Below are 288,358 nucleotides of genomic sequence, written 5' to 3'. Positions count from 1 at the left end.
ACGTGGTGGTGGATGTGGTGGTGGACGTGGTGGTGGATGTGGCAGTGGTGGACATGGTGGTGGACGCAGTGGTGGTGGACATGGTGGTGGTGGATGTGATGGTGGTGGATGTGGTGGTTGTGGATGTGGTAGTGGTGGGGATCGACGTGGTGGTGGATGTGGTGGTGGACATGGTGGTGGTGGACGTGGTGGTGAACATGGTGGTGGACATGGTGGTGGACGCGGTGGTGGACGTGGTGGACATGGTGGTGGTGGATGTGATGGTGGTGGATGTGGTGGTGGTGGACGTGGTGGTGAATGTGGTGGTGGACATGGTGATGGTGGATGTGGTGGTGGACGTGGTGGTGGATGTGGCAGTGGTGGACATGGTGGTGGACGCGGTGGTGGTGGACATGGTGGTGGTGGACGTGATGGTGGTGGATGTGGTGCTGGTGGATGTGGTGCTGGTGGTGATCGACGTGGTGGTTGTGGTGGTGGACATGGTGGTGGTGGACATGGCGGTGGTGTACATGGTGGTGAACGCGGTGGTGGTGGACGTGGTGGACATGGTGGTGGTGGATGTGATGATGGTGGATGTGGTGGTGGTGGACGTGGTGGTGAACGTGGTGGTGGTGAACGTGGTGGTGTTGGACATGCTGGTGGATGTGGTGGGTGGTGGACGTGGTGGTGGTGGAGGTGGTAGTGGTGGTCGATGTGGTGGTGGACATAGTGGTGGTTGTGGTGGTGGTGGACATGGTGGTGGTGGATGTGGTGGTGGTGGTGGACATGGTGGTGGTGGATGTGGTGGTGATGGATGTGGTGGTGGTTGATGTGGTGGTGGTGGATGTGGTGGTGGAGGACGTTGTGGTGGTGGATGTGGAGGACATGGTGGTGGTGGTGGATGTGGTGATGGACGTGGTGGTGGTGGACATGGTGGTGGTGGACGTGGTGGTGGTGGACGTGGTGGTGGTGGACGTGGTAGTGGTGGACGTGGTGGTGGACGTGGTGGTGGACGTGGTGGTGGACATGGTGGTGGTGGACGTGATGGTGGACGTGGTGGTGGTGGACGTGGCTGTGGTGGTCGGCATGGTGGTGGTGGACGTGGTTGTGGTGGTGGACATGGTGGTGGTGGACATGGTGGTGGTGGATGTGGTGGTGGTGGATGTGGTGGTAGTGGACATGGTCGTGGTGGTGGACGTGGTGGTGGTGGTGGACATGGTGGTGGTGGACGTGGTGGTGGACATGGTGGTGGATATGGTGGTGGTGATGGACGTGGTGGTGGACATGGTGTTGGTGGTGGACGTGTTGATGGTGGATGTGGTGATGGTGGTGGACTTGGTGGTGGACGTGGTGGTGGTAGATGTGGTGGTAGTGGAAGTGGTGGTGGTGGTGGACCTGGTGGGGGATGTGGGGGATGTGATGGGGGTGTTGGACGTGGTGTTGTGGATGTGGTGGTGGACATGGTGGTGGACGTCCTGGTGGACGTGGTGGTGGTGGACGTGGTGGTGGACGTGGTGGTGGACGTGGTAGTAGTTGTGGTGATGGACGTGGTGGTCGCGCATGATTGAGACAGTCCAGGCCGACCCCACCGACCTACCATCACGCATAAGTGACACAGGCCTGGCTGACCTACCATCACCCTTGAGTGACACAGGCCAGGCTGACCTACCATCGCGCTTGATTAACACAGCCAGGCCGGTCGGGCCGACCGGTGCCGACCCACCATCGCGCTTGGCAGAAGGCATGCATGGCGGAGTGTTCCCAGCCCACAAGGGGGTTGGGACAGTGGGTGGTTGGCCAACCGCAGACAGTTGTTCGCAGACGTTTTATAATAAGATGTTAAATATATAAGATGTTAAAAAACATAGAAATTCACTGAACATTCAAAGGTTGAAGTGGAGTTATACAGAAGTCTTCTAATAGTGAGACAAATGTACTGTTTTAAAACCCCCCAAAAAAACACTGATACTCACCAGTTATGTGTCACTGACATAAATATAACTTGCGCCACTATGATGCGCTGCTTATGATTGCAGGTATTACATCACTAATGACGTCTGAAATCTATGGCGTGCAAATGATACTGATGTCAGTTACGTATAACTGGTCAATTTCAGTGTTCATTTGGCTTTAAAACTGTACGGGGAAAGTGGACGCGCGCCTTGAGGCCTGTACACGGCACATGGGGGGGGGGAGGGGGGTCGTGGCCTTGAGGGGCAGGTACGAGGGGCTGCCTGCCCCGGACCCCGGTCCCCGGGGCACATGACAGGCTCAGGCTGAGCCGCTCAGCCCCGCATCCCGGGGCCTCAGACCCTTCAACACCCCCCCCCCCCCCCCACCCTCCCCCCCCCCCCCCCCCCCCCAGGGGCCACAGCAACGGAGAGAAAAACTGTCAGAAGGAATCAAAGAAAACAGGAATCAATAGGAAGGAAAGAGGGAAACATGGCAGGGGCCCAGGACTGGGGAGAGGGACAGAGGGGTCAGGGGTCACCAGGACTGGGGAGAGGGACAGAGGGGTCGACGGGTCACCAGGACTGGGGAGAGGGACAGAGGGGTCAGGGGTCATCAGGACTGCACCCCACAGCATCAGAGAGAATCAGAGGCCGGTACCTGCGCTCCGTGGGTCCGAGGGATGCAAGAGGCCGCCACGAGCAGACACCCGGCGACCACCAGGACCCCGGAGGCGGCCATGCTGAGGGACTCCTCCGGGGACAGGTCGCAGGCTTCGGGCAGGTGGGTCCGGCGCCCAGAAGTCCAGAGAAGCGCTTTCTAGGAAGCTCTTAACAATGCATCTTACACCCCCGGTCCAGAAGCATCCGGGCCCTTCAGTAGCTCTTCACGGAAGCATCCCTCGGAGCAGTTTCTAGGCGCCTCCGCCGCAGCGCCTCGACGCCCAGGCAGGCTCTCCTCGGCGCTAGGTCATGCACCGGTGACTGCTGGGGAGATGACCACAGCGCTTCGATGCCCAGGGCCCTCCTCGGCGCTAGGCCCTCACCGGGTGACTGCTGGGGGAATGACTGCAGCGCCTCGACGCCCAGCGAGGCCCTCCTCGGTCCTGTTCCCGGTGACTGCTGGCGGGGACTGACCGCAGCTCCTCGACGCAGAGGCCGAGAAGCAAAACAGGAACTCGGGCGGATTTCCTCCCTGGTATCTGCTCCACCAGAGGGAAGGAAGGAAGCCCCCACTCCAGCCTGGAAGCCAAATCTGAGGGATGCCGAGGAATCTGATGAGGGGGCAGATCCGTGGGTCCGTGGCGCCCCCATGACATGACAGAGAGCTCCAGGTCTCGCTGGCACCCTCCATGACAGGGCAGAGAGCTCGCTGGCACCCTCCATGACAGGGCAGAGCTGGGGGCCTCCTGGGCAGAGCGGGGGTGTCCATGGCACCGTCCGTGGCAGGGCAGAGCGGGGGTGTCCATGGCAGGGCAGAGCCGGGGTGTCCATGGCACCCTCCGTGGCAGGGCAGAGCGGGGGTGTCCATGGCACCCTCCGTGGCAGGGCAGAGCGGGGGTGTCCATGGCACCCTCCGTGGCAGGGCAGAGTGGGGGTGTCCGTGGCAGGGCAGAGCCGGGGTGTCCATGGCACCCTCCGTGGCAGGGCAGAGTGGGGGTGTCCGTGGCAGGGCAGAGCCGGGGTGTCCATGGCACCCTCCGTGGCAGGGCAGAGCCGGGGTGTCCATGGCACCCTCCGTGGCAGGGCAGAGCGGGGGTGTCCATGGCACCCTCCGTGGCAGGGCAGAGTGGGGGTGTCCGTGGCAGGGCAGAGCCGGGGTGTCCATGGCACCCTCCGTGGCAGGGCAGAGGGGGGGTGTCCGTGGCAGGGCAGAGCCGGGGTGTCCATGGCACCCTCCGTGGCAGGGCAGAGCCGGGGTGTCCATGGCACCCTCCGTGGCAGGGCAGAGCTGGGGTGTCCATGGCACCCTCCGTGGCAGGGCAGAGCGGGGGTGTCCATGGCACCCTCCGTGGCAGGGCAGAGTGGGGGTGTCCATGGCACCCTCCGTGGCAGGGCAGAGCGGGGGTGTCCGTGGCAGGGCAGAGCCGGGGTGTCCATGGCACCCTCCGTGGCAGGGCAGAGCTGGGGGCCTCCTGGGCAGAGCGGGGGTGTCCATGGCACCCTCCGTGGCAGGGCAGAGCTGGGGTGTCCATGGCACCCTGCGTGGCAGGGCAGAGTGGGGGTGTCCATGGCACCCTCCGTGGCAGGGCAGAGCGGGGGGCCTCCTGGGCAGAGCTGGGGTGTCCATGGCACCCTCCATGACAGGGCAGAGCTGGGGTGTCCATGGCACCCTCCGTGGCAGGGCAGAGCGGGGGTGTCCATGGCACCCTGCGTGGCAGGGCAGAGTGGGGGTGTCCATGGCACCCTCCGTGGCAGGGCAGAGCGGGGGTGTCCGTGGCAGGGCAGAGCCGGGGTGTCCATGGCACCCTGCGTGGCAGGGCAGAGCTGTGGGCCTCCTGGGCAGAGCGGGGGTGTCCATGGCACCCTCCGTGGCAGGGCAGAGTGGGGGTGTCCATGGCACCGTCCGTGGCAGGGCAGAGCGGGGGTGTCCGTGGCAGGGCAGAGCCGGGGTGTCCATGGCACCCTCCGTGGCAGGGCAGAGCTGGGGTGTCCATGGCACCCTCCGTGGCAGGGCAGAGCTGGGGTGTCCATGGCACCCTCCGTGGCAGGGCAGAGCTGGGGTGTCCATGGCACCCTCCGTGGCAGGGCAGAGCGGGGGTGTCCGTGGCAGGGAAGAGCGGGGGTGTCCATGGCACCCTCCGTGGCAGGGCAGAGCGGGGGGCCTCCTGGGCAGAGCTGGGGTGTCCATGGCACCCTCCGTGGCAGGGCAGAGCGGGGGTGTCCATGGCACCCTCCGTGGCAGGGCAGAGCTGGGGTGTCCATGGCACCCTCCGTGGCAGGGCAGAGCCGGGGTGTCCATGGCACCCTGCGTGGCAGGGCAGAGCTGTGGGCCTCCTGGGCAGAGCGGGGGTGTCCATGACACCCTCCGTGGCAGGGCAGAGTGGGGGTGTCCATGGCACCGTCCGTGGCAGGGCAGAGCGGGGGTGTCCGTGGCAGGGCAGAGCCGGGGTGTCCATGGCACCCTCCGTGGCAGGGCAGAGCTGGGGGCCTCCTGGGCAGAGCGGGGGTGTCCATGGCACCCTCCGTGGCAGGGCAGAGCTGGGGTGTCCATGGCACCCTCCGTGGCAGGGCAGAGCGGGGGTGTCCGTGGCAGGGCAGAGCTGGGGTATCCATGGCACCCTGCGTGGCAGGGCAGAGCTGTGGGCCTCCTGGGCAGAGCGGGGGTGTCCATGGCACCCTCCGTGGCAGGGCAGAGTGGGGGTGTCCATGGCACCGTCCGTGGCAGGGCAGAGCGGGGGTGTCCATGGCACCCTCCGTGGCAGGGCAGAGCCGGGGTGTCCATGGCACCCTCCGTGGCAGGGCAGAGCTGGGGGCCTCCTGGGCAGAGCGGGGGTGTCCATGGCACCCTCCGTGGCAGGGCAGAGTGGGGGTGTCCATGGCACCCTCCATGGCAGGGCAGAGCTGGGGTGTCCATGGCACCCTTCGTGGCAGGGCAGAGCGGGGGTGTCCATGGCACCCTGCGTGGCAGGGCAGAGCTGTGGGCCTCCTGGGCAGAGCGGGGGTGTCCATGGCACCCTCCGTGGCAGGGCAGAGTGGGGGTGTCCATGGCACCGTCCGTGGCAGGGCAGAGCGGGGGTGTCCGTGGCAGGGCAGAGCTGGGGTATCCATGGCACCCTCCGTGGCAGGGCAGAGCTGGGGGCCTCCTGGGCAGAGCGGGGGTGTCCATGGCACCCTCCGTGGCAGGGCAGAGCTGGGGTGTCCATGGCACCCTCCGTGGCAGGGCAGAGCGGGGGTGTCCGTGGCAGGGCAGAGCCGGGGTGTCCATGGCACCCTCCGTGGCAGGGCAGAGCTGGGGTGTCCATGGCACCCTTCGTGGCAGGGCAGAGCTGGGGTGTCCATGGCACCCTCTGTGGCAGGGCAGAGCGGGGCTGTCCATGGCACCCACCGTGGCAGGGCAGAGCGGGGGTGTTCATGGCACCCTCCGTGGCAGGGCGGAGCGGGTGTGTCCATGGCACCCTCCGTGGCAGGGCAGAGCCGGGGTGTCCATGGCACCCTCCGTGGCAGGGCAGAGCTGGGGTGTCCATGGCACCCTCCGTGGCAGGGCAGAGCTGGGGGCCTCCTGGGCAGAGCGCAATGCTACAATCGACTCCACATCCACTATTAATCCAATATCAACATGAATGCGGTGCTACCACCAAATCCACTTCAGCATTAAGGAAATACCACCCCCAGCTTCAGATCATTAATACAGTGCGGTCCTGTCTGATCTTCTTCAAACCCTGGGGTGGTGGGGTCTCAGTGGAAAGGGACACAGCGGTTCACAGCTCACTTTATAGGGAATTCATCTCAGAGTGAGAGACGCCTTGGAAACTTCAACGCGCAAAAGTGCCGACATTACACATCCTCAGCCTTGCCGAAAAGACCGAGCCGTGGTTCCCTCAGTTCGTGGAAAAGTCCTTGTGCCACTTCCTGAATTGATGTAAATCCCATTTGAGATCTGCAAGGCGCCATGTCTGAGTTTCTCTGTCCTGGCATTCAGAGATCCCACCAGTGGCACGCCACCAGGAAAGCCTCCAAGGGTTCCAGCCAGAGGCGTAGCTAGAGCTTGTGCCTTGTGGCGCAGAAGGAAACTCAAAACTTACATCAGGGTAGGTAGAACCCTGTTTGTGACATCTCACTCATAACATCACAGCTTGTGCAGGACCCTTGTCCCCTGTCCCCTATCTGCCCCGTCCATGACCTCAGCAATGTCTGCAGACCGGTCCACCACAATGGGTTTGACCACGATTCCCCTGGCAGCACCTTCAGGATACTACAGGTGAGTCCAATGCACCTGAGCACTAGACTAACTTGAGTTCTGCAGTTGGGGCAGTACCAGCCCTGCAGTGGAAACCTTCTCACTCCACCCAAGCCCCCCATGAGAGCTCAGTAAAAGCCATCCCATGTGCTCCTTCCAGGAGAGAGCAGGGGAGCCCTCCACTGCCCCAGCCGCAGAAGAACTACATACCCTGCCCCCCCCCCCATCCCAAGAGAGAGCAGTGTAACCATCCTACTCCTCACTCCCGCCAACCAGAGAGCATTCAACACAAAATCAGTGTCGCCTACGGTCACTCTAGTATAGTAGTGTGAGTTTTTAAAGACTGTCAGTGCTCCAAAAGCATTTTAATAAGCTGGAGTGTCAGGCCAGAGAATGCAATAGAATGAGAAAAATGCAGTTTTTACGTACCCAGACCAGAAGGGTGATCTGACCCATGGCCCATCGTAGAGAGAGCCTTGACCATGCAACTGTCACTACAGACAGCCACATGCCCGCAAAAAATATGTGAAAATCTATAGAAATATTTTCATATGTTTGTGGGGGGGGAAGGGAATACTAGGAGGGGACACCCCACGGAATCTGCAGAAGGAACTGTGGCAATGTATACTAATAACAGTTTCTCAATGTAATATTAAAATGAATTGCACCCAAGGTGCCTCGTTTCAATATTCCTGAAAGTTTAGAAAGCAAAGTCATTGAATGTGAGTCCTGACATCACTGTATGTGCATGTCCTCACAATCATCTCTCGTTAGCACACGAGTACTGCCAAGGCACCTTCATATCGCCTGCGCTCTTTTTGTGTGTGTTACTAAGAACACACAGGTGTTGCTTGCCACATTCACTCTTCAGCAATAAATGTCCACTCCAGCACAAACGTACATTGCTGAGCAGACGCTGCAATAAGAAACAAGCACTGGCAAAGCCAAAAGGTCTTGCTTATGAGAGCTATTTCTTTGGCAATGCTTTGTAGCCATGCTGTACAGTAGTGCAGATGCTTTACAGTGTGGCTAAAACTAATTTTAAATGGTACTAATACACAGCCAGGGCTAATGCACTTTTACCCGATACTGCCCCTTAAACTATCCCAACCATCAGATATCTCAATCTTCCCTCACCCTGTCCCTTTCAACCTTCAGTCTAGCACTTTTATGCTCAAATGATCGCTCCCCTTTCAACCTAACCTCCATCACCCAAACTGCACCAAAACAACGTCTCCAACACTAAAACTACCCCGTCTTCTCGCTACCCCATACTTTCAGACTACCCCTCCACTCAAACTACTTCCTATTGTCAAAGAACTCTTCCTACAGTCAGAGTATCTCCACTTACTACCTTCTAGAACAAAGTCACCCCTTCAAACAAACTACCCCCACCTTTATGCGAACTCCACCTTCAAACTACCCCATCAATGCTGAAACTACCTCCAGTTGTAAACTATTCCCTTTCAACTCCCTCCCCAGCACCGAAGCTACCCTATATTTTGTCACATCCCTCCTGTCCTCTAAATACATCCAACTTTCAAACTGTCCCCACCTCCTACCTACTACTCCTATACTCAGTCTTCCAGTATCAACTTATCCTGCGCACTCAGCATGACCCATTTTACCTGAGCAAATCTTCGATGTCACAATGCCAGCCTTAATACCCCATGCCTCTTGCCTTTCACTATACCAAGGATTTCTAGAACTGGTCTTATTTACTGATACTGAAATTCACCCTCTCTCATCTTTCCATACATTATAATATATATATGTAACAACATAATGTGGAGTAATCTAATTCTAGTCGCGTAGCACAAAACCCCTTAGAATTCTTGCAAATTGGGTGTAATGGGGTAGGAACCACACCAACAGGCCTAGAACTCCAAGCAAAGCCATATCAACTAAACTAAAGCCATAAAAACTAGAGTAGCCCAGTACAAACAACAGACAATGGGAAATTCCAAAATATTTCAAAGCATATTAGGTGTGATATTTGCTAGAATTACAAACAGTGCCCAATTTACCCTTAGGAGGCCGTCTGTATGAAAGAATTGTATTTGAGGGTTTACTCAAAACACAAAACTCATACAAAATATTGTTTCTCTGTCTTTGCATAATTGAAAAATCATATTTATTGTCACAAACAACAGAGTTATTTGCATGTGTGTGGCTGATGCCATCACTGTGGCACAATGCGCAGCAAATACAATACAATGCTAATGTTGGTTGTGCAAGAGAGACTATTGCACATAGTTGCATAGTGTGAATCTTGGTAAATCTGCCCACAAGTGTACTGAATTTAGAACGTGCTAGATCAATAAATGCATACAAACATAATTCCCCCTTTAACATCAACAATACTCCATACTCCTACACCTCTGCCTTATATTAACCCATCCTAGATTTAAACTATCCAACCTTTAAATTACTCCTTCTACCCTCACATTCTATCACCAAAACTCACACACTACACTCCGGTTTTAAAAACTGCCTCTTCAGACCCATTCTGCTGTCCTACCTTTAAAGTACACCTTCAAGTCTTAAACATCTCACCTGTAAAATGCCATTCCCACCTTCAAAACACTGCTCCTTCTCATACTACAGAACCTCCTGCTCTACTAACGCATCCATTCTTCTACAGATGATGAAAATGCCACAATATTTGAATGCTATGAAAAGTAAAAATATGGAAACTGCAACACGCAAACACGCAACAGAAAATACACAAAGTGCTTTAAAAGTCTACAAAACGTCTGCAAGGTCGTCGATTTTATACTGTTTGCGGCCGGCAGTCAGTATAAAAACAGAAGCTCGAGGAAAGGGGGGTGAGTGAGGAGAGGGGTGTCACTAAATTGGAGGGTGGACCACCCTAGTCACTTTGGCCTGTCTGCGTACCTGTGCTGAGCAGCCTCATGTGGCTGGTGCTGCCCGATCGAGACAGCAAAGTTTCAAATTCCTTTAGGCCCAGAGTGACGTGATTGTGGCTTGAGGCCTGATTGATGTATTGCCTCGCGGTGCCCCATGCAGACTCTAGGGTTGACTGCACTAAGTGTCGGTAGAGGCGGGACGGTCTGTTCAGTGGTCGAAGTGGGGAAAAAAAGTAGGGGAACTGTGGGTGGAGAATCAGGGGGCGGGAATGACCGAAGATTGGATCAGTGGGCGGAGTCAGGGGTGTGGCTAGAAATAGCAAAACATTCCAATTTTTTGTACGTTTAGCATTTCACTGACCAGTTACAGCTTATAACGTTATTTAATTCAAACAATGGATAAACATGTTTATTTTAGGTTTAATTCAGGAAAAAGCAAACACTCATAGAGAATGCAGGTTTATGTAAAGCGTGCAGCATATGCAAATCAGTCTTGATCCTGCGCCCAATGGGAACAGTCCAGCCCAAACTGCCAGGCCAGGTCCTCCCTGGACTGGAAACAAGCATCTTAGGACCGGTTTCGGGCTTTCAGCCCTCATCAACCAGGATAGCTTGATTCCAGTGGCATGGAGAGCGCAAGACACACATCTGGGCATACCCGTCCCACTTGGGGTGACAAAAGCAAAAAGAACAACTGATGGACAGAATGCAGAACAATTTCATACATACACCCCAGTACATAGATCTGGGCCTAAATCCATTGTTTCTTTGCTCATCATGCCATTCCAGGTTGGACCCAGCCATATGCAAATCAGTCTTGATTCTACGCCCTATGGGAACAGTCCAGCCCGAACTGCCAGGCCAGGTCCTCCCTGGACTGGAATCAAGCATCCTAGGACCGGTTTTGGGCTTTCAGGCTTCATCAGCCAGGATAGCTTGATTCCAGTGGCATGGAGAGCACAGGACCCACGTCTGGACATACCCATCCCGCTCGGGATGACAAAAGCAAAAAGAACAAGATGGACAGAATGCAGAACAATGTCATATATTCACCCCAGTACAAAGATCTGGCCCTAAATCCATTGTTTTTTGCTCACCATGCCATTCCAGTTTGGACCCAGCCATATGCAAATCAGTCTTGATCCTGCACCCAATGGGACCAGTCTAGCCCAAACTGCCAGGCTATATATATTCAAGTGTCCTTTCATTCGAGAAGTGAACACAAAGCAGTACCCACTGAACTATGCAAATAACATATTGCTCATTGAAATGCTTGGTATACGTTCTTTGCAGCAGGCATATTACCCCTCTGCGCTACCTTAGATGAGTAAAACAGCCACTAGACAAAACATGCTCCCATCTCTCTCCAGCAGGTACATTGATCACCAAAGTTATCTTGGCACTTGTATTGTTGTTGTTGATCAAAACCTGCTGAATATACAAAGAACTTTGCTGTGTTTTTAAAACTCCTGCACTTGTACAAATCCGGTCCCCCCAAACTAAACTGGCCCCTACCCTTCCAGTAGCCCTGGGAAATGCCTGATGCCTGGAACGGCCAGTCCGATATAGTTACCTTTTTCAATGCAATACTGCAGATATGTATACTTATTAGATATAAACGTCATGGATCACTGTTAGTGTAAGATACAGATTCTTCCTGAATATCCTTTGAATTTGGTTCCTGCCTGAAAGACACACATGAGCATGTTTGGTACACAAAAGAAGGTATCTGGGTAGACCTCTGAGGTAAGCACATTAATGTTATTCATAAGGACTCTCACACAAGACCACTTACCCTTTTGAACTTCCTGTACAATTCCTGCCTGTGCTTAACTATGCATAATCTTTTGGCAGATGTTTTAAGGTTTGTACCTTTAACATAATCTTTCTAACAAGAAATATAATGTTTTTTTCACTTCTAGCCAATTTTGAATTTTTTTTAGGGCCATGCCGAACAGAACAGAAGTAAAGGCAGAATGCATTCATGGCATCTGCAGTCCTGTGACTTTGAGCTGAAGAGAAGTTGTATTGTGCAGAGATGGGTTTGGGTCCAGGCCGGGGAAACTCCAGCCGAACCCTTACTGAGGCAGAGGTTCCTGTGTTGTGCCAGAGGCTAAGCTCTCCTCTTGCTGGTTCAGAGACACGCTTGCCATAAGTGGATTGGAAGCAGCGTGACCCAGACGGTGCTTTGTCAAGGCAGAGGACACACAGGTGCCTTGTCAAGGCAGAGGATCACCCAGCTCTCTAGAGTAGGAGCCGTGTGTTCTGCCTCTTCATGGCCTTTCTACTAGTCCCAGATTTGGCGGCACTGTCTAATCCCAAGTCTCTTGTGTTATTCAATGTGTTTCCAGTTTAGGGCGCACAAGTACAATATTTGTTGAGTTGATTTATTCCCCTGTTCGCTCGCAATCTCTTGCCTGCTTACAGAGGCATTGGAAAACAGCCCTTGTTTTGGTTCCAATCACAGTTGAGCGTACATTTTATGTATTTATTTACTTATATAGTTTTATATAGCGCTAGCTAGACCCGTGGGTATCAGAGCGCTTTACGTAGACAAAGGAAAAGAAAAGATTGCATAACATCGCAGGACATGAGGATGCATAAAGTAGTTCATACTTCTTTTACAATATCCAAGAGATCTTGTTTATGCTTAGTGTAAATGTGTGTTCTGTCACATATGGGAGGACCAACAGTAGTTTAAGAAGCAGTGAGTGCAGGGAAATGCAACATATACATGAATCACCCAGAAACAAAACTTGTGTTTCTGACAGCGGATTAAGATACAGGTACTGGATCCTTTGTACAGCATCAATTTGTAGTGATTCTGCAGAAGTCATGAAATTAGGTGATAAGCATGCCCCTATACATTAAAGCAGTTAGAAACATGCAAAGAGTTGGCATAAATCACTCAGTAAAACACAACACATTTTTTCTTGCACTTCCCGTATTCTTATGTCTTGGTCATGTGAAGTTTTTGTAGTAATCATTTCATGGGCACATCCAGGGGAAATGGCGTAAATCCGGCTCACATCAGTGCTTTTACATTGTTTTACATTTTAACAACTCTAATATTTTGTCACTATTAAGAGTTAATGTGCTAAATCACTGAAAATCGACTATTAAACATCCATTGATTCTCTGTTAATGGCTAAGGAGGTTTTACGAGACACTTCTGTTTTTAGGTCTAGTTAAAAATACAAATGGAATAGAGTGCACCTGGAGACCCATTGCTTTTTTAAATATGGTTAATGCATCGAAGAAAGAAGGGGCGCTTTTATTTGTTTCGGATAACATGAAAAATATATGTGACCCAAAGTTGCCACTTGGTTCCTGGGATGCAATTAATCTTACGTTAAAATTGCTAATAGTTTCAATGAAAAACTAGAGAAAATATGCAACAGCCCACATGCTCTTGCCAGAAAAAATAATGTGCTAATAATCATTAATTATTTAAAGAGAATAAGAGCCTTGGAGTTTGACAGATTGGGAACTCTGACCTCAATTGACAGAGCTCTTATCTGCGGTATATTTGTTGCAAAACGAGCCATGGCCTGCACCCAGATTCAGAGACACCTCATGCAGATCTCACTGGCATATGCTAACGGCAGGCAGCAGGCGGGCGCATTGTCATTCCAAAGGAGATAATCAGCTTCAATCGGAATGACAAGGGGCCTGCCCACAGTCTGTGCTAGCTCAGGGAGGGGCTGCTGCAGCCTCTGGAGCTCAAGAGAAGTGCAAGCAGCCCCTGGAAGCAGAAAAAAAAGTTCTCGTTTTAAGTAGGACTATTCCTGCCGTCCCGGGATGCTTTATTTAAAGAAAGAAGTAGGGGAACGGACTGAAACAATTTTTAGAAGTAGGGGCACGCCGTGCCCTTCCGTCCCCGCCCACTTCTACCGCTGGGTCTGTTGCAAATCCTGTGACCCTCGGGATGCCCTGTTCCTGGGTCTCATCTTCTGCTGGGCTTCGGTGGCCCCCTGCTGCTCGCGGGAGGGGACGATTCCCGCCGACACTGATTTGAGCGGACTCAGGTGAGGGACCCGTTAGGGTGTGGGGGCGTACTCGGGAATCCATCCTACCCCTGCACGCCCTCTCCCTGGCAGCACCGGAAGTAGTGGACTCCTCAGACGTCAGGGGGTGCACGCACTGCAGCTTTTTGCAAGCTGGTCACGTGCGTGCGCAGAGCTTGAACTTCAACCGGCGGGCGGCGGCGGTGCTGTCCTGGCCCCTTGCCGCGGCCTTTATGATTTATTTGGGGACACTGAGTGTCCTCAAATAAATTATAAAGGCCGCCGCAAGGGGCCAGTGCCGCGTGGCTGCAGCCCTCAAAGTTGTGCCGCCTGGGGCGGACCGCCCCTCCCGCCCCCCCCAAGCTACGCAATGTCCAGAGGCGCAGCTCCTCCTGCCCACCCTGCTTGTTGTAGCACCACATGGCAGTGGTTTGTGTCCGTGAGCACTCGCACCAGCTTCCCTGTGTTCGAAGGAAGGAAAGCTTTCAATTCCAAGCGGGTGGACTGGCGCACATCACATCACATTGTATCACATCGCATCCTATCCTATTGCATCACATCGCATCACAGCGCATCACATCACATCGCATCACATACACATCACATCACATTGCATCACATCACATCGCATCGCATTGCATCACATCACATCGCATCACAGCGCATCACATCCACATCACATCACATGCATCACATGCATATCACATCGCATCGCATCACATCACATCACAACGCATCACATCACATCACATCACAACGCATCACATCACATTGCATCACATTGCATCAAATCAAATACACATCACATCACAGCGCATCACATCCACATCACATCACATCGCATCACATACACATCACATCACATCACATCACATCACATTGCATCACACCACATTGCATTGCATCACATCACATTGCATCACATCCACATCACATCGCACCAAATCACATACACATCACATCTCATCACAGCGTATCACATTCACATCACATCACATCACATACTCATCGCATCACATCGCACTGCATCACATCACATTGCATTGCATTGCATCACATCACATCGCATCACATCGCATCACATACACATCACATCGCATCGCTTCGCATCACATTGCATTGCATCACATCGCATCACATCATATCGCATCACATCGCATCACATCACATTGCATCACATTGCATCACATCACATCGCATCACATCACATCACATCACATCACATCGCATCACATCACATCACATTGGATCACATCACATCACATTGCATCACATCACATCGCATTGCATCACATCACATTGCATCACATCGCATCACATCGCATCACATCACATCTCATCGCATCACATTGCATCACATCGCATCACATACACATCGCATCGCATCACATCACATTGCATCACATCGCATCACATCACGTCGCATCACATCACATTGCATCGCATCACATCTCATCGCATCACATCAAATTGCATCACATCACATCACATCTCATCACATTGCATCACATCGCATCACATTGCATCACATAGCATTGCATTACATTGCATCACATCGCATCACATACACATTACATCGCATCACAAACACATTACATTGCATCACATCGCATCACATCACATCGCATCACATCGCATTGCATCACATCGCATCATATACACATCACATCACATCACATCGCATCACATCAGATCGCATCACATTGCATCACATCACATACACATCGCATCGCATCACATCAGATCGCATCACATCATATCGTATCGCATCACATACACATCGCATCACATCACATCGCATCAACTTAAATATATCCCTCTCACTTGGTAGAAAGCTTTCTCTGCATCTATTGTGGTCACCGCTGAGGGCAGGGTCTCCCGGCTGGCCATGTCTATTACCCCCACCAAAGTGTGTTTGAGCTCATGAAGATACCTCCCTGGCATGAACCACCCCTTGGGATCCTCAAGCACCGATCTGATTGGCCAGTGAATTGGCCAAAACATTTGCAAAGACCTTTTAGGCACAGCTTACCATCGAGAGAGGCCGATAGGACTCACACCCGTTTGAGGGTTTGTTAGGATCCAGAATTAAACAAATGTAGCATCCCAGCAGCCTACACCCCTGCTAAAATATTATTAAATAAACCTTTCCCACACAGGATAATGATCTCCTTCATGGCCTTATACTCTTCTAAAGGGAGACCTCCAGGTCCTGCTGCTTTGGCTCTTTTCGACGTATTTAAAGCCTCAATTACCTCTGCTTCATCAATCTCTTTGCAGAGTCCTCGCTGTTCTTCAATACCAACCTCACTCAGCTTTCTGCTTTCCAACCACTGGGCCACTTCAACCCAATCTGGCTTGACATCTTCTGGTACAAGTCTCTGAAAAAGGGATGAAAAGCAACCCGATATCCTGAAACGACTGTACGACATTCCCGGTGGGGCTCCCCCAGATTTCTAAGTTATCCAAATTCTACTTCAGTCGGCCCTCGCCTTTCATGCCAGTATTGTACCACAATATTCCCCATACTCAAGAAGATGCACCTTACTAGCTTCCTTCTTCTTTTTAATACAGCTCTCTAACTCCAATTTTACACTTTCCGGGCAGGCTTGTAAGACTTGTTTCTTAACTTTCCAGTCCCATTCCTCTAGTCTGGCATCCCTGAGCTGTTTCTGTAACAGAGACATCTTCCCTTCTATTTTAGAAAACCCCTCCTTCCTTTCTCTGGTTCTCTGGCAGCTTAGACTTATCAACTGTCCCCTTAAATGTGCCTTGTAGGCATCCCTGACCACCTGCACCCCGCCATCCCTTTATTTGGAGGAAACATTTTAGAGCTTGTTCGCAGTTCCTCTACAATATGTGGTCTTGTAAAAGAAAGAGTTTGATTCCACGTCCACCTCCCTGCCCCCTTCTTTAGACTCATCTTGAGGTCTAAATACACCACTGTATCCAAAGTATTATCTAATAGGATACTAAAGTCTTCTTAAAAAATCAAAGAGCAATGAAGTTCCATGACTTTCATAAAGATTCCCTTCAGGGGATTAGGATCATCCACATTGGGACCATAATACCCAACCCAAGAAAATATCTTGCCCTTGACGCGAACTATCACCCATCTGCGCCGGAGTCCTCCCAGCGAACAAATGTCTACACCCACATGTTTCCTTATAATAGTTGCTACGCCCCTTGCACAGCAATCTTGTACCAAACCCTTGCTCAATCCAAGTGTACGCCTACATAGTACTGCTAACTCATCCCTCAACAGATGTGTCTCTTGAATTATGCAATTATTACCGCGTCACGCTCCTGAGGATATTGCATCACAAGCCGCTGTTTCCTCTTTCCCATTAAGCCATTAGCATTCCATGTCATGAACGAAATAAAACAAGCAGGGTCGACGTCTTCATTATTCATCTAAAATGAAAAGGACTCCGTCTTCTATTTTGCTCAATAATGAGGACTTTCTTTTTGTTTTCATTTTCTGGCTAAGCTCCCCATCCAGGGAAACCCAACCCAACCACCCTCTTCCTCTTTCACACCCCTCACATCCCGGGGTAACCTTTGCATCTTCCAACAGACATTCCTCCTGTCAGCTTTGGAGCCATGGTGTAGGCCCTAGGGCATAAACTGCAGAAACCGCTCCGACTGTTTGAGAACCAGCCTCTCTCCCCCAAATCCCTTCTACTGTATGAAATGCATAATAAACTGACCACTTCGTCTAGCTCTCCAATGTTGTGCATAGTGTTACTGTGTGTGACATTTAAAATTGCAGGGAAAGACACTGTTGCAGGTGCCGCCAAAGCTTTTATGATGATCCTTTATTCATGTGCCCAGTTCCTACAGGTTTCTTGAAATCTTCGACCTGATAAAAGCCTGTCCCCCTGGCTGTCAATGCTCCAATGTTTAAGGCAATGCCAAGAATCTTTTCTCTTGTTGTGTTCAATACAAAATGTATTTATGTCCTTCTGTGGTTTACATTCTGTATTGGCCCTAAAGGGTTCTCGATGCACTCTCTGAGATTCAATTGATAGGCCCATTTCACTCAAATCTATCCCCAAATCTGAAGACATCACTACTTCGCAGAGGAGGTTAATTACAAAAGATTTTATATCGCTGCCCTCTGCCCCCTCAGAGACATTTACTATCCGAAGGATGTTCCTCCTTGCCATGTTTTCCAGTTTCTCCATTTTCTTTAGAATGTCTTTGTTTCTCTGCCTCAACTGTTTGACCTCCGCACAAGCCCCCTCCGAAGTGAGCCTCAACTCCTGTATCACCTTTCTAGGGCCTCGGTCCGCTCTGCTAAGGAATTCTTCTGAATACCCTTCTGATCCATTTCAAAATTTTCAAAACCCTTCCTCATCTCTGGCAGCTCTACCAAGACTTCATGAATCCCTCTCCTCTGCACTCTGGTTTGCTGTTTGACGTACACCTAAGAAGTCTTTCCCAGAAGTATTCTTCAGGGTATCCTCATCATAAGCCAGATGGGGCTCTCGTCGTTTGGCACTCTCCTCCCCGTACCCTCCACCAGCCCTCTCTGGGAATACATTGAGGGCTCTCTTAGTAGCCCTGATACACCGAGGGGAGACAAATGCTGCACTACACAAATGCAAATTCATTAATTGATTGATACCGAATATCTATTGTCAGTCGTTACACCCACCAGGGCTTCCTGCTTACCCGACAGGGGCCGCAGCTTATCCTGCTACTCCTTTACTCCTCTGTACATACTGTCCTGGTGAGTGCCTCTTCTGGAACGCCTCCTTATTGCCATCCATTTCCTCCATAATAGAAAGTTCTCGGGATGAGTGCACGTTAACTTTCAAAGGAAAGCTCTGAGAGACGGGGTTACCTTTGTTTAACCAGTTCTTCCTAGGTGCTTATCCTCCTCTAACCTGTGTCTCGCGTGCCCTGCTGCAGTCCCCGTGAGATGCTTATGAGCTGCTGCTACTGAAGCAATGCCATATGCTCTACCTGCCGCATAACAAGTCTGCATACTTTCTCCTGAGACAGCTAAGCCTGATAAAGTGCTACTGCCCATTGTGCCTCACCGACTTCCAACTAAACTACTAACCCCTCTTCCATCCAGGCCACAGTCTATAACCTTCACTCATATTCCCTGCCCATGTTTGTCTTCCGGGGGGTCTCTCCTGCTTTTTCCTCCTCTGAAGTAGCACTCCTCTCTGCCCGTGCACCAGCTGCCCCGGTACGAATGCGGCTTCTCATTTCCCAGCCCCTTTTCCCCTGCCTTGAAGGAGGGGCAGCTCTCCTTTGCTTTCCTGCCCCAAGTCTGTCATCCGAGCCATGAATCGTTCTAGACAAGTACTGCCCCAAAGCCAGCACACCCCTTCCTGCTGCTTCCACCAACGCTGGTTGTACTGACTCTGCCCCAGCTGCTCCAACGCACACCTTGCTGCAGAAATGCGCTTCTCCTTCAGGGATCACTAGCTGCTGGGGGTCAAACCCCGCAGTAATCTTGCAAGGGAACTAGATAGTAAGAGACCCCCTTTTTAGGTTTCACCTGCACATCGCTTGCGTAAGCTTGTGAAATCTCTTGTATCTAATATATCGTAAAGGGGGGATCTTATCAGTTCCCATAGCTGAATTACTGTGTTCATTCGCTTTTGTGTGGAACTTTTTTTTGTTATCTTCCCCTTGCCGTAGCATTAACAATACGTCTACTAAAGCTGTTCACACTGTTTAAGCCCCATTCACTTCCAAGATAAGATCTCTTTCCACGGAAAAGGAAGACAGCTTCTAGCAGTATGCTGGAATGCTTGCTTTGTATTACTCACTTACTTGTGCAAAGCAGATGCTTTAGAACATTTGTGGTATCTCCAAATCATGCCTCAGTACTTTTCTATGCACTCTGTAGGCATTGTTGGATTCATTTTTTCATCGTAATCTATTTTGTCATTGTGATGAAATTCCAAATGTTGTAATAAACATTGCACGTTAAAAATAAAGTTAATATGCTATATTTGACTACTAAACAGGCAGCCACAAGTGCAGATACCTTGCAGACAGCTGGTCCTTGATTTTAATGGTGCAGTAGCCCCAGGACCAAAAGCTCCAGCCACCCAACTGAACACCTAAAACTGATATATTTTACAACTAAACAGGCAGTCACAAGTGCAGTTATCTCGCAAGAGCTAAGGTCACGATTTCAATAGTGCAGCCAGTGGCACCGGGACCTAAAACTCCAGGCACCACACTAAACTCCAATTATTGCTATATTTTACAACTAAACAGGCAGTTATATGTGCAGTTATCTTTCAGGCACTAGGGTATGTGAATGGTACAGTGGCACTGGGCCAAAAAGTTGTCCGAACTCATCTAAACACCTAATATTGCTATATGTTACAACTAAACAAGGAACCACAAGTGCAGTTACCTTGCAGACAATAGGGTCATGATTTGAATGGTGCAGCAGGTGCAGTAGCACCAGGCCCAACAGTTGTCAGAACTCCTCAACCCATAATGTTACTATATTTGACTACTAAACAGGCAGTCACAATTGCAGTTACCTTGAAGTTAAAAAAGGCTTGAGTTGAATGGTGCAGCAGGTGCAGTGGCACCGGGGCCAAGAGTTCTAGGGGCCCCACTACACCCAGATTTTTGCAAACGTTTACTACTAAACAAGACAGTCACAAGTGCAGTTATTTTTCAGCCACTAGGGTCATGATTTGAATGGTACAACAGGTGCAGTAGAACTAGGCCAAAAATTATCAGAATTACTCTAAACACCAAATATTGCAATATATTACTACTAAACAGTCACAAGTGCAGTTATCTTGCAGGCAACATGGTCATTATTTGAATGGTGCAGCAGGTGCAGTGACACCAGGCCCAAGAGTTGTCAGAACTCCTCTAAACACTTGGGGGCAGATTTACAATAACTGGTGCATCCCTGCATATCAGCAGGGATGCGCCAGTTATTGTACACCGCAGCTCCGCCACCCTGAATGTGCAGCATTTACAATGCGGCGCACCATGGGGCAAGAACGGCACAGATGCGTGACGCATCTGTGCCGTAAAGGCGGCGCATTGCTGGAGTTGCATCCCAAGCATGACTCAGCTCCAGCAATGCTCTGAGGGGCCCCATCTTTAAAATGCTGCGTCAATCCTTACGCCTGCTTCAAGCAGGCTCAGGGTTTTGACGCAGCATGGGCACAAAAGTGACTGAGTGAAATCTTGCAGATTTCACTCAGCCACTTTTAGGAGGCGTTCCTGCGCCGGAACCCCCCTCCTGCGATGGAACGCCTACTTCTGGCGCAGGGCTTTACAATGTGATGCATCTCCCAGATACGTCACGTTGTAAATACCCCGCAGCATGGTGCATCTTTTGCGCCGCCGCTGCGTCACAAAAGTGACGCAACAGCGGCGTAAAAGAGGCGCATGGGGGCTGTAAATCTTCTCCCTAATATTGCTATATTTTACAACTAAACAGGCCGTCATAAGTGCAGTTATCCTGCAAGCACTAGGATCATCACTTCATTAGTGCAGCAGGTGCAGTGGGACCAAAAGCTCGAAGCACCCGACTAAACACCTAATACTGCTATGTTTTATTCCTAAACAGGCAGCCACAAGCGCAGTTACCTTGCAGACAACAGGGCCATGATTTGAATGGTGCAGCAGGTGCAGAAGCACCGGCCCCAAAAGTTGTCAGAATTCCTCTAAACACATAATATTGCTATATTTGACCTCTAAACAGGCAGTCATAATTGCAGTTACCTTGTAGTTAAAAGGGACTTGATTTGAGAGGTGCAGGGGCACAGGGGCCAAAAGCTTTAGGGCCCTCCTAAACCCAGATTATTGCAAAATTTTACAACTAAAGAAGACAGTCACACGTTGTTAGACCTGTCAGCCTAAGGGTGGTCTTCCCCATTTTTTTCTGCTTTTGCCTCATTTTTCCAACCTACTTTTTGTTGGCCTTAGGTCTCTGGGCACCTTCCCATTCCTTATCAATGCTAAGGTGCAGGGGCTCTCTTCCCCTAACATGGCTGCCATTGACCCCTGCTACGGCAGCGTGGTCCTTATAGGCGCACTCTAGTAGCCAGGAGCTGGCTGGAACCCTTAAACATTGTTGCAATGCCAGCCTGCCAGCCTGCTGTGGTAAATATTTGATTTACCGTCCTAATTTCTATGCAGGTAAGTACTTAATCAATAATAACTCAATCGGAAAGAAAGAGGCAGAGTCCGTGGTGTTAGAGTTCTTAGGGGTTTTATTCCTTAAAAAGGAATGGTACCAGATCGGATATCTTGTTCCAGCCACCACTGGGGTGCAGGAAGGGATAGAGCAATATTTTATTGACAATACATAGCTTATATACTTAAGTCACATTATAGAAACCAATACAGTAGGCGTAACAGCTGAGAGAAACAAGATAAAACACACACGTGGTGAATTAGAAGGCGTGAACTAGGCGTGAACATAGAGGTGTGTGCTAGAAACGTCACAGGTAGGTGTCACAAGTGGGTGGCAACAAAGCAGAATCTTGTAATGTCAGCAGAAATCTGAGGCCTGGATGCGAGCGATTGACGTGAAACCGGAGGGTGCAGGGGACTTGACATTTACACTGGCGGAAAGAGACAGAAGTCTGGCATGTCAGATCAACTCGTACTCTATCATATCTGGTATCTGATGTTTAGGAACTATATTATCTAAACGGAAAAGGTCTCTGGGGCAGAAGCTATTCTATACTGACTGTGAGTGCGTGTATAAGCGTCTAAGTGTCTGCATGAGAGGCGAGGGGGCATGGGCCTACCATGGTAACAGAGGCTATGAATTACTTGCACGGAGACAGTGAGGCCGGGCCCTTTGCTCTGCAGCTGTGGGGATGTTTACTTAAACTAGTAGGCAGGAATGCATTTTCGAGGAGCGGAACAGATAATTCGAAGGTTGAATACAGTCTTGGCAGGCAGCAGGCTGAGCTAAGCGCCGTGAGCCGCACAGGGAGTAAGGCAGAGGTCACGGGTACAGAGGCAGCCCAGGCTTGAGGCGTTCAGAGTCAGAAGGCAGAAAAAGGCTCGATGGCAGAATTCAGGGCCTACTTCGCCAGAGCTGAAAAAATGTGTAGAGTACACCACAAAAAGACGTTGGCATAGCATACTTAGGAACGGAATATTCAACCCATTCAGGGTGGGTCTGAAAGAGGACATGTTAACGTTGGACGCAAATGTATTTGCGTCTTCATAGCTGGCACAGGAGGGAAGTTACATGCACTTTAAGCTGGTACATGGAGACGGTGGGGTACACGTTAGGGAACATTACTCGACCATAAAATTTATATTTCCTCATTCCCTCCTTGTTCCCTACGGACCCTTCATGATATATCGATCCTCATGAATCGATCAGTCTGTTCTTGTAACATCATTTGCTCTTCTTTCTTCCTTTCACATTTTGAGAGAAAACTGGAATGTTCAATGCACGATATGGCACACAGTCCACAAATCGCTGGCCCACACTGTAGGCACAGGCAGCAACTGAATACTATGACAAGGGCAATGCCTAGGAAGGATAGGATCTTCCATCCCCAAGCGGTCAACGTTGTCCAGAACCAACCGGACCAAGTCCAGGTGCCTGGATTCTGATGTATCAAACTTGCAATTTTATGAAGACGTGTAATAGCTTGGTATACTGTTGGCGCGTTTTCTGGAATGAAAACACAGCAACTTGACCCGATGACCTTACAAGCTCCGCCTCTATCTGCCAAGATGACGTCAATAACAAGACGATTCTGAAGAACAACAACCCGCATGGCGGACTGCTCCTCTGTTAAGTTACCTAGGGCGGAGGCCGTTTCATTCACTACTGCTTCGAGTGTTCTAGTTAATCTGCGTATTAGTTTGCTGTTTTGGACGGGACCTGTGAAGAAAAAGAATCCTTTATTGAAATCTGTGTATTGCTCCCATGCCGTTTCAGTATAGTCGACAATCGGGAGATCTCTTCTGAGTCTATTCTTTAGTAGATTTGTATTTCTGTGATAATCAGGAGGGGCTAGAAAAACAGGTGGCAGAAGGAATGCAATGTAACAGGTACCATCCCAATCTGGAGGTAAGCGTATGTATGCGGTATGGCCACAAACAAAGTAGGAATGACGGGTAGCTCTAAAGGAAGACTTGCCTTGATCACTGAATTCGACCACAGTAGTACATTTACTATGACCTAAGTGTACTGAACCCTTCTTTCTGACACATAAATCACCAGTGACTGGTAATACTGACATAGCAGGGAGAACTGGTGCAGCTTCGGATTCGACAGTAAGAATCATAAGGTTAATTGTATAATTACCTAATCCATAAACTTCATTTTCTAGATCAGTTCCTATTCTAGTGGGAAGTCCCTTCTTGTCAGGGTAACAGGCATTAAGCAGAACTAAGTTCAAGTTTCCCCAAACCCAATTCCCTTTGAAAACAGCGACATCAGGATCTAAGGAATTAATTATTCTGAACCATGCACCACAGGAGCCATTGTGAGTGAACGGGTACGGAAAGAGAGGCAGAACTCCCTTATATTTCTGATAGGGAGGGAGTCGGCCACATATCCAGCAGTTTGTAGCGTTGTTAGTCTGATGGGAGTGATGTAACATACTAATGAATGTGTTGTTGCGCAGCGCGAGTCTGTAAGAGAGTTCGTGGGGAGGTAATTCACTAAAAGAATGTTCGGCAGTGACATTGTAAGCAGATTGTTCACGCTTGAAAATAGGGTAATATATGGGAAGCAATATACTGACTACAATAATCAGAAGGCTTAGAAAAAACATAATCAATAATGTCACTATACAGTGACTGCGGAGTGATTTACAATATGTACGTTTCTTGAGTTGTCTCTCTCTCTCTCTAGCTCGATCTAGGGGATACATGTCAGAAACTATTTAACCGATTCACCTAGGGGAGGACTTAAACAATTAAACTGTCTGACTTGCTAGATCGAAGTTTCATTCGATACTCCTCTTGGGGAGTTTTCTCTTGTTTGGTAACTTTAAAGTCACTAGGTTCGATGCAGTCTTTGGAGGGGGTGGACGAGTCAGTTTCTGGCAACAGTTCATTACATTTTTTAATATGACTCGTGTGGATCCACCCCTTTCGGCCTTCCACCTTGATAGCGGTCTTCGTTGTAAGAAGGACGGTCTTCGGCTCTTTCCAGCGGGGCTCCAGCGGACTTTTCCTGTCGAAGTTCCTAATTAGCACTGTATCTCCGGGACGGACATCATGTGGCTTTACATCAGTGTTGTCAGGAAAGGCTGCGGCAACCTGTGAACGACATGATTGGAGTGCAGACATCAAGGAGGCAAGGTAATCTGTCAGCATGTTACAATCAACATCTGTAATTTTCTTAGGGATGGGCGTCCCCCACATATTCGGTGGTCTTCCAAAGACCACTTCATACGGGGATAGTCCTGATCTCGAATGGGCGACCATTCTCATATAGAATAATGCAACTGGCAGGGCGACTATCCAGTCGACCCCTTTCTCTTTACAGATTTTAGCAAGGCGGGTTTTTAGTGTCTGGTTATGCCTTTCTACAAGGCCAGCGGCTTCGGGATGTCGGACACAATGGAATCTCCACTGATATCCTAGCAGCAGGGAAACCTGTTTCATGAGCTCGGATGAGAATGGCTGTCCGTTGTCTGAGTACACGACACGAGGCAAGCCGTATCGTGGGAAGAATTCTCGAACCAGCTGCCTGGCAGTGGTCGGAGCAGTGTAATCTGGGACTGGATATGCTTCGGTCCAACGGGAAAGTGCACAAACAATTATGAGGACATATTTGAATCCTCGACAACGGTCCATCTGGATATAATCCATCTGGAGGACTTCAAAAGGGTGATCGGGAGGATGAAATCCACCTTGCTCTACAGGGACGCTTTTACCTGGATTGAACTGACAACAGATCATGCAGGTACGCACTTTCTGTTTTGCTGCTGCTCGTAAGTGTTTGTTGTACCAGAGATTCTGTAAACTGTCTAACATCGCTTTCTCTCCTAGATGTGCTGGACTATGTGCTGTATTTATTATGACTTGAACCATAGAGCCGGGGAGAAACCATGTAGATTTTCCCTTCGTCATCCAACCTTGATCTGTCTGGATCCCTCCTAATTCAGTCCATTTCTTTATTTCATCTGTAGTAGCATGTGTCTGAATATCGATTACATCTAGTGTGGGATCCCTAACTGTCATACAATGTGTCGGTACTATTGTCTTTGTCACGTCAGTTGTCTGGGTGTGAGTCAATGCTGTATGTTTTGCTGTCTGGTCTGCCAGGTCGTTACCCTGGGAAACAGAATCCGTAGCTTTAGTATGTGCTTTACACTTCATGACGGATATGCCTGAAGGCAGATGTATTGCTTCTAACAATGCTTGAATGAGGGGACCGTGTTGGATCTTGGCACCGTGAGAGGTCAAGAAACCTCGTTCTTGCCATAACATTCCGAAGTCGTGTACGACTCCGAACGCATAACGGGAATCAGTGTATATGTTAACATTTCTGTTCTTGGCTAGTATACAGGCTCGGGTCAGAGCGATGAGCTCTGCCGCTTGAGCAGACAGTGTATCAATACGATATGTTTCTTTTACTTCAGTTTCAGTGGTCACTGCATACGCGGCCACTAATTCTCCTGTACTTGTTCTCATACATGAACCATCCACGTAAAGTGTCAGGTCTGGATTTGTCAATGGAACATCTGTTAAGTCTCGTCGGGGCTTTGTTACTGCATTAATGATCTCTATACAATCATGCGGGGCTGGATCTGTCATAATCGAAGGTAACAATGTTGCGGGGTTTAGAATGCTGCAGCGTCTGATTTCTATGTGTGGCTGGAATAGCGTCAATTCATAACCTGTCAGTCGTGCTATAGTCAAGTGTTGAGTCTGAGTTCTGTTTAAAAGAACCTCTACAGAATGTGGAACTTGTACTGTTAATGGATGTCCTAAAACAATTGAGTCGCTCTGTCTGATTGCTAGTGCTGTTGCTGCTACTGACTTCAAGCACGCAGGGAGTGCCTGGGCTACTGAATCCAATGTACTTGAAAAATAAGCGCAAGGCTTATGTGATCCTGCTTGATCTTGAGTGAGGACAGACAACGCTGTACCATCACGTTCTGTAACAAAAAGTGTAAAAGGTTTGCTGTAACATGGTGTCGCTAAAACTGGTGCTTGGCATAAAGCTTTCTTTAATTCTTCAAAGGCCTGTGTATGTTCCTGAGTCCAAGGAAGGACAGTCGAAGTCGCTGCCTCCTGTGTTGTCAACTGAATGAGTGGTTTAGCTAGAAATGCATACTGAGGAATCCATTGTCTGCAGTACGAGGTGAGGCCTATAAAGGCCCGCACTTCCTTTTGTGTCTGGGGTTGTGGCATATTTACAATTAACTGGATACGGTCAGGAGTGAGCTGTCTCCCCACTTTGGACAGCAAGTGACCCAAGTACACAACTTGCTGAACACAGAATTGTAGCTTCGAAGGAGACACCTTGTGTCCCTTGTCGGCCAGAAAATGTAAAACTGTCAGTGATGCTTGTTCACATTCGGGTTCACTTCGTGCGGTGATCAGCAGATCATCGACGTATTGCAGTAAGGCGGTGTTAACTGGCATTTGAATACAATCAAGTTGTCTTTTCAGTGCTTGACTATAGATGCTGGGGCTTTCTGTGAATCCTTGAGGTGCGCGTGAAAATTTGAAACTTCGTCCATTTAAACTGAATCCGAAGAGATATTGGCTCTCTGGATCAATAGGCACACTAAAGAAGGCGTTCTTGAGGTCAATTACAGTAAAGAACGTTGCTTCTGAATCAATAGCAGTCAATAGGGATGAGATGTCGGGAACCACAGGGTACTGTGGTACAATGCATTTATTCAGTTCTCGTAAATCAATCACCAGCCGATATACTGGCGGTGCATTGGGATCAGTACGTTTAAGAATCGGAATGATAGGGGAATTACAGATATTGGAGTCGGTCTCTACGACCACTCCTTGGGCAATGAGCTCTTCAATGATTTCCAGTAAAGCCACTACAGCATCGGGTGGTAACTTGTATTGTCTGATTCGTGGTAAAACAACACCTGGTTTCAGTGTAACACGGTATGGTGTAATGTGCATGCAGCCTACATCGGTTGGGCCTTGTGCCCACAAGTGATCCGGTACATTTTTCAATCTGACGTCAAACTCTCGTAATACATAGTGACCCTTGAAATCTCGCAAGAAAAGTCTAACTCCTTCCGGAGAACAACATATCACTGCTCCTAGAGCCTTCAATGTCTTTATTCCTAACAAGTTTTCTGGACATGATTTCGTAAGTAACAGGTCTGTAACACGTGATAATGGACCCACAGCCAGGGGGACGGGTTCCGATACCTCATTTACAATAGGTTGTCCTGAAAAACCAAGGGAAACATTCTGTGAGCCTGAGAGGGGTGCCACTGGGACTTCATCATGGCTGATTGTTGTGCGACTTGCCCCTGTGTCAATTAAAAACTTTCTGTCTTTTCCCAATACTTGACTGTGTACATAAGGACCCTCTTGATCTACAGGAATCTCAATAAGAGGCAAGCCACCCTCCCTCTCTAGGCTGTTTCATGTGTATCGTGGATAATCGGGGTAATCAGATTGGGCATACTGGTACATCTGTTGTGAAACTTGCTGAGTCGCGGCTGTGGCTGTGACTGTGGTACCGCTACTGTCTGTGCTGTATGTGGTGAAACATGCATAGGCTGTGTATTCTGCATGGGCTGTGTATTCTGTGAAGTCTGTTGCTGGACCTGGTCTTGTCTAGGCGGACGCGGTCTTTCTTTAGTTTTACCTGTTGATATATTATGTTTCAGGACTGGGCATTCATGTACGTAGTGACCTGGCTGTTTGCAATAGTTGCATGTCCCCTTAACGGGAGCTGCTGAATTCTGGGTCTGGGTCGTACCCTTTCTCTGGCCGTCGGCTGGAACCGACTGGGCCACTAACATTTTCATTTTCGTGTCTTTCATGCGTTTCTGTTCATGATCCTGTTCTTCTCTGATTCTGTTCTGATGGTACTGTAACATCTGTAACATCTGGGATGGCGTATTTGCTTGCCATGTGCTCTCAACCTTATATACACGGTTCTTAACTGCTGTCAGGGAATTCTCGACTAACTTTGATACAAAAAGATGTGGGTACGACTCGCTACCTGGTTTTAGGCCACTATTAATAATGAAACATTTCTCGAATCTTGAATAGAAGTCACTAGTATCTTCATCGTGTTTCTGTTTACAGGCTGAGATTGCGTCCCAGTCTTCCTTTTTAGTGGTCAGTAATCTTGGCAGAACCTGTACTATCAAACCTGGTAATGCTTTAGCTTTCTCCCCAAGGCCTAGCCCTGGAGTACGAACTTTTTCCTCGTCTTCTATTTCTGTCCATATAATCTTTTTGTCTCCCACCTCCCATTCTCTTTCCTTTAGTTTCTCGTAGATGCCTGTGGGCAACAATACCTTTAACATTTTCATGATATCTGTATATGTGTAATCTCCCATGAGTAACATGTCTTTAAGTTCTCTGTGAAAACCTGCAGGGTCTTTGTCGTGACAGGGTACTAGTTTCTTCATTTCCAATAGTTCTAACTTGGTCAGAGGTGTGTGTACATACACACGTTTCAAGGTATTATCGGTACCCATAACTGGATGTACTTCTCGTAATGGGTTCTGTCTTTCAAGACGCTCCATATGATACATTTTTCTTTCTGGGGGCGGAGCGGAAACATATTGTGAGCTTAAGAAAGTGTTATATCTGTGCCGTTGTTCTAGAATTATTTGTATTAACTTGGTACTTAGGCCTCTCCATCTATCCATGAGTAGTGCTTCTAATGTATCGTGTAAGGGACCTGGATCAGAATGTTGATTTCTGTATAACGTAAGGAGGTGCTGAATCATATATGTACCTGCTAATTTCTGCTCGTCTGGGGATAGGTTCAGAAATGTCTGCGCTACTGTGTCATCATTATATATATTAGGATTGTCAGCCCATAGTACTGCTGACCGGGCTAGTTCCTGTTCATCCATAGAATTGAGTACATGGTACCCCATTCGTTCTCGAAGCATTTTATCAGTGTCTTGAAACTGATGTTCAGGAGAATTCGGTTTTGATATGCCAGAGAGAAAAACTCTCTTGCTTTCTGGACGAATGCCTTTCCTAAGGTAAGTTCCCTTACCTACATATGCTATCGTATCTGTAGTCTTTTCTGGTTCTTCGGGTGCTTCCTCCTCCTCGGAGGAGGCATTTTCTTTTTCTTTTTCGTGTATGTCTATTACTATTTTTCTTATTTTCTTGTACATACTAGCTATACAATTCGCTTTATCATGCTTTCCTTCGGATATATTTTGACCCCACTTGTTTAGTGCTTCCATTTCATCCTGTTCTGTCTCAGGCCTGTCTCGTTCTCTTATTAAGCAATTTATGAAAAAACTTAATATATATGCTTGAGTGTCAACTTTCTGATGTGCCAGGGCTTCCTTAATACTGTCAGGATTTTCCCCAGTCTGGACAAAATGATATATTCTATCTAGGTGATCAGTCATCCCCGAGAATAACATTAGGTAATCTGTAGCTTGTCGCAAACGTAGTGATGCTATCAACATTCTACTGTCTTTGCCGGGTACTGGATCATATCTGCAAACTGAAAGCGGTTCTTTGAGTATGTCGAGACGGGGTGATTGGAGCGTAGGGTGGTTCTGCATGTCCCTAAGGTGTAATCTGTGTGTTGCTGGCGGGGTCTGGTAACCCCCGGTCGCACCTCCAGAGGCAGAGGCTTGGGCATTATCCCTCTGTGGAGTCTGTATATGTACTTGAACTTGTCTCTTAGTAGGATCAGGTAAAAACGGATTTGGTATCTTAACCTTAGGTGTGAGAAGTGGTGGGGGTGGAGGAGGGACGACAGGCTGTCGGACGGGGGAACTTTGTTGCGGTAATGGCGGGATATGGTCTGGAGGCGGGTTGCCATCTCCGTCCCCGTCACCGTCAGTAGGCGGGGCGCGTGAATTGGTGTAAGCGGGTGCTACATCATCTAGATAGGAATTCAGAAATATGTCTTTAGTGGTCCTGTGAGTTACTTTAGTCGGAACCAATGGTGGCGGCAGATCTTTCGGTATTTCTGAAGTGGCTTCAGGCGAACCCTCGGCCACTAAGTACATGCCATTTACAAGATTATTTCGTGCGCGGTCCACTTGTTCTGTTTTTACTCGAATCCCTTCAATAACTAATTCATTTTCTCTGACTTTATCCGGCGCCTCTCTAAGTCTGTCTTCTCTACGGAGTTCTTTTTCGGCACGTTTATGTGATTCTTTACGCCACAGTTCTATGGCATCTTTCTGTGATTGTCTGGCTTTCTTTCTCCATAGAGCTTCTTCTACTTTCAGGATGCACTCAGCAATCCACGTTCCTGTAACGGGCCATCTGTGTCTTTCTTCTAGGTGCTTAGTATAATCGGCCCATAAATCTAGATACAGTATGGCGTCTATGCCATGTTTATGGTACATGAAATTTCCAGGCGTGTCCCTAGGGGGGATAGGAATTTCTTCCTCTAGTATCCCTTTCCTAGTTCCTATCTGCTTTAACTTATTGAAAAACGGCATCTTGTTTACTTTAGTACTGTATACTCAATCCTTGCTATTTAATTCTGAACACAGCTAGTTACACAAGAACACAATAATGCACATTAAAAACAGTCACTCATACCACGACATTTATCACATGAAAGACATTTGAGACATATATGACTACCCCCCTATACTGGATGTACTGCTAAACAGCACAGATACACTGCTAAAAACAGTGCAAGAACTGGAATAACGGATATACTGCTAAACAGTACAGATACACTGTCTAAAACAGTGCAGACCGAATTTGTGTACCCAAATCCGTCTTTACCGGATACATAATAATGCACCCGTCTAGATACGTCCCAGCAATGGTACTCACCGGGAAGCACGGAAACAGAAGGCCTCGGAAAACTCGACTGGACTGGACCGGACTCGACTCGACTCGACACGTGGATACTTCGGAAACTGGTGGGCCTCTTGACACCTCGGACCTTGCTTCTTTCGGCTAGGCTCTGGTCGGGATCGTCCGCACTCCTCACCGCCTCGTCTGGGTGCTGATCGCAGTCTTCGTCACCTCCGTGGGCCAGAGGGAGATACAGGAAATCCTGCCAGTACGCGTAGTTCCGTCTAACTGATGGCAGGGGACAGAGCTTGCAACGCACCAACCGGCGCGAGGGGTGGGGGAGGGGTCCCTATTCGGGCGCCAAAATAATGTGGTAAATATTTGATTTACCGTCCTAATTTCTATGCAGGTAAGTACTTAATCAATAATAACTCAATCGGAAAGAAAGAGGCAGAGTCCGTGGTGTTAGAGTTCTTAGGGGTTTTATTCCTTAAAAAGGAATGGTACCAGATCGGATATCTTGTTCCAGCCACCACTGGGGTGCAGGAAGGGATAGAGCAATATTTTATTGACAATACATAGCTTATATACTTAAGTCACATTATAGAAACCAATACAGTAGGCGTAACAGCTGAGAGAAACAAGATAAAACACACATGTGGTAGTGATACGTAATTAGAAGGCGTGAACTAGGCGTGAACATAGAGGTGTGTGCTAGAAACGTCACAGGTAGGTGTCACAAGTGGGTGGCAACAAAGCAGAATCTTGTAATGTCAGCAGAAACCTGAGGCCTGGATGCGCGCGCAGCTGCATGACGTGTGATTGACGTGAAACCGGAGGGTGCAGGGGACTTGACATTTACACTGGCGGAAAGAGACAGAAGTCTGGCATGTCAGATCAACTCGTACTCTATCATATCTGGTATCTGATGTTTAGGAACTATATTATCTAAACGGAAAAGGTCTCTGTGGCAGAAGCTATTCTATACTGACTGTGAGTGCGTGTATAAGCGTCTAAGTGTCTGCATGAGAGGCGAGGGGGCATGGGCCTACCATGGTAACAGAGGCTATGAATTACTTGCACGGAGACAGTGAGGCCGGGCCCTTTGCTCTGCAGCTGTGGGGATGTTTACTTAAACTAGTAGGCAGGAATGCATTTTCGAGGAGCGGAACAGATAATTCGAAGGTTGAATACAGTCTTGGCAGGCAGCAGGCTGAGCTAAGCGCCGTGAGCCGCACAGGGAGTAAGGCAGAGGTCACGGGTACAGAGGCAGCCCAGGCTTGAGGCGTTCAGAGTCAGAAGGCAGAAAAAGGCTCGATGGCAGAATTCAGGGCCTACTTCGCCAGAGCTGAAAAAACGTGTAGAGTACACCACAAAAAGACGTTGGCATAGCATACTTAGGAACGGAATATTCAACCCATTCAGGGTGGGTCTGAAAGAGGACATGTTAACGTTGGACGCAAATGTATTTGCGTCTTCATAGCTGGCACAGGAGGGAAGTTACATGCACTTTAAGCTGGTACATGGCGACGGTGGGGTACACGTTAGGGAACATTACTCGACCATAAAATTTATATTTCCTCATTCCCTCCTTGTTCCCTACGGACCCTTCATGATATATCGATCCTCATGAATCGATCAGTCTGTTCTTGTAACATCATTTGCTCTTCTTTCTTCCTTTCACGTTTTGAGAGAAAACTGGAATGTTCAATGCACGATGTGGCACACAGTCCACAAATCGCTGGCCCACACTGTAGGCACAGGCAGCAACTGAATACTATGACAAGGGCAATGCCTAGGAAGGATAGGATCTTCCATCCCCAAGCGGTCAACGTTGTCCAGAACCAACCGGACCAAGTCCAGGTGCCTGGATTCTGATGTATCAAACTTGCAATTTTATGAAGACGTGTAATAGCTTGGTATACTGTTGGCGCGTTTTCTGGAATGAAAACACAGCAACTTGACCCGATGACCTTACAAGCTCCGCCTCTATCTGCCAAGATGACGTCAATAACAAGACGATTCTGAAGAACAACAACCCGCATGGCAGATTGCTCCTCTGTTAAGTTGCCTAGAGCGGAGGTAGTTTTAGGCATGAGCGGATTTTGCGGATTGGCAATCCGCGAATTTGCGGATTTGCGAACTCGCAATCCGCAAAATCCGCGAATTCCCGCGAATTTGCGGATTTTTTTTTTTTTTGTGTTCGCCCGTGTTTCTGCCAGTTCGCGAGGGTTTTTACAATTTCGCAATTTGCGAACTTACCTGTCGGGTCGCAAGTTTTGCGAACTTGTTGTTTCTACGTGTCCAACCTGTTTGGGACACTCTTCTTCATCACTGCCACTCTCTGTCACCACTGCCACTCTCTGACTACTCATGCCACCCTCTGGCCCACCCATGCCACCCTCTGTTTCATCACCACACCCTCTGGTTGTCCAGTGTACATTATTTTCGGCAAAGCAAAGCACACCTTCCCTGCCTCAAGTGACCTGAATTAATTTGGGGCTGATTAATGTGTCACAGAATATTTTTTTAGCTGGCACCTGCTTCCTTAGTGCGCCCTGATTAGTGATCTTTTGCACTTGCTAAGTGCTTTCATTGTTGCAAAATTAGTTACAACACCTGCCCTGCCCCAACTGACAATAATGAATTAGGGGCTGATTAATGGATTTTAACTTCCAGCCTGGCTCCTGCTTGTCTCCCTTAGCTGTAATTCATGACCTTTGTGGCATATGTGTAACTATTCTGAGGTTCAGAGCAGGGTCACATAATAGTTTCAACTGGCAACTGAACTCTGGAGGGGCCCCTCAGGAAGCACTACAGGAAATGGCTACTAATGATGTGCCTGAACTTTTGAACCTGGTAAGTAGTTACTTTCAGTTTTGCTTAGATCGTATTTCTGCAATTTCGCACTTATTCGCGGGGCGCGAACTCACGCGAACAGTGCGAGCAGTGCGAGCAAAATCCGCTGCTCGCGGATTTGCGGATTTTGCAGGAAATTCGCAAATCTCGCGGATTGCGGATTTCCCGAAAATCCGCAAAATCCGCGAGCGGAACGGATTTTCCGCCCATGCCTAGGTAGTTTCATTCACTACTGCTTCGAGGGTTCTAGTTAATTTTTGTATTAGTTTACTATTAAAGACGGTACCTAAGTAGGGGAAGAAACCTTTATTGAAGTCTGTGTATTGCTCCCATGCCGTTTCAGTATAGTCGACAATCGAGAGATCTCTTCGGAGTCTATTCTTTACTAGATTTGTATTTCTGTGGTAATCAGGAGGGGCTAGGAAAACAGGTGGCAGAAGGAATGCAATGTAACAGGTACCATCCCAATCTGGAGGTAAGCGTATGTATGCGGTATGGCCACAAACAAAGTAGGAATGACGAGTAGCTCTAAAGGAAGATTTGCCTTGGTCACTGAATTCGACCACAGTAGTACATTTGCTATGACCTAAGTGTACTGAACCCTTCTTTCTGACACATAAATCACCTTTGACTGATAATACTGACATAGCAGGGAGCACTGGTGCAGCCTCGGATTCGACAGTAAGAATCATAAGGTTAATTGTATAATTACCTAATCCATATACTTCATTTTCTAGATCAGTTCCTATTCTAATGGGAAGTCCCTTTTTGTCAGGACAACAGGCGTTAAGTAGAACTAAGTTCAGATTTCCCCAAACCCAATTTCCTTCGAAAACAGCAATATCAGGATCTAAGGAATTAATTATTCTAAACCATGAGGTCCTGCCTACCTAATGAGTGCCTGTTCGCTTATAATAAGATGTTACAGAATCTTTACTGACATGTCTATTTTTACCAAATGAAAGGCGTGCTTTTGCCTAATGGAATGTTAGCTTTTGCCTAATAGAATGTTAGCTTTTGCCTAATGCAGGGTTGAGGAAATGCTGACTAATTGTTCTACAGGGGGAGACGTTATTTTTGCTAGATGAAATGGTATTCGAATGTCTCCCTAAGGAATTTCTTGCAGGACTGATGCCAGACCTACAGTTATTTACTATTTATTTATTTATGTATTTATGACTATTGCTACTGTGATCTTTGATTGCCCTGATCTTGATCTTAGATAAAACGTATTTATTTGAATCAAACATACTGGTGTGGTTTTAGTCTCTGCGTGCACTTATTGTTTCAGTGGATGCGTGTGCTGTACAGTCACTTTATACATAAGCCTCGGGTGCCTACCGGCTCGGCCCATGCTACCCTCAGAGGATCTGGCAAACCCAGTTCCTACACACGTGCATTTATCTAGCAGGCAATGGAGTCATAATTTGAATGGTGCAGCAGGTGCAGTAGCACCAGGACCAAAAGCTCTAGGCATCCCACTAAACACCTAATATTGCCAAATTGTACTACTAAACAGGCACTGTTCCCTGTAATTTGCGTGTGTGCACCTCTGTTCCCCCAAGCGTGCAGTGCTGTGTGTGGAGCGCGCACACACACAGCACATCCCGCGAGACCGTTCGTGCCACCGCTTTTAAAAGGCAAGCAGCTTGAAAAACTGGCATTTCCTGGATATGAGGGTGGAGGAAGAGACCACGTTGAAGAGAACATGAGGGAGCGGCAGGTATAGCTGTCTCTTGCGGCAGCCTGTCGGATTATGGAGGGCACTTGCTGCATTCTTTTGATTCTAGAGTGTGACTGGGGGGCAGATACCTTGCAGGTAGATGTTGAATGTTAAAGTTGTAAACCGTCACAAAAGAATGGATTAACTCAATTTGCTTTGAAGAACTAAAGAAAACATAACAAATAAATGTTGTTTGAAATCAAGATAAAGTTATGATGACCTCATTAATGGAAATAGCAAAAAGTTTGATATAAGCCCATTCAGGTCATGGTATATATGTGCACACCTCCACCTGCAAGTGGAATTTCCCCTTTCTACATTTTTTGAATTATAATAGAGTGTTCCTTGACAAAACACTTAAAAGGAGTGAGTTGCACAAAATCAAAACAGTGAGAAAAAGTAAGAAAATAAGATAAAGGAGAGTGCTAGACGGACAATAATAAAGATCTTTTCTTTAAGTATTCATGTTAATTTTAGCACCCTCATGAGCTGCGATTAACATGAATACTTTAAACAAAAGCACACAATCTGCCCCGCAGCCGCGCTTTAGTACCAAAAGAAATGCAGCAAGTCTGCAAACAAGGCGTGTGCTTTCAGATTACCCTGAAAGCACACACCTTGTTTGTAGAATACTGCATTTATTTTATTATTAGAGCTGGACTGTGAGGTGATTGTGTGCCTTTGTTAAAGTTTTCAGGTTAATCGCAGCGCCCGTCATGAGCTGCAATGAACCTGAAAGCTTTACCAAAGGCACACAATCACCCCACAGCCCAGCTCTATTAGGAAAATAAATGCAGCAACATAGCTGCCAAGGTTTCAAAATGCTATGTGTGACGTTTTCATAATTTGTGTAATTTGGAGTGACATTTGAACAGGGCTGGCTTTTGTGCTGGTGGCGGTCGGTGCGAAAATGTTTGTTGGTGCCCCAATGACCACCTCCGCCATGGATACCCTCATTACCACCATTTAAGAGTGCCCCTCAAGTCTCCATAACCCATCTTTTTCTCTCTCGTTTATTTTGTTTAATAGCGCCACTCATACCAGTGTAAGATGTTAAGCACTTTACATCGCATACACATGACACTGACTCATAGTGTGTAAATCAATGTATAGGAAATGTTACACCAGACAGAGGACTACAAGTTGTAGGAGTCACAAGTCATCCATACTGCTAGACAGTATAGTTTAAAAGTTCTTGGTCTGAAGAAGCACATTGAGAATTTAAAATGTAACACCATGGCTTTACTGATAAGAATTGATTTCTACCCAAGTGAAACCTTTTTGCAACATTAGGATAATGAAAATTCATAATGCTCTAATCTATGCCTTACAGTTTGCATGCAGGTCTATGATAGTCAGTAGCTCACTGTTCTATATCAGGATGTAAACTTATAAACTGCAAGTATCCAAAGGGGCGGTCTGACAGAAGCAGTTACGCACTGACCTATTTACATTGTATACAGTTTGTGATCTGCATGGTTCACCTGCTTTGCATCAGGCATTTTAACCTCCTGTGCTACTTTATGATGAGTCAAAACTCCCACCAGACAAAACGCAGATCTCTCTGCAGCAGGGCCATCAATCTCCAGAGCCACCTTGACATTTTTATGGTTGCCTGAAAAATGGTGGAGGCAAGGAATGCAGCCGCAGGTGCTTTTAAAACTGTATTGTACTTAAAAACACGGTGCCCGTCCAAAGTCAGCGCCCGGTGCGGTGGCACCGATCGCACTGCCATAGAGCCAGCCCTGCATTTGAACGGCTGAGTGACACTTTCTCGCAAGCAATTAAGACGAGAAAAACATATAATTATCAGAAATAACACCACTCTCTCCTCCATTGGAATACATGAGGGACTATTTTAAAACACTGAAAACTTTGTCATTACACATGCAATTTGGTATGTCATCCAGGCTTAATACAGGCACAGCAATTTATTTTAAATGCACTGCTGCGAGCATGTTTTCTTTAGCTGGAGTTAAAGATTCAAACAGAGTTCCGTTGGAAAAGCTTGCTTTTATTTCATCTGCAACTGTTTTTGAAAGGTTTTAGCCTGTCCAAGACCCGCTAAATCACTAATGCCGTTCACCAAGCAGAAACCCCAGTAAAATGCAGGTCGAATTGTCCCTTCTTACCAACTACTATTAATGTTGTAAATTAACTTGTCAAAACTCCTAAATTACCAGACCTGAGCGGCCAACTCAACAAGTGAGTTCTTCTTTCAGCACGGAGATGGAGGCAGTCACATCTTTTGATATCCTGCCTCTCTCGGTATCGATGACTGTGACCTCCTCTGTAGTCACACATGAGGGCAGGCAGCGGGGGTCAATTAAACAGAATTGCTACTGTGCCTCACTAGTGAGTTCTTGTCGGCAAATGGACACATTCACATGACGCCAATGTCACATGATGCAGTGACTCTCAGCAGTGATATGCAGCCAGCCCAAGTCAAGCGGAGAAGCCAGTATTGATCCCAAGTTTTCTGGTACCACATTGTGAAATTTAATTCAGCCACTAGATGTACATGCTCCTCTAAGCCCACCTTAACACCTCCCAACTCCCTGACCACCACCCTGCCAGCAGCAGTGCGGCCCTCTGTCACACTACAACCAAATCATTTTGGCCCCTGGGAAAATATTTGTGAGTACCCATGGTTATTGTAATTGTGATTACATGAAAATGTGTGTGAATGAGACGCATAGCTGTTAAAACATTGACATGGCAAAAGGTAAACACAATGCAGGTGAGTGGGTGGATTGTGTGGGGGGTTGGTGTAGTGAAGGTGATGCAAGAAAATAGAAATGTAGGAGAAGTAACTTATTTCTAATTTCAAAGTCTTTATTATATTTTTTGCACACCACTTGCTCCATCATGTCAAAGTGGGATCTCAGTCCTCCTTGTGAATGTCCTAGTTCACCCAAATCAACCATTTGTGCAGTTTGAATGCCAGTGAAAAGCTGCATCACAGGAGGTGTTAAGCTCAATCCAGATTATAGACCAGTTTAGTGTAATGGATGCTAATAATGAAGCACATGGGCATGTGCCTGTTTGGCCTAAACTGGAATCCCAGGTAACTCTTTGGTCGCTTTCCCTATTGGAATCTCTGGACCAGTCACATTCATAGTTTGTAACTCTTAGAGCCTTTGCTAACGATCGTGTCTTCAATTGCAGGTTTGCAGTCTGTTAGGTATTTGGATTTGAATGGTCAGCCATGAGTACCCACAAAGACAAGGTCATTCTGTTTACGTTCCTCGTTGGATTGGGGGCTGCTGGGTAAATAGATTCACAATCTGCACCTTCTTCTTTCGCTGGTTTGTGAGACCGTACTATGGATAGAACTGCACAGGCCGACGTGAGTACAGTCAGAAGAAACAGGTAATTATTTGGTAGAGTTAAACTGGTGCATCTTGTGCATTGTAGTATAACAACATACCTTACCCATGTTTTCTTCTCTTGCAGGTTTCGCAGACAGTACCCCACACATTTGAACAGGCATACGGGAGTACAGGCAGAACAAACAGGTAAATGTTTGGTAGAGTTAACCCCTTCCATGCTGATGACAGAACGGTTCCGTCATCAGCGTCGGTTGAGCTGTGCTGATGACGGAACCGTTCCGTCATGACTCCGCCCGCACAAGGCGGAGTCAGCACAGGCGGGGAATACGCCCCACACGCAAGGGGTTAAACTATTATGCATCTTGTATATTGTAGTATAACCACATACCTTACCCATGTTTTCTTCCGTTGCAGGTTTCGCAGACAGTATCACACACATTTGACCGGGCATACACGAGTACAAGCACAATAGGTCATTGTTTTAATAGAGTTCCCTTATGGTGCGCATGGTATATTGCTGTATCAAAATGTGCTGTAACAACCTTTACTTCTGTTGCAGGATGTACAGACAGTGCTATATATAAGTTTGGAAGGGCACAGCAGAGAACAGAAAAATCCAGGTAATTACACTCTACGTTTTGCAGGCAATGCCTCAGTACTATGCGACAGATTGCATTCACGAGCATAGTCATCAACTTTAGCCGTGTTCCTTTATTTTGCAGGCTTTGTGGCACAGCAGGATAAAACCGGTTCTCACGAAAATGTTCAAGCAAAAAGATGTAACTTGGGGAGAGTGTGATGCTTCACCACAAAGGAAGAAGTGTTGCTTTGTATTCAAGGAAGAGTGGATGAATGAAATTGTAGAGGCTGAGACACAGAAATCATAAATCAAGGTTCACATGAAACTCTGGAAACTATTTCAATACATTCCAGATGTGGGATTGATTTTCAAAGTGTTAGACCTGTCAGCCCTAGGGTGGTCTTTCCCTGTGATTTTTGCCTTGCCTCATTTTTCCCACCTACTTTTTGTTGGCCTTAGGACTCTGGGCACCCTCCCATTGCTAATCAATGCCAGGGTGCAGGTGCTCTCTTCCCCCAACATGGCTGCCACTGACCCCTGCTACTGCAGTGTGGTCTGTATAGGCGCACTCTAGTAGCCAGGAGCTGGCTGGAGCCCTTAAACAATGTTCCCATCCCACCGCTGTCACCAGGAGGTTTAATGTGGTACTTTAATGCAATGGTCGCTTCTTGTAGGATCCTCCAGGTTTATGGAAGTACCCTCTTTGCCTGCTGAAGGGTATGAGGCGGCAGGCTATGTTATTTAATGTTTCACTGCTTAGATGAACTGGTTATTATTTTAATGACAAGTCTTACTGCAACTGCCTAATGAAACGCTTAAATGAACGACTAATGATCTGCTAAATGCATTACTTGCTTGATCCAAAGTCTATATAAAAGAACTTGATTTTCAAATACAACTACTGGTGTGGTCTCCATTATTGCACCCACTGTGTGTCATTGGATGAGTGTGTTAAGTGGCTGCTTTACACGCAAGCCCCTGGCTGCCTTCCTGCTCGAGCCATGCTACCCCCTGGAGAGCTGGTGCCCCCAGTTCTTACATTGGTGGCGAGCAGTGGGATCCAGGACCTGTAGCTACTTAACACCCTCCAGTGAGACAGAGTGTGCTGCAATTAATTGGACACCTGTGGTGCTGCAAGCAAACCTAATTGTCCACCACTGTCTAAGTCTGCAAAGTGTGTAGGAGCCGGTGTTGACCCAGCATTGTTGCCTACGTCCTAGAATTTTTTCTTTTAGGTTGTCTAGGTCCCCACCTGACAGAATGGAGTTCCAGCTGGCTGACCTTGATAGGTACACTGTAGTGCAGTTAAGGGAGTATTGTCCGGGGATGGGGGTGCCTGTGGGGACGAGAGCTGTCAAAGAAGAGCTCCGTGCCGCCTTGAGGGCATGGGTAAGGGCCCACCCAGAAGAAAAGGATGGGGAACAGGTCACACACGGGGAGGCGGACACTCAGGAAGACCCAGGCCTACTCAACATTGACATGTCAGACAATGTGTTGCCAGGAAGACGTTCCAGGGCAGGGAGTAGTGTATCTAGGGAGAGCGCATCATCGTAGGAGTATGAGGACAGGAGGGAGGAGAGGCGATTAAGGTGGGAGCTTGCCAAGCTAGAGCACGAAAGAGAGAGAGAGAAGATAAGCAGTCTGCTATGGAGGAAAGGAAGCTGGCGCACGAGCTTCAGCTCAAAGAGATGCAGCTGAGAGCATTACAGATAGGTGCACCAGGAAGTCCTAATGGTGGCAGCGTACCAGGGGCTCAGCAGGAGCCCAGGTTCTGGTTACCCAAGGAGGTGATAGCGAGCTACACCAAGGGGGATGACATTGCCAGGTGGTTGGAGGCGTATGCAGTGGCCTTGACTGCCCATGGGGTGCCTGAAAAACATTGGGGAGGTGGTTTGTACCGGTATATACCTCCTGACGTCAGGGACACCCTCATGTATCTGGAAAATGCAGATCAGTTTAGGTATACCCCCATGAAGGAGGCGCTTATCAAACATTTTGGCCTCAACCCGGAAAGGTATCGCCAGAGGTTTTGTGGCAGCCATAAGCTGTCCACACAGAATTGGGTGGATTTTTTTGAGTATGCCGTAAGGCTCTGGATGGTTGGGTGCGTGCCAGCGAGGTGCGTGATTTTGAGGGTCTGTATAACCTTTTTTTGAGAGAGCACCTCTTGGATAAGTGTTTTCCGGAACTGCGCCAACATCTGGTGGACCACAAGCTTACTGATCCCCGTGAGCTTGTGAAGGAGGCGGATACTTGGGTTAGCACCTGGGTGTCTCACAAGGGCCCCAGGGGAGACGGCCCGAAAGGTTGACAGGGCGCCCCTAAGAAGAAAGAGGGTGGAGATAAAAGACCGGAGTACTCACGAGGCCCACAAACTAGACAGTTTGGGAAAGGAGTAGGTACCCCACCTCAGAACCGTTCCCCAAAACCCACTTACCCTGACAAGAGTCAGCAGCCAAAAGGGGTCCGGTGCTATGAATGAGGAGAGGTCGGACACTACAAGGGAGATGCCCAGTGTCGCAAACGACCCCCAGCCCCCAGTGGTGGCAAGAGTCCCGGGGTGGCTAGTGTAGCGCTTGGGTTGGAACTGCCCCTAGATAGGGAAGGGGAGTGGACAGGCCTGACCCTAGTTGCACTTGGGGATAGAGAGATGGTCCCAGTGACGCCCTTACCATCGAATACTGCCAAGTACCAGCAGAGGGTGAAGGTCAATGGGGAGGAGGTGGACGCTCTGAGGGACACAGGAGCCAGCATGACCACCGTAGTGAGGCGGCTGGTGTCGTCCGAGCAGGTTGTTCCTGATGTGTACCATCCAGCCGTGTTGGCTGACGGCAGTCTGAGCTACTATCCGGTGGCTCAAGTTCCCTTTGAGTGGGGAGGAGTGTCAGGCGCGTTGAAAGTTACGATTAACCCTGCCTTGCCTGTGGACTGTCTGCTCGGTAATGACCTCGAACATACCGCCTGGAAGGAAGTGGAGTTTAAGGCTCACACTGAGATGCTGGGATTACCAGGGTGGACTTGCGTAGTCACGCGGTCCATGGCTGTCCGGCAAGAAGCTCAACCAGGGCTGGAGCCTGAAACAATGATCCAACCCAATGCCGGTCCAGAGGAGAGTGTTGTGGAGGACACACCCCGTGTGATGGATGGGGAGCCCGCGGAGGTAACCCCGGAGTCCGTGGAGGTGGATGTTGTTCCCGTGGGGGACTTGCCGACCCTTGCCGAGTGGCATGTGGAAGTAGGGCCTACCCTGGAGGAATTCTGTCGGGGGCAGAAAGAGAGCCCCACGCTTGAAGGCATGCGGCGACTGGCCAAAGCCAAAGCGGTCAACCAAGAGACCGGCAGTTACCACGTGTATTGGGAGGATGGCCTCCTGTACAGTGAGCCAAGTGTTCCGGTGCATGGATCATCGAGGGCCTTAGTGGTCCCCCAGTGCTACCGGGCCTTTTTGATGGAACTGGCGCATAAGATACCCTTAGCTGGACACCTGGGCCAGGACAAGACCTTTGCAAGGCTAGTCCCACATTTTTATTGGCCTAGGATGAGGGTTGCCTCTGACACCTACTGCAAGACCTGCAAGACTTGCCAGGCCAGTGGCAAGACGGGGACCAAAGTGAAGGCCCCATTGGAACCGCTCCCAGTGGTCGGGACCCCTTTTGAGCGGGTCGGAATAGACATTGTTGGACCCTCCGACCTCTGCAGGACAGCTGTTCATCCTGGTGTTAGTGGACCACGCCACTCGGTACCCGGAGGCCATCCCTCTGAGGACCGTTACTGCACCTGTGGTGGCACGGGCCCTGATGGGGATATTCACCCGAGTGGGATTCCCCAAGGTCGTGGTGTCGGACAGAGGCACAAATTTCATGTCGGCCTACATGCAGGCCATGTGGAAGGAGTGCGGAGTGACCTATCGGTTCTCCACTCCTTACCACCCCCAGACTAACGGGCTCGTAGAGCGCTTCAACAAGACCTTGAAGGGATGATCCGGAGTCTGCCAGAAGACCTGAGGCGGAAATGGGACATCCTCCTCCCTTGCTTGCTGTTCTCGTACCGCGAGGTACCCCAGAAGGGAGTTAGGTTCAGCCCCTTCGAATTGCTCTATGGCCATCCCGTTAGGGGACCCCTCAGTCTGGTCAAAGAGGGGTGGGAGAAGACTTCGAAGAAGCTTCCCCGGGATGTTGTCAGCTACATGCTGGCATTCCGCAGCCAGATGGCCAAGCTGTGGAAGGAAGCCTCAGACAACTTAGAGGCTAGCCAAGCCGTCATGAAGGAGTGGTATGACCGCAACGCTCGGACGGTGGAGTCGGACGCTGGACAGAAGGTGTGGGTCATGGAGCCTGGGGAGCTTAGTGCCCTCCAGGACCGGTGGACTGGTCCGTACGAGATTGTGGAGTGTCGAGGCCAGACCACCTACCTAGTTGACTTGAAGACCCCCCGTCAACCCCATCGGGTGCTCCACGTCAATCGCCTGAAGCCTCACCATGAGTGATCAGAGCTTGCTCTCCTCATGGTGACAGATGGGAGCGAGGAGGAGGAAAGTGAGCCTCTTCCTGACCTTCTAGCGGCTCAGGAGAAGGATGGTTCAGTGGAGGGAGTTGTTCTCTCCCCATCCTTGACCCCAGAACAACAGACGGACTGCCGCCAGGTATTGGCGCAGCACGCCTCATTGTTCTCCCTCACACCTGGAATCACCCATCTGTGTACCCATGATGTGGACACAGGGGACAGCCCGCCAGAGAAAAACAAGTCTTACCGGCTGTCCGATAAAGTAAAGAACAGCATCCAGGGTGAGGTGACCAAGATGCTGGAGCTGGGAGTGATCGAGCCCTCCAGCAGCCCGTGGGCTTGTCCGGTTGTGCTGGTACCGAAAGCGGCTCCACCGGGCACCACACCAGAACTTCGGTTCTGTATGGACTATCGGGGATTGAAGTCTGTCACCAAGACAGATGCTCACCCGATACAAGTCAAGTCAAGTATTTGTATAGCGTACTACTCACCCAGAGGGTCTCAAGGTGCTTGAGAGGGGGGGGAGGGGTTCGCTACTTATCAAATAGCCAGGTTTTGAGTTGTTTTCTGAAGGATAGGTGGTTCTGAGTAAGGCGGAGGTGGGTGGGGAGAGAATTCCAGGTTTTGGCCGCTAAGTAGGAGAATGATCTTCCTCCCATGGTGGCTCTTCGGATGCGTGGAATCGCGGCGAGGGCTTGGTTGGATGATCGTAGTTGGCGGGTGGGGGTGTAAAAGGTCAGGCGCGTGTTGAGGTATTTGGGTCCTAGGTCGTAGAGGGCTTTATGTGCGTGGGTGAGGAGACGGAACGTGATTCTCTTGTTAACGGGGAGCCAGTGAAGGTCTCTCAGGTGGCTGGATATGTGATTGTGGCGGGGTATGTGTAGGATGATCCGGGCGGAGGCGTTCTGAATGCGTTGGAGTTTATTCTGTAATTTGGCTGTGGTTCCGGCGTAGAGGGTGTTTCCGTAGTCCAGTCGGCTAGTGACAAGTGCTTGGGTGACCGTCTTTCTTGTTTCGGTGGGGATCCATCGGAAGATTTTTCTGAGCATACGTAAGATGTTAAAGCATGATGATGAGATGGCGTTGACTTGTCTGGTCATCGAGAGGGAGGAGTCTAGAATGAATCCCAGGTTGTGGGCATGGTCCGTTGGTTTGGGTGCGCTGCCTAGGGCCGGTGGCCACCAGGAGTCATCCCATGCAGAGGGGGATGAACCTAGGATGAGGGCTTCCGTCTTGTCTGAGTTCAGTTTTAGGTGGCTGTTCTTCATCCACTCGGCTACGTCTTTCATCCCTTCGTGTAGGTTGGTTTTGGCAGTGTTTGGGTCTTTGGTAAGGGAGAGGATCAGCTGGGTGTCGTCTGCGTAAGAGATGATGTTGAGGCTGTGCTGGCGTGCGATGGATGCGAGGGGACTCATGTAGACGTTGAAGAGGGTGGGGCTGAGCGATGATCCTTGTGGTACGCCGCAGATGACTTCGGTGGCCTCTGATCTGAAAGAGGGGAGGCGGACCCTCTGGGTTCTTCCGGAGAGGAACGAGATGATCCAATCCAATGCGTTTCCTTGTATCCCGGCGTTGCTGAGACGATGTACTAGGGTGTTATGACAGACCGTGTCAAACGCTGCGGAGAGGTCCAGGAGGATGAGGGCAGCTGTTTCCCCGTTGTCGAGTAGTGTTCGGATGTCGTCTGTGGCTGCGATGAGGGCGGTCTCTGTGCTGTATTTGGCTTGGAAGCCGGACTGTGAGGGGTCGAGGGAGCCGTTGGATTCGAGGAAGGTGGCGAGCTGACTGTTGACGGTCTTCTCTATGACTTTGGCGGGGAAAGGGAGGAGTGAGATGGGGGGGGGTAGTTCTTAAGTTCAGTGGGGTCTGCTGTAGGTTTCTTCAGGAGGGCACTGAGTTTGGCATGTTTCCAGCTTTCCGGGAAGGTAGCGGTGTTGAGGGAGCAGTTGATGATATCCCAGGGATGGAGTGCGATGATGGAGTCGGCCTTGTTGAAGATGTGGTGGGGGCATAGGTCGGTTGGTGATCCGGAGTGAATGGAGTTCATCAAGCGGATGGTGTCTTCGGTGCTGATCGGGTTCCAGGCGCAAAGGGTGGTGGTGGGGTGCTTCAGATCGGTGTTAAGGGGGGAGGACTGGTCGCTGAAGCTGTTATGTACGTCAGCGATTTTTCTATGGAAGAACGAGGCTAGAGAGTCGCAAAGGTCTTGAGAGGGAGTGATGTCGTTGGTGTTGGCGCTGGGATTGGTAAGCTCTTTGACGATGCTGAAGAGTTCCTTGCTGTTGTGGGCGTTGTTGTCGAGTCGATCCTTGAATGCTGATTTCTTGGTGGATCGCATCAGCTGGTGGTGTTTGCGGGTGGCGTCCTTGAGGGCGGTCATGTTGTCTGTGGTTGGGTTTTTTCGCCAGGCTTTCTCGAGGGTGTGGCAGTTCTTTTTGGAGTTTTTGAGGTCATCATTGAACCAGGAGGCTTTTTTGCTACCTGGCTTGTTGTGTTGCTTTTTCAAGGGTGCTAATTCGTCAGCGCAGTGGGTGATCCATTGTGCGAGATTGATGGCTGCTTGATTTGGGTCCGATGGTTTGGCGGGAGGGTTTTGGTTTAGCGATGTGGTGAGCTGGTCGGTGGTAAGCTTGTTCCAGTTTTTGCGGGGGACTTGTTGTGGGTGGTGGTGGGTCGTGGTCTTTCTGAAGTTGAAGTGGACGCAGCTGTGGTCCGTCCAGTGGAGTCCTGTGGCGTGATTGAAGGAGATGTGCTTGCTGGAGGAGAAGATTGGGTCGAGCGTGTGTCCGGCGTAGTGGGTGGGGGTGTTTACCAGTTGTTTGAGTCCGAGATTGGCGAGGTTGTCCAGAAGGCTGGTGGTGTTGCTGTCGTCGTTCTTTTCTAGGTGGAAGTTGAGGTCCCCTAGGAGAATGTAGTTCTCGGAGGGGAGGGCGTGTGGGCTGATAAAGTCAGTGATGTCTTCGCTGAATTGTGTGCGGGGTCCTGGTGGTCTGTAGATGAGGGTGCCTCTAAGTGTGGTCTTTGGGTCGGGCAGACGAGCTGATTGACCGGCTGGGAGCAGCCAAGCACCTCAGCACCGTCAAGTCAATATATTTATATAGCGCGCTACATACCCAGAGGGTCTCAAGGCGCTTGAAGAGGGGTGGGGAATTACTTCTCGAATATCCAGGTTTTAAGCTGCTTTCTGAATGCTAGGTGGTTTTGAGTGAGGGAAAGGTGCAAGGGAAGTGAGTTCCAGGTTTTGGCTGCTAGGTAGGAGAATGATCTTCCTCCCATGGTGGTTTTGTTGACGCGGGGAACAGCAGCGAGGGCTTGGTTGGAAGAGCGCAGCTGGCAGGGGGGGTGTAGAAGGAAAGACGTGTATTGAGGCATTCGGGTCCAAGTTCGTAAAGAGCTTTGTGTGCGTGGGTGAGGAGGCGGAAAGTTATCCTCTTATTGACGGGGAGCCAGTGGAGGTTTTTCAGGTGACCAGAAATGTGTTCTTTACGCGGGATGTCTAAAATGAGTCTGGCTGATGCGTTCTGGATGCGTTGGAGTTTTTTCTGAAGTTTTGCGGTGGTACCGGCGTAGAGGGTGTTTCCGTAGTCCAGGCGGCTTGTAACCAGTGCGTGGGTGACCGTTTTTCTAGTTTCGGTGGGGATACAGCGAAATGTTTTTTTGAGCATGCGAAGAGTGTTGAAGCAAGATGAAGAGACGGCGTTGACTTGTCTGGTCATCGAGAGTGAGGAATCCAGGATGATGCCTAGATTCCGTGCGTGATCCGTCGGGATGGGTGCTTTTCCAAGGGCCTCTGGCCACCAAGTGTCGTCCCAGGCGGAGGGGGAGGTACCTAAGATAAGGACTTCTGTTTTGTCTGAATTCAGTTGACTTGACATCAGGGTACTGGCAGATTGCCATGGCCGATGGAGCGAAGGAGAAGACAGCGTTCTCCACCCCTGAGGGTCACTTCCAATTTCGAGTGATGCCCTTCGGGCTCAAGAATGCTCCGGCCACCTTCCAGCGGTTGGTGAACCAGGTGCTGTCTGGCCTGGAGTCCTTCTCAGCGGCGTACCTGGATGACATAGCTGTCTTCAGTAGCACCTGGGAGGACCATCTGCAGCATCTCCAGGAGGTGCTGCAGGCTTTGCAACGTGCTGGCTTGACCATCAAGGCTAGCAAGTGCCAGATTGGACAGGGCTCTGTCGTGTACCTGGGACACTTGGTGGGCGGAGGTAAGGTGCAACCCCTCCAGGCCAAAATTGAGACCATCATGGCCTGGGAGCCCCCCAAAACTCAGACTGAGGTCCGAGCTTTCCTCGGCCTCACTGGCTATTACCGCAGGTTCGTCAAGGGATATGGCACCATCGTGGCCCCCTTGACCGAGTTGACGTCCAAAAAGCAGCCACGCAAGGTCATCTGGACGGCTGCTTGCCAGGAGGCATTTGAAACACTGAAGCGCGCGATGTGCACCGCTCCGGTGCTGGCCACTCCAGACTTCCAAAAAGAATTAGTCGTGTAGACAGATGCCTCAGAGCATGGCGTAGGCGCCGTGCTGTCGCAACTCAACGATGATGGCCAGGACCAACCTGTGGCCTTCATCTCCAGAAGACTCCTCCCTTGGGAACGGCGATAAAGTACCATCGAGCGAGAAGCCTTCGCTGTGGTCTGGGCTTTGAAGAAGTTGAGGCCAATCCTTTTTGGCTCACACTTTCTAGTTCAAACCGACCACGACCCCTTCGCTGGCTCATGCAGATGAGAGGCGAAAACCCTAAGTTGCTAAGGTGGTCCATTTCCCTACAGGGGATGGACTTTAGGGTGGAACATCGGCCCGGAGCTGACCACGCCAATGCTGACGGTCTCTTCCGGTTTTTCCGCCTTAATGACGAGAACTCCCTAGAGGTTGGGTAGCTCTCCCCACTTTCAGCTGGGGGGGACGCATGTTAGACCTGTCAGCCCTAGGGTGGTCTTTCCCTGTGATTTTTGCCTTGCCTCATTTTTCCACCTACTTTTTGTTGGCCTTAGGACTCTGGGCACCCTCCCATTGCTAATCAATGCCAGGGTGCAGGTGCTCTCTTCCCCCAACATGGCTGCCACTGACCCCTGCTACTGCAGCGTGGTCTGTATAGGCGCACTAGTAGCCAGGAGCTGGCTGGAGCCCTTAAACAATGTTGCCATACCAGCCTGCCAGCCTGCCCATATCTAGAATGAGGGAAGCTCCTGGAACCTTCCAGAACAGGGGAGGTGACACCAACTGCCACTGCCAACTGCCAACTGACGCTATATAAGGAAACGGAGGGAAACTTTCTAGCCAGTTGGGGCATCACTGACCTGGGGAACCCACGCAGGAGTTTTAGGCGGGAGGGTCTAGTGAGGAACCTATACTACTACGAGTGACAGGATTTAGGTGCTGCCTCTTAAGCTGGGTGAGGTGTCCTAAGCTAGCCCCCTGATCTGGCCCAGTGGAAAGGAACCCAATGGTCCATCGGCAGTGACTGAGGAAAAACTCTTCAAGCCTTCAGCTCAACCCCCCCCTCTCAGCAACTTCATGAAACAAACACCCAAGGGCGCAGAACCATCCAAGCGCCAAGAAGATTGCTTGCCTTTGACCAGAGACTGCTGGGGCGATCGACCAGGTACTGGACTGTGCTGCCCTGCGCAACCCCCCTGCCTGCAGTGAGCCCTCCTTGCCCCACTGGTCTCCCCCTGACTGAACTGCTCTGCTGTCCCTGTTGAACGGTGTGAAAAACGCTTTATCCTGAACCCCCCTGGTCAGCGTTGTGGGTGAGACTGTCTGTCATGTCAGGAGGCTGGAGGTCGCCTTCCCTCCTGCCGACCCAATCTGCTGAGTGACAGAGAGAAACGCTCTATTCTGACCCCCACTGCTCAGCGCTGTGTCCGAGATTGTCCCTCGGGCCCCCCCCGGGTGACCCGCACTGTGAAGCCCAACGCGCTTCCCGGAATTGGCGCTCGCGCTGTACCTTGGGGCCTTGAGGCCCTTGAGGAGAGTTTCCCCCGCGGCGTCAGCGCCGCCCATACGACGCCTCAGAGGCGCTGCTGGCCTGTCCTGTGGCCGCTTGCCCCGCGCTGTGACTAGCGCCGACATTGAGCCCCCCTCGGCGGCCCCCGGTGCCAGAAGAGGGCCGCCGCATCGAGATCGACGGGCCGTGTTAGGCCTGAAGCCTGCCTGGGCCCTGTCACGTGAGCGGGAGCGCCGCCGCGTCATCGGCCGCGCCCCCGCCCAAGCTGCATCACCATTGGCTGTTACCGCCGGGCCCCGCTGACAAGGCCCGGCGCTTGGGGAAGCCGCGTCTCACCTCGGAGGAGGGCCGCGAAACCAGAGAGCCCCCTCCGGTTGTGCCCCACACGCTGATCTTGATCCTGCCCTGGCGCTGGTGCCCCGAAGTCACCCCTGCACCGCGCCGGGCCGAGTGAGGCACTAGGAGGGTCGAACACCCCTTCCCTTTACCAGTGACTGCGCAAGGGCCCCGGAGGGCCGAAAGTACCAGGTAACCCCCGGGGAGGAGGGCGGTAGGCCGGGTAAGGCCAGAGGTCGCCCCTCCCCCGGGGTGAACTGAGACTGGGCCCCGTTGGCCCCCCTTTATGTTCCTCGAGAACTAGGAGGTCCTGGGATAGACACTTTTCCCCCTATATCGTTTTGCATGCAGGTATCCAGCCTGAAATGTTCATGGTTACACCCTATTTACCAGCCTATTAATGGAAGGGTGATTTACTTCATTGTACTGAATTTCTTACAGGGGCGGGCTTCTACAGCTCCTGAAGGGATCAAACTGCGATGTGTATTGATTCATTCTAATGGTATTCTGATGATCTGATTCTGGGTCGCAAAACGTTCAGTATTCACAAGAAGGAAAGCTTGTGGCTGTGTTCTTTGAAGTTATCTGTTGTACTGAAAGTACTTGCTGAAATGTTTTATCACTTCCTATGAAGTACAGTTTAGAAGGTAACCGCAGGAGGTTTAATGTGGTACTTTAATGCAATGCTATGGTCGCTTCTTGTAGGATCCTCCAGGTTTATGGAAGTACCCTCTTTGCCTGCTGAAGGGTATGAGGCGGCAGACTATGTTATTTAATGTTTCACTGCTTAGATGAGCTGGTTATTATTTTAATGACAAGTCTTACTGCAACTGCCTAATGAAACGCTTAAATGAAAGACTAATGGTCTGCTAAATGCATTACTTGCTTGATCCAAAGTCTATATAAAAGAACTTGATTTGCAAATACAACTACTGGTGTGGTCTCCATTATTGCGCCCACTGTGTGCCATTAGATGAGTGTGTTAAGTGGCTGCTTTACACGCAAGCACCTGGCTGCCTTCCTGCTCGAGCAATGCTACCCCCTGGAGAGCTGGCGGTCCCAGTTCTTACACAAAGCATGTGCCGAAGCCAAGATTGTTGGAGACTTTTCTACAGGGAAGAAATGAATTGATGGCTGGAAACTGGATTGCAAGAAACACCATCCAATGAGCAAAGTTCACGAGTCTGCCCTGGTGATATTGAGAAACAGAAGTGATGCTGCCAGGTTTGGTTATGGAGGGCAGGCAATGCTGACAAACTACCACCGACAAAGCAAACAGAATAAGAGTGGTTGAACGACAAAGATCCCTGCCTGAGGAGCTAAAGATTCTCATCAACAAAGTGTTGCTGGCAGTCAAGATGAATAGGTCAATGTTGTCTGTCCAAGACATCCATGAGACCTAGCTTTGTAAGTGAAGATACCAGACCGCTGGAGGAGCAAGAACCATGCCTTTGATTTCTTTGAGCCACAAAAATAAGAGAGCAGCACTTCAAAGAGAAGGGGCAGGGTTAAGAGCCTAGAAACAAGGAAAGGTGCCTTTTGTGTAACTTTTCTATATTAATCTGTGTATCGTCACTTCACTGAAACATACAATCAACAATCGGTCCATTTACCACCCACACTATGAAGCCTGTTTATTGAAAATATATGTCCTTTTATTAAAAAATAATGATGTAATATAAAATGTCATAAAAACATTTCAGAATACGTAACAATATATCTTCATCAAAAGAAATCTTCAATCTAAAACCACTCAATATTACATGTAGAACAATTGCTCATCTTGTTGTTGTTTTTCTTTGGTGATAATCTCTGCCATTACATTACTGCAAGCTATACTAACCACTGTTTCAAATATGTAATAAAGAGCAACACATAAAAACTCCTAACTGCAATATAAAAAACATTACAGATATTTAAAAAAGGCAAAATTAAAAATTGTACAATTATCACAAATTATCAAATTGTCCTTGCGGCCATCAATAGCGTGATACATTGTGAAGCTATGACAAAACTTCAAAACGCTTTGTATCACACATTGATAATTGATTAGAGTACAGATATTTCTGTTACAAAAAACCTCATCCTGTACTTCAAGTTCTGACCTGTAACATCTACAGAGCACAAAACACAGTTTTGGGGCATAGTGAAGCTGACTAGTTGTAATGCTGAGGCTATCACTACTGCCATGAAAGAATTCTACACTGCCAATGAACTGGACCGCATGAAAATGGTCATGTTGACATCAGATGGTGCGTCTGTGATGCTGGGTAAGAATAATGGTGTTGCTACTCGCCTTAAACAATCCATTCCTCATCTAGTTGAGCAGCATTGTGCCACCCATCGAGCAGATTTGGGAGTTGATGATGCCTGAAAGAGTTCTGATGATTAAAGAGATGAGACATTATTAAGAACGGTCTACACTGTGTTCTCCAGATCTCCTGCAAGGAAGTCTAAGCTGGATGAAATTGCATCCCAACACTGAATGTGAAGTTGTCTCTTTTCGAACACTGAATGAAGTCCGGTGGCTTTCAAGGCATTTTGCTGTTGGTGCACTAATTCGGAATTACAAGGCTGTTCTTAAGTAATTTGAAGATGAGAAACTTGAGGAGAATGATCCAGTTCCTAAATATTGTTACAAAAAGCTACCAGACTCCAACTACCAAATTTCTATTAGCTCAGAAGCAAGTCTCTATCAGAAACAATACTATCACCACCTCCACATTAGTCGTAATACACCACTACTTCACATTATTAATGTGCCGCCAGCACAACTCCACATTATTATTAATGCGCCGTCACCACAAATCCACATCATTATTAATGTGCCGTAACCACAACTCCACATTAATGCGCCGTCACCACAACTTCACATCATTATTAATGCGCCGTAACCACGACTCTACATCATTATTAATGCACCATAACCACTACTCCACATTATTAATGCGCAGTCAGCACAACTCCACATCATTAATGCGCAGTCACCACAAATCCACGTCATTAATGTGCCGTAACCACAACTCCACATTATTAATGCGCCGTCAGCACGACTTCACATCATCATTAATGCCCAGTCACTACGAATCCACCTCCTTATTAATGTGCTGTACCACAACTCCACATTAATGCGCCATCACCACGACTCAACATCATTAATGCACCATAACCACTACTCCACATTATTAATGCGCAGTCAGCACAACTCCACATCATTAATGCGCAGTCACCACAAATCCACGTCATTAATGTGCCGTAACCACAACTCCACATTATTAATGCGCCGTCAGCACGACTTCACATCATCATTAATGCCCAGTCACTACGAATCCACCTCCTTATTAATGTGCTGTACCACAACTCCACATTAATGCGCCATCACCACGACTCAACATCATTAATGCACCATAACCACGACTCCACCTCATTATTAATGCGACGTAACCATGATCACATTATTAATGCGCCGTAACCACAACTCCAAATTATTAATGCTCCATAACTACGACTCCACATCATGAATGATTAATGTGCCGTAACCACAACTCCTCATTATTATTGCACCGTCAGCACGACTCCTCATCATTGTTAATGCGCCGTAACCACAACTCCATATTAATGCGCCGTAACCACGACTTCACGTTATTAATGTGCTGTAACCACGACTCCACATTATTAATGTGCCGTAACCCGACTCCACATCATTATTAATGCGCCGTAACAACGACTCCACATCATTATTAATGCTCTGTAACCACGAGTCCACATCATTATTAATGCGCTGTAACCACGACTCCACATCACTAACGCGCCGTCAGCACAACCCCACATCATCATTAACGCGCCGTCAGACCGACCCTACATCATTATTAACGGTCCGTTATCATGACTTGTGTCAGGACTACAGTGGCTACTACCCGGCCTCAATGCGAGATCAAGAGTAAGAAAAAACCCACATTTGAAAGAAAAGTCCAGATATCCGTGATGGAAAAAGAAACATATGGTTTCTTTCCTTATTCTCAACCAATGTTTGTCCGTATTGATGAACTCCAGGGTAGAAAATGGTGGAGCAGGAGAGACATGGCAGAGATCAGGTTGCCGGTCTAGTGTTTTAGGGCACGAGAGCGGCAGAGGTAACGAAGTGCGCGTTCCAAAGACGAACAGCGTACTTCAACTGTAGCCGTTCTGAGAGGAGAAGCGTCTCCGCCTCACGCATGGAAACACTGAGGAATGCAGCTACCCGACGCGCTTCTTAAGGGCGTTAATGAACTTCGGAATTACTGCGGTTAGCAGGAAATAACGCATGCGCAACGGGGGATACCACTGTACAGTAAGAGATTGAAATAATTAGTTCAGCAAAAGAGACTCAGGAGAAGTTTGTATTCGCCACACAACGGTAGAAGCCTGATGCTGGAGCTTACTGAGAAACTAAATAATACAGTCAAGATAACACAATTTTACTTATGTTATTAGTAGAAAGCTGTACCTAGTTATAGAATTACTATTTCGGTTCAAGTCATAGTTTACTCATAGCAAGGGTTAAATCCAATTTAGGAATCAGAGACAAGCCATTCCATGATTATCTGAGGACTTCATTTGATGCACAGTCAAGTCAGAATTTAAACATTAACCAGGTAACTAGAGAAACATAAGATAGTATAGAGAAAATGAATTACATGGATTATCCCTATTATTGACTGTTATTGTCTTCTTGTACAGGAACTGTTTAAAATAATACAATATTACCAATTAAGAGAGGAGCCATGGCCTAGATCAAGAGGGTAAGAACATTACAGTCTAGCATTAAAAATACAGTATAGGTTTGGTTGTATGTTATATTTTGTGTTTTTCTTCAGGTGCGATCCAAGAGAGCCCCAGTGAACCTAAAAGTGAAGAAGACTACAACTCTACAAGACAGAGGCTGACTCTCTTTCTCTTCCACTTCCCCCTTTTCCCATGCTTTAGACGTTACACAGATTATTATATCAGGTGGTGGTTGAGGTGGTGGGCAGTGGGACTATTGTCGACTCCTGTGGATTATCCTTGGCATCTTGACAACTTGACATCATTATTAACGTGCTGTAACCACCACTCCACATCATTATTAATGCGCCGTAACCACGACTCCACATCATTATTAACACGCTGTAACCACCACACCACATCATTATTAATGCGCCGTAACCTCGACTCCACATTATTATTAATGCGCTGTAACCACCACTTCACATCATTATTAATGCGCCGTAATCTTGACACCACATCATTATTAATGCGCCGTAACCATGACTTCACATCATTATTAATGCGCTGTAACCACGACTCCACATAATTATTAATGCGCCGTAACCTCGACTTCACATTTATAATGTGCTGTAACCACGACTCCACATTATTAATGCGCCGTAACCACGACTCCAGATTATTAATGCGCTGTAACCACAACTCCCCATTATTAATGCGCCGTCAGCACGACACCACATCATTATTGATGCGCCGTCAGCATAACTCCACATCATTATTAATGCATCAGCACGACTCGACATCATTATTAACGCGCCGTCAGCATGACTCCACATCATTAACGCACCATCAGCATGACTCCACATCATTATTAACGCGCTGTCAGCATGACTCCACATCATTATTAACGTGCCGTCTGCACAACTTGACATTATTAACGCACTGTAACCACCACTCCGCATCATTCTTTTTTTTAAAAAAACCTTTATTTTTGCTTTTGCAACACAGATGAAACAATTCCCCCCCGAACTTGGCATCAATCCTCAAGCAGGTGTATACAACACGGTAACCTCATTATGGTACTATATGGTACAGTGAGTACAGTTCAGGCTGTATTTATAAGCGACATAATAACCACATCAATAACGTGAAATACTGTTGAGGAGCAGGGAATGCACCTACAGTAGCGTGGGTCCAACCTCCCCGCTCCCTCCCCCCTCCCTCTCAGATCCCGAGTCCCCTGAAGAGAAAAGTTCAGCGCTCGTGCCATCTGAATCGCTGTGAGACAACTCCGAGGCACACATGACTCGCCATGCAAGGAGATCATCCTGCAACTTCACATCCCTGCGGGTCCTCTGCATATGCGTCTCCTCAGCCAGTGACCACTCCCTTACATCCCTACGCCACGCTGACAACTCAGGAGCTCTTCGCCCCATCCAGGTGATCGCCACCCTACGCCTCGCCAGCACCAACATTAATTGCAAATGTTTATAGGAAAGGTTCCTCTTTCTAGGTTTAGGGACCAAGGCTAATAGGCAGTGAAGCGGGCTCAGATCAATCCGGAGGCCAGTTACGGCTCGTATACGATCCACCACCCCCTCCAGAAGCTACCGACCAAGGGGCAGTCCCAGGCCAGGTATAGGAAACCCGCTCCCGCCATCCCACATCTGGGGCAGTTGTCCTCCCGGTCTCCTGAAATACGCTTTAAGGACAGCGGGGTCAAGTAGGTGCGGTGCATGAAGTTGAAATGTGTCAATTTGAATCTCGCATTGCAGGACACTCTGCGGGTAAGACTCCCTATGCGCTTGCCCTGTCCCGGGGTCAGGGTGAGCCCCAGGTCTATCTCCCAGGCCTCCCAGGAAGGCGGAACCGGCGGGGTCGAGTCCGGTCTCATGGCCGAATACAGCAGAGATATCAACTTACGCCCTCTGCCGCAAGAGAGGAGGATGTTCAGGGTGTGAGACAACAGGGGCACCTCCGGGAACTGGGGCCACGTCACTCTCGCCACCTCCTGAAGGCCCCGATAGTGCAAATATTGCCCTTCCCCCAGGCCAAAGGTTTCCATGACTTGCTCAAAGGACACGAACGACTCAGTGGGGTAAAGGTCCGCCAGAGTCTTACAGCCTCCCATTTTCCAATCCCTAAAGGACATGTGCTCCGCCATATCCACTACAGGGGCTAGGATCCACACCGGCAACTCCCTATGAAAGGGGGCTCGCCGCAGTATTTTCTCCACAAAGCGCTGCCAGACCGCAGCTGCGTGGCGTACCACGCAGGGTAGGTCCTCATCTGCTCCCCGTCCTCGCATCAACGCCACCTGCAATTTATTTAGTTTTTATTTTACAGGCTTATATAGCGCTGGCGTCGACTCCCGTAGGAGCATCTCCGTGCTTTGGCATCTGCTACATTGCGATCAGGATAACGTAAGCTGTCTAGGAACTGAAAAGGAGTGTTTTTAGCATTTTCCTAAAAGGAAGGTATTCAGTACATTGCTTCAGGGTGTTGGGAAGGCTGTTCCAGAGAGACGGGCCAGCTATTGAGAGTGCTTTACTGCCCTGTCTTGCCTTCTTAGCCCTGGGTACTTCTAGAAGGCCCTGTTCGCTCGAGCGAAGTGAACGGGAGGGTTTGTAGGGGACAAATTTAGTGGCCAGATATGCAGGACCCATACTATTAAGACTTTTATGTATGGTACAGCATACCTTAAATTTTGCCCTCTGTCTGACAGGTAGCCAATGGAGTTTTCCAGTAGGGGTTTAGAGGGTGAGCAGGGGGGTGCATTTAAGACTAGGCGGGCAGCCGTATTCTGGACTACCTGCAGTCTTGCCATAACTCCCTCATTGGCAGCTAGCAACAGGCCGTTGCAATAGTCTAGACGACTCATGACTAGGGCTTGTACCAGTGTCCTTCTACTGGCATCTGGCAGGAGGGGGAAGATTTTACGTAGCATGCCGATTATGTGGAAGCAGGATCCCACCACCTGGTTGGCATGTTGCTTGAGGGAAAGTTCCTGGTCCAGCCGGACCCCTAGGTTCTTAACAGTTGGTTTCGGCTCCGGTACTGGGCCAAGGTCTTGTGGCCACCAGTCCGGAGTCCAGAGTTGTCTTGCCCCCCCAAACAACATGACTTCCGTCTTTCCAACATTGCATTGTAAAAAGTTGGAAGACATCCAGTGTGCCACTGCTTTCATTCCCAGGGAGAAGGAGTTCCTAACCTCGGGTGTCAAGGTTTTAAAGGGAAAGAGGAGTTGAGTATCATCCGCATAGGATATTGGAACAAATCCATATGCTCTCAAGATGTTAGCCAGGGGTGCCACATATATGTTGAAAAGAGTTGGGCTCAAGCATGAGCCCTGTGGCACCCCCTTGGTGATCTCAACTTCCTCTGACCGAAAATTGCCCATGGTTACCTGTTGGGTCCGTTTGGTTAGGAAACTTCTTATCCATTCAAGGGCTTAATTTTTCAGGCCGATGTTCTCCAGCCTGGCCATGAGAATAGAATGAGATACGGTGTCAAACGCCGCAGACAGATCTAGTAGTACCAGGATGACGGAGAAACCCCTGTCCTGGTACATATGCAGATCGTCTGCGACTGACATTAAAGCGGTCTCTGTACTATGTTTGGGCCTGAATCCTGATTGTGATGGGTCCAGTACTCCTGCAGATTCAATGTATCTCGACAGGTGTTTGTTCACGTGTTTTTCTGTGATTTTGCCCAGGAAGGGGAGTAAGGATATTGGTCTGAGGTTGCTAAGCTCACTCCAGGGAATGGTGGTATTTTTCCTGAGTGGTTTGACCAATGCCTTTTTCCATCCAAGTGGGACCTGCCCCGTACTAAGTGAGAGATTTATAAGTCTCTGGATTGTAGGTCCTAGATCTTTGGCTAGAGTGGGCATAATACGTGCAGGAATAATGTCTGTGGGTGAGCCACTCTTTATCTGGGACGTGAGTGCCAGTAATTCCTCAATCTGAATAGGGGGAAATACAGAGAGGGAGGTCTCAGGAGGGGGTGGACTACCAGGGTTTGTTGTGGGGTCATTAGTGATTCTGTGTGTCGAGTTGGAGAGTAAGATTTTGTCATATATGGCATCAATTTTTTGGGTAAAGAAGTGGGAGATGTTAGCTCTGCCAGCCAGCAGACTCATCTCTCAGCTGTCCCCATCTGCGAACCATCGTGCCGTCGGCAACAGCTGTGCCGCATAGTAGTACAAGTCAAATCTAGGTGCCTCCAACCCCCCTTCCTCCCATGTTCGAACCACGGTATGGAGGGAGACTCCGCTGCGCCGTCCCGCCCAGAGCAACGACGTGAGCAATGTGTTAAGTGTGCAAAAGTCTCGCGAGGGGATTGGACACAGTGAATTCTGGAGGACATAGAGCGTCCTGGGGAGCATCACCATCTTTGCAACGGCCAGTCTCTTCATAAGGGATAGTGGCAAGGAGTTCCAGAAAGTGACCGATTGCTGCAAGGACCGAAGAACTCTGTCAATATTTCGAGCCAACCCCTGTGCATCCGTAGGTGTTACCTGGATGCCGAGATAACCGGAACGCCTCTTGTTCCCATCGCAACCCGAGATTCGGCAGGTCCGTCAGTGGTCCGCCGTCGTAGCCTGCCAGCGGGAAAATCAGGGACTTCCCACAGTTGATTCTCAGTCCCGAAGCCGCACCAAATCGATCCAAGTGCTGTAGGAGGACAGGCACCGACTCCCGCGGGTACATTAAATAAAAGAGGGCGTCGTCTGCATATAAAGAGATCACATTGCACGTGTCGCCCACTGCAATGCCCCATCGCTCCATGTCAGCTCGGACCTTGACTGCCAGAGGTTCGATCGCCAGGGCGAAAAGAAGCGGCGAGAGGGGACACCCCTGCCGCATGCTCCGACCCAAGAGCCATTCTTCCGAACGTGCTGCACCTAGCCGCACTCTGGCCCGGGGGGCTTTGTACAAGATGCGGATCCAGCGACAGAAGCCAGGGCCCATCCCCACCATCCGGAGGACCTCTAAGAGGTACCCCCAGTCCACGGTGTCGAACGCTTTAGTGATGTCAATCGACACCAGGACCATTTAGTCCTCTCTGTCTCGCACCTCGTGGATGATGTGGTTCAATCGTCTCAAATTCATGGCGGTGTTGTGGCCAGGGATAAACCCACATTGGTCGGGGTGTACCAGGTGCGCTATGTGCGGCACCAGCCAGGCAGCCAAAGGTTTGGTTAAAACCTTCACATCCGTATTTATCATGGTGATGGGTCGATATGCCGCGGGGTCACCACTATCCCCACCCGTTTTCAGGATCATACAGATCTCCTCAAACAACAAGAGAGAAAGGGTCAGAAATAACACTCTTGTACCCCTTGTAAATACAAATACAAATACCAATCAACAAAAGAGTGTCACTATAAATATCCAATGCTATAAGAAGAAATTATTCCTAGTGTGTTAAAACATCAGAAAAAAACTGTTGATACAGTAGGAAAAATAGAGTGCACGTGATCAGAGTGCTGACTAAAAGAACCCTCAGGCCCCAGCTGAAAGCTGGTAACCAGTTGTCTTCATCGGGTCCCCATTAGTTGCAGGAAAAGTGAAGGGTGCGTTAAAAAGAGTATGGACTACTCCTCTAAACTATTTTAATAAGAGGGTAGAGGGAAGGTACATTGTTCGAAAAAGAACAACGATGGATATATCGTCTGTCAACCCATATACATGGTCTGAACGATGATATTCCATGGGGATCGGTCATGCGCAGATAAATAACCTTACCCTCGTACCTACCCTCTGGTTCAATAGACTTTTGTTTTTTCCATCTAGACTTCAGACTTGACCAATGTTTATATTAAGTCTGTTTCTGTGGTCTATGTCAAATAATTTTGACAATCAGTCTCCATCTACCTGAGTTTTAAGGTATTCTTCCTGCTGATTAAAGATCCGGGAATATCTTTCTGCATATGAAAACAAACATGCGCTTTTAAGATCGTGATTTTACATTTATGTGAAATAATTTTGTCAATCAGTCTCCATCTACTTGTGTTTTAAGGTATTCTTCCTGCTGGTTAAAAATCCGTGAATATCCTTTTGCGCATGTAAACAAACATGCACCTTTAAGATCGTGATGTCATCATGTTGAACACGTGATCGCCAACACCGTATTTCACGTTCTGCCCCATTTCCCGTGTTTTAAATATCCCGCGACATCAGTCCCGCGTTTGTAGATACGGGCGGCGGATGTGGCTGCTGTAGGTCTCCGGGCAGGGAGCCGTTTAGAAACTAGTAAGTTTTTCCTGGTGTCTCTCTCACTTACGGAGGATTGAATGCATTTCTTTAGCGGTTAGGACACGACTGACAAACGCATACCTCATTCATTTTCAGACAAATCTGAACGCGAAGATTTCCTCCTGCCGTTATGCCCATGGGGCTTACTACACTACGATAATGTGTAAGTGCTTTGCCTTCACCCTCCACTCAGGAGTACTTTGAGCCCTTGACGCTTTCCGTTTCCCTCAAAGGTGTTTTATTGAAGTTTAAAATCTCACAGTTACACAGCTGTTGTGACGAGCACTGTTTCGATGTAATCATAATTAGTGGTAAAATTTCAACGTGTAACGGATTCTGGTTAATACGTTGTCTTTATGCTGTGTCCAAGTAACATGTTTTTTCCTAAATCAGTTAAAAAACACTTCTATTGACAGCATATAACGTGTGGCCTCACTAGGCTGCCGTGCATTATCAGAGACTATTTTTTTTTTTTTTTTTTTTTTGAAAACCTTTATTTTCCGGAAACATAGTACACAGCGTCAGCCTACAACCACTGCGGGCCGGCCGCTATGACAATATACAATCATCCCGAGGTACCTTGCATTGCAGCAGATATGAACAAGAACACAACGATGGATTTGCAAGGAGCCCAAGGAAAAGGATAACGAGGGTTTCATTTTATAATTTTGACGAATCGTCCTAAAGTCAGACAGGGTAGCTGAGTGGGCGAACCACATGTAGGATGTTCAACAGTGATTCATCTCTATGAAATACTGGCGTGAATCATTCACAATACTGATATACAATCACAGAGGTAGACGTCGCCCCAAGTAGCGCCCGCCCAATCAATGTATAAATCAGGAATTACATCTAGCTTGCATACGGTATGACAGGATATAGAAGGGACCATCACATAGCAGTAATAAAGGATCCAATGACGTATAAAAAAAAGCAGTCATTACATATCGAGATTCGTGACAGGATATGCGCTCCCAATCGATAGTGGAAAAAAGGAAGGAAGAGCAAGTTCTGTAATCATTCAATGACTATGTATGAAAATCGGTATCTATATCATAGAATCAATGAACCAAATGTTAAGGACGTGGACGCAAAACACAGAGGAAATAGAAGTTTCCTAAAGAACCAAACCCAACCTCCCGTCTGACCCAAGATACATAAGAAGAAAAAGAGAAATAAGAATAAAGATAAAAAGAAGGCCATAGAAACAAAAAGAAAAAGGAATAAAGCCCCACCCCCCCACCCTGCACGTCGAAGAGGCTATGGCCCACCCCCCCTACTAACGTGCCTGTCGCCCCAAGAGTACCCACATAAGGGAAAGACGGGGGGAAAGACAACCCCCGAAGAAGAAAGAAGACCGGAGGAGGGCCGGAGAAAGACAAATAAGCTATCAATGGATTCGCACCTCGGCCGCCCCTCCCCTGGCCCCACCAGGACCCCGCACCAACGTTCACCTCCCCAGCTGTCCAATGCAAACACCAGCCTTGTCCGCAGCAGAACCAGAAGAGAAAGAGAAAACAGCTTCAGCCTTGTCCCTGTCGTTCCAGCCAGTCAATAAAGTCTAGTAGAGCAACAGCCATCTTGGATGAGAATAGCAACTGTAAGGACCATGACCGAGCATAACACCATCCGCAGTGGTCTGTCCAACGCGAAGCCGAACTGAGCAGAGCTACCCAGTAACGGTGGAAACACGGCAGCCATACCTCAAAGTTGACCGACCAGGGCCATAGCAGCAACCCCATGATGAGACAAAGGGATCCTCTGAGGGGCCATAGAGTAAACCCTATACGTGGCGACCAAAAAGATGCCTCCTGCCGATAAATAGGGTCGAGAGTCAGCAAATTCTCCACATCTTGAATGGATAGCGCAGCGGCCACTAGTCCCTGGGCATCCGGTGTCATGACATACGTCTGGGTAGATTGGCCGCCTCCGTCGGGCACAGGATAGGGCAAGGCGCACAGAGCTTGATGAGCAGCGCCGCCGAGCAGTATTGTGTCTAGTCGGCCCTCTAGGTCCTGGGCTCGTAGGCGCATAGACGATCGCAGGGTATTCAGAGCGCCCAGGACAGCAGCAATCCCAGGTGGGTCTTCTGCATCAGTTTCATGCACCCGGAGGGCGCCGCCATATTGTCGTCTTCGAAAATGTCCACCGGTGCCCATCGCCATTACAGAGCGCCAGCGGTAGATCCACGAAGCAACGCAGCCACGGGGTTAACAACAGCGAATCTGTCTCTGGTCACCAAGACCCGGCTACAATGTTGCATGCACCTCAATGAGGTATCCGATCAGTCCTCCGGGGTCGGCCGTTCCAAATATCGGGCGCCCGGTGAAGAAGGCACCCACCGTAGCGCTGAAGGACAATATGGCTCCCAGTGTCAGCCACAGGGCAATTTGGAGGTACAAGAAGGCTTCAGAACAATTGCGATGTAGCAAGCGTAGTGGCGCGCAGGGCCGGGTGATACAATGTAGCCAGAAAGGAATTGCTACAGTTGCACGCCAGTCGCCCGTTCCTCCGCTGCAAGCATACGCAGTCGTCGAGTTCTGGAACAACAGTCTCCGGGAACAAAGACCCGGTCTCCAGCGGGCAACGCTGGAACGAAGGCAGGGACGAATCGATAGTTCCACCGCAAGATATTCAGCGGGAAGCACACCATCGGAATCAGGATCGCCACCCGGGTCCGAAACGCCGACGCTTTATCAGGATTGAAATCAGGATGAGCGGCGTTTCGGAAGGAAAGCGGGCGGGTCGGCGGAGCCGAGGAGTCAGGCGGCCATCATGGTTGCAGGCTAGGCTCCTCCCCCCATGATCAGAGACTATTAATGAAGAATTAATGAATCCTACAAGAGCTTTTTGTTTGTCTGTTTATTTTTCCATAAAGAAGTTTCGACAATTTCAAGTCGTATCTTTCCTTGTTGCTACTCTTTAGGTCTGACACTTTTAGGGGTGTCTACCATCGAGTAGTATTGTTTTCTCTTGGTCCTGACGAATGCTGAGCTGATTTATTTCTCGATAAGCAGAAACATGTTGACCATATTTTACTATCTCTTTTTTTCCACACTACTAAAGGGACTCCTTGGTTCAAATTTACATAACCGTTTAGCAGTCCGAAAAATTAATATATTTTTCACACACTGGTTTTAACAGAGTTAGAGCTACCCTCTTATTAAAATAGTTTGGAGGAGTAGTCCATACTCTTTTTAACGCACCCTTCACTTTTCCTGCAACTAATGGGGACCCGATGAAGACAACTGGTTACCAGCTTTCAGCTGGGGCCTGAGGGTTCTTTTAGTCAGCACTCTGATCACGTGCACTCTATTTTTCCTACTGTATCAACAGTTTCTTTCTGATGTTTTAACACACTAGGAATAATTTCTTCTTATAGCATTGGATATTTATAGTGACACTCTTTTGTTGATTGGTATTCATACAGATCTCCCCCTGATTCATACTGGGCGGAAGTGCCTCCCATTCAAATGCCTCCAGGTACACCTGCAAGAGGGGTTGGGCAAGGGCGTCCGCAAATGCTTGGTAAAATTCGGAGGGGTAACCATCTCCTCCCAGGGATTTAGCCCTCGGCAGGCCAGCCATTGCCACTTTCACCTCACGGAGCGTCAAAACCGCATCCAGTTCCTCCGCAGCTTCTTGTGGAAGTGTCTGTAGGGTGAGTCCCTGGAGATAAGGGAGGAAGAAGGCCCCAGTAACTGTGGGATCCACTGCATACACTTTCTGCAGATGGGACCGGAGGACCCGAAGGATACCCGCCTCTGAGTGCACCATTCCTCCTGTGGGGCTTTTCAGGGCCACAATCCTCTCTGGGGCGAACTCACGCAGAAGGATCCAAGCCAACAGCCGGCCCGATTTGTCCCCTTCCCGATGGAGGCGCTGCCGATACTGGCCCAGAGTGTATTTGTCCAGGCGATGGAGTATATCATGGACACACGTGCGAGCTGTCCGTTCCGACTCCTGACCCAGGTAGTCGGGATCTGGCAAGGTTTGCAGATGCAGAAGTGCATCTTCCGCAGCCCGCAATTCCCGAAGGAGCTGTTTCCGGACTCCATAGGTGAGGGCCATACACTCACCCCGAATGACCGCCTTCAGGGCATCCCACTTGGTAGAGAAAGCAAGGTCCCCACCCCCCCCAGTTCAAGTCAAGGTAATTTGTGAGGGCAGTCTCCACATGGTCCTTCCCCACCTGGTCCTGCAACAGATCTATCGGCATCCTCCAAGTGCGAGGGCGGGAGGGCTGGTTCTCCCACTGGGCAACGCACGTAACTGGGGAGTGATCTGACAAAAACCGGGCCTGATGGGTGACTGTTAGAGAGAGGGAAGCGTCCACATTAGCTGCCAGTATCCTGTCTAGTCTACTGTGTGTGTTGTGAGTGGGGGAGAAACATGTAAATATTTTTTGAGTCGGGTTACCCAGGCGCCACACATCACTGAACCCCCAGGTTCTGCATCACCTCTCTGAGTCGCGCTGTCATGCGCGGTTTCGTCCCTGCGCGGGGGGAGACCTATCTAATACAGGGTCCAACACACAATTAAAGTACCCAAACCATAGCAGTGGGCCCTCCAGATCCGATACAAGGACCTCCTGTAAGTGCAAAAAGAAGTCAGGGTCGTCTACATTAGGTGCGTATGAGTTTAAAATGGAGAGTTCCCTCCCATCCAGTTTCACCCGCAAGAGCAGGTACCTGCCATTGATATCGCCTCCACATATTGAACAGCGCACGGGACCCCGGGAGCCACCCAAATTAGGACCCCCCTAGCATATGTTGAGAATGAGGTGTGAAATACCTGACCCCTCCACTTTTTCGCCAACTTTTGGGCACCCTCCTCATCTAGATGGGTCTCCTGTAGACACGCAATAGAGATCCCGTGTCTCCGGAGGAAGGATAGAACCCTATGCCGCTTGGTACATGTGCCTAGGCCCCTCACATTCCAGCTTAAAAACTTGTGTGCCATGCGCGGTAATAGTGCCCATCCGGGCGAACAGCCCTACGTCCTGTGACCCACCATTTCTGTGCCCGAACTGTAATACACCTGATGCCTGCAACATTCCCCCCCCAACTGAACCTCCCTCAACCCCAACCACCCCGCACCCACGAGCAATATTTCTGCAACAAGTAAACACGCTAATATGCCCTTCCCCTGCCAGGACGTACACAGCATTCCCAAATACTCAAACGGTGGAATCCCTCCCAAAAACTCCCCCCCCAACCAGACTCCCCCCCCCCCCCCACCCCCCTCCCCCCAGGCCGCCCTCCAGGACCTGAAAACAACCTCCACCCCATTGTTAGCGAAAAAGGAGATCCTCATTAGCACTTTCCCCGTCCCCGAACCCGTCCCCGCCCCCCACCCGCATCCCGCAGACCCAGATCTCAGCATTAGGCAGTGTCCCCCCATCCATCATAGCCCTCTTACTGTCCAGGCAGTGTCCAGTCTTGTAAATTTGATACTTGTATAGCGCACTACTCACCCGCAAGGGTCTCAAGGCGCTTGTACGAATACCGCTGTGGAACCCATCCTGGCTTTCCCTGTGAGGTGTCCACTCCTGGGCACCCCCAAGGTGGAGGCCAGGCATCCTTAGCGTTGTGGGGGCCGTTGTGGAGATTAAGCAAGCTATTGCCCAGAGTTGCAGAGTGGGACTCCATGATTGGAATAGGCACCGAGGCGAGAATTATCAGGTCCGTGGAATTTTTGAGCCCAAGACCCGCCGAGGCGGGGAATTCAACCCTGGTCCCGGGCTAGACCTCTGCATCAGGGTCTGCCGCTCTAACCATTGAGCCACACTTCTCCAGTCTTTTGTCCAGAATTTTAGGAAAGTATCAAGAGTCAAGCCCCTCCTCACGACCGTCCATTCGGCTTCTGCCCCTGCGCTCCAGCCGTCTCCGGGACCGTCGCACTGGTCGGTGAAACCTCCTCCGCAGATGGCAGTAATGTGTCAGGTACCAGGATCTCCCCAGGAGAAGCAGGCTGCGATTCTGCTGGCACGTCCATGTGTAGGGAGCCATCCTCTCTCACTGTAACTCGGTTGCTCAACACACTCATCCTCACATGATCCTCAGTGCAGTCTCCTGCTGCGCCGCCTCCGTGGTCTGGTCCCCCACGAGCTCCGAGCCCCAGCTCGCTCTCCAGGAGGGAGATCATCTCCCCAGATCTCGAGTCACTTCCACACATCCGCCGGAGCTTCGAAGAAGTGAGCCTTACCCCTGGGAGAGAACCTTGAGTTTCGCCGGATATAGTAGCATATACTGGAGGTGCATCTCGCTGAGCTTTTGTTTAACTGCCAGAAAGGACTTGCGCTGTTCCTTGACTAGCTGCGTATAGTCCGGGAAGATGGACACCTTTGCATTCTCAAAAGTAAGGTCCTTGGATTCCCTCGCCGCTCGTAGAATGCGATCCCTGTCACAGTAGTTTAGAATTTTGGCCATGAAGGCCCGAGGAGGGGCGCAGGGGCTTCGGAGGCGGGACCAACGCTCTGTGCGCCCTCTCTATTACAAAAACGTCCGACAGGCCTTCAGGGCACAACACCGTACGAATCCATTGCTCAAGGAAGCGTTCCGGGTTGCCTGCCTCGGCTCGTTCCGGAATACCCAGCACACGGATGTTACTGCAGCGCGCCCTCCCTTCTGCATCCTCCGCTCTCCACTCCAGGGCCTTCGTCACGGCCGAGAGTTGAGAAACCGTTTTTTTGAGGGACGCCACCTCCCCCTGCAGTTGAGTGATGTTCCCTTCCGCAGTCGTGACTTTATCGGCTACCTTGCGCAGGTCAGTCCGCAACAGGTTCACGTCAATGGACACAGTCTCGATCTGACGTTCCAAGGCCGAGTGGGAACCCTGTACTCAACATCTTTATTAATGCGCCGTAAACACGGCTCCACATCATGATTAATGCGCCGTAACCATGACTTCACATCATTATTAATGCGCCGTAACCACGACTCCACATCATTATTAATGCGCTGTAACCACGACTCCATATCATTACTAATGCGCTGTAACCATGGTTCCACATCATTATTAATGCGCCGTAACCACAGTTTCACATTATTATTAATGCGCAGTAACCACGACTCTACATTAATGCGCTGTAACCACAACTCCACATCATTATTAATGCGCCGTAAGCACGACTCCACATCATGAATGCGACATAACCACGACTCCACATCATTATTAATGCGCAGTCAGCACAACTCCACATCATTAATGCGCAGTCACCACAAATCCACATCATTAATAATGTGCCGTAACCACAATTCCACATTATTAATGCACCATCAGCACGACTCCACATCATCATTAATGCCCCGTCACTACGAATCCACCTCATTCTTAATGTGCTGTACCACAACTCCACATTAATGCACCATCACCACGACTCAACATCATTAATGCGCCATAACCACGACTCCACCTCATTATTAATGCAACGTTACCATGATCACATTATTAATGTGCCGTAACCACAACTCCTAATTATTAATGCCCCATAACTACGACTCCACATCATGATTAATGTGCCGTAACCACAACTCCTCATTATTAATGCACTGTCAGCACAACTCCACATCATTGTTAATGCGCCGTAACCACAACTCCACATTAATGCGCCGTAACCACGACTTCACATTATTAATGTGCAGTAACCATGACTCCACATCATTTATCTCTTCAGTGGAGGCCTCTCTTCAGAGGAGGCCTCTCTTCAGTGGAGGCCTCTCCTCAGTGGAGGCCTCTCCTCAGTGGAGGCCTCTCCTCAGTGGAGGCCTCTCCTCAGTGGAGGCCTCTCCTCAGAGGAGGCCTCTCTTCAGTGGAGGCCTCTCTACAGTGGAGGCCTCTCTACAGTGAAGGCCTCTCCTCAGTGAAGGCCTCTCTTCAGTGGAGGCCTCTCCTCAGTGGAGGCCTCTCTTCAGTGGAGGCATGGTCAACCGCGGTGTCGCCCTAGTGGGAAGTCTGCTCGTCTTTGCTCGGATGAAGCCCGGGCCCTTGCAGTAGAAGACCCCATTGGTGATGCAGAGTGTTGAAGACCGACAGTCACCAATGGGAAGCCATGGAAGCGCTTTGAAGTTACCCCAGATGTGGCTGCAGAGGGTTGTTATCCTGGTGTCGTGTTCTAGATACGTTCCTTTCCTTGAAGGAGCCGGGCCGGGGTTAAGCCAGTTTGTATGATTGAGGCGAGGCTACGCGAGGGAGAAGATGGTCTGCAGTTTCCCTGGGAAATCTTGATTGCAAAATAATTAACTGTGGGGGACAAAGATGGCCGAGTCCATGATCCCCTTCAGGTTTCTCCTTCTGTTGAATGCACTGGGAGGACATTGTGTTTGTGGGTTCACAGTTGGGACAAAGGGCTCTTCCATTCTTGACATTTTTGGACCTCCTTGAAGCACAAGTGGAGATGAAGGTGGTTTCTGATCATCCACTGATTGATCGATCAGGAGACGTTGTCTAGTGGTAAGAGCTCTTGGTCCTTTAGGTTTTTCAGCTTTCACACGTCCCGAGTGTGGTCTGCTGGTTGTTGCACGTGAGGCTGAAGCACTTGATGTGGCTCCAGCAGTGTTTGGGGAGGCGTTGAAGAGGAGTGGCGAGGCGATGGAGTCTTGGGGTATCCCACAGTCGACACTGATAGGGGGAGCTGTGAATGGGGACAGCAAAATGATGGACCTTCTGAATAGATAGGAAGCGATGCAGTCAAGGGCGGATCTCTTGAGACCATGTTCTTCTCGCCTCACTAGAAGGGAGAGGGGTAAGGTGCACCAAATGTGGCGCATAGGTCCGTTAGGTGGATCGGTCCACTAGTAGAAGTGAGGCGATTCCATTTCTGTTTAGGGTTCCCACGTCATCCTCGATAGAAACTGGAAAAGATGTGGCACGTCTCTCAGGGTAAAGCCCAGTTTGTTGGTTTCAAAGAAGGTTCCTTTAATCAAGAAACTCAGAGATCCGAGCGACCATTGCCCGATCGCTTGCAGTTTGTTCTATAGCTAGTCCGCGTCAGCAGTATCTCCAGGAGTCTTCTCATATCTAGCACATGTATGGACTATGATGTGCTTGGGTTGGATCGTGGGGAAAAAGAAAAAAAAACAGCCGGTAATATTTTGGGGGTATTCGAACAGAAATGGTTACACTAAAGTCAGCCTCTCCGAATGGAATAATGGGTTTCAAAAGACTTTAGGAGCTGAACTTGAACCCTGTGATGTACACCTTGTGAGTTTTACAGGTGAACTCATCCCTTTGGTGGCTTTTGGCACCTCATATTTGAGCAGGAAGGCAAAGGCTTGGGTGGTGGGACCAAGGGAACTTAGCAATTACCTTTGATCCGAATAATCCGGAACAACTTTTACTTACCTAAGATTCTTTTGTGCAATCTTTAGGTCCTCCATTTTCTTTGGGTTTTTTCAGGTAAATTGGGCAGTTTAAAGGATTTTCAGGAGAAAGATCATTTTGAAAGAGAAATACAAACCTGTGACGCAATAAGTGAGGAACGTTTCTTTAGCATCAGAGATGAGGTGAAACGGGAACTGGACAGGCTTGTGGGGGCTGCAATCAATGAAGAAATAGAGTCCGGAAGTGAGGAAGGATAATTGGAAAATCAGATTATGAATAGATTTAAGAGATTTGACATGAACATTGTTAGCCATGACGTGGTCTGTTTTATATTTTACATCTTATGTTCTATTTTGTTGTTATAGGTCTTCCACTGTTGGTACACACATTTAAGTCCTATATCAAACAATATCATGTTCTGATATATTAAATAATCTTTTTACAAAAACGTCTAGGCCATGTGTGAATAAACTTGTATGCATGATTAGCCTTCAAAATCCTGTGCATCAACAAGTTATATGATATGTAGGCAATCCACTGTTAGATGTTCCAATATCATGATTTATAAATTGCATATGTTTTGTTCTTATGTATAATTGAAATGTTTACATCAAAAAATAATAAAAAAATATATATTTCTCTTATAATTCTCTCTTCAATGTTGGTCCTTTTTACATGTATATTTATGTCCACTCAGTTATTCATTTCCTAAATGCTTTATTCACACAACAGAGATTTGACCCTAGACATGCTAGGACAAATTTCTAGTTCCGAAGATCGGAAAAATGCTCGCTACAACTAAGGGGCTCAAATGGTTCCCACCCTTAGATTCGGCTGCAGCGATCACCAGATGCCTTGGCGTTCCCGAGATCAGGACCCCAGTGCTTTGATCGCACCGAACGGGCGTTTCCAATCCATCCGCGTGCCTTCAGGCCGTGATTGGCGGCTGCAGTATGTCAACGCCTGATGTTTCGGTTGTTTTTGTTTTATGCATCTACCTGGTGCAATTTACTTCCAGGAGTACATACTGGCCATGGGGGAGAATAAACAAGAACAAGGCGAAGGGCGTAAGATTATGAAGTGAAAAGTTGCAAGAACCTCACCAACTGATCTGGGACATAAGGTATTTCCCCGAAGGCAGAAATGTTGGAGGCAATTTGCAAAGCGCCCTCACCTTCCTCCAAGGATGATGATGGGTCTTTTTCGGGTCTAGCGGAATTTTATTCAAAATTGGTTAATGATGTGCCACAAAAAACTTAGAATTAAAACAATTATTGTTGACGAATACCCGCTTTGAACGGGATGAAAGTCCATCAAAACAGCTTTCAAAGGAATAACGCAAAACCCCTTCTAGGGTTTGATCCTGTGGATAAGGCAGCCATAGCCACGGACGCGAGTGGGAGAGGGTTAGGGCCCGCGTGGAACCAGATTAGCTTGAATCAACCCTCCTGTTTGCCTCTTGCCGAAGAGAATTTTTCTACTGAGGTAATAGAATTTTTCAGGTAGCTAATGTGTCCCCCACTCGCACCCCATCCATGCACCCATGTTCCTTGTATGTCATATAACTTCCTTCCCGTGCATGCTAGAAAGACGCATATGCATTTGCGTCCAACGTTAACATGTCAGTTATATAATTCACCAAGAAAATCACATTAATTAGGCTTCTAGGCCTATGGTGCCAACGTCTTTACATGGTACGCTTTTGAATCTCGCACACGTTTTTCTCCATGTTTCCTGGCTCAGTCGAGCTAGGCCCTTAATTGAGACTCCGAGTCTTTTCTGTCTCTGAAAGCTGCAGTTTAGGTATGCATCCCTGACCTCTGCCTTACTTCCTGCCCCAGTGAAGTGGTGCTCGGCTCAGCCTGGCCTTCCTGCCAAAGACAGTATTTTGCCTACAGTTATCTGCTCAGCCTCCTCGAAAACACATTCCAGTCTAGTGAAATAGGTAAACATATTCCCGGCTGCAGAGCAAAGGGCCCGGCCTTCCTGTCCTCCTTGCAGGTGATTTACAGAACCCGTTACCATGGTAGGCCCATGGCCCCGCGCATTGCACCAAGACACGTATGCACGCACTAGCATTTAGTATTGAACGGCCTCTGCTCGAGAGACCTTTTACTTCAGATACTACATCCTCCAAACATGAGATACCAGATATGCCATAGGTACAGGTCGTTCTGACATCCCAGACACCAGTCTCCTCTACTAGTGCTAAAGTCAAAGCCCCCAGTTCTCCCCAGTTACACGTCATGTTCAGTTGCGCGCGCATCTAGGCCAAAAGTCTCTGCTGACCCTGCAGGAATTCACTATGTATCCACCCACTTATGACACTTCTTGTGACATTTCTCTGACATGTCAAGTCCACGCCCATGTGTACGCCTTTTTACACGCCTCCTGTTACGCACATGTGTTCTTATCTTTTACTTTTCACTTGTTACGCCTACTGTATTCATTTCAATTATACTGTTTTACTATATATAATGTGTGATGTTAATAAAACGTTGAATATCCCTTCCTGAACCTTAGTGGTGATGGAACATGATGTCCTGTTCCTCGAGGATCATAATTAAAGCCCGTATGACTCAGATACCACAGACTCTGCCTCTCATTTGATTGAGCTATCCTTATTGATATTTAATGTATGGAAAAATAGTCCGGTAATTTTATTTACCACATATTCTGGCGCCCGAACAGGGACCCCCCCTTCCCCATTCGCCGGCGATGTAACGCAGGCCTTGACCCCTTCTACAGCCGTGAAGGATCCAGTGCACACCTGCGGGTTTTCCTGCTATCTCCCTCAGGCCCACGGAGGAGACGGAGACTGCGGTCCGGCATCCAGACGAGGCGGTGAGGAATGCGGAGGATCCCGACCAGAGCCCCAAGTCGAGAGAGCAAGGTCCGAGGTATCCGGAGACCCACCTGTTCCGAAGCGCATGCGTAGGAGAAATCGTAGCCCGACGCAGTCCAGTCCAGTCCAGTTTCCGAGGCCTTCAGTTCTGCTTCCCGGTGAGTACCGTTGTTGGGAACGCATCTAGACGGGTTCATTAATTTGTGCCCGGTCAAGACAGGTCTGGGTACACAGACCTGGTCCAGACGTGTTCACTTAGGTGAATACGGTATGACGTGTCTCTTTATGGGACCGGTATTGTCTGTACTGTTTTAGCAGTGCATCTAGTAATCCAGTATTCTAGTATTGTTTCTCGAGATTTCCAGAATATATGTTTTCTATGTTCCAGGTAATATCAGTCTGAAATGTTTCAATGTGTTTAATGTCGTGGTACGAATGATTGTTTGCTTTTCATTACTGTGTTTATTGTGCTTACGTTCAAGTCAGTTCAGAAATGCCGCTGTTCTCGAAATTACGTCAGATAGGAACTAGGAAAGGGATACTCGAAGAAGCAGTTCTGGTCCCGCCTAGGGACACTCCAGGACATTTTATGTACCACAAGCACGGCTTGGATGCCATACTGTACTTAGACTTGTGGGTCGATTATACTAGGGATCTGGAAGAGAAGTATAGATGGCCTGTCTCAGGGACATGGGATGCTGAATGCATCATGAGAGTAGAGGAAGCATTATGGAAGAAGAAAGCCAGACAATCCCAGAAAGATGCCATAGAATTATGGCGTAAAGAAGCGCATAGAAGAACAGAAAAAGAAATCAGAAAAGCAGAGAAAAGTAGAGAAGAATCTGAAAAAGCTAAAGAAAAGGAGTTACTAGAAGAAGGTGAACGAGTTAGAATAGAACAACAAGACCGACAAAGAAATGCCCTTATTACAGGCATGTATCCTGTTCTTGCCGAGGGCCTGCCCAAGGCGACCCCGGAAGTACCCTGTAACTTGCCACCACCATTGGTCCCGACTAAACTCCGTCACAAACAGACCGCAGCGGACATTTTCCTTTCTTCCTATTTAGATGATGTAGCTCCAGCATATACCAATGTACGCGTACCACCTGCTAATAATGTACAACAGCCTATTCAGCCCGTTCAGCCTGTTCAAGACACGTTACCTTCACTCCCTCAAGACTCGACTCCCCCACCCGTTGTCATTTCCCATCCTGTCACTACTACTGCTACTGTCCCTCCTGCTATCGGTCCTACCAATCCTTTTTCTACACTTACAACCCAGAGTCTGCCTACATTACCTACACCTACTTTTCAAGCTATGACACCAGTAGCATCAACACATCTAGTTGATGGTTATGCTTCCGCTTCAGGAGGCGCCGTAGGAGGTCGCCCTGTGACCCCTCCTCAAGTAAAAAGAATGACGCTTAGAGAAGTGGCGTTACAGCGTACACCCAAAGCTGCGACATTCGCAACCCTTAGACAGTACATAACAGATTGTAGATATGACCCAGTACCAGGTGTAGAAGATATGATGTTAATTTCGTTACGTTTACGACGTGTTACCAACTATTTGATTCTTTTACCAGAAATGACTAACCATTTAGACAATATATACCGTTTTATTAGAACAGGGGAGAGACCAGAATGCATTCGCGAGGCCATGGCACACCACAAGGTGGAGACACAAAGAATGATCTTACAGTTTTTGATAAATTGTTTGATAAGGGAACGAGATCGGCCAGGTACAAGCAAGGAAGAGATGGACATACTGATAAATTGGAGTAACAATATAGCTGATGGTAAACATAATAAACAAAGTTGTATAGAATCCATGTACAGAAAGATCCGTAAAGAAATTATAATAATACACGAAAAAGAAACTGCAGCTAGGGAAGACGAGAAAGAGAATGAAACAGAGGATGAAGATATAGAGGATGCAGAAGACCCAGATAGAATAGCGTACGTAGGTAGAGCAAGACCTTTTGACAGACCCATTCGCCTAGAAAACAAGAAACATTTCCTTTCTCCCATACCAGAACAATGTTCTCTTGAACATGTATTCCAAGCCACTGATAAAATACTTAAGGAAAGAATAGGCTACAGTGAACTTAGTACCATGCGTGATCAGGAACTAGCACGGTCAGCAGTACAATGGGCTGGAAATACTAGTATATATAAAGATGATTCAGTAGCGCAAACATTTTTGAGTCTTACCCCAGACGAACAGCGACTAGCTGGTATGTACATGATCCAGCATCTCATTACACTATATGAAAGCCAACATTCTGATCCAGGTCCCCTATATAATATACTGGAAGAATTACTCCTAAAAAGATGGAGAGGCCTAGGTACCGATTTAATTAATACCATTCTAGAACAACGCCACAAATACAGAACTTTCCTGACTCTACATTTCGTTCCTGTTCCACCCCCAGTAAGACAACCATTTTACATAGACAGACAGAATCCTTTACGAGAAGTTCATCCCGTCCAGACCCCAGGGGGTGAGCTTCATCGAGTATTCGTATACACACCCTTGACCAAAATGGAATTATTGGAAATGAAGAAATTAGTGCCCTGTCATGATAAAGATCCAGCAGGATTTCACCGTGAATTAAAAGATATGTTACTAATGGGGGATTATACGTATTCCGACATTCTTAAAATGTTAAAGGTATTGTTGCCTGCCGGCATTTACGAAAAACTTAAAGAAAAAGAATGGGAGGTGGGAGATAAAAAGATTATTTGGACTGAATTAGAAGACGAAGAAAATAGGCGAGTCCCAGGTACAGGTCTTGGGGACAAAGCCAAAGCATTACCAGGATTATTAGTACAAGTCTTGCCTAGGTTATTGACAGTTAAAAAGGAAGACTGGGATGCCATCTCAGCCTGCAAACAGAAACAAGACGAAGACACTAGTGATTTTTATTCCAGATTTGAGAAATGTTTCATTATTAATAGCGGCCTGAAAACAAGTAGTGAATCTTATCCACATCTCTTTGTGACCAAATTAGCCGAGAATTCCTTACCACAGGTTAAAAACAGAGTACTGAAAGTCGAAAGTACATGGCAAGCTAATACTCCTTCCCAAATGTTACAAATGTTACAGTATCACCAGAACCGAATCAGAGAGGAACAGGAACATGAACAGAGAAGTGTAAAAGACACGAAAATGAAAGTACTAGTTGCCCAGTCCGTCCCAGCAGATAGCCAGAAGAGAGGTACGACACAGACTAGTCATCCTGCAGCTCCTGTTAAAGGGAATTGCAATTACTGTAAACAGCCAGGTCACTATATAAACGAATATACCGTTCTAAAATACAATATTGCTACAGGCAGGACGAAAGAAAGACCGCGTCCACCTAGACCAGAACATGTTCCACAGAATATTCCACAGAACACGCAACCTCCCCAGAATGCACAACAACAGACAGTAGCTGTACCCCGGCCCCAACCCATTGCTGCCACGCAACATGTCTCACAGCAAATAAACCAGTATGCACAGTCAGTGTACCTCGATTATCAGCAGTATTCATGAAACAGCCTAGAGAGGGAGGTTGGCTTGCCCCTTATCGAGGTTCCTGTAGATCAAGAGGGTCCCTATGTACATAGTCAGGTATTAGGGAAAGACAGAAAATTTTTGATTGACACAGGGGCGAGCAGAACTACCATCAGTCACGACGAGGTTCCAGGGGCACCCCTCTCAGGCTCACAGAATGTTTCCCTTGGATTTTCAGGAAAGCCTATTGTTAACGAAGTGTCAAAGCCAGTTCCCCTTGCAGTTGGTCCATTGTCTCGTACTACAGACTTGTTACTTACGAAATCATGTCCTGAAAACTTGCTTGGTATTAAAACATTGAAAGCACTAGGAGCAGTGATATGTTGTTCTCCGGAAGGAGTGAGATTGTTTTTACGTGACTTTAAAGGTCATTATGTGTTGAGAGATTTTGATCCAAGATTGCAAAATGTACCACAGCATTTATGGGCGCAAGGTCCAACTGATGTAGGTTGTATGCATATTACACCATATCGTGTCACTCTCAAACAAGGTGTTGTACTACCCCGGATCCGACAATACAAGTTGCCACCTGAGGCTGTAGCAGCCTTACTGAAAATAATTGACGAGCTCATTGCCCAAGGAGTAGTTGTAGAAACTGACTCCAATGTATGTAAATCTCCAATCATTCCGATTCTTAAACGAACTGACCCAAATGCACCACCCGTCTACCGATTGGTGATCGACCTTCGAGAATTAAATAAATGCATCATACCCCAGTACCCAGTGGTCCCAGACATTTCTTCCCTATTGACTGCCATTGATTCCGAAGCTGCGTTCTTTACTGTAATCGATCTCAAGAACGCCTTCTTTAGTGTTCCCATTCATCCTGAAAGCCAGTATCTTTTCGGATTCTGTTTAAATGGCCGTAGCTTCAAATTTGCACGTGCGCCTCAAGGGTTCACAGAAAGTCCTAGTATTTACAGCCAAGCTCTGAAACGACAACTAGACAGTATTCACATGCCTACTGACACTACACTGTTGCAATATGTTGATGACCTGTTAATTACAGCACGGACCGAACGTGACTGCGAACGCGCATCACTGACAGTCTTGTATTTTCTGGCCGAAAAGGGGCATAAAGTGTCCCCTTCGAAGCTACAATTCTGTGCCCAGCAAGTGGTATACCTTGGACACTTGCTGTCCAAGAGGGGTAGACAGTTGACGCCAGACCGTATTCAGTTAATTGCACATCTGCCACAACCCAAGACACAAAAGGAAGTACGGGCTTTTATTGGCCTCACTTCGTACTGCAGACAATGGATTCCTCAGTATGCATACCTAGCCAAGCCACTCATACAGTTGACAACACAGGAGGCAGCGACTTCGACTGTCCTCCCTTGGACTCAGGAACATACACAAGCTTTTGATGAACTTAAGAAAGCTTTATGTCAAGCACCAGTTTTAGCTACACCATGTTACAGCAAACCTTTTACACTTTTTGTCACAGAACGCGATGGCACAGCATTATCTGTTCTCACACAAGATCAAGCAGGACACCACAAGCCTTGTGCTTATTTTTCTAGTACATTGGATCCAGTAGCCCAGGCCTTGCCTGCGTGCCTAAAATCAGTTGCAGCAACAGCTCTAGCTATCAGACAAAGCGACTCAATAGTGTTAGGACATCCTCTGACAGTACAGGTTCCACACTCTGTGGAAGTTCTCCTAAACCGAACCCAGACTCAGCACTTGACCATAGCACGACTGACAGGTTATGAACTGACACTGTTCCAACCACATATAGAAATCAGACGTTGCAACATACTCAACCCTGCCACATTGTTGCCCTCAATTACAACAGATCCAGCACCACATGACTGTGTGGAAGTCATTAATACCGTGACGAAGCCAAGACAAGACTTGACAGACATTGCATTGTCCGATCCAGACCTGACACTTTACGTGGATGGTTCATGTATGAGAACAAACACAGGAGAGTTAGTAGCCGCATATGCAGTGACCACTGAAACTGAAGTCATAGAAACACATTGTATTGACACATTATCTGCCCAAGCAGCAGAGCTCATCGCTCTGACCCAAGCCTGTAGACTAGCCAAGAACAAGAAAGTAAACATATACACAGACTCACAATACGCATTCGGAGTCGTTCACGACTTCGGGGTTCTCTGGGAAGAAAGAGGTTTTTTAACTTCTCACGGTGCCAAGATACAACACGGTCCCCTCATTCAAGCCCTGTTAGAAGCAATTCATTTGCCTACAGCCATCATGAAGTGCAAAGCACATACTAAAGTCACCAACACTATTTCCCAGGGTAACGACCTGGCAGATCGAACAGCTAAATTCACAGCTCAGACTCAGACAGACATACCAACTGATCCGACAAAGACTGAAGTCACTTCACTGACACATTGTATGACAGTTAAGGATCCCACGCTAGATGTACTTGACATACAGATACATGCAACTCCAGATGAAATCAAGAAATGGACTGAACAAGGAGGGGTCCAGACAGATCAGGGATAGATGACGAAGGGAAGAGCCACATGGTTCCTCCCCGACTCTATGGTTCAAGTTATCATTAACACAGCACATAGTCCAGCACACTTAGGAGAGAAAGCCATGTTAGACAGTTTACAGAATCTTTGGTTCAACAAGCATTTACGTGCAGCAGCGAAACAGAAAGTGCGTACCTGCATGATCTGTTGTCAGTTCAATCCAGGCAAAGGTATCCCCTTGGAACAAGGTGGATTTCATCCTCCTGACCATCCTTTTGAAGTCCTCCAGATGGATTATATCCAGATGGACAGATGCCGAGGATTCAAGTATGTCCTCGTAGTCGTATGTGCCCTTTCCCGATGGACAGAAGCATATCCAGTCCCAGATTACACTGCTGTAACCACTGCCAAACAGCTGGTTCGTGAATTTTTCCCGCGACACGGTTTGCCCCGTGTCGTGTACTCTGATAATGGTCAGCCATTCTCGTCCGAGCTCATGAAACAGGTATCACTCCTGTTAGGTTACCAGTGGAAATTGCACTGCGTACGACACCCTGAAGCCGCTGGTCTCGTTGAGAGACATAATCAAACCCTGAAAACACGGTTAGCGAAGGTCTGTGCAGAAAAAGGTGTAGATTGGATAGTAGCCCTGCCAGTTGCCCTCTTTTACATGCGACTGGTAGCCCATTCTAGAACTGGATTGTCCCCGTATGAAATAATTTTTGGACGTCCCCCAAACATGTGGGGTACGCCTATGCCCCGAAGAATCACTGATGTTGACAGTACTATGCTGACCGATTACCTAGCTTCCTTGATGTCTGCACTACTATCTTGTCGTTCACAGGTCGCGGCTGCCTTCCCGGACAACACCCAAGTAAAACCGCATGAAATCGTTCCAGGGAATTACGTCTACGTCCGAAATTTTGACCGATCGAGCCCTCTGGAGCAGAGGTGGAAGCAGCCAAAGTTGGTGTTGTTGACGACGAGGACCGCAGTGAAAATAGAAGGCCGGAAGGGATGGTTGCACTCCAGCCACGTGAAGAGATTTCATGGATTGTGTCCAGAGACTGTAATCAAGGACTGCCCCCTTTCAGACACTGACTCTAAACTCCCCCTGCTAGAGAAAACTCCACAGCAGGAGTACCGAGCCAAGTTGAGGTCTAGTAAGTCAGACAGCGTTTAATTGTTTAAGTCCCCCTCGGGTGAAGCGGTTAGACAGGTTTCTGACATGTATAAGATAGACCCAAATAGTCAGAGAGATAGGCGAAACGAAAAGAGAGAAAAACATTGTAAAAATCTGCATAGCCGATGCGTTATTACATTAATTTTTGTTTCTTCTGAGTCTTACGGTCATATGCATAAGTTTAATGCTACATGTTTTCTTTCCTCTTGATTCTCATGTACATACTTCCTCTAATGACACTGTAGAGCACACTTTCAGTGACCTGCCCCCACACGAGTTGTCCTACCGATTAGCAATGCGCAACAATACTTTTATCCGTATGTTACACCATTCTCACCAGACTAGCAATGCCACCAATTGCTGGGTATGTGGCCGACTCCCTCCCTATCAGAAATACAAGGGAGTTCTGCCCCTCTTTCCTTATCCGTTTACGCATAATGGTTCGTGTGGTGCATGGTTTACTTTAATGTCCTCCCTAGATAGTAAGTCCAAAGTTTCCCAAGGCAATTGGATATGGGGGAACCTAAATACTGTCATGAATAAAATATGTTTCCCAGACAAGGAAGGTCTTCCCCAAAGGACAGGGACCGATCTAGAAAATGAAGTATATGGATTAGGTAATTTTACACTTAACCTCATGATTCTGAATGTGCAATCCGAGACTAATTCGGACTTGCCGTCTATTACAGTTTTGCCAGTGAAAGGCGAATTATGCGTCAGAAAGAATGGTTCAATACATCTAGGACACAGTGATTGTAATACTGTGGTCGAATTCAGTGACAAAGGAAAGTCTACTTTCAAAGCCTCCCGCCATTCTTATTTTATATGTGGTCAGACAGCCTATGTACGTCTGCCATTAGATTGGGATGGGACGTGTTATATCACGTTCCTATTGCCACCTGTTTTCCTAGCCCCACCTGATTATCATCGAAATCCACACCTTGTGCATGTAAGACATAGAAGGGAGATCAAGACCCCGATTGTCGACCAGACTGAAACAACGTGGGAGCAATATACAGATTTCAATAAAGGATTCTTTTTCTTTGTAGGTCCTGTCCAAAATAGTAAACTGATACGCAAATTGACCAGAACTTTGGAAGCAGTAGTGAATGAGACTACTTCTGCTTTAGGCAACCTGACCGAGGAGCAGTCTGCTATGAGACTGGTTGTTCTTCAAAATCGCCTTGTCCTTGACGTCATCCTGGCCGATAGGGGCGGGGCTTGTAGAGTCATCGGATCCAGTTGTTGCATTTTCATTCCTAATAACGCGCCATCTGTGTATAAAGCGATAACAAGGCTTCATGAGATAGCTCATCAGATGCACCAGGATCCAGGCACCTGGACTTGGTCCGGTTAGCTCTGGAGTGTGATATCCGCCTGGGGATGGAAAGTATTGTCATTCCTAGGAATAATACTGCTCATAGTATTCAGTTGTTGTCTCGGTCTGCAATGTGGGCCAGCGATTTGCGGCTTGTGCGCCACAGCTTGTATTCCCCGTCCAAGTACACGTTCCCGCATAAAGAAAGATGAACAAATGATGCTATATGAACAGATAGATGGTCTCATGAACATAGATATATCCTAAAGGGTGAAGTAGGGGCCAAGGAGGGAATGAGGTAATAGAATTTTTCAGGTAGCTAATGTGTCCCCCACTCGCACCCCATCCATGCACCCATGTTCCTTGTATGTCATATAACTTCCTTCCCGTGCATGCTAGAAAGACGCATATGCATTTGCGTCCAACGTTAACATGTCAGTTATATAATTCACCAAGAAAATCACATTAATTAGGCTTCTAGGCCTATGGTGCCAACGTCTTTACATGGTACGCTTTTGAATCTCGCACACGTTTTTCTCCATGTTTCCTGGCTCAGTCGAGCTAGGCCCTTAATTGAGACTCCGAGTCTTTTCTGTCTCTGAAGGCTGTAGTTTTGGTATGCATCCCTGACCTCTGCCTTACTTCCTGCCCCAGTGAAGTGGTGCTCGGCTCAGCCTGGCCTTCCTGCCAAAGACAGTATTTTGCCTACAGTTATCTGCTCAGCCTCCTCGAAAACACATTCCAGTCTAGTGAAATAGGTAAACATATTCCCGGCTGCAGAGCAAAGGGCCCGGCCTTCCTGTCCTCCTTGCAGGTGATTTACAGAACCCGTTACCATGGTAGGCCCATGGCCCCGCGCATTGCACCAAGACACGTATGCACGCACTAGCATTTAGTATTGAACGGCCTCTGCTCGAGAGACCTTTTACTTCAGATACTACATCCTCCAAACATGAGATACCAGATATGCCATAGGTACAGGTCGTTCTGACATCCCAGACACCAGTCTCCTCTACTAGTGCTAAAGTCAAAGCCCCCAGTTCTCCCCAGTTACACGTCATGTTCAGTTGCGCGCGCATCTAGGCCAAAAGTCTCTGCTGACCCTGCAGGAATTCACTATGTATCCACCCACTTATGACACTTCTTGTGACATTTCTCTGACATGTCAAGTCCACGCCCATGTGTACGCCTTTTTACACGCCTCCTGTTACGCACATGTGTTCTTATCTTTTACTTTTCACTTGTTACGCCTACTGTATTCATTTCAATTATACTGTTTTACTATATATAATGTGTGATGTTAATAAAACGTTGAATATCCCTTCCTGAACCTTAGTGGTGATGGAACATGATGTCCTGTTCCTCGAGGATCATAATTAAAGCCCGTATGACTCAGATACCACGGACTCTGCCTCTCATTTGATTGAGCTATCCTCATTGATATTTAATGTATGGAAAAATAGTCCGGTAATTTTATTTACCACACAAGGAAGGTCTTCCCCAGACAAGGAATGTCTTCCCCAAAGGACAGGGACCGATCTAGAAAATGAAGTATATGGATTAGGTAATTTTATACTTAACCTCATGATTCTGAATGTGCAATCCGAGACTAATTCGGACTTGCCGTCTATTACAGTTTTGCCAGTGAAAGGCGAATTATGCGTCAGAAAGAATGGTTCAATACATCTAGGACACAGTGATTGTAATACTGTGGTCGAATTCAGTGACAAAGGAAAGTCTACTTTCAAAGCCTCCCGCCATTCTTATTTTATATGTGGTCAGACAGCCTATGTACGTCTGCCATTAGATTGGGATGGGACGTGTTATATCGCGTTCCTATTGCCACCTGTTTTCCTAGCCCCACCTGATTATCATCGAAATCCACACCTTGTGCATGTAAGACATAGAAGGGAGATCAAGACCCCGATTGTCGACCAGACTGAAACAACGTGGGAGCAATATACAGATTTCAATAAAGGATTCTTTTTCTTTGTAGGTCCTGTCCAAAATAGTAAACTGATACGCAAATTGACCAGAACTTTGGAAGCAGTAGTGAATGAGACTACTTCTGCTTTAGGCAACCTGACCAAGGAGCAGTCTGCTATGAGACTTGTTGTTCTTCAAAATCGCCTTGTCCTTGACGTCATCCTAATAAAAAGATGATCAAAAAATCTGTGCTGGTGCCTGGTATTGAAGTGCAGATGGAAGGATGGTGACAGACCACCATTAATCCCTATGACGTGTCCAGAAGGACCCTGGAAGGACAAAGCCAAAGATGTTCTGGGACCACTTGAGAATGTTAGCGTGGTCGCATGTTTTGTGGTGGTGTGGCTTCACTTATTTACTAAGTGGCTTGAAGTTGGCTCCATAATAGGATGGGTCTGAATGATGCAATCACATTCTTGGATGGCGTGTTCTTGCGAGAGGGTGCACCCACATCTATTCTGAGTGATAACTCTGCTCAGTTTTAGTCCAAGGAGTTCAGGATTTTTTGGCAAGAAATAATATTAGATGGAAGCATACTTCACTTTATCACCCGCTGGAAACGGCGCAGTGGAGCGCATTAACCGTGTGCTTTTAGATAGTATTCGGGTGGCTATCAGGTTGTAAGAGTTGGGAACAGGAGGCAAAAAAAAACTGTAGTGGGTGTGCCGCACTACCCCACAGTGACTGGTTACAGCCCGTTTAAATTGCTTAGAGTAAGTTCTGCACGAAGGACAATCTGGTGTGGATGAAAAACAAATTGCAGAATAATTGGGCTTTGGAAGAAGTGAGGGAATATTCTGAGGGCATGAGGTGTATTTAAAAATAATGACTTGAAGCAAGGAGTAAAGCATACCAAGTTAGAGGTGGGGGACTTTGTAAGATTAAAGAAGATAGAAAGGTAGAGTGTGATCCCACATTTAGAGGGCCTTACACAGTGGTGCAAGTAAGGGCTAAGTCTGAGGTCTAGTAATGGGAGGTGTGGCAGGTAAGTAACTTGCTAAATGTTGCATTTCCCAGGTGGTGGAAGAGAGTGATCCTAGCTTAGAGTGGGAAAAGTTGGCTGTGGGATTTTGACACATTTTGCTTCACAACAGGGAGAGGAAGTCAGGAGTAATAGAGTTAAATGAAGAAGTAGAGATAAATGTTAATTCTTCAGTCTCAAGAAATAACTTAACTTCTTCCAACAGTCCAAAAAGCGTGGTGCAAGGTAGCTCAGGTTACCAAATGGAGTAGGAAGATTGAAGCGCCAGCGAAGATCAATGATTTTATTCTTGGGGTCGTTGGTTTATTTTTGTATGTTAATATATTTCTATCTTGTATTCAATGTTTTTGTTATGCTCTTTCCTCTCTTTTTCCTACTGAGAGTTACGCTAAGTGTTTACAGTACGTTTTGTAGGTTGAGTTACACCAAGTAAAGCACATGTATAGTTCTTTTGTGTTTCTTTAAGAGGAAAGATGTGTTGGGTTGTAGTGGGTTTGTTTGTGCGCAAATCGCCAGGAATGCGTACAACGGAGTATTCCAGGAGGGGAGTGGAGAGCACTTGGGGCAAGAGGAAAGAGAGGACATCAAGGCAATGGCCCCCTGTGGTTGGGGTTCTGCAGTGAGGTTATTTCCACTCAGCCTGCCTCCTGCGTTTCGTCCTTACAGTTCATGCATTGAGCCGTGCTCTAAAGAGGCTTCGAACCAGGAGGTTCCTGTAGACTTGTTGCATCAAAGGTGCTTACAAACAAACTCTTCTAGGCTTCGAATGACTGTCAACAGCGAACTCTCAGTGTTGGGTCCTGGAGAGCCCATCTCAGGGGGCAGATGATACATCGGATGTATCGGCTCATGTGGTGGCTCTTTAAAGAGCCTTCCTTTGTCGCCAGTACCCAGGATAATCAGCTCCGGATCTCCACCAGCGTCAGACACCGAGCGGTGCAGAGCAGTCAGACCCGTGGTCTCAGTCATGGAATAGGCTTGTGGGGGCAGGTCCAGGGCTCTGAATGAGTGTCTGAATAATGGCTGCGAAACTGTTCCTCATAACAAAGACACATTCTATAAATGTGCTGAGAAGACAGGCCTCTGGGAGGCATCAAAGCTCAGTTTCCTACTGTTGAAGCTGGATCACCGACTCCTTCAGCTTGGGTGTCTATGGATAAAGTGAGCGACAGCAGTCGAAGACATCCTGGGCTGTGGCTAGGGGCCCACACTGTAGTGACTCCATTAGTCAAGGGTATCAGAAGTGCGTTAATAGTGTGCTCCTCAGGCCTCGTGCAGTGCTCACTGCCAGGCCTTGAGCTTAAAGCCATGGTCTAGAACGCAGACGTGCTGATGCCAACCTCAAAGAATCCTCTTCATGGAAGGTACCGCAATGCCAGGTCAGTAAGAACCAATGTTAAAGAGCTGGGACATCCACACGGATATTCTGCTGTGAATCCGTGAACTGTGGTTTTAAAACAGGGGATTCAAAAAAGGGGATAGCTGCCAATTTACATATAATGGCCCTGATCAAGCAGATTTTTCTGCTGTTTTTATAATGGAATTGGAGTCCACTTACCAATTTATGAAATTATCATGGATTTTTAAGCTTTATGTGGAGTTACCAAGAAACAGAATACTTTTATATACACCAGATTGCCCTACAAGATAACTAATCAAGTATCGTGGATTGAATGAACTTTGGTTAACCTTGAACCCAATATTTAATTACCTCCAATATTAGAGTTCTTATAAGAAGTGAAATATACCCACCTAGAGAAGACATGTGAAGTGCTTTTGACATCTTTACATCCAGTGGTAAAATTTGAAATATAACTGCAAATTGAGTGCTCTAAAAAAGAGGGGAATTGTAACACACATCACACAAACGTCTCTACAGTATTATTCACGGTTTAACTTTAATATGTTGCTGATAACTTGCAAGAAAAAATCCATTAATGACCAGACAATAGTACATTTGATCCCTTTATAAAGATTTATTTAAAAGTTACAATAATGTTTTAAATTAAGTGTTAGCAGCATATGCAATAAAATATTTTTATACAAATGGCACTGCACTTGAAACACATCACATGCAATTTTTGTTTGAAAGTTATTTACAGAATTTCACTCGGACTTGACAGTAGAAAGGACATGATCAGAAAGAGCAGACAGCTGTGAACAGCCCTAGACAACAAAGTGTAAAGTTTAGACTCCTACATTTCCGTTTACAAGTTCCCAGGATGCGGTGACGTAACTCTGTGCTGACAATCAACATACAAAATGCAACAAATCATCACTCACTTCTTACATTTAGAAATTGCCAAATAATACTTCGAAAGAACCTTCGGCAGCCCTTGACGTCATCACAAAGCTCTGTGACATCACATGCACAGTGAAACCAGTCAGGAGATAGCACCAGTGGTCCAAGTATGGTAGCTTTGTCAGTCCCCGGGTTGGGGGTACAGTCACAAGTGAACCAGAACCCCTTTCCACTGAGCGGAGTGCGATCGGCTGAACAGCTTCCAGCACGTTTCGGCCAATCACAGAGAAATAGGGGCTTCATCATCACAGATCAACACCAAGTGGTCTTAGCGAGATAGTCTCTTCTGGCACCACCAGGCAATGACCATGAGGAGGACAGTCAACATTGTAAACAACTGCTTATGTGCATTCAGATATGACTAACTCAACGGTCAGATCTTCACATGTCCAGGCATCCCCAAATAAACAACATCTTGTACCGCTGAAATAAACACTTGCAAAGTGCTGTGTTTGAAAGAGATTGCTTCCTTAGGGATATTTGTAAATTACAAAACTATATTCCCACAGTTACTGCATGTTTAATCACTTATGTTGCATGTAAAACAGATTTGGAAAGTCCACTTAATTCTCGTGATACGGACCGGCTTCACTGTGCATGTACAGAAGTAACAGTTCAGAAGTAACACTCACGGGGACCCAGGCAGGTCCTGGGGTTTCAAACCACCCCCTGTGCTTCATGTCCAACCAAAATACCTTTGACTAGCCAGTTAATTCCAGTGGGAGCTCGCGACCACACAAGATCTCCCACTGCCGAGCGAGCAGTGAGATGAGCTTCTCACGACAGTCCGCGCTTGGGATGAAGATGCACCATTGCACCTCTCTGTTGGCCACCCTGTCCCCCCGAGCACCCTTGTTTGGGGTACCCAAAGCTTCACCGAAGTGGTTCAGTGTCAGGCTCTGCATCAGATCGTGATTGTGCACATCGTCAAACACAAATGTCAGGGCCTGGGGATAGGTCTGGTATCCCATAAGCACTCGATCCAAGTCGCGGATCCTTCGGCCATCCACAAACTGATACTTGTCTTTTTTGGGGGGCTCCTTTGCAAAGTCAGGCAGCGGGTAGCTGATGAAGTCCTCATTCAAGAGGAAGAGATCTGAGCTGGTCAGGATGAGCGTCTTTGGCTGAAGGGAGCTGCCCGCTTGAGTGTGGTCGCTTAGAGGACTGACTTGAAAAGCCAAGACGTAGAGCAAGATGTTCAGAGACTGGAGGCTGCCCAGGGGGCCCATTTTCTCCATCACTATAAAAGTCAGGTCACCTATTTCTTCTTCACTCGGGTAAATAAATTTCACTCTGCTGGAGTGAATCACCTCATAATTCTCCATTTTACCTGAAAGACAAAGCAGGTTTAAGTGAGTCGAACCAAAAACAAAGACACTCTTCTGGCAGCTTGTCAAATTCTCCCTCGAGACAACTGACGTGGAAAAAATCTTCTGACCTGAGATACTAAGGAACACATCAAGACAATGGATTTGGGAAATTACAAAGAACCAAACATAGACCCACCACCTCCAGGCAAAGGATATGATTAATGGCTGCATCTGAATGGGATGCAAGATTAGTGGGGGGAGGGCTGTATGGAAAGCGGCTTTGGAGTTCTGCCTTTCAGAATGGTTTAGAGAGGGATTTGCGTTGTCTGCAGCTCCATTATATTTGCTGTTCCGCGAGGATGTTTAGCGCTTGCTGCAAGTGTCTGATACACAAAGGACATTCCAGCCATGAGCTCCGACAGAGTCAAGTGAGAGTGGGAGTGTGGACCGTGCAACAGAGGCCGCCAACTCTGGCTCACACATTACCGATGAAGTCACTTGGCCTAGTAACTGTGGCCTAACTCTGAACCTTTCCAGAAATATTGAAAAAAATATAGGATTTTGTGACACATTTCCTGGTAAGGGAGGGGATGAAATCTCTGCCAGAGGCCAGTGGGTGTTGTTGCTGGACACACATCCTTGCCCTGGTATACTAAACATGGCTACTCCACGGAGAGCTCGTAACCTGTTCGACTCTTCGGAAACACGTGCGGAGTACTCATTATGAATGGGGAGGTCTACTGTACGCCAAAAGAGAAGTCAATTCTAAAACCATCCGTTTTACTAGTCTTAGCACATGGTTGTTTCATCAATATCTGAAGGGAGTGTTTTTTCCTGCTTTGGGATCTTGTTTCCCAGATCCTGGAGAACTGTCCAGGCACAAACTTATATTCCATGAGTTTCCTCACTCGAATGTATCTGTTCTAACTTCAGATACCTCTAGTACACCCACCTTCTGATGACACTCAGCCTTTCCCCTCCGTGAGTATTTTGTTTCACCCAGATATACGATAACATTGAGATTCGGCTCTCCAAGTCTCCCTGTAAGGTCCAGGCCCGCTCCTCATGTCTTACCTTCTTACCCAGATGCATCAGGCCAGTGACTAACCCCAGACATATTGAAAAACAAACAATAAAAAATATACAAAATATTCAACTCAGTACCTGTGTTTTTGTTCCCAAATTCGGAATAGAAATCCTTCTCCGCAGGTTCTGGCGACGGCGTCCGCGCCAGCAGCGAAAGAACGGCCATGAGGTGCTGGAGGAAGGCGTGGGTGCAGTAGCTGTCCCTGGTGAGACAGGTCACGATGTGATCCGCAGCAGGGCCTGCAAATACAACACAAGCAGGGTTGTGTCAAGAGGTGGACACACAGACGAACGAAGCCCTGTCCATTGACCAGAGCAGGCCAAGGAGGGACTTTACGTTAAATGGTGGACGTGGGGACTACGTAGACTCTGCAGGTCTCTGCAGGTCACTATGGGTAGCTATGTGTTTGGCCAGATATGGTCCTACCTTATTAGTGCTTATAAGCCTCTCACAGAGTTAGCCACCACATGCAGGGGATTGAGGGGCATGCTGTCGTCCGTTGTCAAGGATGCTGCATAAAGCCCATTCTGGACTAGCACGAGAACTATGACGTGTTGAGGCGAAGAGGCAAAGCTATACTGATATTCACATGTTATCATTCTTTTACAAACAGAGGGGCTGTGCTTTCAAATTCAAAGGGTCTTGATACCAAGCCTAGTTTGCATTGGTCTTGCAAAGGCCAGCTGGAATGTTTGCACTTTACATCTGGTGCTCTTCTGAATCATTTTTGGAACCAGTGAATGTACTTTGTCATTTCTATGAATTAGAAACACGCTTCAAATTTTGCTGGGGTTGCCCATGTGGGAGGCGGTGTGGGGATTCACTGGCAGAAGTGAAAGGTGCCACCCCTTGTGCCAGATCTTCAGAAGCACCCTCAGTCTACAAAAGAGATGAACGGTTTCTCTTACCCGCAAACCGAAAATACTGATCGAAAAGTCCAACGTTGACCGACTGCAGATCGACGAGCTTCAGCACGAAGCAGTAGGACAGATGGAAGGGGCCGCTCTCATCATCCACGCTTTTTTGGTTCCAAAAGTCTAAGCAGTAAAAAAAAAAAAAAAAAAAACATTTTTGTAAACCATATTTGATCTCTGTCTAAATATAGTTCTTCTCATGAGTATTGATAATTCACATCAAAGCGGTCACTTCAGGCCTAGAGTATAGATTATAACTGGTAAACTTTGTTTTTTACGCTTGAGGAGCCAAAGTCTAGCGGGGTGCCCTGGGTGACGCGACCCATGGTGAGCAGGTCGCACAACTCAGTGCAACTAGATCTCTCCTGAGAAGCACTCTCTGACGCGCCTGTCTATCATAAGAAGCTGTAGGGGGGGGGGGCACGAGGGGGAGTTGGCATAATTCAAAACAATTGTGGCCCCTGCACAATGTGGTGATGGGACCTTGGGTCTCCATATCTCATTCGCCTTGGGCTGAATGGGGGCCTCCTGAAGGGTGTGGGGGTGTTAAAAGGGTGGTAGGCCCTCTGCACCCTAAGGGCTGCAGGGACCGGTGTTATGCCCCTGGGGGTGTGGCTGCAGGCGCACACGCTGCAGCCACACACGCCGCAGCCTGCAGGCACACACGCCTCCGCCTGCAGGCACACACGCCTCCGCCTGCCTCCGCCTGCAGGCACACACGCCTCCGCCTGCAGGCACACACGCCTCCGCCTGCAGGCACACACGCCTCCGCCTGCAGGCACACACGCCTCAGCCTGCAGGCGCACACACGCCGCAGCCCGCAGGCACACACGCCGCAGCCCGCAGGCACACACGCCGCAGCCCGCAGGCGCACACACACTGCAGGAACACACGCCTCAGCCTGAAAGCAGCCTGCAGGCACACACACCTCCGCCTGAAGACAGCCTGCAGCCACACACACACCTCAGCCTGCAGGCACACACGTCGCAGCCTGCAGGCACACATGCCGCAGCCCGCAGGCACACACACTGCAGGCACACACGTCGCAGCCTGCAGGCACACACGCCTCAGCCTGCAGGCACACACGCCTCAGCCTGCAGGCACACACGCCTCAGCCTGCAGGCACACACACCTCAGCCTGCAGGCGCACACACCTCAGCCTGCAGGCACACACACCTCCGCCTGAAGACAGCCTGCAGCCACACACACACACCTCAGCCTGCAGGCACACAAGTCGCAGCCTGCAGGCCCACACGCCTCAGCCTGCAGGAACACACACCTCAGCCTGCAGGCACACACGCCTCAGCCTGCAGGCACACACGCCTCAGCCTGCAGGCACACACGCCTCAGCCTGAAGACAGCCTGCAGGCACACACGCCTCTGCCTGCAGGCACACACGCCTCCGCCTGCAGGAACACACGCCTCCGCCTGCAGGCACACACGCCTCCGCCTGCAGGTACACACGCCTCCGCCTGCAGGCAGCCTGCAGGCACACATGCCGCAGCCCGCAGGCACACACTGCAGGCACACACGCCTCAGCCTGAAGGCAGCCTGCAGGCACACACGCCTCAGCCTGAAGGCAGCCTGCAGGCACACACGCCTCCGCCTGAAGGCAGCCTGCAGGCACACACGCCTCCGCCTGAAGACAGCCTGCAGCCACACACCTCAGCCTGCAGGCACACACGTCGCAGCCTGCAGGCACACACGCCTCAGCCTGCAGGCACACACGCCTCAGCCTGCAGGCACACACGCCTCAGCCTGCAGGCACACACGCCTCAGCCTGCAGGCACACACGCCTCAGCCTGCAGGCACACACGCCTCCGCCTGCAGGCACACACGCCTCCGCCTGCAGGCACACACGCTTCCGCCTGCAGGCACACACGCCTCCGCCTGCAGGCACACACGCCTCCGCCTGCAGGCACTGCACAGCAGACCCTCAACTTCCTGCCGTCAGAAGTTGGTTGTGATGTTCTTGTCCAATCCTTGGGTTGCGTCTGACGTCCAGCAGGGACTCCGGAATAGTGCAACTGCTCTTTTTGATTTCTTAGGAGACTTACCGCAACTTATTTTTCTAAGGGCCGTTGAAAGGTCAGAGACTCTAGCACAGTAATAAGTAGAGAACATTTTCAAGCTGATTGGTGAAAACTTGAATCATTAAGAGTTCCTACTGTGGGCTTTCTCTAGGCCGATTCGGGCCAACGTTTCCCACAATGCGCAACAAAACAATGTGCAAGAAGGGGTTTCAGTCGTAGACCACTCAGTCGACTCCTCTGCTTGGGAGCCACAGCTCTGCTTTTAGAGGTTTCCCCTTTTCTCTCTCAACTCAAAGTCAAAACTCCTGTAATTTGCCAAGAACAATAAACACAGTACAGTGCAAACCTGGCTCAATGACGTGAACCATATCGCCTTCGAAACCAAACTGTCACTGAAAGGCAAGTCACTTGGATTTGTGGAACCTCGAGGAACACGCTGCTAAAAACACAAAGATGGATGGTGCCGGCTCTCTCCTAAAGAAAGTGAAACCAGAGACTCCCTTCAGGACTACTGTTGAGGTCTTCAGACTCTCGCGTCTGGATGGTGGTAACACCCGCTCCATAGCTTTCCAGACTCAACACTGACACCCCTTAAGGGCATCCAACACACCGCAGTACATCTCATCCAGGGTCTGAAGAAATATGATCACAACACCCTCATCCTGGTGGAACTTCACTGCCGGCCCTCGCTGGCCCAGACAGTCTGCAAAACCAGCGGCATCCTTTAGAAAGCCATCAAAACCAGAGCCCCATTCATCCTGCAGGGAATCTTTCAATCTCGGATGGTTCTCGGCAGCCAGGACACGATCAGACCGCAGACTAAGAAGGGTAAAAAAGAACAAACAGTCCATCTTTGCGCCCATGATCAGGAGCAACGACACCTCATCCTTCAGAACTGCCCCAACGCGGCGATGGATTAGGACAGCTGAAGACACGCCTCTTCATAGAACGCTGCTACGTCAGAAAGCAGACCGTCCTCAAACCAGCTACCTCGCCCATCACTCACTGACCGTCATTGCCCATGGAATTTAAGGCTCTTTGAAAACTTACATGCAGCTTTACATGTTCATATATCCCGATCTGCTTCATGGGGATGAATTTTTAAATTAGTTTTCTACTGTATCCAATGGTTCATCAGACCCGGATCTTTCAGGCAGCAGGTGCCATGTGTGTAGGCAAAGATCAGGCTGAGGACAGAAGCTTCCGGTGGGACAAAGTGTGCCCCTGAATGCATGTAAGTCGCCCAGTACTGGCTGCAGGCCCACATGGGAGAGCACATTTAAAAGGTGCACCTTTAATCAAATCAATATCCCCATGTACAGACCTCAAGGCCTGACTGAGGCCCTGCCTCCCTCAATGCACCATTGTGGTCACAAGGGGATAAAGATGGTGAACAAATGCGTAATCACAGGGGTGTGAAGCAAAGTACAGTTCTCGGTCTACAGAGAAGTTCAGCAAAGGCAAACATGAGGCAATGGCTATGCAAACTCCGGACCATCCTGAGCACTGCAGCCATACTCGAACCCTGATCCCAGACATCACCCAACACCTGCAAGACCTCCACTGGCTCCCAGTCGAGAAGAGAGTAACTTTCAGGCTACTCACCCACACCTACAAATCCCTCCACAACACCTGACCCAAATACCTCACCGACTGTCTCCATGTACCCAAGAGAAACCTCCGCTCCGCCAACCTCGCTGAAACGCCGCGTATCCGTAAAACAAGAGCGGGTGGAAGATTCTTTTCCTACATCGCAGAAAAGAGCTGTAACGAGCTCCCGATCAACGTCAGACGCTCCCCCACTCTTCACACCTTCAGGAAGAGCTTCAAGACCTGGCTCTTTGGCTGATTCAGAGCTGCACCCCCCCAACCCTCAGCACCTTGAGACCCTCACGAGTGAGTAGCGTGCTTCAAAATTCCCTGATTGATTAATTGGGAAAGTGGAATGTTTTAACCTTCCCCAACATCTTTAAACAAGAAGCATACCGGCGTCCGCCTTACCTAGCTGGTGCTGGTTGCGCAGAGCCACCCGGTCATCCAACAGGAAGTACACAGCTTTGGTAGACAGCAGCACACACGCAGTCACCTCCACATCCGGTGACTTGTAAAACACGACGGAAGACCACATGAGGTGTCTCAGCTCCTCGTTCTCCACCTGGAAGGGAGAAGGTAGATGAATAAAGAGCGTCAGGTTTTTACAGGGGTTCAATTCTACTCGGGGGGGGGCAGATGTAATGTTTCTACAGCTGGGTTCACATCTACCCAAGGGGGGGGTTATAACATTTCTAAAGGTGGGTTCACATCTACTCGAGGGGGGGTTATAACATTTCTAAAGGTGGGTTCACTTCTACTCAAGGGGGTTATAACATTTCTATGGGTGGGTTCACATCCACTCGGGGGGGGGGGGGGGGGGTTTATAACATTTCTACAGGTGGGTTCACATCTACTAAAGGGGGGGTTATATCATTTCTACATTTCTACAGCTGGGTTCACATCTACTAAAGGGGGGGTTATATCATTTCTACATTTCTACAGCTGGGTTCACATCTACTCAAGGGGGGTTATAACATTTCTACAGCTGGGTTCACATCTACTCACGGGGGGGGGGGGGTTATAACATTTCTACAGGTGGGTCGAATATGCTACTTACCAGTATGCATCTGTTCTTGGCATGTAGGGCTACTGACATTCATATCTGTGCATAGATCGCCGCCTAGTGTTGGGTCCGGATGATCGCACATTGTTGTCCTGGAAGAGTCTTCGAAGTATCACGAGATAGGTGGCTCCTCCCCCGGACTACAGTGCGCATGGGCATCGACTCCATCCTCAGATTGTTTTTAGCCATTGTGGCCCAGATGGAGCGAAAACTTAGCTAAAGATGACCATGCCAGAAGTATGTGTGAATGCTGCAGCTGCTACAGGCGCCGGAGAGGAGGGCGGGCGATATGAATGTCAGCAGCCCTACATGCCAAGAACAGATGCATGCTGGTAAGTAGCATCTTCGGTTCGAGGCATGTGGGCTGCTGAATTCATATCTGTGCATAGAATACATAGCAGTCCCTCCATTAACGGCGGCCGCCCGTGCCAGCTGCAGCAGTTTGGAAAAGTGTTTTTAGAACAGCCTGTCCTACAGCTGCCTGCTGTTTGGAGTGCACATCAACACAGTAATGCTCTGTAAATGTGTGCGTGGTAGACCATGTGGCTGCCCTACATATGTCTTCCAAAGGAATATTTCCAAGGAAAGCCATGGAGGCCCCCAACTTTCGAGTGGAGTGGGCCCGTGGTGGAAAAGTGAGGGTGCGCTTGGCTTTCAGATAGCAGATCTGAATACATTTAACAATCCACCTGGCTATACCAGCTTTGGAAATGGGGTTACCTTTGTGCTGTGGCGCAAAGGCAACAAAGAGTTGTTTAGTCTTCCTAAATTCTTTGGTCCTATCAATGTAATACATCAGGGCCCTCTTGACGTCAAGTGTGTGGAGCATTCTCTCCGCAAGTGACTCTGGATTTTGGAAGAACACCGGTAGTTCTATAGTCTGGTTGATATGGAACTGAGACACTACCTTAGGAAGGAATTTAGGGTTAGTGCGAAGCACCACCCTGTTAGAATGAATTTGAATAAATGGCTCTTGAATAGTTAGTGCCTGGAGTTCACTACTCGCCGTAGTGATGTGATAGCGATAAGGAAAGCCACTTTCCATGTCAAGAACTGAAGCTCGCAAGAATGCAGTGGTTCAAAAGGGGGACCCATCAGCCTGGTGAGGACCACATTGAGGTTCCACTCTGGAGCTGGTGGCGTCCTTGGAGGAATGACTCGTTGGAGTCCTTCCAGAAAGGCTTTAATGGCAGGCACCCTGAAAAGGGAGAGGTGCTGTCTTTTTTGGAGATAAGCAGCTATAGCAGATAGATGTATACGAATGGAAGCATAGGCCAGATTACATTTGTACAGATGTAAGAGATAACATATGATGTTCTGAATAGAAGCATCCAGTGGGTTGATGTTGTGGCCTGTACAGTAAATGACAAACTGCTTCCACTTCGCCGCATAGCATGCTCTGGTGGTGGGCTTTCTTGCCTCCTGGATGATGTCCATACAGTCAGGAGGCAAGTTGAGGTAGCCAAACTCTAGGACCTCAGGAGCCAGATCGCCAGGCTGAGCTGTTGCGGATCTGGGTGCTGAATGTTGCCATGGCTCTGTGTCAAAAGCTTGGGTGTGAGGTGCAGCCTTTGATGCGGTACTATGGACAGTTCCAGAAACGTGGTGTACCATGGTTGGCGAGCCCACTTTGGAGCAACCAGGATGAGAGTCATTGAGTGCTGCCTCAGTTTGCGTGCCACCAGCGGTATTAGAGGTGCTGGGGGAAAAGCGTACGCAAATTTGCCTGACCAGTTCATCCATATCGCATTGCCTTGCGACTGTGGATGTGGAAACCTGGCGGCGAAGCTTTGGCATTTTGCGTTCTCCTTTGTGGCAAACAGGTCTATCTCTGGATGACCCCATTGTTGGAAGTACGGGTGGAGTACCGATGGATGCATCTCCTACTCGTGCGTCTGGTGGCTGTACCTGCTGAGCAGGTCAGCCATCTGATTGTCCTTGCCTGGGAGATGTTCCGCCATGAGGAAGATGTTCCTCTGAAAGGCCCACTTCCACATTCTCTGAGCCAGATGAGACAACTGTGGAGATGCAGGAGGCCATCATGCCTATCAACTGCATGAACACTCTGGCTGGAAGCGAGTGTTGAGGCCTGAACTTTTGTATCAGCGACTGAATGCTGTTGACTCTCACTGAGTGTCTATTGTCGCACCCAGATACTGTCGTATGTGGGTGGGTTGCAGGTGGGATTTTGGGTAATTCAGTGAGAATCCCAGATCGTGCAGAAGGTGTATGGTATGGAACATGTGGGCGGCACACTGCTGGGCCGACTTTGCTTGGATGAGCGAGTTGTCCAGATACGGGTAGACGTGAATGTTTTGTCTCCTTAAGTGCGCCGCCACCGTTGCCAGGCACTTCGGAAACACCCTGGGCGCCGTGGTGACCCCGAAAGGCAAAACCTTGAACTGGTAATGTTGGTTTTGGATGGTGAACCGGAGGTATTTTCTGTGTGACTTGTGCAGCGGAATGTGAAAATATGCATCCTTTAGATCTAAAGTTACTAGGAAATCCCCCTGACTGAGCAGCGGGAGCACTTGTTGCAGGGTCAACATGTGAAAGTGCTCCGACAGAATGTATTGATTGAGGGGCCTGAGGTCCAGTATGGGTCTGAGGGACCTGTCCTTTTTTGGTATTAAGAAGTACAGCGAGTAGACTCCTGCGCCTCTTTCTGCCAAAGGCACAAGCTCGATCGCCCCTTTTTGCAGCATGACGAGTACCTCCTGCTGCAATAATTGCAAATGCTCGGCCGACATATGACGGTGCCTTGGGGGTATGTTGGGTGGAGTGGATGTTAATTCCAGACAGTAACCGTACTGGATAAGTTTTGTCACCCACCTGTCTGTGGTGATGGACTTCCAGACTGGCAGGAACTGCTGAAGTCTCCCCCCGACCGGTGTTGCATGGTCGGGGGGCAGTGACAGGGCGTCACTGTTTGTTGGTGGCAGAGGATCTGGAGTTGTTGTTTCCACGGCCTCTGCCCTTGGTGCGGTTTCTGCGATATCCACCTCGATTTTGTTTGGTGTAGGTGGATTGCGTGTTGCTTTTATAATACTGCGTGTTTTGGGAGCTTTGGCCTCTGGAAACACCTCTAGTGCTGGAGCGACGAAAAGAACCACCCCTAAATTGCTGGCGATGCAAGGCCCCCATGGACTTAGCAGTGTCGGTGTCCTTCTTTATTTTCTCTAAGGTGGTGTCCACTTCTGGACCGAACAGACGATCAGGGTTCACCGTCTGATTAAGAATGGTGGTCTGTATCTCTGGCTTAAACCCTGAGATTCTAAGCCAGGCATGTCGTCTCAGCATAACGCTGGTGTTGATGGCTCTGGCCGCGGTGTCAGATGCGTCCAGTGAACACTTTATAGATGCATTGGATATTAGCTTCCCCTCTTGGATGAGCATCTCAGCCGCCTCTTTGTATTCATCAGGCAGGTGCTGCAACAGGGTTTCTAATGTGTCATAGTGTGCCCTGTCGTACCTTGCTAGAAGTGCTTGTGTGTTTGAAATGCGCCAAATATTGGACGCTTGAGCTGCTACCCTTTTTCCCGATGCCTCGAACACCTTAGATTCTTTATCTGGGGGAGGAGCATCACCCGTTTGAGAATTAGCCCTCTTCCGGGCATTTGAGACCACAAGAGAGTCCAGAGGCAGCTGTCTCTTTATGTCGGTAGGGTCAGTAGGCGCTGGCTTATATTTCTTCTCGATCCGTGGGTTTATTACCCTGGCTCTGGTAGGCTCCTTAAAGATGTCCCCAGCATGCTTTAAGACCCCCTTCAACATAGGGAGAGTCTTTACTGTTCTTTCTGAGACAGAAAAGGTGTCAAAGAGAAAGTCCTCTTCAATGGGGTCCGCATGGAGCTGGATGTCATGGTTCTTAGCTGCCCGTTCAATGAGGGCATGAAAGGCCGCAGAATCCTCTGTAGGTGACGTTTTCACCGTGTAGAGCGGAGTGTCTGGGGCAGAGTGAGGATCACCTGGGTCAGCCCCAGCTGCCCAGGGCTCGTTGGTATTATCAGTGTCATCATAGACAGGATAGCTGTACTCATCCTCATCGTCACCATCATCCACGTCGGAGTAAGTGGGCGACACATTATGACCCTGTGGGGAAAGTGGTTCCACAAGAACCGGAGCAGAAGTGGAATCCATCTTCTTCTTTAAAGGAATCTTGTAGGACTCCATAGGTCGTTCTGGGGCAATTTTCCTTTTAAGTAGGGAAAGCCTGCCAGTTTCGGCATCAATAAAGTGTTCACGGTGTTCCTCCAATGACGATTGTTGAGGCTTCTGTCTTGGAGACACCGTCGTCGACTTTGGCGTCGAGGGTTCCGTTTCGGGCACGGCCGTTCCCGACTTCGGGGCGAAAGCCTTCGGCGCCACCCTTGGCGGCAACGTGAAATGGATCGGCGTTGACTCCTTAAGAGGTTTCTCGACAGGCTTAGAGGGCGGAGCATCTTTCGGTCCGGCCATGGAGGCCTTCTCCTTGATGCGATGTAGGGAGTCCGTAACCTTCTTGGTGAAAGCCACGGACTGCCGCACCTTGTCGCCGGGATCCGTCGAGGCACCACTGGGCGTTGACTCTTGGATTGCACCGCTCTTGGTTTTGCCTAGTTGGCGCGGAGTCCCGTGAACCTTAGGATCACTGACCCTTTTGTTCGCGTCGACCTTCTTTGGCGCCGATTTACTCGACAACCTTGACTTTAGTCTTTGGCGTGGTAGACTTCGTCTCGACAGCCTTGACATCCGTTTTCGGCTCGACAACCGCCTTGTGCTTCGTCGACACCGACGGCTCCGAGTCCTCCGATCCGACCAAGGTAGCTTGCACTTTCGGTTTCGATGAGGGCACCGGTGCTTTCGCTTGCATCGAGACCGCTTGCGTGGCTTTCGGTTTAGATTTCTCATGCCGGGGCTCAATAATAATGTCTGTAGCCGGGGCCGTAGAACCCATCGTAAGGTCTTGGGTAAGGCCTACTGGCGATCCCTCGACCCGAGCCTGTTTAAGCCGTACGGCTCCAATGCCTGTTTGAGTTAGCTCTTCGCTCGAGCTATCTTCCATGGCCCCAAAGGCCCCGTCGTCGTCTCCTACCTCGTCGACGACTTCATCCGTCTCAAACATCTCTACATCCTCGTCGTAGCCGACCTCCGATGCAGGATTCGACAAGACCTCCTCAAGGTCCGGGTCCGCTTCCTCATCATCCCCGACATTGAAGATGTCCACAGGCGCCGGCGCATGTTGCTGGGCCTCCTGTCGCGCAGCGCGTCGAAGCTTAAGCGTCTTCTTGGATCTGAAATGGGAACAAGCCATACACTTGGCTTCATAATGATCCGGCGACAGACACTTGTTGCACACCGGGTGGACGTCGATGTGGGGATACTTTGAGTTGCACACGGAGCACCTCTTGAACGAACTCCGGTCCATGATGAACAGTCGATAGAGTCTGTCGCGTCGACTGGGCCTTCCGTGTCGACGCGGGTTGGTAGATTCCGGCTCGGAACCGAACTGGAATAAGTAGGCACCGAACGCAAGACAATACCGACGCTGAAGCTAAAGACCTTTTGGTCTTAAGAAAGTTTTTTTAATCGATTCCGGCAGAGACACATCCGAACTCAATGGCGGAAAAAAACAATCTGAGGATGGAGTCGATGCCCATGCGCACTGTAGTCCAGGGGAGGAGCCACCTATCTCGTGATACTTCGAAGACTCTTCCATGACAACAATGTGCAATCATCCGGACCAAACACTAGGGGGCGATCTATGCACAGATATGAATTCAGCAGCCCACATGCCTCGAACTCACATCTACTCAAGGGAGGGTTATAACATTTCTACATGTGGGTTCACATCTACTCAAGGGGGGGGGTTTATAACATTCCTCCTAAGAATATGAACTATTGAGGAAATCTTTTAAATACGACAGAGCAGCGACACAGAAGAGGGACTCGTGGGCAGGTCTTACAGGGCACAGCTGTCTCAAGCATGCTAGACCCAAATCAATAATATTTTCGATAAAAGATTAGCCGTGGTTGGGGAGAGGATGTGTGGAGAAGGAAGCAGTACCCAGGGCTCTGGACGACACAAGGCACAGACTGCTTAAGAATGTGAGACAATTGCAAGGGACCCTCAGAAGCCAAGGTGTTGTAAAGAAGGTAAAGATGCTAAAGCAAAGTGGACCTCATTGTAGAAGGATTCACCTACCGTGTTCAATTTTAAAACTAATGTTCAATTTTCAAGCTACTTTCATTCTTAATATAGGAGTTGGACCACATTATGTTGACAAAGTATAAATAGGTAAAATAATATTGTCCAAATATACTAAAATACTTTTGCATCCGCTGGTTTTAAAAGAGGTAAACCTGGAGACAGGTGCAACTTATTTTGGATTTTACCCCACAAAAATATAAACCAATAAAACATACAAAATAAGATGGAATGGACTGAGAAGAGGCGGTTAGACGAAAGGTACAAGTCAACTTCAAGGGCCTCCCGTGACCAGTAGGGGTGCTGCTAATGAGAGGGTAGAGAGAGATGAAAAGAATTTCAAGCAATAAAACAGCGGTTCCCACAGACCTGCCCTCACAAAGATGCCCCTGGGGCAATTCATGCCCTCTCGGAGTCTTGCTCTTCCACTGGCCTCGGCCGGCCGGCAGAGAGCCTCGGCCGGCCGGCAGAGAGCCTCGGCCGGCCGGCAGAGAGCCTCGGCCGGCCAGCAGAGAGCCTCGGCCGGCCGGCAGAGAGCCTCGGCCGGCCGGCAGAGAGCCTCGGCCGGCCGGCAGAGAGCCTCGGCCGGCCGGCAGAGAGCCTCAGCCGGCCGGCAGAGAGCCTCAGCCGGCCGGCAGAGAGCCTCGGCCGGCCAGCAGAGAGCCTCGGCCGGCCAGCAGAGAGCCTCGGCCGGCCAGCAGAGAGCCTCGGCCGGCCAGCAGAGAGCCTCGGCCGGCCAGCAGAGAGCCTCGGCCGGCCAGCAGAGAGCCTCGGCCGGCCAGCAGAGATCCTCGGCCGGCCAGCAGAGAGCTTTGGCCAGCCAGTGTAGAGCCTCAGCCTTCTGCTGGTCAGCGGAGAGCCTAGAGCTCCGGCCAGCAGAGTGGCTCGATTCTCAGCCAGTGGAGAACCAGGACCCGCCACCACACAGAACCCCACTGCAGCCAAGACCCCCACCACCCAGCAGATACCCGCTGCAGCCAGGAACCCACCACCCGGCAGATACCCGCTGCAGCCAGGAACCCACCACCCGGCAGATTTCCGCTGCAGCTAGGGCAGATGGAGCTAATTCACAAAGCTAACCAAAGTTGCCATCGTGGAGGGGTGTCACAGTGTTTAATTCGAGCCAGAGTTGCAGGTGTGGCCCACCTCATAATCAATTTTGAGAGGACCAGGACTTATTTTAAATCAGACTCCGACCCAGAACACGAGAGAGAAAGAAGCAAAAAAGGAGAACAGCGGAGGAAATTTCAACATTTCGACTTGTGCACGATGGCAAAAACCATTAAGGTGTTTCGCCTAAAGTTCTATACATGAGGGCAACTGACCGGGAGTGAGAGAGAGGGGCAGTGTGAAGAGAGGAAACTGAAGAGGCAGGAATACAAATCAGACTGACGTTCATATACAGCAGGATAAAGCAGTTACTCTCCAAGACTGGTCTGGGCATCATCTATGTTTCAATAAGCAATGCTTGTGCATCGCTTAGACCTCATTGGCTGCGACACCATTTATGAGTCATACTCCTCCTACCACCACCGGCCTGGGTACCCACCTCCGCCACACTGGTGTGAAACAGGTCCACGAGGTCGCCTGCAGTCAGCCCAGCCACGTAATGGAGAGCCGAGGAGATGGGAAGGTAGAAGGGAAGAGGACTGTCTTCAGTGAGTCTCTGCAGCCCAGATTCAGAAGGGTACAGCGCTGAGAGGGTCCCATGAGGCTTCGAGAAGCTATGGGCCAGCAAGAAGCAGAAAAAAGACAAACATGTCAAAGGAGTATAAGGGAACATAGCACATGCTCAAACAAACAGCAAACATGGTTTTGTCCTCCATTGCACAGTGACCTAACGTACCTTGCTAGCTCAGGGACATCTATATGATAATAAATGAATAACTAGAGGGCACCCATCCACAGAATCAACAGGCACAAAGTAAAGCTAAGTTATAGTTCAACCTTACGCAAAATTAAATTAATCCAACCTGAAGCACCTTCCTGTGGACTAATGATGCTTTTGTTCCACTTTCAGTTGGACAGTGGTGTGTAGCCTATGAGAATCACTTCAGATTCACACTTCTGCCCAATTGAAAGTAGTTATTCCCCAACTGAAAGGAGTTATCTTTAATATTTTACAATCAGCAGGATGAATTCCCACACGTGTTACTGCTACATATGGACACACATGGATGTTGTGCTGTGCATCGCTTGTCCCCGATACATGCAACCTCAGTGTCGGACCTATTTTCAGTGTCCTGTACTTCTCCCACACTTCTACTGTCATCAAGACTCTCCTGTTCCCACCGACACCACTCCTAATCAACTCCAGAAAAAGGACACAAATCCTTAGTAATTTACTCAACTCCACGTTTGTTCTTCGAATTATTGCCTTGTCCTGATGATGACTTAAAAGAACTGCTGGGACGAAACGTTGTCAATTTACATGATAATAACACTAAGAATTTTATGGCTAGCCAGGCGCCTGGAAGGACCGTTACAAGTTAGTTATCGATTTACTCCTGATGTTACTGGTTTCTGTTTGCAAAAGCACCTTGTGAGATTTAAATCCTATGTGATTAAATCCTTTGGTTTCTGTATAGTGTTTGAAGCTGCATATTCGATGGACATCTTACTTTAGTTGCAACAAAGATTGGTTCTTTGACAAATTATTTTCTATGCGTTCCAAAAGTGAACCATAGTTGTTATATTAAAGGCATACACATGACAATTTATTATTATGGTTATTAACAGAAGATACCCAAATTTACCTTTACCTGCCCTCCACCACACCTCCACAGCCCTCCTCTCTTTCCTCTCATTGCTGCAAAGTCGGTCTTAGTGCCTTGTTCCCCAAATCTTATATTACCCTTTCTCCTAAACCATCTCTTTTTTTTAAATAAGGTGAAAAAAAGGAACCTCATTGAGTGGAATAGTTATACTTGTCATTTTCCAGCCTGCCCATTAGCTCAGTATCTATGAACTTCAAAAGGTCTCAAAACAGAACCACAAAGTAGGAGCCAGAGAAGGGCCGGTGAAGCCCGACAGCACCTTGAGCAGTACCTGGACGTCTGGATGGTATTATGATCTCTGGCCTCCACCAGGTTATTGTTCGTAGAGTCCAGAGATCTGAAAATGAGGATTGTCTTGACGTCCTGCAGGTATGACCTCAGGAGGCTGTAGATTCTCGCAAAGTGAAACTTCTCATGTGGGAGGATGAAAACTGCAGCCATGAAGGTGTAGCCAAGCAGCAGCTGTAACATGTGACCATCGGCAAAGGAGTCTGTCCTTTGGGCCGGGATTCGGGGAGGGTGCACCAGGACTGACGCCAATGGGACCCGGCTAATTTTGAACATGTATCTTACATCATCACAAGTATCAAACTGTTCCAGAAGTGCTATAAAGTTTATTTTGAGGATGTGCAAATATTGGCCTGTTAAGAGTAGCCAGCAAGGCAGGAACGTGCATGGGCTTCGGCTGGCAGATTCCTCAGGGTTGCAATAGGAGGAGGGCAAGGCATCTTTTGTCCATAAGGGTTTCTTTTGCACCAGATGTGACTGGGAATATCTCTGTACTTCAGCCAGGGAACTCTGATAAAGATATACTGGAAAGAAACCCTTGATTTCTGAACCATTTGCAGCACTGTCTTGGAGGTCCAACAGATGGGACACAAACTCCTGTAAACCGGTCTTTCCACGGTACAACTTGTGGGAGCCCCGCAGATCCGCATATGTATGAGAACTATGTAGACATAAGCAGCAGTAGAAATCTTGCAGGTTTTGGGAGTCTGAGAGCACAAGGAAACAATTTTCCCCCTGCCTCACCTTGAGGGTCAGACACATTTCAGGCACCAGAAATCCGAATTCAGTTAGGTCCGTGTAAGGGAAGCAGAATGCCAGCTTTAAGGCCGAAGGGACAGCGTGGTCGCCATGCAGTGACTCCTGGGCAGGGATCTCAAAGACTGCGATAGACTCATCAGTCAACACCAGGCAAGAAGCAAACTGCCTGAACGCCTTCTTTATTTGGATGGTAAAGCTCCAGAGCACTCGAACAACATGGACGTGGTCTGTGTCGGCGCTCGTGGGACCGTTCCACTCCACAGTTTGCTCCCCTTCAGGAAGCCCCATTTCAAAGTAGCCGTCTCCAGGGCTGGCGGTGGTCTTGCCACTCCCAGAGTCCCTTTGGTCTTCGGTCGGTGAAGGAGGAGGTTGTAGCTGTGCTTGTGCTATCGAGGCAGAAATGTGGTGGACGAAGGCTTGGTTGGTGGCAGTGTAAGACATACAGGAGAACGGCAGTATGATGGTGTTAAGATGGTCATGGAATACGCTGTCGTCCTCTCGCATATTGTCTAAGCTTCACAGAGGAGGAGAAAAGAAAATAGAGGTCAGATTAGTTGGTGGAAAGAGACAGAAAACATGCCCATTTTAAGATTCATACACGCACCCATCACCTCTCCAGGTCAAACATGAGCCCCTTGAGTCCCCACAGGTGCAACAGCTTTGATCTGCTCAACAACCTATCAGCCACCAAAAAGATAATCCATTGCCCAGCAATTGGCTCCTGTTCAGTCATCACCCACAGCAAAAACATATCTTTCTTGTATAGAAATGACATCACCTCTCAAACCACAGCGAGCAGAGGCGATAAATGCCAGGATCACCGACAACTCCACAACGATGCACAACAAAACCATCAACTCACCAGAACCCGGAGTGGAGGAGATAGTGTGCCCGCCCGTGGAATCCTGGCCGGACAAATGAACCATGAGGAACCTGAGAGCGAGCAGACGCATTCATATGACCTCACATCTGCAATATGTTGTCTTTGGTTGATTGTCATTACCCCAGGTTGGGTGTAACCCAGCTCCTGCTTGAGTCATTCATTGGGCACCACTGAATATTTGCTCTGTAACTTCACGCAAATGACGATTCCCCTCGCATGTTAGTGAGCATTATCGGCATGGTTCCTGTGCGGATCAATGTATGGATAGGGTTTGTGTGCGGATCAATGAGTGGATAGGGTTCCTGTGCGGATCAATGTGTGGATAGGGTTCCTGTGCGGATCAATGTGTGGATAGGGTTCCTGTGCAGATCAATGTGTGGATGGGGTTCCTGTGCAGATCAATGTATGGATAGGGTTCCTGTGCGGATCAATGTATGGATAGGGTTTGTGTGCGGATCAATGAGTGGATAGGGTTTCCTGTGCGGATCAATGTGTGGATAGGGTTCCTGTGCGGATCAATGTGTGGATAGGGTTCCTGTGCAGATCAATGTGTGGATAGGGTTCCTGTGCAGATCAATGTGTGGATAGCGTTCCTGTGCGGATCAATGAATGGATAGGGTTTGTGTGCGGATCAATGAATGGATAGGGTTCCTGTGGGGATTAATGTGTGGATAGGGTTCCTGTGCGGATCAATGTGTGGATAGGGTTCCTGTGCGGATCAATGTGTGGATAAGGTTCCTGTGCAGATCAATGTGTGGATAGGGTTCCTGTGCGGATCAATGTATGGATAGGGTTTGTGTGCGGATCAATGTATGGATAGGGTTTGTGTGCGGATCAATGAGTGGATAGGGTTCCTGTGGGGATTAATGTGTGGATAGGGTTCCTGTGCGGATCAATGTGTGGATAGGGTTCCTGTGCGGATCAATGTGTGGATAGGGTTCCTGTGCGGATCAATGTGTGGATAGGGTTCCCGTGGGGATCAATGTGTGGATAGGGTTCCCGTGGGGATCAATGTTTGGATAGGGTTCCTGTGCGGATCAATGTGTGGATAGGGTTCCTGTGTGGATCAATGTGTGGATAGGGTTCCTGTGCAGATCAATGTGTGGATAGGGTTCCTGTGCGGATCAATGTGTGGATAGGGTTCCCGTGCGGATCAATGTGTGGATAGGGTTCCCGTGCGGATCAATGTGTGGATAGGGTTCCCGTGCGGACCAATGGGGAGGGTTCCCGTGCGGATCAATGTTTGGATAGGGTTCCCGTGCGGATCAATGTTTGGATAGGGTTCCCGTGCGGATCAATGTGTGGATAGGGTTCCCGTGCGGATCAATGTGTGGATAGGGTTCCCGTGCGGATCAATGTGTGGATAGGGTTCCCGTGCGGATCAATGTTTGGATAGGGTTCCCGTGCGGATCAATGTTTGGATAGGGTTCCCGTGCGGATCAATGTGTGGATAGGGTTCCCGTGCGGATCAATGTGTGGATAGGGTTCCCGTGCGGATCAATGTGTGGATAGGGTTCCCGTGCGGATCAATGTGTGGATAGGGTTCCCGTGCGGATCAATGTACGGATAGGTTTCCTGTGCGGATCAATGTGCGGATAGGTTTCCTGTGCGGATCAATGTGTGGATAGGGTTCCTGTGCGGATCAATGTGTGGATAGGGTTCCTGTGGGGATCAATGCATGGATAGGGATCCTGTGGGGATCAATGCATGGATAGGGTTCCTGTGCGGATCAATGTATGGATAGGGTTCCTGTGCGGATCAATGTATGGATAGGGTTCCTATGCGGATCAATGTATGGATAGGACTCCTGTGAGGATCAATGTATGGATAGGACTCCTGTGAGGATCAATGTATGGATAGGGCTCCTGAGAGGATCAATGTGTGGATAGGGTTCCTGTGCGGATCAATGTGTGGATAGGGTTCCTGTGCGGATCAATGTATGGATAGGGTTCCTGTGCGGATCAATGTATGGATAGGGTTCCTGTGCGGATCAATGTATGGATAGAGTTCCTGTGCGGATCAATGAATGGATAGGGTTCCGTGCGGATCAATGTATGGATAGGGTTCCTATGCGGATCAATGTATGGATAGGACTCCTGTGCGGATCAATGTATGGATAGGGCTCCTGTGCTGATCAATGAATGGATAGGGTTCCTGTGCAGATCAATGAATGGATAGGGTTCCTGTGCGGATCAATGTATAGATAGGGCTCCTGTGCTGATCAATGAATGGATAGGGCTCCCGTGCCGATCAATGAATGGATAGGGTTCCTGTGCAGATCAATGTATGGATAGGGCGAGGAGCGGGCTTCTGTGCCCTGAGCAACTAAAATGTAAAGGCTACTCACGGTCTCTCCTGTAACCAATCTGATTCAAAGGCTGCCTCAGGGTGCATCATGACTGTTCTAGCTTGGGTAGGACAGAGGGCTTAACGGCTCATAAAGCCATTGAACAACAACAGTCTAAGGTGCCTGTTCAATGCCTAACTTGTTACTGGAATGCAAACATGATCAGAATCAGCCGAAAACCCAGCTGAAAGGAACGCGATTCTAAATGCGATAGGAACTTCGGTGCAAGGAGTCTATGCACTCTAGGCTTCGCATCCCATCACAAGACAGGTCAAGGGCCACTGAGGTGCATTGACTCGAAACCCTAGAATCTTAATATCACTCACACGAGACCTGAACCCCTCTTTGCAGGAGCGTCCATATGTGAATAGATCTGAAGACAGAAGGGTCTTAATCCAGGCAGTGACTGCATCCGACTCAAAAAGAATATTATCAACGCAAGCCACACGGTTAATCACAATCCTGGTGCAGCCCGTCCCACTCCCTGTGAAGCCCCTCCAGCTAACCGTACAGCCAACACCGTACAGCCAACAGTCCCACCTTTATGCAGCCCCTTTAGCTAACTGTATAGCCCATCCGGCTGCTTATACAACCCATCCGGCTACTCGCACAGCCCATCCGGCTACGTGCACAGCCCCTCCGGATACTCATACAGCCCCTCCGGATACTCATACAGCCCCTCCGGAAACTCATACAGCCCCTCCGGAAACTCATACAGCCCCTCCGGAAACTCATACAGCCCCTCCGGAAACTCATACAGCCCCTCCGGAAACTCATACAGCCCCTCCGGATACTCATACAGCCCCTCCGGATACTCATACAGCCCCTCCGTATACTCATACAGCCCCTCTGGATATTCATACAGCCCCTCTGGATATTTGTGAAGCCTGCCTTGATAATCGTACAGCCTATACAGCAAATGACAGCCCATCCCACTTCTTATGCAGTCCCTTTACATAACTGTACAGCACATCCCAATCGTGCACAGTCCATCCTACTAATGGTCAGGTTTAAAAAGACAGGATATCTAAACTGTGCCAAATTCACTACAGATGTGTGTAGAGACCTGGGTATCGCCAGTCCCTGTATGAGTGTGTTGGGGCACAGAGTATTGTCATGGTGTGGAATCCTGCGTGTTCCAGTGTCCTGGAGGAGTTTGCTGGTGCCGCGAGTGCTGTCTGTGTGCCCACGCTTGTGCATAATGTGCTGGCCACACCTCTCCGTGAGAGCAATGACCTGGCGAACCGGAACAGGTGTGTGTAGACAATGGAGCCCACTTTACATGACACAGGTATGTTCAGATCCATTACTGTCCAATGTAATTAAGCACACAGATCTGTAAGCAGCATAAGTACTCAAACACAGGTATGTTCAGCTTCATTACTGTCCAATGTACATAAACACACAGATCTGTAAGGGGCATGTGTACTCAAAGATATGTTGATATGTAACTGGCCCATACCCACATATGTTCAAATCTATACCCGGCCCAGGCACTCAAACACAGGGATGTTTGGAAGTGTAACTAGCGCATGTACACAAACACAGGTATGCTCCGATCCGTAACTGGCCCATGTGCACATAAATACAGGTATGTTCAGAACTGTAACCAGCCCAACTATGAAAAGCATATATACATGACAATTATTCCGACATCCAGGGGGGTTGGTTCATGCGCAGTGCTGGTCTGACTTCACCTACCGGCGTAGTCATGCCTACACAAGGCTCATGTATGTAAACACACTCACCTTGTTTGAGGCAGCTTTCCAGCCTTTAAAGGGGAGTCAGTTTCAGCTGCTGCCTAAGAAAGAAACCCACAGACCCCCCAAAAAGCAGTTAATGGGGCAGTCATGACACTTCCTCTGTAGGACATACACTGATTTTAAAATAGAAGCAATCATTAGGAAAACATTTGTCTGAGATGTAAAGAGTACTTTGGGTTTGCTTCGATATGTCGAGTATTAATGCACAAAATACGAAAAGAAGAGACTTGTGTAACCCACTATGGAAGAGTCCAGAAATAGGAACTTGTCCAGACAGACGTGGGTCAAGACAGCATCAGCACTGGCGTCCTCAGTGCAGTAGGTGTTCAGCTCTAACTCCATACCTCCTCTCTCCAAGCCAAGAGTTGTGTCCAAGAACCAACCAAGGTGATATCTGCCTGTGGACGGTGCCAGCTCTTGGGGCCCTCAAGGATGGCGACACGGCCTTTGATGCTCTTCAGCAATGAACGCAAGAGGTCCTCCTTATATGCCCCGTTACAGCAAACCCTCCATTGCTACCCAACGTCCTACGACAAACGCTGGTCGCAACTATCCTCGAAGTGAGCTTTTGAAGATCTGATGGAGAGGATTTTTCAGGAGCTGCAAGGCAGCTGCCTGCATTGCTGTGGTGTCAAATGATGAACTTCTAAAGTGCTTGGTCACCAAGGGCATTTGTATACATTTGAACCTAAATGACACTTGGGCTCCTGTGGAAATGGGTCAAATTCAGGACAGAAATAAACAATTCTTGATAGACAATTATTTGAACCTAAATTCTAGACAAAGTATCAATTTTACAGAGAAAACCCGTGAGCACCTAGATATACGTATTGCTGACAAAGTCCACAAGAGTGCACACTGTGACATAGCTCGCAACCTGTGGGACAGCAAGCTGCGAAACGCACACTTCCGAACCAGCAGAACCGCACTGCACCAAGGAGGAGCAGACACGGCATGCGAGGACGAGCTGCTCCAACCAGCAGAGCCTCACTGCACCAAGCAAGCAGACAGTATGCGAGGATGAGCTGCCACAACCAGCAGAACTGCACTGCACCAAGCAAGCAGACACCGCATGTGAGGATGAGCTGCCATCACATACAGAGCCGAACTGCACCAAGAAAGCAGACCTAGTATGCGAAGATGGGCTGCCACGACCAACAGAGCCAAACTGCACCAAGCAAGCAGACAGTATGCACCAAGCAAACAGATGCATCATGTGAGGATAAGCTGCTACGAGCAGCAGAGCCGCACTACACCAAGTAAGCAGAAACGGCATGCGAGGATGAGCTGGCACAACCAGCAGAGTCAACTGTAGCAAGCAAGCAGACACAGTATGCACAAAGCAAGCAGACACAGTATGCACAAAGCAAGCAGACACAGTATGCACAAAGCAAGCAGACACAGTATGAAAGGATGAGTTGCACCAACCAGCAGAGCCGCACTGCACCAAGCAAGCAGACACAGCATGAGAGGATGAGCTGCCCCAATTAGCAGAGCCGCACCGCGCCAAGCAAGCAGACACGGCATGCGAGGATGAACTGCTCAAACCAGCAGAGCCGCACTGCACCTAACAAGTAGACACAGTATGCGAGGATGGTTTGGCACAACCAGCAGAAGCGCACTGCTCCAAGCAAGCAGACACCGCAAGGGAGGATGAGCTGCCACGACCAACAGAGCCGCACTGCACCAAGCAAGCAGACACAGTATGCGAGGATGGGCTGGCACAACCAGCAGTCGCACTGCACCAAGCAAGCAGACACAGTATGCACCAAGCAAACAGATCCATCATGTGAGGATAAGCTGCCACGAGCAGCAGAGCCGCACTGCACCAAGTAAGCAGACACAGTATGCGCCAAGCAAGCAGACATTGCAATGATGAACAGCCCCACCCAGCAGAGCCGCACTGCACCAAGCAAGCAGACACAGCATGAAAGGATGTGCTTGCACAACCAGCAGAGACAACTGTAGCAAGCAAACAGACACAGTATGCACCAAGCAGGCAGACATAGCATGAGAAGATTAGCTGCTCCAACCAGCAGAGCTGCACTGCATCAAGCAAGCAGACACGGCATGCGAGGATGAGCTGCCCCAATGAGCAGAGCCGCACTGCCCAAGCAAGCAGACATGGCATGCGAGGATGAGCTGCTCCAACCAGCAGACAGTATGCGAGGATGGGCTGGCACAACCAGCAGAACCGCACGGCATCAGCAAGCAGACAGTATGCGAAGATGGGCTGGCACAACCAGCAGAGTGGCAATACACCAAGCAAGGAGACATGGCATGCGAGGATGAGCTGCCCCAATGAGCAGAGTGGCAATACACCAAGCAAGGAGACATGGCATGCGAGGATGAGCTGCTCCAACCAGCAGACAGTATGCGAGGATGGGCTGGCACAACCAGCAGAACCGCACGGCATCAGCAAGCAGACAGTATGCGAAGATGGGCTGGCACAACCAGCAGAGTGGCAATACACCAAGCAAGGAGACATGGCATGCGAGGATGAGCTGCCCCAATGAGCAGAGTGGCAATACACCAAGCAAGGAGACATGGCATGCGAGGATGAGCTGCTCCAACCAGCAGACAGTATGCGAGGATGGGCTGGCACAACCAGCAGAACCGCACGGCATCAGCAAGCAGACAGTATGCGAAGATGGGCTGGCACAACCAGCAGAGTGGCAATACACCAAGCAAGGAGACATGGCATGCGAGGATGAGCTGCTCCAACCAGCAGACAGTATGCGAGGATGGGCTGGCACAACCAGCAGAGTGGCAATACACCAAGCAAGGAGACATGGCATGCGAGGATGAGCTGCTCCAACCAGCAGACAGTATGCGAGGATGGGCTGGCACAACCAGCAGAACCGCACGGCATCAGCAAGCAGACAGTATGCGAAGATGGGCTGGCACAACCAGCAGAGTGGCAATACACCAAGCAAGGAGACATGGCATGCGAGGATGAGCTGCTCCAACCAGCAGACAGTATGCGAGGATGGGCTGGCACAACCAGCAGAACCGCACGGCATCAGCAAGCAGACAGTATGCGAAGATGGGCTGGCACAACCAGCAGAGTGGCAATACACCAAGCAAGGAGACATGGCATGCGAGGATGAGCTGTCCCAACCAGCAGAGCAGCACGGCACCAAGCAAGCAGCCCGTATTCGAGGATGAACTGCCACAACCAGCAGAGCCGCAATACACCAAGCAAGCAGACACAGTATGCACCAAGCAAGCAGACACAGTATGCACCAAGCAAGCAGACTCATCATGTGAGGATGAGCTGCCCCAACCAACAGATCCGCACCGCACCAAGCAAGCAGACACAGTATGTGAGGATGAGCTGCCTCAACCAGCAGATCCGCACCGCACCAAGCAAGCAGACACGGCATGCAAGGATGAGCTGCTCCAACCAGCAGAGCGGCATTGCACCAAGCAAGCAGACACAGAATGAGCGGATGGGCTGGCACATCCAGCAGAACCACACTGCACCAAGCAAGCAGACACAGTATGCGAGGATGAGCTGCCCCAACCAGTTGAGCCGCACTGCACCAAGCAAGCAGACCCAGTATGCACCAAGCAAGCAGACACCTCATGTTACGATGAGCTGCCCCAACCAGCAGAGCCGCACTGCACCAAGCAAGCAGACACAGTATGCGAGGATGGGCTGGCACAACCAGCAGTCGCACTGCACCAAGCAAGCAGACACAGTATGCACTAAGCAAGCAGATGCATCACGTGAGGATGAGCTACCCCGACTAGAGCCATTCCTCTTTCCACCTGGAAGTAAATGCCTGTTGTGCAGCAGCGGAGTTGTTTCTCAAGCCACACTCCCTGCTGCTCAGTGCACACTCCTTATACCTGGGGCACCCTGACATACATCCCTTATTTGCCTCAGAGTGCTGGGATTCCACCAGAAATCAGGCTGTTGGTGCAAGGACAATGGTGACCACTTAGGGCACAGCCCGGGAGCACAGTTACTGCCCAAGAGCAGTCATTGCCCGGGGAGCGCAGTCTATTGCCCGGGGAGCGCAGTCTATTGCCCGGGGAGCGCAGTCTATTGCCCGGGGAGCGCAGTTTATTGCCCGGGGAGCGCAGTCTCTGCCCGGGGAGCGCAGTCTCTGCCCGGGGAGCGAAGGTGAAGGCTCGCAGCACAGTTATCCTTGAGAGCAGCTCGTAGAAGGGATACCACCTGAGGTCATCCCCTCTTCGGAGTGACAAATGCAAAAACAACAAATGATGGACAGAATGCAGAACAATGTCACATGTTCACCCCAGTACAGAGATCTGGGCCTAAATTCATCATTTTTTGGCGCACATGCCATTCCAGTTTGGACCCAGCCATATGCAAATCAGTCATGATCCTGCGCCCAATGGGAACAGTCCAGCCTGAACTGCCAGACCCAGGCATCCCTGGACTGGAGACAAGTATCCTATGACCGGTTTCGGGCTTTCTGCCCGCATCAGCCAAGATAGCTTGACTCCAGTGGCATGGAGAGCACGGGACTCACGTCTGGGCATTCCCGTCCCACTTGGGGTGACAAATGCAAAAACAACAATAGCATCTGAGGTCATCCCCTCTTCCCCAAACCAAACCTCTGTATAGGATTCACCTGTTCCTTTCCTCCAGGTTTGGATTGTGGTACTTCACAGCATCCGGGGATCACTGCATCACGAGTAGGAGTCAAACTACTAGGAGAAGGTAAAGAGCTGACTAGGGCGGCTTCCGTACACACTATCACTAGAAGAAAAAGAGACCAGGTGTGAAGAGCTGAAAGAAGTAGCCGACCTCCAAACATAAGCATATAATCTTGAGTTTCAATATTAAACCAGGATTATCCACCACAGTGCAGCAGCTGTACGGTGTATGCTAATGTCTGGTCACAAAGGTTACAGCTACCTTAGATGCTCACAGCAGAGAAGCAGCCCTGAGTTATTTATATGACCCATCTCCGGGCTGCTATGGACACACTGACCCTACGCCCTCTCTAGCCTGCTCACCATTGACACAGACCCTACAGCCTCTCCAGCCTGCTAGTGACACACTGACTACACCCTATCTAGCCAGCTCACTGATTAAGGTTCTTGAGCGGACTGCCTCCTGTAGGTCGGTGAACAGCCTCAGTCTCAGCCCCTCCAGCTGGGTGAGGTTTATTAAACACCCTCCCCACCCACCTGCGACAAACTCAGGACCTGCTGACCTTCAGCAAACTTCTCAAAACCTAGCTGTTCGATCAGTAGCTGCCTTGGCCCCCCCCTTCCCCACCCCCTAGCTCCTTGAGACCGTCAAGGTGAGTAGCGCGCTTTACAAATGTTTGATTGATTGATTGACTTCCCAGCCAAGTCCCAATCTACGGTTATAGTGGCCTTATAGGGGGCTTTCCCACAGGAATATGGACATGGCCCAAGAAGAGTGGGAGTAAGAAAAAGATACTGCAAAACCCCTACTAGACTATGGGGTCGGGTTGAAAACCCAGCTTAACCAAGTACGGGATATTGTGAGAACTAATTTGGAGCAGGCCCAAACTAGTCAGAAGGGACAGTATGACGAAACCGCGGAACATTAACAGTAGAAGACCACCTCAGAATATAAACTACTAAGTCAGTGGCACGGCCCCTTTAGGATAATAGAAAAAGTGACCCCTGTCACTTATAAACTAGAGATGGACCCAACTGGAAGCCACACACAAATATACCACATCAACCTCCTTTAAAAATGGGAGGGACCACTCCCTGTTTTGGTTGGGACTATCTCTTGGTCATTAGCAAAACAGAGCATAGACAAGGAGTTCTCAGACATATTGAGGCAATATCCGAGAAAGACTACTCCCTGTCCGGGAGATGTTCTCCCTAGTGCCTAGTAAAACAACCCTCATTGAGCATGAAATACATACCCCACCTGGGAAGAAAGTCCAATGGCGGCCGTACCATATTCCAGAAGTTAGACGCAAAGCAGTTGACAACAAAGTCCATCAGATGATGGATCTCTGGGTCATAGAACTCTCCAAGAGTGAGTGGTGCTCACCCATAGTGATTGTCCCTAAAGCGGATGGGTCTTTAAGCTTCTGCATCGACTTAAGGGAGGTGAACAAGATATCACATTTCGATGCCTACCCCCTTCCTAGGGTCGATGAAATGATAGAGCGGTTGGGGAAGGCTCAATACATCAGCACATTAGATCTCAGTAAGGGATACTTGGCAGGTGCCTTTGAGAGAGCAGGACAGAGAAAAGACAGCCTTCTGTACCCCTAAGGGTCTGTTCCACTTCAAGGTGTAACCATTTGGACTACACAGGGCACCGGAAACCTTTTAGAGAATAATGAACATCATACTGTAGCCTCAAAAACATTGTGGCTGCATACATACATAGATGATATACAACACCTAACCCAAGTCATTCGAACCTTAGGTGAAAGTGGATTGAATATTAATCCGGCCAAAAGTCACCTGCCTGCAAATCTGTAAAATACCTAGGATACCTTTTGGGGGAAGGTTACATCAAACCCAAAGAGGAGAAGTGGCCGCTATTGCCCAGATACCCTTTTCCAAAACCTGAAAAGACCTCAGGGCCTTTTTAGGCTTGTTAGGGTACTAAAGGCGTTTTATCCCTCACTTTTCGCAGATCGCCTCTCCTTTAGCCCATTTGCTGAAAAAGGATGCACCCACAGAAAAACGTCTTAGTATCCCCTCCCTCACAGAGGTACAGGCTTTTCAACAGTTGAAGCTACTTGCTACCTCGAAATCTTATTTACTAAGTCCCAACTATGTGAAACCCTTTCTCCTACAAACCGATGCCTCTGACAACTGCCTTGGGGCCGTGCTATCCCAGACAGATGACACCAACCAAGAAAGGCCTATTCTCTATATCCGCCGCAAGCTGTTCCCACAAGAAACCAGACATGCAGTCAAAGAGAAAGAAGCCCTAGCTATAAAGTGGGCTATAAAGGCTTTTCAGTACTATCTGGATGGAGCAGAGTTTCTTCTGTATACGGATCATGCACCTCTTGAATGGTTGTCAAGAAATAAAGAACATAACCAGATAATCCTAAGGTGGTTCCTAACCTACAACACTTTTGTTTGACCGTCATCCATAGAAAAGGGAAAGACCTCTCTAGATATCCTGTAGGCCCTTTTCTTGCAGACAAGAAAGTTTGGGAAGGGGGATGTGAGGAAGCAACCTGAAACACCCCCAGCGATAACGATAACAACCCCATTTCCCCCCCAATGGACTCCTTATCTCCAGGGTTCAGACGAGTACAACGAATGCGGGGAGGATTCACCATAAGTGAGAACAGCCTGTCCTCTCTACGCAGCCCGGAAGTGAAATACCAACATCCCTCGATCAGTGGAGGGGCAGAGCCACTGCACAATCTGACATACCGGAAGAAACGAGAGATTGGACGATAAATCCAGAGGGAACAGCGTCCGAGGCAGAGGTGATTGGAAGAAGGACTGCAGAGAAAGCAAGAAGGTGTTCCGGTGCAGAGAAGGAAGTCATGGAGGTGAACGAAGAAGAAGACAGCACGGAAGACCAGGAAAACCCGAAGGTATGGTGTGAAGACTGATGGACCCTGGAGGACATGCAAATGCCGCTGCAACTCAGGAGAGTTGGAGCAGAAAGTGATACGTTATTTGATCAGACGGAAGGGATGTGGGGAGGGCGGGACACGTGTGGGTAAGCTCCTCAAGACCCTGAAGTGGAGACACCTTGCTTTTTCCCCCTCTTAGAATCACTCTATTTTCAGTTGGTATAAATTACTGCCCCCCCCCCGCACGAATCCATTTAGTGAATCATTCACGAGATGTGGTGGTAGCAAACGGCAACGTATTGAGCATGAAGTCTTACTGATCCTTTCTTTTCTGAGCAAAACCTCGGGGACCAGACCAGACCGAAGCTGAAGTTAAGAGAACTCCTACTCTGGTAGGCATCCTCGCGTTTCTCAAGAAATGGACCAGATGGTGTTTTGTTTATGTGACTATTTGCCTTCAAAGACCTGCCATTCGAAAACCTTGGGACTATATACTTAATACATCAATTCCATTATTACCTCCTTACGGCCTCCTTACTTGGGTTTCCACCCATCCCTCCAACATTCAGGAATGAAATCACCAAATCCATTCAACAAAGGAGAGTGGCAACTCGCCTCAAAATGCTAAAGTATAAGAAAAAAAGCATGGGTGGCATGCTCTGTTCAAGCAGCCAAACGATGGCACTCCTTAACCCCCAACCTAAGATCCACCGACAACCACCTTATCTTCAGAAAACTACTCACGAATTGGCTCTTCCCCAACATAAGCACTATACGCAAACAGAAATATACAGCAAATCCCTCTGTATATAAGAATTTATTTGGAATATAGATATGTACCTATATACGTGTACTGCTTTGTGTAAACATGTATAATAATTATGTTTTTAAAGATATAAATATTCGTGAGTTCTGCTGAACAAAATGTACATATTACTGATAGTTACATTATTCTATGTTTTTAACATGTATATAAGTCACTGTATAAATAAGTACATCTTATACCATATCTATGTATCTACAAGGAGCGCAGCGGACGAGCGCAGCGGGCGCGACGAATGCGCGCCGAAGTCGCGCATAAGTCAAGCCCGTCTGCGCCCGTCCGCGGCAGACCGGGGCCTGGGGCCATGACCCCTGGACCAATCATTAAATACTCCCCATCTACATTGTCACTTAGACCCCCAGACAGCGCTGGACTCGCCCCGCCTGTCCACACCTTAAAACGTGCTGCCACATATGGTATTCTGAAGCCCGAATACATTCTTGGCAAAACGCCTAAGCTCAAGCCCTCCTTGCCTTCCGCTACCCTTTGTAACTCAGTGACCACTCCTAAATGCTTATACTTAAATACCAGGTCCATGGTAAAACACCACCTGGATATTTTTCTCCTGCTCCAGGCTGACCAACCAGACTTTCTATTCCTTTCAGAGACCTGGCTTAATGAAGGATCCCTGCCTGACATTTTAGCCGCTGTTCCTTCGAACTATTATATTCTGCATGCCGATAGGCCTGCCGGCAAAAGAGGTGGAGGGGTCGCTGCGATCATTCGCAGCTGCCATAAAGTCTCTTCTTTACCATCTTTAGACTTAATAGGATCAGATAATCTGATTTTTAAATTGGATACTAACTTAGGATCATTACTTCTGATCCTTTTATACCGCCCCCCTCAAACTATGTCCACATTCATCACATCCTTTGCAGAACAACTTGCTTCCTTGACAATCTCCCACGATAAAATCGTACTACTGGGAGACTTCAACCTCTGGCTGGACTCTACTGAGTCTGACCCTCAGGCTGCCATTTTAAAAGAAACCCTTGTGGACATGAACCTCACTCAACATATACATCTTCCTACCCATGATAAAGGGCATAGCTTAGACCAAGTCTGGTCTCAAAACATTCTTCTTGCTATTAACTCCATCACGCCCTGCATTTGGTCGGATCATTATTTGATCAATTTCACCATTACCATTGAAAGTAGTAGAAGGTCCCTACCCCAGCCAGGAGGAAAAACTAGACTGTGGAAGAACGTTGATATCCCCACTTTCATCGGATCCTTAATTTCCTCCCCTCCCTCACTTGACCAGGGCATTGATGAGATGGAAGAAGCCTTCTCAGGTTGGCTACTTCAGGCAGCTGAAATTTATGCTCCCTGCACCTACTTTCCCCGCTCTCGCCCCAATGACGCTCATAGGTGGTTCACACCTCTTTTGAAAACCCTTAAGCTTGAAGTCCGTCAACTGGAGCGAAAATGGCGTTCAGCCTATTTAGAACTAGACAGGGATAACTATCGCAAAGCCCGCAGGGACTATCAAAAGCTGATCCTGAAACATAAAACTGAATACTTCTCTGAAAAAATAATTCTCAAAGCCCACAATAAATCCAGAGAATTGTTCAATATAGTGGAAAACCTCAGTACCAGCGACAGAACCTCCCTTCCGATAACCCCCACTCAGGAACTCTGTAATTCACTTAACTCCTTCTTCTTTGATAAAATCTGCACCATCAAACAAAGCATCCCTACTACTTAGCCTTCTCTTTTGTTTTCAGACATTTTTCATAACCCTGTCACCCTGGATTCATACCCCCTTATTGACAATGTCATCCTATCCAGACTTCTTACAAAGATAAAATCCGGCTCCCTCGATGACATCTGCCCCCCTCACATCCTGAAAGAAGTGGGCACCCACATTCCCGAGGGCTTACTTCCCTTGCTAAATGGATCACTCACACAAGGGAAAGTCCCAAGTAACTTTAAAAAAGCCCTCCTTATTCCTCTTATAAAAAAGACAGGAGCCAACCCGTTAGACCCACTTAACTACAGGCCCATTTCTTTGCTGCCATACTGTGCCAAACTTCTGGAGTCCCATGTTTGTGACAGTATTTCCACATTCCTGGAAAAATCAGAGTACCTTGCACCTAACCAGGCTGGCTTCCGCCCTTGTCATTCGACTGAAGCAGTCATTCTTTCAGTACAGAATACCTTGAGGCGGAATGCGGACGAGGGGATCCACCAGGCTCTGGTGCTGTTGGACCTCTCTGCTGCGTTCGACACGGTCGACTATACCATCTTGGTCGACCGTGTCGAGCAGGCAGGCCTCAGGGGCCCGGCACTGAGCTGGATCCGCTCATTCATCTCTGGCCGAACTCAATCGGTTAGACTGGGCACTTTCACAGCTCCTACCATATCCACTAACTGTGGAGTACCTCAAGGTTCCTCGTTATCTCCCCTGCTTTTTAATTTGTACCTGCGTCCTCTTTTGTACTCCCTCAGAAATGCAAAGGTAACCATCTTCAACTATGCAGATGATTTGCAGCTCATCTTTCCTCTTAACACCAAGGACTCTGTGGTAGATTTTCAAAACACCATGTCCCACATTCTGAGCTGGATGAGCTGCAATCATCTGAAACTTAACCCAGGCAAGACCGAACTGGTCTTGCCTGGACAGAGTATACATAGTTGGAATCCCAGCTTCTGGCCCTCCTGCATGGGTGCCCCCCCATCTAAGTCTCCTTCGGTCAAGAGCCTGGGCATCTACATCAGCGAAGACCTTTCCTTGAAAAAACAGGTGGGAGCAGTTGTATCCTCTAGTTTTTTCCAGTTGAAAAAAATCAAAAAAATCGCCTGTTTCTTTTCCTACGCCGCCCTCACTCAGATTGTTATCTCCTTGGTCCTGTCCAGATTGGACTTTTCTAACAGTCTCTATCTTGGGCTCCAAAAGGGAGAGCTTAGACGCCTCCAGTTGGTTCAGAACCAAGCAGCCAGACTTCTTCTGAACATCCCTAGAAAGCAATCAGTTAGACTTGGCCTGAAACAGTTACACTGGTTGCCGGTGGAGCAACGCGTGTCCTTCAAAGCGGGCTGCATTTTATTCAAATCCCTACATGACATTGGCCCCCAATTCATTAGAGATCTATTTCAAAGATACAGCCCTTCCCGCAACCTCCGGTCCACCCATAAATCCCTCTTGATTGTTCCTCCGTACAAGAGGAAGCGTCTCGGAGGCAGCTGCTTTGACCACCTTGCAGCTGCCTTCTGGAACTCTCTTCCCCCTCATCTAAAACTAAGTGATAATCTCCTTAGTTTCAGACATCTTCTGAAGACCTGGCTTTTTTCTCAGGCACATCACTGAGCTGCTTCCTTCTACTAATCGACTGATGTGCCCTGTTCCTTCCTACAACGCCATGAAGCCTCCGGGCGTACCAGCGCTCAATAAATGACAGTTACCATTAACATTAACAATTGCGTCACCATTGAATTACAAAACAAAATATATTTATGTATCTTTATATTTATTACTAATTCAGCATCTCCAATTCACTACCCTATATCTCATTCTATATTTCTCCCAATATATCCTCTACCTCCTCTCTCCCACTTATCCCAAATCCCTTACCACTAATATGATCCCCAAAATAACCCTTTCTAGACTCTTCCTTCCTCTACCCCCCCTTGCATCATCTCATACCACTTACTATTCAGATCTCCTAATCGGGCCTTTCTAAACCCTTTCCTCTGACCGTCTCCACTCCACCTCCCCTTCGCCCATCCCAAACCCCCTCCTACCGCTATGAACAAAAAAAAAAAAAAACACCCACTTTAAACCCGTCTTTCTATCCCTCCACTTAGTCTTTTACAATCCAACTAACAGACTAAAATCCAAACAACAGACTAATGTGTCCACTGATCAAATCAAATTAATTTCAAGGCACGCAATACAGCACCATTCACACATACTCTTGCAATAGGGACAATATATCGTTAGCGGATCCATGAACAAAATGTAGAACCGAACCCCAGTCTAGATAAAACCGTGAAAATGTAAGCCCACTCAACAATATTGAAGGCCCTTCTTGCATCTAAGGAGAGCACCGCCGCCTTCCCAGAGTCTGATCTCACAGTCATGTGCATCACTCCATACAATCGCTGTAAGTTTAGACGGGTGCCCCGTCTCGGCATTAAGACAAGCTGATCTGGGAGGATCACTAATGTAATACCTTTGTTCAGTCTGTTTGCCAAAGCTTTGGCCAGTACCTTGGGTTCCATGTTTAGTAGGGATATGGGGCGGTACGAACTACAGGCAATCAGGGTCTTGCCCTTCTTGGGGGATCACCACAATTGATGCTTTTTCTCTAGTCCGTTGGGAGGACCTCAACTTCCTTCGCAGCCAGGAACATGTTGAGGTGAGGTGCGATCTTGTGGGTTACCATTTAAACAGTACTAGGGGGAAGCCTTTAGGCCCTGCTGTCTTGTCCAACTGGGGTCCCCACAGTGTCCCTTCGATTTCTTCTACTGTCAAGTTCCGTTCTAAGGTCTCCTGTTTCTCCTCTTAGAGGATTCATAGTGTCAGGGTTGCCAGGAGTTCCGCGCAGTCTCCCTCGACCTATGGGACGCAGATATGTACATGTTCTCGTAGTATGCTGCAAAGGTCTTAGCTATGTCCTCACTAACCGTATGTACCCCACCCTCGTGATCGTGTAGTTCGGTGAACCAATTTCTGCTTCTGCCTCGTTTATCCAACCATGCAATAAGCTTGGTAGCATGGTCACCCTCATCATATAGCCTCCTCTATACCACTGGAGCACGGGCCCTCGGAGCATTCCCTGCAATGTCCTTCATTTCTTGCTGACGAGGAAGTAAGCGATGGACGAGATCTGTCCCTGGGTCCTCCCCCTTCAGAATTTCATCCTCTAAGGATTTGATCTCCCTTTCCAGGTGCCAATCCTTCCATTTTTCTTGACCTAAATAAGAGCCTGGGCGTGCCCACGTGCCATTGCCTTGTAGGCTTCCCAAAGGGTACAGGGCGAAGCCACTGACCGTTCATTGATTTGGAAACAATGTACAGTGCCTTCCTCGATCTAGTCTCGCATTGTCCTGTCTTTCAGGTGCCATGTTGCTATTCAGGTGGCAGATCTGACTCCCTGGTTGGTCCTATAGGAGATCATCCTTGGGAGTGGTCCGATTTGCCACACACTTAGTGTTGAGTGCCCCGAAAGTGGCCCGCACCACCACAGTGAGCGAGTATGAATTCCAATTGGGAGAGACCACCATGTCTAGCTGAGAGATTGCTGTAATGTCACTTCGTTTTATGTTGTGATCTCCAGAATTCAACCTAAACCCATAGAATCTGAGAAGGATTCGAGGGAGGTTCCGCCCGAGTCTCCTCCCTTCCTGGCCTTCTATCGTGTTTCATGAACATCAGGTCATTCATGTCCCCTCCCAGGATCAGGAAGCCCACCGGCATATCCAAGAGCGAGGCACAAAGTGTCGTGAGCATGTCTCCCTGCTTCCCATGGGAAGGGGTGGCCTATACAGAACCCAGATTGAGAGTGTCCCCCCTCCCTCAGGCCGGTTTGGAGTACATATCTACCCAGGGGATCACGCCAGGTTTGGCCAGGATTATACGATGCTGCGGACCTAAGCAAGTTACCCATTCCCCGTGACCCTGAGGTGTAGCCCACATGTGCGATCAGGTTGTAACCCCATCTTTCCAGAGCCCTACAGTGTTGACCCTTTAGGTGAGTTTTCTGTAAGAAAAACAGGTCAGGCGTCAGTTTAATATATTGCACGACCAGGGTACGCTTTACTATGGAACCCATCCCGTTGACGTTCCAAGACATGATTTTTAATCCTGATTGAATATGTACTTCCATTGTGTGGTGGTCTGATCGGTGCGACGGGTGCCTACCATTTCACCTCTACCCGATGTATGTCCACCACCCCTGGGGCTGCTCACCCTCACTCCACTGAGCTCATCGCAGTTGCTACTGAAACAATTCTAAACTTAACTATTCCCTGAACTCCCCCCACCGCTACCCCGCACTGTAGGTTTAGAACTACCAACCTCTCCAATTTGCAGAGTGCCCGTTGCCCTCTAGTGTAACTGAAACATGTTAGAGGGTTGCCCGCTCCACCCACATAATCCCGCAAGCACAGAGCACCCGCGGCCCCTCAGTTTTCGAAGAAAAACCCACAACCATCAGTGAGTGCCCCAAGGGGTAGTAACATCCCACATGTCTCAATGGGGGGGGGAGCAGCACAGGTACCCTGTATGACCTCAACTGAAAAGAATTTGGAGAAGTGCTTGGGACGAAGATGGGTAGTTATGGGGTCTTCCACAAAGAGGTCCACACTGCGCCTCTGCACTCTCTGGCACCCCCACTATGCACACATTATTCAGCCTGGCTCTTGACTCTCGCCGAAAGCAACTTCTGCAGCTTCGTCAGTGTACAAATTTGTTCCTCCAGGGACTTGGTGGAGGCCTGGAGATCATAGATGTGGGACTCCACTATCCGCACGTCGTCTGACATCTTTTGAAAGTCTGTGAGCAGGAGTCCCAGGTCGATCGTAACCGCATCAATTTTCCGCTCAAGGGAGGCCTTAAGATCCTGGAAGGCTGCCACAATCACCTCATGGGAGGGCTGTAGGTGCCCAACTGGTTCTCCATGTGGTCCAGCTCCCTCCACGTGCTTGGAAACTGCATATTTATCCATCTTATTAGTTTGCAGCTGTGCCTGCCCCTTGGGATTCACCATATCTCTAGGATCTCAGGTGTATCCTTCAAACAAGTTCCACCACTCTCCCCCGCTTCTGCAGAGGCCGGCGTTTCAATAATGTCCCAGAGTCTGTTCCGGGCCTGCGCCCTCCTATGACTGAGAATTCCAAATACTGCTTTTCTTCCGAGATCCAAGGCCAACCCCCCATGCCCTCTCCTCTGCCAATCACAAGGACACCAGAGAGTCTATCTCTGGTGGAGCGCCATGGGGCCCCACCAAGATCACTCACCAGGTGGTGTCAGCGCTGGGCGAACGGGAACTCTAAATGTGTGAGCGGGGTGTCAACACTGCGACTCTGGCTCCATCAACCAATAGTCACCAGGACACCCTTGGCAATCAGTGTGCAAGCCCAGTTGGTACAGCGTCACTATTCAGCCGCATTCTCCACCATCCCAGAGGAAGGGAGGAGGTAGAAAAGGGGAAACAGAGTTGCCAGCCCATGTGGCTAGAATAGATTTGATGCATGTATTAAGCTCCCAATGGTCACCGCTCCTCCAGCAGCTATCAGCCCCACACAGGCAGGGCCTTCTGCCCCACAGGTAGCACTGGTCGCGTGCCCTCCTGCGACTGGGGAAGCCAGATGTGTCTGGACCTCTCTCCCAGGGAGACCTGCCCCTCCTGCGACAGGGGAGGCTGGTTGTGTCCAGTCTTCACTGTACCCTTCAACGACCACTGCTCCACAAGGACCTCCGGCCGGACCGGGACCGCTCTCGACGCGGGGCTGACACCCGGAGCTCGAGCAGCTTGCGGGACCGCTCCCGTCTAGCCTTACTCGTCAAGGCCCGGCAATCGACGCAGGCGTCCACGTCGTGGTCGGGGCCCAGGCACCGGAGGCAGAGTCGGTGATGGTCCGTGACCGACATCGTGCGGTCACAACCGTCACAATTCTTGAAACCGGGCATCCTACCAGCACCAAAAAGTATATAGAAGTGTACAAAACTTGGTCAAAAGACCGGAGTACTGCTCTTCGGATCTGCGCTTACTGGCGCGGAAAAAAGAAGAACTGACGTCAGCGCGCGGAGGCGGCGTCTATATACTCCAGCGACGTCATCACGGCGCACGACGCCGACGACGGACGCGGAGCCGCAGGGGACGCCTGCAGACAACGCCTACCGACGCGCAGGGGTACTGCTACACAAAAGTTTCCGGATCCAGACTGACGCCTGGGGATATTCTAAGGTAAGGAATCTAATACTAACGTGTTTCTTTCAGATAGATTACTTTCGTAATCCCAGGACTGGATCCTGGGTTCAGTCTTGGGGTCTAAGCTGGAAACAGTTTAGTAAAAACGTTTTAGTTATTGTAGTGATTTTTAAGGAATAAAAAGCTATTTCAAAAGTTCACACTTGGAAACTTTTCAAGGATAAATCTGACAATGTTATCCAAGGGGAGAAGATTCAGGTTACAGGTAAAGTATGATCTTGTTACTTTTGTAATCCAGCACTGGTCTCCTTGCGCCAGCACTGGGGTCTCAACTTAAAACAGATAGGTAATTACATTTCAGTATTTCATATGATTTTAAAGAAAATATCAAGTTTTCAAAAGTAGACATTTCATATTTTCAAATTTCATATAAAAGCAGACAATGGGTTCCTATGGAGAAAATACAGGTGATTAGTAACTCGGTTAGGATTACCTTTGCGGTTCAGTACTGGGCTACAAGGTACAGTATTAGCTCTCTCCTGATCACAGGTGAGTACTTCGGAATTCGGTTGATTTTATATGAATATTTTAAGTTTTCAAAACTTCACACAGAAGATTTTTCGAGTCAAATGTCAAATGTTATCCAATGGCAGGTAAGTGAGTTACCGGTTTCGAGGGGAGTACTCGACTGGTGAAGTTAAGGTTCTGGGCATAGACTCTGGGTGCCCCAGTGTCAGGTAGGTACAGTTGGTTCATCCTAGCGGCGCAGGTAAGGCCGGGTGCAGAGGTAGTTGGGCCCAATGTCATCCAATGGGGGGCAGGGGGGCCTTCGGTTGGTGGCTGCTGGCTAGCAGGCCACCTAGCTGTGGGAGCCTGGCTCCTGGTCACTTGCTGAAGGCAAATGGGGAAGTAGGATAGGGTACAGGTTGCACTGCCAGGGGCACTCGGGCGGCTGGGTAAAGGGTGCTTTTGAGCCGTCCGGCGTTCAAGGTTATTCAAAGAGGGACTTGAAAAGGGAACAAAGGCTGCAGGCTCGGGGACGAAGGATCTTCTGGAGCGACCACCACTTCGAGGGGTAAGTTGGGATATTGGAGGATAGGTAGGCAACCAGGAGTTGGGTACAGGGGGCCGTGGGGCACCGGGTGCAGGGGTGTCTTTTGAAATCGCGAAACCTTACCCTCGGCTGGTCGCGGTCGGAGGGGTCCTTTGTCCTGAGGCTGCAGGCGTCGTCGGGGTCGTCGAGGAGGGTCTTTGGGCACTGGACTTCGGGTCCCAGTCGCCGGGGGGGGACGTCCTCGTGTTCTGGATCACTCCGGCACGGGCCGGGCTCGGCGGGTGCAGAGTGGGATGGTCCGGAGCTTCCTGGCTGGCACCAGGGGGGTTGTTGCAGCAAAGCCTATGCTGATGGAAGTCCCAATCTTTAAGAGGGTCAAGGCAGGCAGGTCCTCTGGGTGTCCCAAGGTAGCTGTCCACAGAAGTCGCTGGGATTAGGCAGGAGCAGGTTCCAGGATTGACAGGCCGGTAGGGCTGGGGCCAAGTCAGTTGTTGTTGTCCTGTTAGCATCTGCGCAGCGGGTCTTCTTGATCTTCTTTCTTCTTTTCTTATCAGGAAGGAAGGAAGGTTCAGGAAGACCCTAAATATTGAATTTAGGGGCGTTACAGGTTGGGCAAGGGCAGGGACCAATAGGTCCCTGTACTGGGGTGGGTACACCCCCTAGCCTGCTCCTCTCCTGTGGGAGGGGGGCAGGTGCGTAGCTGTGATTGGGCCGGGCTCCCCATCTTCAAGATGGCCGGAGCCCGGGGTCGTGCTTCACCTAGTCTCCCCCACCTGAGGGGTGGGGTTGACACAGGCTGGCACACCCCTCTTCCTGACGTAGTATTTCCGGCCAGTCTTCCCGCCAGAGGGGGGGGGGGGTCAGGACTGGTGGGGGCCAGTTGCTGGGTACAGCAAATGGTCTTGAGCTGCTCACAGAGGCGGCATGCCTTTGAAGCTTCCCCCTGCCCATCCTGGGGGAGGAGACCCAGCACCTGGCCAAGGATGTGCATTGTTGCAGGCCCAGGAGAGCTGGGGGCTCTCCACCCAGGGGTCCAGTAACATGTCTGCTGTGTGGCAGCCTAGGCAGCCTCTCAGTCCAGACGTGGATTGGGGTTAGGTTTCAGGGGCCATCTCTAAGATGCTCTCTGTGGTGCATTTTTCATTAAATCCCACACTGGCATCAGTGCAGGTTGAATGTGCTGAGAAGTTTGGTACCAACCTTGTCAGTCTTCAGTGTAGCCATTATGGTGCTGTGGAGTTCGTAATGACAACCTCCCAGCACCATATACTCTTAATGGCATCACTGCACTTACAGAGCCCAGGAATGGACTTGGGCACTGTAGTGGCACAGGGCTCATGCACCGGTGCCCACAACTCTGGCATAGGGCACCCAGCTAGAGGGGTGACTGAAGTATGCCAGGGCAGTGGGTTTGTGGGCATGGCACACAGGGATGTGTGCCATGTCGACTCTTGGTTTAGTCCTGTACTTAGACAGTGTGTGGGTGTCAGGGTACAGGGCCCCTAAGGGTGGCACAATAAGTGCAGCAGCTCGTAGGGGTCTTCTCTGGTCAGCATGCCCTGGGTACCATTTACTAGGGTCGGACAGGTGGCCAGAGATGCCAATGGGGTTTAGTTTTAACACAGTATTAGGTAAGTACCTGGTTGGCAGGAGCCCAGGGCACACTCAGTCAAAGTACATCAGCAATTCAGCAAAAAGTGGTGGCAAACCAAGGCAAGAAAGATGGCACTTTCTCACAGGACCCTCATAAGAGGGCGGCTGCCTTAGTGCCACATGAGGGCGCACGATACAGCCTAGTGCTGAGGGACCCCCTCTGGGTCAGCGCACCCACGCCATTTCCGGGCACGGATGGGCGGGGAGATAGGTAGAAGTACCTCTCCCGCCCACCTAGCTTCCTCTTTTGGCCGCTACACGGATCCTGGCCAGCGCCTTTGCAGCCACTCGTTCAGGATATGGGCAGCAGCTGCAGCTTTCAGGACAGTTAAAGGAATTATGTACAGTGTGAATTTGGAGTATACCGAAAGCAGCCCTGTGATGCATCAGGTGTTTGGTGGGGTGCGGTGCTATTTGTTGTGCGAAGTTATGAGCAATTTTGAGTAGTGGCATAGAATGGCTTGCAGTGCTTCTCTAAATATGTCTAGCAACCTAACATTTCCTTGGTATGCTAGGGTCAAAGGTCTGGGGGTGTGGCCTCTCATGCGTCATGTGAGTGGCACGGGAATGGAGGCACGGGTATTTCCACCATGGAGTTAAATTTGGTTGGGGGTCCCAGGCATGTGCTGGATCAGCTTGCTGGGGAAGCTGCGGCACAGGATGGTGGTTGGTTATGCTACTGGGAGGCAATGATTTGACTTTCCTGGGTAGGACGGCGCGGGTGTAACGAGTGATTTCCTCCTTGTAGAAGGAGGGGTGTATGGGTTGGCTGCAATGATTCAATGAAGGTGTTTGGCGACCCTACATTTCCTTATTAGGCCAAGATCGGGTGATTGGCCATTCAGGCTTGCGGTGAGTGGCGCGGTGGGCGGAAAGGAGGAATTGGAGGCATGGCCTTTCCACCACTGAGATAATTGTGTTTGGGTACCCAGGCATGCGGTGGAACAGCTCACTGAAGAAGCTGCAGCACAGACTAATGGGGGGGTGTTTACCTTCCCAACATGCTGGTCATACACCTGGGAGGCACAGATCTGACTCCTTTGGGGAGGAGGGATCTGTTGCAAGAAATGAAGTCCTCCATGTGTACGTTAAGCAACCAATTGGGGGCATGCGACTTATGGTGGTCAGAGATAACCCCTCGATTAGTGTGCAAGGAGCCCGTGGAAACCTCACGCTTGAGAGTGTACAGTGCCATGCGTAAATTCACTGAACAGAAGGGGTTTTGCTTTATCGGGCACGGTCTGCTGCATGCCAAATCCACTGGGTGTTTTGAAGAAGATGGGGTTCACCGGTCTAGAGTGGGCAAGGACTCGTTTGTGGGACCTGGGCGAGTCCCTGGAATCAGCAGGATGTAGGTAAGAAGGCCTACCTTGGTGGGTGGCCCTGGTTGCGACGGTGGCCACACCCAGAGCTGTGGCAGAGTTAAAGGGAGATCCAGGGAATGAAAGGTACACAGGGGTACCCTCTTCAGAAGCACAACAAGGGTGCAAAGGCCAAATATCCCCAGGAAGTTCTTGCGGTGGACCCTGGAGGAGCAACGGCACCCCGCTAGTCCTACGGGCAGTTGTAAACCTGAGCAACTGGGGGTTGCCTGGAACGCTCCCCCCCCCCCTCCCCCTTAGGTGGCGTGAGTAGAGGGGTGGACTGGGGGTCCACCGGTGGGAGGGGGTTACCGCTCCCTCAAAATTAGTAAGCACTGATTGGCTAGGGCCACGGTGCAATTTGGCTCATCAGGTGGGCAGGCGGAGAGGGGCTGCCTGCCCTTGGATCGCCCGTAAGCTAACCCACCATGTTGGCATATTTCGGTTTGCAAATAAACCTGCAGCAACTTTCTCCACGAAAAAATGTGTCTTGTCTGTTTATTTCAGCAGGATATTGCTGTATGTGTGATGGGTAGTGTGTTGCCAATATTGTCACAATGACGAGGACCAGAGAGGATCCGCTTAAGTGTCTAATAACATCCACACTCCACAGCTGGCTCGTGAGTCCTGCCAGAGGCACAGATCTGATACACATGTTTTTAAATTTTCTGAGTGAACAGGAGAGCAGAATCTCTCCAGCCTGCAGACGCCTCCCACATTCCCGTCCGCGCACAGGAAATTGCTCAAGAGCGTCCAGCTCTGATGTGCTGAACAATGGTTGGTGGGAGGACAGAGGGCAGCAGGGCCTGGTTGGCCTGTGCACCCCGCTTCCTGGTCAGGTTCTGGCTGTGCACCCCACTTCCTGGTCTGGAGGGCCTGTCAGCACCCCAGGCTTCCTGGCTGATAAGTCATCCAATCCACTCTCATGCATAAGGAGTTCTGGGAAACACATCTTAGGTGAAGGAAGCAGCCTGTGCTAAGATACACGAACCTGCCCATAGTGCTGGAGGGGAGGGGGTGGGGTCAGGGTGGGGGCAGGGGGAGGTGCAACATGTGCACATCGAGTGAGGTCATGAAGCGATGTGCTGACAGACAGCTGCATCGGTACAGAAGCCACACCCGCATAAGTAAGGACCCTTAGAACCGGAGTGCTTAAAGACTGCTGGGCGGAGTTACCTGCAGGAGGTTATTCTGTGCGCAAAGCTGCAGTTGTGGCCGGCAGAGAGGAGTCCACTCAGCCACGCCTCTGAACGTTCATTATTGTTGATGCATTCTCTTGCTCATCAATTGCATTTATTACTTGTCCTACCTGCAGAGAGGGGATGAGTGGATTTAGCTGGTGTGACAACATTTGATTGGGTGTGGTACAGATGTTCAACATCTCACCTTTAGATTCTGGGGTCTGTCTGCCACAGATGTTCAGCACCTTTAGATTCTAGGGTGTGGTACAGATGTTCAGCACCTCGCCTTTAGATTCCAGGGTGCAATACAGATGTTCAGCACCTCACCTTTAGATTCAGGGGTGCGGTACAGATGTTGAACACCACCTTTAGATTCTGGGGTGAGGGACAGATGTTCAGCACCCCACCTTTAGATTCTGGGGTCTGGTGCAGATGTTGAACACCACCTTTAGATTCTGGGGTGAGGGACAGATGTTCAGCACCTCACCCTTAGATTCTGGGGTGTGGGACAGATGTTCAGCACCTCACCTTTAGATTCTGGGGTGCGGGACAGATGTTCAGCAATTCACCTTTAGATTTTAGGGTGCGGTACAGATGTTCAGCACCTCACCTTTAGATTCTAGGGTGCGGTACAGAAGTTCAGCACCTCACCTTTAGATTCTAGGGTGCAGTACAGAAGTTCAGCACCTCACCTTTAGATTCTAGGGTGCGGTAAAGATGTTCAGCACCTCACCTTTAGATACCTTTAGATTCTGGGGTGTGGTACAGATGCTCAGCACCTCACCTTTAGATTCCGGGGTGCAGTACAGATGTTCAGCACCTCACCTTTAGAGTCTGGGGTGTGGTACAGATGTTCAGCACCTCACCTTTAGAGTCTGGGGTGTGGTACAGATGTTCAGCACCTCACCTTTAGATTCTGGGGTCTGGTATGGATGTTCAGCACCGCACCTTTAGATTCTAGGGTGTGGTACAGATGTCTTCTAATTAGTTAGGGGAGAGAGAAGCTGAGATCTATTCGGCTTCAAAGGGATTGACCGATAATCAGAGAGGAATGGATCACTTGCCCTGTTACAAGGGTCTAAAAACCCTCATTCATGTGGTAGTCGTAGGAGCGGTATATCTTGATTGTCCTCTGTAATCTGTTACGTGAACAGCATCATCATTGGGTCTTAGTCATGCTTTCCTCCACGAGGAGGGAGACTAACTGGTTATTCACAGTGGTGATCAGAGATGGTGAGGGTGAAAGTGAGGTGACTTTAAAACTGCCTCCATTCCTCTCGTGCTGGTTTATTCTGTTCGGGGGGGGGGGGGCAAATTTAAAAACTAAATGTGGTGCGTGAATAGAAGGGCTATTGTTCTATAGCACCTGTATCAAAAAGGTGAGTGGTCGACATGTTTCAGCCCTTTCGGTGCCCGGTTGGGTCGGAGGGCTTTCTTCAGGACCAAATCTTGCAAATCACTGTTAGACGTGTGAGGAAAGCTTTTCACTTACCCTTCTTCTTAATGCGTCATTTAGTACGCTGGATGGTTATGGGTCAATGGTACCTATAACTTGTTATAAGGCTGATTAGGCTCCCTCGGAGGATGTGCGGAGTAATCGCACTTCTACATGGAGAAAACATGCATAACCATGAAAACTTCTCAATCTACCGTGCTCCAGTGTTACAAATGTTCAGCACCTCACCTTTAGATTCTGGGGTGTGGTACAGGTGTTCATCTGTACACACCCTAGAATCTAAAGGTGAGGTGCTGAACACCTGTACCACACCCCAGAATCTAAAGGTGAGGTGCTGATCAGCACAATGCCTTTAGATTCTGGGGTGTGGTACACATGTTCAGCACCTCACCTTTAGATTCTAGGGTGTGGTACAGATGTTCAGCACCTTACCTTTAGATTCTGGGGTGCGGTACAGATGTTGAACACCATGCCTTTAGATTCTGGGGTGCGGTACAGATGTTGAACACCATGCCTTTAGATTCTGAGGTGTAGTGGTCAGTGTTAGAGTATCCATGTGTATCTGACTGGGTTACATTTACTTTGTTCTTAACCTTTAGGTGATTTTGCTGAAGCTGGAGTGTGAGAAAGGGCCATCTTTCTTGCCTTGGTATGCCCCCACTTTTTTTCTGAACTGCTGATGTACTTTGACTGAGTGTGCCCTGGGTTCCTGCCAACCAGGTACCCAGGGCCTGTGTTCCTTCCCTAAAACTGTGTTGCAACTAAAACCCAATTGGCATCTCTGGCCACCTGTCAGCCCCTAGTAAATGGTACACTAGATACCCAGGGCACGGTGACCAGAGAAGGCCCCGTAAGGGCTGCAACACTTATTGTGCCACCCTTAGGGGCCCTGCACCTAGGTACCCACACACTGCCTTTGCAGGGTGAGTGCCTAAGTACAGAACTAAACAAGGAGTCGACATGGCACATCTGTGTGCCATGCCCACAAACCCACTGCCCTGGCATACATCAGTCACCCCTCTAGCTGGGTGCCCTAGGCCAGAGGTGTGGGCACAAGGGCATGAGCCCTGTGCCCCTACAGTACCCTGGGCCATTCCTGGGCGCTGTAAGTGCAGTAATGCCATTAAGAGTATATGGTGCTGGGAGGTTGTCATTACGAACTCCACAGCACCATAATGGCTCGACTGAAGATGACAAGTTTGGTACCAAACTTCTCAGCACATTAAACCCGCACTGATGCCAGTGTGCGATTTAATGTAAAATGCACCAGAGGGCATCTTCGAGATTCCCCCATGAAACCCTAACCTACAATCCATGTCTGGGCTGAGTGGCTGCAGAAGCTGCCCTACTCGATTATACCTCAGTGACCGTACCTATTCTATCGAAGGTAGTTTTCCTTATCCACTGCATCCCGGAGCGGCCCCATCTCCATTCAGACCATGTAACACCATCCTAATTTCGATTCCTCTCCTCCTCTCTCCTACTTCTGGCCTAAGACACTCTTTATTCAGCTCCTTCCCTCCTAATCGGTGTTCCCCCCCCCCCCCCCCCACACACACCCTACACACACGATGCCTCTCGACCGGACAGCCCACACCGCACCCCCTCCACGAAACGTCAGTCTGCACGGTCGAAATGCCTTCTCGATCAGCTCCCAACTGAACTCTCCCCCAAAGCACAGAAGAACTTTAAACAGAAACTGATAAGACAACACCCGAGTCACTCTTTGCAGACACCTACCACTGTCCCTCCAAAGGTATGGTAAAAACAGACCCTATCTTCCACACGGAGACACACAACGTATGGAAACACATCATCAGATCGCACCTTAAAATTGCTAAGACCACCAACACCTCACATAGCTGTAAACTTACTATTTCACTCTCTCACTGTCCAAAGCGTACTGGAAACACCACAGTGACCATCTACTCCAACAGCACAGTACTGATATAAGCCAACAATGACGCACTCTTCCCCTCTCTCAGGGATACACCCTCTCACGCACCTCCTCTCCCGCCCATACGGAGGTGCCGGACCAGCCATCGGAACTCATCTACCGCCCCGGAACACACTATTAACAGCACTCTCCCCTCAGCTTATGCCTCCCTCCCCACAACCCCCAGGGAATGCACGCCCCCCCCCTCTTCCCATGTCCGTTTTTCACCCCAACCTGTCACCCTCCTCTCCGAGTACCCCTAGCAATCCCCCACGCCCACCTCCTCGCAACAACCCCCACTCCTCCCACAGGGAGAACAAGATCCATCTCCTCCCCCACATCCGCTCCTCTGCCGTCCGCCACCCACCGCCCAGGTACCTCCCAGCAACCCCACGCGTCCCACACCACATGACATTCCCCTCACCAGCCACAAAAATAACAGGACCCCCTACTCCCCACTCTCGGGTCTCATTCCCACTCGCCACTTGACAGCTCTCTCCCCCCACCACCAGCTCCCACCCCCCCACCAGCTTGTCCAGTATACATAGAGCCACTTTCTCACATGGAGGTAGCGTACAGTGGGTGTACAGGACCCTGGTCTGACAAGTGCAGCTTGAAGCCCTTCCAGTAATGCCGAGGAGCTGATCAATGGAGGAATCCCAATGTTTTCAACCCACGGGTTGATGAATGTCAGCTGCACCTCTGGCTTCAGACACGTCAGAGTCTCAGAGAGAGCACCACTGGAGACCCACCCTCCGGGTCCAAGGCGGACAATGAGTGAGTACTGGGGGGTGTCCCGCATGGGGATTGTCGTTAAACACTGGCCTGAGGTATGACACAACGTGTTAACCAGATGCGTAGCCCTTGTTGGGACATGTGCCTGCTGGTGGCCACTTGGCAGTATTCCCTCAGCCTCCCATGAGCACCAGTACCCTTGCATTCCAAGTGAATAAGCACCTCACTTCCTTTGGGCCCTTGATTCTCAGGGGAAGCAAAGTCGAGCAGGTAGTACTTACACCAGGGGGTACAGCAGCTGCTAAACACCCTCTCGCTGAGCATCGGATTCTAAGGGCCGACATCTCGGAAAAGGATGGCTGAGCTGGAGATCTACCAGTAACAAAGACCCCCACCCCCAGTGGACTGACCGGTCTCACCCTTCTCAACTGAACTGGATTTAATGGATAAGGTTCAATCTACACTTCAAATAACAATACTCTGGGACCCATGGAGGGTAGAATGATGGATGCAACAGGTCTACGATCACCACGACTGACCACAGCCGACTGGTCACAGAACCGATGGATGTGGAAAGTGAAGAGGAATCAGCTTTAGGGCTGGAGGTGGTGAGATGGAGACCCCGCATGCCCTGGACACACAGGAGGCTGTGCAGACTCAGCATACAGCCTACTCCCCGTCTCTTGAAGCGGGAATCGATGCACTGACGAAGCGTCTCTGAAGATCCAAAGACCAGCCAGCGATCACACAGTGCAGACACTCGGTCACCAGGGGAGATGCTCTGGACATTATAATCTCTCGCTCGTTAGAGGCCTAATGTCATACACTCACTCCCAAAGAAGGACCGATCATGCGCACCTTCCAATCATTCAAGCTCTCATGGATTACACTCACTCGTCAGGGGAAACACGCACAAGACTAGTACCCTTCACTCATTCAAGGGGGCATATCATACATTCACTCACAGGGAAATCTGGGGGTCATTAGTACTCTGAGGGCGGACACTCATTCATCTTGGGAGACATCCAGATGATCCGCACTGCTCACCCATTCAAGCCCTAGCAGCAGACACTCACCCTCTGGAGGAGACATTGTTCATCTGCACCCTTTACTCGCAGCAGCCCTTATAGAGGACACCACTCCCTGTGGGAGACAGACCGACAGCATCTTACTCATTCAACTGTCATGTCTTACTCTCCCTCCCGGGGTGAGTTACACAGAAGCTCAGTACATCTCATTGGTTGTCCTCATGGCTTACACTCCGTTACCATGAGAGACATGCAGAACATATTAAAATGACTCGCTCATTAAAGCCCTCAAGACACGCTCACTCGCTGGGCAGACCTAGATTCTCAGCACCTCTCTTGTAGCCTACAAGGTAAGGAGGGGGCACTAATATCCTCGATACCACTCACACGTAGCCCTCACTCACACAGCCCTCACCTCACATGTACGTAACCCTCACCTCACATGTACGCAACCCTCACCTCACATGTACGTAGCCCTCACTCACACACAGCCCTCCCCTCACACGTACGTAGCCCTCACCTCACACACAGCCCTCACCTCACACGTACGTAGCCCTCACTTCACACACAGCCTCACCTCACATGTACATAGCCCTCACCTCACACACAGCCTCACCTCACACGTACGTAGCCCTCACCTCACACACAGCCCTCACCTCACATGTACGTAGCCCTCACTCACACACAGCCCTCACCTCACATGTACGTAACCCTCACCTCACACACAGCCCTCACCTCACATGTACGTAGCCCTCACCTCACACACAGCCCTCACCTTACGGTCTGCTAATACAGGCTTAATATCAGTTCCCAGATTTAAACTATCCAGAATGGGGGGTAGAGCCTTCAGTGTAGCAGCTGCACAGCTGTGGAATGGGCTGCCACTGAATCTTAGATTAGCGGATTCCTTGATGGATTTTAGAAAGGGTTTGAAAACCCTATTGTTTCCTAGAAGTTAGTCAATCTGTTATCATCACTTGAGTTGAGTACAGTTGTTCCGTGTTTGTCTGAGCGCCAGGATACCCGTAGGGTGATAGTAACACTATACAAAAGCATATTACATTACATTACATTACCTCACATGTCCGTAGCCCTCACTCACACCACACACAGCCCGCCCTCACACCACACACAGCCCGCCCTCACACCACACACAGCCCGCCCTCACACCACACGTAGCCCTCACTCACACCACACACAGCCCGCCCTCACACCACACACAGCCCGCCCTCACACCACACACAGCCCGCCCTCACACCACACACAGCCCGCCCTCACACCACACACAGCCCGCCCTCACACCACACACAGCCCGCCCTCACACGTCCGTAGCCCTCACTCACACCACACACAGCCCGCCCTCACACCACACACAGCCCGCCCTCACACCACACACAGCCCGCCCTCACACCACACACAGCCCGCCCTCACACCACACACAGCCCGCCCTCACCCTGCCCACACACAGCCCGCCCTCACCCTGCCCACACACAGCCCGCCCTCACCCTGCCCACACACAGCCCGCCCTCACCCTGCCCACACACAGCCCGCCCACACACAGCCCTCACCACACACAGCCCTCACCACACACAGCCCTCACCACACACAGCCCTCACCACACACAGCCCTCACCACACACAGCCCTCACCACACACAGCCCTCACCACACACAGCCCTCACCACACACAGCCCTCACCACACACAGCCCTCACCACACACAGCCCTCACCACACACAGCCCTCACCACACACAGCCCTCACCACACACAGCCCTCACCACACACAGCCCTCATGCATTAGACTCCATCACCAGGAGAGACGTGTAGAACATTCAGACCTCTCACATATTCATGTCCTCGTGTCACATACTCACTCGTGGGAGAAGACAGATCGCGGGGACCTCTTACTCTCACCGAAGGCCTCATGCTTTTTACTGAGTGGTGGGAGACCGATCAATTACTTGCAGCTCTCACTCGTAGTACTAACGACTTACACTCAGATTTCAAGCTAACGTTTCAGTACTGGTGGCAGCTCTCTGGGCAGTATCACCTACTGGGCCTTCTTGGGGGTGGGGGGGCAGCAGTGAGGTGGAGCAGACGTAAAGCCCATCTAGCCTGGGCCCCTTAGGAGCCCCTCTAACTTATGGGTCATGCCTTAAAGAACTACCTGAAAGCCTCAGCCATGCTAACGTGACCGTGGGACAATGTCCGGAGCAGCAGCGCAGACACCCGTGTGGGCTGTCTCGCAGCGCAGACATCCATGTGGGCTGTCTCACAGCGCGCCTTCCTCCTGCAAAGATGGACACCTCCACCAGGTTTATTCACGACTGACCATGCTTCTGCCATCTGTTTCCAAACTGAAGAGGCTTTGACTCTTGACTGGCCACTGATGAAGACCTCGGACCTCACAACGATGGCCTCAGCAGAGCCAAGTATTATTGGATGTCTGCTTGACTGGTTGCATGGCATGGCATGTCTTGCAAACTCTACCACAGAACTTTGCGTGCAACTCTGAGCACAGCAAGAGAGCAAATATACTGAGCCGCTAGCTGAAATGCGCAATAATCAGCGGAGGTGCTGGTGGGAGCAAACACCTGCCACGTCTTCTCCTTCGTCCCTCTGCTGGACCCAAGGTTGAGGCCAGATCCTTCCTTCAACATATGACCAGGCACCTGAACTCTTTGCCAAACTGAGCAAGATTCAATTATTGTTTTCCAGCATAAACTTGTAATATAGAAACCACAATTATTCAATTTGACAAGAGCAGCAAACATAACAAAACACACATTCAAGTCTTCAATTTAGGCCAACGACTAACCCCGAATGTACATCTTCAACTCAAGCAACAGAAATGGTGATGATCAGGTGGTTTCTTCTGACATGAGGCGTTCCCCCACACAACTCACCCACCCATCCCACATATCACAACCCCCCTCCCACCCCACACACACAACTGTGCCGGACAGAAAACCAGAATCAAAGAGCGCCAGGCCAAGCAGCACGATACATACTTGATTACCTTGGCTGGAGCTAAGAGGAGAAGGCAGAGAAGGAGGAGAAGGGCGGACAGGGACAGAGGAGCAGTCTGCCTTGGAGCCGGCAGCGGGGGGCCTGGAGTCTTCGCCAATCTGACAAAAAAGCACAAACCGATTAAAGGACGAAAGTTGTGATAGGAAACAGAGGCAGCTGAGCTTATGTTACATGGCCTGGGGTTCACTAGGACTTGTGCAAGAGTTTGCATCACCCAAGGAAGCACTCCCAGTAGGGGGCCTACGGACACTGAATTAGTCGACAACAGACACACCGTGTTCAACCTCAATTAAGCCCCACAACAGAACCAACCAGAGGAAGGCGGCTTTTCTTGTGGGTTTCCAGTCTCACAACCTGTAACAAGAGCCATTGTGTCTTGATCCAATGAGCACAACTGCCTGGTGAGCCTCTCGGGTGACCTAATGACTGATGAGTACAGACCACTGCCAGCCCCCCCCCTCCCCCATCATACCTCAGCGGAAGACCCAAGGACAAAGTTGGCCAACGAGGCCTGGCACACAGAGGGCTGGTACAAGTACAGTGTAAGAAGACTTCCAACGTAGCAAGGTACGGCTGGGCTAGCACCTAGAATGGCTAGTCCATCATAGGTACACCCTTATAATTGTGGAAGTTTGATCAGTACGTTAAAGGGGGTTTCATAGTATTCTGCAGTGCCGATGAACAGGTAGTGCACATCTGACAATCTGCGACCACGGCTACAGGCGGTATATTCTAAAGCGCGCCAGGGCCATGGTGCACGACACACGGTACAGAACAGACACCTACTTGTGGGATGCAGGGACCAAGCACAGTCAATGGTCTGTGGAGACAGATCTGTCCAGAGGGGCAGGACCACTCACCTTTCTGGTGGCGCTGATGCTGTTCAGCTTGTTCTTGGAGTCTTTGGCCTTTTGGATGGCTTTCAACACCTCCACGGTGTCCAGCTCCTTCTCCGTCGTCGGGGTGTTATCCAGACAAACCTACGACAAAGTGGGTTGTGGTAAGAGAGGGAACTAGGAGGTGGCCGTCGCTGGAAGTATCAACAGCGGCAAGTCAAGTCCTAATGTCATCATCTAGAGCTTTGCACACATGGGATGGAAGCACAAACAGACAAGGGCCCTCAGGGGCCAAGAGATTCTGCTGGGCGAACACAGCAACCACCTGGAGACTTCAAGAGGAGCCTCAATGCACAAGGTGTTACTACGGTTACAATCCATTTTACATGCTTTATGAAATTGGTGAATGTTTATGTTAGTGGCAGGTCTTAAAACTGGCTTCTAGGGCACGCAGTTGTTGCATGCACGTAAAAATTAGTCTTAGAACATACCACAATACATACATAGGTCATGAAATTCAAACATCATCTAACACACACATTGCACAGAACAATTCTATGCAGGGAGAAGAAATCCAACAATAAAGACCCAGTCCCCAAAAGGTTATCCCAGGAGGTGCTGTGCAGAGACAGTTGTGTCTACACGGGAACGACAACAAGGAAATACCTATGGGAGGGGGTGGGGGGGGAGGGGGTTAGTGCTCAGACAAAGAACCTACACTGTCCGTGGGGCGTGAATTAGTTTTAGGACAACAAACCAAAGGAGGACGGCAGACACACCAACTTCTGGGACTTGTAGTGGCCATTAGACTGGCTACTTTAAAGGTCAGCAGCATGGGTTGACCCCCCCACCCCTCCCACAGTACCAAAGGACGACAGCAGGAAGCAGAATCCGCTACTGAGGGGATGATACGAGGCATTCTCAGATGCATAATACCCTCCCTAAAGAGGCGCACCCGAGGCAGCCCGGCTGTGAAGCTTGTACCCTGCCGGGTACAGGGCTGTCCTGTGGTGTGACCGGTACAAGATCCCTTCATCTCCCGTCTGGCAGAAGTGGAATAAATTAATTCACAAGGAGCCTTCAAGTCTAACAAAAGAGAACAAAAAGAGCTGACTTGAATGGAGGAGTCCTTTTGAAGGACTGTTTCCCTCACCCAGCAGTGGTGGCATGCTTCATCATTGGGAATCCTTGAATGGAGGCGTCCTTTTGAAGGACTGTTTCCCTCACCCACCAGAGGTGGGACGCTTCATCATTGGGAATCCTTCTCGAATGGAGGGGTCCTTTTGAAGGACTGTTTCCCTCACCCAGCAGTGGTGGCACGCTTCATCATTGGGAATCCTTCTCGAATGGACGGGTCCTTTTGAAGGACGGTTTCCCTCACCCACCAGTGGTGACACGCTTCATCATTGGGAATCCTTCTCGAATGGAGGGGTCCTTTGAAGGACGGTTTCCCTCACCCACCAGAGGTGACATGCTTCATCATTGGGAATCCTCCTCGAATGGAGGCGTCCTTTTGAAGGACGGTTTCCCTCACCCACCAGTGGTGACACGCTTCATCATTGGGAATCCTCCTCGAATGGAGGGGTCCTTTGAAGGACGGTTTCCCTCACCCACCAGAGGTGGCATGCTTCATCATTGGGAATCCTTGAATGGAGGCGTCCTTTGAAGGACGGTTTCCCTCACCCACCAGAGGTGGGACGCTTCATCATTGGGAATCCTTGAATGGAGGCGTACTTTTGAAGGACGGTTTCCCTCACCCACCAGAGGTGGCATGCTTCATCATTGGGAATCCTTGAATGGAGGCGTCCTTTGAAGGACGGTTTCCCTCACCCACCAGAGGTGGGACGCTTCATCATTGGGAATCCTTGAATGGAGGCGTCCTTTTGAAGGACGGTTTCCCTCACCCACCAGAGGTGGGACGCTTCATCATTGGGAATCCTTGAATGGAGGCGTCCTTTTGAAGGACGGTTTCCCTCACCCACCAGAGGTGACATGCTTCATCATTGGGAATCCTTCTCGAATGGACGGGTCCTTTTGAAGGACGGTTTCCCTCACCCACCAGTGGTGACACGCTTCATCATTGGGAATCCTTCTCGAATGGAGGGGTCCTTTGAAGGACGGTTTCCCTCACCCACCAGAGGTGACATGCTTCATCATTGGGAATCCTCCTCGAATGGAGGCGTCCTTTTGAAGGACGGTTTCCCTCACCCACCAGTGGTGACACGCTTCATCATTGGGAATCCTCCTCGAATGGAGGGGTCCTTTGAAGGACGGTTTCCCTCACCCACCAGAGGTGGCATGCTTCATCATTGGGAATCCTTGAATGGAGGCGTCCTTTTGAAGGACGGTTTCCCTCACCCACCAGTGGTGACACGCTTCATCAATGGGAATCCTTCTCGAATGGAGGGGTCCTTTGAAGGACGGTTTCCCTCACCCACCAGAGGTGGCATGCTTCATCATTGGGAATCCTTGAATGGAGGCGTCCTTTTGAAGGACGGTTTCCCTCACCCACCAGAGGTGGGACGCTTCATCATTGGGAATCCTTCTCGAATGGACGGGTCCTTTTGAAGGACGGTTTCCCTCACCCACCAGTGGTGACACGCTTCATCATTGGGAATCCTTCTCGAATGGAGGGGTCCTTTGAAGGACGGTTTCCCTCACCCACCAGTGGTGACACGCTTCATCATTGGGAATCCTCCTCGAATGGAGGGGTCCTTTGAAGGACGGTTTCCCTCACCCACCAGAGGTGGCATGCTTCATCATTGGGAATCCTTGAATGGAGGCGTCCTTTTGAAGGACGGTTTCCCTCACCCACCAGTGGTGACACGCTTCATCAATGGGAATCCTTCTCGAATGGAGGGGTCCTTTGAAGGACGGTTTCCCTCACCCACCAGAGGTGGCATGCTTCATCATTGGGAATCCTTGAATGGAGGCGTCCTTTTGAAGGACGGTTTCCCTCCCCCACCAGAGGTGGGACGCTTCATCATTGGGAATCCTTGAATGGAGGCGTCCTTTTGAAGGACGGTTTCCCTCACCCACCAGAGGTGGGACGCTTCATCATTGGGAATCCTTCTCGAATGGACGGGTCCTTTTGAAGGACGGTTTCCCTCACCCACCAGAGGTGGCATGCTTCATCATTGGGAATCCTTGAATGGAGGCGTCCTTTTGAAGGATGGTTTCCCTCACCCACCAGAGGTGGGACGCTTCATCATTGGGAATCCTTGAATGGAGGCGTCCTTTTGAAGGACGGTTTCCCTCACCCACCAGAGGTGGGACGCTTCATCATTGGGAATCCTTCTCGAATGGACGGGTCCTTTTGAAGGACGGTTTCCCTCACCCACCAGAGGTGGCATGCTTCATCATTGGGAATCCTTGAATGGAGGCGTCCTTTTGAAGGACGGTTTCCCTCACCCACCAGAGGTGGGACGCTTCATCATTGGGAATCCTTCTCGAATGGACGGGTCCTTTTGAAGGACGGTTTCCCTCACCCACCAGAGGTGGGACGCTTCATCATTGGGAATCCTTCTCGAATGGACGGGTCCTTTTGAAGGACGGTTTCCCTCACCCACCAGAGGTGGGACGCTCCATCATTGGGAATCCTTCTCGAATGGACGGGTCCTTTTGAAGGACGGTTTCCCTCACCCACCAGAGGTGGCATGCTTCATCATTGGGAATCCTTGAATGGAGGCGTGCTTTTGAAGGACGGTTTCCCTCACCCACCAGTGGTGACACGCATCATCATTGGGAATCCTCCTCGAATGGAGGGGTCCTGTGAAGGACTGTTTCCCTCACCCACCAGAGGTGGCATGCTTCATCATTGGGAATCCTTGAATGGAGGCGTCCTTTTGAAGGACGGTTTCCCTCACCCACCAGTGGTGACACGCTTCATCATTGGGAATCCTTGAATGGAGGCGTCCTTTTGAAGGACGGTTTCCCTCACCCACCAGAGGTGGGATGCTTCATCATTGGGAATCCTCGAATGGACGGGTCCTTTTGAAGGACGGTTTCCCTCACCCAGCAGTGGTGGCATGCTTCATCAATGGGAATCCTTCTCGAATGGAGGCGTCCTTTGAAGGACGGTTTCCCTCACCCAGCAGTGGTGGCATGCTTCATCAATGGGAATACTCCTCGAATGGAGGCTTCCTTTCGAAGGACGGTTTCCCTCACCCACCACAGTTTCCCTCACCCACCACCGTTTCCCTCACCCATCAGAGGTGGCATGCTGGGTCATTGGGAATGCTCCTCGCACCATGAAGCCTGGGCATGGTGCGGGCCACAACCCCCTCGCTGCGAGGGAGGACCTCACAGAGGTTTTTGAATGCGAGGTTTTAATGGAATTTTATTCTTTGAATTGATGATCAACTAGGATTTGTTATATATTTGAACATTGGTTATTTGTTAGTTTAGGTTACTTATTCGGGAAAAGTAGTAAGGGAAACTCATTTTTAAATGGACACACAAACACAGGTACATCTATAAATATCTTGGGTACAGAGGTAAAGGGTCCTACCTCCGAGGCACGGTCCCAAAACTGAGCCAGCACTTTGGTCCTGTAGTCTGGATAGATGGTCAAGGGATTATTGGTCAGGATCAGCCTCTCGAGGCAGGGCAGGCTCCCGATGTGCCGGATCTCCTCAATCTGAAAGATGGAAGCAGGTTAAATGTCGGGCGCTTGTTTTGGGTTCTTTCAAGTACAGAATTTGGGGCGTAGCACAGTCGGCGGGGCGGACTACAAGCGGAGGAGCGCGCACATTATTGGTGAACTCATGACGATGGGCACTCGAAGATGGAACTCAGTCTAAAGCAAGAAAACTAGAAAGCAAAAACTTCAATATAGCAGAAACTGATTGGTTACAACTGTGCAATTCAACAGTGCTGGGCAAATTCATTGCAGGGGGAAGAAAACGTCAACACACAACAGGATGTTGAATGGTCACTGTACTGGGTGTTTCAGCTATGCTAGGACTGTAGGTCGGCAGGTGTGGGCATGGAGAGCACCGACTCTGGGGGCCAGGCGTGGGCATGGAGAGCACCGACTCTGGGGGCCAGGCGTGGGCATGGAGAGCACCGACTCTGGGGGCCAGGCGTGGGCATGGAGAGCACCGACTCTGGGGGCCAGGCGTGGGCATGGAGAGCACCGACTCTGGGGGCCAGGCGTGGGCATGGAGAGCACCGACTCTGGGGGCCAGGCGTGGGCATGGAGAGCACCGACTCTGGGGGCCAGGCGTGGGCATGGAGAGCACCGACTATGGGGGCCAGGCGTGGGCATGGAGAGCACCGACTATGGGGGCCAGGCGTGGGCATGGAGAGCACCGACTCTGGGGGCCAGGCGTGGGCATGGAGAGCACCGACTCTGGGGGCCAGGCGTGGGCATGGAGAGTTTCGACAACAAAACAAAGACCTGCCTCTGATGGAGGGGAGGGAATGAATGAGAAGCTGCCACATTCTTAATTTGATGTCAATCAATGCGTACCCACAGGTTATACAGGCATTGTATAAAACTACACTGCAATATATAACAAAAAGAACATATTTTTCCTTTTTGTGTCCTCCTACATTGGCACCATCTACTGTATCACCTACCCAACTATCACACATACCGCATACACTCTGTATCCACGAATACACATAAAAAATAAATAAACAGATATTTGTAAACAGAACAGGAATGGTTACAATGCAGGCGGATCAATCACAAAGCTGCCATCACTTAGAAAGTTCCAATAAAGCTCAATGCATTAAAGAGCATTCCAATCACTCCTGACAGGGATCCAATCACTCCTGATAGGGATCCAATCACTCCTGACAGGGATCCAATCACTCCTGACAGGGATCCAATCACTCCTGATAGGGATCCAATCACTCCTGACAGGGATCCAATCACTCCTGACAGGGATCCAATCACTCCTGACAGGGATCCAATCACTCCTGACAGGGATCCAATCACTCCTGACAGGGATCCAATCACTCCTGACGGGGATCCGATCACATAGATAAAGTGTTCATTTCGTACATTCATTTTTATGAAGTAAAATATAAACAACATCCAATATTATGGTCCTAATATTCCTGTTCAGTCCTGTGCCGACGCGGGTTTCGGTACGGGCCACCGAGGTGGCCACACCTTCCCCAGGGCGCTCAGATGTAATATTCCATACCTTGATGTGCAGTAGGAGAAATAGAGAGGGTATGGGGGGGGGGAAATGGAGTTGCAGGTCCCAACAAAGCATCGTCTCCACGCCCATCGGGTGTCTGGATACAAGAAGAGGCTGATATTATGGTCGCTGCGCATGTGGAATGGGCCGCCTACCACCGTCCTCAAGAGAAGGTACTTTATATTCGTGTGTTAGTCTCAAATCCAATATGGATGAAATGGCCAAAATCCATACGTGTTCTGAATATCCCAACAAAAGGATGAGAATGAATCTGTGTGGAATCTTAATACAAAGGTCGCACGAGTATTCAGACCCCTCGCTAGGTTTGTGGCTATAGGTATGTGGATTTCTCCCTTAGTTAACCTAGCGAGGGGTCTTCGTGCTCACAGTACCTTTGTATTAAGATTCCAAGCTTGCAAATATAGGAGGAGCCCATAAAAGAAAGTAAATCCACTCTTTACCAGACGCAGACGTTTAGGGAAGCAGAGACCTCAGCACGTGGGAATATTACTTCCACCAGCTCACAAGTCTAAGTTTCGGTGGAAGAAAGATCACAGGCGTGTGGAATGCACCGGTGGAATCTTCTAAAAGCGTGGGCCTATTGCTGGAATTGCTTTGCTGCTCCTTCGCCGGAAGCTCAGGAGTGGACCCAGTTGGCTGTGGGGTCAGTCCAGTCGATGTTGCAGAGGGTGGAGGATTAGGTGGGCCCTGCAGGGATAGACACGCCCAGGGATTCCTCCTGGTGTGAGTTGGCGGTGGATGGTCTGGCTGGTGTCTGCAGTGGCCCGCAGGTCGAGGACGGCTTCCTTCATGGTCCGGGTGTATTGATCACCTGGCGGCTTTAGCTGCTGAGAGTACGCCTGCAGAGCTGAAGGTGGAACAGAGGGATTATCTCCGCTTCGGCTACGAGATGGTCTGGAGGCTTGAAGGACTAGAGCAACAAGGATGTGGGGGGTTGTTGTGGAGTAAGAGGTCTGCGTGCTAAAGGCAGTGAGCCGCGTGAAGTGCAGCGTCTGCGGTGCAATGGGTGGAGAGGTTGGCTGGGTCATCTGTGCTTGTGTGCATTGAAGGGCTGCAGTGTTGGCAGATGTTGAAGATGGCCAGCAGAGATGCGAATAGGTTTTAAGGAGGAGGGATCGTGTGAGCGCGCCATGCTTGGGTTCGGCTCCTTCGCTCCGGTCAGATCAAAGGAGCCACCCATACCTTAGCAGGTCTACATCACTCCACTGCGTCAGCATCCGGGGCGACAGGTGAACAGGATCTGCGTCAGGCAATGGTCCAGCCCATTCCGATGCCCACAGGGTGTTGAGAAGCACAGAGGAGAGCAGTATTTTCCTGGTCAAATTTGCTGTGTGGGCCACAGGATGGGGTGATTTGGGTGGAGGCTGGTTTAGCAGGATGGGGTGATTTGGGTGGAGGCTGGTTTAGCAGGATGGGGAAGGAGGGGGAGAGACTGAGCATAAGTGTCTTTCTATTGGTCTTCTCATGCTGGCCAAGTTTCTAGGTCATGTGACCAGTGTAACTTTAGATGCCAAACAGAAGGCCAGCAGGGAGTGGTAAGAAACGTAGCCAAAGGCCCCCATTCTTCCTTCTCACCTTATCTGGGGGAGCTGTAGTTTAGGGTAAGGAGGGGGAGCGGGCATTGCGGCGTACTGTGTAATAGATGCACAAGGACTGCATAAACCACTGGGTGGACTCAACCATGTATACACGGATGGACGAAGAGGCCGTACCTGCTCTATCTTGTTATTGCTGAGGTCCAAGTTGACCAACGAGTACAGTTTGTTGAGGCCACTGAGGTTTTCCAGCAGGTTCCCAGCTAAATTCAGGGTCTTGATGTTGCCGAGCCGTGCGTGAGCGCCTTCCAGGGTCTCCAGTTTATTGTAGGACAAGTCGAGATGAATGAGATTGTACAAGTGCTACAGAAAATGGGGGGGAGAGAGGAAGAGAGGTTAGAAGACATATTGTTATCTGAAACATGAATATGATGCACAAACCGTTTCTACTCCATTAGACCCGTAACAAGCTTTCTGGCGCTCACAGTGCACCGTGTTGAGTTGTAATATTTATATAACACTTACAACACCTATGTGCTTCCTACATGGCTAGCAAGCTAACACTGTGTAGCGTGTGTGAATGTAAGTGTGCGGCCTTTGGTTTTCTCCTATGTAGGAAGTGTTTCCATGTCGTGCGTGAGGACCACTGAGGTGCGGCTGTCGTGTTATGGGACGAAGCACATCACGGTGTGCCTCGTGAAGTGTAAGAGGCACACACTTTTGTTTTTCACTATTCTGCCAGCTGTGAACAGCTCTGCAGGTCTCTCTATGGTATTTCTTATGTTCATAGTCCACTCAGCAGGTTACTGCTCTGCTCTGTTCATTCTCAGACATTTTGTTCAATCTCTGCCTCGTCAGGATCAGAAAGTGAGAAATGGTGCAGAGATCGGCCGGACGGGCTCTTACTATCTCCCTACATCAGATCGTGAGATGCCAAGAGGTGGTTATAGTGTGGAGCTGGTTTGGACCTGAAGAGAGGAGTAAATTAAATCCTCCGCGGGCACGTGGCAGAGCTCATCAGGGACTTCACGTCCCTTCGGTGGGGAAGGTGATTGGTGGCTGTGCCTGGGGAAGCCCTGGGTCACCGACAGGACACACAGCAGTTTGTATTATGTGAGTTTAAAAGTGTCAAGAAGGAAACTGGACTTATGAAACTAAGCGACTGTTCGCGCTGTTCTTCTGCGCCAAACGGAAATCAAAGTGACTTATTTTGATCTTGATAACTTTGAATTTGCCTCATCATGCAGAGAATCAGTCACAGCAACATCCTTAGCATTCCTAGAGGAGGAAGCATTTCATAATGTAACCTGGACAACAGCCAGCCTGGCAAGAGAAACGTTAAGAGGACACTGATGGAAGACTGCAAGAGGAGCCCCTTCTGCTCAGGGGTCACACACACTGCAAGAGGAGCCCTTCTGCTCAGGGGTCACACACTGCAAGAGGAGCCCCTTCTGCTCAGGGGTCACACACACACACTGCAAGAGGAGCCCCTTCTGCTCAGGGGTTACACACACTGCAAGAGGAGCCCCTCCTGCTCAGGGGTCACACACACACTGCAAGAGGAGCCCTTCTGCTCAGGGGTCACACACACTGCAAGAGGAGCCCTTCTGCTCAGGGGTCTCACACACTGCAAGAGGAGCCCCTTCTGCTCAGGGGTCACACACACCCTGCAAGAGGAGCCCCTTCTGCTCAGGGGTTACACACACTGCAAGAGGAGCCCCTCCTGCTCAGGGGTCACACACACACTGCAAGAGGAGCCCTTCTGCTCAGGGGTCACACACACTGCAAGAGGAGCCTTCTGCTCAGGGGTCATACACACTGCAAGAGGAGCCCTTCTGCTCAGGGGTCACACACACTGCAAGAGGAGCCCCTTCTGCTCAGGGGTCACACACACTGCAAGAGGAGCCCCTTCTGCTAAGGGGTCACACACACTGCAAGAGGAGCCCCTTCTGCTCAGGGGTCACACGCACTGCAAGAGGAGACCCTTCTGCTCAGGGGTCACTCACACACTGCAAGAGGAGCCCCTTCTGCTCAGGGGTCACACACACTGCAAGAGGAGCCCCTCCTGCTCAGGGGTCACACACACTGCAAGAGGAGCCCTTCTGCTCAGGGGTCACACACACTGCAAGAGGAGCCTTCTGCTCAGGGGTCATAAACACTGCAAGAGGAGCCCTTCTGCTCAGGGGTCACACACACTGCAAGAGGAGCCCCTTCTGCTCAGGGGTCACACACACTGCAAGAGGAGCCCCTTCTGCTAAGGGGTCACACACACTGCAAGAGGAGCCCCTTCTGCTCAGGGGTCACACACACTGCAAGAGGAGACCCTTCTGCTCAGGGGTCACACACACACTGCAAGAGGAGCCCCTTCTGCTCAGGGGTCACACACTGCAAGAGGAGCCCCTTCTGCTCAGGGGTCACACACACTGCAAGAGGAGCCCCTTCTGCTCAGGGGTCACACACACTGCAAGAGGAGCCCCTCCTGCTCAGGGGTCACACACACTGCAAGAGGAGCCCCTCCTGCTCAGGGGTCACACACACTGCAAGAGGAGCCCTTCTGCTCAGGGGTCACACACTGCAAGAGGAGCCCCTTCTGCTCAGGGGTCACACACTGCAAGAGGAGCCCCTTCACACACTGCAAGAGGAGCCCTTCTGCTCAGGGGTCACACACACTGCAAGAGGAGCCCTTCTGCTCAGGGGTCACACACTGCAAGAGGAGCCCCTTCTCCTCAGGGGTCACACACACTGCAAGAGGAGCCCTTCTGCTCAGGGGTCACACACTGCAAGAGGAGCCCCTTCTCCTCAGGGGTCACACACACTGCAAGAGGAGCCCTTCTGCTCAGGGGTCACACACACTGCAAGAGGAGCCCTTCTGCTCAGGGGTCACACACACTGCAAGAGGAGCCCTTCTCCTCAGGGGTCACACACTGCAAGAGGAGCCCCTTCTCCTCAGGGGTCACACACACTGCAAGAGGAGCCCTTCTGCTCAGGGGTCACACACACACACACTGCAAGAGGAGCCCCTTCTGCTCAGGGGTCACACACACACACACTGCAAGAGGAGCCCTTCTGCTCAGGGGTCACACACACACACTGCAAGAGGAGCCCTTCTGCTCAGGGGTCACACACACTGCAAGAGGAGCCCTTCTGCTCAGGGGTCACACACTGCAAGAGGAGCCCCTTCTCCTCAGGGGTCACACACTGCAAGAGGAGCCCCTTCTCCTCAGGGGTCACACACACTGCAAGAGGAGCCCTTCTGCTCAGGGGTCACACACACACACACACACACTGCAAGAGGAGCCCCTTCTGCTCAGGGGTCACACACACTGCAAGAGGAGCCCCTTCTGCTCAGGGGTCACACACACTGCAAGACGAGCCCTTCTGCTCAGGGGTCACACACACTGCAAGACGAGCCCTTCTGCTCAGGGGTCACACACACTGCAAGAGGAGCCCCTTCTGCTCAGGAGTCACACACACACTGCAAGAGGAGCCCTTCTCCTCAGGGGTCACACACACACTGCAAGAGGAGCCCTTCTCCTCAGGGGTCACACACACACTGCAAGAGGAGCCCTTCTGCTCAGGGGTCACACACACTGCAAGAGGAGCACCTTCTGCTCAGGGGTTACACACACTGCAAGAGGAGGCCCTTCTTCTCAGGGGTCACACACACTGAAAGAGGAGCCCCTTCTGCTCAGGGGTCACACACTGCAAGAGGAGCCCTTCTGCTCAGGGGTCACACACACTGCAAGAGGAGCCCTTCTGCTCAGGGGTCACACACACTGCAAGAGGAGCCCCTTCTGCTCAGGGGTCACACACACACTGCAAGAGGAGCCCTTCTCCTCAGGGGTCACACACACACTGCAAGAGGAGCCCTTCTGCTCAGGGGTCACACACACCCTGCAAGAGGAGCCCTTCTGCTCAGGGGTCACACACGCACTGCAAGAGGAGCCCTTCTCCTCAGGGGTCACACACACACTGCAAGAGGAGCCCTTCTGCTCAGGGGTCACACACACACTGCAAGAGGAGCCCCTTCTGCTCAGGGGTCACACACACTGCAAGAGGAGCCCCTTCTGCTCAGGGGTTACACACACTGAAAGAGGAGCCCCTTCTGCTCAGGGGTCACACACACTGCAAGAGGAGCCCCTTCTGCTCAGGGGTCACACACTGCAAGAGGAGGCCCTTCTGCTCAGGGGTCACACACACTGAAAGAGGAGCCCCTTCTGCTCAGGGGTCACACACACTGCAAGAGGAGCCCCTTTTGCTCAGGGGTCACACACACTGCAAGAGGAGCCCCTTCTGCTCAGGGGTCACACACTGCAAGAGGAGCACCTTCTGCTCAGGGGTCACACACACTGCAAGAGGAGCCCCTTCTGCTCAGGGGTCACACACACTGCAAGAGGAGCCCTTCTGCTCAGGGGTCACACACTGCAAGAGGAGCCCCTTCTGCTCAGGGGTCACACACACTGCAAGAGGAGCCCCTTCTGCTCAGGGGTCACACACACTGCAAGAGGAGCACCTTCTGCTCAGGGGTCACACACACTGCAAGAGGAGCCCCTCCTGCTCAGGGGTCACACACACTGCAAGAGGAGCCCCTTCTGCTCAGGGGTCACACACACTGCAAGAGGAGCCCCTTCTGCTCAGGGGTCACACACTGCAAGAGGAGGCCCTTCTGCTCAGGGGTCACACACACTGAAAGAGGAGCCCCTTCTGCTCAGGGGTCACACACACTGCAAGAGGAGCCCCTTTTGCTCAGGGGTCACACACACTGCAAGAGGAGCCCCTTCTGCTCAGGGGTCACACACTGCAAGAGGAGCACCTTCTGCTCAGGGGTCACACACACTGCAAGAGGAGCCCCTTCTGCTCAGGGGTCACACACACTGCAAGAGGAGCCCTTCTGCTCAGGGGTCACACACTGCAAGAGGAGCCCCTTCTGCTCAGGGGTCACACACACTGCAAGAGGAGCCCCTTCTGCTCAGGGGTCACACACACTGCAAGAGGAGCCCTTCTGCTCAGGGGTCACACACTGCAAGAGGAGCCCCTTCTGCTCAGGGGTCACACACTGCAAGAGGAGCACCTTCTGCTCAGGGGTCACACACACTGCAAGAGGAGCCCCTTCTGCTCAGGGGTCACACACACTGCAAGAGGAGCCCTTCTGCTCAGGGGTCACACACTGCAAGAGGAGCCCCTTCTGCTCAGGGGTCACACACACTGCAAGAGGAGCCCCTTCTGCTCAGGGGTCACACACACTGCAAGAGGAGCCCCTTCTGCTCAGGGGTCACACACACTGCAAGAGGAGCACCTTCTGCTCAGGGGTCACACACTGCAAGAGGAGCCCTTCTGCTCAGGGGTCACACACTGCAAGAGGAGCCCCTTCTGCTCAGGGGTCACACACACTGCAAGAGGAGCCCCTTCTGCTCAGGGGTCACACACACTGCAAGAGGAGCCCCTTCTGCTCAGGGGTCACACACACTGCAAGAGGAAAAAAACGCGTATTCAATAAGTCTGCTCGATCATAAACGCACACAAGTCTCAAATACAAAGTCACAGGCCCGCATCTCCGCATCCTCAACAATAACATGAATATGCCCTTAAATTTAATTTAACTAGTGCAGTAGAAAGGCAGGAGAGAAAGGACCGCGCACGAGGGAGGCCGCAACACTCAGAGCAGGGGAGGGACTGGATATACTTGGCAGTGGGTGAAGTATACCAGGTAGAGAGAGCTGGAAAACACATGCCCTCTCGGTGGGTGCTGAACTGCAAAGAAAAAGTGGTTCTCTAGAAGTGAAGGGTGGAAAGGTGCAAGTCAGCCAATCAAAAGGAGGGCTGCACAGAGGCTACGTTCCAGGGGGGGGGACATACACAAGAACTCTGTTGTGACTCACTGACCCTCACTGCAGAAAGAGATGCAACAATAAAACGGAGTGCGCTTTAAAAACAAGCTCAGCAGTCCAGATGTAACAAAACAGATGGATCTGTTTGAAAACTGCGGCCAGCAGGCGATAAAAGAAGGCGGAGTGAAAGGGGTCTGAAGAATTGTGGAGTCTGCAAACCCATGTGTAGTTCTATGGCAGGAAACCTGGAAAAACTGATGTAAGGATAAGCAAAACTAGATAACTGAAACCAACCACACATTGGCCAAAATTCAGAATTCCTTCCCCATGGCCATAACCGTTCTATTTCTTGGAAACTGCAGGTTTATTCAGCAGCTGTCGGCCTTTCATGGGTGTAGGTTTGTGTTTCGTTGCAGTTCGAGACGCTCTTGATCCACCGTTGGGATCGGCTTTCCTCTCCTTGTTGATCTCGCTGGATTGAGCTTAGAAACTAGACTTGTCCGGTATAATTGATCCATAATAAATACAAAGAACAGAGAACAGCACTTGGGGTCCGATGTACCAACATTCGGACCGAAATTAGGAAATCAGTATTCCTCATGTATGAAACTCTTTTGGGTTTCGTTAGCGATTCCTAGTCTGTCGCAAGTAGACCCATCTCATGCATATTAGTCAGGTCGGTCGCAGTTTCCCACGCATTACAAGTCACAGGCACCACAGGGTGGGGGTCGGCTGCGGGTCATCGGACCGCCATGTCTGGGATTGCTGTTTAATTCAACTTTTTTTTATGCAGCCCTGTTTCCTTAATGGATAATGGGCTGCATTTATAATGAAAAAAAGGAACGTTTGCAGTTTCATTTTTTAAGCGTAGGCTCTTAAAAAATATTTGTTACGCATTCTCAAAGCGAAATGTATCCCCTGGGGACCCCTTCCTATTTGTAAATGGGTTACCACCTCCTTCAAGGAGTCGGTAAAAAAAATTATGTTTTTCGACCGCAATTCAGTTGCAAAACTTTCATACATCCCATTCAGATTCAGTATTTGGAAAGGACGCCCTAAACACGCTCCTTCGAAATACCGAATCGCAAATACAAATTGCAATTCGGTAACCATCACCGTTTCTCAATTCCTGTTTTGCAGATATGGAAACGCATTTTTGCAGTTGGAAATGGCCGTATCAGACTGCAATAATGCTTTGTATGTATATCCCTAAATTATTTATTGTAATTTGCAGACTGTGGCTGTGCTGGGAAAGAGCGTCGCTGGTTTGTGACATTGTGCCGCCTGGACTGAAGAGCATTAGCTACAGAATCCCTCGTCCCTTATGTGATATTTTTCTGATGAATAGTAATCCCACACTTTCCAGGGTAAACATTGTTGAGTTCAGTTTGCATTACTTACATGTTCGCAGTGAAACAAAGGGAGGCGTTCAGAGAGTATAAATGCTAGATTTAATTCAACTCACAGTGAAGAGACGAGGAGGGCGCTCACCTGTAGGTTGTCGATTAATGAGATTTCATTGTGGCTCAGGTCAAGGAACTCGATTCTCGGAGTCAGCCTCTGTAGAGAAAGCAGAAATACTGTTCAAGGCTCAGAGCGAAACAGATGTTGGGATACGTGTAGATGGATTTGATCTTCTAGTACAACCTTTAATATCTTTTCGGGTAATTAATCAATATGCCAGTGTCTTAAAAAACACAAACAGAGGGTATGTAGACACTACATCCTGCCATGAGAGACCCTTGTAGTTCCCAATGGTGCAAGAGTCTAGACCCAAGGCTTGTACCTGGATGGCGCCATCGATGTACACAGGAACCACACGGATTCATCGCTCTAGTCCAAGAGTGCAGTCTCCTCCTGTGTTGGGTGTGGCAGCAAGGGAGGTGCTAATGTAGGCCATGAGCGGGACCTTACTCTGGGTAACTACTAGTAGTGCAGAAGTTACACAGAGCTTCTTCGCCCTCACACGCGTGTGAAGCCCTCAAACACTCAATGGGCTCCTGGGAGGGGCCGGTGGTAAAACCCTGAACTTGCAATCTGGTCTGTCTGGGACCCTTGGGAGCAGAGCAGGGGACCTTGAGAGAAGGCGCAGCCACGGCAGAGCCCCCTCCTGGGTCTCAGCTTGAAATGTGCAACCCATCTTCCTAGTTCCCCGGCATGAGGTGTGACAGAGAACCTGGAAATGGAGCAGGTGGGGGAAGGGCCATCAAGAAGCCCGACTAGGGATGATCCTTGGACATAATAAATGGAATAATAAAGTAGAGCGGGCGAGTGTGTGTGTTTTCAGGGGTGAGATGTGTAGTTGAGACTCAACCAGCAGGATTGCTGTGCATGTTCCTGCATCTGATTTATTTGGACATCACCAAAGACAGACAGACAGACGGACCCTCCTCACAGCGTCCGACCCAAACAAACACATCTAAGACCTATTGTACACCTTGGGATGAAGAGACATACCTGCTGCAGACTTATTCAGACTAAACTACCAGACTAATGGAGCAAAGCTGTCCCTGAAGCCCGAGACGTGGCCAGGCATGAGCTGGGTTTATTATTCAAAGGGCACTACACCATGTGTAGCATGTGTCTTGGTAGGAAGCGCAGCGGACGAGCGCAGCGGGCGCGACGTTTGCGCGCCGAAGGCGCGCCTAAGGTAAGCCCGTCTGCGCCCGTCCGCAGCCGGACGGGGCTAGGAGCACGACCCCATGCCAATTTCATCTCTTTCTCCTCTGAGGAGCTTATAACCCTCCAGGGCCACTGGCCACTCTTGGACTCTGTCCGCAGGCATATTATTTCACTAGGGATTGCACCCTCTCCCACTCCTACTCTGCCGTTCTCTCCGCCCGTCTGTTCCCCGCAATGCCCTCTCCCACCCGACCCTTCCCCTCCTACTCCGTCACTATCCATCCTCTTGCTTAACACCAGGTCAGCGGTCAAGCACCATCATGAGCTCTTCGTCTTGCTTGATTCTGAGAAGCCTGACTTACTGCTCTTGACCGAAACCTGGTTCTGTGACTCTTCCCTGCCCGTTCTCTTGGCCACCCTCCCCCCCTCCTATGTGGCCTTACGCGCTGACTGTCCAGCAGTTAGGGTTGGCGGTGGAGTGACGATTATTGTTCGGTCGGAACTAAATTTTCAACCCATCCCCTCTCCCCCTATCCCCCCCACTGAATTCCTCACTGTTCGCTCCCTCGCCCTCTCCCCTCCTATCACCTGTCTCCTAATGTACCGTCCTCCCCAGTCTTTGCCTCTGTTCTTGCCGGCTTTTCAAGACCTACTGGCCAACATGGTGGTCAATTATGCCTCGGTCTTGGTACTAGGGGATTTCAACTACTGGCCCTCGGACCCTTCTGAGTGTACAGCCTCGAAAGAATTCACAGAGACTCTCACATCTTTAAATTTTATACCACACATCTCTGTCCCCACTCACTCTCGTGGTCACACTCTTGACCAGGTTTGGTCTCTTAATCTTCCAGTTTCCCCGGTGACGGTCTCCCCCTGTCCTTGGTCCGACCATGCCCTTATTTCCTTCTCCGTCTCTCTCAACCCGATATCCAAAGTCCCCCACGCTAAAAACACCTGGGCGCGGAATTGGAATAGAGTTGACTTTCCCACCCTTACGTCTCACCTTCAGAATTCTACCCAGTCTCTCTCTGGTCTCTCGTCCGACTCCCAAGCCAACACTATTAACACCTGGTTGGCTAGAGGCTGTGACTCAGTGGCTCCCCTGCGTCGCATCTCTGTCCGGCGACCAAAGGAGTCTAACAGGTGGTTCAATGACCACCTAAAAGAACTAAAACTGTCCGCTCGACAGGCAGAAAGGCACTGGAGGAAAAATTACTGTCCCTCACTCAAATCCCTTTATCTGAAATCACTCGCCGACTACAAGATCGCAATTCTTGCCGCCAAAACCTCTTATTTCTCAACAAAAATTATGTCTGCCGAAAACAAACCTAGGGAGATCTTCGGCATAGTGCAGGACTTGGCTTACTCCGACAGGGCTTCACCTCAAATCCCCCCATCCCAGCCTCTTTGTAATCAACTAAACACTTACTTCCTTGATAGGATCACCACCATTAAAGCCAACATCCCCCCCCCCCCCTCATCAGCCTATGTCGACCCTTCTCCTCCTACTGTTCAAAACCTTCTCACCTCCATCCCCCCCTCACTGAAGAGGTATTCCTGGACTTACTCCCCAAAGTAAAGTCAGGTTCTCCGGCAGACATCTGTCCGGCGTGAATTCTCCAACGAATCTACTCCTCTTGTCCTGAACTCCCCATTACCTTCCTTAACAGCTCCCTAGCGCAGGGAGTAGTGACCCCTACACTCAAATCAGCCACCATAGTGCCCATCCTAAAAAAGCCTGGCGCTGACCCATCCATCTCAGCCAACTACCGCCCCATCTCCCTGCTGCCCTACTTGGGCAAGGTGCTGGAACGCTATGTCACCATGGTACTCAGCACCCATGTAGAGGCCAATGGGGGATTGGCTTCCCGCCAGGCTGGCTTTCGACCTAGGCACTCGACTGAATCAGTCGTGGTATCAGTCCTGGACAACCTCAGGAAGAGCATGGATCATAAACACCAGGCCCTGGTACCCCTCGATCTCTCGGCCGCATTTGACACGGTAGACCAGGGGTACTCATAGTACGGCCCGCGGGCCGGTGGCGGCCCGGCAAGCCTTCCTTGGCGGCCCGCGGACCTTGCCGACAATCGTACCTGGGCTTTAAAAAAATATGTATTAGTGTTAGAAAACGCCGCCGCAGCAGCGCTTGACTGAGAGGACTCGGAGACTGATAATCACTGCTCCCCCGGCCCCCACAGAGCAGAGGGGAGATGCAGGGGCACTAAGAGGTGAAACATGACAAAGCCTCTGCTCTGTGGGGCCGGGCGCCCCTAGAAGAGCATTACTGCTGAGATGTGTGAAAGCGTAGTGTTGACACAGAGGACACACTCATTCTTGCACAGAGCCGCCCTCCCCCTTAGTGTACTGCTGGCTGTGATTGTGTCTCACTTTGCATCATTCCGTTCTGCACTGGGTGTTGCGTGGGCAGAGATGCCCACACCAGAGAGACCCGCCACGTCATCGGAAATTCGAAGTGCGCCTTGATTTCTACGTCCAGGAGAGACAGCTAGCAGGAGAAAGCCGCGAGTTCTGCCTAGTCTGCAGCCGAGGCGACAGAATGCCAGTCCTGACTCCTGAAGAGAGGCCATTGAGAACTATTCAAATGCAGAGCCTGCCATTGTCGCGCCGCGTGCACCCCGCCTCCTCGCCATTGGCTCCCAGGGTTATTAATGTGCCCGAGCACACCCTCCTTCAGGCTCTGTCCTCTTTATCTCAATTGTCACGGAGCTGTGTGCAATAAACATCAGCTGGTACCTTGGGGTAGTGACGTGTGCTGTGAGCCTGCCCCATCCTGGCCACTCCTCTTACCCCCCCCCCCTGGGAATGATAAAATCGGGGCTTCTTCCGAGTTAAGACTGCACCTCTTGTAACTTAAGTGTGCTGAGGGAGGAACCCACTTAAACAATGGAAGATTCCGAGGATGCTAAAGAGCTCTTAAACTGCACGTGTGATTAGGCGCTCACACTTATTCACTGACTTACACGAGTGTCTACAACTTTCACTTTTTAGTGGTGCATAGACATATGTGCAACATACACTGTGCCTAATGGCACGGGTCTGTGACGTCCTCTGCAAACATTCCCAAAGGCGCTGGAAGTTTTATGCTTCGCTGCGGTACCTTGCTCTCGGCTGATATCTGGGTAACTGCTCTGGGTTCAAGGGCTGCAAAGCGAAGAATAAACCCATGTTTGTCTGCACCACTCTGTGCTGGGGCATGTTTATTTATATATATTTTTTGTAGCGCACAGCCTCCTGCCGTCCGGGCTTCAGGGCGCTGTAGAAGGAATGAGGGGCTAGGCGAGGAGTAAAAGAAGTATGTCCCAGGGAACAGTCACTGCTTGCATGGGGGTACATGTACACAGGCATGTACAGAGGGTCAGCAATTTAAAGCAAGCATTGGCATAGCTAATAGGTCTTGTTGGTTTTACTATTGGTCCTATAATTATAATATGCTTTACAAGTTGGTCTGATTATCAGAAAATCAGATCCATTCTCTAAGTTAGAGAGATCGAGAGGGAGGGCAGGAGGGAGAGAGCTAGATCGAGAGGGAGGGCAGGAGGGAGAGAGCGAGATCGAGAGGGAGGGCAGGAGGGAGAGAGAGATGGAGAGGGAGAGAGAGGGCAGGAGGGAGAGGGAGGGCAGGAGGGAGAGAGAGGGCAGGAGGGAGAGAGAGATGGAGAGGGAGAGAGAGGGCAGGAGGGAGAGAGATCAAAAGAGGGCAGGAGGGAGAGAGAGGGCAGGAGGGAGAGGGAGGGCAGGAGGGAGAGGGAGGGCAGGAGGGAGAGAGAGATGGAGAGGGAGAGAGAGGGCAGGAGGGAGAGGGAGGCAGGAGGGAGAGGGAGGGCAGGAGGGAGAGGGAGGGCAGGAGGGAGAGAGAGGGCAGGAGGGAGAGAGAGATGGAGAGGGAGAGAGAGGGCAGGAGGGAGAGAGATCAAAAGAGGGCAGGAGGGAGAGAGAGGGCAGGAGGGAGAGGGAGGGCAGGAGGGAGAGGGAGGGCAGGAGGGAGAGAGAGATGGAGAGGGAGAGAGAGGGCAGGAGGGAGAGAGAGATGGAGAGGGAGGGCAGGAGGGAGAGAGATGGAGAGGGAGAGAGAGGGCAGGAGGGAGAGAGATCGAGAGAGAGGGCAGGAGGAAAGGGAGGGCAGGAGGGAGAGAGAGATGGAGAGAGAGGGCAGGAGGGAGAGGGAGGGAAGGAGGGAGAGGGAGGGCAGGAGGGAAAGAGAGATGGAGAGGGAGGGCAGGAGGGAGAGGGATGGCAGGGTGGAGAGAGGGCAGGAGGGAGAGAGAGATGGAGAGGGAGAGAGAGGGCAGGAGGGAGAGGGAGGGCAGGAGGGAGAGGGAGGAGGGAGAGGGAGGGCAGGAGGGAGAGAGAGGGCAGGAGGGCGAGAGAGGGCAGGAGGGAGAGAGAGGGCAGGAGGGAGAGAGGGCAGGAGGGAGAGAGAGATGGAGAGGGAGAGAGAGGGCAGGAGGGAGAGGGAGGGCAGGAGGGAGAGGGAGGAGGGAGAGGGAGGGCAGGAGGGAGAGAGAGGGCAGGAGGGAGAGAGAGGGCAGGAGGGAGAGAGAGGGCAGGAGGGAGAGAGAGATGGAGAGGGAGGGCAGGAGGGAGAGAGATGTATGTATGCTGGGTCTGGTAGCTCAGTGGATGAAGGCATCTGCTGCAGGGACCTGTGTGCAACCTCATGGTCACAAGTTTTCGTTTTGCTTTAGCCCCGCCCCCTCCCCCTCTGACCCCGCCCCCACCAGTGCGGCCCTCGGCCACAAACCACACTGTAAATTTGGCCCCCGAGAGAAAGTTTGTGAGTACCCATGCGGTAGACCATACCATCTTACTGTCCCGTGTCAAGGCGGCTGGAATTGAGGGAGCAGCCCAGGTGTGGCTTTCCTCCTTCCTGAGGGACCGCACTCAGGCGGTCCGGCTCGGAGATTTTACAACCACCCCACTCCCCGTCACGTGTGGTGTCCCCCAGGGTTCTTCCTTGTCCCCCCTACTATTCAATCTTTACATCTTCCCCCTCATCTTCACTCTTCAACAGCTGGAGGTCACCGTGTTTAACTACGCGGATGACCTCCAGCTCATATTTGACCTATCCTCTTCTCCCCTCTCTGTTTCCAGCTTCCAGCACACCATGACATTTATCAGGGACTGGATGAACCACAACCATCTCAAGTTGAATCCGGACAAAACCGAGTTGGTTCTTACCGGAGGTTCTTCCAGTCCCTGGAACTCTCTCTTCTGGCCCCCCACCCTTGGTCCCGCCCCCACTCCTTCTACCACGGTCAAAACACTGGGGGTTAAAATGAATAATCAGCTTACCCTCCACTCTCAAATCAGCTCCGTAGTCTCCTCCTGCTTCCTCACCCTCCGAACTATCCGCACTGTCGCTCGCTTCTTCTCCCCCCAGGCACTCAAAATGATCATGGCCGCCCTAGTGATATCACGGCTGGACTATGCCAACGCTCTCTACAACGGCATACCAGCATACAGTCTAAGGAGGCTACAGGTGGTCCAAAACCAAGCCGCCCGGCTGGTTTTTGGTCTCCCACGCTACCACCACTCCACACCCCTCCTCAGGGAGCTTCATTGGCTCCCGATCAAGGAACGTTCTCTGTTCAAAACCGCCTGCATGGTTTTCCAGGCTCGTCAAGGCACCGCACCCGCTTTCATCTCCTCACTAATAAAAGAATACGTTCCCTCTAGACAACTTCGTTCCTCCTCCAAGTCCCTCCTCCAAATCCCACGCTTCAGACGCAAAAAGTGGGGTGGGTCCAACTTTTCCACCTTGGCCCCCACTTTCTGGAACTCCCTTCCAGACCACCTACGTGCGTCTACCCACTATGTATCCTTTCGTAAGGATCTAAAAACGTTTCTTTTGAAACAGGCATTCCCAGTGTAATCCTCCTTCCCCGGCCTCAATCCCGGGCTCCACTTTCATCTCTGTAGCTAATCCCCTCCACTAGCGCCAAGAAACCGTTCGGTGCACGCTGCGCTTTATAAATGTTTTAAATTAGAAATTAGAAATTACACCAGCCAGAGTGCTTCGTAGGGGCGGCATAGCGCGTTACAAGATCCTATGTACAGAGCCTACTTGCAACTGACCATTTGTGAAATCAAATACGTGTCCTTGTGTAACGCAGGGGCTCTGGGAGGCCTCCTGGTAGAACCTTCACCTACAAGATTTGCAGAAGACGTGCGACTGGTCTTTGGGACACCAACCTCCATGCTTTGATTACGCAATTCAGGGAAGAACATAACATGTGTATTTGTAAAGCGCACGCTCACCCCTGACGGGGCATCTTGGTGCTGAAAAACAGATGTTTATTGTTACCCAACTCAATGGTACTCATTTTATCGACCTCAGATGGATGAAAGGCTGAGTGGACCCGCCGGGATTTGAACCTGTGACCATGAGGACGAACACAGGCCCCTGCAGTGGATGCATTAGACAACTGATCCACCAGACACAGACCAGAGACCCGCAGAGTCGCAAGAGAGGCCACCTTGATGCAACAGTCGTAGAGGGGACACTGTAGCGCTTAGTGGTGGTACCCGTGGGTCTGACAGTGCAAGGAGCTACTCTTCGCCTTCAGACGTACATCAACCCTCCAAATGGATCCCAAGTTTTAGTCAAATATGAATGAACTGCTGCCCCCCCCCCCATCACTTTTGGATGGGAGGGGCCCCTCGCTTGTACCCTGTGCTCGTACAGATGTGATGGACTTGAAGGAAGGGACTGGGCAGATAACCAGGAGGCATCATCAAGAGCAGAAAGCAGTAACAAAAGAACGACTGCAGCGATAGAGAGTCTCATGACGATGAAGGTCCTGGAAGCGACGCCATCTCATGGTCAGGACCTCTCGCGACTGAGTGCCAACAGAGGAGGCCCATCATGCAACGCAAAGGCACAGTGAGGTCACACGTGGACTAGGATGAAAACTTTGAAGGTTGTTCGCAGTGTCATTTGTCGCTCATGGTTGATGTATATTTAACTAACATTTTGGAGTGTAGATACAGAGTTAAGAGGATACCACGGAGGTGTGTGGGGTGGACTCCTACAGGGCTGGCGCTCGCCCTGTGAACCCCAGGTCAACGCCACCCTGCAGCGTGCTCTGAAGGTTTTGGCTTGAACCCAGCTGGGGCTGCCCCAGGAGCAGCATCCTGCAGTTACATCATCAGGTAAGTGTCAATGTTCTTCCTGCCCCAGATAGTTTATAGTAGGGGCTTGAAATGTTCCACAATTTCAAGCAAGTCGGTTGTGAAATAACTGTGTAGGCTTTATTTGAACTTCCAACTATTATGTGTAAAATAACAGATTTTTAGAAATGTTGTTAATAAATTGTTGGAATTGAAAAAGTATATAAACACTATTCTTTCTGCTCTTGATTCTACAGGTGCGATCTTGTGAGACTGGAAGCAAGATATACTTTATTTTATATCCAACTTCCTTATAATCGAATCAAAATATGAAGAAAACCCAAAACAAGATGAACTTGGGAGCAGTAAAATAATTTTACAATGAACAGAAACAGAGTCTGAATCAATGAATGATCTATAAACAAACAGAGCGGTGTTATCAAAATAGGAGACGGAGTTTTAGAAGAGTGAAGTCTTTACCAAGGAATCGTCGATGTGGGAGATGCGGTTGTGGCTCAGGTCCAGCGTGGTCAGGGCGCTCCACCGCGGGACCACAGCAGCCACTGGAAGGTCCACAGACATCCCCTCGGGCTCCCATTGGTCAAACTCCAGAGCTTCGGGCACCAGGATGTCCTGTCAGGGCGGAAACAAATGCACAGCGGAGGTAGGCTTGGTCAATTATCAATTTACAAATTAAAGTTATAGGTTATAAACAGTCAATCAGTTGGATCAATGGAACTCTACAAAACTAATTGAATTTGTTGAAATGATGCAGTTCAATAACCTTGGCGGACGCCCGGATCAAACTAAAGTTGTGTAGACATTGATCGCTCTTTGGACTTTGAGGTATCAGGTCTGATTGCCTCATCGGTGATCAGTGGGATTTTAAATCCACATACAATCCAGAAACAAGTAATCTAATCCCGGGTGTAATCCGGAGACACCTGGCTGTGTTCTCGCCCGGCTTCAATCACCTGTGGAAGGACTCACCCTCCCTGTGGGGGTCCACCCTCCCATACGGCTGGGAGTCTTCGCTGGAGTGCTTCTGCAGACATGATGGGGGCACTTTCAGTGCACCTGGGGGCCAGCCCTTCATGACAGCCCGGCCAGCCATTCATTGACCCAAGGGGGCGGGAGACCCTCCCGGTGTCCTTAGGGGTGGGGGGCACTGGCCTTTATTCCATGCGTGGTGGAGCTGAGCCTGGAAAACAAAAGCAGCCCAACACTGGAGGACATGCCCTGGCGAGGAAGACCCTTGGATGCGGTGTGAGCGTCTGTTCTATGGTGAAACGTGGGCCCTCAAGGACGGGCCCCCACCAACATCACCCCGGCTGGGACTCGGCTGCTGGAAACAAGGTCTTCACCAGGTGGAGCCCAGCGAGCGGAGGAGGGAGGGTGCCCAAAGGGACACCTGCTCAATTCTGATGGATGCTCAGTGGTCACCCAAATCGGGCACATTTTATGCCCCACAGATATATTCTGTCAAGAACCGAATAGTGGACAAATGATACATGTTGAAAGGCATTCAATAAAATGCACATCCATTATTGTGCCTCCAGATTAGCATATAAACGTGGTGCATGGTTGTATGGCATGTATCCATTGGAAAATACTTGAAATGGGCCATCTGTCCTGTGCTATGACAGCTCAGGAAAGTTATTCCAGGACAACACAGGTGTGTCAAGCGGCACAGGTGAGCCAAGCATGCATGCGTCACCCCGAGTGGGACGGGTATGCTCAGACGGGAGTCCTGTGCTCTGCATGCCACTGGAGTCAAGCTATCCTGGCTGAAGAGGGGTGAAACCCAGAAACCGGTCCCAGGAGGCTTGTTTCCGGTCCAGGGAGGACCAGGCTTGGCAGTTCAGGCTGGACTGTTCCCATGAGGCACAGGGTCAGACTGATTTGTAAATGGCTGGTTTTAAACTGGGGTGTCGTGGTAAGCAAGAAAATGATGGATTTAGGCCAAGATCTCTGACTGGAGGGGAGCGTTTGACATTGTTCTGCATTCCGTCCATCAATTGTTCTTTTTACAGATTAGCAAAGCAGCACAGGTGTACCCAGCGGCACAGGTGCGCAGAGCGGCAACAGCACAGGTGAGCAAAGCAGCACAGGAGCTACCAGTGGCATAGGTGGGCAGAGCAGCAACAGCAGAGGTGTGCAGAGCAGCACAGGTGCACCAAAGTGAGTCAAGCAGCACCGGCACAGATGCGTCACGCAGCAATGTCACAGGTGATTAAAGCAGCACAGGTGAGCAAAGCAGCACAGGTGCACCCAGCGGCACAGGTGCACCAAAGCGAGCCAAGCAGCACTGGCACAGATGCGTCACGCGGCAGCAACACAGGTGAGCAAAGCGGCACGTGTCCAGAGCGATAGCGACATGGGTGCGCCGAGCAGCACAGTTGAGCCAAGCAGCAGCGGCGGCACAGGTGAATCAAGCATCACGGGCACAAGTGCACTGAGGGGCAGCGGTACAGGTGAGACGAGCAGCACTCTGGTGAGCTAATAGCAATAGAACAGGTGAGCTGAGCAGCACAGGCGAGCCAAGCAGTGCCAACACCGGTGCACTGAGGAGTACAGGTGCGCTGAGCAGCAGCAGCACAGGTGAGCCAAGCAGCACCAGCACAGGTGCACCAAGGAGCATAGGTGCTCTGAGAAGCAGCACAGGTGAGCCAAGCAGCATCAACTCGGGTGCACCAGGGAGTATAGATGCACTGAGCAGCAGCACAGGCGAGCCAAGCAGTGCCAACACAGGTGCACTAAGGAGTACAGGTGCGCTGAGCAGCAGCAGCACAGGTGAGCCAAGGAACATAGATGCGCTGAGCAGCAGCACATGTGAGCCAAGCAGCATCAACTCGGGTGCACCAGGGAGTATAGATGCACTGAGCAGCAGCACAGGCGAGCCAAGCAGTGCCAACACAGGTGCACTAAGGAGTACAGGTGCGCTGAGCAGCAGCAGCACAGGTGAGCCAAGGAACATAGATGCGCTGAGCAGCAGCACATGTGAGCCAAGCAGCATCAACTCGGGGGCACCAGGGAGTATAGGTGCACTGAGCAGCAGCACAGGTGAGGCAAGCAGTGCCAACACCGGTGCACTAAGGAGCATATGTGCAACGAGCAGCAGCACAGGTGAGCCAAGCAGCGCAGACACAGGTGTACTGAGGAGTACAGGTGCGCTGAGCAGCAGCAGTACAGGTGAGCCAAGCAGTGCCGACACAGGTGCACCGAGGAGCATAGATGCGCTGAGCAGCAGCACAGGTGAGCCAAGCAGCATCAACACGGGTGCACCAGGGAGTATAGGTGCACTGAGCAGCAGCACAGGTGAGGCAAGCAGTGCCAACACAGTTGCACTGAGGAGCACAGGTGCAAAGAGCAGCAGCACAGGTGAGCAGAGCAGAACAGACGCAGGTGCACCCAGGAGCATAGGTGCTCTGAGAAGCAGCACAGGTGAGGCAAGCTGCGCCAACATAGGTGCACCAGGGAGCATAGATGCGCTAAGCAGCAGCACAGGTGAGGCAAGCAGCGTCGACCCAGGTGCATCGAGGAGCACAGGTGCACTGAGCAGCAGCAGCACCACCACAGGTGAGACAAGCAGCGCCGACACAGGTGCACCGAGGAGCATAGGTGCGCAGATCGGCAGCACAGGTGAGACGAGCAGCGCCGACACAGGTGCACTATCAGCAACGACATCAGAAGCATTTGGCAAAATCTGCATGTCTTTGGGCAAACTCCCAAACTGATGCACTGAACTTACCTTCATTGAGGTGGCTGAAAACCTCACGCTTATTGTAGCCAAGGTCTGCTTGGAGGCTGTTAACCCTTTAATGTGCTCGGCATCACACTCCGTTATCTGTGAAGAGAAACATCAGCCTTAAAAAACATTCCATACAAATGAGATGTCTCGTTTCTTGTCAGAGGCTGTGTGGAATGCCTCTTCGCTGGTCTCTGCCTGGGCACTGGCCGGTGCCGCACACCGGATGTCCAGTGGACTCCAGGACCCATGGGGTCAGACTAGAAAGGGCGCGAGATGATGACCCGGGAGACAGAAATATATTCTTGCACCTACGTGCGCCAAGCGAGCTCCATCCGATCATAACTCAGAGTTAAACCGGGTCAACCTTATCAATGACGCGGTACAAGAGAGAGGGCGACCTCAGATGAACATGCTCAACGTCCAGGATCAAAGACAAGGAGGTAACCTCACCTCACGCCACCTCTGTTCATCCTCAAAGACAAGGGACCAGGAGGTAACCTCACCCTACCTCTGTTCACCCTCAAAGACAAGAGACAAAGAGGTAACCTTGCCTCACGCCACCTCTGTTCATCCTGATTAATGACCAGACACGAGGAGGAAACGCCACCGTACCTCTGTTCAACGTAATTATTGACAAGAGAACAGGAGGTAAACTCACCCTACCTATGTTCACCCTCATCAGAGACCAGAGTCAAGGATATAACCTCGCCCCACCTCTGTTCTCCCTCATCAATGGCCAGGAGGTAACCTCGCCTCACTCCACCTCTGTTCAACGTCAATATTGACCAGAGACCAGGAGGTAACCTCACCCTACCTCTGTTCACCCTCATCAATGACCAGGAGGTAACCTCACCCTACCTCTGTTCACCCTCATCAATGACCAGGAGGTAACCTCACCCTACCTCTGTTCAACCTCATCAATGACCAGGAGGTAACCTCACCTCCCGCCACCTCTATTCAACATCAATATTGACCAGAGACCAGGAGGCAACCTCACTGTTAGAAATGGCAATTTCCGGTTGGCTAAGGCTTGCGCCAAAGCCAGGCAGAAACCACCATTCTACGTCAGGGCAAGAAAGTCACCCGCCAAGATAACCCCTGCTCACCCCCTTGGTAGCTTGGCACGAGCAGTCAGGCTTATCCCGGAGGCAAGATGTAAAGCGTTTGCGCGCGCACCCAGCAACAACACCCAAGGCCCACCACAAAGGAAACTCCACACAATGTTATATATAAAAATAGCCTTTGTATTACACCAAACACATTAGATAATAAACACACACTTTACAATGTGCCATATGCACGGGCAGAATTTACAGGGGATTATGTACACGGGACAGGGCTACATGGACCACTGTCAGGAATAAGAACTTTTAGAACTAGCACTTGGTAAAATTAGCATTTTTTTTAGGAATAACACATTGCACATAGCACATATAATAACTGTAGCACCAAATAACAAGGGTAGAACACAACCAGTAACCACTGGTAAAAGGTAAGTGCCACCTACGCAATACTAACAACCTTAGGCATATATCACGCAGGGAACCATGAACTCACTAGTAGATCCTATACTAGGAAAAACAACCTCCTAAGCATAAACATACATTTAGAGGTGTAGGCAATAAGCCATTTGCATAAATCACATTAGGAAAGTATCACATTTGCGCAAAAGATCACAAAGCATAAACATGTACCCCACGCAAGGGCACAACACATGAACTGTCCCCAGGCCACTTTGGCCTCTCAGGGTCTGAAACGCCCTGTGTCCAGCAAAGTCAGGGCAGGCTGCGCAGGCAGCAAAAGAAGATGCGCAAGGGGCCAAAACAACGTGGCAGCCTCGTGTGATCTAGATGCAAAATGGCCCCAAACTGGTGGAGACTTTCGGGCTCGAACAACAATGCCACCTGGAGCCTAGTGACTCTAAACAAATATGCGGCCAAACTGGGGGAGCGGCCCGCTGACAACCGGGGCCGCTCTACCCTTGGAAATGCCCCCGAATGTAGGGATTAACGTTTGAGCCTCTTGTGGGCTCTGAAATAAAATAATGACCCCTTCGTTGGAGTCCCCCCTCTGGGGACTCTGAACCAATGGCCCTCGGGGCCCTCGTGTGCTCGGACAGCAATGCCGCCACTTACATTGGAGTCCCGCTCGGGGGACTGGAAATACCAAAATGCCCCCTTGCAGGTGGAGCCTCGTGGGCTCTAAAACAGTAATGCCCCTGGAAGTGTCATGGCGGCCCGCTGCTCTACGGGGCCGCCCAGAAATGCGGGAGAAGCTCTGGGCCTAACTCACCGGCTGGTCGCTGCACGGGAACTCCCGCTCCTCGGGGCACCTGCGGTGTCTGCGGCGGCGTCTGTGCTGTGTGCGGGCTGACTTCTGCCGGTGATTCCCGGCACCACTCACCATGCGCCAGGCGGGGCTCTCCCGTTCCTCAGGGGAGCCCTGCTTGAGCCGGCACTGGCGTCATAGTTTCTCTTCTTGCTCGCACCGGAGCGCGGGGTGGGCTCCCGTCAGCTTACGGTTTTAGGGTGTAGCACTTCCGGGTCGCGCTGGGCAGCGGGGGAGGATGTATCACGACTCTGGCTGTGGCGGTGATTTTCTCGTCCTCAATACAGGGTGGGCTACCGTAAAATAAATAAATAAAACTGGGTGGGCACCCGTTAAAAGGCAATGCATAGCGGCAATTCTGCAGGGTGGGCACCTGCTCTGGAATAAGCAAAAAGGGGGAGATCCCCACGCCGGGGAATCATTCATGGTAGGGATCGCCGCACCAGCGTCGCCACGCGCTATTTTGAGGGGGAGGCCAGCACTCCCCAGGCACTGGCAGGCCACCCAAGTCCCCCCAGGTCCAGGGACAAAGTCCAAAAAGAAATGAAGACAGGGGGGGGGCAAAGGCTGGGCCCAGGGGCCAGCTCACAGGGCCCTCCAGGCAGGGAGACAGACCCCAGTGGCGGTCCTCCTGGCGCCCAGCAGCAGCAGCAGGTCCCCCTCAAGGTAGGAAATGGAATAACATTTTTCAAGGGGTCACAGCCCCTTTTTATACACAAATCCTTTGTCTGTGTCTGCAGGGTGGGGGAAACCAGACACAGCTGGTTTTGGAGGTCTCTGTTGGGCTCAGCCCCTCTCACCATTCACTGGCCAGGCTAGGGTCATCAGACGCACCACAGGGGGCGGAGCCAGCATTGTGTAGGGAAAGCCCAGCCCTATTCTAGTCCCAGATGCACCCCTCCCTCACATCAATATACAGATCTCTACACTCACCACCGGGGCAGACCCATCCCGACTTATGGAGCCAGGCGCACCAGCCAGCTCCAGCCAATCACAAGCCAGAGAGGGAATTCACCTTTACTACACAAAATAGGCCAACTTCTAGAAGTGGCACTTCCACACTAGACATATGAACGCCGCACACATCGCGCAGCATTCAGTTTCACGAGTCCGCACATACCAAACTCGAGCTTGCACTCCCCACGCATCAGGAACTACCATGGACACTGACATTCCCCATGCATTCCTAAGAGAGGGCAGGCCAATTTCACAACACACATGCACTTTACACTGGGACACAGTGGTAAAGTGCGCAGAAGCCAAAAACAACCAGCACCAGGTCACAATTAAAAGCAAAAAGTTTAGGGGTGAACCTGCCAGAAGGGCCAAGTCCAACACTCACCCTACCTCTGTTAACCCTTGTAAGATTTGGGGGTCTCTAGTTGGCACAGATAGGTACTTGTGACAAATATAGACCCTCTCCTCTAGTCAGGAAAAGGGGATTACACACCAAAAATAACCCCTGCTCACCCTCTAGGTTGCGTGGCGCGAGCAGTCAAGGCTTATTTCAGAGGCGTTGCAAGTTAAGCAGTTGTGACCACATACAGTAACTCAGTGAGAACACTACAAATGGACACCACGCAGGTTTTATATAAAAAAATAGGTATACTTTATATAGAGTTACCACAAGACCATAAACGACAAAAATACACACTATGATTACTTCAAGATGGTAGATTAAGCTTAGTTCAGTTCTTAGATGCGACACTCTGCGTCAATGTACCTTAGGTTGCGTTGCGTTTCCACGACAAGCAATGTTGTAGCGATGGGAAATGCGGCAAAGTTCAGATACAAAGAAATAAAGCTGTGAAGATCTTCCAGATGCGGCATGCTTCTCGGGGATGCAAGAAGTTCTCGGTCTGATGCGTGGACTACAGAGGCGACATTCAAGATGCGACGGCAGCAGCTCCAGCGGCGACGCTCTTCTCCCACGATGGGTGAAGCTTCAGCTCGATGCGACAGCTACAGCGGCGACATCCAAGATGCGACGGCAGCAGCTCCGACGACGGCGCGCTTCTCAGGGATGCGAGGTGCTCTTGATCAATGCGGTGCAGTGCGACAGTTCCAGCAGCGACACCCTCCTTCTCCGGAGTTGCGACAGCAGGCACAGCGACGGCGACACGCTCCAACCTCGTTGTGAGATTCTTCTCCTGATGCAGTGCAGTGTGACAGCTCCAGCGGCGACAACCTCCTTCTTCGGAGTTGCGATGGCAGCAGCAGCGACGGCGACACGCTTCCTCTTCGTTGCGGCACGCTTCTCTCAGATGCGGTGCAGTGCGACAGTTCCAGCGGCGACACCCTCCTTTCTCCAGAGTTGCGATGGCAGGCACAGCGACACGCTTCTTCTCGTAGAGTCGCGCTTCCAGCCCCTTGCGACACGCAGTTCCTCAGAAGGCCCAAAATAGCAGCAGGCACTTCCAAAAGAACTCTGAGGAGCTGGGGGGTGAAGTCTGTTGTCCCTGAGACTTCAGCAGGAAGCCAGCTCTTTTCCAAGCCCTTGGAGATCCTTCACAAGTTGAAAGAAAAGTACGCAAAGTTCCTTTTTCCTTCCTTTGGCAGTAAGGCAACCACTGCAGGCCAATCACCCAAGCTAAACTTCAGCTTGGGAATAGTCTCTCCTCAGTTTCTTCAGGTTCCTCTCAGTAAAGATTTCTTCTTGTAGTCCAAAAGTGATCTAATTTCTTGGGAGCAGAGTCCCAATATTGATACCCAAAAATCCTTTTTTCTCTGAGGGGAGAGGGGCCTTTGCCTAGTCCAAACCAGTTCCTGAACACTTGGTTTACCAGACTTCTCCTTTCCTTTCACAGTGCAGAGCAGAAACCTCAGACGCCCCACAGGAGGTGGAGCGGCATTGTGGAAGGCAAGGACAGTCCTGGAGCACTTTGTTGACAGGACTCCTTCTCTTCTTTCAGTGTGCAGGACAGAGACATCAGCCGCTCCCCAGGGGGTGGAGCCAGCATTGTGGAAGGCAGGCACAGCCCTATTCCGAGTTCAGGTGCACTCCTCCTTCCCATCTAGATGCAGATCTCTCTATTCACCACTGGGTGACTAAGCCTGTCTCCTGGAATTCCCCAGCCCTGTCACTCACTGAAATCAGACATAGGAATACACAACCTAGGAGAGGCAGGTATGAATGGTTAGGCAAGCAAATACCTACTTTCTAAAAGTGGTATTTGCAAACACAGAATATTAAAATAAACTTAACTAAAATATGTATTTTATTATTCTGAGTTCAGGCATACTAAAATCGAATTTTCACCATGTTCTCTGAGCCCATTAGGATATTAAAATGTAACAATTCTAACAGCCCATTCTGGCCTATGGAGAACTGGTAGCCTTGCAATAGTGGAAAACGAAAATGGCTGTAATTCACTATTAGGACATGCCACACACATCAGGGCTTGTCCTACCCGATGCTTACAATGCACCCTGCCCTTGGGCCTACTATAGGGTGACTGATATGAAGAAAAGGGAAGGTTTAGGGACTGGCAAGTGGGTGCACTTGCCCAGTCAGCATGACAGTACCAGACTGCATGCAGGCTCTGCAATGGCAGACCTTAGACACATTTTACAAGGCTGCTTCTGTGGGTGGCACAACCACTGCTGCAGGCCCACCAGCAGCATTTGGATTCCACGCCCTGGCACACTCAGTGCACTGTACTAGGGTCTGACAAGTAAACCAAAATAGCCAAACATGGAATCACTAATCCATACATCAATTTATAATAGGGAGCAATTGCACTGTGGCACTGAATAGCAGTGGCACAGTGCCCAAAGCATCTAACACCAGCAAAACACATGAGGCAACAGCAAAAATGGAAGGGGGACCCACACCAATGGGGCCAGGTCTAACAACCCTCATCAGAGACGAGAGTCAAGGATATAACCTCACTCCGCCGGTGTTCCCTTCATCAATAACTAGGAGGTAACCTCGCCCCCCCCCCCTCTGTTCACCCTCAACAAATACCAGAGACAAGGAGCTAACCTCACCTCACGCCACTTCTGTTCACCCTCAGAGACCAGAGTCAAGGATATAACCCCACTCTGCCTCTGTTCACCCTCATCAATGACCAGGAGGTAACCTCGCCCCACCTCTGTTCACCCTCATCCATGACCAGGAGGTAACCTCGCCCCACCTCTGTTCACCCTCATCCATGACCAGGAGGTAACCTCGCCCCACCTCTGTTCACCCTCATCCATGACCAGGAGGTAACCTCGCCCCACCTCTGTTCACTCTCATCAGAGACCAGAGTCAAGGATATAACCTCACCTCACGCCACCTCAGTTCACCCTCATCAATGACAAGAGACAGGGAACTACGTCTAGCTTTGACCACAGGCGTTTCACAACCCAGGGCCATGGGGGGACCCCTACTACCTGCAGTGACCGCTGGGGTCTCAGAATCCAGGGCCATGGGGGGGGGGGCTACTATCCGCAGTGACCACTGGGGTCTCAGAATCCAGGGCCATGGGGGGGGAACCCCTGCTACCCACAGTGACCGCTGGTGTCTCAGAATCCATGGCCATGGGGGACCCCTACTACACGCAGTGACCACTGGGGTCTCAGAATCCAAGGCCATGTGAGGTACCCCTACTATACGCAGTGCCCGCTGTGGTCTCAGAATCCAGGGCCATGGGGGGGGACCCCTACTACATGCAGTGACCGCTGGGGTCTCAGAATCCATGGCAAGGGGGGGGGGGCCCTACTACACGCAGTGCCTGCTGTGGTCTCAGAATCCAGGGCCATGGGGGGGGACCCCTACTACACGCAGTGACCGCTGGGGTCTCAGAATCCATGGCTATGGGGGGGACCCCTACTACACGCAGTGACCGCTGTGGCCTCAGAATCCAGGGCCATGTGAGGGACCCCTACTACACGCAGTGACCGCTGGGTTCTCAGAATCCAGGGCAATGTGAGATACCCCTACTATACGCAGTGACCGCTGGGGTCTCAGAATCCAGGGCCATGGGGGGGGGCCTACTACCCGCAGTGACCACTGGGGTCTCAGAATCCAGGGCCATGGGGGGGGGGGACCCCTGCTACCCACAGTGACCGCTGGTGTCTCAGAAATCATTGCAATGGGGGGGACCCCTACTACACGCAGTGACCGCTGGGGTCTCAGAATCCAAGGCCATGTGAGGTACCCTTACTATACGCAGTGCCCGCTGTGGTCTCAGAATCCAGGGCCATGGGGGGGACCCCTACTACACGTAGTGACCACTGGGGTCTCAGAATCCATGGCCATATGGGGGGGGACCCCTACTACACGCAGTGCCCGCTGTGGTCTCAGAATCCAGGGCCATGGGGGGGGGACCCCTACTACACGCAGTGACCGCTGGGGTCTCAGAATCCATGGCTATGGGGGGGGGACCCCTACTACACGCAGTGACCGCTGGGGTCTCAGAATCCAGGGCCATGTGAGGTATCCCTACTACACGCAGTGACCGCTGGAGTCTCAGAATCCAGGGCCATGGGGGGGGCCCTACTACACGCAGTGACCGCTGGGGTCTCAGAATTCATAGCTATGGGGGGGGACCCCTACTACACGCAGTGACCACTGGGGTCTCAGAATCCAGGGCCATGTGAGGTACCCCTACTACACGCAGTGACCGCTGGGGTCTCAGAATCCAGGGCCATGGGGGGCCCCCTACTACACGCAGTGACCGCTGGGGTCTCAGAATCCATGGCTATGGAGGGGGGACCCCTACTACACGCAGTGACTACACGCAGTGACCGCTGGGGTCTCAGAATCCAGGGCCATGGGGGGCACCCCTACTTCACGCAGTGACCGCTGGGGTATCCGAATCCAGGGCCATGGGGACACCCCTACTTCATGCAGTGACCGCTGGGGTATCAGAATCCAGACCCATGGGGGGCCCCCTACTACACGCAGTGACCGCTGGGGTCTCAGAATCCATGGCTATGGGGGGGGGGACCCCTACTACACGCAGTGACCGCTGGGGTCTCAGAATCCAGGGCCATGGGGGGCCCCCTACTACACGCAGTGACCGCTGGGGTCTCAGAATCCATGGCTATGGTGGGGGGGACCCCTACTACACGCAGTGACTACACGCAGTGACCGCTGGGGTCTCAGGATCCAGACCCATGGGGGGGGGACCCCTACTACACGCAGTGACCGCTGGGGTCTCAGGATCCAGACCCCATGGGGGGGGGGGGCCCTACTACACGCAGTGACTGCTGGGGTCTCAGTATCCAGGACCATGGGGAGACCCTAACTACACGCAGTGAGTGCTGGGGTCTCAGAATCCAGGGCCATGGGGGGGGGGGGACCCCTACTACACGCAGTGACCGCTGGGGTCTCAGAATCCAGGGCCATGTGAGGTACCCCTACTACACACAGTGACCGCTGGGGTCTCAGAATCCAGGGCCATGGGGGGCCCCCTACTACATGCAGTGACCGCTGGGGTCTCAGAATCCAGGGCCATGGGGGGCCCCCTACTACACGCAGTGACCGCTGAGGTCTCAGAATCCAGACCCATGGGGGGGGACCCCTACTACACGCAGTGACCGCTGGGGTCTCAGAATCCAGGGCCATGGGGGGGGGGGGGGACCCCTACTACACGCAGTGACTGCTGGGGTCTCAGAATCCAGGACCATGGGGAGACCCTAACTACACGCAGTGAGCGCTGGGGTCTCAGAATCCAGGGCCATGGGGGGGGGGACCCCTACTACACGCAGTGACCGCTGGGGTCTCAGAATCCAGGGCCATGGGGGGGGGACCCCTACTACACGCAGTGACTACATGCAGTGACCGCTGGAGTCTCAGAATCCAGCCCATGGGGGGGGGGGGGCGGGACCCCTACTACACGCAGTGACCGCTGGGGTCTCAGAACCCAGGGTAGTAAGCGCTATATAAATGCAATTACAATACAATATAATACCTGAAGTTGTGCCCTGGCATGCACTGGATGTAACTGGCACCCTCGCCACACGGGGTCTCACTTTACTACAGGTCAGAACCGAGCAGGACCCACAGGCGGCCCCTTAAGAAGGGTCCCGATGCACAGCACCCCCTCTCTAGACCCGTAAACATAAACCTGCAAGAGTTGCATGAACGGGCGATGGATAACATTCACTTTGGAGTCCGGTGCCCAGGAGCACACGGCGCTGCACGTGGAGCCGAGACTACCACTGCACTCCTGCTCACAATCCACCCGACAGATGATGGAGGTCAAACAGCTACAAGTGACAGTAACTCAGAGCCCCCGGGGGCCGCTTCCCAGAACTCCGACCCCCTCCCCCCCGTGTAAGGGGTCAGAGCTCGAAGGTTCGAGAGGCCAGATCAACACATGGCTGGGGGGGGCAGGAAATCACGAGGAACATCTGCTGGGACAGGATCCCGGGAGCACCGGCTCTTCCTGCCCCCCCACCCCCCAGACACCCCCATCCAAGAGACTCAGGAGAGGATGTGCGAGAGGAGATAAGTGAAGCGCTGCGGAGCCCCGGGGGGGGGGGGGGGGGGGGGGGGGAGGGAGGGGGGCAGTGAGAGGATGTGGGGGGGGGGGCTACGAGAGGATGGGGAGGGCTGTGAGAGGATAGGGGGGCTGCTCCATTCCTCCCTCTCAGCGGGGCCGGGGAGGGTCTGCCACAGGGGGACAGGCCAACCTCTGGTGCACGGGGGCCCCTACAGACACCCCCATGGCCCGTGCCTTGGAAGGTGCCCTCATTAAATCCGAACCCATGACAAATTTAAACAAGCATTGGCAAAACCAGCAGGTCTCGCCTATGCGAGAGCTATTGGTTTCCCAATGTGCTTTAACCATGTTGTACACCGGCGTGGCTGCTGTTCAGCACGGCTAAAAGTTAGTGGCCCTGAGTGGAGTAAAGTGTCGGAGAGTGGAGCAGAGCACAGCGCCGCATAGCAGATCGCAGGGCACAGCGCCGCAGAGCACAGCGCCGCAGAGCACAGCATCTTGGAGTGAAGTGCAGCGTCTTAGACTGGAGTAGAGTGGAAAGTCATGTGGTAGAGATGAGTAAAGCATCAGAGTGGAGCAGAGAAGAGTGTAGTGGAGTGAAGGTGAAGTAGGGCGTAGTAAATGTAAATGTACGTGTCTTGTAAAGCGCACTGCTGCCCTGAGGCGTTGTGGCGCTGTAGACCGCTGGGGAACCCGTCCTGGCTTTCCCTGTGAGATGGTCCCTTAATGGGTATCTCCAGGGTGAGACCAGGCATCCCCGGCGTCTGAGGGGGGCCGTTGTGGAGATGAGGCAAGCTAATGCCCAGAGTTGCCGAGTGGAACCCCTGATTAGAGTAGGCACCGAGGCGAGAAATATCGAGTCCGCTGACCCTGGTCCACGACCCTGCCGCGTCGGGAATCGAACCCTGGTCCCGGGCCGTCCTCTGCTTCCGGGTCTGCCGCCTCCAACCAGTGAGCCACACCCCTCCACTAGAGTGGAGTGTCCTGGTATAGAGTGCAATAGCATGCCATGGAGTGGACTGTTGTAGAGTGCAGTATCAGAGTAAACTGCTGTAGTAGAGTGGTGTGGAGCAGCATGAAGCAGCATAGAGTGCGGTGAGGTAGCGTAGAGTGGAGTAGTGTGGTGTGTAGTAGTGTCATAGTAGACTGGCGTACGGTGGAGAAGAGTGTCGTAGAGTGGCATAAACCGGTGTAGTGAAAGAGTAGTGTGGAGGAGAGTGGCATAGACTAAAGTAGAGTGTTATAGCGTGGAGTGGGATAGAGTAGGGTGAAGTAGCATAGCGTGTGGTATAGTGTTGTAGACTGTGGAATGGCCTGGAATGGCAAAAAATAGAGTGATAGTAGAGTAGAGTGTTGCCTACCAGAGAAGAGTGTTGAGACGAGCGGGGGGCATCAATCAGAACCGAGCGGGGGGGGCCTCAGTCAGAACCGAGCGGGGGGGGGGCCTCAGTCAGAACCGAGCGGGGGGGGCCTCAGTCAGAGCCGAGCGGGAGGGGGGGCCTCAGTCAGTAAGAGCCGAGCGGGAGGGGGGGCCTCAGTCAGTCAGAGCCGAGCGGGAGGGGGGGGCCTCAGTCAGTCAGAGCGGGGGGGGGGCGTCAGAGCAGAGCGGGGGCGTCAGAGCAGAGCGGGGGCGTCAGAGCAGAGCGGGGGGCGTCAGAGCAGAGCGGGGGGCGTCAGAGCAGAGCGGGGGGCGTCAGAGCAGAGCGGGGGGCGTCAGAGCAGAGCGGGGGGCGTCAGAGCAGAGCGGGGGGCGTCAGAGCAGAGCGGGGGGCGTCAGAGCAGAGCGGGGGGCGTCAGAGCAGAGCGGGGGGCATCAGAGCAGAGCGGGGGGCGTGAGAGCGGAATGTGTCAGAGTAGAGAGTTCTGACAGACTGATGTGGTGTAAATTGGAGTAGCATGTTGTGGAGTAGGGTGGCAAAGACTTGAGTAGAGTGTCGCAGACTGGAGTAGTGTGTTGTGGAGTGGCATTGAGTGAAGTAGAGTGTCACGGTCTGGAGCAAAGTGTCAGAGTGGAGCAGAGCGTAGTGACGGTGTATTAAGTGGAGTAGAGTGGCGCAGACTGGAGTAGAGTGTTGTAGAGTGAAGTAGAGTGTCACGTGTGGAGCAGAGCATCAGAGTGACATTGTATAAGTGGAGTAGAGTGCCGCAGCCAAGAGAGGATCGTCTAGCTGGTAGGAGATCCCCGGAGAGGCGACGTTCCGTCATCGCGATCTCCTTCTCTATGACTGCCTCTACTCTGGTTATAAACCTATCCATAGTTCCTATCGTTGGATTCCCCCCAACCCCTTCGCCCCCAGCTCTGAGCAGTTTCCCAGAGCAAGTAGACATGGTTGGGGTTTTACCCTCTGGCAATGTCACAGTACCTTTCAGGGCCAGTGTAGATGATGTTAGGGACCTGGCCCAGCCTCTGTCAGCCCCTGACTGCCACAGACTGCCACAGACTGCCACAGACTGCCACAGACTGCCACAGACTGCCACAGACAGCCCGCCCTTTGCTCGGGCTTCGCTCGGCGTCCCGCTGAGCGTCCGGCGTGATGTTAGATAGGGGGCGTTGCAGGCGTGGTGGGCGTGTCTCGCTGTGGGGCGGCCGTGCACACCTGTGCAGCGCAGGGACTCCTGGTCTTCTGAGTCCCTGCTAGCGCTCTCCCACAACAGCCGGTTGGATGCTCCTGGCGACTTCCTCCCAATCAGCGCCTTCCCCTCGCCTCAACCTGTGAAGCGGCACCCGCAAAGCGGGTGCGGCAAGCAGCTGCAGGGAATGTCGGAACCCACAAGGGTCAAGGGCGGGCTGAACGCGGCAACTCTGGGCTCCCAGGCAAAAGGTCAGCGTTTTGGTGTCTTGTGTAATGTAACCCAGTGCTCATGGAAAGTGATCTAATGCCCTGGGGCTGATTAACTGTCATATAAAAGAAAAACTGCAACACAGAGCAGAACTGGGGGGTGGAAGCGGGCTTAGGAGAATGGCCTGTAAACACATGCGCTCTTATGGAGGTTTGCAACTACAAGAAAAAAAGTAGCTCCGAAGACAGGAGCAGTGTAAGGACACTGGGCAAAGAAGCTGGATTTGGGCCTTGCTCCGGGGGAGGGTCTCCCGTACGAGGAGGAAGTGAAGCCAGGAAGGGCTGACTAAAGGGAAGGGAAGAAATAAGTAATGATGAATCCAACCAATGGTATGTAAAAGGCAGGGTCCAACCCCGTAAGTGAAAAAAATAATCTCATTAGCAACAGTGCATAAGCAGTCTCCGGTGAGACCTAAAAATTAGGCGCAACAGTGCATTTAATGACACAATTCGGACACGTTTCATACATTGGTTGTGTGCTGGAAAAACATGGCCTCGACAGAGACATTTGGGGTTCACCTACCACCATGAAAACTTGCAAAAGCAGTGGTAAAACTGCATTACTCAAGACAACTATACAAAAAATAATTAAAAGCCAAGGGTTTTTTGTGCAGTTCAAATAATCTGGGAAGTTCACTTCTCAGGGCATTTAAAGTTTTAAATTATATATAGTATCTTCTCTCACATCTGCATTCAACTTCCTTCCATGTTTATATTCTGTCCTTTACAAGTAGCCTGTCAGGGAGACAGAGGGCGAGTGGGAAGACAGTGGGGAGAGAGCGCAGACAGAGTGGGGAGAGAGCGGGAGACAGAGTGGGGAGAGAGCGGGAGACAGAGTGGGGAGAGAGCGGGAGACAGAGTGGGGAGAGAGCGGGAGACAGAGTGGGGAGAGAGCGGGAGACAGAGTGGGGAGAGAGCGGGAGACAGAGTGGGGAGAGAGCGGGAGACAGAGTGGGGAGAGAGCGGGAGACAGAGTGGGGAGAGAGCGGGAGACAGAGTGGGGAGAGAGCGGGAGACAGAGTGGGGAGAGAGCGGGAGACAGAGTGGGGAGAGAGCGGGAGACAGAGTGGGGAGAGAGCGGGAGACAGAGTGGGGAGAGAGCGGGAGACAGAGTGGGGAGAGAGCGGGAGACAGAGTGGGGAGAGAGCGGGAGACAGAGGGGGAGAGAGCGGGAGACAGAGGGAGAGAGAGCGGGAGACAGAGGGAGAGAGAGCGGGAGACAGAGGGAGAGAGAGCGGGAGACAGAGGGGGAGAGAGCGGGAGACAGAGGGGGAGAGAGCGGGAGACAGAGGGGGAGAGAGCGGGAGACAGAGGGGGAGAGGGGGAGAGAGGGGGAGAGGGGGAGAGAGCGGGAGAGGGGGAGAGAGCGGGAGACAGAGGGGTAGAGGGGGAGAGAGCGGGAGACAGAGGGGGAGAGAGCGGGAGACAGAGGGGGAGAGAGCGGGAGACAGAGGGGGAGAGGGGGAGAGAGCGGGAGAGGGGGAGAGAGCGGGAGACAGCAAGGGGGGAGAGCGGGAGACAGCAAAGGGGGAGAGCGGGAGACAGCAAGGGGGGAGAGCGGGAGACAGCAAGGGGGGAGAGCGGGAGACAGCAAGGGGGGAGAGCGGGAGACAGCAAGGGGGGAGAGCGGGAGACAGCAAGGGGGGAGAGCGGGAGACAGCAAGGGGGGAGAGCGGGAGACAGCAAGGGGGGTTAGAGCGGGAGACAGCAAGGGGGTTAGAGCGGGAGACAGCAAAGGGGGTTAGAGCGGGAGACAGCAAGGGGGGAGGGCAGGAGACAGCAAGGGGGGAGGGCAGGAGACAGCAAGGGGGGAGGGCAGGAGACAGCAAGGGGGGAGGGCAGGAGACAGCAAGGGGGGAGGGCGGGAGACCGCAAGGGGGAGCGGGGGAGAGCGGGAGACAGAGGGGGAGAGCGGGAGACAGAGGGGGAGAGCGGGAGACAGAGGGGGAGAGCGGGAGACAGAGGGGGAGAGCGGGAGACAGAGGGGGTGAGCGGGAGACGAGGCGCCTGCAGCAGCCTCGAGACGCCTCCAGCGGACACGAGACGCCTGCAGCTGCCACGAGACGCCGGCAGCGGCCACGAGACGCCTGCAGCGGCCACGAGACGCCGGCAGCGGCCACGAGACGCCGGCAGCGGCCACGAGACGCCGGCAGCGGCCACGAGACGCCGGCAGCGGCCACGAGACGCCGGCAGCGGCCACGAGACGCCTGCAGCGGCCACGAGACGCCGGCAGCGGCCACGAGACGCCGGCAGCGGCCACGAGACGCCGGCAGCGGCCACGAGACGCCGGCAGCGGCCACGAGACGCCGGCAGCGGCCACGAGACGCCGGCAGCGGCCACGAGACGCCGGCAGCGGCCACGAGACGCCGGCAGCGGCCACGAGACGCCTGCAGCGGCCACGAGACGCCTGCAGCGGCCACGAGACGCCTGCAGCGGCCAACGAGACGCCTGCGGCGGCCAACGAGACGCCTGCGGCGGCTAACGAGACGCCTGCGGCGGCCACGAGGCGCCTGCAGCGGCCATGAAACGAGAGGCAGCAGCAAGTGCCCTCTGGTCCCAAGAAAAAGCTTCAGCATAAAGCCTCGCAGACTCAGTCGGAATTGCAAATATTTGACCAGTTTGTGAGTTTCACTATCGAACTCAAGTTTGTTTCAAGTTGGATAATGAACTTGTGGTACAGAAAAGTGTGTAATTTGAGAAAAACGTTCAGATATATATATATATATATTTTTTTTTTGTAAATACCAGTTTGATCCCCAAATCCCAGTATGCTACACATTAACAGACTACCATCTCCCCATGGATGCCTATTAATGCCAAGAGCTACCACTACTAAACCACACCAGTATGCTGCAGACGGTGGCTGTGCACAGTGAGGCCTCCTGCAGGCACCCAGGTGGCACAGGTTGGCAGAGCACTGGCACTCCATGGCATCGACTGGGCTTCCAGCCGGTGCCCTGCTCCTCCGCGGTACAACTTCATGCCACCTCAGGACCTGCGCAGCGACTACAGGGGGCTTCAGCACCTAGACCCCTGCAGCATGGGACCCAAGAAGTGGACGGTGCCAGGGCCACGCGCCAAGGGAACAGTCCGAGGAATTAAATAAGTGTAAACAAAAGAGCTGCGAGGCAGAGGGGCACCTTATCACCAAACTGGAGATCAGAGGCCACCCCTGCTGGTCCAAAAACACATATGAGGATTTGGGGCTTCTGGAATATTGACAGAGAATGATCCCAAAGAGGCAGAAAAATAGATCCAAAAAGAGGAGCTGAACTCTGAGGTTTCCACGTGGTTCTGGCTGAATCGGCTAAGAGTGGGATCTTTTCACCCAGAGCTGTGGGTGCTTGGAAGAGGCGGTTTCAGCAGAGCCGACACCCAGGGACCCTGCACATTCACATCTGTACACATCATTCAGTGGCCCCGCAGCTCAGCAGGGCCCGCCTCTCACCTCTATGTGATGCAAAGATCTGAAGACGGACAGGTCAAAGGGCAGCAGGTGCTCCTCGATGTTACTGGTCCCAACTGGGCCCCTGGTGCCGGAGACCTACAAATAGAAAAGGAATATGAGCATTTCTACGCGTACATCCATGTACGAGGGGCTGTTCAGAGCGAGACACTGGGGAAAGTGACCAACAGAACATTGCACAAGAACTCGGTAATAAAAGACAAGGGGCACAAGTAAAAACCACGTCCAATAGCAACAAATAAGGGATGGCAGAGGGTCCAGTCTGGGCAGAGTGGGCGCAGCTTCCCAGCCATGCCAGGGCACAGCTTCGCCAGTCATGCCAGGGCCCAGCTTCCCAGCCATGCCAGAGCACAGCTATGCCAGCCATGCCATGTCCCAGCATCGCCAGCCATGCCAGGGCGCAGCCTCCCAGCCATGCCAGGGTGCAGCTATGCCAGCCATGCCACAGCTTCCCAGCCATGCCAGGGCGCAGCTTCGCCAGCCATGCCAGGGTACAGCTTTGCCAGTTATGCCAGGGTGCAGCTCTGCCAGAGTGCTGCTACGCCAGCCATGCCAGGGGGCAGCTTTGCCAGCCATGCCAGGGCGCAGCTTCCCAGCTATGCCAGGGCACAGCTATGCCAGCCATGCCACAGCTTCCCAGCCATGCCAGGGCGCAGCTTCGCCAGCCATGCCGGGGCGCAGCTTCGCGAGCCATGCCAGGGCACAGCTTCGCCAGCAAAACCAGGACACAGTTTACCAGCCATGCCAAAGCTTTACCAGCCATACCAGGGCACAGCTTTGCAGTCATGCCAGGGTACAGCTTTGCCAGCCATGCCAGGATGCAGCATTGTAGTCATGCCAGAGCACAGCTTTGCCAGCCATGCCAGGGCGCAGCTTTGCAGTCATGCCAGGGCGCAGCTTCGCCAGCCATGCTAGGGCGCAGCTATGCCAGCCATGCCAGGGTCCAGCTTCGCCAACCATGCCACAGCCCAGCATCCCGAGCCATGCCAGGGCCCAGCTTTACCAGTCATGCCAGGGCCCAGCTTCCCAGCCATGCCAGAGCACAGCTATGCCAGCCATGCCAGCCATGCCATGTCCCAGCATCGCCAGCCATGCCAGGGCGCAGCCTCCCAGCCATGCCAGGGTGCAGCTATGCCAGCCATGCCACAGCTTCCCAGCCATGCCAGGGCGCAGCTTCGCCAGCCATGCCAGGGTACAGCTTTGCCAGTTATGCCAGGGTGCAGCTCTGCCAGAGTGCTGCTACGCCAGCCATGCCAGGGGGCAGCTTTGCCAGCCATGCCAGGGCACAGCTTCCCAGCTATGCCAGGGCACAGCTATGCCAGCCATGCCACAGCTTCCCAGCCATGCCAGGGCGCAGCTTCCCATCCATGCCAGGGCACAGCTATGCCAGCCATGCCACAGCTTCCCAGCCATGCCAGGGCGCAGCTTCGCCAGCCATGCCAGGGCGCAGCTTCGCGAGCCATGCCAGGGTGCATCTTCACCAGCCATGCCAGGGCGCAGCTTCCCAGCTATGCCAGGGCGCAGCTTCCCAGCCATGCCAGGGCGCAGCTTCCCAGCCATGCCAGGGCTTCGGTCTCTGTGGCAGGCAGAGTCAAGGTTCCTTGGTCCCACTCCGTCCGGACTCTGGGACAGTGGTCAGTTCAGGGATGGACCCCCCCCCCCTGCCCACCAGGAGGACTATACAGAGGGCATTTTTATTTTTTGTAGGAGGAGCATCTCAAACATACCCTATAGTATGTGGTCAGTTTGAACCAGATTTCAGAAACAAGGACAGAGGGCGACAAGAAGGTGGGAGACCGCATCCTCAGGACCGTTTATTGTGCAATGATTTATTTTACAGCATTACAGTCCATACTTAGACCCTCATGCGCACACTTACATCACGCACAATTAAAGTTTGAGGCGCAGAGAGGGAAATAAAGTGTGTCGGTCAAGAGCTGGGAGTACAGCTCAAAACCCCAAATTAACATGCACGTTGTCCTAAAGGGTCAGGTGCACGTGCACCCTGCAGCAGGCAGAGACCGGGGCATCAGCCTTGAGGCACATCTACCCAGAGAGGTCACGTCGCCCACGGGCTCCATAGCTGGAGTCAGATGAAAGGTGGGATTTTCATATTAAAGACTTTCTGTTCACGATGGTCTTTCCAGTCAATAAGAGGATTCCAAGTGCTCTTTAAAAGTGTATTAATGGAACCTCTGGACTGGACACAGCAAGCTTAGAGGAAAGTCTTGATTCTACTAAAAAGAAGCAAATACATCATCCTTATGATCATTGTGAAAAGTCAGCCTGGCACATGAGGTGCCAGGCTAACTGGGCAGGAAACCTATTGTCTAGGCCTCCCCTGCCAGAGTTTCGACCAGCTGCAGGAGGTTAGACTCGTGTCTGTGGCAGCAGCATCCATTTTGTGATGCTGAGGCTCTGGTTAACTTTAAACGGGTTTACCAGTAACTACATGTCCTTTCCCTCTGAAGGGTGGAATGCTACCCCCGCCGCCAGGACTGGTGGGAGGGGGGGTAGTATTCCAAAGTGTTTGACATCAAACACGACATGTTTTGATAAAGCCAAACCAAAGTTAGCATTAACCGCGAGGATTATAATGCACTTAAGAGTATATGGGATGGCTATATCATAGAACAGCTATAAGGAGATGGTTCCTAAAGCTGCAGAGGGGCTCAACTCATGCTAGGGCACCCGCTCACATGAAACCAAGCACTCTACCTCCAGGATTATCGAGGTCTGCCATAGGAGTGACTTATAGGTGAGCAAGCGCTGGGAAACCCACTGCGGGTAGCTGTGCGCTATACAAGTTCAAATACATTTACATTTACATGTGTCTATATATGTATATAGGTATATAGATATAGGCATACTATATCTAAGTAAGAGATGAGTACACCACCTTACCCAGGCTGTGTGAACAGACCGGTGGTGTCAGTTTGGAAGGCAAACCAGGGGTGGCACAATACATGCTGCAGCCCCTGGTAGGCCTAGGGTGCACCTATGCCCTTGGTACTGTGGGTACACTTATACAGGGGCTCACAAGGGTGACCCAGTAACCAATCTGGTATGCACCTAAAGTACATGGTATCAATTTAGAGAGAGAACAGCTGGGCTGCGGGTCTGATTAGCAGGGCCACAGACAGACTAAAGTCGATAAACCAGAGAATCACAGCAAAAAGTGGGGGTGAACATAGGAAGCAGACCCTACTCTCCTACACTCACTATAAGGAATAAAGTACCCCCTGCAGTACATTACAAGGATATTATTGCAAGTTACAGAGTAGCTCCAAACTCACATAAAGGACCAATCTACTCCACTCTATGCTGCGATGCTCCACAATATACTCTGCGACACTCTGCGCCGTGACACTCCGCAACACCACTGACATTAAGCCCTGCTGAACAGCAGCCATGCTGATGGACAACATGTCTAAAACATGTTGACAAAGCCAATAGCTCTTGCATAGACGATACCGGCTGGCATTGCCAATGCTGGTTTCCCCTCTGCACTCTCAGAGTTGGAGGGCCTGGGCCAGAAAATGATTGCTCTTCGAGGAAGGCCCTCAAAGAGGATAAATTAAAAAACAATTTCTGGACAGTAAGGGATAGCCGGCCCGATCAACTACCAGGGGACAGGCAAAGAATGCTGCACTTTGGAATGCAGCCTCTAGATGGCGCTCCCGTGTTAAAGATTTACACCGTTCACTGGAGAGTGAAAAGATAGGTTACAAAATATTCGCTGCACAATTGAAGTCGGATTTTCTTGTCTACACCATGCATGGATGAGAAAGAATTAATGTGTAATGACAGAAGGTGCACTGTCAGTGTAACATTAACACTTCTGCATTACAAGGGAGCAGATGACATTTCCCAAACACCAATAGGAAAGAAAGAGACACAAAAATAAGTCATAGGGGCAAATCAAAACTCTCATCGACATTGTCCAATGGCTGAAGGTTCCTGAGCCAAAGGAGCGAATGGCTGAAGGAGGCTGAAGTTGATGATTGGAACGTCGAGAGCTCCATTGAAGGCAATGGGATGCTCCGGGCTTCTAATGGCTGGTAGAAGCCCGGAGCTCAAACATGGCAGTGTTTAACAAAGGCCTAGCGAGCCCGAGGGGTTTTAAATCCCTTCCGGCCCCGTGAGGCCTTTGTGTTACAAGTTAGAACATTCTGCCCTCCAGGGGCGTAATGTTCTAATAGTCTCAGACAGAGGCGCAACTAGAGCCAAAGTTCGGGGGGGCTAAGAAAAAAATTCGGGGGGGGCTGAACCTTTAATTAGTAGGCAGAGTGGATCTGCAGGGGCTCCAACAAGGGGTGAAACAACAGCAAGGCCTAATTAACATTCAAATGGTCTTTTAAAGACCTGTGAAACGTTCGGGTGCGGCTCTGTGTGTGCCCAGGATCGGTCTCATCCCGGGCTGCCACACACGACAGGGGGGGCTGAAGCCCGGTGAGTTCAATGGGTGTTGCGCGCCTGGTCTCAGAGCCCTCCGTATCGGTCTCTACCGGCCATCAAAGGTCCGCTCCCTTGTTAAAGGTCCCCGCATTTGGCTCAGGCCTTTAACTCTGGAGCGGACCTTTAATGGCAGGTAGAGAGCGCTACATCAAGCTCTAAGGCTATAATAAAGCCCCTTGGAGTAACTGAGTTTATTGGTACATATATAGTGCAAACCTAGCTAGGAAGCAGAAGTGCTGCAGATGACCAGGGTGGAATGGGAGACAATCTACAAGGTTACAGACCCCAAAATAGGGATTACACAAATGCAATTCAAGCATTAGATTTCACATTCTTAGGGAGAGGAAGTGATTTGCGGAGAATCACACGATGCTGAGACAAGCTCCAATGCTGGGATTCGGACCTCATTCCCAAGTTCCAAAGTCAGCAGCTCTCGCCGTCTGTGTACTCCAATCCGTTCCGGAGATGTTCTTTGAGCTTTCCTAGCTTCTTGTGTACAGACCGGGCGGCCCCTTATCACAGGCAGTTCTTTGGGGATGGGGCTGTGTGGCTGGTTAGGTCTCGCCTTGGCAGCGCATGCACTGTCCCTTCAAGGCATGCTGTATCTACTCTTTGGTCTTCAAGCACGCTCATCGTTTTTCATTTGTTCTTCTGTGTGCTTTTCGGATATCCTTGCTTTTCAGTGGTGCCTCGCTCTTATTTGTCCCTCTGTTTAGTGTTTGGTTCCCTCCCATGGATGCTGGCCCGATCACATGTACTCGTTCCCTTCGGTTTACTTATTTTAGTTTTGGCAGACTATTTTTTTTTGTGACTCGGCTCGTTATTTTGGAATGTTGTGTTTCTGTTCAGCTGATGGCATTTTTCAACCACAAGGTATTGTGCGTAAACAGTCTGTTTAATTACTTTAGAAGCCCAAACAGCTTGCTTTTCGATCGGCTCGTGTTTTCGGAATGTAGTTTTATTTAGCTCAGCTGACGGCATTTGACATTTTTCAAGCACAAGGTAGTGTGTAAACAAACGTTATTTAATTAATTTAGAAGCCCACACTGCTCTTATTTTATTGGCCTTCTCAATTTTCTCTGACTTCAAAGTGTTCGAATTTCCCCTCGCTGCTTGTTGCTGTAGCGAGCCTCGGTCACCAGACCTTCAGTAGCCCAACCTTGCAGTACGGTTAAGGTGGTTGATCTTCGGCATCTGTAACTTTCTCCTTTTTAAAAATACAAACATGAACTGAAATACAAATATGCATATGTGTAAATGAGTACATAAGATGTGGCACTTTTATACAGTTCTTTGGAGGTGAGGGCTCTCTGCCAACAGAAAACACAAAAGCAAATTAAGCAGTCCATCTAGTTCCATGCCGCGAGCCGCACCTCTTCTTTGTTAGGTTTGTTTGCGACATGTAGTGCTCTCTTTTATGACAGCCAGTTACAAACTGGGACTTTGGGCTTCCTGTACGGATGGAGTGTTAGTAGGAAGACAAAGACGCAGGATTTGAGCAGCGGTAGGGCACCGGACAGGTGGGCGTGCTTTTATTGAGAGGTTATCGCAGAGGGCTACTCATCTTTATAGATCAGGGGGGCCTAATTTCCACGATTCACTATTAAATTGGATTACTTTGAAGTCGGTGCAACTCCAGCGGACTTACTCACAGTTACAGATCACAAGGGTTATTTTCTTTAAAAGAGCTCAATCCTGTAGGTGAACTTTACGATTCATGTGCCACGCCTTCGGCTTCTGCTCTAAGAAACAGACCCCACTCTACACCGCAAAGAGGGCGAGAGCTGGTCAGCTCGGTTCTCGTGTCCCTAGGGGTCGCATGCACTATGCTTTTCATGTCTCCCACATACTTTTGTTTGTCTGCTTGTGAGCATCGCATGCTCAGCTCTGCTGTGACCCCATGCAGTGTACTCATTTGTAAGCTCTGCTCATGCGGTACCCGTTTTTCGGTTTTAATAAACAGTTCTCAATGCAGCGATATAACGGGAGGTACTGAAGCCCACCACATGTTAAAGAACAGACATTTTTAAAGTGAATTCATCATATTTTAACTCAGTGCTTGTTGCATGGCTTACATACCAAACATTTTCAGGGGTCGGCTCCTCCCCGGGCTCTTAGAGCCCAGCAGACCCTCCGCTCGGCTCTGGCGTGCCTCCCTGTTAAGTGGTTGGCTCGCACACAAACAGTTGTGAAGGTCCAGTGACCGCCTTTACTCACATCTCTGATTATTTAAAAGCAAGTGCCAAGAGGGTACACACCTTTAAGTACTTCAGTCTACACGCAAAGTCCAGGATGTGGCCCAGATCGGTCTTGGCATCTCCGCTGGCACAGGTGGGTCGCCCCTGGCGCAGTTGCTGGGTGACTGCATACAACTGAAGTGGGCGAATGCTGAACACCTCACCCGCCAAAAGCAACTGCTCGCCTAGAAGAGAAAGAGATGTCTGAAGAAAGAGAGGAACACAGGCACACAAACACGCCCACATGTACATACACAGACACACATGTGCACACACACACCCTCCCACATGTATGCACATGCAGACACACACACACACACACATATGAACCTGACCACATAACCCACACCCAGCCCTCCCTATCACGTGAGCTTCAGATGCAGCACTTGAGGGTCAAGCATCTCATTTACTGCGAACTAATGTAAATATTTCAAAACCTTCATATCACATCAATGCAAATATTGAAAAATGATTCTATATGTTCAAAGGGGCGGTGGAGAGGGCTCTGCCTCTCCATCAGGTATTTAGATTCTCTTCTTTCCACTACCCTTAGCTTAGCCTGAGCGCCATCAGCAGAGGAAGGGGACCCACATGAAGCAGAGGTGTGGGCAGTGGATTCACAGGAGGGAGAGGTGTGGGCAATAGATTCACAGGAGGTGCCGGTGTGGGCAATAGATTCACAGGAGGAGGTGGTGTGGGCAATAGATTCACAGGAGGAGGTGGTGTGGGCAATAGATTCACAGGAGGTTACGTTATGTTATGTTATGACGGCTTATAGAGCGCATGTCTGTCCCAGCTAAGTGGGTCCCGGCACTGGTAGCAGAAAACTGCACAGCTAGTGGCCAGAAGGCAATTTACAGCGGAGGGAAGAGGAATGTTTTGACAGCTTGACGGAAAAGCAGATAGGTCTTTACACTGCGGATGGAAGTGGGGAGCGCGTTCCAGATTTGAGGCCAACACACGGAAATAGCGCCCTCCACCACGGACCCTCCTCACCCTAGGGACAGCCACAAGATTCTGTCCCATAGAACAAAGAAGGCGGGAGGGGGTGTCGAAAGTATGCAGATTGGCCAGGATACCAAGAGATGAAAAATTCTGGATTTTGAACGTAATGCAGGGGGCCTGGAATTCTATGCGCTTGGCCACAGGCAGCCAATGGAGGCGACGGATGGCATTAGAAGTAGTACACCTCCTAGGCAGGCTAAGGAGAGCTCGGGCCGCCACATTCTGAACTCTTTGCAGTCTGACAATTTCGGACAGGTGGGCCCCCAAATAAAGGGAACTGGCATAGTCTAGTTTTGACATAATCAAAGCCTGGACGATAACCTGCCTGATTGGGGGAATCAAAGAAACCCAACAGTGGTTTGAGCCCTGCATTAGCCCAAAACAAGTCCCTGCCACCTTCTTGGATTGGGTACGAAAGCTAAGGGCGTTGTCAATCCAAACCCCCAGGTTTTTACCACCTGTTTCGGGGCAGGTGACAGTCCCAGCGAGGCAGGCCACCAGAGCTCACTCCACAGCCCAAGTCTCTCCCCACCAGCAGTATCTCAGACTTGCTGGCGTTAAGCTGGAGACAGTTGGCAGTCATCCACCCTGTGACAGCCTCAAGATCGCTGCAGAACTTACAGACGTCCCGAGGATGTCGTCGGAGAGTGTTGGTGAGTGGGCAGTAGATTCACAGGAGGCAGAGGTGTGGGGAGTAGATTCACAGGAGGCAGAGGTGTGGGGAGTAGATTCACAGGAGGCAGAGGTGTGGGGAGTAGATTCACAGGAGGCAGAGGTGTGGGAAGTAGATTCACAGGAGACACAGGTGTGGGCAGTAGATTCACAGGAGGCAGCGGTGTCTGCAGTAGATTCACAGGAGGCAGAGGTGTGGGGAGTAGAGTCACAGGAGGCAGAGGTGTGGGGAGTAGAGTCACAGGAGGCAGAGGTATGGGGAGTAGATTCACAGGAGGCAGCGGTATGGGGAGTAGATTCACAGGAGGCAGAGGTGTGGGGAGTAGATTCACAGGAGGCAGAGGTGTGGGGAGTAGATTCACAGGAGGCAGAAGTGTGGGGAGTAGAGTTACAAGAGGCAGAGGTGTGGGGGGTAGATTCACAGGAGACACAGGTGTGGGCAGTAGATTCCCAGGAGGCAGAGGTGTCTGCAGTAGATTCACAGGGGGTAGACGTGTGGGCTGTAGATTCACAGGAGGCAGCGGTGTGGGTAAACAGCTTTTAGTTCACAAGTGGAACAACGCATGCCATAAAAACGTGGTCATTACAACGACCGCGTTACTTTGTATATTGTTACAACGCAAGTAGGAAAAACGACTTGCCTTGAGGGAGAAGGTGGTGTTGGATTTAAAATCCAACACCTTCCCTAGTGTCCGCACAGACTGGAGTTGGAATAGTAAATTATACTATTCCAATATCCAGCGCCCCCTACAGCAAGTCGTTGTTCCGACTTCCGTTGTAATGGTATGCGAAAAAAAGGTATTTATTCGGCGGTGTAGGCAGTAGATTCACAGGAGGCAGCAAAGTCATAGCAGGCAGGCATCAGGCATCAGGGTGAAGGAGGCAGAGGTTTAGGCGGTAGAGTCACAGGAGGTATGTGCGTGATGTAAGGTGCTCCGACACCCTACACTGGTATGAGAGGTGCTATGAAACGAATGAAATACATGTGAGGGGGGGCTATGGAGAGAGGAGGGCCACTGTTGGAGGGTGATCGTGAGGGAAACATTAAAGGGCCCCAACTAGGATAGTCGCACCCTGGTGCACAACAAGGTCATCATTTATTCTGCTTGAAAAGACAATACAATTGGATATATAATGACAAACGTGTTGTAGAATGCATGATGTTTGTCCAAATTGTCTTTTGGAGGGGGAGGGTGTGAGAAGTTGGCCTGGTGAAGAGTTCCGGTGGATCCAAGGGTGGATCTGGAGTTGTGAAGACCTGAAAGCAGAGGGGACAATGTTCAAAGTCACTAGCCAGTGACTACCGTGGAACCAGATTGGAACCAGGCGATGTCGGGTGCAAACAGGCGTTGAGGTGTAGCTTCTCTCTGCAGCCATGTGGACACCAGGGGTCGAGGACGTCCAGGAGTCGGTCACGAGCTGTCCCAAGCAGGCTTCTCGCTGTTGGCGGTGTCGGCGACCTGATCGGAGCAAACAGGCCTTGGCTAATGCAAGCCACGCAGGAATCGAAAGATGCTTAACACTCGGACCAGCAAGGCCAGAGCGAGTGCTCCTTTTCACGGGAGCTTGGGCAAGTCTGGAGCAACCAGACCCACAGTGTAGTTCGTCAGTTTCGTCGCCAAGATGGCCGCTGACCACGTGGCTAGTGGCCGTGATGGCGCGTTGAGTGGCACAATGCAAAAGGGCCCCACGCAGATCGTGGAGATGCTGGGGGGCTGATCTTCGGTGCAGGGGCTGCTCGGTGGTGGGGGTTCTCAGTCCCCAAAGCACAACGTCGAGGATGCCTCGGTTGCTGCGCAGTCAGCTTTTCGAGTGTCTTTCACGAGGTCCGGTCCCACGTCACTCGGTGCCTCCACGGGTTCCTTCTTTGCAGGGACTGTGGATCGGGCTGTGAGAGGTCTGGGAGTCTGGGTCTTGTCGGGCTGGGCTCTGGCTCCGGCGGGAGGCGGCGGCAAAGCAGACGTCGAGTTGCTGGTTGGTGCCTGTGTTCACAGGGTGGCCACTCTTAGGCCACAAGGGAGATTCTCTTCAGTCTTCTGAGCAGCAGAATGTCGAAGTCCAGTCTTCTTCTTTGTTTAAAGTTGATTCAGGATGATCTGCTGTGCAATGGCACTGCTCCCACTCTTATTCCCAATCTGAGGGGTGTGTTATATCCTGATCATCTCTTTCCCTGCTGCTCAGCCTGTGTGTGTGATGTCATTGGAATGTTCCTGTGTGCATGGTTTGAATGTGTAGTCAGTTTGATTGAGTGGGCTGAGCAGCTGGATGCTGCTCCCGGTGGGGCCTCCTTCTTACCTTCCTTTTTACTAATTTTAACCAATAAATACCTACTTAAGAATACCAACGTTTACTGGATCTACTTACATAAATAAGTACTTTTATGAATGCAATAATGGCGACGAGGCAGAAAGAACTACGTGTGCAGGAACTACATTTGAAACATGGAACTACAGAGATGAGAAGTAAAATTTTTAAAAGAAGACAAACAAGGCTTTTGATGCCCCACCGGTGTCATGTCACATCTGACAGCCTACTGGAAACATCTATAAAGGTATGTTTCAAGCGTTGGACTTTGTGGAGCTTATTGAATTTTAAATTGGCAGATTTATTAACAAGAGCGTCAAAAGTTCAAGCTATGACTGGTGTCAGAGTTAAAAAGTGGAAAACTTAAATATATTTCATGCTACGATGTTCTGAACCCAACTTAAATGACTATTTATATTATTAAGGGCAAAGATGTGAACCCTTCAGCAATTTATCTGAAGCGGCTGTTTTGTTTATAAACCTTTGAGGATAATTGAGACCAATTACTGGATTAGTTCAAAGTGTGGATTGTAGCTGTCAAACAAATGAGCGGCGTTTTTAAGGAAAGAAACTTTATTTGTTCAATTCATTGCCTGCAAGTATGGTGTACAGGCTGCGACCTTTTTCCACTCTGAGGCTTCCGTTTTCATTAAATTGAGAAGTTAATTGGAGCAGTGTTTAGGTGGTAATTGGTGCCAGCGCGCTCAACTAAACGGAGCTGCAACATTCATTGAACTTACTTCGCTTTTCATTTTAATCTCTGACACTCACCGTCCAGTTTGGGGATGACGGTTGAGTTGTCAGTTGGTCTGCAGCGATCCTTGCCTTTCCCCTGCTTCAGGCTGTGTGATGACGTCTTCTCAGTGTTTCGAGGAGTTGGCGAAGTGAGCTCTCCTCGCGTTCTACTTCCGTGATGTCAGCCTATAGGTCAGCGTTCTACTTCCGTGATGTCAGCCTATGAGTCACCGCCTCTGTTCAAGCATATTTTCGCAGTGAGCCATCGGGCGAAGACGTGACAGCGTGATATTTGCTGCGTGCTGTCGTCATTTATCAGGCGTTTTCCGATGTGAAAGACACTTAATGCGCTGATGTCGTCCTGGATCGAGCGTTTTCATTCCTACAGCGTTTCTGACATAAAGCTTTTCCTTTCTGGGTGCCTGCCATCGTGTTCATCATCGTGTCACAGCGACTGGCACGCTATGTTGTTTTTATACCCTGCAAGTCTCTGGGATGTTTTTCGTTTATATTTCAAGAGACAAGGTACTGTTTATTTATTCAGGTCTCACAATTCACAACGTCTAGCATGACAACGGTGACTACTTTTATTATTTTAGTTTCTTATTTTTCATCAGTCGCTATTTATATATATATTGATGTACATGTTGTGTTCTGAGTGATTTATGGAACTGTTATGTGCTGAAATTGATGAATTAGTTTATTTGTGTTCTGAGTGATTTACTTGTTTACTTTTACTACATGGAACTGTTATGTGCTGGCTTGGGCGCCGATGGCGATGGTCGCCTGAGAGCTCGGCTCCGGGACTGAGCCCGGATTTATCCTGTAAATCGGAGGCTGCGGGGCACCCCAGACCCCGCATTCGGCTGAGCGGACCGTCGGAGACCTGCCGGGGCCCTTGGTGGGGCTCGAACGAGGGTTGCTCCGGAGTACAACCGAAGTTTGCGGAGTCGCGGAGTGCGCCCCAATATGGCGCCCGGACTTCTTTGTCCCCCTGGCCGGACCCACTGACTTGGAGGAGCGTCGCGAGCGGCGCCTTGCGCCCAACTTCGCCATCCTCGACTGCTCTGTGCACTGGCTGCCTATTGGATTGGATTTTCACGACGACTTTGCACTCGGTTGGGTGGCCGGGCGGATGCCCACGTTGTAGGGGACCCCGGGAGCGGACGCCCTGTGATCCGGGCGGTGGCCCGTCTCGCGACTCCGCACCTAGCTACGTCTTCCCAGCCAGCCCACTTCCATGGGAGGCGCGACACCTTGGCGCTACACATCATCCAGTGGAGTTGGAGACCCTCACCCTGGATCTCTAGCGGGTGAGCGGGCCTGCTTGGCACGGCGACGGCTGTCTCCGCCCCCTCATCGGTGCCCTCGGACGCCGTGGCGGTGGCGTGAGTCGAAGCGGAGAAATCTCCACAAGCCCTGGAGACGGAGATCTCCTATATTCGATCTGAGGACCAGTAGCCGGGAGGGTCGTGGTCGACACCTGCACCCGGAGACGCCTACCCCGGGACCTTCACGGAGTGCCCCCGGCGACATGGGGAAACCTAGAGGAGCCAAGGGGCCCACCCCGACCGCCTCGGACTCGGAAGCCCAGGACAAAGAAGAGCTTGGGGACCCAAAGAGTTCTGATGGCGCGTCGATGCAACGGCAGTTCGACCGCGTCCTAGAGGCGATAACGACCACGAGATCGGCCCTTCAACAAGACATTGCCCAGGTGGCGACGAGCCTAGGTCTCCTCAGAGCGGACCATGGCAAACTTTCGGACCGGGTCAAAGAAGTGGAGAGCTCGGTGAAAGCCCTGGAGCCGGCGCAGCGAACCTTGGCTGCGACGATGAAGGATGCCCTGTCCCGAATTGCGTCCCTGGAGCAGAGAGCGGAGGATGCGGAAGGCCGCAACAGGCGGAACAACATTCGTGTCGTGGGCCTCCCGGAAAAAAATCGAAGATGGCGACATGGTGACATACTTGGAGGCCTGGCTCCGCGACACGGTGGCTCTGGAGGGGCTATCCTCCTTCTACACTCTGGAGCGTGCCCACAGAGTCCCAGCGCGGCCGCCGCAACAGGGACGCCCCCCGAGGCCGGTGGTGGCGCGACTGTTGCACTTTCGGGACAGGGATTTAATCCTTAATGCCGCCAGGCGCAATGGTCCATTCAAAGTAGCGAACAGTCAGGTGAACATCTTTCCGGATTACACCTACGAGACTCAACGTAAGCGTTTCTCCTTCCTGGCGGTCAAGCGCGAGCTCAGGAGCGAGGGCATCCAGTACTCGCTTCTCTACCCTGCAAGGCTCCGCATCATAATCGACGACAAAACTCAGTTCTTCGACACCCCGGAGGATGTCTGTGCCTGGCTCGAGCTCTATAGAGCAGGGAAAGATGGTTTCGGCTCCTCGTCCCAACAGGCAGATGAGCCGGAACAGAGGCGGCGATCCAGGAGGATCAGGAATCGCCGCGGCCGCACGGGAGGGCCCTCCACTGCAGAGACGTCGTCGGAACGGAGGGGAGTGCTGGAAGTGTTGTCGGAGTTGTCGGGTGCACGGGACGAAGCTATCGAGGAGGAGGACAACCTGGGTGAAGAGGTGGCACCATCGGACTCGGAGGACTCAGTGACTGATAGTGCCCATACACCGGTGATCACACCGAAATCGGTGGAGGACCTTTTGGATGGACAAGGGTAACGGGGTTCGCTGCCCTTTTTTTTGGGTGGGGGCCCGGCAGGGGGGAGGCGGTTGCCGTCCATAAGTTGCTGACAACGAGGGGGGGGGGGGGTGCCCCTGTTTCTGCCCCGGGAGGGTTGTTGACACTGGTTAGGGCTTGCAATAGTCCTGGTGGCCTAAGCGTCGAGGGCTCACTGCCTCCGCCCAGCCCGCACCTGGCCCTTAAGGCCTTCCCACGGTGGCGACCGTGGGATTAGTTGGGGTTATTGGGTTGCTGGAAGGCGAGGTTTGGATGGGATCTAGATGGTATAGTTTGGGTCCTGTTCTGGGGTGGGTGGGTGAGGGTTTGGTTCGTTCTTGGGGGGTTTGGTTTTGGTTGGGGGAAATGGCCGCCATCAGCGCTGGGAGGAATGATGTCTTTTTTTTGTGGGGACCCGGAGGGGGAGACTGTGCGAGAACATTATGGGACAATGGCTGATGTTGCTAATTTGAAATGTGTCACTTGGAACGTAAGGGGGCTTCATACTATGTCCAGGCGCCACAAGGTCCACGCTTATTTAGTGCGTAGGGGAGTGCAAATGGCGCTGCTGCAGGAAACTCATCTGAACAAGGCGGAAGGGGCGGCGCTACAGCGTAGATGGCGGGGGCAGGTCTTTTCCACCTCGTACTCCGCTTATGCTAGAGGGGCGCTAATATGGATCAGGGCGGGGGTCCCCTTCCAGGTCACGAGATCAGTGGTAGATCCGGAGGGGCGGTATGTGGCCATCTCGGGAACACTGGGAGGGAGGGACTTGAACGTTTGCTGTGTGTATGCTCCTAACATGGACCAGACTGCCTTCCTTTCCGGGTTGTCGGGCTCGTTGGCCCACTTCTTCTCCGGGCCCCTTCTGCTTGGCGGAGACTTCAATTCCGTAGTGGACGTGGACATTGATCGCTCGCATCCACCGCTTCCCGATTCCCCGGTTCGTCGCACAGCTAAGGGTCGTCAGGATTGGCAGACTCGCTGGGGTTTGACGGACATCTGGAGAGCGCATCACCCCGCAGCTCGGGATTATTCGTATTTCTCGAGCCTTCATGAGTTACATGTCAGACTAGATGGCTTTCTGGGGTCGCCCGAACTGGTCTCGGCGGCGGTCCGATCCGAGTACTTATCCAGGACCATCTCGGACCATAACCCCCTCCTGCTGGACCTTCGCTGGTGCCCCGGGAGGCCGGCGGTGCCCACCTGGAAGCTGCAACCCGAGACCCTTGAGGACAGTGTTTTCAGGGCGGACCTGGGGGACAAGGTGGTGGAATTTTTTGCATCCAACGGCGGCACCGCGAGTACCAGAGCGTTAGAGTGGGATGCTTTTAAGGTAGTGGTGAGGGGTTATTGTATCTCTAAAAAGGTGGGCATGAGGCGGGTTATCCTGGCTGACTTAGATGCAGCGGATCGGAAACTCCGCGAGCTTGAACTTCGGCGCCCCGGGCACCCGGAATTGCAAGTACCAACGGCGGAGGCGAGGGAGAAGGTGGCGGCAGAGGTCGAACGGCTCCGCTGTTTTGACTATAAGGCCTACACAGTCCGGTCCATCGCAGAGGGGGACAGATCGAGCGCGTTGTTGGCGTGGTTGGCGAACCCTACGCGCCAATCCCAATCGACGACAAGTATGCGACAGGCGGACGGCACCGAGGTGCACACCCAACCGGAGATTCTTAACTGCTTCCGGCATTATTACGAATGTTTATACCGTAGTCGCTCCGCACGAGATCCTGACCGACTTGAGGATTATTTACGTCCACTGGAGCTCCGCACGGTGGAGCAGGAAGTGGCGAAAGCCCTGGGATCCGACATTGAGCTGGGAGAGATCCGTGGGGCCATCAAACGGATGGCGAGAAACAAGACCCCGGGCCTAGATGGCCTGCCGGTGGAGTTCTATGCAGCTTACGCTGACCTCCTAGCCCCTCGACTAGTGGTGGTCTACAGGGAGGCGAAGAGGCTGGGGCGACTCCCGAGCTCGATGTGTGAGGCGTTGGTGGTTCCTCTCCTGAAGCCAGGCCGCCACTCGTCCGACCCGGGGTCTTACCGTCCCCTATCGATGCTGACGGTGGACTATAAAATATTGAGCAGCATCCTGGCCTCGAGGCTGCTGGGACACATGAGTTCCCTGGTACATGTGGACCAAGCTGGTTTCATCCCACGACGGAACACGACTATGAATATCCGCAGGTTGTTCCGTTTGCTAGGGGAACCATTCGTGGATGCCCCGTCCCCGGTCGTCCTGTCGGTGGACTTAGAGAAGGCTTTTGATAGCCTGGAGTGGGACTACCTCTCCACGGTACTGCGGAGATTCGGCCTCGGGGAGGGCTTTGTTAGGTGGACCGCGGTTCTATACGCCTCCGCGTCGGCCAGGGTCCGGGCGGGGCCACTGATCTCCTCGCGGTATCCGGTAGAACGAGGCACGCGGCAGGGTTGTTCACTGTCCCCACTTCTCTTTGCGCTGGCGGTGGAGCCACTCGCGCTGCACCTTCGATCGGGAGCCCATTATGCGGGCTTGTGGACGCCTGCGGGCCCGCATGATGTCTCACTATATGCGGACGACCTGTTGCTCTTCCTGGAGGACCCGATCGACGCTTTACGTGGAGCGGCGGAGGCGCTTACGGAGTTCGGGGAGGTCTCGGGCCTACGTGTGAATTGGCCCAAGACCTGTCTTTTTCCGGTACGCAGGGGCACTCCTGCCCCTGCCCTGAGTAGGGAGATTAGGTGGGAACCCGACTGCTTTAAGTACCTCGGGGTGTTTGTTTATCACGACCAACCTGACCTCCTAGATGGGAACATTGCCCGCAGCATTCGGGCACTCCGAGGCTGCATGGCCTTTTGGGCCACGCTGCCGCTTTCGGTGGCGGGACGGATCGCCCTGCTTAAAATGGTGGCGCTTCCCCGGCTATTGTACTATTTCCGGACTCTACCGATCTGGGTCCCACCGGCCACGTTTCGACTGCTACGCTCCATGGTGGTCGGATTCCTCTGGGGATCGGGCCGCCGGCGGGTGGCCCTCAAGACCCTGATGAGACCGAAAGACGAGGGGGGGCTCGCGGTGCCGGATTTTGAAAAGTATTATCTGGCGGCGCAGCTCCAGACCTTCACCCAGGAGGTCGCCAGGGAATTCCGGGGCCCGGAGGACGGGAGGGGAACGGGCATGGCCAGGCATGTTCTATCCTTTATAGCGCTGCGACAGCGATTGGCCCTTCGGGACTTGTCGATGGAGGAGCGGACTATCCGCCTGTGTTGGAACCGGGCCCACGCCCGGGGCCAACTGAGGATCCCGTACGCGCCTGAAATACCGTTGGGTATGTTGACGGCCCTCCCCCATGGAGGGGATTGGTCGCGCTTGGCGGCCTGGGAGGATGCCGGTTTACAGCTGGTTGGGGATTTATACGAGGACGGAGCGCTCTTGTCCTTTCAAGATCTTATTGACCGCTTCGAGATCCCCCGTGGTGACTTTCTGCTACACTCGGCCATTATGAGAGCGATCCAGGCACACTGGAAGAACGGGCAGGAGGAACCCCCCTTATCTCAGGTGTGCCAGTACGTGATGATGTCGGCGGGCACGGTGAAGGCGGTCACTTGCCTCTACGGCAGGTTGATTGACGAAGGGTTAGCTCCTCTCACCACTCTCAGAAACCGTTGGGAGGAGGACATTGGTAGGGAGATCCCGGAGACGACTTGGTCCCAGTTGGTGAGACGAGCCTGGAAGGGCACTCGCAACGCCCGTTTCCAGCTGGTACACTATTACGTTCTCCATAGAGCGTATCTAACCCCGGTGAAAATCCGGCGATATTTTGCCACGAATTCGGCGGCATGCCCCAGATGTCCGGCTCCGGAAGCAGACCTCCTACATATGTTATGGGCATGTCCAGGTCTGTCGTCTTACTGGCGGGAAGTAGAGACGACCCTGGAGGAGGTGACGGGGAGAGCCTTGTCATTCGATGCGGCGGTGGGGCTCCTGCACTGGTTCCCCCATACCCCCAGAAATAAAATTTCTAGTAAATTCGTCGACCTAGGGCTCCTCCTGGCTAAGCGAGAGGTGACCAGGAACTGGAAGGCACGGGTTGGTCCGACAGGCAGCAGATGGCACAGTGAGCTTTTGAAATGGGCGGAGGGGGAGAGCGCGCTGAGATATCAACTAGCTTGGAGGCAGCGTAATGAGAAGGCGCAGGAGGCCGCGCTGGAATGGGAAATGTTGGTTCAGGCCCTCAGGGATTATTGTGCCCCCAGCGACTCGGAAAGTGAAGGAGCGACTCGCCCCGAGTCCCGGTAAACGATTGTACTGATGGTCCTATTGCTTTCCCCGTGGGTCCCATGGCAGATCCTGTATAGGTAGCTCCCTGGCGCTGGTGGTGGGGTGGGGTGGGATTTCTTAGCTTAGTAGTTCTTTGTGGGTGGGGGTTTTCTTTCCTTTTCTTTGGGTTTATAGGCTTGTTTAGAAAAGCAGATGACGGACAGTGTATCATCCGGACCAGCTCAAGCATCCTACGGATCCCCCTCTGTATTTCGCCGCCCGACCCCAGGGTTGTGGGCCGGATGGCTGTGTTCGGGATTGAAGGTGGGGGGCCAATGGGTCTTATACTGTTGATACTGCCTATGATACAAAGCTGGTCGATACTGTAACGATTTACTAATTCCTGCAATAAAAATATATTTAAAAAAAAAAAAAAAAATGGAACTGTTATGTGCTGAAATTGATGAATTAATTTATTTATACTGTTTGCTTATGAGGTCGATTTTAATGGTCAGGTTTTACTATGCTGAGTTGTGGCAATGTTAGAATTTATTTATGGAAATGAACCACATTTGTGCTCAATTAATTTGAGGCGTTCATTAAGTTGTTGATATTCATTGATGCTGATTTTTGATGAACCACTTATTTAATAGTGCTCTATTTTAAATAGAGGAGTTCACACTTTACTGCGATTAGTCGTGCAGAGTCTACATTTATTGCTGAACTTTGAGGAGTTCAATGCTAGTGTGTATTTTCTTGAACTTTGAGGAGTTCAATGCTAGTGTGTATTTTTGGATTTGTTGCGGAGCCACATAAGTGCTCATGGTTTGAGGTGCTCCAATTGTTTGAGATCAAATTATATGAGGTTGAGTCCTCATTTCTGTTTATTCATGTTTTATTTTCCTGAACCACGCATGTGCTCTATTCAGTTAGAGGTGTTCAGTTATAGAGAGTCGTTAGGTACCCATCTACCCCATGCATTAGGTGTTATGCGCTTTGTTCTTTATACCTTATTTAAGTGTGTTTTGGATAGCGAGGTAACTCCTACGTCCTAAATTTGTTATTCTATTGTGACGCCATTTTGTCTAGTTTGATTCCCTTATTATTGCTTTTCGTGACAGTCTGGCCAACTGCCATGTTTGGTGATATTTTGGGTTTTTGTTTGAGATGGGGGATGGTTGGTTGTTATGTGATTCCTCTCTGGTTTTGTGCGAAAAGATATTAGTCCTTTCTTCATCTTTTATGCAACAATTGTTATGTTATGATATATTGCTATTTCATGATATATTATTTACAGTTATTCATTTTCTATGTTGACTGCTTATTTGAAATCCTGATTTTGTCACCATCGGGACATACTGTATTTAGTTTCACTTTCTCTCTTTTGTTTTCATTGTTTTAAAAGAGGGAGATGTGTTATATCCTGATCATCTCCTTCCCTGCTGCTCAGCCTGTGTGTGTGATGTCATTGGAATGTTCCTGTGTGCATGGTTTGAATGTGTGGTCAGTTTGATGGAGTGGGCTGAGCAGCTGGATGCTGCTCCCGGTGGGGCCTCCTTCTTACCTTCCTTTTTACTAATTTTAACCAATAAATACCTACTTAAGAATACCAACGTTTACTGGATCTACTTACATAAATAAGTACTTTTATGAATGCAATAGGGTGGATCACCTACTAGGTCCCTCCTCTGGGAGGAACCAGGAAGGGGGGCGGTTACACCCCCTTTCCTTTGTCCAGCTCCTCGCCAGGCCTGGGTCTGGAAAGTCTCAGGACCGGTTTGGACTGGCTTATGCACGGGGACACCTTGTGTGCCCCGGGCATGTCTGATTCTATTCAGCCCTGTCCTACCCAATACACAAAACCCTGTCTGGGGTGGTGCTCGCACCTCCCAAGGCAGGAAACCCTTTGTCCAAGCCTCCCTCGCTGGAAGGACTCCCAGCAGCAGGAGGTCAGACTCGTGTCTGTGGTGGCAGCATCCATTTTGTGATGCTGAGGCTCTGGTTAACTTTAACCGGGGTTAAGGCTACACACATGTCGTGTCCCTCTAGAAGGGTGGAATGCTATCCCCGTCGACAGAACCGTCGAGGGGATAGTATTCCAATTCGTATGACACCTTACGCGACATGTTTTGATAAAGCCAAACCAAAGATAGCATATAACCGCGAGGATTATAATGCACTTAAGAGTATATGGTATGGCAATATCCCGGAACAGCTTAGGGAGTGGTTCCCGACAGCTGCAGACAGGCTCAGCTCATGCTAGAGCACCATCTCACATATGTCCAAGCACTCTGCCTCCAGGATTGAAGAGGCCTTCCAGAGGAGTGGCTGATAGGAACATATGTGTCCAGTTTAAGGTTAGATATAGGGATACTATATCTAAGTAAAAGGTGATTACACCAACTTACCCCAGCTGAGTGATCAGCCAGTTGTGTCAAATATGGAGGCCAGGCCAGGGGTGGCACAATACATGCTGCAGCCCCTGGTAGGCCTTGGATGCACCTATGCCCTGGGTACCTAGGGTACACTGTTACAGGGGCCAATAAGGTGAACCAGTTCCAATTGTGTATGCACCTAAGGTACATGAAGTCCATTTTAAGGAGAGAGCAATTAGCCTGGGGCCCTGAATAACAGGATCCCAGGCCAACTATGTCAAAAACCAGCTAAACACCAGGCAAAAAGTTTGAGGGTAACCATAGTCAGATATCCACCTTCCTACAGAGGGGGACCCACCAAACCCCGTGGTCAGGCCCACTCGCTGCACTCACTATGCACCGCACGGGGGATGGTCTGACATTTGCCAGGGCTGCTTTGGGTTCCCATTCCTGCCCTGAATGATGCTCGCTTGCTTTGCATGCTGGGACACTGCGTTGCAAAGTTATTTCATGACCACCACCTTTTCGACAGGTTTCTTCGGCCTGGTGGTTGCAGCTCCAGGATCTCATGAGAACTGATCAGTATGAGGCGCTCAGAAAACTAGATCATGTTCGTTTAGATGAGCCTGGATTCCTGGAAGAGTAACTAACAGGTGACAATGCAGCCATCTGATTGGCTCAGTCATCCATCTGTTGTTTTTAAAGATCCCTTTCAGTGCCCTGTAAACATGGTCAGATCCACTAAAACGTTTGTTCAATCCTGCCTGGATTGACCAATCCGCATATAGTGCATAACTCCTCACTCTATGGTCTTTTATGGGCTCTAAGGATACATCTGTCCAGTTGTTTGAAGTGTTCGCCCGACCTCCATTGGCTGACCTGTTAGTCACTCCTCAGAAGGGGGCTCGCTCACATCAACAAGCAAACATTCTCATTCCTTTCTAAGGCTCTTGACACAGAGGGCATCTGTGTGCCCATTGGAGACCCTAAGAAGTACAGGCTGAACTCCAGGTACCACCACAGTGAGCGACCAGGGCCCACAGGATGCACGTCACACCATCCGGACACCATGGAGGTGCCTGCGTCCGGAGCTGCGCGGTGGGCACCGGTGTGGGTCTTGCAGGCGGGTCTTGCAGGCGGGTCTTGCAGGTGCCTTCAAGAGGGTTTGAGTCATGGTTCTACCCCAAGCTGCTGAGATAGCCATGTGACCCCCTCATCCAGGCCCAGGACATTCACAGCCTCCAGCTCGGTCCTTGCCAGCCTGGTGCCAGCGCTGGGCACCACTGTCCCATGGGTGACACGCCACCCGAAACTGTTCACCATGACCAGTGAGTTCAGACTTACAGTCCGAGACTAGCTGGACTCCAGTGACAGCGCCTAGACGCCAGGTAGCCATAACCAGACACCACCAGAGCCACAAGCGTGCCAAGTATGGGGGGCTTCAGCTGTTTGAGTGGGCGGACGGTGGGCAGTTTGGGGATATTTGAGGTTCATAGCACCACACTCCGGAGGTCCAATGCTAAAGGAAATCAGAATCTAACCCCAGGCTCTGGCATCCAATCAGTGCAATTCACACATTCATCCGGTTCCGAAGCCCTGAAGCGTATCACTGTGCAAAGTTGTCCACAGGCTTCGAGGCGCCCTGTCTTTATGCGTCTTAACACCATCCTGTCTGGGGTCCGAACTCTAGCATGGAACAGTAGCGGCTCCTTGAAGGAGGGCAGGGGAGGGTCACGGTGGAGGGTAGTAAACTCTGGCATACGGCCGATCGGAGGCAAGTAAATAAATAAAGCGAATTACACTGCGCACACTGCAACGCCAAAAGGCGATCCCCTCGAGAAACCGCTACAGGCACGGACGGGGGCCCAGGCTTCTGGCCTCACTGCGTATCTTAGTTTTGCTGCACTTGATTTTTCACTCCCTGGTCATTAATCTTACTACAGCCACCACGGGCCGGGTGGACATTTGAGGAGAATGGTGACCTCAGACACATCCATTCTGTAGGACAGGAGGTCTGGTCTGGTCTGATCTGGGGGGCTGGTGCGGTTCAGGGGGGCGTCGGGGACAGCACCTCCGAACCAGGCAGTGAATTAATCACAAGCAGGCAGTGATTAGAGCAACATGTATGTCAACCTACTTGGTTATTTTAAGTCGTCAGGTGTTTTAATAAATCTTGCATAGTATAGGTGTAATTAATGTATGGTGTAAACGGGTTTGCATAAACTAACTTCATAGCATTGAGTAACACTTCTGGAGTAGGTGCACGTGGGGGTGTTTCTGGGTTTGAAAGTCTTGCACCGCCTTTCTACGGGTTACATTGACAGACTGCAACCATCCTTCTGAGACTCCTGAAAATCCTGCCTGAAAATCAACCACAATTACATCTTTACGGTTTCCCTCCCTTATTTTCAATGCACTTCTCTTCCCTTTCTACATTCTACTGTTTCTTCCATCTTAATTTCTCTTTTTTGAAACCATATCGCTGCAACCCAACGTCATCTATTAATACCAGCAAGCGCCTGCTTCTCCCACAGCCCCCCAGGGATCACAGCGGCCATTCAAGCCCCCACAGAAACTGGAGTTAATGCATGGAGTGGTTTCCTGTACAAGGCAAGACGGACTCCGAGACCAGTGGACTGACCACCGACGTGGGGTTCCAGGCAGCGTGGCACTGGACGTAAAGCGCTTCAATGCCTCCTCGGGAGCTCTAATTCACCAAAGGTCTCTTGCGCCTCGTACTGAGTTCCAGACCACGGCATGACCCTCTGAGGTTTGCCTCACAGGCTTTGGCTTTCTGGAGGGTGGGTTTTAAAAAGGAGTGAGTCTGTGTCCCCCAAAACTGGCACTGGCCCTGAAATGTATCTAGCTCACACAGGATGGGGCTCTCAGTGAAGAGGAGTGTACAGACTGACCTACCTGCAATGCCCTCCGTCCTAGGAAGACATGTGAGGGATCAGAAGTGGGGGATAGTATCAAACCTTCCTGGGTCAGGGACCGGTTCCACCGCTGCCTGCAATGCTGCTTTGAGGGGGCTCGGTGCGGTTTAGGAACTCCTACCCCCAGCGAGGGTTCCCCTCTCCGCGGCGGTAGCCTGGCACCTTCAGCTGGTCTAGCATTGGAAACCATCTACTGAAGTGAAGAGACTGACAGAGTCCCTCCGCACCCCCATGGGTCTGCTTGGAAGTATCCAACGGGGACTTGTGGGTACAGCATTCAACAAACCCGTCTGTGGTTAATCTCTGCATAGTAAGTCTGTAGTAATCGAGCGCAGCTCACCTCGATGAAACAGCTCCTCCGCCAGCGCTGCTGTGATCCCGTCAATCTCCTGCGGACAGAAGCAGAACACGAGCAGTTATAACTCAGCCCTCACCTCCAGAACAGACACAGACAGAGACAGACAGACAGACAGTCTCAACCTGCCCAAGAGGACACACATCACCTGGCACCTGAAGGACCTCCACTGGCTCCTCATCCAGAAGAGAAGCCAGTTCAAGCTCCTGACCCAAGCATACAAAGCCCTCCACGACCAAGGACCCGCCTACATGAACCACCGCCTGATCTTCCACCAACCTCCGCTCCGTACCTCTCGCCCTCGCTCAGACACAACGTATCTGCTGCAGCCCCTGCAGGAGACTCGCATTCCACCGCGCCACCAAAGCCCTCCTCAACCAAGGACCCGACTACATGAACCACCACCCGATCTTCCACCAACCTCCGCTCCGTACCTCTCGCCCTCGCTCAGACACCACGTATCTGCTGCAGCCCCTGCCGGAGACGCACATTCCAACGCGCCACCAAAGCCCTCCTCAACCAAGGACCCACCTATATGAACCACCGCCTGATCTTCCACCAACCTCCGCTCCGCACACCTCGCCCTAACACCACGTATCTGCTGCTGCAGCCGCTGTGGGGGACGCTCATTCCACCGCGCCACCAAAGCCGGGAATGCCGTCACCCTCCACCTTGGCACTGCACCCTCGCTGACGGACTTCAGGAACTGACTCCAGACCTGGCTCTTCGACTGATACCGGCAGCACAGCGCCTGGATACCCCTGGGGGTGAGGGGGGAGGGGTGATTAGCCGTGCTACACAAATACTATTTGTTTGATGGGCTCTTCACACTGCGATGGCCTGGGAGAGTGTGTGGGGAGGGGCCCCTCTGTGCACTTCAAAGCTTTTATTCACAGACACAAACAATCTGAGGTCCATTATGAAGGACAACATCTGGAATATTCTAGATATCTTATTTTTTTTCAGGGGAGGAGATTTCACACCTTCAACACAAATAAGACAATAACATTCAAGCGAACATCAGGTGGTGCGGACGCCCCCCCTCCACATAATTATCAACTATTCTGCAAACGCTCGCAGTCCACTAATATGAGCTTTTCATTAAGTCAACAACCGAGGAGCAAGGGCGCCAATCATTGGCCAGACTCAACCCGTCACTACTAGACAGTCACACTGTCACCAACACCTGATACTTACAGAAACACCCCCCCCCCCCCATCACAACAAACACCAAATCCCAGCACTCTTGAAAGATCCCTTCCCAAAACACTGACCCTGCCAGAGACCCCCTTCATAAAATACTGACCCCCCCGACACCCCATTAACAAAACCCTCACCCTTCCAAACACCCTCTTTATAAAACCCTGAGGCTGTGGGCTTAAAAAACATAACTTAAATGTAACTGTGTTCTGAAGAAGGGGCCAGTGTGATACCACAAAGATGAAACGTATCCCTCCATTAATGGCGGTCCAATGAACAGGATTCATACAGCAGAAGTGACAGAAGGACCTGCTGCCAACCCTCTCACACCAACCCCCCCGCCCCCCACCCAAGACCCAATGACCCCCAACAAGGGCTCTTGACTTACATACAAGTTGAAGTGTAGAAAGTGACCGAGGACTTTGGGGGCCGCGACAGGGAAGAGCGCCAGGACGGCCTGCAGGTAGACCTCCAGATCCTTCTGTCTTTTCTCCACGAGGCTCTTGGAATTCTTTCCAATCATCTTTTTTGGAGGCAGAAGATTTTTGTCAATTCTCTTTTCTGCGCTGAGCTGAAAAATAAACATGTAAAAGGCATTAATGGACATAAGTGTGAGGAACAGCCTGGCTTAGGACCAAAGAGGGACAGGGGAAGCGAGTAGAGTATGCTCAAACCAGGCCGACAAGGCCGGCAGACGTGCAACACTCATCAATCCAAGCTAGAGCTTTAGGAGGCAACATCAGGGTGCCTATAAGGATATAGATCTTAAGGCAAGAGTCTGCTCATGATTGGATGACTTTATTGTCCATCTAGTTTTCTACTCCTTGTTCAGTGGCTTTCCTCCACATTCATTCGTTTGTAATGCCCCTGGAGCACCGCTAGATTTCAACACTTCTGACTGGATTACTTGGCTCCTTCCACAGCCGACATGAGGACAATTTTTTTTCCTCTCAGTTTTAGCACATGGTTTTGGTGTCTCTCACCCCTCCCCTCTGGCTTTTAAAAAAAAAAAAAAAAAAAAAAAAAACGGTTTTAACAAAAATGTTTGTATATATTTTTTGCAAGCACACAGCAGCCGCACACTGCCGTCAGGCCACTTTCTTCCATGCACGTGCATGGAACGCTGCACATACTTTACTTCTAATTTACAGTTTGAAATGGCTGCGGCTATCTTGGAATGGTAAAGTAATAAGTAGAAACTAACCCTGGGCGTAGTAGCGCTACTCGTAGCTACGCAAAGTGCACTTCGCACTACACGTAGCTACGGGAACTGCGTAGTGCACTGGGCAAAATGCTGTTTGCACTGATTGCACAGTGCCGGATGCTTGTCTGCACTGTGTAATCATTGCGAACCGCATCTTGCACAGTGCAAGCAGTCGTTTTTGCCGCTCGAGTAGATTTGTACTCGAGCTGCAGCTTTCTCAATGTGGACTGGTAAATTCTCATCGAGAGAAGTCGCGAGCATACGCGACCACTCGCAATGAGAAACTTGACCTCTATGTATTGAGAATCTCGCCGGGAGGTTTATTTTCCACGCTCGCAATCGGCAACTTGATGATGCTTCTCGCGAACGAGGAAAAAGTTCGCTGGGATGTTATGTTGCTCGCTCGCGATCGCCAACTTGACTTTGAGGGCCGCGAGCAGGCAAAAAATGCTCGCTACACTACGCTACATATTTTTGCACTGTACTATGTGTAATTCGCGTAGCGAGTAGTTGTGCAAACTACGCAAGCGTAGCGTACTCCTACGCACAGGGTTAGTAGAAACTCTTACAGACAGCCACCAGAGCATTAGAATGCATACACAAGCCTGCACATATACAAGCGTTCATTTTAGAATACTTTGAGGAAAAACATTCCAAGGAGGCCACCGTCAGCACATGGGCAGCATCTTAGAATGTTTTTTTCTCAAAGTAAAAAAAAAAACACATTCAAAGAGGGAAATCTAGGCATGTGCAGAGACAACGGTCTTATTTTTATACTTTATAATCAATTAACTGTTCCACGATGGCCACTTCTGTTTGCGAATGGTACAGTCCGTTTTTGTCCAACCCTGCGTTACAGACAATGGGGTCTGAGCCGCCATCTTGGATTCTGCAAGCAGGGGCCCCATATTCAGCAAATTAAGTATTTCCTGTAATTATGGTCAGATCAGGGTTGTTCACTTTGCACCACTGAGGAGGAGTTCAGGATTTACCTTCTCTTGAAGCTCGTGGAAGTCGCTGTAGCGATGTTTCACCGTCCACCGATGGGCGCCGACGCTCACCTGAATGATGTAGACCTAAAAAAGAAAAAAAACTAACATCAGATCAAAGATCAATATTGGCAAAGCTTCATTCAACCGATCACCAACACCACAGGGACAAAGCGATATTAGTAGCGCTGCGAGGGTCTCAGGGTAGGGGTTGAACACCACACTCACCACGGCTGCATACAGCCCTTGGTCATACTATACCATCTGGTCTCTCACTCTTGTGTACACATGAACCCAGCAATCCTGCAGGGCATACAATGAACCAGACCCTAGAAGTATATACATGCTCAGAGCTCCTGCCACCCGCAGAGGACAGTGTTCACAGATCACTGGGCCTGTCCTGGAAGGCATTGAAAAGGGCGGTCTCTGGAGAGGGCCCAAATGAGGCGTGGCCTTTGCACCATTGTCTTATGTATGATCATCACATGTCAATTTATCGTGCTGCAGAAGTTAAACAGGTGATGACAGCCCAGCCACAGAAGGCACTATCCCACAGACGATTCGGATAACAGATCAGAACATGGGCGTTCTTGCAATAGGTGAGGACAGGAGGATCCCCCGACCTATCCCCTCTCCATTTCCCCCAGCAGGTACCTAAAATTCCTGGTACGGTGCAGGAGCCAGTATGTGCACAAATGTAGCGATGACTGGGTGCACTCTCCCAATGATGAACGCCATCACGCTAAAGTGCCATTGCCAATAACAGTCAGTCGGTCTAGCTTCAAGTCCGCTGCCCAGTGGGAGTAAGAGGACACTCTTCCTGCACTCTTAACTCCATGTCCTTCTAGACCCATCAGCAGCTTATGACACATGGAGCACAAAACACTTGTGAAGAAACGTGGGAGGTGTCACAAGAGTGTTAAACTACAAGCTGGTTGGCTTCCATCTGCTCCAGACACACCCCTCACAATGTGAAGCCCCCGACTCTCTCTGTACACACCATCTTCACATGTAATTGAAATGCATGCTATCTACAATATGACAGACAAAGGTGGTTTGTTGGTTGTCGGTCATCTGGAGGCGGTTGGTTGGAGGTGGCTGGCAGGAGATGGTTGGTTGGTGGTGGTTGCCTGAAGGTGGTTGTTTGGTGGTAATTGGCTGGTGGCGATTTGCTGGAGGTGGTTGGGTGATGGTGGTTGGCAGGAGGTGATTGGGTGATGGTGGTTGGGTGGTGGTGGGTGGCAGGAGGTGGTGGATTGGTGGTGGGTGGCAGGAGGTGGTTGGTTGGTCTACTCGCTCCAGGTTTCCATTGCTGGGAAATCCCAGTTGCAAGGAGAGTACTGGACTCTGCCAGTGTGCCAGTCCGTCTGAGTATTACCAACCATTTAAAAGTATCTTAGGTGGCAGCAGACGTGCAGCAGCACAGCTCACAGGACACACCTTTTAACTGACGCGCAGGTGAAGAGGACCCAAAAGATCGACCATCGCTTGACTTTGAAGCAAGTGCTTTCGCTGGTTGTCACTCACACAAGCTCAGGGTCGGCAGATTCCCCAGAATGGTAGACCCAGCCAATTAGTAGTAAAACAGAGGCGTAGGCACAGACGCGGATCTCTAAACTTCATGCCCGGACACTCATTGTAGGCTGTAAGACAAGCATGGAGAAGGACTCAAGGAAATACAAGAACAGTCATGGAGGTTTCTTCTGATAACAACTCATGTCTACGATAGCTACAAAGAAAGAACCAACGCTGAAGGAAGAAAGAGGACCGGAGATTCAGATCTCCACATTACGGCAGGTTTTGATGGAGGGATCGATACCACGTCTGGGTTCAGTAATACAAGATCAGATGCAGGAGAATCCAGACTAAGGTGGAGCTCCATGAAGAACTGCTCTGGACCTGGGCACATTAATGAAGGAAACGTTGTGGAACCGGAGCTCAGCAATGAAACCAAGGCAGAGGCGCGACACCAGAAGACAGGACAATCCACACCGAACGTGGACTCGGTAGATGGAGAAAGATGCTGAGCCGGAGTTCAGTAATGGAAGAATTATGGCCAGGATTCACCAAAAGAAGGGACACCAAGCTTCATCTCAGTAACCGAACAACTATAGCCAGGGTTCAACAAAAGAACGGACACTGAGCTTCATCTCAGTAACCGAACAACTATAGCCAGGGTTCAACAAAAGAATGGACACTGAGCTTCATCTCAGTAACGAAAGAACTATTGTGAGGGTTCGAAGAAAAAACAGACCAATCTTCAACTCAGTAAAGGAAGAACTACAGCCAGAGTTAACCGAAAGAACAGAGACCGAGATTCAACTCAGTAACAAAAGAACTATAGCCAGGGTTCAATGAAAGAATAAAGACTGAGTTTCATCTCAGTAACAGAAGAAGTATAGCCAGGGTTCAACGAAAGAACAAAGACTGAGCTTCATCTCAGTAACTGCAGAAGTATAGCCAGGGTTCAATGAAAGAATAAAGACTGAGCTTCATCTCAGTAACAGCAGAACTATAGCCAGGGTTCAACGAAAGAATAAAGACTGAGCTTCATCTCAGTAACAGCAGAACTATAGCCAGGGTTCAATGAAAGAACGGACACGAGCTTCATCTCAGTAAAGGAAGAATTATGGCCAGGATTCACAGAAAGAAGGGACATCAACCTTCAGCTCATTAACAGAAGAAGTATAGCCAGGGTTCAATGAAAGAATAAAGACGGAGTTTCATCTCAGTAACAGAAGAAGTATAGCCAGGGTTCAACGAAAGAACAAAGACTGAGCTTCATCTCAGTAACTGCAGAAGTATAGCCAGGGTTCAATGAAAGAATAAAGACCGAGCTTCATCTCACTAACAGCAGAACTATAGCCAGGGTTCAATGAAAGAATAAAGACTGAGCTTTATCTCAGTAACAGCAGAACTATAGCCAGGGTTCAACGAAAGAATAAAGACTGAGCTTCATCTCAGTAACAGCATAACTGTAGCCAGGGTTCAATGAAAGAATAAAGACTGAGCTTTATCTCAGTAACAGCAGAACTATAGCCAGGGTTCAATGAAAGAATAAAGACTGAGCTTCATCTCAGTAACAGCAGAACTATAGCCAGGGTTCAACGAAAGAATAAAGACTGAGCTTCATCTCAGTAACAGCAGAACTATAGCCAGGGTTCAACGAAAGAATAAAGACTGAGCTTCATCTCAGTAACAGCAGAAGTATAGCCAGGGTTCAATGAAAGAATAAAGACTGAGCTTCATCTCAGTAACAGCAGAACTATAGCCAGGGTTCAATGAAAGAATAAAGACTGAGCTTTATCTCAGTAACAGCAGAACTGTAGCCAGGGTTCAACGAAAGAACAGAGATCGAGCACCATCTCAGTAACGGAAGAACAGGTGTGCAGCCAGAGCTCACTGAAGGATAAAACCAAGCAGAGACTCAATGTAAGAGTGGAGAAGGAGATGAAACTAATCAAAGACCCGACAATGAGCCGTAAACAGGAAAATCCACCCAAGTCTTGAACTCATGGGAAGAAAAGAATCAAATCTGGAGTCAAAAGAATGGACAAACCACAACGAATGGGGAATTATTAACCTGAGAACCTGGAGAATTCATAATTTAAAGGAATGAAAAGAGAGTCTAGGCACAGAGAAACATCAGAACCAGCGCCAACTCAAACACACCGATGACTTCTGGTAGAGCATAAAAGCAGCCAGCAACTTCTGGGTGTTTGAAACGATCAGAAGCAAATGTAGAAAGAAGATAAAAGAAAAAAAGAATCCGAGGATGAGAAAGCCAACAGAGTCTGGACTCAGTAAAGATAGAGCAGTGTGTACTGCAGGAACCGGAAGCAGCTAAGGAAGGATTCTGGGAAATGGGCGGAGCCTGAGCAGGACGATGGGTGGGGTCAAAGGTGCAGCCAATGGGAGAAGCTACAGCCTGGACTCAGCAGGAGGAACCTCTCCCCCGCCCCCCTGAAGCAGGGCATCATGGGCATGACCGCCTCTAGAACGCCCCAAGGTTTGCCACAGAAGCCGTGTGGCCCCTTGATGTTTAACCCAAGCAGGGGAGCCCTCTGTTCTCTGGTCCTCGCTGCCCTGTGGTGGCCGCTGCAGGTATTTATTACTCAGAGTTCACTCTGGTGGAAAAAAGGATGTGACACCAAGGCCTAGTAGGAAGTTCCATCCACCACAGCAATGTCTTGTAGGCTCCACAGGTTAGCCTGTAAGGAGCGGTGGAAGCCTTTTTAGGGGGGGACAAAGTCGAACAAGGTCCTGATGGAGGATGCAGGCGATGAGTTATCGGCGAGCCATGAAAGCAGTCCTTGTTCTGCTGACCTCGATTGCTCCTTACATCAGTCATGAGACGTGGTAGCGCCAAGATGCCAGTGAGGGCACCTGTGGCACCCAACAAGGATGTGCAGCGACATGTTTCATCGGAGCACTCATTGAAACTCCAACTTCTCACTAGGACTGGGCAGTAAATTCCGTTCTGCTTGTGGAATTTGGGTAATTTTGCGTTCCACAGAGAACGCAGAATTGCCAAAATTTCTGCAATCCACGGCTTCGCAGGTTTTTTTTGCTTGTTTGCCCTTTCAAAATGTGGGCTCGGAAGATATTACCCCCCCCACCGAGCACGCAAACTGCGTTCGCGAACAGGAAAAAAGCATTGTGAACGGGCATAACAAGCAATTTCACGTGTTTGTGGAACTGCGTGCTCAGAGATTTTTTACCAATTTGCTGAGCTTTGCGAACCACGACTACGAAAATTCCGTCCACCACTACTTCTCATGCCAACTCTAATGACAACTGGAGGATGCCTTTCAAGACCCACCAATACGGATTTAGGACATTTGTTATCCGCAATTGTGGCACTCAACAGATCACACTAGGCCAGGGGTCGATTCATCCTGATACAACAGAAGCAGGGCAGTTTCCGCCTTCGACAGAATGAGAAGCTGTTAGAATCTGAAGCCGTGGCCGGTGCGGACACGGATGGGCATCTCAGCATGTGGAGACCAGTGCGTGGTCTTCAGATGGGACTTGGTGCTATGAGGCTGCCCGCGGCGCACACACTGTGCCCGCTCAAAAGGGCAGCCACCCACATCAGGCACATCCCCATGTCTAGTTGTGGGGACCCCAGGGAGTCCCTTAAGTCCGGCATTGATTCCGCGTCACTTCCAGCGCACCTTGGGTTGAGGCGAGGTACTTCTACCTGCCCCAGCCCATCTGGCAGTCATTTTGGTTCCTCCTGGTCACGCTGTAACCCTTCTGATACTGGAAATCATGCAACACAAAGCAGCTCTTCCAGGAAGCATTGTAGAGATCTGGTCTAACAATGGCGCCAGATTCCCAACATCCACCCAGCCCCAGGGCTGGAGGAGAAGTCTCCCTCCTCAAAGCTGATGGGCAGGCTAGCTCCATGAGCTCCTTCAGGGAGTGTGTGACCTGGGCAGGCCCTTAAAAGCTTGCTTCAGAGCTCATGGGAGTCTCAACGTGTGGAGACCGGTGCAGACGCTGACGGGCATCTCAACCTGTGGAGACCGGTGCAGACGCTGATGTGCATTTCAACGTGTGGAGACCGGTGCCGACGCTGATGGGCCATCTCAACATGTGGGACTGGTGCAGACACAGACTGGCATCTCAGCGTGTGGAGACCGATGTAGATGCTGATGGGCATCTCAACATGGGGAGACCGGTGCAGACAGTGATGGGCATCTTAACGTGTGGAGACCGGTGCAGACGCTGATGGGCATCTCAACATGTGGGACTGGTGCAGACACTGACTGGCATCTCAGCGTGTGGAGACTAAGCATGGGCGAATTTTGCGGATCTCGCGTTCGCGGATTTTGTGGATTTGCGAACTCGCAATCCGCAAAATCCGCGAATTCTCGCGAATTTGAGGATTTTTTTTTATGTTCGCACGGGTTTCTGCAAGTTCGCGAGGGTTTTGTACAATTTCGCAAATTGCGAAATTGTACAAAACGCGTGCGAACTTGCAGCAACCTGTGCGAACACAATAATATGAAGAGAAAGAAGCTCCTGGTCACAGGAACAGCACGGGGATTGCGCTCATGAAAGTCAAGGATGCAAAGGCCTCTACCCAGCATCACAGCTGACTTTCCACGGTAGATTTGGGAAGAGGCACACCTGTCCAGCCTCGAAGACGCTCATGATTGTTTTTGGGCTAATGAATGAGTCACTGAATTTGAGCATCAACTAGTTTGAGCGACCATGTGTGTGTTACTATGCAATCGCCCCGAAGGGCGCAGGGGTCCCTTGAGTGAGCTGTCCATCATAGTGGGTGAATGGCGGGAAGACGGTGCAAACCGCGAGTGTGTGCGCGGGGCCAAACGTGCGGGGCTTCCATGCGAGTTCACATGCCTCTTGTGTGCATAAAAGGTCAGAGAAAGATCAGTTCAGCAGATGAAGAGAAAAAGCTCCTGGTCACAGGAACAGCACGGGTATTGCGCTCGTGAAAGTCAAGGATGCAAAAGCCTCTATCCAGCACCACAGCTGATTTTCCACGGTAGATTTGGGAAGAAGGCACACCTGCCTCGACGACGAATGAGTCACAGGAAGGGTCACAGGAAGGGCATGTTGTAAATATTTTAGGATGGCGCCGGCAAGCTGCCAGCGCCATCCTAAAATACTTACTAAATTAGCTTCAACAGGAAGCTCTAATAGATAAAATAAAGCAGGTTCGAGCACCTGCTTTATTTTATCTATTAGAGCTTCCTGTTGAAGCTAACTTAGTAACTATTTTAGGATGGCGCTGGCAGCTTGCCGGCGCCATCCTAAAATAGTTACAACAGGCCAGGCTTGAACTTTTGCCCCCGGAAAAATCCGCCGCTCGCGGATTTGCGGTAAATTCGCGGATTGCGAATTTACCGAAAATCCGCAAAATCCGCGAGCGGAACGGATTTTCCGCCCATGCTTAGTGGAGACCGATGTAGATGCTGAGGGGCATCTCAACATGGGGAGACCGGTGCAGACGCTGATGTGCATTTCAACGTGTGGAGACCGGTGCAGACACTGATGGGCATCTCAACATGTGGGACTGGTGCAGACACTGGCTGGCAACTCAGCGTGTGGAGACCGATGTAGATGCTGATGGGCATCTCAACATGGGGAGACCGGTGCAGACAGTGATGGGCATCTTAACGTGTGGAGACCGGTGCAGACGCTGATGGGCATCTCAACATGTGGGACTGGTGCAGACACTGGCTGGCATCTCAGCGTGTGGAGACCGATGTAGATGCTGATGGGCATCTCAACATGGGGAGACCGGTGCAGACAGTGATGGGCATCTTAACGTGTGGAGACCGGTGCAGACGCTGATGGGCATCTCAACATGTGGGACTGGTGCAGACACTGACTGGCATCTCAGCGTTTGGAGACTGATGTAGATGCTGATGGGCATCTCAACATGGGGAGACCGGTGCAGACAGTGATGGGCATCTTAACGTGTGGAGACCGGTGCAGACGCTGATGGGCATCTCAACATGTGGGACTGGTGCAGACACTGACTGGCATCTCAGCGTGTGGAGACCGATGTAGATGCTGATGGGCATCTCAACATGGGGAGACTGGTGCAGACGTTGATGGGCACCTCAACGTGTGGAGACTGGTGCAGACGCTGATGGGCATCTCAATGTGTGGAGACCGCTGCAGACGCTGATGGGCATCTCAACATGTGGGACTGGTGCAGACACTGATGGGCATCTCAACATGTGGGACCGGTGCAGACCCTGGCATCTCAACGTATGGAGACCGGTGCAGACGCTGATGTACATCTCAATGTGTGGAGACCGCTGCAGACGCTGATGGGCATCTCAATGTGTGGAGACCGCTGCAGACGCTGATGGGCATCTCATCGTGTGGAGACAGGTGCAGACGCTGATGTGCATCTCATCGTGTGGAGACAGGTGCAGACGCGGATGGGCATCTCAACGTGTGGAGACTGGTGCAGACGCTGATGGGCATCTCAACGTGTGCAGACACTGATGGGCATCTCAACATGTGGGACCGATGCAGACCCTGGCATCTCAACGTATGGAGACCGGTGTAGACACTGATGTGCATCTCAATGTGTGGAGACCGGTGCACACGCTGATGTGCATCTCATCGTGTGGAGACCAGTGCAGACGCTGATGGGCATTTGAACGTGTGGAGACCACAACACGTGGAAACCACTGCAGAGGCTGATGTGCATATTAATGTGTGGAGACTGGTGCAGACGCTGATGGGTATCTCAACGTGTGGAGGCCGGTGCAGAAGCTGATGGGCATCTCAACGTGTGCAGATGCTGATGGGTATCTCAACATGTGGGACCGGTGCAGACCCTGGCATCTCAACGTGTGGAAACCGGTGCAGACGGTGATGGGCATCTTAATGTGTGGAGACCGGTGCAAACGCTGATGTGCATCTCAACGCGTGGAGACCGGTGCAGACGCTGATATGCATCTCAACGTGTGGAGACCGGTGCAGACGCTGATGGGCATCTCAACGTGTGGTGACAGGTGCAGACGCTGATGGGCATCTCAACGTGTGGAGACCGGTGCAGACGCTGATGGGCATCTCAACGTGAGGAGACCGGTGCAGACGCTGATGGGTATCTCAACATGTGGAGACCACAACGTGTGGAGACCGCTGCAGATGCTGATGAGTATCTCAACGTGTGGAGACCGGTGCAGACGCGGGTGGTTCTTTCACTCAGTGTTTTGAGGAGTCCATCGCGCCTTTTACCTGCCTAATTCCTGACCAAGAAAGCACAAGGACTGCGTCAAATCTATTCTGGGATCTTGTGAAAGTGGACAACTCGCAAGGACTTGCTCATCTCTGCGCTGCAGCCCCGGGCAGCGGTTGCCTTCTAAGAAGTTGTGAAAGTAGCCCCTGGACTTTGGTTCTGCTTTTTAGCTTTCTTCAGCCCTACCATTGGAGGCTTCAATTTGGTTTCTACAATTCAGCAATTTCGGTTCAGTTACCGGTAACCAAGAGCTTTAGTTTTACCACTCCAGAACCTGCACTGTAGGAGGCTGGGAGGACTCCGGTCCTGTGCGCTCACTGCCGTGGGGAATCCAGGCATGTGTGCTCACTGGTGTGGGAACTCCGGTCCTGTGCGTTCAATGCTGCGGGGACCCCGGTCCTGTGCGCTCACTGGTGTGGGGACCCCGGTCCTGTGCGCTCACTGGTGTGGGAACCCCGGTCCTGTGCGTTCAATGCTGCGGGGACCCCGGTCCTGTGCGTTCAATGCTGCGGGGACCCCGGTCCTGTGCGTTCAATGCTGCGGGGACCCCGGTCCTGTGCGTTCAATGCTGCGGGGACCCCGGTCCTGTGCGTTCAATGCTGCGGGGACCCCGGTCCTGTGCGCTCACTGGTGTGGGGACCCCGGTCCTGTGCGCTCACTGGTGTGGGGACCCCGGTCCTGTGCGCTCACTGCTGCGGGGACCCCGGTCCTGTGCGCTCACTGCTGCGGGGACCCCGGTCCTGTGCGCTCACTGCTGCGGGGACCCCGGTCCTGTGCGCTCACTGCTGCGGGGACCTCGGTCCTGTGCGCTCACTGCTGCGGGGACCCCGGTCCTGTGCGCTCACTGCTGCGGGGACCCCGGTCCTGTGCGCTCACTGCTGCATGGGACCCCGGTCCTGTGCGCTCACTGCTGCATGGGACCCCGGTCCTGTGCGCTCACTGCTGCGGGGACCCCGGTCCTGTGCGCTCACTGCTGTGGGGACCCCGGTCCTGTGCGCTCACTGCTGTGGGGACCCCGGTCCTGTGCGCTCACTGCTGTGGGGACCCCGGTCCTGTGCGCTCACTGCTGTGGGGACCCCGGTCCTGTGCGCTCACTGCTGTGGGGACCCCGGTCCTGTGCGCTCACTGCTGCATGGGACCCCGGTCCTGTGCGCTCACTGCTGCATGGGACCCCGGTCCTGTGCGCTCACTGCTGCGGGGAATCCGGTCCTGTGCGCTCACTGCTGTGGGGACCCCGGTCCTGTGCGCTCACTGCTGTGGGGACCCCGGTCCTGTGCGCTCACTGCTGTGGGGACCCCGGTCCTGTGCGCTCACTGCTGTGGGGACCCCGGTCCTGTGCGCTCACTGCTGTGGGGACCCCGGTCCTGTGCGCTCACTGCTGTGGGGAATCCGGTCCTGTGCGCTCACTGCTGTGGGGAATCCGGTCCTGTGCGCTCACTGCTGTGGGGACCCCGGTCCTGTGCGCTTACTGCTGTGGGGACCCCGATCCTGTGCGCTCACTGCTGTGGTGAATCCGGTCCTGTGCGCTCACTGCGGCTTCAGTGTGATTGGCCACCAAAGTCTTCTTTTAGCAATGATGATCTAAGACCACGTTAGCTGAGTCCATCAATAGGTTAACGCGAGTCTCCTGTGTACTACCAGGTCAGTGTCCAGCCTGGTGCCCCTTTAATGTTTCACCTCTACGGGTTGATTGGATTCTCCACCAATCACTGTATAACAGATGCCAGAGTCAGAGTGACTGCTTAGACTGCACACAGCCCTGCCCGCGACTGGGTCGGCACTCCACACCCCTGCATGTGACGGATTCGGCCCTCCACACCCCTGCCCTTGGGGAGGTTGGTGGGGGGGGTGAGGAGGGGGTGGGCGACCTGTTGGATTGCCACAGCTTTGCCACCAAGCTACCACACACAGATGCTCAAAGGACTTACCTAGCAATGCTTGGCAGAGACTGCAGAATTAAAATGCTAATGAAAGCAGTTGCAAGGGACGTCGCTGCAACGACGGCGGTCAGGAGAACGAGAGCAACGTCCAGTGTCCGAGACAATGAACACAGACTCCAAGTAGCTTGAAGTTCTCCAAAAAACCTGCAGTCTCTCAAGCAGAGCTCTGGGGTGAAGACGGCAAGTTGGAAGGCTCCTCCCTCCCTCCCAGGGTCAGACAGGAGCTGCAAACTCAATGCGCTGAAGACAGAGTTCCTCCTGATTGCACCTCCCGCAAAAATCTCTACCGCTCAAACATGGCTTAATCACCTAACTGCACTAAATGTACAACCCACCATCGTAGACTCAGCAAAATCTTTAGGCGTAACACTTGACGCCAATCTCAACATGCAGCAGCACATCAGCAAGGCAACCAAAGGAGCGAACTTTCAAATCAACACCTTGAGAAAACTTAAACCCTTCCTTCCAGCCAAAGACTTCCAAACTGCGGTACAATCCATAGTCGTCCCGCACATAGAATACGGAAGCACCGCCCTCTGCGGGCTCCCACTAACTACAACGGCACCCCTAAGAGCGTCCCTTAACGCTGCAGCGAGACTCATCACTGGCTCAAAAAAGCACTCGCATATTTCCCCCGACTTTAAATCCCTGAACTGGCTACTTTTTGAAGCCAGAATACATCTGAAAATCGCCTGCATGACACACAAGGCTGTACACATGAACTCACCCGTCTACCTCACGCAAAAGCTGACAATCTCTGGTGGCTCTAGAACTACTAGAAGCACAAACAATCTTCTGCTGAAGCCTCGAAGATTCCAGAAGGAAAAAACTTATAAACGCTCCTTCTCGGGAATGGCGCCCAGGATCTGGAACTCACTCCCTCCTGAAACCAGGCTCATCCCCTCCAACAAACTTTTTAAGAAAGAAGTAAAAGCGATTCTCATGGCTAAATACACATGATCTATTATTCGGTATTTCTCAAGAATCCGCTCTTACTTCCTGCCCGACCCCTTGGACTATGTGTATTACTTGTATTGTAAGCTGATTGTATACGTTCCCTCTTCGTATATGTCTATATTACTGACGCACCTGTCTGACTCTGCATACTGTACCTACACCACCTCAACTATTCCTACTCTTGTATTATTGATCCACCTGTAGGACTATGCACCCTGTACTCACCTACCTCAACTATCCCTACCTTTATGCTATCTCCAAAAGCATTTTGAGAACGCTTAAACAAGTATATGCTCCTTCTTTTTGTACTTTTATATTATTGGCGCACCTGTTGACTATGCACCTTGTACCTACTCTACCTCAATTTTGACCTACCTCTTGTATTGTGACATACCTATGTACCTATGTAACTATGCACCTTGTACCTAACTACCTCAACTTTTACATACTATTATCCTATCACCCCCTTGTCCTTGTAAAGCGCTCTGATATCAGTAAAGATCTTGTTCGCGCTATATAAAACTTTTCAAATAAAAAAATAAAAAAATCGTGCACCACACTCACTCACTCACTCACTCTCCTAGCAGGGGCCCGCGCTCAGAAGGCTGACCCGGAAGGGGTCTTGAACAGGAAACAGCACTCGCTTAGATCAATGGATACATGCAAGAGGGGCGAGTGGAGGGATTGGGAAGGGACCAGGCAGAAGGGGTTGCAATGACATTTAACATGTGGAGAAAGAGAAGAAACAGGGGAACCCTACTCACTAAGGAACCAGGGTAATAGTTATATAGGAAAGACAGTGGTTCCTGTGGAAGAATATACTGTATACTTAGGATACAAAAGCACAATCGCAACTGAGAGGGTTAGGTAATGGCAGAGGGTGAAGGAACCACTAACACAATGGTTTCAGTGTAACATATTATAGATTTTCAAACAAAAATAGACATATACGTTGTTGTAAATCAAAGAAACATTTGGGCATGGTGTCCCAAGTGAGAACGGGAACCTAAACCTAAGTGACACTGAGTCATATACAAGGTTTCCACAATTTGTACAAGTCGACAATTTATCAAAATGATTCTATGTGAACAGCAGCTGTATACAGTGATACGGGCTGGGAAATGGTTCGCTTCTTCGGTTTGTTGACGGCGTTTCGACCCTCTAATCATAATGCGGTCTCTTCAGGACTATTGATGAAGGGACATCTATTGGGGAAAATAATAAGAGGCCCATTCGATAATGTAGGTCGGTCAAGGAAGCTCTGTGAATATTACGCTACAGACGTAGCGGTGGGGAATCCCTTAGGTGATCAGTGGCAACGCACTGGGGTTTCTGTGGAGATTTAAAAATAGAGATAGGCCTAAAAGCGCCAATTCTTACCAGGATCGATGATTGGAAAAAGCGGGACAGCGCCCAGTGTACGTGTTCTGCAAAGCCGCTTCAGTCGGCTTTGTTGGGCACAATGACAGGGATACTCACCAAGGGTTGGGCGTCACTCACGCCCATGTGCAATGCGACTAGACCCACTTGCTCGCAACTAACAGAATTATTTGGGGAACCAACCATGTGTTTTGATGTCTAATATGTGTACCTGGGTGATTGTACACCAATAAACTATGTGGAAACTGTTAAGACCTGAGCAACATATATGAGGTCACGCCATTGTATGATTAACACGTTTTAATGACTGAGAGCCACATATGAACACGCCTGTATTCTGACTTCTGCTACTTCATGCGGTACACATGATACTCACCTTTTCTTTGAGTACATATTATTGGTGCATCTTCAATTGTCAACAGCTCAGCAGCACCATCGATGCGCCACACTTTGAAAACTCTTATTTCACTTTAACCTCCTACTGAGGTCTTTCCTCACTTTTTACCTTTCACAGAAACCGGGCACCGGATTGCTCGGTGTAGTGGTTCTCTCTAGCCAGGTCTGCCTTTTACCTTGACTGAAAGGCGGGAAACCCTCTATTTAACACCATCTTGGCGAGTATCCCTGTCTTTGCACCCGACAAAGCGGACTGAAGCGGCTTTGCAGAACACATACGCAAAGCGCTGTCCCGCTATTTCCAATCATCAATCCCGGTAAGAATTGGTGCTTTTAGGCCCATCTCCCTTCCCGCTGAGTTCCATTCATGCAACCCACCTCTATTTTTAAATCTCCACAGAAACCCGCAGTGCATTGCCACTGATCCCCTACAATGGGATTCCCCACCGCTACGGCCGTATCGTAATATTCACAAAGCCTCCTTGGCCGACCTACATGATCGGATTGGCAGCCTTCCCTCACATTGAGGTAAGAACCCCTGGGGCACCAGTACTATATCACACAGAGAGTGGTTATACACCGACTGGTAACCGCATTATTCTTCTTCTTTTCTTCTCACATTCCCAGTGCCCGGACGGGTCGTCATGCCAGTAACCTCTTTTCCTTTATTCTTCACGTGTGGCACATCATTTTCACGAGGCTGCGCAGTTGCATTTTCAGGTACCCCTTCAATCACGCAGCCTTTTTATTCATTTTTCGCATTCGTGCCGGTATATGGGCTTCATGCTCTTTTTATTTTCCCCAATAGATGTCCCTTCATCAATAGTCCCGAAGAGACCCCACATTGATTAGAGGGTCGAAACGCCGCCGACAAACCGAAGAGGCGAACCATTTCCCAGCCCGCATCACTGTATACAGCGGATCACATAGAATCATTTTGATAAATGGTCGACTTGTACAAATTGTGGAAACCTTGTATACAAGACTCACATTGTCACTTAGGTTTAGGTTCCCGCTCTCACTTGGGACACAATGCACAAATGTTTCTTTGATTTACAATGTATATATCTATTTTTGTTTGAAAATCTATAAAATATGTTGCACTGAAACCATTGTGTTAGTGGTTCCTTCGCCCTCTGCCATTACCTAACCCTCTCTGTTGCTTTTGTATCATAAGTATACAGTAGATTATTCCACAGGAACCACTGTCTTTCCTATATATTTAACATATGGAGGCGTATATAAAAGATGTTCTTTGCAAGACCCATAGATCTGAGGCCAGCTGAGCTAAGATTGAATAAATCATACCAGCAAACTCTACCAAGCTGCTGCCACAGCTGGAAGAACAGAGGCTCCGCGAGAGTCCGTCCAACACAGGCCTCCTTCACTTAAAACCACATCCTCAACTAATACTGAAGTGGAAGCCGCCTGGGAGGAAGCCCCACAAGGGCAGGAGGAGGCGGCCTGCTGTTGGAAACAGGAAGGGCCAACGGCCTCTGGCACCAAGAGGAAAGTCGTGGGCTTGAATGTAGATGGGAGGACAGCAGGGGAACATGGGCAGGCGGACTTGTTCTGCGAGGTCAGCAACGCACCAAGCTCTTTGTGCCGCCCCTCACATGTACAAGGTGCCAGACAGGCCGGTGTCCGTCCCTCACATGTACAAGGTGCCAGACAGGCCGGTGTCCGTCCCTCACATGTACAAGGTGCCAGACAGGCCGGTGTCCCCCCTCACATGTACAAGGTGACAGACAGGCCAGGGTCCCCCTCACATGTACAAGGTGACAGACAGGCCAGGGTCCCCCTCACATGTACAAGGTGACAGACAGGCCAGGGTCCCCCTCACATGTACAAGGTGACAGACAGGCCAGGGTCCCCCTCACATGTTCACGGTGCCAGACAGGCCAGGGTCGCCCCACACATGTACAAGGTGCCAGACAGGCCAGGGTCGCCCCTCACATGTACAAGGTGCCAGACAGGCCGGTGTACGTCCCTCACATGTACAAGGTGCCAGACAGGCCGGTGTACGTCCCTCACATGTACAAGGTGCCAGACAGGCCGGTGTCCGTCCCTCACATGTACAAGGTGCCAGACAGGCCGGTGTCCCCCCTCACATGTACACGGGGCCAGACAGGCCAGGGTCCCCCTCACATGTACAAGGTGACAGACAGGCCAGGGTCCCCCTCACATGTACAAGGTGACAGACAGGCCAGGGTCCCCCTCACATGTACAAGGTGACAGACAGGCCAGGGTCCCCCTCACATGTACACGGTGCCAGACAGGCCAGGGTCGCCCCACACATGTACAAGGTGCCAGACAGGCCAGGGTCGCCCCTCACATGTACAAGGTGCCAGACAGGCCGGTGTACGTCCCTCACATGTACAAGGTGCCAGACAGGCCGGTGTACGTCCCTCACATGTACAAGGTGCCAGACAGGCCGGTGTCCGTCCCTCACATGTACAAGGTGCCAGACAGGCCGGTGTCCGTCCCTCACATGTACACAGGGCCAGACAGGCCGGTGTCCCCCCTCACATGTACACGGGGCCAGACAGGCCAGGGTCGCCCCTCACATGTACAAGGTGCCAGACAGGCCGGTGTCCGTCCCTCACATGTACAAGGTGCCAGACAGGCCAGGGTCGCTCCTCACATGTAACAAGGTGACAGACAGGCCGGTGTCCGTCCCTCACATGTACAAGGTGCCAGACAGGCCAGGGTCGCCCCTCACATGTACAAGGTGCCAGACAGGCCAGGGTCGTCCCTCACATGTACAAGGTGACAGGCCGGTGTCTCAGCCCTGACCAGGCCCTACCTGACTGGTGTTAGTCTGCATTTGGGAGCATGGGGTGGGCCGGGAGGGGGGCCTTGGGTTACAAACCCCTCTACTTCAAGTGATGGCATGCTTTGGTCTTGGAGGAGTAAAGTGAATCTAGGTCTTTAAAGATTGTGCAGTTTGGGCTCAGGGAGCCAGTTCTGGTGGCTGTTCCATGTCTTACCTCTCACGACGTATCTTTGTACGGAAGTGAGCACAAGCCTTACCTGTAGCCGACCCGTTGCCAATAGTCACCCACCTTCAGTCCTGAGCAGTTTTGATTTCATCCATCTGCTGTGGAGTTACTCCTAATAATACAGGTGGCCAGAGTTAGGTCAGCACAAACTAACTCCTATAGTCTACCAAAGAGCATTTCAAGAAGTCCACAGGTCCTTAAGAGGGAAGGGGGCAGGCACACTGCAAGTTCACAGAAACCCAAATATAGTCATAAATCCATGCAAACACACAAAAGGACATGAGCAAGCTCATGTCAGGACTCTTCCATTAATTGCTCTTTACTTTCCTTTCTTTAAAGATCTTCTAGCCGACAAGTGCTTCACTTGGCATCACCGTCCGGACTTCCTCAGGGCTTGAAGACTGGTACGGGGAAGTCGCCACGGTATCTCAATCCTTTATCCCTTAGAAGGCATAGCCAATGCGATAGCAAAATATAATAAAATCAAGCCGCAGAATGTTGAGACATGAATCCAACAAGAAACATTTAGGGCCCGGTTCACAAAGACCCTCCGTAGGGTCTCATTGTGGGAGTGTGGGGCGCGAGCGCAGAGAGTCAGTCCGCGGAGGCGCGAGTGCGGAGAGTCTTAACACGACCTATCAAGAATGAATCAGACGTTACTAGATCTCAACTCAGGCAGATGTGGGAACAGCTGGTTAATACTTGAAAGGAAGAGGTGTGCAGAGCAGACAACACGACTGACACGTGTTTCGCCCCGACTAATCCTACGCCCCTGAGGTTCCTGAAGGAAAACTATAATATCCAAGTTAAACACAGTCAACCTTCTGTGATTCAGTAAGGCCACTAGGAGCTCAGATTGGGCTCTCTTTGTCACTCACTGACTGTCCTTCCTGTCTGGATGCCAAACATCACGGGTCCATTGAAATGACATATCATTACCAAAGTTGGATCCATGTCAACGTAGTGTTCAACTGTGAGCAAGAAACTAAATTACCATACGAAACCAAACCTGTTTGCGGTTAGCAAGCTATGCTTTATTATTGGAGGTTGTTGCTTCAGTGTTCTAGATGAGGTACATACATTTCAGGACGGACCGCTCAGCACATGCTTAGCTGTGCCTGCCAGGGATGGCACATTATGCGTGTGCTTGGAATAAGACTTCTACTTCAACCTCAACTATGGAGTGTCATTTCTAAAGCTGCCAAGAAGGATGGAATGCAAGAGGCAAAGGAGACCCCTTGGTCTGGGAGCACTGTGCGGACCACTGAGAACTGCCCTCTCTGTCGCTGTTTCATTTAATGCTGTTTGGATCACGCTAAGAAGGAAGAAAATCTCCTTCTGCAATGTTAATCGAGTAAGAGTGTCAAGCCATATGGTGAAACACGACTGGGTACACGAGTAATCCCAATACCCAGTTAGGACTAAAGTGAGTACAGCGCCAAAATAAGAATAACCATCGTGGGAGTATTCCACGCACTACAGACAGACACATGCAGTTCAAACCATTCAAGCTACACCACCTAATCAGTCGACCTGAAGGCTGTATCGTTCCCTCCCAGTCCTGAAGAAGACCCGTGTTTGACGCCACATGTGCGCATTTTAAAGGGTCGAAACGTCGACGAATAGTTGGATCTGTTGTCCCAATACCCTGTGCGGAAAACTGATTTATGTCGTATACAGTGGTATATGCGAAATTGCACAGACCAAAGTTAAACTATTGTATATTTCCTTGTATATAAGTATTGCATAATTTCTGTTCACTTTTGCGCCGCCAGCACTGAGCACTAAATGTCACATAATTGCACCTTTTTCACTTATTGTACAGCCTTTTTGATAATTACAAAAGAGTATTTATGAATGACTATAATTCATAAAGTAGTGCATAAATACATAATTGGTGTTGGATTCTGATTGTACACTACATATAATTATGAGTGACTAAAAGAAATGTGTTACACCCGAAGGAACCAATTGTTGTAATATTGACTCTCTGGCGCTCAGTCGTGTTCGCCTCATGCGATGGGCGGCATTCGTATTGATGCTGAACGGACTGTTCGCTTAAGCACATAGGCTTAGCTATTGCATTAAATGGGAGGGGGAAATTATGCTCCCCATTATTCGTAATTTTAGTTTGTTCTCCAACAAATGAATGTGTGACACCTGGCAACCAGGGAACAGTCGTGACAGTGGATTAGCACCTGTGTATTGCGAAACCGGTGTGTGAGGGTCAGAGATCATAGACTGTAGGGCTGCGAGGGATCGAGTAGGAATAGGCCATGTTACAACGCATGCGAATACAACACATGCCATCACAGCGCGGTCATTACAACAACCGCATTGTTACATTCCAAATCCAACACCTTCTCCCCCCTACAGCAAATCATTGTAACGGCTTGCTGTAGGGGGGGGAGAAGGTGTTGGATTTGGAATAGTAAATTACACTATTCCAAAATCCAGCGCGCCCCCTACAGCAAGTCGTTGTAACGACTTGCGTGGTAATTTATTATTATTTTTATTTTATTCATTTCTAGAGCGCCTGGTTACGCCAACCGGCGTGTCCCCACTCTAAATGGACTCGATACTAGGAGATTGGTAGAGGCGGCTCCCAGAAGCTTACATGGGGGAGACGCTACTGCCGTTGTTTCCATCACAACACAGAGGATAAGAGCAGTGTTTCCAGTTGTTTCCTAAATGTGGTTTCACACTGTTCCATTCTTAGAGTTTCAGGAAGTTTGTTCCATGATTTTGCCGCAAGGTTTCTAAAGGACCTTGCCCCATTCTAGAGGTCCGTATTATGAACATTTTTACCAGCGCCCTTCCTTCTGATTGCAAATTGCGGCCGGGATGTAATATGTTATTAAAGGGTGCAAGTATTGTGGTCCTTTTTTTGCAAGAATCTTATAGCAGTAACACAGTGACTTAAATTGCACTCTTTTTTTTCTACCAGCAGCCAGTGTAAGTCCTTCAAAGCTTTCCTTGCAGATGCTCTTTTGGGAAGACTCAGTACTAGCCGAGCTGCCGCATTTTGTACCTACTGTAGCTTGGCTAGCCCCTTTTTTGGTGCTCCCAGGTATAATACGTTCCCATAGTCTAATTGGGAGTTTACCAGAGCGTGCACTATGGCTTTCCTCGTGTCGGATGGGAGTAGGTCCTGGTTTTTCCTTAGAGTTTTTAGGGTGCCAAAGCATTTGCCCACTACCTTCCGTATCTGGGCATCAATAGACAATTTGGTGTCTAGCCAGACTCCCAAATTTTTAACCTCTGTCTTTGGTGTGGGTACGGGACCTAATATTTCTGGCCACCACGCAGAGGACCATATGTTTGGCGTTTTGCCCACTATCATCACCTCAGTTTTATTTCCGTTCAACTTCAAACAGTGGTTGCACATCCATTTTGCCACGTCCTCCAAGCATCTCGAGAAGTTGAGCGCTTCCCGTTTGTTGTTTCCAGAGAGTGTTACAATCAGCTGGATACCATCAGCATATGATACGATGTGTACCTGATGTTTTTCCACCAATTCAGCCAAGGGTGCTACATATAGGTTGAAGAGCGTGGGGCTCAGTATTGATCCTTGTGGGACTCCTTGGGATAGTGTCGCACTTTTCGATGTTTGTGATTGTTGCAGTACCTGGAAACTTCGAGATGATAGAAAGGATGATAGCCATTGTAAAGCAGAGCCTTCTACACCGCATTCTTCTAGTCTGTGCAGAAGCAGCTTATGTGAAACGCTGTCGAAGGCCGCACTTAGGTCCAAAAGGATTACTGCAGTGGTCTGTTCCGCGTCCACCCATTGTCTCATTGTGTCTGTGGCCAATAACAAAGCTGACTCTGTGGAGTGGGCAGCTCTAAAGCCAGATTGAGATGGGTGTAGTAAGTTATTGTTTTGTATATGGGCTACTAGCTGTTTGTTTACTAGTTTCGCCTCAATTTTTGCGACATACGGCAGCAGTGAGATAGGTCGCAAGTTATGTAAAACTGCTAGATCTATAGATGGTTTCTTTTTCAATGGACGCACTATTGCCTGTTTCCAGTAGTTAGTGACTTCCCCCTTCTGAAAGGATGTGGTAATTAGTTCAGAGATGTACGGTGCGATAAGATCTGCTCCCATCAGTAGTTTGTCTGGACGGGCCGGGTCAAGTGGGGATCCAGATTTAATTCCTTTGGCAATTATTTTAAGTTCGTTAAGTTCTATCATTTTGAATTAATTGAGTCTTTCTCCTAGAAACTCCTTTCTAGGTTCTATACTACTACCCGGTCTTGCTTCGATTGGGAAACTGCTGTATATTTTAGCCCCTTTGCCTTCAAAGTATTCAGCAATTTTGTTGCACTTTTCCACTGAGGGGGTTTCTTCCTTCTTATGATTTTCATAGATTTTTAGCGATTTTAGTATAGAGAACATTTCTTTTGAGGAGCTGCTCGCGTTTTCTATCTTTACGGTGTAGAATTTGCGCCTAGTTTCCTTAATTAAAGCATGGTACTTTTTTAGTTCTTTTTTATAGCAGACTTTGATTATATTGCAAAAGTTATTGCGACACTTTCTCTCTAGCTTCTTACACTCTTTCTTTGCTTTAGCAAGGGTTTCAATGTACCTAGGTGCTGATGCCTTCTGTCTCTTAGGATTCCTAGTAATCCAGGGTGCTATCTCATTGATAGCATCTGTTATCCATTCCTCAAACTGAGCTTTTACCCTGTTTATATTTGTTCCTAAGACAGGTTTATTTTTCCCCAGTGCTTGTGAAAAGGTGCTAGGATTGAAACTTGCCCATTTCCTATGTGTCGTTTTTATACTGGATCCCTCTGTCCTTGTACTAGTCACAGATATTGAGAAGGGGATCAAATAGTGGTCTGTCCAAGGGATCGGCCACGGTGTTTCAACTTCTATATCCTCTCGGTTGGCAAATATGGGGTCAAGAGTGTGGCCCCCTTGGTGAGTTGCGCTCTTCACCTGTTGAAAGAGATCATTGCCCTGAGATCCCTACATAGAGATTGGGCTTCCTTATTTTCTTTCTTATCAGAGTGTAAGTTTAGATCGCAAGTATAAGAAGCTTCCTATATCGTAGGGTTGGTTGTACCATTTGCTCCCCTAGGCTTTCTATGAACTGTGTCGCTGAACCTGGTGGGCGGTAAATTAGGAAGCCCGCTATTGTTACATCATCAGCTGCAGAGAGTTTGAAGAACAGTGATTCACATTTCTTTGCTTCCGTTATACTACACTTCAGGGAGGCTTTATGAACTATGGCGATTCCCCCTCCTCTAAGTTCTCTATCTTGCCTTTGGATCTCGTAACCCTCCGGGCGTGTATCTAGGATATCGGGGTCCGAGCTATCATTCAACCAGGTTTCTGTAAGAAATAGTATATCAGGATTTCTTTCTTTTAAGATGTCATAGATTTCGTATTTATGTTTCGTTATAGACCGGCAGTTTAATAGCATTAATGACCATTTTCTTACCAGATTATTGAACTGATTCTTATGCGTGAGGTTGAAGTTACAATGTTGGCAATTTAAAAACTTCCCATCGACATTCAAGTTATTTTTACAGTTATGTGATATAGGATTATTCAGTCTCATTAGGTCTTCTCTTGAATACTCTTTCCTCTTCTGGCGGTCCAGACTTTCAGAGTGCCTGGCCCCTGGGCCCGGTCTGGCGCAGACGGGCGTGTCTGTTGCGCGTCTGTTGCGCGTCTTGTGTATCATCCGGTTTTGTCGAGGAGGGAGGGGCCGCTCAAACGCAAACTTCCCTCGAACCCGGAAGTAGCCCCAATTCCCTCCACAGCAAACGGGATTCTCCCGCGTTGGACCAGGGAAAGGGAGTAAGTGGCACAGTTATTGCTCAAATTTTATAAACATTCTGCTTCTAATTGTGAAGTGCTAGTAAAAACGATCTTGTTTAAAGTTTAAAAATCGTAATTCTCGGCGCATGCCGCAGTATCTAGTATATGGTATATGGTTTGCAATGTAACAATGCGGTTGTTGTAATGACCATGTTGTAATGGCATGCAATTTCTCACATGCGTTGTAAAGTATGTTTCCCATATTGTAGCCACTCCTGCTGGCATGTGACACTCACCACTTGCTCCTCGGAGCACGCGTGCTCTTCTTTTCATGGCCCAGGTAAAAGAATCGTGTAGGAGAGCACTTTTGGAGGATGAATTGAGGAAGGCATTGTTGGAAGACAAAGCATTACAGTTGTTGCTGACTAAGTTGACATGTAAAGAGTTCATTCAAAATTATGAAAAAGGAGAGGTGAGCAAATTTAGATCTGTGTGGGAAGAGTTATTAGAAGTGGGTGATAGATCGGAAGGTGTGATAGGTTGGTAGTTCCGATACCAGCGTCCTGTTCAACGGGCTTGGTCATAACAGCAGGTATGACAGTGATGCTGTATTGTTTTTCTAAAAATTGCCAGAGGCAGCATTCTATAGGGAAATAAAGGCTTCTAACCGGCTTTCCTTATGTGAAAATATCTTTAGGCGGAAAGGTTGTCATGGAGGTTGTCATTTTAGATATCAGGCCAAAATTTCTGTCGAGGAATTTGAAATATTCCTCAAAAAAGGGGGTATCGGGGGGGCGTGGCTAGCAGCCAAGCATGGCGGCCGCTTAGCGTGAGAGCTCCCGAGGGCACTGCAGCCTTTTCAGAAATCCGTCATACTTATCCGCCATCAAGCGCGCCTGAAGCGGCGGCGTTCGAGTCCGGGACCCAAGCGGTGTCACCGGTCCAAGTCTCGTAAAAATCGGAGCACCGGAGCCCGAGCAGCATCGAGAGGCGAGTTGAGGCCTGTAGCGGGAGGCGAAGCACCGGCCTTGCGTAGAGTCTCGGCCCCGGCGGAAGTGAGACGGACCCGGCCGGAAAAAGTGATCGCACCCCGGTGCATAGCGCTACCTTCGGACCAAGCCTGCCACTACTAGCGGAATCCTCCGGTGACAAGTAGGCTGCCGCCTACGCCACGCAGGACCGGACCGAAGCAGAGGTCAGTGTAACCCCAGCCTGGGCCACGCGTAACGGAGACATCGCCTTGCAGCAAATCCCCCCCCCCCCCCCCGAAAACAGACATACCTGGCGCCGCGTCGCTACTGGGGGCAATCTCAGACACCACATGCAGGCGGGGAGACGGAGGTCCCGCACAAAGAGCCAGAACAAACGACAATCGGCAGGTGCCCCGGGGGGACGGCGCAACACCGGGCAGTAGCGAAGAACGCAAGGGGAGCCCCCGGGCCCGCCGTCAGCAGCGTCAACACACCAGCGGTGCCCATCGCACGGCGGCCAGTCCAGCGCACGGATCAAGGTGCAGTGCAGAACAGCAGGGGGGGGACCGCAGAGACAGCTCCGTCTCGGAGAGAGACAACCGGGGACAACGACACGGTACGCAGCGGTGGCTCCTAGACTTCTGCGCTACCGTCCAGTGGGACCTACTCCTGGCTGACTGATAACGCTTTTCGGTGACCTCCGTCGGCCCACAAGCCGCAGTCACCTGGAACATATCCCTGACACCCACAGGCCCCAGCACTATGGCGGGAAAAGGCCTCAGGAGCGGATCCGCACAAACCAAATTGGATAAATTCGCCTATGGACACCAAGGGCAGCAACAACCTACAGGGCGACCCTCCACGGGCCAGGCCCAGGTAGCGGAAAAGACGTCGACAATAACGCTGGAAGACATCATGAAGACGCTCACAGAAGTAAAAACCACGGTGGGTGCCATCTCTTCAGAAGTATCACTGCTGCGAGCGGACTTCCACAAAATGGCGGAGAGGGTGTCGCAGGTGGAAGTGGTCACGAAGTCACTCGTAGAAGACACCTCAGAGCTCCAATTGGCCATGGAAAAGATGCAAAAAGTCACTAAACTCCTACACGACAAGCTGGACGACCAGGAAGGGCGTTCACGCCGTAACAACGTGCGTATCCTTGGGCTTCCAGAGACGGAGGGGAAGGGGGCCATGGACCTCTATGTAGAAGACCTCATCAAGAACAAGCTCCGGCCCAAGGGTCTGTCGCACTTCTTTTCAGTAGAGAGAGCGCACAGGGTCCCGGGAGGCCCACCCAAGACGGGGGCGACTCCAAGACCGGTGCTAGCACGGCTCTTCAACTTCAGAGACAGAGACGCAATATTACAGGCGGCGAGGAACTCACCGCCAGTACAGATTCAAAATGCAACCTTAGCGTTCTTCCCGGACTACACGGCAGAGGTGGCCAGGAGACGTAAGTCCTTCACGGAGGTTAAGAAAGCACTGCGCGACAGAGAGCTGCCATACTCCATGATGTTCCCGGCTAAACTTCGGATAGTGGCTGAGGGGAAGACCTGGTTTTTTGACACGCCGGAGGTGGCTCAAGAATGGCTAGAGGGCTGGCGGCCAGCAGGACGACGACACCGCTCACAGCGAGAACAGCCGCGACACCAAAATGAACGGACTTCGCCCAGTCAGTCCTCCCACCGACAACACCTGAGAGGCGAGACAGAACTTGACTCCGACCTCGAGAGGGATCCATTGGACTCAGGACAATCGGCTCCGGTGTAACATTTACCTGTATTGTTTCTTGAGACTGTGTGGGCCGCGGAACCGTGGCTCGGACGTAGCTGAGTAGGGTGGGCACAGGCAGTGCCCAGAGGGGACTCACCAACCCTACGAGCAAGTAAGATGTTTAGGGGAGGGCTGAAGCACTCTGCAAAGTTGGGGATGCGGGCGGGAGTTTGTCCGTGGAGCAGGGTAGCAGGGAGGGGGGAAGGGACTGAAGTTTATTTGTTGAAATGTTTACTCTTGTTTATAGTCATCACTCACCACCTACACAGTAGTATCACCCTGGCATCAGCAGGCCCCCTACACGACACGACACTAGTCATAGCATGGGCTAAGCCGCAGCACGCGTTGTGTGCCAGACTCCCTCATCAACCCAATGGCCAGGCCACTTAATCGCACGCCCGCGGAGGGCCCCTCCACAACCGGCACGATTCCCCCACTGCGCATACTGACGTGGAATGTCCGGGGCCTGGGTGACAAAATCAAGAGAGGCTTGGTCCTCCAGGCCATAAAACGGCAGAACCCGGATGTGGTCCTCCTACAGGAAACCCATCTCACGGGATCCACCTGCAAAGCCTTAGACAGACGTGGGTACACAATGGCGATCCACGCCGACTTCACTACTGGCTCCAGGGGAACGGGCATACTGGTGAGAAGATCTTCCCCCCTTATGGTATCCAACTGTGTGGCAGACGATCAGGGTCGCTTTGCGGCAATCCACGGACAGTGGGAGGGCAGGACCCTAAATGTGATTTCAGTATACATTCCACCAGCCCTACATTCGGTGGCCTTACCAGCTCTGGGCAAATTCCTTCTTGATCTCCCTGATGGCGACATGATTGTTGGGGGAGACTTCAACGCAGTCATGGATCCACTCAAGGACACTTTTCCCTCTAGAACCCGACCGCGAGGCACTGCACCACTGTCAGACTTTGTGGAAGCCATGGGCCTTGTGGATCTCGGGCGGCAACTGCACACAGAAACCACTTACTACACCTACTACTCAGCGGTACACAACAGCTTATCTCGCATAGACTACTTCATGACGTTGGGCTTGGGACTGGATATGGTAGAAAAATTAAACACTCTACCCAGGGGGGTTTCAGACCACTCTCCGATTGTCCTATCACTGGCCACCGGAGGGAAGCGAAATGCACGACCATACCCAATTTACCCCAACTTCCTGAAAATCCCCAAGATCCGGAAGAAACTCAAACTGGCAACGTCTCTGTATTTTAATGAAAACACGGGCACAGTGGAGTCACCCTCCATACTATGGGAGGCGTACAAAACTGTTCTCAGGGGGGCGGCCATTGCCGCGATTACGGGACACAAACGGGACTCACGGAAGGAACTTACAGACCTAGAACTTGCACTGGATACGGCCAATAACGCTCATAGGACAGACCCCTCCCCGACCACGATACACACACTCACGCTCCGGCAGCAACAATACCTAGCCCACCTCAAAACGACAGAGAAGGGATACATCGCGAACACTAGACATAGAATCTATGATGTGGGCGACAAAGCGGGGCGAATGCTGGCGTGGCTGGACAAGAGAGGGAGTGGAGTGAGAGGTATCCATAGACTCAATACGGAGGATGGGCGGACACTGGTACACCCGGAAGCAATAGTGGGCGAACTGGCTCGTCATTATCAGGACATCTATACACCGGGACGGAGGGTCACACAACAAATGGCGAGGGCAACACTTGCTGACACTACCATACCTAGCATAACACAGGAGGATAGCGACGCACTAGAACTAGACCCAACGGAGGATGAAATCCAGCTGGCAATCCAGGCGTTACAGTCAGGTAAAGCACTGGGCCCGAATGGAATACCGGTAGAATGGTACAAGTCCATGGCGGTGGACCTCAGTGCCCCGCTGCTAGCTATGTATTTAGAGAGTAGAGACAAACTAGAGCTACCGCTGGACCAACGCACAGCGACGATTGTAGCAATACCCAAGCCCGGAAAACCGCCGACAGAATGCACCTCATACCGCCCGATATCATTACTGAACATCAAGGCCAAAATACTAGCTAAACTTCTGGCTACCCGGTTGATGCCCCATCTTAGCACCCTAATCCACCCTGACCAGTCGGGCTTCATGCCCCACCGGAGTACGGCGCTAAATCTCCGGCGAGTCCACGGAGTGTTGGCCCGTGCGCACCTCCTCTCGGAACCAGCGGTAATCCTCTCCCTCGACGCCAAAATGGCGTTCGACCTAGTAGAATGGGAATACCTCTTTGTGGTGCTGGAACGCATGGGTTTTGGCCCAAAATACATTCGGTGGATACGGCTGCTCTACACGAAACCCGTGGCACAAGTGGTGGCCAACGGCCACACATCGCCTAGATTCCCACTGGGCAGGGGGACCAGACAGGGCTGCCCCCTGTCCCCCCTGCTCTTTGCGCTGGTACTTGAACCCTTGGCCATCCAAATCAGATCAACGCCACTATTCGCGGGCATCAAATGGGAGGAGGGGTGGGAGGACAAAGTCTCGCTATACGCAGACGATATGCTCATATACATGACCACACCCGAGACCGGCATCCCAGCACTATTAGATCTTTGCGACACACATGGGCGCACATCGGGTTACACTCTCAATTGGTCGAAATCCACCATATACACATTAAAAGGCCCAGAGCCGAGATTACAGGGGAACTGTCCTATGCTTAAGACGTCGGCCTCTTTCAAGTATCTGGGTATCATCATCGCGAGCGAGGAAACAGAATTTTTCGTAAACAACCTAAAACCGCCTATAGACCGCCTGCGAGCGGATGTTAAGCACTGGGCGGCCCTCCCCCTGACCCTACTGGGCAGGGCGGCACTGTACAAGATGATGGCCCTCCCAAGACTCCTTTACGTACTGGAAAACACTCCGCACCTGGTGCCGCAGCGTTATTTTCAACAGATAGTGGCACTGGTCACGGTCCTGCTCTGGAACACGGGCCCGGCGCGCATAGCATATGACAAACTGGTAAAGAGCTGGTACGAGGGTGGCATAGCGCTCCCCAACATTCAGCTCTATTACTGGGCGGCCCAACTCAAGATTATAAATTACTGGATCCACGCCCCGAAGAACGACCCGGCCTATCGGGCGGATTGGTCACAACTGGGGACGGACTGTATGCTGTCCGTACTTTACAACAAGTCACAACTGAAGGCCCTGATCGGTCCGACCAAACACACGGCGGCACTATGGCACGTGACGCAGACCCGTCTGGGGTGGGCAGGCCGACTCACTAAAATGACACCCTTGTGGGACACGAAAGCGCTGGGGAATCTGAGAAGCTGTAAGGGGTTTGACCGGTGGGACTCGATAGGTATTTCTACAATAGGAGACCTCTGGGAAAGTGACTCAGTATTACCATTTCCACAGTTGCAACAGCAATACAACCTCGGACCCACAGAAACGTTTAGGTATGTCCAGATTAGGCATGCATTACTACAGGCCATCCCGGCCGGCACCACACTACCAGACTCCTCTCCTTTGGAGGATAGATTGCTAACTGACTTCATGCTCCAGAGTGCCACCTCCCTCACGTACAAGAAGCTAATCAACAACCTCAAAGACCCGACGCTAAAACTTAAGGAGAAATGGGAGGGGGAGCTAGGCGATACAGACGAGTTTGAGTGGAATGAGGCCCTGGCCTCCCCAAAGGAGGTGGGAATCTCTAGTAGGCTCAGACTGGTACAACTTAAAATCTTACACCGCATCTATTACACCAGAACACTGCTGCACAAAATACAAAGAGCAACACACCCCTACTGTTTGCGAGGCTGCGGGGAGGAAGGGACATTGTTCCACACACTATGGGAATGCCCCCAGATACGTGAATTCTGGAGACAGGTGCTCCGATCCATCTCCCAGGCCCTCAAACTTTCAGTCCTGCCTGAACCGCGTAAATGCCTTCTAAACATTTGGGACCCGAACGACCTGGGTAGATATGAACTGATTTGGGCGACACTGGCATTGACCGTGGCTAAGCGGGATATAGCACAGAAATGGGGGGCACAAGAAGCACCCACCGCCAATAGGTGGGCTAAAAACATGGACATCCTAATGGTAACAGAGAGAGCGGTTTATGTGATTCGAGCGGCGCCCAGGAAATGGAACAAAGTCTGGGCGGCATGGAACTTGTACAGAGGGGAACTTTGTGAGCCCTTGCCGGAAGGAGAGGAATCGGACTCCGAGGGGGAGGAGGAGTGAATGACCAACTGAAAGGGGGTGGCCTCAGGCATGTAACATGAGTATACAGGTGGCCCTGGCCTGAACATTTCTTGTGATACGATCAGCGGCACAGGTGACTACGAGCTGTGGGGGGAGTTACGGGGATGTGATGACACAGGGTTGGGGGGGTATGTTGGGGAGTTTGTTCTTAGTAGTTAGGGGAGGGAGACATAACCATCACTGAAATAGGGAAGAGGGGTCATCGAGGTAATGCACGTTGTGAACAGATGGAACATGTCGAAAGCTTAGACGAGACCCATGTCACGGCAGGAACTATGTCTTGATTACGTAATTGTAGCCCGCGAATTATTGCACAGAAAAGATGTACGAACTACAGGATTACAAAATGATTGTATGCAATTGATTGACCATTATTCCTTCCTACCAATAAAGTTTAAAAAAAAAAAAAAAAAAGGGGGTATCAGTCATCCCATAACCACTGTTTATCACCCCAGAGTAAACGGTCTGGTGGAGTGATTTAATCGAGTGTTGGGAGAATGCAGCCAATTGGCTATGCATGCCGGTTTGAATAGGAAGCACAAAGTGAAAAGTATTTTCCGGAGCTACAGGAAGACACAACACTGAGTCACTGGTGAGACCCCGTTCTTTTTACTGAAAGGAAGGGTAGTGTGTGCTGCTGTTCCTGCTTGGATGGATAGAATGACTCAAGCTGGGGTTGATAGACGATAGAAGATCGGTATGGTCAAAGGCATAATTCAAGAATAAGGCTCTAAAAAGGGGATCAAGTGAACAAGTGTAATACAGGAAGTTCGAAGGAGGGCGTTTCCAGATGGTCAAGCCCTATGGAGACACATGAAGCAAATGTCAACAGTGTGCGACTGAAAGATGGGAAGTAGCGGAATATAAGAAAAGTCACTCCGTGTAATGATTTGGGATGGCGAATGCTGGTTGGAGATTCTTAGGAGAGTACTGATGAAAGAATGTCCAAACGGAGTCTTATAAAGAGAAGACCCAAGAAAGTGGAGGACTACGATTGAGCTCAGTAGTATTTGCATATGCACGCCCATATTTTTTCATTATAATTACCCTGCAAATTCTGCTTTGTGGAAATCCAGACTTTTGTTCATAATTGAATTATTTTGTGTTCATTGTTGGGATATGTGTATGTGTTTAGTTTATCAAGCTATGCTTTATTATGGTATGTTCATGCTTCATTGAGCTAGATTAGGGGTGCGCAGAACTCATGGAAATATGCATGTCATGCTGCAATATGATAAACATAAGGCGATGATGGACGGAGCGCTGAAACTTTTCCGACACTCGCCCCAAGTCACAGATCTAGGCTGGATCCATCTTCGTTCCTTGCTCACTTCGGGGCAGATTCACAGAACTAACTTAAGACAAAATCCTAAACGTACTACTTTCCGTATTCACAGAAGTTAGGATTTTGTCTGAAGACAGACTGAAGACAAAATCCTAACTTCTGTGAATACCAAAAGTAGTAAGTTTAAGATTTCGTCTTAAGTTAGTTCTGTGAATCGGGCCCACTGCCACCCCAGTTCAGATCCAGCCATATGCAAATCAGTCTTGACCCTGTGCTTCATGGGAACAGTCTAGCCTGGACTGCCAAGCCAGGTCTTTCTTGAACCGGATACAAGCATCCTGGGACCGGTTTTGGGGTAACACCCTTCATCAGCCAGGCTAGCTTGAATCCAGTGGCACAAGGAGCAAGGGACCCACGTCTGGGCATACCCTGCCAACTTAGGGCAAACAAAGCAAACACAAGGAGATGATGGACGGAGCGTTGAATCTTTTCAGACACTCACCCCCAGTCACAGATCTGGGTTGAATCCTTCATCGTTCTTTAGCTCACTTCGTCACTACAGTTCAGACCCAGGCATATGCAAACGAGTCTTGACCCTGTGCCTCGTGGGAACAGTTCAGCCCGAACTGCCAAGCAATGCTGCAATATAGTGCCAGTAACTAGAGCAGCAATAAAAAAAAATCAACTGGAGCGCCACCATGCAGTGCGCAAGAACACATGGCCATTCGAGTAGATTTTGGTGTCGCTCAAGAAGAAACTCTACTTAAAAGCAGCCCTCTGACCCCGCTGGAAAATGGCACTAAGGGGCCCCAAATCTCGCTTGCGCATTTCTGGAGCCTTGTGGGAAACAAATTCTTCCACGTGGTGATTGGTGGAACTTTACCAGAACTCAGCGGTACAAGAGCAATGTCGAGTCACCAAATTCACCAATTCTGTGGAGGGAAGGAAACATTCCACCCACCCCTAATCTTCATAAATAAAAAATAAACAAAAGAGTGCTCTTGGGCCTTTTTCCTTCAACCCCACCTCAAATTAAGCACTGGTGAGTTGATACCCACCTCCAAGTGCAGACCTATTTAAGAAACAGTGCTACATCCTTGCTAATGGGCTTCTATGTGCAGCCTGTCACCAAGCCACCACGGCCGCGACGGACCACGGTTGTGATCCTTAATCTAGAAGTGTTTGGACTGGATATTCAGTGGCAGTCCAGGTTTCTTCAGCTTACTTATGAAGTGAGAAACCAGCCGGTTGACAGCAGAATTATTGTCAGTGATTCCTATAAAACTTTCTGGCCAATCTTGCTATCTTAGGAGGGGCCAAACAGAAGGGTCCCCCGATGGCTTCTTCAGGGGATGAGACATCCAGAATTGGACCCAGATGGGCTTACTGTCCTCCTTCTCATGGAAGCACCAGGAACAAGCATTTGCAATGCAGTAGGTCTCGCAATTGCAAGATTTTGAGCTATTGGCATTGTACATGACCAAGCCATTTATTTGTTTTTAAAAACCCTGCAATAATAAAAGGCATCGTCATTTACAACACCAACAGGTAAATGTTTCTAAAATGCGAGACCCATTCCTTTGCAAATGCTTGTTATTTACAAGCGCCCCATGCTGCGCTTTCACGTTAAGGCCACACCGCTTTCTTTAGACGAGCCGTGTCTAACGAAAAGTCCACGGCCGCTATTAAAGTGAAAGCGCGGTATGGGGTGCTTCTGCCAAAAAAGGCTTTTGTTTGTCAAGTTGACAAACAAATGCTTTGTTTTGTAAAAGCTTCCAGTAAAAAGTGTATGAGGTGCACTGAATGTTGCAGGAAAGCATGAAGTGCCCGCAGTAGGAAAAAACATTAAAGAAAATAGTGCTTACAGAGTAAATAAGACGTACCTTGTAACAACCGAAGTAAAAGGGTCCGCCCTCATGGGAGGTTACAAATGAAGACGGTAGTAAGGAGGTACTAACAAGCCTATAACGAATCAGAAGCCAGCATATACGAAGGACAATAACACAAGCCAATGACAAATATGGGCGGAGAGTGGGCGGGGCTTCAAGTCAATACTCCAATACAACATGGCTGGCAGAGCGGCGCATGCACTGCGCAGTCTCCACCTAAAAAGGACTCCTAATCCGGGTCCTAACCAGCCAGGGAGCGGATCACTTACACCGGCCACAGATTCCCCTTGTGCAATGCGGAGGAAGACTTTGGATCTATGAACCCTCTCAGTGATGGGCCAGAGTTCAGCTTTTCAGTTCACATCCCCCCCCCCCCCCCCCCTGTATGCAAACCGCGACTAACTTAGGGCAGGCTAGGCCAGCTTCTTAGCTGCCCCAACTTTGTAAAGGGGTTGAACGGAGACTTATGGTATGGAAATGTATCTCCTGTGCGAATGTCCCGAAACTCTGACAAGAACCAACCCATTCTGTACCTACACACCGGTATCAAACCAACCTACCACATACACAAAATACGGATAACAGCTGATATCCCCTGAACACTGGAGCTAACCTAGGCTCTGACATAAAACCCTTAAAGTATGGCGTCTGAACTAGCGAATCAAGGACCTAGAAGACCGAAGGGGTGTCGCGTAGGCGCTGCTGGGCTGACCCAGGCAGGACGCTCATTTGCGTTTACTTAGTCAGTGGAGATCCTGAAATCCTGCTGCGAGTCCAGCCCTCTTGGACATACAGACAAACGCAGACTTAAGACTAAGGAACCCGGTACAGTCATCCTTAGGGAAGGACAAAGACACGCGAGAAGTGATATCAAGCACAGACACACGGGCAGACAGGTAGCCGTGCTTGCTACTTGTAGCTCTGTAGGACAGATCCCCCAGTTCCAACTGGAACATACACAAGAACACTCACCATATTCTAGGTGGCGTATCCACAGTCCTCAAATCAGTTTGTGCAGCCTCAACATCTTTCGAAGAGCGTAAAATGAGCTATAACTGTCCCAAGGACGCGTGCAGCGGGTCTGTTCAGACTAAACGTAGGCCTGGGGAGATACATTGTATTTACGATAGCTAATAATAGGTAGGTTTAAATATAATTTGCTTCTTACAGTTCTGCAGACCTGTGAGGCTCCAATAACCGGAGTTATTCACCACATAGTGAGAACCAGGCAGAGCCGGATCACACACAGCAGAGTGGTAACCACTGTACAATCACGGCAATGGACAGCTACTCCACCAGTGGCGGTTCAATGAAGACAGACACCCCCCCAACCCCCCCAGCCAAGCCACGAACTAGAAGGAAGCTCATGTGGAGCTCAGAACAAGAAGGGTCATCTGACCAAGCCAAGAACTAAAAGGAGCTCAAGCCGACCTCCGAACAAGACGGGCCCCATGGCCGAGCCAAGAACTGTCAAGGAGCCGAGCCAAGAACTAAAAGGAGCTCAAGCCGACCTCCGAACAAGACGGGCCCCATGGCCGAGCCAAGAACTGTCAAGGAGCCGAGCCAAGAACTAGAAGGGAGCTCATGTGGAGCTCCGAACAAGAAGGGCCCTCCAGCCAAGCCTACAACCAGACCCTAAATAAACCAAACAGTGCTTGAGCAAAGGACAGACAACGGAAGGAGGAGCCGAGAAATACATATGTTTTCATTGAAAAAACAAAGGTTAAGGTGAAGTTACAGTTGGGTGAAAATATCAATTAAAAAAATACATATTTCTAAACTCAAACACTGAAATCCACCAGTTCTAGTTCACTGGGTTAAGTATAAATGTCGCCCTCAACATGCACTGCTTATGACCTCCCATATGACATCACTAATGACATCATCCACCATACTGCTGTCCAATGTAATATACAATCCAGTACCGCCATAGAAATATGGAAATACAAAATGACCTATAATCACGTAAAACATATGTCACCAGATGCTATACAAACAACTAGAACAGCTAAAGGCGGCACGGCAGGGAGGCGGTGGATGCATCGATGAAAGAAAGAGGCAGGTGCAAGGCTTCCAAGCCTGACTGCGGTCTCTAGGCGCTAGGGCGCCCTGGGACATGAGTGGAGCAGCACAGAAAGACAGCAACTAGGAGAGCTCTGGAAATAGCAGCAGCGTCTCTGGAGAGTGCACCAGGCAGGTAAACAAGGAGCTGGAAACGGGGCCAGAGGCTTCTGCATGGTACGAGTGATGCAGGGTCGTGAAGTCTGGGTGGATTCATGGCACCAGTGATGCAGGGTCGTGAAGTCTGGGTGGATTCATGGCACCAATGATGCAGGGTCGTGAAGTCTGGGTGGATGCATGGCACCAATGATGCAGGGTCGTGAAGACTGGGTGGATGCATGGTACAAGTGATGCAGGGTCGTGAAGTCTGGGTGGATTCATGGCACCAATGATGCAGGGTCGTGAAGACTGGGTGGATGCATGGTGCCAGTGATGCAGGGTCGTGAAGGCTGGGTGTATGCATGGTACCAGTGACGCAGGGTCGTGAAGGCTGGGTGGATGCATGGTACAAGTGATGCAGGGTCGTGAAGTCTGGGTGGATGCGTGGTACAAGTGATGCAGGGTCGTGAAGTCTGGGTGGATGCATGGTACAAGTGAATCAGGGTCGTGAAGTCTGGGTGGATGCATGGTACGAGTGATGCAGGGTCGTGAAGTCTGGGTGGATGCATGGCACCAGTGATGCAGGGTTGTGAAGTCTGGGTGGATGCATGGCACCAGTGATGCAGGGTCGTGAAGTCTGGGTGGATGCATGGCACCAGTGATGCAGGGTCGTGAAGTCTGGGTGGATGCATGGTACCAGTGATGCACGGTCGTGAAGTCTGAGTGGATGCATGGCACCAGTGATGTAGGGTCGTGAAGGTTGGGTGGATGCATGGTACGAGTGATGCAGGGTTGTGAAGTCTGGGTGGATGCATCGTACCAGTGATGCAGGGTCGTGAAGTCTGGATGGATGCATGGTACCAGTGTTGCAGGGTCGTGAAGACAGGGTGGATGCATGGTACCAGTGACGCAGGGTCGTGAAGGCTGGGTGGATGCATGGTACAAGTGATGCAGGGTCGTGAAGTCTGGGTAGATGCATGGTACCAGTGACGCAGGGTCGTGAAGTTTGGGTGGATGCATGGTACCAGTGACGCAGGGTCGTGAAGTCTGGGTGGATGCATGGTACCAGTGACGCAGGGTCGTGAAGTCTGGGTGAATGCATGGTACCAGTGATGCAGGGTCGTGAAGTCTGGGTGGATGCATGGTACCAGTGATGCAGGGTCGTGAAGTCTGGGTGGATGCATGGTACCAGTGTCGCAGGGTTCGTGAAAGCTGGGTGGATGCATGGTACAATTGATGCAGGGTCGTGAAGTCTGGGTGGATGCATGGCACCAGTGATGCAGGGTTGTGAAGTCTGGGTGGATGCATGGCACCAGTGATGCAGGGTCGTGAAGTCTGGGTGGATGCATGGCACCAGTGATGCAGGGTCGTGAAGTCTGGGTGGATGCATGGTACCAGTGATGCACGGTCGTGAAGTCTGAGTGGATGCATGGCACCAGTGATGTAGGGTCGTGAAGGTTGGGTGGATGCATGGTACGAGTGATGCAGGGTTGTGAAGTCTGGGTGGATGCATCGTACCAGTGATGCAGGGTCGTGAAGTCTGGGTGGATGCATGGTACCAGTGTTGCAGGGTCGTGAAGACAGGGTGGATGCATGGTACCAGTGACGCAGGGTCGTGAAGGCTGGGTGGATGCATGGTACGAGTGAAGCAGGGTTGTGAAGTCTGGATGGATGCATGGCACCAGTGATGCAGGGTCGTTAAGTGTGGGTGGATGCATAGTACACAGGGCACAAGTCCTAAAAAAAATAAAGAAGTGTGAGGGGGGTCGGGGGGGTTGACGGGACTAAGCTAGTTAGACATCACGGTGCACCAGGGGCGTAACAGGCCCACGCATCCCCCGTAGTGCCGGGGGCCCTCAAGCTCAAGGGGGCCCCCTCATCACTGCACTTTGGTCTGAGAGCTCCTAATAGAGTCTGGAGGGGGCCCCTCCACATACCTGGCATGCGGGCCCCCTCAATTATCGTCGCGCCACTGCGGCGCACGACATCACAGCGCACGACATCACGACGCACGACATCATGCATGGCATCAAAGGAATTGAAATCATAGAAAGTGGCATCACAAGCCACAACTTTACAGGAAGTGGCACCTCAAGAATGACATCAGTTCTAATGCCGTCACATATATGTTTTTGACAAAAGGAGATAACCAGTGGAATAATTATAGGCTACAATCTGCACTATAATGAACATGAAGTCCAGCCGGGGTGAGTTGAAGTTCCAAGGGGAACTTCAACTCACCCCGAGGTTGCGCTTCTGTCCTAACATCCCATCCACGATTCGTCTTATCCAGGATATCTACAATTCACCACGAGGCTCCAGGTTCCGGCAACTTTACCCTTCCTGATTCCTCACTCGCCCCGGTTGCCCAACTATACCGCCCAGGAGGCTTTTAATTCAGGCAAAGCATTGTATGTCCTGATGATGATCCATAATTGTAACTGGATCGAAACGCCGTCGACAATTTATGTAGTCTAAACTCCAGTTCACAACTTTGTGCCAAATTATCTTTTTTCTACATATGTGAAGCGAACTGATTCTAATTTTTTGCTCCTTCACCTTTCAATTGCCTGAAAACTCTTAGTTATTTGTACTGTGAATTGTTTGTCTAGCCTTGTGGATACAGGACTGTGTCCCACTGCTTTACTGTTGTTTGGCTATCTTTACTTATTTTAGTATCAAATAAAAGTTGAAGTCCGGCTGGACTTCATGTTCATTATCGTGCAGACTGTAGCCTATAACTATTCCACTGGTTATCTCCTTTTGTCAAGGACCACTGTTGTTCTTTTTGATTGATACCCCAGGTCCTTGCTTACCTAGAGGGTTCTCTTGTGGGTTGAAAATAATACTCATATATATGTGTAGCAGGTCTATCATGTGTACGTTTACGTGTACGTTTGAGCGCATTGCGAGGACAATAGCACAGTGAGCTATGGAAGAGGGTATGTGACTTCTACACCTTGCAATCCCCCAGTTTTATGCAACACATCCTGTACATTTATTTACAAACGTATATAGTTTATTGTACATGTAATGTGCACGTGTTGATGTAAAGCGCTCCGACACCCTGCATTGGGATGAGTAGGGCTATACAAGAAAAAAATAGTGGCACTTAAATTATTTCAACACGTCCTCAGGTGTAGTAAGTGCTATATAAATACAGTTTGCTTTGTGTAAATACTGGGAAAGACCATCACAGCTGACATTCTTACAGTGCAGGCATATCTCCTAAGCAGGGACTGAACTAGTCAAATGCAAGAGCATTGAAACCGTTTCATGAAGCTGCAGTTCCACTAGTGATCACTAGGTGTCCCTCATTTGATTCGTGAGGGACACCTAACAAGAGAGCTGCTGCCCCTGGAGGAATGTTTTGATACTGGATACTATAATATTCACTGCACTCTAGAATCCCCTCCCATAATGCTTTGCAGGGCCTTTGGTTGGGATTGTGTTTTTGCCCATAACTGTGCTTGAGGTGGTCCTAAGAGGATGGGACCATCACTGAATCGTTCAGCAAGATGAGCTCTTTGTTTTCAAGGCATCTGCTTGGTTCTCCCCCTAGCTTAGGGGGGGTCCCAAAATCATCTCCTCTCTCATTGCCTGATAGATTTCAGTTTGAAAGTTCACTTTTGGGAGTTAGTGCCTGAATTCTGTGTGTTTCATGGAATGTGTTGTTAACAAATCTCTACAAAGTAGGTTGACAATGAGAATTGATTGGACTCCGCAGGCACACGCCGGGAGCTTTTAACGCTGTTTTTTTTTTTTTAATTGTTGTATATTTGCCTACTCTTGGAAAAACAAAGCCTACCTTAGCCCACCTCCAAACAGCCGTGAAACGCTCCATAGCGCCGGCTGCAACGACCACTAACGCCATTCAGGCGAGACCTTGGGCCACGCCCACACCGCAGGCCACGCCCCCTCCGCCGAGAACAGCATAAAACGCGCCAAACAGAGCGCTGTCATTTAGAATTGATTGGACTCCGCAGGCACACGCCGGGAGCTTTTAACGCTGTTTTTTTTTAAAATTGTTGTATATTTGCCTACTCTTGGAAAAACAAAGCCTACCTTAGCCCACCTCCAAACAGCCGTGAAACGCTCCATAGCGCCGGCTGCAACGACCACTAACGCCATTCAGGCGAGACCTTGGGCCACGCCCACACCGCAGGCCACGCCCCCTCCGCCGAGAACAGCATAAAACGCGCCAAACAGAGCGCTGTCATTTAGAATTGATTGGACTCCGCAGGCACACGCCGGGAGCTTTTAACGCTGTTTTTTTTAAAATTGTTGTATATTTGCCTACTCTTGGAAAAACAAAGCCTACCTTAGCCCACCTCCAAACAGCCGTGAAACGCTCCATAGCGCCGGCTGCAACGACCACTAACGCCATTCAGGCGAGACCTTGGGCCACGCCCACACCGCAGGCCACGCCCCCTTCCTCAGCTACATCATGTGTTGTTACCGGAAGCGCAGCGGACGAGCGCAGCGGGAGCGCCGTTTGCGCGCCGAAGGCGCGCCTAAGGCAAGCCCGTCTGCGCCCGTCTGCGCCCGTCTGCGACCCGCCGGGACCAGGGGCCACCCCCCCTGCCTCTCCCGCTCCATCGGTCAGGACCTACAGCCCCACTGCTCTACGGTCCATAGGAAGCAGAGTTACTGCTTCATGTACCCGTACCTTCACAGCCATATCCCTCCCGTCCTGCTGCCCTGAATGCAAACACTCATTCCGAAAAGCCTCAGCAGGCCCCCCGACACTAAAATACTGCATGCTGGCACTAAACTGTCGATCATTACCTAAGCATAGCACCCAAATGTCCATATTGCTGGAGGAGCGCGAGCCAGATGTTATTTTTTTAACAGAGACCTGGCTTTCCACTCACTCTGACCCAGACATAGTCGCAGCCCTACCAAGTGGATACCACATCGTTAGGTCGGACAGACCAGTAGGGAAAGGCGGCGGTCTGGCTATTATACTTAAAAACCAGTACCGTTGTCGCACTACAACAGAAAGCATTCCCGAATGCGAAAGCATAGAATTCTGTATAGAGCTCAATGCCAATACCTCCTTCTCGGGCACCTTGATCTACCGTCCTCCTGACCCATCAAAACTGTTTCATAGGTCGCTCCCAGAGATCATTGCTAAAAGAGTTATGTCTGTGGCTAACTACACAGTCCTGGGTGATCTGAACCTCCATTTCAACTCCCCCTCAGATAATATTGCCAAAGACCTAACAGACGACCTGGGAGCTCTGCAGCTGTCCCAGCTGGTCACAGCTCCAACTCATGAGAAGGGCAACCTGCTTGACCCAATTTTCAGCAGCTGCAGCGACCTGATTGTCGACTCTCCTATCCCCCTCCCATGGACAGATCACTTTCTGATACCGTTCTCCTGGGCAACCCACAAGGCCCCTCAGTTACCCCCCCGGACAACACTCAGGAGAAACTGGTCAAAACTCCAGTTAGAACCCTGGCTGCTTAGCCTGGACGCCACCCACCCGCCTCCTTGCTCAGACCCTAGTGCAGCAAACGAAAATTATGTTAGCTGGATTACGAACTCACTAGACACGATCCTCCCTCTCCAGAGATCCTCGTCTAAAAAAATGCAGAGATCAGCGCCCTGGTTCTCTGACTCCTTGAGAGAACTAAAACGTCGCTGCAGGCAATGAGAGAGAGCCTGGAGCATGGATTTTCTCCCGGAAAAAAAGGACGCATATAAAGAGGCAATAAAAACTTACAGAGATGGGATCAAGACGGCGAAAGCTACTTTCTACTCTGACAAAATCCTAGAGGCCAAATCAAAACCCAGGGAAATTTTCCAGATAATAAAACACTGTTCTAATGTCACCACTGCCCCTCCCCCGATTAAAACCCAAGTTCAATGCAATGAGCTTGCGGACTTTTTTCACAATAAAGTCCTGAAAATTTACTCCACCTTTCAAACAGGAGCCACAGTTCCAGAGACAGCTGACCCTCCCCCCCCCCGAGAACACTCCCTCCCCCTGTCCAGTCAACCCTCGAGCACTTCCCTCCCCTGGACCTTGACACTCTCGGTAAAATGGCACGGCAAGTCAAATCGGGTTCCCCACGCGACCCAGCCCCACCAGAAGTTCTGATGCAAGCACACGAAGCCACCTTGCCTGTTATCCTTGAACTCCTTAACACATCTATAGCCTCAGGTGTTGTGCCTACAGCATGGAAACAAGCCATGGTGCGGGCGCTGCTAAAAAAACCAAACTTGAACCCCGACGATTATTCCAACTATCGTCCCATCTCTCTCCTCCCTTGGGCTGGCAAGGTGTTGGAAAAATATATAAACGTCCAACTGGTCAAGTTTATTGAAAATCATTCCCTACTGGATACATCCCAGACAGGCTTTAGGCCTAAACACGGCACCGAAACTGCCTTATTAGCGGTCGCCGAGGAATCTCGAAGGGCGCTGGATCAGGGAGGATCAGTGGCAGTGATCCTCCTTGATCTAAGCGCCGCTTTCAATACGGTCAGCCATGCCACCCTGCTGAATCGTCTCCGGGACATCGGAGTCTCTGGCAATGCTTTAAGGTGGCTCGGCTCCTTCCTGTCCGCCAGATCATTTCAGATCTTCGATGGCGACACAATATCAACCAGCAAGCCCCTCAGCTGCGGAGTACCACAGGGCTCTTCCCTGAGCCCTGTGTTATTCAATGTTTACATGAAACCACTGGCTGGAATCGTCGAACCGTACGGCATCAAAATTGTGTCGTACGCCGACGACACTCAGCTAGTGGTATCACTGGCTCAAAAGAACATCAGTCACCCCCAAGGAGGCCTGCTGAGTTGCCTAGAGGACATAAAGGAGTGGATGACCAGCTCCTCCCTCAAATTAAACGGAGATAAAACAGAGCTCTTGCTTCTAGGCCCAGCCTCGCCAACATCTTTTATCTCCTTATGGCCCCAAGCCCTGGGCACTCCTCCCACCTCCAAGGAAAGCGTCAAGAGCCTAGGAGTGTGGCTGGATAGCAAGCTGTCCTTCTCCACCCAGGCTACCAAACTGTCCGCCACCTGCTTCGGTATCCTTAAAATCCTAAGGAAGGTCCTTCCACTTCTGCCCTCAGAAGCCAAAAAAGTGGCAGTCCAAGGCCTCATCCAGTCCCGCCTCGACACAAACAACGCTCTCTATGTGGGGGCTCCCGAGTTGACCCTCCGGAAACTCCAGATAGTGCAAAACTGCGCAGCACGCACCCTGTTAAAGATTCCCCGAGCTCAGTCAGCCAGATCTGCACTGAAAAGTCTTCACTGGCTGCCAGTTAGACACAGGGTGTCATTCAAGGCGTTGTGCATCGCACACCGGGCAGTCTGGAAAACAGGGCCTGCTATTAACAGCAAGCTCGTCATCCCCTACCACCCAAACAGGAATCTCCGCTCCTCTGAGGCTCTTCTGGCAGTGGTTCCTCGTGTAAAGAGAGCTAGATCCGGGGGTAGGCAGTTCTCAGTGAATGCCGCTAAACTTTGGAACACCCTCCCCCTCTCACTCCGCTCCAACCCGGACCTGCTGTCATTCCGCAAAAAACTGAAGACTTTACTATTCACCCAAGCCTCCGAGCTCTAATGTGTCACGTCACCTGTCCCTTTGATTCTTACCCCCAGCGCTTGGACGCCCCCGGGCAGCAACCGAGCTTAATAAATCTATTTCCATTCCATTCCATTCCATTCCAGATGTGTTTAGCACATTTTTCGGGGTCTTTACAAATGCAGACAAGGACAATGACATAAGCCAATTAAAAATATGGGCGGGGCTTCAAAGCCATACTCCCCTGCTGCATGCCTCGCACACGCTGCCAAGGCTCGACCTAAAAACACACTCACCCTAGTTTCGAGAGAAGCGTGCTGCCCAGAGTAAAGTGCTTCAACGCCTGTCGGGGGAAGTAAGCGCTATGTAATAGCAATTAAAGTACAATCCAGTCTAAAGTTGTGCCTGATGTACTCCTTTTATGTAAATAAAGATAGAAGGTTGGGGGCAAGAAGCATTTCATGGCCCCAGCGCCCCACCCTTACTTAGGGTCACAGACAAGCTCTGGAAATTTCTCAGTGAGCAGAGGTGCCTCAGTGACCAAGCAGTGACCCCACAAACAGAGACTGAGTGACACCAGCACGTGCTCTTTCGAGTCCTCACTGGCACGAGCCTGAGACCCCCACAGTGACGTAGAAGAGCCCAGTTATGCGGCACAATGAGGCACACATCCAACCCGGAGGTAAAACTCCTCACAGGAGGAAGAGGACGAACCAAGGCCCCGCCAGGCAGGGTGGAAGCTTCCACACTGGCACTGCCAGGGTCCTTGGCACCAGCAGGAGGGTGCCAGCTCATTCCACCTCTGTGGGGGGTGGGCGCTAGGGGCATGGGTATGCACCAGATCACGTGATGTCAAAGGAGACAGCGCTGGGATCAAAACTTCACACTCCACAGGGCAGTGCTGGCGGCACGTGCCATCAGTGCTGGGTATGTCCATAGTGGGCAGTGCCTAAGGGCACATCACAGGTTGTAGGCAACTCGGAGGGGCATGCTTTTAGCGGTGGACGGTGGCGCACTGCCACAGGGAGCACGTCCTGTCAGGGGCTGGCAGTGCCACAGGGCATGTGCTGTCAGGGGCTGGCAGTGCCACAGGGCGCACGTGCTGTCAGGGGCTGGCAGTGCCACAGGGCGCACGTGCTGTCAGGGGCTGGCAGTGCCACGTGCTGTCTGGGATGGGTAGTGTCACAGGGCGCACGTGCTGTCAGGGGCTGGCAGTGCCACAAGGCGCACGTGCTGTCAGGGGCTGGCAGTGCCACAGGGCGCACGTGCTGTCAGGGGCTGGCAGTGCCACAGGGCGCACGTGCTGTCAGGGGCTGGCAGTGCCACGTGCTGTCTGGGATGGGTAGTGTCACAGGGCACGCGTGCTGTCAGGGGTGGGTAGTGCCACATGCTGTCTGGGATGGGTAGTGTCACAGGGCGCACGTGCTGTCAGGGGTGGGTAGTCAGGGTGCTCGTGCTGTCAGGGGTGGGTAGTGCCACGTGCTGACTGGGATGGGCAGTGCCACAGGGCGCACGTGCTGTCAGGAGTGGGTAGTGCCACAGGGCGCACGTGCTGTCAGGGGCGGGCAGTGCCACGTGCTGTCAGGGGTGGGTGGTGCCACAGGGCGCACGTGCTGTCAGGGGCTTGCAGTGCCACGTGCTGTCTGGGATGGGTAGTGTCACAGGGCGCACGTGCTGTCAGGGGTGGGTAGTGCCACAGGGCGCACGTGCTGTCAGGGGTGGGCAGTGCCACAGGGTGCACGTGCTGTCAGGGGTGGGCAGTGCCACAGGGGGCACCTGCTGTCAGGGGTGGGCAGTGCCACAGGGAGCACGTGCTGTCAGTACGCGTGCTGTCAGGGGCGGGCAGTGCCACAGGGCGCATGTGCTGTCAGGGGCTGGCAGTGCCACAGGGCGCACGTGCTGTCAGGGGCTGGCAGTGCCACAGGGCGCACGTGCTGTCAGGGTCTGGCAGTGCCACAGGGCGCACGTGCTGTCAGGGGCTGGCAGTGCCACGTGCTGTCTGGGATGGGTAGTGTCACAGGGCGCGCGTGCTGTCAGGGGTGGGTAGTGCCACGTGCTGTCTGGGATGGGTAGTGTCACAGGGCGCACGTGCTGTCAGGGGTGGGTAGTCAGGGCGCTCGTGCTGTCAGGGGTGGGTAGTGCCACGTGCTGTCTGGGGCGGGCAGTGCCACAGGGCGCACGTGCTGTCAGGAGTGGGTAGTGCCACAGGGCGCACGTGCTGTCAGGGGCGGGCAGTGCCACGTGCTGTCAGGGGTGGGTGGTGCCACAGGGCGCACGTGCTGTCAGGGGCTGGCAGTGCCACGTGCTGTCTGGGATGGGTAGTGTCACAGGGCGCACGTGCTGTCAGGGGTGGGTAGTGCCACATGCTGTCTGGGATGGGTAGTGTCACAGGGCGCACGTGCTGTCAGGGGTGGGCAGTGCCACAGGGTGCACGTGCTGTCAGGGGTGGGCAGTGCCACAGGGTGCACGTGCTGTCAGGGGTGGGCAGTGCCACAGGGAGCACGTGCTGTCAGTACGCGTCCTGTCAGGGGCGGGCAGTGCCACAGGGCATGTGCTGTCAGTACGCGTGCTGTCAGGGGCGGGCAGTGCCACAGGGCGCGTGCTGTCAGGGGCTGGCAGTGCCACCGGGCGCGTGCTGTCAGGGGCTGGCAGTGCCACAGGGCGCACGGTTTGTCAGGGGCTGGCAGTGCCACGTGTTGTCTGGGATGGGTAGTGTCACAGAGCGCACGTGCTGTCAGGGGCTGGCAGTGCCACAGGGCGCACGGTCTGTCAGGGGCTGGCAGTGCCACGTGTTGTCTGGGATGGGTAGTGCCACAGGGCACACGTGCTGTCAGGGGCGGGCAGTGCCACATGCTGTCTGGGATGGGTAGTGTCACAGGGAGCACGTGCTGTCAGGGGTGGGTAGTGCCACATGCTGTCTGGGATGGGTAGTGTCACAGGGCGCACGTGCTGTCTGGGGTGGGTAGTGCCACGTGCTGTCTGGGATGGGTAGTGTCACAGGGCGCACGTGCTGTCAGGGGCGGGCAGTGCCACGTGCTGTCAGGGGTGGGTAGTGCCACAGGGCGCGCGTGCTGTCAGGGGCGGGCAGTGCCACGTGCTGTCAGGGGTGGGTAGTGCCACAGGGCGCACGTGCTGTCAGGGGCGGGCAGTGCCACGTGCTGTCAGGGGTGGGCTGTGCCACAGGGCGCAGGAGTGGGTAGTGCCACAGGGCGCACGTGCTGTCAGGGGCTGGCAGTGCCACGTGCTGTCTGGGATGGGTAGTGTCACAGGGCGCACGTGCTGTCAGGGGTGGGTAGTGCCACAGGGCGCACGTGCTGTCAGGGGTGGGCAGTGCCACAGGGTGCACGTGCTGTCAGGGGTGGGCAGTGCCACAGGGGGCACCTGCTGTCAGGGGTGGGCAGTGCCACAGGGAGCACGTGCTGTCAGTACGCGTGCTGTCAGGGGCAGGCAGTGCCACAGGGCGCACGTGCTGTCAGGGGCTGGCAGTGCCACGTGCTGTCTGGGATGGGTAGTGTCACAGGGCGCACGTGCTGTCAGGGGTGGGTAGTGCCACATGCTGTCTGGGATGGGTAGTGTCACAGGGCGCACGTGCTGTCAGGGGTGGGCAGTGCCACAGGGTGCACGTGCTGTCAGGGGTGGGCAGTGCCACAGGGGGCACCTGCTGTCAGGGGTGGGCAGTGCCACAGGGAGCACGTGCTGTCAGTACGCGTCCTGTCAGGGGCGGGCAGTGCCACAGGGCATGTGCTGTCAGTACGCGTGCTGTCAGGGGCGGGCAGTGCCACAGGGCGCGTGCTGTCAGGGGCTGGCAGTGCCACCGGGCGCGTGCTGTCAGGGGCTGGCAGTGCCACAGGGCGCACGGTTTGTCAGGGGCTGGCAGTGCCACGTGTTGTCTGGGATGGGTAGTGTCACAGAGCGCACGTGCTGTCAGGGGCTGGCAGTGCCACAGGGCGCACGGTCTGTCAGGGGCTGGCAGTGCCACGTGTTGTCTGGGATGGGTAGTGCCACAGGGCGCACGTGCTGTCAGGGGCGGGCAGTGCCACATGCTGTCTGGGATGGGTAGTGTCACAGGGAGCACGTGCTGTCAGGGGTGGGTAGTGCCACATGCTGTCTGGGATGGGTAGTGTCACAGGGCGCACGTGCTGTCTGGGGTGGGTAGTGCCACGTGCTGTCTGGGATGGGTAGTGTCACAGGGCGCACGTGCTGTCAGGGGCGGGCAGTGCCACGTGCTGTCAGGGGTGGGTAGTGCCACAGGGCGCGCGTGCTGTCAGGGGCGGGCAGTGCCACGTGCTGTCAGGGGTGGGTAGTGCCACAGGGCGCACGTGCTGTCAGGGGCGGGCAGTGCCACGTGCTGTCAGGGGTGGGCTGTGCCACAGGGCGCAGGAGTGGGTAGTGCCACAGGGCGCACGTGCTGTCAGGGGCTGGCAGTGCCACGTGCTGTCTGGGATGGGTAGTGTCACAGGGCGCACGTGCTGTCAGGGGTGGGTAGTGCCACAGGGCGCACGTGCTGTCAGGGGTGGGCAGTGCCACAGGGTGCACGTGCTGTCAGGGGTGGGCAGTGCCACAGGGGGCACCTGCTGTCAGGGGTGGGCAGTGCCACAGGGAGCACGTGCTGTCAGTACGCGTGCTGTCAGGGGCAGGCAGTGCCACAGGGCGCACGTGCTGTCAGGGGCTGGCAGTGCCACAGGGCGCACGTGCTGTCAGGGGCTGGCAGTGCCACAGGGCGCACGTGCTGTCAGGGGCTGGCAGTGCCACAGGGCGCACGTGCTGTCAGGGGCTGGCAGTGCCACGTGCTGTCTGGGATGGGTAGTGTCACAGGGCGCGCGTGCTGTCAGGGGTGGGTAGTGCCACGTGCTGTCTGGGATGGGTAGTGTCACAGGGCGCACGTGCTGTCAGGGGTGGGTAGTCAGGGCGCTCGTGCTGTCAGGGGTGGGTAGTGCCACGTGCTGTCTGGGATGGGCAGTGCCACAGGGCGCACGTGCTGTCAGGAGTGGGTAGTGCCACAGGGCGCACGTGCTGTCAGGGGCGGGCAGTGCCACGTGCTGTCAGGGGTGGGTGGTGCCACAGGGCGCACGTGCTGTCAGGGGCTGGCAGTGCCACGTGCTGTCTGGGATGGGTAGTGTCACAGGGCGCACGTGCTGTCAGGGGTGGGTAGTGCCACAGGGCGCACGTGCTGTCAGGGGTGGGCAGTGCCACAGGGCGCACGTGCTGTCAGGGGCGGGCAGTGCCACAGGGCATGTGCTGTCAGTACGCGTGCTGTCAGGGGCGGGCAGTGCCACAGGGCGCGTGCTGTCAGGGGCTTGCAGTGCCACCGGGCGCGTGCTGTCAGGGGCTGGCAGAGCCACAGGGCGCACGGTCTGTCAGGGGCTGGCAGTGCCACGTGTTGTCTGGGATGGGTAGTGTCACAGAGCGCACGTGCTGTCAGGGGCTGGCAGTGCCACAGGGTGCACGGTCTGTCAGGGGCTGGCAGTGCCACGTGTTGTCTGGGATGGGTAGTGCCACAGGGCGCACGTGCTGTCAGGGGCGGGCAGTGCCACATGCTGTCTGGGATGGGTAGTGTCACAGGGAGCACGTGCTGTCAGGGGTGGGTAGTGCCACATGCTGTCTGGGATGGGTAGTGTCACAGGGCGCACGTGCTGTCTGGGGTGGGTAGTGCCACGTGCTGTCTGGGATGGGTAGTGTCACAGGGCGCACGTGCTGTCAGGGGCGGGCAGTGCCACGTGCTGTCAGGGGTGGGTAGTGCCACAGGGCACGCGTGCTGTCTGGGGCGGGCAGTGCCACGTGCTGTCAGGGGTGGGTAGTGCCACAGGGCGCACATGCTGTCAGGGGCGGGCAGTGCCACGTGCTGTCAGGGGTGGGCTGTGCCACAGGGCGCAGGAGTGGGTAGTGCCACAGGGCGCACGTGCTGTCAGGGGCGGGAAGTGCCACGTGCTGTCAGGGATGGGCTGTGCCACAGGGCGCACGTGCTGTCAGGGGTGGGCAGTGCCACAGGGGGCACCTGCTGTCAGGGGTGGGCAGTGCCACAGGGAGCACGTGCTGTCAGGGGCGGGCAGTGCCACAGGGAGCGTGTTGTCATGGGCGGCAGTGCCACAGGGGACACGTGCTGTCAGGGGCGGGCAGTGCCACGTGCTGTCTGGGATGGGTAGTGTCACAGGACGCACATGCTGTCAGGGGTGGGTAGTGCCACAGGGCGCACATGCTGTCAGGGGTGGGCAGTGCCACAGGGGGCACCTGCAGGCAGGGGCGGGCAGTGCCACCGGGCGCGTGTTGTCTTGGGCGGCAGTGCCACAGGGAGCACGTGCTGTCAGAGGCGGGCAGTGCCACGTGCTGTCTGGGATGGGTAGTGTCACAGGGCGCCCATGCTGTCAGGGGTGGGCAGTGCCACAGGGGGCACCTGCTGGCAGGGGCGGGCAGTGCCACGTTCTGTCAGGGGCGGGCAGTGCCACGGGACGCACGTGCTGTCAGGGGCGGGCAGTGCCACAGGGGTAGGTGGTACCCTGTGTGGGGTAAGAGACCGGTTCTTCGAGGAGGGGTCCTGAGCTGGTCAAAAGGAAGCAGTGTTAGTCTGCCCCGACCCCCCGCCCCCCAAGCTCCCCCCCCCCCCCCCCCTCAGGCCTCTTACCCACCGTGTAACTCTCCACCAGCTCCGAGCCCAGCACCCGGGCCTCCTTCCGCTGCCCGCCCGGGTCCGCGGGAAACAAGGCCGCCTGCATGGTCACTCCGCCCCGGGGGGTCACTCTCCACCGGGCCCCGGGGAGGTCACTCTCCTCCAGACTCGGGGGGGGTCCTTCTTCAGGCGGTCACTCTGCCAACCACCACCCAGAGCCTGTCACTCCCTGCCAGCCCCCCTAAAACTGTCACTCTCTACCAGCCCCCCTCAGACTGTCACTCTCTTCCAGCCCCCCTCAGACGGTCGCTCTCCCAGCCCCCCTCTGACGGCCACTCTCTAGCAGACCCGTAAGACTGGCTCTCTCTACTCCTCTCTTCACACTGTCACTCCATACCAGCCTCGCCCCCCAGTAAGGCTGTCACTCCCTGCCATCCCTCAAGCTGCCTCAGACGGTCACTCTACCAGCTCCTCAGAGCCTGCCACCCTACGCCCGGGGTGACCCCATGATGTCAGGGCAGTGGTTCCCGCCCCCTGGGGTTCGCTGTGCCTGTGCCCCCACCCTGCACTGGTGAGTGTCACTGCCCCAACCCACCCCCTGGGTTGTCACTGTGCGCCCACCCCTGAAGCAGTGAATGCCACTGTCCTAGTGCCCCCCCCCCCCAACACCCCGTGGGTCGTCACTGTACCCCAGAGGGGGAGCCCAACCCTGCCCTGCCCCCTCACACTCACTCTTTGGTGCCCCGGACTGTCTCTGCCTCCTCCCCTCCCCCCCGACCCCACCGGCACTCTCTGACCTTCTTTCCCTGACACCCCAATGTTCCTGTCCTGCTCTTCACCCGAGGCTGTCACTCTCACACCACTATCTACCCGTCCCTCCGCCCCCACCCCCTCACAGCCGAGGGGATCCCCCTCGTACCCCACGGATGTCACTCTCACCACTACTCTCTACCCGCCCCTCCGCACCCCTCTCGTAGCCAAGGGGGATACCCCTTTAACCCCAGATGTCACTCTCACCACCACTCTCTACCCCGTCCCTCCGACCCCCTCACTTCCATGGAGCCCCCGTACCCTTCAATACCAGTTCCGGGGGCCCTGCAGGGGTGGGGTGAACTCGCCCTCCCTCCTCCTGCCCCCCTGTCCCTCCTCCCGCCCTCAGACCCCCTCACTCTCCGCCCGGATCCTCCGCTCCACCGTCGCCATCTTTGTTTGCCTGTCAGCTGATGAAAGGCGGAGCCGGTTTATGAGCATCGGCGGGGGCGGGGTGAAGAGGAGGATGAGGGAAGAGAGGGACAAGAGGGTGCGTGAGGAAGGACAGGGAACCCCCATGCCACGTGTGACACAGTCCAGGCTGGCTTATTTCTCAAACAAACAGCGTATTGCATTCTGGGTCTTGTAGTTTCAGTCTTAGCTCGCCTCTTTGGGTGTTTACAATGCACACTCTCAAGAAGCGCTTAGAAGCCTTTGTGTGTTTACATGTTCAATAAACCTCACATCAGCATGACATCAACCCCACCCCCCAACACACACTGAATGATGCGTGCACACCGACTGAAGGTGCCACACTTTGTATGGGACCACCCTAGAGAAGAAGAGGCCACGGGAGAGTGAGGAAGATACAAAGGTAAGGGGCAGAGAGTAGGGGGGAGAGGGGATGAAGGCAGCAAGAACACAGGAAAGAGAGTGAAGAGGATTATATAAGAGAGGGAAACAGAGAAGCGACCGAGGGAAGAAGCGAAGAGTGAGGGAGGGGGAGGGGTGAAGATAAGAACAGGTCATCTAGTGTCTCCTGCACAAACATACCTTCAAGGTACTGTGCTGGTCGATTCTGCCCATACAATAGGAACAGCGCGGCATTCAAGACTCAATATTATGATACAGAACTGAACCCCAGATGCCTTCGTTGCGCTCTTACTCAAAGTGACCCCCCTGTCTGTCTGGGGGCCCCTCCCTGCCTCATGGTAAGCACAGTGACCCCCCATGGCTTCCTGGTGCCCCCCTCCCTGCCTCATGCTGGTAAGCACAGTGACCCCCTGGCTGTCTGGTGGCCCCCTCCCTGCCTCATGCTGGTAAGCACAGTGACCCCCTGGCTGTCTGGTGGCCCCCTCCCTGCCTCATGCTGGTAAGCACAGTGACCCCCTGGCTGTCTGGTGGCCCCCTCCCTGCCTCATGCTGGTAAGCACAGTGACCCCCCTGGCTGTCTGGGGGGCCCTCCCTGCCTCAGACTGGTAAGCACAGTAACCCCCCTGGCTGTCTGGTGGGACCCTCCCTGTCTCAAGCACAGTGACCCCCTGGCTGTCTATTGGGACCCTCCCTGTCTCAAGCACAGTGACCCCCTGGCTGTCTTGTGGGACCCTCCCTGTCTCAAGCACAGTGACCCCCCTGGCTGTCTGGGGGCCCCTCCCTGCCTCATGGTAAGCACAGTGACCCCCTGGCTGTCTGGTGGGACCCTTCCTGCCTCAGACTGGTACGCACAGTGACCCTCCTGGCTGTCTGGTGGGACTCTCCCTGCCTCATGCTGGTAAGCACAGTGACCCCCCTGGCTGTCTGGTGGGACCCTCCCTGCCTCAGACTGGTAAGCACAGTGACCCCCCTGGCTGTCTGGTGGGACCCTCCCTGCCTCAGACTGGTAAGCACAGTGACCCCCCTGGCTGTCTGGTGGCCCCTCTCTGCCTCAGACTGGTAAGCACAGTGACCCCCCTGGCTGTCTGGTGGGACCCTTCCTGCCTCATGCTGGTAAGCACAGTGACCCCCCTGGCTGTCTGGTGGGACCCTCCCTGCCTCAGACTGGTAAGCACAGTGACCCCCCTGGCTGTCTGGTGGCCCCTCCCTGCCTCATGCTGGTAAGCACAGCGACCCCCTGGCTGTCTGGTGGCCCCTCCCTGCCTCATGCTGGTAAGCACAGCGACCCCCTAGCTGTCTGGTGGGACCCTTCCTGCCTCAGACTGGTAAGCACAGTGACCCCCTGGCTGTCTGGTGGCCCCTCTCTGCCTCAGACTGGTAAGACAGTGACCCCCCTGGCTGTCTGGTGGGACCCTTCCTGCCTCATGCTGGTAAGCACAGTGACCCCCCTGGCTGTCTGGTGGGACCCTTCCTGCCTCAGACTGGTAAGCACAGTGACCCCCCTGGCTGTCTGGGGGGGCCTCCCTGCCTCAGACTGGTAAGCACAGTGACCCCCCTGGCTGTCTGGTGGCCCCTCTCTGCCTCAGACTGGTAAGCACAGTGACCCCCCTGGCTGTCTGGTGGGACCCTTCCTGCCTCAGACTGGTAAGCACAGTGACCCCCCTGGCTGTCTGGTGGGACCCTCCCTGCCTCATGCTGGTAAGCACAGTGCCCCCCCCTGGCTGTATGGTGGCCCCCTCCCTGCCTCAGACTGGTAAGCACAGTGACCCCTTGGCTGCCTGGTGGGACCCTCCCTGTCTCAAGCACAGTGACCCCCTGGCTGTCTTGTGGGACCCTCCCTGTCTCAAGCACAGTGACCCCCCTGGATGTCTGGTGGCCCCCTCCCTGCCTCATGCTGGTAAGCACAATGACCCCCTGGCTGTCTGGTGGGACCCTTCCTGCCTCAGACTGGTAAGCACAGTGACCCCCCTGGCTGTCTGGTGGGACCCTTCCTGCCTCATGCTGGTAAGCACAGTGACCCCCCTGGCTGTATGGTGGCCCCTCTCTGCCTCAGACTGGTAAGCACAGTGACCCCCCTGGCTGTCTGGTGGGACCCTCCCTTGCTCATGCTGGTAAGCACAGTGACCCCCCTGGCTGCCTGGTGGGACCCTTCCTGCCTCATGCGCACAGTGACCCCCTGGCTGTCTGGGGGGGCCTCCCTGCCTCAGACTGGTAAGCACAATGACCCCCTGGCTGTCTGGTGGCCCCTCTCTGCCTCAGACTGGTAAGCACAGTGACCCCCTGGCTGTCTGGCGGCCCCTCTCTGCCTCAGACTGGTAAGCACAGTGACCCCCCTGGCTGTCTGGTGGCCCCTCCCTGCCTCAGACTGGTAAGCACAGTGACCCCCCTGGCTGTCTGGTGGGACCCTCCCTGCCTCAGACTGGTAAGCACAGTGACCCCCCTGGCTGTCTGGTGGGACCCTCCCTGTCTCAAGCACAGTGCTCCTCTTCCTGCACCCCTGGTCTCCCCTCTCTTATCGACTCCTCATGGGACATGGCTGGGTCCTTGGCAATACAGAAGGGCTGGGAAACTCCTCCCTACCAACAATCCTAGCCGCCCCTTAAAATCCTGGCAAGTAGCCAATCTCTTCATTGCCCTTCTGTCCTAATTTACTTATGTGATTTGCTTATGTGATGGCCAACTGCGTAGGAGCTCCTGCTGGGAGCCCCCGGGCTCAGGATCGCCGTTCCGGCACGGATCCCAGCGGAGCCCCTCCAGTCCTATCAAGTAGCACGCATCAGGTGTGACACTCATGCATTTCAGTGCCTTGTTCCGCATCACCGCACTGCCCTCCATTCGGGAGTCGAGGGAGACGATCGCTCGATCTCCGATGGCGGACAGTCGAGCCCAGGATTGTGGAACGGGTGACACGGCGAGAACCGCACAGCAACAGCGGAGAGGGGAAACGTGGGAGACCACCATCTTGGCGGTGAAGCCCACCCCAGCGAGAGGGTGGTGTGCTTTGTGGCCCGGCACAGGTTCGCCCGACATGTGGTACCTGGTCCGCTGATGTGCTCCGCCATGACCAGTGACGGGTGCAAGGGAGTCTGCCATTCACCATCTGGTGTTTGGGAGGTTGCCGCTGAACTTCAGCCGTGTGGCCCAAGGTCCACTGCCGATGCCCCGCTGTGCCTCGCTGGCGGATACCAGGGAGACTACTGCGGCCAACATGGGAGCACCTATTCACCACCAAAGGTGAGCCCGCGGCTCCCTCTGACTTGGACATCCCAGCGGGCCATCCCACTCAACTGCCACCCCTCCCACATCTCAACCCCCAGTCTGTGTGCTGGGTTCAACAACACGGAAGCGAAATTCAGTACCCCCATCAACACCTTGCAGGCCCCGGGGATCTGTACTCCTGCCCTGTAGTTGTTGAGGCAACCGGGACAATGGGCGTGGGGACTGTCGTGACGGAGAGGTTGGGATCCGACAGTGTGGGCGACTAACAGTAGGGCAGTAGGACCCTGTGGGTCCTCAGGCAGAGTGACCAGGTCACCGGACACCAGATCCGGTGACGGGACAGGAAGGGGACAGACAATGACCAGGACAGGGACGTGGACGGACGTGGGGACGAGCAGCTACATGATGTAATAATAAAGAAGCGTTAAACTAACCTGCGTCCTGTGTGTGGTGTACACCCCTGCGCACAGCATGGACACGACAACTGGCGACGAGAGGTGAAACGGACCGACGCGCAGATCGTCATGCATCGATCGACGGTGACATCGGAGAAGAACCAGAAGATCAGGAAGAACCAGGTGCCCACCCTGGATGTGCCAAGAAACGGAGGAGGAAAGAAGCGACATCGGAGCCCACCCGACCGCTTCTGAGAAATTGCCTGCAAACGGCGGTAAGAGCGAAGGGACGTGTAATTTCAAAATAGTAGCGCGAGCTCTCGCGAGAGTCGCGGCGGCCATAGTGGGGTCAGGCGCAAGAGCCAATAGGAACAGCGATTGAGAGCGGCGGCCATTTTGGAGTCAGGCGTCGCGTTGATTGGACGTGAAGTCCCGCGAGAGCACCGGCGGCCATTTTAAGGACAGGCGCAGGAGCCAATCAGATCAAAGGAAACGTCGGCGGCCATTTTAAAGGGTCAGGCACAGCGCAAAGATCGGCGAAACAAGGGAAAGAATGGTGGAAAGTGAAAAGCACTGGCAATAGCAACACAAAAAGGACGAAAAAAAGTACATACAAGAACAAAGGGCAGCAAAAGAGGAACAAAAAGGCAAATATGAAAAGAAAGTGAAAAGAAAGAAGATAAGACAGCAAACACAAGAGAAATAAAGAAAAAGGAGAAGACAAAAGACATAAAAAAAAAAAGAGACAAAGAAATAATACAAGTGTATACAAAGAAAAAGAAGAGAATACAAGGAAAAAGAAGAGAATTAAAGGAGAAAGGACGAAGAAAGCCCAGAATACAAGGAAAAAGAAGAGAACAAAAGGAAAAAGAAGAGAATAAAAGGAGAAAGGACGAAGAAAGCCCAGAATACAAGGAAAAAGAAGAGAATAAAAGGAAAAAGAAGAGAATAAAAGGAAAAGGACGAAGAAAGCCCAGAAGAGGCCACATGAAGTAAAACAATAATACAAGTGTATACAAAGAAAAAGAAGAGAATACAAGGAAAAAGAAGAGAATAAAAGGAGAAAGGACGAAGAAAGCCCAGAATACAAGGAAAAAGAAGAGAATAAAAGGAAAAAGAAGAGAATAAAAGGAGAAAGGACGAAGAAAGCCCAGAATACAAGGAAAAAGAAGAGAATAAAAGGAAAAAGAAGAAAAAAAAAAAAAAAAAAAAAAAGGACGAAGAAAGCCCAGAAGAGGCCAAATAAAGTAAAACAAAAATAAAACAAAAACAGGCAATAAAGATAAAAGGACGAAAGGAAGAGATAATAGATGAAAACAGAAGAGTGCCAGAAAGAGCACAGAGAATAGAAGAGTGCCGGAAGAACACGGAGAATAGAAGAGTGCCAGGAAGAGCACAGAAGACAGAAGAGAATAAAGAAAAGAGGACAAAAGAAAAAGACAATAGAAGAAAACAGAAGAGTGACAGAAAGAGCACAGAGAATAGAAGAGTGCCGGAAGAGCACGGAGAACAGAAGAGTACCAGGAAGAGCACACAAAAGAAAAAGGACGACATAAATATAAGAATAAGTCGCAGGAAGGATGCAAATATAAGAAAACACGGAAATAAAGAAGAAGAAGACTAGGAAAGCCCAGAAGAGGCGAATAAAAAAAAAAAAAAAAAAAAAAAAAAAAAAAAGAAAAAAAAGGACAAATAAGAAAGAAGTAAAAATAAAGGAAAAGCCAGAGATAAGGCCAAATAGATGAAAAGACAGAAAATAGAAATAACAAAGACAAGAGGGACAAAGATCACCCAAGAAACAGAAAAGAGAAAAGGAGAACATAGAAGAAAACAAAACAAAAGGAAAGACACAAAGACAAAGAAAATAAAATGGGTAAAAAGGAGCAACGTGACAGGACTTTGGCGCAGGAGAAACAGCAACAAAAGGAAAGGACAAAGACAGACAATGAGCAGAGCGGACAGGCACCACCAAGAAAGATCAAGGCAAGAGACACTGCACGGCCAGGACCAAAGGTGATGAGACAGAAAGAAACAATATCGATATTCAGACAACCGGTTCTCCAAAGATTCACTGGCGGTGACGAAAGTGAAAGGATCGATGATAATGGCTGTCTCCGACCGACAACAAACAACAAGGAAAAGATAGCGTTTCAAGGAGCTAAAGGCGGATGAAGAAGAAATGGCAGCGGCAACTGCAGCCACATAGAAGGAGGAAGATAGAGGACAAGGAAGCGAAGGAGACACTAGATCACGAAGGACATTCAGAAAATAACAGAGACTCATTGAAGAGATGTAGAGTGACAAGTTCTCTCTCTCTCTCTCTCTCTCCCTCTCTCTCTCTCTCTCTCTCTCTCTCTCTCTCTCTCTCTCATTCTTTCACCTTCATCAATATAACTGTGAATGAGGACTATGATAAATGTGTCACGAACATTTGTTTGCAACAAGGGGGGAGATGTCGTGACGGAGAGGTTGGGATCCGACAGTGTGGGCGACTAACAGTAGGGCAGTAGGACCCTGTGGGTCCTCAGGCAGAGTGACCAGGTCACCGGACACCAGATCCGGTGACGGGACAGGAAGGGGACAGACAATGACCAGGACAGGGACGTGGACGGACGTGGGGACGAGCAGCTACATGATGTAATAATAAAGAAGCGTTAAACTAACCTGCGTCCTGTGTGTGGTGTACACCCCTGCGCACAGCATGGACACGACAGGGACATCTGAACATCACCAGCTCGAAGATCCCTCCAGGCCCAAGATCACTGCCTGTGAGTGCAACAGCATCCCGAAGGCCTGGCTGAATGAGCACTGCAAGAACCCCAGCAGTGGCGAGAAGATCATGCTCTTCACGGGCTGAACGATCTCCGCAAGAACGCCAGCGATGGTGAGGAGATCATGATCTTCATGGGCTGAACGAGCACCGCAAGAACCCCAGCAGTGGCAAGGAGATCATGCTCTTCATGGGCTGAAAGAGCACCGCAAGAACCCCAGCGATGGCGAGGAGATCATGCTCTTCACGGGCTGAATGATCTCCTCAAGAACCCCAGCAATGGAGGGAAGATTAAGCTCTACACAGGCTGAACGAGCACCACAGGAACCCCAGCAATGGTGAGGAGATCGTGCTCTTCACGGGCTGAACGATCTCCGCAAGAACCCTAGCGATGGAGGGAAGATCATGCTCTTCACGGGCTGAATGATCTCCGCAAGAACCCCAGCGATGGTGAGGATATCATGCTCTTTACAGGCTGAAGATCTCCGCAAGAACCCCAGCGATGGTGAGGAGATCATGCTCTTCAAGGGCTGAAGATCTCCGCAAGAGCCCCAGCGATGGTGAGGATATCATGCTCTTCACGGGCTGAAGATCTCTGCAAGAGCCCCAGCGATTGTGAGGAGATCATGCTCTTCACGGGCTGAACGATCTCCGCAAGAACCCCAGCAATGGTGAGGAGATCATGCTCTTCACGGGCTGGACAAGCACCGCACGGACCAGAGCAGTGGCGAGAAGATCAGGCTATTTACAGGCTGAACGAGCACCAAAGAATCCCAGCAATGGCGAGGAGATCATGCTCAGCACAGGCTGAACGAGCACCGCAGGAACCCCAGCAGAAGAGGGAAGATCCTGCTCTTCACGGGCTGAACGAGCACCGAGACCCCCAGCGATGGCAAAATGATCGTGCTCTGTAAATATGTAATATATATTTATCCAACCCAAATCTCTTCAACTCTTCTTAAAATGTCATCTTTAGTGAATATGCAACTTGTATAGTTGTAACTCCAACCACAAGTATCTGCAGTAGACATATGTACTTACTACCATTCTTATGTGAGTTTAGACTTTACTTGGCTGGTATATTTTATGTTATTTGTGTACTTTTAAGTCCTTATGTAATGTAACTTATCCTATTGTAAAGGGCTCTGACACCTTCGGGCAAAGTTTGCGCTGTATAAAAACACATAAATATAAATAAAATAAATAATAAATACTAGAAAGGTTTGGCTCTGTCCGGGGCAACGACAATGTGATTTCTGACCTGGAAGTGAAACCGACATAGCTTTCGATGACCTGTTTAACAAATGCGTGAACCTCCTGCCACCCTTCCTACTAGTATCTGCTGCTGCCGACACTGATGACCCCATCATGGTCCTACACAGCTATCTATGAAGAAACAGGTAAACGCAGTCTCATCTTCCTGCTTCCACACCCTACACAAGATCGTCAGGTGGCGCCCAGTCATCACCAGAAGGACCGTCACACAGACTCTCATCACCAGCAGACTGGACTACGGAAACACGCTCTACATAGTAATCACCACACGGTTTCTGAAGAGACGACAGACAGTAGAGAACTCAGCAGCAAAACTCCTCCTCAACCTCCCCTGATGGACCCATGTCACACCCCACCTCAAGAATCCACACTGGCTCCCGGTCCAGAAGAGATGCCGGTTCAAGATGCGGACCTTCGCATACAAAGCCCTGCACAAGAAAGGACCAGCACACATCAACAACTGCATGAACGCCGGACACTCTCCAAATGCTTTTAGCACCACTTTCTCAAACTATGGCTGTTGTCGGACCTCCCCTGAGGCTTCCTTGGAGTCCTTGCATCTAACCATGGGTCCCCCCGGGGCATGACGTCCGTGGCCTCTCCCTCTGCTGACAGCTTGGATCTACTGCATGAGTTTAAGACAAGCGCAGTCAGACAAAAGAGGATGTGACGTCAGAGCGGGCACACCGTGCAGCCAGTCACCCTGCCTCTCGTGTGCTGAGACAAAGCACACAATGCCAGCAGACCCTGTCTGAAGGTCTCACGCTCGTGTGCACGCACTCAAGAGCACCGGGTAGGAAGAGAAGAGAGCCTGTGGGGGTCAAAGGTCATGTGATATCACTTTCTGGGGCGTTAATGCTGCTCCTTTGTGAGTTTGGGGAAGCGATCCACTTGTCCTAGCTATACCTGTGCAATCAGTTTTAAAACCGGGTCTCACATTGTAAAGTGCATAAAAAATGATGAAATGGAACGCAAGACCTTTTGCTTCCTCAGGGTATGCCTTACATGTGACATGCTCTTTGTGCCACAGGACTCGACCTATGTCTCCCTGATGAGGCCTGGCTTGGTCTAGATGCCCCTAGCCGGACCCACATCCCCCCCTTCCTCCGGGAGCTACACTGGTTCCCTGCACAGAAAATATCCCTACTTGGCAGGGCTGGCTTTAAGGCTGTGTGACCGGTGCCACACTGGACGCTGACCTCAGGGGAGGGCGCTGTGCCAGACTCGTCCTGGATCTCCCTACACAAACCCACATCACCCACTACCTCGGCAACGCCACTTGGGCTCTTTACAGAAAGATGCCCGTTCAAGCGTCTGATGCACGCATACAAGGCCCTACACAACAGCGGACCCACCGCTTGAACCACGGCCTGAACTTCCATCAGCCACCAGACACCTCTGCAATCCTTTGTTGAACCATCAACCCCTGCATCTGATGGAGCAGAGGCGGAGGCGCCTTCTCCTACCTAGCAGTGAAGACATGGAACGAGCTACCCTTTCATCTACGACACAGGGCTGGCTTTTGGGCAGTGCTACCGGTGCGGCCGCTCTGGGAGCTGGCCTGTGTAGGGGGTGCTGTATTGAGCAATAGCTTCTGATCACAGAGATGAGGGGCTCTTGTGCCCTCTGGAGGCGGTTGTGGGGTATTGGGGCACCAAAAATGATTGTGGTACCGGGCGCCAGCAGCTCTAAAGCCGGCTCTGTATGGACCAAAGACGCGTGTGTGCACATCTGTCGTGCCCAGACAATGGCACTAGGACCCTGTGGACACAGGGTGGGGGACAGGGGACACCGGATACCACATCCGGTCAGGGGAGGGGACTGGGGTCACTAAGAACCAGGACCTCGGGGTGAGAGGTGCAGGAAGACTGTACTGCATGTATGTACATATCCATAAGAATAAAGGTACCTGCCGAAACTACATCGTTCCTGGGCAGGGGAACACGACAACATCCGTGGGTCGACACTGCAGGGACTAAAGTCATGTGTGTGCACATCCGTGGGTAGACAAGGCAAGGACCAAAGTCACATGTGTGCACATCCGTGGGTAGACACTGCTGGGACTAAAGACACGAGTGTGCACATCAATGGATAGACACTGCAGGGTCTAAAGTCAAGTGTGTGCACATCCGTGGGTAGACACTGCTGGGCCTAAAGTCACAAGTCTGCCCATCCATGGGTAGACACTGCAAGGAACAGAGTCACGAGTGTGCACATCCGTGGGTAGACACTGCAAGGAGAAAAGACATGTATGTGCACATCCGTGGGTAGACACTGAAAGGACCAAAGACACGTGTGTGCTCATCCGTGGGTAGACACTGCAGGGACTAAAGTCATGAGTGTGCACATCCGTGGGTAGACACTGGAGGGACTAAAGTTACATGTGTGCACATCCGTGGGTAGACACTGCAAGGAACAGAGTCACGAGGGTGCACATCCATGGGTAGACACTACAAGAAACAGAGTCACGAGTGTGCACATCCGTGGGTAGACACTGCAAGGACCAAAGACACGAGTGTGCACATCCGTGGGTAGACACTGCAAGGACCAAAGACACGAGTGTGCACATCCGTGGGTAGACACTGCAAGGACTAAAGACACGAGTGTGCACATCCGTGGGTAGACACTACAGGGACTAAAGTCACATGTGTGCACATCCGTGGGTAGACACTGCAAGGACCAAAGACACGAGTGTGCACATCCGTGGGTAGACACTGCAAGGACTAAAGACACGTATGTGCACATCCGTGGGTAGACACTACAGGGACTAAAGTCACATGTGTGCACATCCGTGGGTAGACAAGACACAGAGGCACCGGCTGTCACTTCAGTGCACATCCGTGAGCAGAGAGTGCCCAGTGTAGAGTCACTTCTGTGCACAATGCAGTCCCAGGCAGTGCAGACATCCGTGCAGGCCACATGTACCTCGCACGTGCCAGCAGACTCCGGGAAGTCACGTGGACGTCAGTGTGTTGGGAGGAGGAGGCAGTGAGTGCACAGGGCAGACATCCATGCCCAGAGCACCACGTGATGTCTGGAGAAGTGTGCAGCTCCTGGTGGACTTTACACCTCGAAGGTGCAGCGCTTCCAGGCGAGGCGATCACTCTGTGCTTGGTGTGTGAGTGACACTGTGTGACCTCCGACCCACCACGTGGTATAGCTCCGCCTCTGCGTGTGTTCACTGGGTTTGGGGTTTCGTGTGGATAGGTTTTTGATCAGATTTGGATGTGTTCATTGTTAGGTCTTGCCTGTCCATCCCGGAGGGATGATAGGCGAGATTATAGTAAGGGGTCCGAAAAGTCTACCTAGCTGCGGATCACGTACAGTTCATGGGAGCCAGGCGCGTGCACATCGCACATCGCACACCCACACCATTGCCAGCCACATCCCACACCATTTGTCTGAGCCTCAGCAGCAGACTCAAAGGAAGCCGCTCCCCCGCCCCCTCTCCCCCCCATCAGCTAGCACTTTCATTGTTCTGTCAGTTTGCTTTCTCGCCTCGTCGCATACTGGCTCCACTTCTGCTTGCCCGCCCACCCCCCCTTCTCTTCCGCCTCTGTGGTATTTCTTTTAGCGCAACCAACATAAGCGTCTTCCATGTACCAATCGACCAGTTTACGGCCTTCAACACAGTGTGATAACAATCCACCGTTCACGGGCTGTCGGCGTCAACAAACACTTCTCACAATAAACTGGTCCGGCCTGTTGCGGTGGTAGCTTCTCATAATAAACATACCAGGCCTAACATTTACCTTGAACCAGTCAAGCCCATAGCTTCCATCATTGTCGTATCACCACAACCATCTGAGGTCTTCTTTAACTGGCAAATATCCCGCACCCAGACAAAAAATCACAAAAACATACCTAGTACAGTTGTGTAAACAGTACCCCACCCTCTGAAAGGACATAATTAGAAATGCCACCTTGTAAAGGGATTAGAAGGAAGGGTGAGCAACCCAATATACCCTTGCGGGCTTGGGCAGAAAGTATGTTCAAAAGAATTGGGCCAGCAAGGGGTTTGTTTGGAATTCTAAGTGTCAGCAAATGCGGGACTATAGTTGATTGGGAACCCACACTACTACTAGTTAGTGGCTGAATATGATTTCTCTAGTACAAGTCAATAATGTTACCACACTAACAAAATGAATAAATACAATAACCAGGTTTTTTATGTCAAAAGAAATTATTATTTTCTTTACGACAGAGAAATTAAATCAGTGATTAAAACAGGGTACAGAAAAATGCATATGGGATATAGAAGGAGTGTCTTATATGCTCCTATAATACATCACAGGGTAGGTCTAAACTGCTGACAATTAATAACACAATGACTTCAGATCACAAAGTAAATGAAAATCAATGGTAAATAATGAATAACGAGCAGAATTAGACTTGGTAGTCGACGTTTCGGTCTTTGGGAGACTGTATCATAAGACCATCATCAGGACATGGGCTTTGTGCATTATGATTGGTGACCCTTGGGAAAACTGTAACAGAATAACATAACATTACAACCTGGTTATATTGCATCACATAAATGATAGACATGTCGATTATCAAAGACTAAAAATGGAAGGCATTTTTATAACAATTTAATCAAAAAATATATTAAAAAACGTTATTAGTCAGTGTGGCGACTAACTGTCAAACCAATAATTAATGGTGAATCACAAGCTATGTATGAATCTCACTTATATTGGAGTTCTGAAACATACACTTCCCGGTGGGGTCAGTGATGCTGGTGAAGGTGAATCGGTAGACAACAAAAACTCTGTCAATTATTGGGACAGGAGCTTCAAAGCAAAGGATGCTGTAAAATAAGGGTAGCTGGTTCACGGAATTGTGAGGTAATGGTCTATTTCGAAACAATGGTCTGTATTTGCAGTAAAATTTACCTTGAAAATAAATTTCAAACATGCAGCGGAAGGAAATCAGGTGAATCACAGAAAATCACAGAAAAACACGTGAACAAACACCTGTCGAGATACATTGAATCTGCAGGAGTACTGGACCCATCACAATCCGGCTTCAGGCCCAAACATAGTACGGAGACCGCCCTAATGTCAGTCGCAGATGATCTGCATATGTACCAGGACAGGGGTTTCTCCGTCATCCTGGTACTACTAGATCTGTCTGCGGCGTTTGACACCGTATCTCACTCCATTCTCATGGCCAGGCTGGAGAACATCGGCCTGAAAAATGATGCCCTTGAATGGATAAGAAGTTTCCTAACCAAACGGACCCAACAAGTAACCATGGGCAGTTTTCGGTCAGAGGAAGTTGAGATCACCAAGGGGGTGCCACAGGGCTCATGCCCGAGCCCAACTCTTTTCAACATATATGTGGCACCCCTGGCTAACATCTTGAGAGCATATGGATTTGTTTCAATATCCTATGCGGATGATACTCAACTCCTCTTTCCCTTTAAAACCTTGACTCCCGAGGTTAGGAACTCCTTCTCCCTGGGAATGAAAGCAGTGGCACACTGGATGTCTTCCAACTTTTTACAATGCAATGTTGGAAAGACGGAAGTCATGTTGTTTGGGGGGGCAAGACGACTCTGGACTCCGGACTGGTGGCCACAAGACCTTGGCCCAGTACCGGAGCCGAAACCAACTGTTAAGAACCTGGGGGTACGGCTGGACCAGGAACTTTCCCTCAAGCAACATGCCAACCAGGTGGTGGGATCATGCTTCCACATAATCAGCATGCTACGTAAAATCTTCCCCCTCCTGCCAGATGCCAGTAGAAGGACACTGGTACAAGCCCTAGTCATGAGTCGTCTAGACTATTGTAACGGCCTGCTGCTATCTGCCAATGAGGGAGTTATGGCAAGACTGCAGGTAGTCCAGAATACGGCTGCCCGTCTGGTCCTAAATGCGCCCCTCCGTTCACCTTCTAAACCCCTACTGGAAAAACTCCATTGGCTACCTGTCAGACAGAGGGCTAAATTTAAGGTATGCTGTACCATACATAAAAGTCTTAATGGTATGGGTCCTGCATATCTGGCCACCAAATTTGTCCCCTACAAACCCTCCCGTTCACTTCGCTCGAGCGAACAGGGCCTTCTAGAAGTACCCAGGGCAAAGAAGGCAAGACAGGGCAGCAAAGCCCTCTCAATGGCAGGCCCGTCCCTCTGGAACAGTCTTCCCAAAACCCTGAGGCTATGTACTGAATACCTTCCTTTCAGGAAAATGCTAAAGACACTCCTTTTCAGTTCCTAGACAGCTAACGTTCTCCTGATCGCAATGTGGCAGATGTCAAAAGCGCAGAGATACTCCTATGGGAGTCGACGCCAGCGCTATACAAGCCAAAAAATAAATAAATAAATAAATATTACTTCAGTGGCAGCTGATGCGAAGTCACGATCTACATATATAAAAGGTCGGTCTTATTACACATTTTGATTTTCGATCAGGAGTCAGTGCGACAACAGAGTTGTATTCATTGTGGGTGACACCAACAGATTGTGTCGAGAGCAGTTAGTTAAAAAAACTGTGCACATGCTGGAAATGTGGAAGACATATGTAGCGAGTGCCACATCAGGTAACGTATGAATGGACCTGAATGCTATGTCTGTAAGTGCCAAATGATTAATGAGGTAAGAGTCTTAAAAGTGAAGCGATCACAACTACAGGGCTTGAGCATTTATGGGAAAAGATGAAACGCCTAATAGATTTCAATGGCGATTACAACATATTGGGGGGGGGGGGGAGCGGTCAACACACATTTAAAGAAATCCAGTGACTGAGGGCGGGTTTTGAGAATGTCTTTAGCATTTGTGGAAAAAATTAAACGCCTAACCGATTTCAATGGCTATTACAACATTTTGGGGGAGACGCTCAACACACGTTTAAAGAGACCCAGTGCCTGAGGGCGGGTTTTGCAAATGGCATTGGTTTAAAAATGACATAATATTTAAATACGATCAGCGCGGCGCATTGGTTTGCAAGTAACATGGTATTACACCTTGATCGATAAGGCGCATTGGTTTACAAGGCACCTGTTCTTTAAATTAAAGGTGGAAAACCGTACGGGGTGGCTTTGTAGCTAGAGCACCGGGAGCCAACACTTTCTTGTAGGATCAAAGATACGGAGCAACAAAGTTGTCAACGTGGGCAGTGGCAGCGCATTTGGTAAACACAGCTGATGGTTTCCTGGCTGAAGAAGGCTGATAGCCAGAAACTGGTCCTAGGATGCTTGATTCCGGTCCAGGAAAGACATGGCTTAGCAGTTCAGGCTGGACTGTTCCCATGAGGCACAGGGTCACGGCTGATTTGCATATAGCCATTGTCTGACCTAGGGTGGTGTGGAGTGCAAAAAAACGATGGATTTAGGCCCAGATCTTTGTACTGGGGTGAATGTAAGACATTGTTTTGCATTCTGTCCATCAACTTTGTTTTTTGCAATTTTCACCCCGAGTGGGCTGGGTATGCTCAGACGTGAGTCCCAGGCTCTCCACATCACTGGAGTCAAGCTATCCAGGCTGAAGAAGGCTGATACCCAGAAACCGGTCCTTGGATGCTTGATTCCGGTCTAGGAAAGACATGGCTTGGTAGTTCGGGCTGGACTGTTCCCATGAGGCACAGGGTCAAGGCTGATTTGCATATAGCCATTGTCTGACCTAGGGTGGTGTGGAGTGCAAAAAAACAATGGATTTAGGCCCAGATCTTTGTACTGGGGTGAATGTAAGACATTGTTCTGCATTCTGTCCATCAATTTTGTTTTTTGCAACATAATTATATGCTACATATTTACAATGCAACATACACTCCAAACAATACCACTCAGTGCCACATAATTACACGCCACACAATTACACTCTTCTGAATACAACATACACTCCTCATAATACCACTCAGTGCCACATAATTTTATGCTACATAATTACACTGCACTCAATGCAACATACACTCCAAATACCACTCAGTGCCACATAATTACACGCCACAGAATTACACTGCACTCAATGCAACACACACTCCAAATACCACTCAGTGCCACATAATTACACGCCACATGATTACACTGTACTCAATGCAACATACATTCCAAATACCACTCAGTGCCACATAATTATATGCTACATAGTTACACTGCGCTCAACGCAACATAGATTCCAAATACCACTCAGTGCCACATAATTACACGACACATAATTAAACTATCTATCTATCTATCTATCTATCTATCTATCTATCTATCTATCTATCTATCTATCTATCTATCTATCTATCTATCTATCTATCTATCTATCTATCTATCTATCTATCTATCTATCTATCTATCTATCTATCTATCTATCTATCTATCTATCTGATCTATCTATCTATCTATCTATCTATCTATCTATCTATCTATCTATCTATCTATCTATCTATCTATCTATCTATCTATCTATCTATCTATCTATCTATCTATCTATCTATCTATCTATCTATCTATCTATCTATCTATCTATCTATCTATCTATCTATCTATCTATCTGTCTGTCTGTCTGTCTGTCTGTCTATCTATCTATCTATCTATCTATCTATCTATCTATCTATCTATCTATCTATCTATCTATCTATCTATCTATCTATCTATCTATCTATCTATCTATCCATCTAGCTATCTATCGCCCTCACTCTATCTATCGCCCTCACTCTATCTATCGTCCCTCACTCTATCAATCTATCTATCTATCGCACTCACTCACTCTATCGATCGCCCTCACTCTATCTATCTATCACCCTACCTCTAGTTTTTCCTACAGTTTTGTGCCGTTGCGGGGCCTTTTTAGCCCCCTCTGTTAAATTTTGGACGGATTTGTTAGCATGAGCTGATAGCCATTTTGTATTTCTGGCAGCCATTTAAGTTAGCCATGTGCTGCCACATGCTCGCCATGTGCTCTGTCCTCCCTCAGTGTTGACTGCTCTTGTAATCCAGAAACAATAGAGGAGTATCCCCTAAAAAGGCAGAGAACAAAGTCTCTGAGTCTAGGGTTAAGTGCTCAAGTCAACACAGTATGCCCCAACCCGTTGTCGGATAATGCATATCCTTATAGAAGACCCCTCACTCACCAACCTAGTTGGTGACATGCTTCATCATTGGGGTCCCACCCCGTAGGCCGAGTGCCCACAGGGTGTGCTGCGACACCTGACTACAGTGGAGCTGGTTAGTTTTTTCTTTTATGTGTGCATATCTATAAAAAAGTGTATTAAAAAGGGCCAAAACTACTCACTTCAAGTGTTTATTCTTGAGTGATTGAACCCTTCTAAAAACAGTGTGCCTAGTTAGGTAGGCTTTGGTGTCTAAAGAAGTATGTTAAAAATAGCGAGGTGTGCGAGTAGTAGGCTGGAAGACTATAAAAAACAAGCCCAGGATCTTACTCAAAAATTGCGTAACCGGGGTTATCCAGAAAGAATTTGCCAAAAAAGCCAAAAAAGAGCGCGAAATCAACCACGAGCAGTCCTATTGGAACACACGAACAAAACTGTAGATGAAATCCCTTTGACTTGTGTTACTACATACAACACCATTTCCAATGATGTATCCAGAATAATAGGGAAACACTGGAACATCCTTAACACAGGCAATTTGAGATGGGAGAAACCCCTTTTCTCATACCGGAAGGCACGGAGCATCAAAGATGCAGTTGTCAATACAAGGCCAAAGAAGGAGTCCCCTGAGAGAGAAACATTAACCAACTTATGGGGTCTACCAAAAGTGACAGGCCACTACAAATGTGGAAGTTGCAGTGTTTGCCCATACACCAAGAATACCAAGACACTACAATTGGAACACAATAAGATCTGGACAATCAGAGAGAAAACGAATTGCAACAGCGAGAACGCCATTTACAGACTAACATGTCCTTGTGACCTACTCTACATAAGAATGACTAGTAGGAAGATAAAACTACGCATCGGAGAGCACAGGAGCACCATTAGGTGCAAAAAAAACAACACAAGACTCACTGAACATTTTTTGTCCGCAGGTCATACACCAGACGACCTACAATGGACAATTATTGAACAGATTAAACCAGGAGCCAACCTGACTCAACGTCTGTTCGAGAAAGAACAGAGGTGGGTATATAGACTCTCCACCCACAAGTCCGGTTTGAACGATAACATTCCATGGAGTAGCGTGATGGCTTAAGCACTTCACCCTTTAGCCATACTAATGTGAGCAAAGCATGTTCTTTTTATAAAAATTAGGAAGCTTCTCTCCATCTATACGCTATTCCTATACTGACATACTCAGCCAACATTGTGAGACCAACCTATGTGGTTTAACCTGTTTTCTTTCCTCTGTTCAAATCCCACTTAATTTTGGTTCCGTACTGTATCGTAGTACATCCCTACCCTCCCGTGATTGAAAAATGGCCAGCACATTCGCTATGGCAACCAAACTAATGGGCACCTTGCTGTAAACAATCGATGGTCGGGGAGGAAGAACAATTCCCACTTTCCCCGCATACGCGATCCGATTGGCTCCCACAGAACCACGTGCTGAGACCGAATCACTGACACAATTTCGACCTCCAAAATATCGACCTACAGGAATATCGAGTCAAAAATATCGAGGGCAAGAATATCAACATCCTATCTACAACATGGTAAGTACAAAAATATCGAAAAAATAATATAGATGTTAAAAATATCGATGTTAAAAATATCGGTTTTTTTTTACATATAAATGTTAAATAAAGTAAATAACACGAATAAATAAATTCTACATAGTTAAAAGTATCTAATAATGTTTAAAATTAATAAATAATACATATATAATAATAAAACATTATTTAAATATATACAGTAAATATATAATATATATGTACTGAACAATAAGTTGTAATAATTATTTTAGTAATTTATAAATTAATAAAATATATTCTAAATTACAAATACATTTACAAACATAAAACAATAACATAAATAAAATGTAAAAAACATACAAAATTAAATATACTTTTAATATTTTTACAATTAATTATATAAAACGTTGGATTGCGTAAGGGTAAAAATTACTATTCCCACTCCAGAGAGTGCAACAGTAGAGAAAGCGTTGGATAGCGTAGGGGTAAAAATGACTATTCCCACCCCAGAGAGTGCAACAGTAGTGAAAGCTTTGGATAGCGTAGGGGTTAAAATTACTATTCCCACTCCAGAGAGTGCAACAGTAGGGAAAGCGTTGGATAGCGTAGGAGTAAAAATTACTATTCCCACTCCAGAGAGTGCAACAGTAGGGAAAACGTTGGATAGCGTAGGATTATAAATTACTATTCCCACTCCACAGAGTGCAACAGTAGGGAAAGCGTTGGATAGCGTAGGAGTATAAATTACTATTCCCACTCCAGAGAGTGCAACAGTAGGGAAAGCGTTGGATAGCGTAGGGGTAAAAAATACTATTCCCACTCCAGTGAGTGCAACAGTAGGGAAAGCGTTGGATAGCGTAGGGGTAAAAATTACTATTCCCACTCCAGAGAGTGCAACAGTAGGGAAAGCGTTGGATAGCGTAGGGGTAAAATTTACTATTCCCACTCCAGAGAGTGCAACAGTAGGGAAAGCGTTGGATAGCGTAGGGGTAAAAATTACTATTCCCACTCCAGAGAGTGCAACAGTAGGGAAAGCGTTGGATAGCGTAGGGGTAAAAATTACTATTCCAACTCCAGAGAGTGCAACAGTAGGGAAAGCGTTGGATAGCGTAGGGGTAAAAATGACTATTCCCACTCCAGAGAGTGCAACAGTAGGGAAAGTGTTGGAGAAACGTAGGGGTTAAAATGACATACTTATAAAAAAAAATTGTTTGTAATAAATATTTAAACAATTAAATAAATATAAACCATACACAATGCCTATACATATTTTTTAAATACATGATTATCAAAATATTTTTAGTCCAAATTAAATATGAAAAAATACCAATGTATATTATTTAATGATCAATTAATAATTAATTATCAATTATATTATTAACAAAAAAATAACTTAAATACATTATTACTTAATTACATTTAAATTACTTCCCACCATATTCCCCTATTAACCCACTACCCGCAACAGAACACATTTATCTATTTATGAATTAATGAAAATTATTTACCAATTAATTAAAATTAATAACCAATTAATTATAATTATTTTGCAATTATTTCAAATTAATTTATAATTCAAAGTGATTAATAAATAATTAAACATAATTAAATTACTTCCCACCCTATTCCCCTATAAACCCACAACCCGCTACAGAACATATTTATCAATTAATTTTTTTTTCTCCAAATAATTAAAATTAATTAGCAATTAATTAAAATTAATTCATAACTCCTACTAATTAATAATTAATTAAACATAATTAAATTACTTCCCACCCTATTCCCCTATAAACCCACAACCCGCTACTAAACATATTTATTAATTAATCAATTAATTATAATTATTTTCCTATTAATTAAAATTAATTAGCAATTAATGAAAATTAACTTATAACTCCTACTAATGAATAATTATTTAAACATAATTAAATTACTTCCCACCCTATTCCCCTATAAACCCACAACCCGCTACAGAACATATTTATCAATTAATTAAAATTAATTTCCAATATTTAAAATTAATTATCAATTAATTAAAATTATTTTATAACTCCTACTAATTAATAAATAATTAGACACAATTAAATTACTTCCCACCCTAATCCCCTATAAACCTACTACCCGCTCCAGTACTAAAACATATAATTTGCTTATAAATACATTTATTAATATATAAAATTAATACACATATAATATTATTTATTTTAAATACTTAAGTAACACATATAACACATACATAATAAAAAACAAAAAAATCATACAAATATCGATATCAGTGTCATCGAAATTAGTGACATCGATATATATGCTATCGATATTACTAACTTCGATATTACTTACATCGATATAAATAATTTCGATATTACTTACCTTAGGGTCGATATTCTGTCCAACGATATTCTTGACATCGATATTCTATACCTTCGAAATTTCTAGCACAATATTTTGGTAGGTCGATATTTACAACTCGATATTTTGACTGTGTACCGCTGAGACCACGTGACGAGGCCACGCCCAACCAGGAAATACAAACACTTTACTTTACCGGTATCGCACGGATACTCCGGTTATTCCTCGGGGCACCTCCAGCAGAAACCAAGTAGGTTTACCGCGTGACGAACAGAAGTTGCAAGTAAGTGCAATCAGGCTGACCTGAGTGCGGGACAAACACTTACCGCACGATCCCGTTGGTTTTACTTCACTGCCCGATCTGGGCAGCCCATAGCTCATATTTTGCGTCTGTTCTTTACCAACCTACAGGTAACGGACTTTTGCCGTCTTGGAAACGCTGGTGCCCATGAAGCGGTAGTTTCCGTATTTGAGCGTAATCCTAACTAAGTCGCCTTTGTGATACACCATAGCGACATCACGACTGCTCACAAAAAACCTATGCAGCCGTCCACATCGCAGCACGATAGAGATCACTATCCCTTACTACGGCCCCTTATTTTTCACCATAACCGCAAACGCCAAAACCAGTCCGACACCTCTTTTTGGCGCTGGTTCTGTACTTCAGGCACAGTCCGGTAAAAAATCACTGAAGCACATGCTGCTTGATCACAATAGACGGACCCCACTGTTTGATTCTGAACGCTGGCATGACTCCATCTATTGATCTTTCGATTGGGGTAAAGACTAGTAACATATATGTTGAATGTTATTTTTTTGTTTTGTCTACCCTGGTATGTGACCCCCACTTTCTTTTGTCCCCGTTTTCCTTACACGTTTTTTCCGAATAAGGAAAAACGCAGCTTTTTACACGAGATCGCAATTTGTGGTCTCTCTTTTGGACTAGGGCAGGATGCGCCTTAGCGTGTGCGGACCACCCAGTTCAAACACCACGGTCCTCCTGACGAAAACCAAAGAATTAAAATAATGGTTGAAACATGTAGACCTAGTAATCAGTAGTTTTTGTAAATTTCACTTCTCACATAGCACACCTCGCTATTTTTAACATACTTCTTTAGACACCAAAGTCTACCTAACTAGGCACAGGTGCCACACTGTTTTTAGAAGCGTTCAAGCACTCAAGAATAAACACTTGAAGTGAGTAGTTTTGGCCATTTTTAATACACTTTTTTATAGATATGCACACATAAAAGAAAAAACTAACCATCTCCACTGTAGTCAGGTGTCGCAGCACACCCTGTGGGCACTCGGCCTACGGGGTGGGACCCCGATGATGAAGCATGTCACCAACTAGGTTGGTGAGTGAGGGGTCTTCTATAAGGATATGCATATTCCGACAACGGGTTGGGGCATACTGTGCTGACTTGAGCACTTAACCCTAGACTCAGAGACTTTGTTCTCTGCCTTTTGAGGGGATACTCCTTTATTGTTTCTGTATACTGTTCCGGGGACCAGGAGTTCCCACCTCACATAGTACATGTAAAATTTCCCTGACTCTCTCTTTTGGTATTGAGAGTGCTCTTGTAATCCGCCTAGAAACAAACTATATTCAGAATCTTCGACCTTCGCACATGCTCAGTTGAGCTTGCAGCTGTCCTTGCAACTGTCTCTAGTATGTAAATGTCAGGATGTGCTTGCCAAAAACAGCCACTGTTAGCTCCTCCCACTTTGTTGAGCAAGTAGATCTTGTATGCCTATATTAGTCATTTTGCATGCTTACATGAGCCAGGACTGCCCCTTGATCTTATGCTGACTATGTAACCCTAAGCATATATAAGGCCCCAGTTTTCTGTACTCCTTAGACTGCCTCATTCATTTGCTAAGGCTTCTGTGTGACGTAGTCTCCCTCATCTGAGGTTTAATAAATATATATTTTATATTACAGCTTCTGTGCCAATTTCTTCTTTGTTGGTTTAAAAGGACCAAGGTGTATAAGTGGGACCCCTGAGAAGGTTTCTGTTTTCTTCAAATGGTGCTCCAACGTGGACCTCATCAAAGAAGTGGCTATCTAAGGAGTGATCTTGTCAGGAGACAGAAATCTACTGAGGAGGACAGGACAGGATTCTACTAAGGAGGTACTCTGTGCATGGAGATTCTGGGGATTCTCTGTCTTTACAGGCCAGTATTTTTCTGATCTTCCTGATTTTGATCCTCCACATGATGTCACCCCTGACTGAGAACCTTTTTGGCGTGAGTATTTTAAAAAAAAAAGACCGTTAGGTCATTCAGAACTTGGCAATTTAGAATTTGGACAACCATTTGTTTGGTAAGAGTCGTTCTGCGGCACTTGCTGTTGGTTTGATGCCTGGGATTGGTAAGGTAGTTTAGTAACGCTTACTGTGGCTTAGATTTGTGTTGGACAACTTTGGATTTGTATGGGATAGATATACGAATTGCAATTTGTGTAGGCAGGTAATGAGGAGACTTTTGATTATAATACTACATATTCTGCACTATTTTTGGCATGCCTGTTTCAAGCACACATCAAAGAATATGTTGCTTTTTGAAGGTACCATAGTGAGATGTGAATTAAATTAGCCAGCTCCCTTGAGGGAATACCTAAATAGGTTTAGGTATAAAAACATATTTCTTCCTTGGTGATTCTGTATCCCCAGGGAATTAAAATATGACAAAATACAAACAAGGATCCCTTTTCTGCGCAATTTTATGAATGGAGAAATGCAGAGCGTTTTTTTGGTGTTCTGCCAGCCAAAGCTTGTGAATTTAGTATATTTTGGCTTCTTGGAAATAAAACAGTCTGTTGGGCTGTTTTTGCAGTCTTTTGGAATACTATTGAGAAGCTTATCTTGTAAATATGACTTACAACTAGTATTTACAAATGGTTTGGTTTATGTACAGTCTGTGAGGTGTCCTTTGTTTCTGTCCTAATTCTTGATCAGTGGGTTAAATGTGTGTTTAAATGTCTATGTGGTTTGTGGTTTTCACATTAGTGATACTTCTGTAAGTAAATAGCGATTGCGCTCTTTGTGTAAGGATTGCTAGCCTTAAGCGTGCTGCATTATGTGATTCTGAGTGTATGACCCCCTTCTGTATATGTCTGGAATGAGCTCAATGTGTGTGTTTGTACTATTTTGATGCCATCAGTCTGTTATGCAAAATGTCATTTAATTAATATTAAATATGAATTAAATAAAAATCCAGAAATGAACCATATGATATGCTAAATACCTGTATGTTACTATTAAATTGATAAGAGTAAGCAACTATGCACATGTACAAACTGCTAATGCTTAAAATATAAAATTAGAATTCACATTCAATAGGAATATAATAGGCCTCAAAAACGAAATTGTGTGTTTTGAAATAAATAAACTTACAGCATTTTCTTAGATACATTGTATTAGATATTAACAGGCAAACACATCATCTGATTACATTTTTTCTGAACAAAACACATATTATAGAACATGCATTGAAATGCCTCAGTTTTAAATAGACAGTCACCGTGCTTCCATTTCAACACCAAAAAAAGCTTTCTACCAGCTGTGTTTTTACTGCCGCTGAGCAAACAGCTGTCGTTTTTGTAGGCCACGGAGAGACAGGAATGTTGACTCAGCCAGGATTTTGTCAGTTAAACACGGGGCAAAATCCTGGATTTCAGACTGCTGTTTTAAAAAGTTACAAACATCAGGTTCATTATTTTAGATACCAGGAAAACATTTAAAGTAGGGATTTCCTTTCTTAAAGCCTTTTTACATAATCATATCCGTGGTTCTGATATTAAAGGATGACTGTCCTTTTTAAAAAAGTGGCACAAAACTATTCATGTTTCAAGTTAGGTTTCTGTGCTTATGCTTATGAATAAATGCGTCTAAATACGATAGGCAAAGATGAAGCTTGCTTTTCCTATGTGGAATTATCAAAATGATTGGTTTTATTAAAAAAAAGATATATATATTAATTATGAAAAAATTATTTAAAAAAATAATAAGTGCTTTTAAATTCGTTTTTTAATATTTATAATGCTTAATACTCATACTGTGACCGCCTAGCATTAAAATTTAATTTAAGTTGTGTTGTACCACATAATGAGCATATTTGCATATTTAATTTCACTCTGCGCAGGCGTAAAAAACTCATTTTTATAAGGATAGATATGGTTATTTTAATTTCCAACTCCTGGGCTATCTAGTTAACATTCTGAGGATGATTATTATGCAAAACAATTATAGGATATTAATTTTTAAGTGCCCCAAATATCAAAGTCGAAATTGGGCAAAATTCACTATTTAAAAAGCCTTTTTTGCCATTTAGAGCAGCTTTTAAAGTGCCTTAGGCTTCAGGAAATGTGTACATTTAGGTATAATACAAATAGCTGACTACTATATTGTTAGACAAGTATATTGCACACATCTTACAATTGAAAATATGTATAAAAACAGCAGAAGTTATTTTCTTAACTCTAGACTGACAAACAGGGGAATGGGTCAGCTTTCTGTGACTTTGAATAGGGAAAGCTGCATGGAATACTTTGCACGCAGAATTGGACAGCTGGGAAGAGTTAAATGTCAGTTCTATATTCAGAAGCCTGGCGGGAGTACCAGAGCAAGATCTGCTTTGACATTTTGACATCTGATACTTTTTGAAAGACAAGATGGCAGCGCAGGGAAAAAGGAGAAGTTTTACCTTTTTTTGGGGGGGGGCCAGAAAGCAAGCACTTTATGGCCTCATGTGATAGAAAACGATATAATGGTATATGTGAACTTTGATTACCAGATAAGCGTTGCCATATTTATACAGCACTAATGCTTAAAAACTGAGGCAATGAAATTTAGTTTGACTTCATGTGCCCTCATGTTACATTTGTACATTTGCTAAAAGGGTTTGTGGTTTGGGTATTTATATTTTTATAGCCGTCTAAAAAGTGCTATGTACCTCCTATAACTTTGTGTATGCCTAGTTGCTACACATAGGGGTTGATAGTGTTAACAGAAGTGAAACCTGTTTCAGGTTTCCTACTGTCAAAATGGGGGAAGGAGGCTAGCTCCTCTACAAATTAAGGCTAGGTAAAATGTATGTTGCTCTCTCCTTTTCTCATTTTTTTTAGGCTTTCTAAATTGTCTGTGAAATAGCAATGAGACATTTAATTGGCTATTCAGTAATACTGTTTTAAACATTGTTAACATTATTAAAATGAATACAAATATATGTTATGTTACTGCCCATCCTGTTTGATGAAATTATGACAGGATCAGTAGTCTAGATTGTTGTTCCCTTATTTGACCTTTAAGGGGAGCTAGATGTAGGTAGTTTTTGTTCTAAAAATCTTAGGTGATAACACCATTATGGTATGTTATTTCTTGCTACATAGTTTTGCAAGGGCATTGCTAGTTTTTTATTAGCTAGTCCGTGTAAATAAACTGACAGTCCTTATTAGAGCTGATGTTGCATAGTTTGGATTATGAAAAGTAGAACGTATGGAAGATGCCAAGGTGGTCCTTAGAAACAAAAAAAAAAATTTTTTTTGAAGGAAATGTTGTTTTTTAGATAAGAGCTCCTGTGAAATTTGCAGTTTTAGATTTTCCTGTGGCTCCTATAACATGAGAGCATGGTCCTAAGCGTA

At 50.5% G+C, this 288,358-nt stretch overlaps 2 protein-coding genes across 2 annotated transcripts in view; both read right to left on the bottom strand.

The window, feature by feature from the left end:
- Window positions 1-2,792, bottom strand: part of STAB1 (stabilin 1) — a 756,575-nt gene extending 753,783 nt beyond the window's left edge. Inside the window, exon 1 of the mRNA XM_086939405.1 lies at window positions 2,590-2,792. Within this exon, the coding sequence (XP_086795531.1) occupies window positions 2,590-2,670 (81 nt within the window). The 5' untranslated portion in view covers window positions 2,671-2,792. The remainder of the gene's footprint in view (window positions 1-2,589) is intronic.
- An 84,718-nt stretch (window positions 2,793-87,510) lies between these two features.
- On the bottom strand, window positions 87,511-261,033 carry NISCH (nischarin). Its single transcript, XM_086939404.1, has 21 exons — window positions 260,518-261,033; window positions 211,852-211,935; window positions 210,044-210,226; window positions 208,441-208,489; window positions 191,176-191,339; window positions 184,442-184,537; window positions 168,390-168,485; window positions 165,119-165,271; window positions 156,377-156,445; window positions 149,235-149,420; window positions 145,857-145,985; window positions 141,371-141,490; window positions 140,500-140,608; window positions 115,463-115,590; window positions 110,841-110,893; window positions 105,087-106,376; window positions 103,588-103,762; window positions 95,197-95,350; window positions 91,157-91,285; window positions 90,326-90,487; window positions 87,511-89,181 (listed from the first exon to the last, which is right to left on the bottom strand). The coding sequence occupies exons 1-21, from the start codon at window positions 260,602-260,604 to the stop codon at window positions 88,553-88,555; spliced, it is 4,245 nt and encodes a 1,414-aa protein (XP_086795530.1). The 5' UTR covers window positions 260,605-261,033; the 3' UTR covers window positions 87,511-88,552.
- Window positions 261,034-288,358: the final 27,325 nt, after the last annotated feature.

Source organism: Lissotriton vulgaris, chromosome 9, assembly GCF_964263255.1.
Source record: "Lissotriton vulgaris chromosome 9, aLisVul1.2, whole genome shotgun sequence".
In the NCBI taxonomy this organism is placed as follows: Eukaryota; Metazoa; Chordata; class Amphibia; order Caudata; family Salamandridae; genus Lissotriton; species Lissotriton vulgaris.
This window is presented reverse-complemented; position numbering and strand designations above follow the sequence as displayed.

Coding starts and splice junctions, on each gene's coding strand:
- NISCH (XM_086939404.1), bottom strand. CDS start 260,604: ATGCAGGCGGCCTTGTTTCCCGCGGACCCGGGCGGGCAGCGGAAGGAG. Junction 149,421..156,376: donor CATTAATCGACAACCTACAG/GTGAGCGCCCTC, acceptor CATTTTCTGTAG/CACTTGTACAATCTCATTCA. Junction 145,986..149,234: donor GCAATAACAAGATAGAGCAG/GTACGGCCTCTT, acceptor TCCATCTTTCAG/ATTGAGGAGATCCGGCACAT.